The sequence below is a fragment of the Acomys minous genome, assembly GCF_964271855.1.
Source record: "Acomys minous genome assembly, chromosome: 5".
NCBI classification, from domain to species: Eukaryota; Metazoa; Chordata; class Mammalia; order Rodentia; family Muridae; genus Acomys; species Acomys minous.
Window position 1 is genome coordinate 86,520,107 of NC_140494.1, and position 288,151 is coordinate 86,808,257.

The 288,151-nt window shown below is 42.4% G+C and overlaps 1 protein-coding gene across 1 annotated transcript; it reads left to right on the top strand.

Annotated features, from left to right (window-relative positions):
- Nucleotides 1-10,168: 10,168 nt before the first annotated feature.
- NPSR1 (neuropeptide S receptor 1) lies at nt 10,169-206,505 on the top strand. The gene is made up of 9 exons (XM_084781551.1): nt 10,169-10,416; nt 46,054-46,186; nt 149,726-149,829; nt 178,417-178,510; nt 180,745-180,946; nt 190,079-190,155; nt 200,152-200,238; nt 203,848-204,028; nt 206,033-206,505. Exons 1-9 carry the CDS (start codon nt 10,270-10,272, stop codon nt 206,121-206,123), a joined length of 1,116 nt encoding a protein of 371 aa, XP_084637677.1. The 5' UTR covers nt 10,169-10,269; the 3' UTR covers nt 206,124-206,505.
- Nucleotides 206,506-288,151: the final 81,646 nt, after the last annotated feature.

Genomic DNA, 288,151 nt, shown 5'->3' on the forward strand with positions numbered 1-288,151 from the left:
GACAGAGAGGCTGGCATAGTAGCTCACTTAGTAAAGTGCCTGCTTGCAAGTATGGAGATTTGGGTTTGGTCCTTAGAATCCATGTTTTTAAAAGGGGCTAGCATGGTGACACATTTGTAGTACTGGTACATGGGTGGTGGACAGATGGTTCATTGGTTCATTGGCCACCAAGTCATACTTGGTGAGCTCCAGGCTAATGAGAAGCCCACCTCAAAAGCCAAGGATGGTGAGCGGGATATAGCACCTGAAATTGCCTTCTGGAATCCACATTCTGAAGGGCACACTCTAAGCACAACACTCATCCCTTTGCCCCAAGAATTCTTATTCTTATCACAAACAAACTGCATTCATTCAAGCCCCACAGTATTGAAAGTCTTAACCTGTTCCAGATGCTCAGAGCCCAAACGAGTTAAATTCAAATGAGTATTCTCCGTAAAATACTGAGGCAGACACAAGACACATCACTTCATTATAGAAGGGAGAAGTTGGCTACTCTCTCAGTTTGAGATTCTGGCTGGTGTCTGCCACTTGCTTAAGTTGGTGCCACTTATTGCAAGTTGTCTTGATGGTTTGTGGGTTCCAGAGATATCCCATGGTTCCTTGAGGTGTTGCCCATAAAGACTCAGAGCTTGCTGTGTATGTCCCCAAAACACTTCTGTGTGAATACCATGAAAAGATGCAGACTGATATTTGCATGTTTTGAAATTTTTGATCCAGGTTAAAAAATATATGTAACAATATGTATAAATCTTAATTACATTACATCACTCAATTGACTCTGGCAAACACATACACCTGTGTATCTCAGACTCTAGTGAACAGGCCCATTTCCTGTCCCGTCATCGTGTGCACAGGTACAGCCACTAGAACAATCTTGCTTATTTCAGGGCTTGATTGATAATTAAAATCACATATAGTTATTCTTTTAATAGTTTCACCAAGCAAAATGACTCTGAAACAACAGAAATGTCTTCCGTGTCATGGTTTTCCATTTCATTGCTGAGAAGTTTCTGCTCTGTGACTACGGCTGGACTTACTCTCTCATGCTCTCCATGAGTAAACATCTGGAATCTTTCCAGTTTAGGGCATTCACAGATAAAGCCGATAATCTTTTGCAGATTTCATTGTGGACCTTTGAAAGAAGGTATAGGTCACACAGTAAAGCCTATGTCCTGTTGTGTACAAACAGCTAAAGCTTTCTCACTGTGGACCTTTCTCCTGCCTGCATTGTGAGGGGCATTTGTTGATTTGACATCCTTTCCTGCCTACGGTTCTCTCCGTCTTTTGAATACGGCAGTTTTGTCAGCAAGTGATTTCTCGCACTGTAGATTTTTCTGTTGATTTTCATACGCTTTGAAGAATTAACATATACTCACTTGTCAATCAACTGTGTAAATAAATACTTTTTAACCATTTTAATATTTTGTTGTTTTTGATGTTGTTACTTATATGTCCTTGATGATAGATCCTTGTCAGATACATTTTAAAAGTGTTTTCTTCTGATCTTTCCTATACACTGGAACATATTTTTTTTCATTAAAAAGACATTCTCAAGTATCTTTTAGTGAGTATAGCATTTCCGTTTTAGTAAAATCTAGGTGATTAAAGTTCCATTCATAATGACTGGCTTTTGATCAATCCTGAGAAACTTGTGCCTCAACAAAGAAATGAAGCTATTCTTGGATGGTTTCATCAAAATACACAGCCTCGAGCTTATGACTCACATTAAAGTGTTTGTTGGTCAAGTGTCAGACAGAGGCAGAGATTCATTTTCCTTTTCTATATGCACACCAGTTGTTTAGCAAAGTTATAAAGACTCCTTGTCTACCCTTCAATTCTTTGGGCACGTGTTAAAAATCAGTTGCTTGCATAGATGAGGTTTCATTTCTACATACTGATACTTGTTCTAATGAACTACCTGCCCATCCTATGTCATCACAGTGTTGTCTAGACTTTCACAGCTTTCCAAAAAAAAAAAAAAAAAAAACCTCAAAGCGGCTTAAGCATTCCAACTGTGCTCTTCATTTTACAAGTCTTGTGTATAGTTTAAATATGCTGCTAATTCTACATGAATTTTATGCCATTTTATCAGCTTCCACTGAACATCTTGAGTATGACTGCAATTTCATTGACTCCTCAGATAAACTGGTGAAAAGTGGACCCTAATAAAAATCAAATCACCCCACCCCCGAAATGACGAACCTTTATTTTCTCACACCTCATCCATTTTTCTCAGCAGTGACTCACAGACATCTCACGTCTTTTGTTAGAGATGCCGAAGGGTTTTTTCATTCCAAATTTAGACATATTTTATGAATGCAAAGGTGAAATTCTTTGACAAATATTTCCCCCAAGTCATTCCAGTTATTTCTGACTCTCCTGCTGAGCATCATTATCTGGATACTTACAATTTTTTTTCTACTGAGAGTATTTCTTAATAATTTTCTCTCTCATTCTTCTCATAACTCTATAACCATTTATGTCTTCTGAAAGTTTTTAATCTGCCTTTTAGCTCATTACTGTTTCTCCCTATTCAACATGCTTTGGTTTTTCTTTTCCCAAACTACTTATTTTTATAAGCCAACTTAGTGTTTGCAGTATGTGTAGTTACACTTCTGCCTCCAGTCTTGTCTAATGCAAAACGTGCTTCTCACAATTATGAGCATCGAGGAACAGTGTGGAGGGTGGAAGTTCAGTGACCCCTGTGATATCTGGTACCTGGAACACATGTACTTGGTATCCCCTTCCCTTGAGTATGGGCACTCCTGAGGCTTGCTTTCAGCTTTTTCTGCCAGGAGGTCTTGCTTTCTTGTAGTCATGCAATAAGGCTGAGACTTGGCACCACTTAGATTTGCCCATAGTCTCTGCCACCTCATCATGTAGCCTCCTGCACTGTGGGTAAGACAAGCCCCCTGCACATGTTGCTACACAGAAGCTATCTCTAAGCTATTCCCTGGACAGCAGACCCAGGGGCAGTCACAGATGAGGCCCGACAGGAAGCAGAGCTGGCAGAGGCACCGTCATCATCCAAGCCTAAGAGGACTCAGTCCTTTTGCATAACAGCTCTGTATGCCAAGCCTAAAGAAAAGTATTTTTTTCAGCGACTTGTTTTCTTTGAAGAAAAAACATATTGCTTCACACTAGATTAGGATCTAGATTAAAGGATAAGTGCACCAATTCCACAGAAACAATGAGCTTCATGGTTTTTCTGCTCAAGTCGTGCGATGGATGTCTTTGAAGTCCGGTTTCTTTCCAAGTCTTTTTAACCAGGGACACAGTTAATTTTCTTCTTTGGCAACAGGAAACAGTGTTATCTACACCAATATTAATTTTCCACATGAGCTCATAACATGGCCATAGAGACACAGTTCTATAAGAGTAACTTTTATTCTGCCTGATGTAATTGTCATCTTGGAGGATGACTGCCTCCATTTGTTAACCTAGGCCTGGTTCTGGAAGCTTCTATTCTCTGTACAATCTACTCTAGGCCTCTGAGACTTACTGCTGAATAATTTCAACCTTTCTAGCTCTTTCTGAACTCCTGCTGGCTGGTTCAACTCAGCTGTTCTGCCTTAAACTCTTCTCCAAGTTGATTGGTTCAGTCTGGCTTCTCTCTGTTCCTCACTGAGTATCTCCGCTTGGCCTCAAACTAACTCTAGCATTTTGTTGTAATCTTTGGGGTCCTTCGCATTCTCTTGCTCCTTCTGCCTTCAACTATGTCTAGCTTCTTCTCTCTTCAGCCTCTCTCTCTACAAAACTCTCCTGCTAAAAAATGCCTCTGAATTCCACAAAATCAACTGCCATGAACTTCACTTCTCTGCCTCTAGACTCACTCCCAACTGAAATTCCTGAACGGAACAGACTAGAACTCAAAGATCTACATGCCTCTGTCTCCTGAGAGCTGAGATTAAAGGCATGTACCACCTATTATGGATGTAAGCTTTTTTTTTCTTTTTTTAACCTGAAACTTGCTCTGTGCCATGCTGGCCTTGAACTCAAAGATCTTCTTTTCTCTGTCTATTGGGATTAAATGTATGTCTGTATCCAGCCAGTTCACACAGACCTAGAAATTCTTTGTTTGTGTTCTCCTGACAGAGCAGCCATGTTCTGAATTAAAAATTTCTCTACAGAGTTCCAGGTTCAGAATCAAAATGTCCCAAAAGGATCTACAGGAACTTGAGAAATCTACTAAAATTCTCCCAGCCTCAGTCTCCTTGCCTGGTTATGAGACGTTGTCCTCTTTTCATACCATATCCTGAGTGAATTCCAAACTAATCTCACTGATACTTTGAGTTTCACATCTGTGAAAGAGGCAGGTAGTGAGAATGGCTGCTGCAGCTCTGCCACAGGCATGGTTGTGATGGCGTGGGTCCCGCCCAGAACACAGTCATGCTGACTTACTCTAGGTAGAGAACACAGAGAGAGGGCAGAGTGGGAAAACACCTCACTTCTCTACAGAAGCAAGCAGACAGGGTGCTCTGCACCGCAGCAAGACACCCTGAGATCATTGAACCAATCAGAAGAGGAGAAGCTCGCCCATGTGTGTGACATGTATGAGTATCTGTAACACCACTACATCCATTGTGTCCACTACACCACTTTTGAGCTGACTGGGAAAGAACAGATACATGAGTTCCATGCCCGGGAGAATTCTGTCAACAGCTTAACGAAACCTAGAAATAGAGCCTCAGGTGTGACTCCGATGGTGGCCAGACTCCTTGATTTCACACTAATACAGATGAGCTAGGAGAAATACTAGAAGCCAGGATTCTCCTTTGTGTACACTCGCTTGCTCCCCTCATGCCTGGCTTCAGGTTGCTGTTTGTAATTTTCTGCTGGGTATAACCCACCTGGGCTATAGAGTCTGTACAGAGTTGAGTATGAATATATTATGATCAGAGTGGAGGCAGAAAACCTTCTCTGAGGATTGCCTACTCTGACATCTATCCCCATCAGAGGCCCAGCCAACCCCTAACCCCCTCAAGGATTCTTCAGCAGTTTTTGGTTCAGAAGCTTGGCTAGCATGTATGCAAAAACTAAGTATCTCTCAACTCACTTTGCCGGATGGAATATCTTCGTGCGACTATTACCCCATCCAGGGGAGAAAATATTGCAAGCACCCAATAGGTTTCATTTTTGTTCGGGAATGCATTTGACTGTAAATGTACTGCACACTGTTTTGCAATTTACTGTTCTTGGGTAATTAAGCTCTTTCTAGTTCTGAGTGATTATAAACAGAACTGCTGAAATTGTTGTTTTATTCTTTGGTTGACATATGTGCCCATTTGTGCTGGGTATTTTTTTTTCTAGCATGGAAATGGCTGGGTCATAGAGTATAAATGTGTTCAGCTTTGGATAGCACGGCCAAGCCATTTTCCAAAGTGCTCACTCCAATTGATGTCCCCAGTAGCGTGTGATAGTTCTTTAATGAACATGTATTAAGTGCAGCAGATAATGAGTTTAACCTGACAGGTCAATGCATGCATATAATGTACTTTGATCACATTCGTTCCAGTTATGCTTTTGTGTCCCTTTGTCTGCTTTCCTTTTCCATGTCCCTAAAAGCCTCTCCTCTTCTTTTCATGTGTTTCCCACACCTAAATTCTACAGAAGAGGAAATGCTTGTCTTTCTGTGTTTGGGTTATCTCACTGATCATGATGATTTCTGGTTCCACTCATTTTTTTTTCTTTATTTAATATCATTTCATTCCTCTTTGAGCTTGAATTAAGCTCCATTTGCTGTGTGTGTGTGCGTGTGTGTGTGTGTGTGTGTGTCCTGCTTCGTTCATTCAGCTGACAATGAATATATTCAGACTGATTTCGTGACTTGGCAATTGTAAACATTGCAGTGGTAAAGACATGTGTACAGACAGGCATTTCTGTAGTACATTAATTGTGTTTCTTCTGAAAATATACCCTGAGGGGCAATGCTGGATTGTATGGGAGTTCTGGTTGGTTTGGTTTTTGAGGAACACCCATTGTGATTTCCATAGTGTGTGGACTAATGGACTTCCCCACTGTGGTGAATAAGGAATATGATCACCCGATTCTCCAGAGCTTGACCAACACATAGCATTTCCACAGTTATCACTTAAGCCATTTTAGTAACCGACTTACAGTTTTCAACCTACATTCTGCATTTTGTCTGTGTCCCTCTCATTTTCCGTGAGACCTTGGGAGGAGTTCAGATGAAAATCTAAATGTCACGTGTTTTAATTACCATTCTACAAATAAAGAGAATCAATAGACTCAAGACCCATGTTGGGAATCAGACTGGCTTGGGAATATAGTCCAATTCAACTGCAAAGGAGAGGCAAAGGCAACATCCTGTCTACACAAAGGCAAGAGTTCCATCGTTCATGGGAAAATCAGCCTTTTGTGGTATTCAGGCATTCAATTTAGTGACTGAGGGCTGTTACAGAGTCCCCCAATTCAAATGATAATCTCATCCAGAATAGCCCAGGGAAAATGACAAACACAATCAACAATCATACTATGGTATCACTGAAGTCATTCCTTTTCATTGCTGGCTAGTGTTCTTCTGTATTTGTCCATACGGCTATGTGTCACAAAAGTGAAACAAACACGTTCACTGTTCCTCTTAACTGTACTTGTACATTTAACCTACGACGTCAATCACTCTCATTGCTGTATAGTATTTCATTGGGTAACTATATAGAAATTGATTCCCTCAGCGGACAGGCCTTTGAGTAGTTTCTACTTTCAAATGTCTCATTGCTTTTGTGAATGTTTAGAACACTGCCCGTAAAGAGGGTTCTTTTGAAATGTCTCCTTGCACATGTGTCCAAGTGATTTTTCTTGGAAGTCAAAGGCCGACTAATGGTCTAAGTGGACATGCAGAGAAGCCCCTCACCATTTACCCACTGTCCATGACAGCTGCCATTTCCTCTCCTACTACAGCCATTACTCTTATGACCTGACCAGTGTCTTCCCTCTCTCAGACGTTTCTCATGAAAGTTTTAAAGAAATACTTTTGACAACACCTACATAATTAGTTAAACATGAAGAAATCAAGCTGGTATCTACTTAGAGCCTTCATCCTACTAAATACTGTCTGTGGTACCTGAAATGCTACGAGAGGTGAAAGATAAACATCCAACCAAGCTACAAATCTTTTAATCTACATTTGTGACCTGCCTGCGAGATACACGGGTACAATTGTCCCACAAAAGTTGTTGCAGGAATAGCCGCTATCGGATTGGATTTAAAGCCCACTCTGAGATGCATCCCTTCCCAGGTACTGCTTGGGTGGCCAAGAACGTGGGACTAGAGAGATGATGGACCGGAGGGGCAAACAGATACTACTGCTCTGCTAAAAGAACATAGCAGAAATGACTCCTCATGGCAATCACCTATACACATAGATCTGTGTCCCACTCAGCCACCATCAGAGAAGCTAGAGAAGCTTCTTCCTGTGGTAGACAGAAACAAGTTAGAAACTAACAGAGAGTGAGAGACCTTGGAGCACTCAGACCTCCATGGGATGTCTCCGTCCAATCCCTCCCCTCTGGGGTGATGGAAGTGGAAAGGTTGTAAGAAACAGTTGGGATGGAGGACACCCAGAAAAAGAAGGTCTTCTGGATACAACAAGGCTATAGCACATAGAAACTCACAGGGGCTGTGGCAGCATGCGAAGAGTTCTAAGCTAGATGGGGTCCCAGGGCTGTTGGGGGATGGTCTGATGTATTTTGATGCTAATTCCTGCTTACTGTCTATCTGACCAACCTTTTGCTTAATAAAAAGCCATCCCACCTGGGCAGGGCAAAGGAGATAGGTGGGGCTAGGAGAGAAAGGAATTCTGGGAAGAAGAAAGGACAGCCAGGAGGAGAAGGAGAGAGACCTGAAGTGAAGAGAGGAAGGCTGCCATGGGTTAGCTGGAGGAGAAGCACATGGCCGGTGGCGTGGATGGAGAATCCCGCCCAGATGAAGAACATTAGCAAGTATTTGGGATTATGGATGGGAGGTAGCTTGATAGAAGTTATTGGAAGCAGATGGCATGGGACAGAGGAAGGGATCCCATGTCTGCCCCACTATGGGAGGTAGTTTAGAGGATTGATATCTGCCCTGCCCCAGGTTAACTAAGGCTATTTAAAACATAACACGTGTCTGTGTCTTGATTGATTGCTAGCCGGGCCTACAGATAATACAGATAATTAAAAAAAAAACAAAAACAATACAAGGCTGAGCGAGAAAGCAGACATAAGCCCCCATCCTTAACCCAGAAGCTATCTCCAACAGACAGTGGCTCACAAGGAAAAAGTTGATTTTCTCTAATGGAATCTCACTAAAACTACACTTTAGGGTAGGCTCCATGTCCATCAGTATGTGGAAAATACAAAATGAACTCAACGGTATTGTTGGAGGTTTTTTTGTTTGTTTGTTTGTTTTTGTTTTGGGGGGATTTTGTCTCATAATTCATAATGCTTTACCTATGCATTAACCTTAGATGTGTTTTGCTTATATTTATGGTTTCTAATGTTGTATTTTCATGGGATTTCTGTACATGCTCCTGTGTTTTTCTCTGTTTCTGTGTATGTTTCTTTTGCTTTTTCTTTTGGCTCTTTTTTTTTTCCTCCCTCTTTTGTCCCATGATAGCTTGTTATTGTTTTTTCTTCTTAGATGCCTGTTTGTTTTCTAGTGAGAAAGAAAAAGAAAGAGTGTGGATATGTGGGTGGGGGGTGGGGAGAAGCTGGGAAGAGTTGGGGCGAGGGGAAACCCTGGTCAAAATATATTGTATGGAAAAAAAATCTATTTTCAATAAAAAGAAATACCACTGAAGCAAAAATCTTATAGAAATAATGCATGTTTTAGAAGTGTAGCATAGTGAATAGCCCCAAAGTTAACACATTTAAATAATCCAATATAAATGGGATCATGTATCAGGGTACGAATTCAACTTCATGACGTTCTGCCTTCTGGAGTTACCATGCCAACTAAGTTGTATCAGAACGAAAATACACTCTAAGAAATTCCTTTAATTTTGTCAGTATTTTGGGACTGTAACCTCTTGTCGTCACTGTGCGTGTGGGTTAAAGTGCTGCTTAAATTGTTTTTGCTTAACTCCTAATGCGGTTGAGCATCGTCCCATGTTCATTTGCCAGAAGGACTTGTTTGTTTTATCGTTGAGTAATTGTTTCCCTTTGACCCTTTCTCTACGAATGCACACTTATCCAGCTCTGACTTATTGACGCCCTTCACTTGTGGACTTAATGTCTTCCCAACTCTCGTCCACTGATTGCTGCATGGTGCTATAGAAGCAAGCCACACTAAACCTTTTCCAGAACCTGCAACAGTTACCAGGGACAGTAAAGCTGGCCTGCATGGCTCCCTGGGGTTGTAAGATTGGCTGTGTCTATAAGGAACCAGGCTCGTGGTTTAGGTTTGTGCCTGGTCCACTACTCTATGTATGACAACCTCATATCCTACAGAGTATTTAGGACTGAATACACATCAGTCTGTGCTACAGTAAATCCTGAGCATTCTGGGAAGGAGCTGAGGTGACCACACTGGGGGAGATCAGTCCTTATAGGAACCTACTAGTCATATATTATGAGAGACTGCGGCTTAGTGACTAACATGGACCCCCACCTCCAAGTCAGTACTGCCATGGCAGAAGCATAGGTACCAGTACTGTTTGCTTGCATTTAGTGAAGCAAAGTGTTACCGTTTGCTTGCATTTAGCAAAGCAAAGTGTTATATCGCCAAGTGAATGAGTGGATAAGTATGCTAAGTCAGAAAGCAATCTCAGCTGAAACAAACGCATAACTCTGACTGATTTCAGACATGACCTGAATTAATGGTCCAACTAAATATCCCAATTACTGCTCACTGGAAGCTGAAGCAGAGATGAGGGTCTGTCGCAGATGTCAGGAAAACACTGGACAGGAAAGGCCACCCAGGGAGACATGAGCATGGCCTTGGGGGGGTGGGGGGTGGAGGTGCCCTCAGGAGGAGGCCCTCCTGGGCAGGGCTGTGCAGTGATGAGGGCTATGCTGGCTGCAGGATCATAACTGCAGATGAAAGAGCAGCACGTGGATCTTCCTTGTCGTCAGGCAGAACTCTTCAGTGAGGTGGGCTCAGGGAGGGCTCTGTGCCTCCGCTCTGGTGAGCGATAGCCAGGAGCCTTTAGAGACAGAAGAAGCTCCGAGCAACCGATCAGCAGCTGCTGCCCTGGTTCTCAGGAGGCCAGCTGGACTCTCTCACCGGGCTACAGGTGCAGCAACAGTGAGACCTGACCCTGCCTGAGCCATGCCCGCCAACCTCACAGAGCGCAGCATTCGCGCCAACCAGACTGTGCCGATGCTGGATTCTTCCCCAGTCGCTTGCACTGAAATCGTGACTTTCACTGAAGTGCTGGAGTCGGAGGAGTGGGGCTCCTTCTATTCCTCCTTTAAGGTAAGTGCCCTGGCTTTAAAGGATGGAACAGGTGCGGCTGGAGAGGGCTGAGAGTGTCGTAGCTCCTGCCAGAAGTAGTTTTAATTTTCTTTCCTTTTCCTTCCTTTTCTTTTCTTCCTTCCTTTCTTTCTTCTTCTTCTTCTTCTTCTTCTTCTTCTTCTTCTTCTTCTTCTTCTTCTTCTTCTTCTTCTTCTTCTTCTTCTTCTTCTTCTTCTTCTAACTAAGGAAAGGGGGGAATCCCTTTAAATAATTAGAACTTCATAGTTTTCAAAGTTTGGTACTGTGGCTTCTTCACAATACAGATCTGTTTTTTCCTGTTTCTGTGTAAACTTGTAACTTGTCAGTGACACTTATTAGCAATCTATTTCACTCTCTGTTTCACTGTCAGAGAGCACTGTACTTAATCCTAGAGTAGGGTCTGTTTCTAGCAAAAATAGCAAGTTTTCTAAAACTAGACAATTTTCTCAATGCATGCTTATTGAGCTGCTGGGGTTTTTGTTGTTATTGTTTTGTGGGTTTTGTGGTTGTTTTGTTTTGTTTTAAGGAACATCAGAGGATGGAGAAGTCACATCCATCCCTGGGGGTAGTGGCTGACACCAGGGGAGAGAGAGTGGAAGGCACTAAGGACCACTCTCTCTTTGCTGTGTCTTCTCAATGAACGTTAGTGAGAAATATATTCTTTGTCGAGATGCTGGTGATGGTGTTTGCAACAAGTTGCTGCATTGAACATATAAAAGGAATCTGAGTTTGGTGAGTTTCATCTCCGTAATATCAAAGGACGATAGCTCTCTCGTTAAGCTATCATTGCCTTCTGTTTTCTAGAAAGTTCTAGTGGACAAAAACAAATTGAGTTTCTAGAAAAATACAAGCTTGCTACCTCATGCATACAAGCACTGGGTTATGGGGCCATTTCACAACCCACCTGCCTAATGTGCCTCCTGTAAGCCACCCTCCTCAGCCACAGTCTTTAGAGCTGTCCTTCATGTCCAAGGGAAGATTCTTCCAGACAAACCCTAGTCACAGCTGGCTTTTTTGCCATTGTTGATAGTTCTCTGGTGTTCTTGAGATGCTGGGGTTTTACTTTTGGATTATGATTACCATGGCATCCACCCACTAGTGCACGGATTCTCTCCCCTCTCCCAATGCTTAAGAGTGAAACTTTCAGGTGTCCAAGGAGTCAGGCGGCTTCTTCTTCCAGGAAAGAAATCCCAGAGTAAACGACTGCTGGCCTCAGGGGGCCCAGTCCCTTAAAACACACGCACACTAACTAGAGTTTGAACATTGCCTTTCCTGAATCCAGCCCGCACTGCAGAGAAGATCTCGGCGGGCCTCATGTGCCCAGGAAGCTTGGGCTCTGCAGTACTACTGCCACACTGCCTTTGATGTTTATGAAAAATGACTCCAAGCATACTGAAGCTTCTGGCCCTCTCCGAAGAGGTAATAATAAACAATAAGGCTATTGTTCTGAGGCTCAGGCAATAAGCACTTCCTGCTGAGGGTTTATTTGCTGTCCTGAATCCCATCTGAGGAAATATTTTGACCACACAAACAAATCCCTGTACCTTGGCTCTCCACTACTATTAACACCCTCTGTGACAGAGATGTCTTTGTCACTAGACAATGGAGAAGTACATCCTCTGTTTCATTCCTGGAGTTTGGCTTGTGGCCAGTGCACAAATAGAAACAGAAAGAAATTATGTCCATTGAAAGCTAGGAGCGTCCAATGTTCTGTTTAGTTTGTTGGAAATACACCCATTGACGAAAGCAGAATTTTTCAGATGCACAAAAATCAGGTGAGAAGCCTCGGCAACCCAGCCTCTCACTCAGGGGAACTTTGTTCTGCGGCTGCCTTTGAGCACAAGCAGTTTTGCCATGTGGCTCATACAGAAGCCTGCCTTAATTCAAATCTTTGCTAGCCGTGGTCTCTTTCATGCCGTGTCATTCTTATGCACAATGCCCAAAATGTGTGCTATTAACTACTCCCTAAATATGCCCCTTTAATTCATACTGCCTTTACAAAAAGCGGCAAAGGAAACACAAAGTAGAAATGATGACAGCAAAGTGACAGAAATTCTGCCAACAGTAGTCGCCCTACATGCCACTTGTTCAACTTTGTGCCAAGAGCCGAGCTGTGTGACCTCAACAAGGCAGCTCTTTCATTCCCAGACTCATGGCATGAGCACTTGGCTTCCACCTTCATCTGGGTTTATCTAAATTCTGCCTGTTCTTAAAGGTTCCGCAGCGGTTGCTTCCTCCAGGAAGCTCCTACCCCTTTGGGTTCCTTGGGCGCTTGGACTGCGTGTCTTCTTAGTGTATCACGCAGCTGTCTCAGACTTCTGCTGCGCTACCTGTTGGGTGAATGTACTACAGACTCTGAGCTCCTTATATTGGTTTCACATTCCCTCGTGAACCCAGCCCTTTGCTAGGCACATTTGATAAGTAGTTGGAGCATGAACAAAGTTCGGCATTTTTCTCCAGTCCTCAACACTCATTGGAATGGGCACCACAACATTGACCTTCTCCTTGGAAGAAGTCGGGGGAACCTGGTGAGGCACTACTCATTCTGCCAGTCTGTCCTCATCCTATGTGGTCCCTGACCATTTTACTCACCAATGGAAAGAACACCCAATGCCTGCTCCATTTCAAAGCCCATGGGACTAAGGTCAATCTTGGGTTCCCATAACTGAAGCCATGAGATCCTGTCTATAGGTCTGCTTCAGGATCAGGGTCAGTCCTGCAAAGTCCCACTCACCCAATCATAGCACATTTTGTGTCAGCCATCTCAGCCCTCATGGGCTCTGGGAATGCTTAGCATCCTTGTTTTTCTCCGACACAAAGCTGTGCTGGCAGAAGACATAACATCCTCGTAACTGGCTTTCTGACTCTTCCTCCTCAAGCTTAGACCCTTTCTGTTTCATCCATTTCTAACCACCCCACCCCACCCCCCCATTTTAACTTCAGCTCTCACTGTCCCCCCCTACTTCACTGTCCTAAGCATGTCAGACTCCCCCAAAACTTAGAAGGGCAATCAGGCTTGAGCTCGCTTCCCGTCTATCCACATCTTGGTCCTCCCCATAGCTGCATCTAGAGCCGTGCATCTGTAGTCTGGAGGCTTTCAACCAACGCTTTGGCGTGCTTCAGTTTCTAAACCTCAGGTATCACATCCAATTCACCTCCCTGTGGTCGAGAAGCACTGAGAGATTATCTGCGCTTTGAGAACCAACCAGTTTTCAAGTACCTAACTCATTAGAATGTACATAAGTCTGTCCAAACACTAGACAAACGCAAAGCACGCCGCACACAAAAGTCTCTCACCTTACAGGTGAGTTTGCTAGCATTGTTTCTGTAACTTAGTGAGTGATGAGAAATCTAATTTAAAGGAAGTGGGAGGGAGATATGTCTGAATCATTAAATTAGCTAAATTATAAAATAATGCAAATGAAACGCAGTCTTATTACTCATAGGTGAGGGGGAAAATGTGAACTAAGACTGCTAAATTTTACCTAATTATGATCTTCCATCAAGCCTCCTTCAGAGCACTGTTGCAAATGAAATGCAATTAGGCTAACTATTGTTTGCATGTAAATGGTGGCTCCTGAGTGCTGGTGGGACACAGTTGCTCACTGTGTATGCCCACCCTCTCTTCTCTGCCCTGCTGTCCTATTGGCAGTTTTCTAGACATTACCTTTCCTCCTGCCCTAACAAAAGTAAATTTTAATGGAACCTATCCCAATTATATACATAATGAAGTCAAAACTCCACATAAGCTTCTTCGTACTGCGAGCTCTGCTTGGTCGGACAGCTCCTTTCCACGACCCTGTCTGCCTGTCTTGTGCCAACATTTTCACATTCCATAGCTCTCAGTTCAATATCTCCTGCTGACTAGTCTGCTCCTCTGAAAACTCCCTTTTACCTGTTATATGCCTATAAACCCTGGTGGCCTCAAGCCCGTCCTGGACATTTAAATTCTCTTCTAATTGGTGTCCCTAGGTATGTTCTCTTGAATTCTCCAGCTGTACCCTCCGGCCGTCTCTAAGGGGAAGTCCTGCCCCTCCTGATTGCTTCTACAATGCTGACCTAGCACACCAGAGGGCCAACCCTCCACACTGGGTGGTCTCCATGAAATAGTCAGTCCAACTTCCTCTCCTATAAGACACAGGTATTAGAGAGAACTCTATAAGGATGGTATACAATTGGCCAGCTATTTACTAATGCAAGAAGAGACTCTCTTCTGTTAAACTTCTCTGCATTATTAACAAATCAGAAAACAGGAAGCATAATCTTGGTCAATTCAGAGTGAATTTAGTCATTGTAGAGATTTTTTTAGTCCAGGGAGGGTTTTCTCAGGCACTGGCTTAAAGAAATCACTTAACTTCAAGGACGACCTCCTATGTGCATGGTACTCATGACAGTGGGCAGGGGGCATCAGCCCATCAGGTTAGCATCACAGCAAGAGAGCATTACCTGAAAGGAAGTGCTCTGTTGACGCTCCAGGGCACTCCTACTTTTCCGGACCCCCGTCTGAAGAATGGACAGTGTCTCTTTGTGACAGTTCCGTTAGGTCTCTGGTCCTCTCGCTTCTCCTTTTCCTCTTCCCTTTGCTGGCTCAATCTCTATAACCTTATAGGGAATGGGAACTTAACGCCTTCTCCAGCCAGCTCTGGGTGGCAGGAAACAGTGGTCCTGTCTCCACTCCCTTCTCTCCCGGCACTTCCTTCTCAAATGTATATCTTCATGACATCTGGAAAATCCAGAGTCTGGTTTCTTCCAGTTCCCTCTATCCTGTGGTCTCTTCACCTGTCAGGCACTTGCTCATCCAGTTCTCTCTCCAAGAAGGCGAGGCAATGCAATTACCCTCTCCTCACATGCTTCCTCCCGTCTTGTACCGCATACTATCCAACACTCCTGACCCTTCAGCCTCCTTTCTGTGATGGGAAAATTACTTCCTGTGTTCTTCCATATTTATAGTCAAGGTTCTCTCATCTTAATGATCAAAGACACGTGTGTGTGTTTGTGTGCGCGCGCGCGTGCCGGGCCTTTAAACCTGTTAATTGAAAACCATATATTTTTTATTTAATTTTTTGATACAGTGTATTTTGATCATGGTTTTACCCTACAGCTTCAGACTCTCCCCATCCCCATACCCACCCAACTTCATGTTATCCCTTTTCTCTCTCTCTCTCATAAACAAAAATGAAAAACAAAGTTTAAAAAAAAATAAAGCAAAACAAAAATGCCAAAATAAAACAAAACAAAAAACTCACCACTAGCACCAAAAAAACAAAACAAAACAAAACAAAACCATGGAGGTGTTTGCCAACGACTCCTGGGCATGGGACCTGCCCTGGAGTGTGTGGGTGATGAACCCAGTGGTCTTGGCCAGTGTTCTATTGCTATGAAGAGACACCATACAGCAACTCTTATAAAAATAAGACTTTAATTGGGGCTGGCTTACATGTTCAGAGGTTTAGCCCATTATCATGACAGTGGGAAGCATGGTGGCATGCAGACAGACAAGGTTCTGGAAAAGAAGCTGAGAGTTCTACATCTGGATCCTACATAGACACACAGTGGGTCTAAGTTGGGCTTAGGAAACCCAAATCCCATCCCCAGTGACATAATTCCTCCAAGAAAGGCCACACCTCCTAATCCTGTCAAATATTGCCACTCCCTGATGACCAAGTATTTAATCTATGAGTATGTGGGGGCCATTCCCACCCACACCACCACAGCAGTGAGGCTTCATTGGTACAAGTGTACTTTCCCTTTCTAAGTAGTACCATTGCAAGTAGCTTCCTGGTTAGAACAGGACTTTGAAAACACATTCTTTTGCAATGGAAAGAACAATTACTTCTCGTCAGTCTGTTTACAACACTCCTGACGGCATACTCAGATGCTTACGTAGTACTTTGTTGTTTCTGGAACATTCCGTATTGGTACAACCAAGGTTATATACCAAGGGAAAGGGGTATGTGGGCTGTAGCGGGAAGAAGCACATCAATTGATGCTTCAATGTATCATGCCATCATCCTGGAAATAACTTCCTGTTTATACAGTGGGTGGCAGTGTTCAAGCTACGGAAGCGAGTGAAGGAAAAGGTCAGTTTGTTTATCTTTAGTGGAATTTAGGTTCTCTGCATTTCAGTCACCTCCCAGCAAGGAGAGGTAACTGACTCATCACCAGGTAAAGTGGGCTTCTCAAGTTTCCTCCTTCACTCAGTCTCTGGAGCAAAGATGCTGAGAGTGCGAACCTCTAGCTGACCTGCAGGAGACTCAGTTCATGCGTTCTCGGTGGCTGTGTGACTGGTCCGTCTCTCTGTCCTCCAGCCTCGGTGTCTCCATCCCTGACACGTTACCAGATGGTCCATTGTAGGACTGTTGTGTAATTTAAGGGATAAAATGCCTAAGGTTTTTTAAGAGCAATTATAGTCTCAGAATACAGTCCTTCTACTATTTCCAATACCACCTATTGACCTAAGGTGCGTTGCCATTATCTGTGTGGAAGAAGCTTGGAGCCCCCAGGGCACCCCAGCACACACCACAGTGCGTGCCATCAGTACCACCGAGTGTGCGTCCTCAGAGGATGGTCACTGGTGTGCGATAGCACACATCACTTCTTTTTGCTTCGTTTCAATTTTAATTAAACTATCAAAATTTTGGAATGAGATACAGTCATGTACAGAAGATGCCATTTCTTACCTTTTCATCCTGCGTTAGCTTGAAATCCACTCCGTGGGGGGTTCCTTGCTGAGATGAAAAGCTCTGTCTTGCTCAGAAAACGTGTGGGCCTCTACTGTAGAAATAAGAAGGTTTTTTTTTCTAGGCTACCATATAGCAAAACCACCCAAGGTAACGATAAAATTATACAGGATAGTTACAGTTCTTGTTTCCGCACTTAAGAAATATGGATGCCTACCTGCAACATGATGAATTTCTCAGTCTTCTCAGCACTTTACCATTTGTAAAACAATTTCCTTTTACTGCATTCAAACTTCCTCTCTGTTCTTAGAGATGCTAAAATAGCATTTCCCCTTTTCTAACCAGATGTGAAAACGAGCACTGAGAGAAGTTAAAGGCAGAGAGACCTCCAAACAAATGAAATGTCATAAAATCAAAAAGGAAATGGGATTCCAAGCCAGCATCAGTGGAAAGTGCTGTAGAAATGGAGCATTAGGGCTAGAACTCAGGGGTTTGGTACACCTCAGCTTCCTTTCTCTCACACTGCAAGGCAAGCAGGTCAACCTGTAGCTACATCTTTACATAACTTCCTGTGGGGACGGTCCTAGTCTCCTTCTGGCTGAAGGCTGAAACGACTCAGGATTTCACAGTGACCCAGGTGAGTCAGGAACCATTCATGATGGACACAAGGGCTATGCCTCCCCCACACCTCCATGCAGGCTCCAAAGCTTTGCTTAGTCCTACAGAATGCAGCTGGAGTCTTCCTGGCCTTTCACACATCCCCTGCCTCCCTCTGGGCTCCTCTTCTCATTTTCTCCTTTGCATATACCAGATGATCCCCCACCTTTGTCTTCTGACACAACTGTGAGCTCTGTGAACCCCTTGCTCTTCTGGGAAGCCTTAAGAGACACTATCCCTGTGCTTAGAAAGCACTTACTATCTGTGAAAATTGATGGTTTCTCTGGACTGAGCAGGTTTGCTAGAGAGCCAAGGAGGAGTGATAACTGCACGAAGGGGCAGGTCAGCTAATGCAGCCACTCAGGAAATGATTCTAGCTTTTTATATTCATACCGCACACTGCAACATACAATTTCCATCATTCTTATTCAACTTAATCTAAAACTCTAAATAAATATCATATCTAAAATGAAGTATTGCAGAAGCCAATCTTTTGGGCTGTGTTTTTCTTTCCCATCTCGGGAAGTATCTTTTCTTCTAAGTTAAGAATCATAGATGTACTTGACTGAGCATTGTGCTAGGCACTGGAGGTGCAAAGGTGGGTAAGACAGACACCCGATCCTTAGGGCGTTCTGTCTACCTGGGGAAAGAGAGAGACACACACACAGGTAACAACCACTTCCAATGTCAGTTTGAAAGAAGATGCAGTCGATTAGATAAAGCAAAGCAAGGCACTCAGCTGGGGCATACACATATGCTCCTGAAGAACTCCAAAGAAAACCCCTGCCCTGCCTAGGAAACAGGTCCAAGTAAAGGAGCGAGAGGAAAGAAGAGGCTGGCTCCTTGTGCTGATAATATAATATTTTTCTTCTGAACAAGAAGAACTCTTTGGTGTTTTATTAGAAAAAAAAACATGTTAACAGTGCAGACTGTATTTTGGAGCATTTAATCAGGATAACACTGAGATCCACGGAGAACACGCACAGATACAAGAGCCACAGGCATCAGGGGGGATTAAGGGGGCGTATGCCTGCCGTGGAGTGCGGCTGATATACTGAGTGACACTCCACTGGGGAAAACTGCCTTTCCCTTGCCAGTAGGCATCAGTTACAGGCAGCTTCTTGATCAGCGGTGGAAGCCCGTGTCCACTTCCGCCTCTCGGTGCTGGGACTCCACTTGCCTTGGACCTGAGCAGGTTTTCTGTGTACTGCTTCGGTCTTTGTGGATTCGTATGTGTTTCAGTCCCGTGCCTTGAGTCTTGAAGACACTGTTTCCTTGGAGCCATTCATCATGTCTGGCTCTTACAGTACTTCTGCCTCCTTTTCTGCATAGATCCCTGAGCCGTGAGGAGAGTGGCTTTCATAATGACAAAAACAAAACAAAACAAAACAGAAACACTCATTTATGGTTGAGTGCTCCAAATTATCTCACCTTCTGCACATTTGTAGGTCTCTATGTTGATTCTCATCTACTAGAAGAAGAAACAGCTTATTTTTATGGGGATTGAGGGAAGTGCTGACTTGCAAATTGCATGCAACAAGGTTTCAAGAACAGAAAACAAATGGTTGTCATGATTAGGAGTAAAGAAAAGGGGTATACCTTGGAAAGACACAGGGAACTCTCCCTGGATGATAGAATTGTTCTATATTTTCATTTTAGTGATATTGTGTGTGTGTATGTGTGTGTGTGTGTGTGTGTATATATATATATGTGTGTATATGTGCATATGTATATATACATATATATATATAAACTTAGTGCTGTGCATCAACAGGGTGACTGTATTTTCATATATTAGACCTTAATAAAAAAATCTATATAGAGCACAGTAATTTTCATATGACTTATGTAAAGTCATAAATTCTGAATGACAGTGTAGGGGAAGCATAGCTCAGGCTCCAGGAGGACCTGGAAGGAGACATGAACACAGAGCTAACAAGGAGGGAGCTAGGCAGCAAGTGTGGCCCAAGAGAAAAAGTTTCCCAGGGCTACGCGGCTTTGCTCAAACAGCCCGTCCTCCAACACATCCTTGGCATGCCTTGAAGAAGGACATCTTTCACTCTGTTCCCTAGTTTTCTGCTCACTGGTTTTCTTCTCCTCAAGGCAGGTATGTGGTGTTGCATATTGTGTTTGTCCTGTGTCACCTCTCAGTGTCTGGAAATGATGCTCCTCAAAGACAGAACTGCCGCCATGTCTGACTGTGTCCCCTTCTGAGCATCTGTGACTGAGAGTTCCTCTCATGGACTCGGCACCATGCTGATGGTCACTTGACAAGGAATTCTGAGGTCCTTCCAGGGTCCTTTTCACCGCGCCTTACATGAAGACTTTTGTGTGTTCATTTCCTCAGAATTTTTACATTACAATATGCAATGAGGGTTAAAAACAGCTGGTGGTTCTGTGATAGGGAATACAGGAACAGGACTGGGAAGGATACAGGACGTGAGCCTGGAGAAGAAACCAGGGATGGGACAAGCTCTTGGAAACAACTGCTCACTTGGCCCCGCACCATTTTAACTCACAGCTTGACATTTCCACTGAACAGTCAACTGAGTTTGCTTTACTGTTAGAAGGGCCTTGGTGTGAGAAAACTGGTTGGAAAGTCTCTGGGGCAACAAATGAAGATTTTTGTTTATAAGAAAAAAAAACTAGAAAGAGGACTGGCTTTTTGCTTCCCCGTCTTTCCACCTTGAGCTCAGATACAGTGGGTAAAGCTGCACCAGCCAGTGAGAAACTAAAAGAGGAAAACTAAAGAATTCTCAGAGATCAAGGGCAGCAGCAACCTGCCTTCAGATTTCTAGTTTTATGACATAAAGCAAAACTGTCTTTGTTGAAGCAGTTTTACTGTAAACGGACATTGTTTAATTTTAAGCCAAAGATTGTATTGCTATAAAAACCAAGTTAAAGGGAGATGTTGGATTGTGAATCTGAGGCCTTACAAATGAAGCCCAGAGCTAACAAGTCCTTCTGGGTGTTTCACACTTGGGCAGTGCAGGAGGGCTTGGCTCTGCTGGGCAGTGCAGGAAGGCTTAGCTCTGTGTGTTTCTTGTTATTATTGTCTGGATTACAAAAAGTTCAGCATCGCTCCTATGTTTCTGTGTAACAAGGAAAAAACTCTTTCCCCAGGGGGAAGAAAAAACTTTAAATCTTTAGATGATCATCATTCTAGATGTTAAAAAAAAAACCATTTTGCTTAAGTAAACTTTGGGGAAGACAGAGAGCTTAACAGTGGCTTACCTTTTCATTATAGCTCCCGAAGACTTTTTAAAAGCTTTCCCAAATCACAAGCTGAAATCAACCAAGAAAATTTAGCTTCTGGGGACATCATTCTCACACTGTGCCCTCAAGCGCTTTGCAGGGCTGCTCATCCAGGCTTTCCAGGCCCCATTTGATGTCCTGCACTGGGGGAGGGCCTAGATGTAGCAGTTCTAGGCTCAGCGATGTTATAGGGGGAGAAGGAGGCCATAGCGGAAGAGTCAAGAGCACTAGTCTCTGAGATAGTCTCAACTGCAAGCCCAGAGGGTGGGCAGGTGGAGGAGAGTGTGGTTTCCCTCAAACACCAGCTTCCCAGATCCCACATATCCTGGTACCTAGTTTATCATGGTCTCTGCCTTTTGCATCTGTCCATCTCAATGCTCTCAGATTCTCTGCCCTCCCACTAGGCATCTGGCCTCTGTGCTCTTCAAGTTCTGTAACCTCTCAGACTTCACATACACACACATACACACACACACACACACACACACACACACACACACACACACACACACCAAGACTTTTCACTCCATTTATCTCCTGCAAAAGCAAACAGAGACATCACACATGACTCATTCTCTCTTCAATCTGGTTTTTGGAAGTTCAAGAAACTTCTCTATGGAGGAATAGGTGGCAGGGGAGGAGTAAGAATTGAGTGGAACCTTGACAGAATCCCAGAACGTCAGGAAGGCTCCTATTTCCTCTCTCAAACCACTCCATGGCCAGTGACCCCTGGAGGCCTCCCTCCCATGCCCTTGCCATTCCTTTTACAGCAAGCACGCTTGGTTAATCCCCCACCCCCTTTACTCTAATCTCCACTTCATGTCATTACAACCTTTTTCTTCAATCAGCCAATTACAAGCATCAAGACTGTTCTGAGTAAACCGATTCTGTACTCTAGGGTCTCACCTTATAACTTGTTACCTAAGCTTCCAGAATGAGTTTCATTGCAAAAGAAGCCTCCTCAGGTTAATGCTGATAAGGCCTTCACAACATGAGCTTCCTGGACAGCAGTCACACCAGGTCTATTTCAGAGATTCCGGCTGGGGGTGTAGCTCAGTTGTTAGAATGTTTGCCTAGCACTCATAGCACTCTGGTTAGATCCCCAGTGCTATAATGCTGGGCACGGTTGTGCACATCTATAATCCCAGCATTTGGGGACTGCAGACAGGAGGATGAGAATTACACCATCCTCAACCAATAACCTAATTAGGAGATTCTAGAAGTTTCTAAGTGAAGCTAAAACTCTTCTGTTAAGATGCTGTTTGAGCCACTGAAGCCTCTAAAACACACAAAAGGTCTTCAGAAGTATTGGGAATTGCATTTGTAGACAGATATTGAACCACTGTGTTTGCTCACAAATATTGTTTGCCTATTCCACAAGTTAATAAATAATTGAAAGGAATATTGTGTGTGCTCTATTGCAGTTTCCCTCTGATCAGTCTACGGTCTGCTACTGTAGACTCTAGCCTCAGGCAAGACAAGCAATCAACACAAAAGTAGATGCTCTTTGGCCAAGAATAAATCTGATTTATTTTCTAACACATTTAGTATTTTTGAGGAGTTTTTGCTTAAATTGAATAAACACACAAAAGACATTCAATAAGATAGAAACTATTAGCCCTTAGTAAAGTTTAAAAATAATTTCTAGAATACTAATTCTGCCAAGCATGTTGTCCCTTCCACTGGTCATTTCACTTGTTCCTCCATTGATCATGTTTAAGCTAAATTATGCTGAGTTAACATGCAAGTCCAAATCATGATGTTTTAATGTTTATATTCTATTTCTATTTTCTATGTCACACACTATAACATGGTGATAAGAGACTTCTATTATTGTAATCTCTCAAGGACCTAGTAATGGCTGATCCACCCAACACAGACTTCTAGAATCCGAGATCAGAAGAGGAAAGAAAGAGGAGGGGAAGAAATGAAGACGGCTAAAGTAGGGAGGGCAACGAAAAGAGAAATTGGCTTTTAGTAACAAAATAATCCAAATGTTATTAAAAGAAATAGGCATGGGATTGTCCTAGGAATCCCCCCCCCATCCTCAGGCTCCTTCAAAGCCTCTCCACATGCCCAGTGGGCTCAGTGTACCCTAGGTTGGTGGACCACACACAACAGAGGACCCAAGGACAGGGAACTCCTGGGGAACAGGGAAGGGCTCAGTAAGGAAAGCGTTGGGAGTGGGCAGGGATGACAAAAGGGGACAGAACCCCTGTCGGTTACCACTAACCATCTGTTAGCAGTACAAAGTCAGCACAGCTGGCCTGGGATCGATAATGAAAAACAAGTTGTCCTGAAAAGGAAATTTGGGGGCATTTGTGTACTTCATAATACAAAATTGCAAAAACAGAGAAAGGAATAACTATTTTGTCTATAAAAATGGAGAGAGTTGGACAGGTATGTGATGGATCTCACACCAAAGGAATGTCTAAGAAGATATAAAATTATGGAACTGAAATTTTACAAAATCAGTAGAATAATTACTGACTATAAACAAAGACTATCCAATTCTATAAAATGTTAAAAAGAAAAAACTGAGAACATATATATTAAAAATACATATGTAATCTTATGATTCATAGTATATGTGATAGTTAAATAACAAATATAACATGTTGAAGGTCTTTAAAAAGTTAAGTTTTGGGGGAGAATATAGTTCCTATTAGAAACATGAGCAAATATATTGAATATGAAGTTAGAATGTATAAAAATGTTATTAGTAGGCTTAATAATAAAAATTCAATAATAAACATGAAACAAGCCAAATTAACAAGAGTGAAGAAAGCCAGGTGGTGGTGGTGCACGCCTGTAATCCCAGCACTCAGTAGGCAGAGGGAGATGAAGCACTGTGAGTTCGAGGCCAGCCTGTTCTACAAAGTGAGTCCAGGACAGCCAAGACTACACAGAGAAACCCTGTCTCAAAAAACAAACAAAAAAGTAAAGAAAATTAATATATAATTAACAGCAGTGCTGCCAGCTTCTCAGCTTCTGCTTACCTTGAGGAAGGTTCTAGAAGTCTTCTGAATATAGGTGCCTTTGTGATAAAAAAAAAAAAGTCTGTTAAATGGGGAACATTAGTCAGGGTTCTCTAAAGGAAGAAACCTGAGAGAATCACACACACACACACACACACACACACACACACACACACACACACACACACACAATTAGGTTTTCTATGCTTTAATTCATGTCCATCTTCAAAGTCCTCCTAGCCACCTAAATTCAGATCTTTAGTTTTTTAAGCCTGTCTTTCAGTTTCTTATATTATTACCCTTTCCATTTTTCATATTCAGTCCCAAGTCATCAAACCCACAATAGGCATAAGAGATGTGAATTACCCATTTGTTTCAATATCTACTCTCTCAAAAAGCTATTTTTCAAATATTCTGCCATCACTGTTAGTGGATGAGCCACTTGCTATGCTGGACTTCTGTGTCTACTAGTGAAGAGCAGGGAGTTGGGCATCAGGCTAGAGGAATAACCTGGTCCAGAGCTTCTTCTGGAGTGAGCAGGGCTCCATCAAAGTCCAAGGCTTAGATGAGAGTGGCAGGTGGAGCCAAGCAGACATCTGAATCCATAGGTCTCAGAAAGATGCAATGCAGTAACTGACCTGAGGTTGAATATGGTGTATCCAACCCCTGGCAAGGAAATTTTGCAAGACTCGGATTGCTTATAAGGGACCCAGAAGAGCAGGCACAGAAATAAGAAGACAAGTGGATGCTCAGGCAGATGACCAGCTGTGTGAATTTGGTGCACACTAACTATTAGCCTACCACAATTAGATGAGTAGCCACACAACTCAGGTGCATGAAGAATGGAGTGTCCAGCCTCTGTAACTGTGACTGTTGCCCCTGAGTCCTTTTGCATCTCCTTGCCTCTCATCCTGTATCTCTTCTGATCTCTAACGACGTTCAGACTCACGTTCCAGCCCTTGCCTCTGCCTCTGTCCTTCCACATGCCAGCAATCCATGTCTTATGGTTTGTTGTTTTAGCTGTTTGATCTCGAGCCTCCTGAATGAGCTGGGGTGAGATGTCCACAAGAATCCTTCAAACACAACCTTCCAGACCAACAAACAAATCTTTGCTACAGCAGGCTTATCAACCATGGGGCTCACCAGGAAGAATGCTATCTTTTTGTTTCTATTTTACAGAAGTCAAAGTTGGCCCTTCACACCTGTGAACTCTGCATCCACATTCAAACACCAAAAATTAGTAGACCTGTTTTTCTTGTCATTATTCACCAAGAAATACAATATAACAACTATTTACACAGAATTTGCATTGCATGGGGTATTATAAGTAATCTAGGGATGAGGTGAGGATCACAGGAGGATGAGCAAGAGCTATGTGCCATGATCGCACCATTTTACTAACAAGATTTGAGTACAGGTGGATTGTGGCAAGAAAAAACGCTGAAACCAATTCCATGTGGACTGTGAAGGGCAGAATAGCAAGACAGTTTGACTTCTACTGGATTGTAGAGATTTGGACCTGATTTATCCAAATGTTAGTTTTTTATTACCTCAAGAGTCTGGAGCTTAAATAGCAATTTAAATGTTAATCCCAGCTCTTGGTACATAGCAGACACCTCATTTGTTTATTCAGCAAATATTAATTACTCCATAGACTCAAAGCACAATAGGTTTTCAGATGATTTCTAGCAGCTGTGGCTTGATGCATTGTGGGAATTCAAACGGAACCTCAGAATTTAATTGTTTCAAAGCCTCCAATCTACCTCATTTGTGGTTAATAAGGACATCCTCTTGTGTGCCAAGAGAGAGGCACGAGAGCCACCGCTGAGGTGCGTTGGGAGCATTGGTACTCCTTTGCTGGTTGAAGCTGGAGTATCCTGGCAACCAGGACACTGGATCTCGTAGTAATGTGACCATAGCTCCATGGTCCAAGTCCTAACTGGCTGAAAGCAATAAGGGAATGGGAAATTAACACATCCAGCTAAGCCTGGTCTATGGCTCCCAGCACTGCTGGTGAAATACGCCAGACCAGTTGACTAGTCCTTCCTGCGTGGATTAGAAATGTACATGCAGTCATCGAACATGTCCCAGAGGCAAAGCTAAGAGACGCATTTTAGGTGGTTATCTGTAATTGGTTAAATAGCTTTCCTACCTAGTCCTGTGGGAAGAAGCACATGTTTAAATCTGCTGCCTGTGAAGAGAGTGAAGATGGTGTTGCCACTGAAAAAGATCCAGGTGGACAGTCTTTTCTCCAAGAAGCAACTCTCCTAACTTAGGACAAGACCTAGGGCACACTACATCCCAGCTTCCAGGGTTCCGCCAATCTTCCTTTGCTCAGTGCCCATGGACTTACGTGCCCAGCCAGCCAGAATCTCTCTTCCCAAAGTGCTCTTTGCTCAAGCTGCCTTCACCCCTGTCAATTCTTTGCTTGACTATTTTGACTACTTTCCAGGTTTCCAGACTCAGCTCACCTCATGAGTCTCCATTTTTAGAGTGCAGATTCTGACGAAGCATGAACGCCTCATCTCAAGCCCCTTGTTTGGGATGCTACAACAGTTCACTCATAGACATTTGCCTGGAAACCTTTTTATTTAATCTCTGCCCTCACCACTTGACTACAAACTCTGGGGTGTAGATTTTCATATAAACCTGCAAACTGTAAGCCAACTGAATCGCGTTCAAGGCTACAATATGTTTAAGGTAGGTTACCACTTTTGTTCTAGGCATCATTTCTACACAACAGTATATATAGCTGAATCTCCCCTCAAGGGGAACCCTTCCCTGGTCCCCTGGTTCCCTGGATGATGCCCAGCCCTGCTCAACTGTGGAGGCTAATTTTCCTGTCCCAGCCAGCCCTGCATTCTTCCTGTAGAAGGTCTTCTGCCAACTTGCTTTGCCAGCCCCTAGACAGGTTCAGGTATTTCAGAGGCATGGTCTCTAGCTCTAGCTCTGTTCTGGATGTCTGTGAAAGAATTATGAAAAGCCTTCAGAAGGGTAGAACTTACACATAGCTTACACTTACACATGGATTTGTAATATTTTGCTGTTTTTCCCCTCACAGTGTATGAGTATGAAGATAACCCCAATAACGCAATGTAGAAAGCCTCCTTAGTTCCAGAGGTAAAACAGCTGGAAAAAGTGAATACAGAAAGCCAGTTGGGATGACAATAATCCAATTGTACCTGCAAATATATCATCACTGGGTTGCTGGAAGGAGATCAGTCAAACAAACAAACAAACAAATAAAAATAAGACAGACCTTTAAAAAGCTGCATCATCAGAAAATGGCTTTAGGGATGAACGAATGCAGCCTTCTGAGCAAAGGCAGTCTATGTCAGCCAGGTGATCAGTAGGCACTTGTCTGAGCTTCTAAAGCAATACAGGATGAGAGAAAATAGGACAAAATGCTGAGTGAGAGATTCCTAACGTTCAGTACCTGCCCCAACGTCTTCAGAATTTAGTAAAAGGGCAAGCTCTCCATGTCTAACTAAGAACCTTCAGGGATCAAAGCTCTGCAGTCTGGCCTGTCTGCCTCACTGAAATGTCCATTTAAGCATCTTATATTCTCAGTGGAGCTAAGAATTCATATTTTCTTCAACTACTTCCAGTGTCTATTCTACTTCCCCTCCTGAATGAGAATTCAGCATTCTCCCTAGGGTCCTTCTTGTTATTTAGCTTCTTTTTTTTAATTTTTTAAGAATTATTTTTTATGTGCATCAGTGTTTTGCCTGTATGTATGTCTATGTGAGGATTTCAGTTGGAACTGAAAGTTTCAGACAGGTGTGAGCTGCCGTGTGGATGCTGGGAATTGAACCTCGGTCCTCTGGAAGAAGAGCCAGTGCTCCCAACCGCTGAGCCATCTCTCCAGCCTGTTAGTTAGCTTCTTTAGGTCTGTGTATTATCGTGTGCTTATCCTGTATTATGTGGCTATTATCCACTTATAAGTGAGTATATACTGTGCGTGTCTTTCTGGGTCAGGGCTACCACACTCAGGTCCATCCATTTGCCTGCAAATTTCAGGGTTTTCTTGATTTTAATAGCTGAGTAGTATTGTGTGACAGAACCCATAGAAGTTCCCTGAAAGACTCCACCCTGCAGGGATGGAAGCATATGTGAAGACTCACAGCCAAACTTTGGGATGGAGCACAGAGAGTGTTATGGAAGAGTTGAGGGCAGGTGTAGAAGGACCTGGATGGAACAGGAGCTCCATAAGGAGACCAATGGAATCAACAAATCCAGGCAGAGGGGGAGGGTGCTGCAGAGACTGATACAGCAACCAAGGACCATGCATGGTGATGACCTAGACTCTCTGCTCAGATGCAGTAGATCTGTAGGGCCCATAATATGGGGAGTATGGGCCATTTCTGACCTGGACTCTGGTACCCACACGTTGATCACTTCCCCTGTGGTAGGACAGCCTTGCAAGGTCACAGAGGAAGAGGAAACAGGCAGTCCAGATGAAACTTGATAGGCTGAGGTCATATGTTAAGGAGGAGGACTTCCCCCTTCTGAGGACTAGGAGAGAGGAGGAAGGAAGGGGAATGAGGAAGAGAGGGTGGGGCTGGGAGGCAATGAAGGAAGGGGTTACAATCCAGAAGTAAAGGGAACAAAGTAAAAATTATATTTTTTTCATATTTTTTGCTTTTGGTATTCCCACCCAACTGAAGTGAATCAACAGGGCTTTAATCAGGGCTTAGCACTCAGGTGATATGAACAGTAAAATCTACACCATTCTCAGTAGCAGGAAAGTCTTTGCTGCTTGCTGCGAACTGGGACTTATAAATTTATCCTTGAACCCTTTTCTGCACTTTCCCGACTTGAAAAGCAACAGATATTTACTCCTTCCTGTGTTTGAAATATCAGTTCGCAGCATCACATAAAATAACAACACCCACAAAACAAACCACGAAAATGTGAGGGTGCTGACAGCTCCCCAACCCTCACTCAAAGCAGATGACACACCATCTCCTGACTCTTTCTGCCACACTTGTGATTACTGTCCGGTGGAAGCTGCACATTGCTCCAGTGTTCAAACTGTGTAATCAGCACTGGCCTTCGGCTTCCTCCAACCCAGCTCCCAAGCCAAGCTGTGAACAAGCTATGGATTAGAATGGAGATGAAAATTGTTTTCAACTTGAAGGCATAAAGTAAAGCCACAAGGTAATGTCACTATCGCTGTCCAAGGTGTGACAGAAATCCACCAAGTGACAGGGATAGCGTGAACTTTTCCATGTGTGAAACCGCATCAGGATCCAGACTGCAGCGTTTGCAAGCCAAGGGGCCCACTTGTCTTGGCTGCATTTCCTTATTGGCAAGACAGAGCAAAGAAACACTACAGCAGCCAAGTTCTGACAGGTGACCCGCCAGGAGTGCCCAGAGCCTGGTATCTGATCAACAGAGAGAAAAAAAATTCCTAGGTACCATATATGAGGAGCCTGAGAAGCCACTCACCTTACAACTGATAAATATACCTTAAGCTTTTGCGTTCCACTTTCCGAGCCTTCTGTGTGAAAGAGGATTCTGGGTAAACCACAACTTCCACTCCAGATAAGCCTGACACATCCAGAGTGAAGATGAGTGATGCAATGTTTTAGATTTCCTGAGCCACTTTACACTGCAAATGCCCCTCTCTGCATTGGTCATCTGTTTACTCATCTAACACGTTATTAACACATTCTGTGGGCCATTGTCTTAGCGTTTTTACTGCTGTGACGAAACAGTGACTTGGGGAGGAAAGGTTTATTTACCTTACACTTCCAGGTAAGTCCAACCTCAAGTGAGGTCAGGGAGGGAACTCAACAAGAGCAGGAACCTGGAGACAAGAGCTGATGGGTAAGCCACGGAGGAGTGCTGCTTGCTGGCTTGCTTTGCATGGTTTGCTCAGCCCACATAGGACCACCAGGACCTAGGATTACCAGCCCAGAAATGGCACTGTCCATGAGGAGCCGGGGGCCCCCACGTATCAAGCATCAATCACAAAACTGTCTCACAGCCAATCTGATGGGGCAATTTTCCCCACTGAGGCTCCCTTTTCCCAAATTACTCCTGTTTGTGCTAAACTGACACACAATTAGCCAGCTGGGCCACACGATGTCAAGCTTATCAAAGAGATCCAGAGTTGGTGTCGTACTCATAGGCATCCTTTTGAAGCTACTCCCCTGCCGCGCTCCGCCCCCACCCACACCGTGCGTGCGTGCGTGCGTGCGTGCGTGCGTGCGTGCGTGCGTGCGTGCGTGCGTGCGTGCGTGCGTGTGTGTGGTCTCTGGCTGACATGACATTCGTCCATGGAACCCTGTGATAGATCCATCGCTTCAGAGCTGGGCTGCAGTACTCTGGGGCTCCCACCCCGGCAGCTGACATAGTCACTTCGGCCAGTTTCAAGACCAATCAGTTGTAAGTCAGAAATCCCAGAACCAAGAGAACTCTGGATTTTGGCACTGAAAACTCTCAATTTGGGCTACAGACAGGCCCTAGTAGGAAACAGCACCTTGTTCCATCCAGGAACTCACATGGTAGAAGAGACCTGACCCCTCCAGCTATCCTCTTATTTCCACATGCATGCGCAAGTGTGCACACACACTCCCACAAACACACGCAGATGAACAAGTAGATTATATATACATCGATATAAAAAATACTTCAAGAAAGAAAAAAATACAAATTCAACTATGGTTTCAACCTATAGTTGGGTTTCATCCCAGTTATAGGCATCTGACTAGAATTTTGCTTCACACGACCACTAGGGGGCATTTAGTCCTCAACTATAGTCTGTGAAGGTCAAGAACAGTGTTGGGCATCATCAGGCTGGCATGGAGTTAAGATCATAGGCAGAGATGACCTTAGATGACAGGACAAGGTGAGATAACAGGGTGAACAGGGAGGGTTTGAACACCATGTGCAAAGGTAGTGAGCTGTCACCCTTAGAACTATCCAGAAACTGAAAAAAGGATGTAACTCTTCCTACAACACTGCATCCAGCACTGAGCTGAATCCCCCCATCTTCATCTTTGATACCCTTCAAGTAGGTTGAAGATTGATTTTATTTTTATAATTATTCTGGAAATAAGGAAACCAAAGTCAGAGTGTTTCTCAACTACAATGTATCTTCTTCACCTGTGCACAGATCAAAACCTTTGAATTCACTCAGGCTCTACCACTCCACTTGGCTCTGGGTGAAGTGCTACTCTTGCAACTCCCTTTTCTCCACTCATGATGCCATAACTCCTCAAATCCTCATGTTAACTTGGTGTCTCTCTCTCTCTCTCTCTCTCTCTCTCTCTCTCTCTCTCTCTCTCTCTCTCTCTCTCTCTCTCTGTGTGTGTGTGTGTGTGTGTGTGTGTGTGTGTGTGTGTGTGAATGCCATTATGGATTAGCCTTCATCCAAGTGTTTTCATAGTTTTATTTAATATGGCAGGATTAAACTTAGTTGGACACACCTGTCTCATGTTTTTTTTAATTCCTTGTAGCATTAATACTTTAGGTTATATCTGGTACACAGTGGACAATTAATAGATATTGTATAAACACATGAATAATTGAATAAAATAAGCTCCTAGGAAGAGCCCAGAAATTAAGAGGACTGGATTTCCTCCATCTGGAAGTTTCCTGAAGACAACATATAAAACCTCAGATGTGGAGGACCCATGTGGACTATTTTCACAGTATCTGCCTATTTAAAAAAAGCCTGGATTTGCTTGCAGAGCTCCTTGTACCTGAAAGTTCAACCTCAAACTCTAAAGCAAGTAAATCCTAAGTCACACTGACTACCTAGTACTCCTGAGGGCTGACTTGGATTTTATTGACATGGCAAGCCAGTTATATGGTTACAGCTTTCGTCACTGGGTGCTCCCAGTGGAGCAGATCTGAGCCCCAAGACAGTCAGAGCTAGCATGCCTCAGCCTGAAATGTGCTGCTCATACATACAAGCTGGCCTCGACTATATCCCCAACGAACCTAAAATTAACTTCTGTAAATGTATCTTTTAGTGCCACCACTGTACTTGCCCACTCGCCATGTGCACGGTGGGCCATCCGTAGCTGCCACTGTTGGCTTTTCTGGAGATGAGGTCTGACTGCACTTACCACAGGCAAGGCTTTGTGCAGAGGAAGGAGAACGTGAGAGAAATGTAAACTGAAAAGACAACATTGAGTTTCAGTGCAGAGAGCCCGAGGACTCTTGCTCAGTTCTCCTCTTTTGACTTGCCTGTGATAGGCCGTCAGAGTGTAAACATGATTGGATAACATTCTGTATAAAAATAAAAAAAATTAAAAAAAGGAAGTCAGGGTGGAAAGCATGGGCTGCTGATCTCAGCTACTTGAGAAACTAGAAAGGAGGCTGGCAAGTTTAAGACCCACCTGGGTTACATAATGAGTTAAGTCCAGCCTCTGTAGCTCAGTGGGTCTCTGTCTCAGAATGAAAAGGACAAGTGAGGGCTGTGGGTGACATAGCACTAGGATGCTTACTGGCACCACCAAGGTCCCAAATTCACTGCAAACAAACAAAAAGGCAGAAGAAGAGGAAGAAGCGTTAACACCTTCCCTGATGGACAGCTGGAAGAATTTCTGAAGACTATGCAGATAATTCTGTGTACAAGACTGACTTCAAGTTAATCTCCCTGAAGAACCCTCAGAGCCCCACCCTGATGTCTGGGCAGGCTCCTGAGTACAGATTTCCATTAGCAGCACCGCAGCCCTCACAGTGGGGCATGGTGTCTAATGCATTCCTCCAGGTAACAGGACATGGATGTGTAGCTAACTAATGCTTCTGCGGGACCACAGGTTGTTCTGATGGAAATAGAGTCTGTGGTAAAGACAGCCCTGATGCCTCACCCCACCGTTATCTCCTTCCGTGCATTGTTGTCAGCTCACTCACCAGGAACAGGAGGAGACATCACATGAGGTTGAATGAAATCAACAGATATCAAAGATATCAGGTAGTGTGGAAATATATCTCCTTTCCAGCCCACCGTACAGGCTGTGAAAAAAGACTGGGCATGTACAGAATCAAATAATTTTCATGAAAGGAAATTGCTTGCTTTATCGAAAAGCTTCCTTCTACAAAACTTATTTCCTGAAAGAAATAGGACTCTTAGAAGTTCATCTGTATTCTCAGAAAACTTGAGTGGACATGGCATTAAAAAGAGGGCATGGATGAGTTCAGAAAAATATTGTTTTAACATGAAAATACCATTACTTCAAAAATCCAGAGTGAAGAGATAACTTGATAAGTAAGATAGAATACTCAATAATGTCTCATAAAATTCACAGTACAGGATGGAGTGCTAAATATCATATAGACAGAAGAGAAATGTAGAAAATCTAGGAAGTCCACATGATCACCTAGATGTGGCAGGTCAGAGGAGACATGGACAGGGATATCATAATACAATACAACTTGCCTGACTCTTAAAGTTGAGCCTTTTAATATTTAAAAAAAAATGTCAGAAAGATTCACAGTGAAAGAAGACCTAACCCAAATAACTTTGTGCCTAAATCTCAAAAATATTGAAGAAAGAACAAAGTACCAAATGTCTAACTAGAAAAAAAATGACCTGCTGCAAAGACAAAGAAACCTCCCCCCCCCCCAGAAGCAAGGCCACATTTCTAATGCAAGTCTGCAAACTATAATCAGAACACACTGCTATCCCCCTGCATCAGCTGCTGTGCAGGTAGAGGAGAATTCCCTCTACCATAGCATGTTCAGATCCTGCCCTAAACTTCCTAAGTGAAACTGAGAACACAGCAGCCAGAAATTAAGCAAAAAACAGAAGTGTGGTCCTGAAAGACATAATTAATAGCTAAATAACTCTTGGTTTATGACACTCTAATGCATGTGCCAAAAAATGATTGCTAGGAAGATGTGTTAAAATGGAAGAATCTGAAGTGCAAAACTCACAAAGAATTTCAGAAGAATTCAGGGTCTTTGGTAAAGGGATAAAACATAAATAATTTTCAAGTTGGATAGCTTTGAGAAATATATAAAGTGGATTGCTGTCATATAAACCACCATTTATCAATTGGGAAAATGTTAAATAAAAGATACTATCCAAAAGAAAGTTTTAAATGTCATGGATTTTAAATGTTTTAAATCCATATCCAGCAAGTATAAAATGTTTCAAAATACTGACGTTGTACTTTGGCATCATTTAGTTCAGAGATGGTGTGCTTCCTCATGCTGCACCATCTTCACACCTAGGATCACCTGCGAGAGGTGAGCAGAACAGCACTATAAGCCATGTGCCCATTGAAGTGTGTGGAATGAATGAAACAGACGATGGGGAAGACAGTTCAGTGGGTAAAGCACTTGCCTGCAATCCTCAGAAACCATGTGAAAACCAGGAGAGCTTTGGTAGCGACTTGCAATCCCAGCAGATTATAGGTAGAAAGAGAGAACAGGCTAAAGAGCTCCAATTAAAAAAAATAATAAAAGGGGACTATCAAAAATGCAATCAATATCAACCTTGAATGTCAACACATACACATGCACACCCACACACACACACATACCACCACCACCACCACCACCACCCCGAGAGAGAGAGAGAGAGAGAGAGAGAGAGAGAGAGAGAGAGAGAGAGAGAATCATATGCGACCATCCATAGACACACAGAATAAGAGAATTATAAATAAATTAAAATATAGCCATAGAGCAATACTATATTACAATAAAACCCTACAACCATTCAACAACATTGATGAGCCTTAGTATAAACCAAAAGGGCAAGAGGCTACAATTGAGGTATGTCTTGGATGTGTCCCTGCCCCCAAAGGTTAATATACAAACTTGGTCTCACGCATAGTGAGGTGGTGGCTGAATCTTAAGGAAGTAGGACCTTGTGGCAGGCACTTAAGCTAAAATAGCTTAATTCCAGTGGTGACTGGAAGGAATTGTTGAAGAGAAATGGTCTCCAGGTCCTGGCTCCTGCCTCATGAATCTTGCCTCTTGTCTCATTCCCTCTTATCAATATTCCCATCATGATCGTATCTGCCAATTTGTAACGTAGCCAGGAGCCCTCAGAGTCAAACAGATGCAGATTAATTATCATGCTCTTGAATCACCAAGGCTTTGGGTGCGTGAACTATTTTACACATTACTCAGTATCAGGTATTTGCTACAGCAACCAAAAGGAAAAAAAAAAAACAAAAATAAAAACAAAAAAACAAAACCAGACAAAAGCACAAAACATAATACCTGTGCGTGGTGGGGCTGGAGTAATGGCTTAGTTGGTGCAGGGCTTGTGTCACTAACGTGAGGACTTGCATTTGCATCTCCAGCACCCATGGAAAACCCATGTCTGAGGCCCCAATCCGAGGAAGAAGGAGAACGGAGGAAGGAAGTAGGACATAAATTGTAAATACTTGTCACTCACAAAACTGGAAAGTATTGGTAAAAAATAGTTTCTGTCTTTGTGAGGACATTGGAAGTGCTCATTTCCACCCCCCACCCCCACCCCCCGCAGCTGATTGGCTTGATCTGGAGCTACTGTGGATTCAAGAGTTAATTGCCTGCCTCCCAAGATTCTTAGTGTCCTACAAGCAAATTCTCACACATCCAAAATGGCATTGTGTGAGCCTTGCCTCCCAAATTATCTCTGATTGGCTAATAAAGTTGCCTACATCCTGGGCTGGGCAGAAGGAGGATAGGCAGAGTGAAGGTTCACTGGCTTGTGAGGTCACAGAAGGACCACGAAGAAGAGAGAGAAAGGAGGAAGAAGGAAGCAGTTCGCCTGTGTTAGTGTGACCAGGCGCATGTGGCCAAGAGCAGCTTGCTCTGTGAACTGGCCTGATGGAGCAGAAGCAGCCCAAGTGGGACACGTGCAAGTATTTACAGAAATTTTGCCTGGGAAGCAGACAAGATGGCCTCAGAGGGTTTGTAGGCTTTGATCTTTTAAAACCTACTTTATTTGGGGTTCTTTACTGCTTCTACCTCTCTTTCAACTCATCAGTCTTAGATAGGAGAGAAAGGAGGTTAGTAGGGACAGGAAAGGTAGACCTTTTTAGACTCGGTGTCTTGAGATGATGCCATTCTTTGTCATGAAGACTCTAGCAGTCAAGCTAAGCCTCAAACCAGCAATCCAACAAGCGCAACAGCAAACATGCCAGCAACTTGGAAACATTCTCTGTAGCATTTCTCTCTAGAAGTGTCTTGAAGCAAAGCAAATAAGCCAAAAGATGCGAAGCAATGCAAAGCAATCTTTTGGGGGGCCTATTTTATGCGCACGCTCCCACAGTCCACTCAGGATGTTTTCAACTCATCCCTTTATGGGTCTGTTTCCAATTGACAAACATCCCATGTCCTCTCATGAGGCAGTTTCACATCCCACACTTGGGATCAAAACAAAAACATGTTTACATCCACTTCAAGGTGTAATATCTGCCAAGTGCTAGTGATTTAAAGCTTATCATAAATGTATCAGTTTCTGTGTCTTTTATTCGCAAAATAGCTGGTTAGAGAATAACTGCCACGATATTAACAACCAGCATTAATTAATACTAATAGAATAATTAATTCTTTTTACACACAACAATGTGAAGAAGTAATGCATAGGTTAATTTGTAATCCTGCAATGTCATTGAATTCTACTACTTCTTTGATTTCAAATTTCTATACCTGGGGTGCATTTTATTGGAATTAGATGCATGTAATAGATGCATCTTTGTAGAGTTATGATTTTAACAATAGCTGAAATTCAGTGAAACCTCAATAGAGTCAGTTTAATAGTTTTCAATGTATCTTAATATTTGAAGGCAAGGACCTACTAAATAGGTTAGGTAAAGTGATTTTCTACTATTACAGTCCAAATGGTAAAGCAAGCTAACTTAGATCAGATTTCATTTGCCCAGTAGGTTTCTTTTTTCTTTCTTTCTTTTTTTAATGTTTGGGTTTTTTTACATAATTTTTTAAATTAATTTATTCTTGTTACATCTCAATGGTTATCCCATCCCTTGTATCCTCCCATTCTTCCCTCCCTCCCATTTTCCCCCTTATTCCCCTCCCCTATGACTGTTCCTGAGAGGGATTACCTCTCCCTGTATATGCTCATAGGGTATCAAGTCTCTTCTTGGTAACCTGCTGTCCTTCCTCTGAGTGCCACCAGGTCTAGCCCAAGGAGCATGTCCCATGAAAGCCTTCACTTACCAGGAAACTGGGACAGAGGGGAGGACATTCTAGTGGGACTCTAGATGAGAGAAGCGTGGGAGAATGGCAAAGTAGAAAGATCCAGAGGGTCCTAGAAACCTACAAGTAGAACATTATGATAGGCAGATTGAGGCCCAGGGGTCCCGCTCAAACTAAGGCACCAGCCAGGGACAATACAGGCAGTAAACTTTAAACCCCTACCCAGATCTAGCCAATGGTCAGAACATTCTCCACAGTTGAGTGGAGAGTGGGATATGTTTTTTTTTCCTTTCAATGGTCTCACCTATAAACCTAAGAACAAAACTCCCTTCTTTGGCAGCTAGAAAGATTAAATAAGGGGATCTATATCAAATATCAGGAAGTTCTTTTGTTCAGTATACTGTGATGTAAGAAAAAAGCAAGTTCCCAAGCAAAACCTTGGGAATAACAAGGTTGTATGCAGTTAAGAGGCTGTTCTGATTCCTCAGTTAGACAAGGGTGATTTTTAGTGTCTTCCTTTTGTCTGCATATCATGTCATTTTTTTATTACATGTATTGATGCAATTTTTACTATTATGAGAGATTCCTCAAGGCGCTCTCATCAGCTTCTTCAAATCCAATTGCCACAACAAGCACAACATCCTTACTTTGGAGTGCTTAGCAAAAAGCCTCACTGCTGGTGCTACAACTCGGGCCATTGGATTATTGGCTCAAGCAGGCCATCTGCACAGCCCTGAACTCCTGATCTCCTATTTCATTTCTTGACATCATATCTTGAAAGCATTGCCATGTCTTAGAGGCTAATGCTCAGTGCTGCTCCTCTCTTTCCAGGACCTGAGGGAGAGGTGGGTCTATTTCTATTTTGTCAGAGCAAGGAAGTCTAGCGTTCTCTCACTTCATCTTTCACAGAGGACAAGACTGCCTGTCAGGGTCGTACCAGACTGATGCAGAGTTGTACTCTCCCTTCTACAGTGAGCCCGGAGATAAACAGGCAGCCTTATAGTCTACACAGTTTTATACATGGTCAACTGCACTTCACCTTGACCTCAGGTAACTTTTTATGGTGTGTCAACAAAGGTGGGGGAGCAAGTTCCTCTAACCTGCAAGGAAGGTAGAAATGTGCAAGATCTTATGGGTACATTCTTTCTCATGTAGGTGAAGAGCAGCCATACAGGCAGCAGAGAGCATCACTTCCTTTGTTTCTCAACACTGCCCAAGACATGTACAGTGACCATTCTAAAGAAATGGTACATCTAGGGTCTCTGAGGGGGATAACGGAGGTGGCTATTGGTGACCCACCTTCTCCTTAAACTAGGGTTGAAATTAGTGTGTTCAAATGTTCAGTGACTGCAGGTCCTGCAGATCTCCAGGGGGCTTCACAGTATCAGATGATGAATGATCCTAACTCTAGACTCTAGGAACAGAGTTATTGTTAAGTGATGATGCATACTGGGGTGTATCATTTGAAGCCCACACAATGTCCCACTCAGAACAAGGTTAGTTTATAATTTACTATTCACACCATGGCACTCGGGGACAAAGGTCAGTTTACATAACTACTTAGTAAATGTCCATCATAGGACCATCCTAAGCAAACTATATTATGAAGTTACCCAAGTCGTAACCCAAACTTTGAGAAACACTTTCAAAGGCCTCCAGCACATACAACTCCCTACAGCCATGATCGTAGTTTACACACAAGAATTGTTTCTGAGAGATCTTGGGCTTCCCTGACAGCCTGACATGTTTGAGACACATAGCGCATGGAGGTAACTACAAGAAAAAAATGGCAGACAGACAGCCCACACTGGTGTCCCAGCACTGTATGGACCCCTAAATCCATATAGCGACTTCTGCAGACTGAGTGAGAGTGTCCTGTGGCCCCATCTGACTTCACACACCAGACACACCTTCCCAAGAACTCCTTCAGCCTTTCCTGAACCAGGGGTACCGCTCAGGTGTCACCATCCTTTCTTACAGTGCAGTATGCAAAGATTATATTCATGGCATAAACACTTTGTCCCCTCCCTGGCCCTTTACTGTGTCAGTGTCAATCAGCCCTACAAGTGCACCTTCTAGGCCAAATCAGCAGATCTTAGGTCATTCTCCAAGTTGAAAAGCTAGGTTGTCCATGACCTAATCCATTGTTCATGCCCCCACTACCAGAATACCACCTGCTGAGTGTGAAACGTCAGTATGATGCATGAAAGGACCCCTTGCTGTATTAGCTTCTGGCGAGAAGTCGTTTATCTAGATCGAAGGAGCAGTTCTCTACAAAACTAAATTTCCCCATTCGAGCTGAAACAGTCCTTTCCAGGATAATAACATGACCTCCCTGGGCTTTCTTGAAGTTGCTCATATGAAGATTACTTTTAAAGTAACAAGTCACGCCGACATATAACCTCTTTGGTGAGCAAAGGACAAGAGACAAGGTCTATGTCTTGACAATTAGCAAGGAAGTGATCCTCTACGTGGGGAATGACAAGCACGTTGAAGGTAAGTCACGGGTTACCTGTACCCTCAAAAAAATAGTAAAGATCGGCCCTCTGTTTCTCCCACTCAGTTCTGCTCCCTTTCCCCATCCACTCCCAGAGTGCCCGCCCTCCTTTACTTTCACAGCGCTATGGTGCCAAGGCCTTGACCTATGCAGGAGCTCAGGGCTCTAGGTGTAAATCCAGGAGGGAGAACTGAAATACTGCCTGATGCATTGTAGGGTCCGCAGATGTGCTGGACATCGGGCAGGGATAGAGACCTTTGGGCCATGCTAAGAACTCTCTTCCATCCCTGTGAACTGGACTGGAGGCTTGGGTTTTAGTATGGCAACCACAGGGACCCCCAGCTCTGTTATGCTCAGAAGGAACTAGTGAGCAAGACAATCTGACTTCACTCCACTCGTTTCCACCTTGTGCTCCATTCCCACAACCCTACACGTTTCTCAGCATTTTATGTTTACTAGGAGGTGTGTGTGTGTGTGTGTGTGTGTGTGTGTGTGTGTGTGTGTGTGTGTGTTCAATTTCATTATCGTTCTCACCTTACTTTTTAAAACATTTAATTAATTCCAAAATACACTCTACTTTGAACATATTCACTCCCCTCCCTCAGCCCCACCTACGACAGCCCTCTCTACCCTCTGCTTCCTTCTAACCCTGCTTTAAGCTTTCTTTCCAGCCTCATTGAGTCTGGTGTGTGGTGTCTGCTTAGTCTTAGGAACTGATCCCACCCTCCCCTCTCCCCCTTCGGCCCCCCCTTCCTGACAGCCATCAAATGACAGTAGCTCCTCAAATAGTGGCGGGACTTCATGCCCACATCCATTGTGCATGCTGGAATTATTCTAGCTTGAATCTGCACAGGTTTTGTGTATACTGTCCTAACTGCTTTACATACACATGTGCAATTGCCCTGCTATGTCTAGAAAAACACTGTCCCCTTGATGTTGCCCAACATCTCTGTGGCTCCTTTAGTCTTTCTGTCCCATCTTCTGAGAAGCTCCCTGAGCTTTGGGAGGATAGGGTTTCTTGTATATGTCTCATTTAGGACTAAAAAAATGCCATTTTCTTTTAAAGGCCTGGGAGAGGTTCTACTCTATGAGTACAGCAATTACTGTACTGATTGTACAGTACTGATAGGCCGTTATCAGTCATGCTAATACTGGGTCCATTTAGCAGAATGATCATATCGGGTTCTCCTTTAGGGTTTATGATTTATTCTGCCACAGGCCCTTGACATTGTTGACAGTGACAGTTATGGGTTCCATCTCATGGAATCATGGAACAGGACTTAGATTTAATAAAAATGTGATTGATCTCTTCCATAACATTCATATTGCCATGCACCAGTGGGCATATCTTGTCAGCCCAGTGGTTGTTAGAGGTCGCAGTGTTCACAGCTATTTGAAACTGATGATTACTTCTCTTCTCCTGTAAGTGGGCACAGCACCTTCCAGCACCATGAGATCTAGTCAGTATGGGTAATGCATCCAAATAAGTACCAACATGGCTTCCCCTGTTGTGTGACTCAAGTGTGTGGCATCTTTAGCCACAGGGCAAGCCTATTCCGAATGCTCACCTCTGGGTTGAACAAGTGTGGAACTCTGCTGGATAAGGTTGAAGTCTGACTGTCTCCAGATAGCCATTTGCTCTAGTTCTGTGGCGGTGGACTCTCTTTTCTCAGCAGGGTTACCACTCCATCTGATCTGGTAACCCTAGATCTTGTCAGGGACATCACATAGCCCTCAGAGAACATCACAGGCCCAACCATTTCCTGATAAGAAACCCAGTTTAGCAAACCCCACCCTATGCTAAGGAGATCCTAGCCTTTAGCAAATGACTTTTAATAGTACCTCAAAGATATTCCCTCACCCATAGGATAATTAAGTACTCTGTTTTCCTTACTGTGATAGGGCCCTGTGATACTGTACATAAATGAGGTACTGTACCATGCATGTAGATTAAGTATCCTGGCACTCATACTCCCAGAGAATCAGATACAACACATTCATCCTCAAGGCCCTCCTCACTGCCCAAGGTTTATAAGTAAAGACTGGCTGATTCTCTCTCTCTCTCTCTCTCTCTCTCTCTCTCTCTCTCTCTCTCTCTCTCTCTCTCTCATGTGCTCTTGCCATCCCTCCATCATGACTGTCTGAGACTCCATTTATTCTGGGGAAGAATCCCCGCTGAATGGTGGAGGCTTGACTGCCAGTCAAGTCATTGATGGCAGAGCTGCTTGCCAGCCACTCCACCACCACTAGCTAGGTGCTGGCCTCTGGTAAAGCCCCACCAGGCCTGTGTCTTGCTGGACCTGCCTGCCGGGGTTTTCAGACACCCACCTGCTTCCTCTGTTGTGCTTAGCTCTGCTGTGCTACAGCCCTTAAGAAAGGGCTATAAGACTTTGGCTGTTAGCATGGACTTGTGGAGCTCCCAAGACTCCATTGCCTTCTGGCACTAGTGTTCTCATTCAAAAAGAGTTAATGTAACAGTCCATGGAAATTTTATTTTTCACACCCCCTGGTTAGACCACGAACGTGGCTTAGCACCCAAGCCACACACCTCGTCCTGAGTGCTCTAAGCTTCTCCTGAGCAAGAAATGGGACCTTGGGACCTTTAATCTCAATGTCTGCCCATTCTCATCTTGAAGCAAGCAGAGTGCCCAAACTGACCCATTGGATGTGGAATCCAGGCCAGGCCAGCCCGCTGGATGATGAACAACAAACAAAGAAGTTTATCTTTTTTTAAAAAGGTGTTATTGTCATTAGATTATCTGATGACCAGTAAACCCCAGGGATCTCTCTATCTTTCCAAAGCTAAGATTATATACATGTACCATTGTGTCTAGATTTTACCTGTGTGCTGAGAGTCAGAGCACATGTCTTCATATTTTCACAAATTCACAAAAGCACTCAATCTAATGAACCATCTCCCCATCTCCTATTAATTTGTTTTATTAGATAAATGTATGTATATGTATGCAATATATGTATTATTTGCATATTGCATGTGTATGTTTTATACAAAATGTCAAAGACTTTGTGGAAATTATAAATGATTTTTTGAAGTCAGTTCTTTTCCTTCACCATGTATGTCACAGAAATCAAAGTCAGCTTTACAGATAACTAAACTATGTTTTTGTCCCATCAATCAATTTTTAAGGGAAATAATTTTATTCTATTGTGTGAAAGTATCACTTTTATTTAGACATTTCTCCTGCTTATTACAACAAGCAAGTTGAACAATATGTTGACTGTACTAAATAACAAACTAACACACACACAAATAACAGTATGTATTTGTTCTTTCCATGTATGCTTATAAAGTATTTCGAAAGCATTGGCAGGATATAAACTATAATATTTGCCTAGAACCATATCTGATGATAGAGAAAAATATATGAGTAAAGTCTGCACATTTAGAAAAGATATAAGAAAGGGGCACATGGGTCGTGAAAGAAAATAGAAAGTTTTTTTGTTGTTGTTTTTTATTTTGTTTTTGTGTTTTGTCCTAGTAAATATGTGAATTCAATTATCTGTTTACTGAAGTAACAAGAACCTCTTTTGTACTTCTAAAGAATGCAGCAAGTGTTATCCCTTTGATGCAATGGCTGTAAAGCTGGTCTTTCTTTATAATGGACAGTGTCTGCAATAGAACTAGACCTTACTTGCACTGGTCCATGTAAGAGAATTGTTTTTTAAATTTTTTTTTCTGGGAAGAGGATGTTTTGTAACCCAAAATAGTTTCCTGTTTTCTTCTGTTTAAAATTGTATTATCATAGATCTGAGAGTGGTAGGGCATGACTTTAGCCCCAGCACATGAGTGATGGAGGCAGGAAGGTCTCTAAGAATTAAGACCAGCATGATCTACCTACTGAATTCAAGGCCGGCCAGAGATACACAATGAGAACGTTTCTCAAAACAAAAACAAAAACAAAAACAAAAACAAAATAAGCAAGCAAAGCAACAACAAAAGAATAAAAAATAAAAAAATAAAAAACAAGACCATAAAACAATATTATCATAATGAGAATGTAAAATCCAACCTGAAGCCTCATTGCTTCAGACTAGCTACTCTAACTGTGTAGAAGTTGATAGAGATGTTGGATCTGCCTAATCTCAATGAATAATTATTTTTGCAAATTATTTACAATAATGATTTAATTGTTAGATAAATAAATAAATGAAGTGAAAGACATAAAAACATGCTAGTAGAGTTTGACATGCTATATAAATTGCCTTTCTATACAAAAATATGGTTTTAAAACCTAAAATGAAATTGTGAACATTTTAGGATAACCGATGAATCTGGAGAGAATTGAATAAAGTGAGGTGACCCAGATACAAAGACGCATCACAGATTCTTCTCCCTGTTGTGAATCATGGGTTTTTAATAATATGTGGGCATTGGGCATAAATCCTTAAAGGTGTCTTCACGAAAGGAATACGAACGCTTTAGGGAGCACTGGGACACATGGGCATGACAGTGGGTAGCAGGTGCCTGGGGGCAAAAAGATAAAAGTGGGGGTCAAGGAAATGAAGGCAAAGGGAGGAGTGGACTCAAAAATCCCCCATTTTGTCTGAAAATATCTTAGTGAACCCAGTCCTTTTTGTGCTAATTAACAGTAGGTTACGTTTCAATGATGTTTACCTTGGAAAGGAGAGTTGATTAAAATGGAAAGGCATCTGCATTGTTCTACTTTCTTAAAAAATGATTTATTCTTCTATTAACATATGCCCTCGAATGAATTCAGAGTAACAGTGTGGTTCTTCAATGAAAGGCTTATGAATGAGAACCTATGTAATTATGGTCCTTGGCTTAATGATACTTCAGCTCATGAGGTGTTTTTAACTTCACAATCATGTGAAAGAACATGCACTCAGTATAAATACTGCTTTTTTTTATGGAGGTGAGGCTACAATCCATGGTTCTGTCAAGGCTAACTAAGCACTTGACCACTGAGCGAAATCTTGAGCTCCATAAACGGTGCTTTGAATATTGCATTAGAATTTTTTCCCTGGGTTAGAAGCATGCAGTTTGATGTGTGTGTGTGTGTGTGTGTGTGTGTGTGTGTGTGTGTGATACTGGATGAGCACAGGGACCATTGTACCCACTAAGCCACACCGTCATAAGCGGAAGCAGTTGTTTGCAACAATTTTCAACACAGCCCATATGACTTTAACATTTTCTTCTAAAATAGATTTTATATTAGATAATTGTGTCAAACTGTGACTTAACTGAATTGTGCAGAACACAGTTATCGTTGGTTAGGCTAAGCTATGATGTTTGATATGTTAGGCAAATTACATTCACTTGTGAAGTGATATTTTCATCTTTAAAGGGGTTTATAGGTACTTAATGCCATTGGAAGTCCACTCAGTGCATGAGGGCTGCCCACATATTGACAGAGAATCCCCTCACTTAAAATCAGCTGACAGTGGATGCTAGTCCAATCTATGAAATCACCTGCCTTCAACATCCTAGACTAGTGTTTGACCACACATAACCATCACCTAGCATAATAACACAGAACCTAACCAGCACTTAGCATTCTGTTCTTGGCCTGAAGTCCTGGTCTGGCCCACTGTTAAGATGATCTTGCCTAGACCTCTTGGGCTGACTTGGTTTTGATTTCAGGCCTCCACTGGATTCCTTTGGGCCCATGCTCTTTCCTCACGAGCCTCACACTACAGCTCACCTTGAGCCTAGTATATCCAGTACCTCTGTTTAGTCTGTGCTATGGATGTCAAGCAGATAAAACGCTCCATTTGAAGTGATCATGAAAAACTGCTTATGAGCGACTTGGCATTTTAAGTGAGTGGTATCCCTGTTCTTCTTTTATTAGTTATACATTATTCAGCAGAACTTTAATATCATTTTATGAAATTTGTCAAAGAGAAAAGAGAGAGATAACCCATAATCACACTACCTAAAATAACCACTGCTAACATTTTAGTGCATATTATTTCTTAATCTATGTGTGTAATTTTGCTAAGTTGTAATCATGCCCAATATACAATTTTTATCATATTTTCCCATGTAAAGATTATACTACAAGGATTTTTAAATGTCTCTATCAAGTCTTCACCATTTCACCTTTAATAGCTACACAATAGTTCACCAAATTGAAGAATTTGGTTTACTTATCAATTTCACTATCTTTAAACACTTTCTTTTCATGTCTTTGTGACTGTAGTGTTCTTTTATACACCCCGACCTCTCATAGGGAGATAAAATTACTTGTCCAAAAAAGAAAATTTGCTTGCCTAAATTTACTCCACTGCTTATGTAAAGGAGTGGAGCTTCCCCAGGAGTGAGGGTGGGGGCTGGGCTGGGAGTAAGGATGCCTGAAAATACATTCCAGAGCCAAGCTCAGGTGCCTGCTCCATTCATCCTGGGAAGGGCCTGGCCTTTTATCTGCTCTGTTTCAAGCTACCCCGTGTCTTCCAGACAGAGCAGCTGATAACCCTGTGGGTCCTGTTTGTCTTCACCATCGTGGGAAACTCTGTTGTGCTGTTCTCCACATGGAGAAGGAAAAGAAAGTCCAGAATGACCTTCTTTGTGACTCAACTGGCCATCACTGGTAAGTAACTGTACATTAGCAGCAAGACAGAAGAAAGCTGTATGCAAATATTCCCGTAGCCTTAGCATGTCTGGTCATAATTTCTAAAAGCCATGTTTGAATATTTCCTCTAACAACGTTAGTGCATTTACATGTCCAGAAGATTCCATTATGAAAACAACTTCTTACGTTACCAAGAGGAAAATGCCACTTTCAGTATCCCTGCAGAAGATCTGCCAAGCCCCATCTTTTTTATACACAGTAGCCTCCCTAGTGTGCTAAGGTCATTTTATCTTACCATCCCATCTTAAAGGCATGAGCCTTTAAAAATCAACCACAATGGTCTATACTGAATGAGAAAAAGGGATAAGGCCAGTCCTTTGCAGATTAAAGTAAGTCTGTGGACATTTCTTTCAGAATACAGGTGATGTGGGCCAGCTCTGCTGGGGCAAGTATGAACACAAGCTGGTATCCGGAATTGCTGATATGGGCACCGGGCATGTCCCGTTCAGAAGGGCGAATGCTGCACATCTGGAAAGGAAAGGAATACATACTCTGAGGAAGAAACTGCACTTTGAAGGAAGGGTCCCTCAAGTGGAGGCTGCAGTGGTAGGGTGTCTGTTCTGAAGGGAGAGAAAAGAGCAATGTCCAATGTTGAAGGGAGGCTCCACGGGACAGAGAGAGAGAGGGCCAAATGAGGCTCAGAAGCAGTCCATGCAAAACCAGACATGGAGCCCAGGGATATGCTAGAAAGATAGATTTCACGGTAGTTTAGCTTGGAACAAATTACAGAAAAGAATGCACACATGAAAAGTATGTGTTAACAGGAAAGATGGTAAATCTCCACAGGGTCGGCTGGGAACATCTGGACATGCTTACATGTGCTATTTACTTCCTCAGCGACAACAACGACAGTGGACTTCTTGGGAATTTATCTTAGAGCCACTATATGAGAAATAAAATACTGTCTTCTTTTTCTTAAAGAAAACTGGTTTATGTCCATTTCTTTAATTTTGAAAAATTCATACAATGTGTTTAACAATATTCACTCTCTTCTCTACCTACTCCAATACCTACCCACCAACCCAACATATATATGTGTGTGTGTGTGTGTGTGTGTGTGTGTGTGTGTGTGTGTGTGACATATATATCATATGTATAATTTCTACATCATCTGGATAATCTGTATCTCTCCATTTCTCTTTCTTCTATTCTCTTTTCTTTTTCTGCTTCTCGCCCTTTCTCTTTTTCCATCTCTCTGTAAATGCATCGATTCCAGTTTGTGTTAGTCAACTATTTTTGGGCGTGGCCATGCCCTACAGTGTGGTCACCTTAAGGAGTCACATCATTGAAGAAAACCAAGACCATTGGTCCCAGCAGCTACCAAAACTTCACAGCCAGGGACAGGACTTTGCAGTCACCTCCCCCTCCATGCTGGGATTATTTTTCTGACCCACGTGTGTGCAGGCCTGATGCATGCTTTTACAGTCTCTGGGTGTTCATATGTGTGTGCAGCTGCCTTTCCTGAAGTCATCTGCTACCTGTGACTCTTAATGTTTCCCCCTCCCTCTCCTGAGAAGTTCCCCAAGCCTTGACATGGGGTGAGATCCAGACAGTCCATGGATGGCTGAGCACTCTGACATTTCTCATTCTTTTTATGTTGACCATTTGGGGGGTCTCTGTGCAAACTGTACTAGATAAGTAATTCCATTTAAACTCTTTTTTTATATGGACAATGCATATATTTTAGAAGCTTCTCTAGTGGTAGCTTTCTATATGGCTTTTTCAGAATACCTTTAATGTTAGTATTGCTCCTCATATTTATTCCTCAGTTCTGCTCTCCCATCTCTCACGCCCATTTAATTCTTTCAGTTCCATCTCCCTGTCTCCTCTTTTATAACACTATACTCTATCTCCCCTTCCTTGAAAGATCCTCTCTTCCCTTACTAATTTCCTAACCCCTATGGCTATTCCAGACAACTTCCGTATCCACAGCTTAAGAGCTAACCCCCAAGTGTGATATCATATAGGAATGACTGTCTTCTTGGATGTGGGCTATCTCATTCTGGGTGGTTGTTTCCAGTTCTACCCATCAACCTGAAACTCTCATAATTTCAATTTTGTTAACACCTAAATGTATGTATAACCACGTGTCTTTATTTATTCGCCAGTTGATGGGCATCTAGGCTGTGTCCATTTCCTGGCTATTGTGAGCAGCAATGAACATAAAGAAGCAAGTATCTCAGTGGCAATAGCCCTTTTGGTGGAAGACTAAGAGGGGTAGACAGATCTAGTTCTAGCTTCCTGAGGAAACTCCAACCTACATAGCAGTTTCACTAGTTTTCACCCCCACCGGAAGTGAAGAAGTGCTCTCCCCTTTTCTGCTCTCACTTGTTCGTTTTTTGTTTGTGTGTTTGTTTGGTTTGGTTTTGGTTTTTATTTTGGTCATTCTGGCTAGGGTAGGATGAGATCTCAAAGTATTTCTTATTTGTATTTCTGTGATGAGTATGTATTTTGAAGTTAAAAAAAAAAAGCATTGGTTACTTTTCTTTTACTGTGGTAAAACACCATGACCAAGGCGACTTATTAAAAAAAAAGACTGCCTCTGGCCGATGGTTCCAGAGGGTTAGGGTCATGCTGGTTGCATGGAGGCATGGAGGCAGAAACAGCGGCTAGCTCCCATCTCCCAAACAGGCAGCGAAAAGAGCACACTCTAACTGGCATGAGTCCTTTAAAACCTCAACAAGTGCCCTACCTCTCATAAGTGACATAATTTCTCCAGGAACGCCACACCTCCCCGTCCCCCCCAAACAACCACCAGCTGGGGACCAAGTACTCAAATGCCTGCAACATCTCATTCAAACTGCCACATTTTCCTCCCTCTTGAGAATTCTGTTTACTTCCATACCCTACATTTTAGTTTGACTGTTTATTTCCTAGAAGTTTAACTTTTTTGAATTCTTTGTATACTCTAGGTACTAACTCTTGGTCACATGTATAGCTAGTGAAGTTTTTTTTTCCAATTCAGTAGACACTTTCTTCACTCAAATAATGATGTCTTCTGCTATGCAGATACTATTTTCTTCCATGTGGTCCTACTTGTCAACTGTTGGTCTTAATGCCTGGAATTACTTTATCATGCTGTCTTAAATAATACTTTTATGTTTTGATCCTCTCGCATAGTCATGTCAGAAGTATTTTAAGTGAAGAATAATTTTGAACAAATGAACTATTATCAGAAGTTTAAGATTGAGTGTCAGGGTTCTAAGATCTGATCACATAGAAGCGATTGAAAGGGCCCAGGAAACGGGGAGCCATGACCTTGGAGCCTTTGGTAGCAACGTTGAGAGGACGTGAGTGAGGATGGAGGGCACGAGTGAGGAACCAGGCACCACTGAGGAGCCCCATTCTCGGAAACGTATATACATGTCGTTAGAAGTCCCTCCCACCTCTCTGTGGCTCCTACAAGTTTCTGTAGCGCTAACTCCCTTTTCCTTTTTGTCTCCGGCCGCCTGTCTCCCCTGGTACCTCCTATCTCCTCTGAATCCTGACCTTCATTGTCACAGACATCTCATTTTCATCAGCTCACGTGGCTTTATTGCATGCAGGCCCCTAACCGAACACCCCCTCTCTTCTTTTGTTTTCTTTAAGATTACCTGAAGAAACATGATTTCTTTTTTGTGCTGAAAAGACTTTAGCGAACATTTTAAGAAACATAATGATATCATTGAGACGCAAATATCTTAAAATTGTATATGCCATGTTCTCACCACTGTCACCTGCCACCACAATTTCTCAGTTCTATGCTGTTTCTCCCTTGTGTCTCATCTTAACATTTAAAAACTTTCTTTTATTTATAAATGTCTATTGTCTATGTCAATAAATTCTAGCTTCTTCCTTGTTTTTTTTTTTACTTATTTTTTACTCCTACCAAAGAATACCATTTAGATCCTCTATTTTCAAAAACAACAGATATCAGGCTTCTTTATAGAAAGAAAATAAGTTTCTGTCTAAAGAAATAACACCAGAGCCAGTTATAATGAGAAACATACTGGCAAACATGTGAATTCACATTTATGCTCTAAAATTCTTCTGGCCAAAAAATAAGCCCTTTGAAATTATTTTAAATTGTGAGCTTCATGGTTCCAGCTACGGCAATTTGAACTTGTCAGATCATAACCAATACTATAACTTATATTAATTAGAACAACATTTACATTTTATGCTTTATTATTAGGTATCCATGAATACTGAAGAGAGATCAGACTTGAGTGTAAACACTCCATACTATAAAAATAATGTTAACCCAAAAGAATTGTAAAATGTGATCCTTAATACATGAAACGTATATAAATTGTTATATAGCACATGTGTATTATATACACTCATTCTCAAGGAAGTTAGTTAGGAAAGGGGATAAAAATATTAGAATTATTAGGCCATGTAAGATTGACTGTATCAACAGTTACACTCTACAGACTAAGTAGTCAAGGCAAAATAATAAGATTATCTTAGTGTACTTTAAAAATCATCAGTTATATTCTGTTCATAAAAATATACATGTCTTAAATGTAGAATACAAAAAGAGAAAAGCAAGGGACAGAGAATCAGTATTGGTTAGCTCCCCATTGTGGTGACAAAATATATAGTAACTTAGAAGAAGAAAATGTTTACTTTGGCTTATGATTTCATAGGCTTTGATCTGTTGTGACAGAGCTGTGTTTCCTTTGGGACATTTGATGAGACAAAAAATTATGGTGGGAACATTAGACAGAAAATCTGATAACCTCCTGATGGCCAGAACAAAGAGAGATAGACAAGGGGCTAGAGTACCAATGTCCCCTTCAAGGGCACACGCCCTGTGCTCCAATGTCCCCTTCAAGGGCACACGCCCTGTGCTCCAACTGCCTTCTACTGGACTCTAATTCCTAAATATCCTGCTACCTACAAAAGAGGACTACAGGTGAGAGAGCAACTCTATAGCAGCACATGGGTTTTGTGGGAACATTCAAGGTTCAAGCTACAGAGAATAAATAAAATAATTAAAAATAGCAAATATCCTGGAGTTAGAGTACCTACTAGGCTAATTCCCAGTGAAGCCATGTATCAGTGGGGCCTCACAAAAGACCCCAGAACTGTAGGTCTGCTGGTATACAACCTGGCCGCCTGCCAGTAAGATTCCAAGCATGACATCAGTGGTACTACTCTCCAGCCAAGGAAGCAGGGCTGCCTGAGACTGGGAAGCCGAGCCTTACACTATGCTAGTTGTAATGTGATTTGCTCTGCTGGGTGTTGGTCTTTACTTGGATTCCTATTCATTTCTCTTTCCCTATTTCTTAATTTGGGAATCAGAATATCTATTGATGACTTCCTCACCACTGTGTTTTGGAAACATGTTGCCTCTATTGACTGCTGCAGGAGGACACCTGCCATGCTCTAGCCATTTAGATTAAACTCAGGGCTGTAGGAGTGAAGTGAAGTATGTCCCGTGGGATAAGAACAATTAGTTTTGAGTGATGAGAGGAATGTTGTGGTTTTTGTTTGTCCATGGTGGCGTTAATTAAGGGCCAGTACCGTCAATGTGGACCCTTGCAGTGGTGATTGGCTCACATTGGTTCTGCTTTCACAAATGAATTAATGATGTTATCATGGAAGTAGATTTTCTATCAAAAAGTAAAGTAGTTATTGTTCTCTCTCTCTCTCTCTCTCTCTCTCTCTCTCTCTCTCTCTCTCTCTCTCTCTCCCTCCCCCCCATGCTTCCCTCCGTCCCTCCCTCCCTTCCTCCCTCTCTCCCTCTTTCATTCTCTGTCACTATCATACAGCAAGAAGGCTGTGGCCAGATGTTATCACCTGGCCTTAGATTTCTCAGCTTCTAGACTGTGAGGAACTCTCTTTTTCCTTTTAAATTATCCAGTCTCAGGTTACTTTGTAACAGTGGAACCAACAGACCAAGATAATAAACATAGAAAACAAACTAGAAGAAAGCTATGTAGTTACATTAAATGTTTATATACACATGGTTCTTGCATTCTTAAGAAAGTCTTATATCCTTATCTTTGTCTTGACATTTGCTTTGGAGGAACACAAAGGGAGATAAGAGGGTCTTAATGCCAAGCCTAATCTTTTTATCAACAACTTTACTCATAAACTCACAACTATATCCCTCTTGAAACAATTTATCACATACATACTCAGAATTATTTTCTACTAGTTTATTTGCAAAACATTTCACACAATACAAAGCAAAAGTTTCTATCTCAGATGCCTTCAGAGGTCAAGCAGGTGGTGTTAATGTGTGAGACAGACACAGTGGTGGCCCAGATGACTGTGGTGAGTGCACTGCCTAAAGCATTCAGACCCAATTTTTCTCAAAGGCTACCCTGGCCAGACAAAATGCATACTTCATATGATGACCATAATTGGCCTGAGGGTAATTTGTTAATAATCACATGCATATAATATTAAAATTAAGAATTTGAAAGTTTGTGTCATTATAAAAGCCTGGCTCACAAAGTATGAATCCCGTCTGCAGTTCACAGAGGCCAATATTAAGGTGTTTGGTTGAGCTTGAGAGGGATGGAAGAATTTAATCTTTTCAATGGTTTGCACAGACTTTATCTGAAGATTTTTTTTTAAATCTATCATCTAAATTGACAATGCCATGGTAAGACTTCTCCAGTGTTTTTAATTGTAATTTTAAATAATAAACCTGAAATGTTTTGTGCCTCAGTCACCCTAGCAGAAGAAATAAAATATAGATAGAATATTCCAACTGACCTGAGTGGAAGTCTTCATGCTGGGCACGTTGGCATCTATGCTAAAGAGAAAAACTCAGATTGGCTCATATCTACTGAGAATGAGGATTCTGGTTGGAGCTTTCTTGAGTTTCTCCATATAAAGGAGCGAACACTAAGACCTTGCACTTGCAAGAAGGAGGTAGAGCCAGAAGCTGCTGGTTTAAGCTCATTGGGCCGAGCTGCTGTCACTGAAAAGTGCTGATGTTACAAAAGCCCCTATAAGGAACATGCCTCAAAAGTGCAGCTTTCGTTTACAGGGATTCCCTCTTGGCATCAAGCAGTATATGTTAAGGGCTACTGTAGTCACTTCTCTGCTGCTGTGAGAAAATACCATGAGCAAGGCAACTTATAGGAGGAAGACTTCGCTGGAACCCGGAGTAACCAGAACCCTGGACCTCTGCAAGGAAAGGTTTATTGGGGCCCATGGCTCACATAGGTAATAGTCCACCATTGCAGCGGGTGGCAGACACAATGGTAGAAGCAAGAACCTGAAAGCCCACATCCTCCCCCACAGCACAAAAGCAGAGAGGGGTTCAGGTGTTGTGGTTTGAATAGCAATGGCCCCCATAAACTGAAAGATTTGACTGCGTAGTCACCAGGGGGTGGCACCATTAGGGGTGTGGCCTTGTTGGGGTAAGTGTGGCTTTGTTGGAAGAAGTGTATCACTGGGGTGTGGGCTTTGAGGCGTCAACTGATCAAGCCAGACCTAGTGTAACTGTCTCTTCCTGCTGCCTGTGGATCCAGATGTAGAACTCTTTCTCCAGCATCACGTCTGCCTGCACACTGCCATGCTTCCCACCATTGAAAACAATGGATTAAACCTCTGAACTGTAAGCTAGCCACAATTAAATGTTTTCTTTTGTAAGAGCTCCTGTAGTCATGGTGTCTCTTTACAGCAAGAGAACCCCTAAATAAGACATTGGACAAGACTTTAAACACTCAAAGCTCACGGCTGGGGAGTTGGCTCAGTGGTTAAGAGCACTGTCTGTTCTTCCAAAGGTCCCAGGTTCAATTCCTAGCACACACATGGCAGTTCACAACTGTATGTAGCATCAAGATCTGACACCCTCACACCAATGCACATAAATTAAAAGTAAATAAAGATATATCTTTAAAAAAAAACACTCAAAGCTCACCTCCAAGAAAATACTTCTGGCATCTAGGCTTCACCTCCCAAAGGTTCATAACCTCCCCAGACAGAACTGCAACAGGAGGCCAAGTACTAAAATGCCTGAGCTTATGGGAGACATTGCTCATTCAAAGCACCGCAGATGCTCCTCTGGCTACTTCTCCTTTACTTGGCAAAACAGACCATCAGTGGGGGAACTCAGAGCCAAAACTCAAGCATTAACTTGAAGCAGAAAGTACAAGGAACTTGCTGAATTGTTTGCTCCTGGTCTCAGGCTCAGGTCTCAGTAGACATTCTTATACGCAGGGCTACCTTCCAAGGGAATTGTACCACACCCCCCCCACACACACACAGAGTGAAATGGATGCTCCTGCATCTATTAATAGTGACATTCTCCCATCCCAAGATATGGCCATGGGCCAATCTGATCTAGGCAATTCTTCAGCTGAGGCTTTCCCCTGGGGCGACTATGTTGACTCAACAATAAAACCTAAGAACAGCAGCCGTTGCCATAACAAAAGCACTATAGTCTAGATGGTTTAAATAATATAAGTTTACTTCTTGTAATCCTGGTAGCTGGAAGCCCGACACCAAGGCCAGGTTCTGATCAGGCTCGCAGATGGAGATTTCTTGTGTCCTCGCATAGTCTTTCCTCAATGTGAGTGAGTACATGGAAAGCAGGGATCACTGAGCTCTTCCATGGCTTTTCTCGAAGGCTCTATCCATGTTTAATCTTTACTGTTTCTGTAAAGATGCCACCCTCCGTAAAGCAACATTGGGGCATAGAGCTTCAACCTAAGAGTTAGGAGGGGTCACAGATGTTAATTCTATCAAGAATGGAGAAAGCTAAGTGAATCAGAGAATTACAAATGGCCAGATATGATAGAACTCAGCTTGAGAGAACAGAGGTCCTAGAAGACAGGTCCTATAGCAAGAAATTAACAGTCCTTGCCTTCACCGTAAGCACATGTTTTTCTGCCTTTTGATTAGGGCATTGCTCAAAACCATATACGTGCCAGAGATGAGGAACGTAATTATTCCATTGCCAGGTTTTACTGGTAGCCTGAGACCATGGTAAGGGCTGGTGCCTAACCTTGTTGTATAGAGTGAGATAGTAGCATTGCACTGTGGAGGGCAAGGCTAAATAGTGAGGTGGAAGCAGAGAAGGGCCAGGGGAAAAGCCATCAGGGAGGTTTCATGAGGGCACCTGAACAGTAGAGCTAGAAGAAAGCAAGAGTGTGCAGCAAGATTTCCAGATGAGTACTGCAGCTGTGTGGGATTTGATGAGACCTGTGGCCTGTGGCCCAGGTGCAAGGTGGTGTGGCAGGATGTGACAACAGCAAACGATGACCAAGTAGAGGAAACCAGACAGTACAAAGTGCTTGTTTTGGATAAGGTTTATGTTGCATACTTTGTGCACAGTATCTACTTTAATCCTCCTGGTAGCCCTCTGGCCTACCATTGGCCTAATCCAGGTTTTTTAATGTTTACATTGAAGTAAAAATGCATCAGTTTCCACCCCCACCTTCTGCCCTCCAACCCCTCCCAGCTATGTTGCCATGAAATGCTCCCATGCAACCCTGTCTTTCAAATTGATAATCTCTTTTTCTGCAATTATCATTGTTATGTTTATATAGGTATGTCTCTCTGTGTGTGTATATATACAACCTACTGAATCCATTCCTATTGGTGGTATATATATTATTCCAAGGAATCATCCCTGGGAAAGGCTAATTCTGCTTCTCTTAGAAGTCATTAGTTACCTGTAGGTCTTAGTCTAGCAGTGGGTAGGACCCCACAAAAAGTCCCCCATTCCACATTAGCAAGCCCCCTAATATTGCCATTGTTACAGGTTTATTTCTAAGAGAGAATGTTTCCAGCATACTTTCTAATAATCTAGCATTGACAATCTTTCTACCTCTTCTTCCATGATGTTCCCTGAGCCATAGATGCTAGAGTTCTGATGCAGATGTACTGTTGGGGCTGGGCTCCTCATGACATGTGGGTGTCTGAATCATGTTCAGTGTGATTTTCTGTATTGGCCTCCATTCAGTGTAAAGAAATGCTTCTTTGATGAGGGGTGGTAGTTACACTTATCTTTGAGCACAGGGAAAAGATTTAGACTGTAGTAAGGTATCATGTTGGTCTCAAAAAGTGGCAGTAGTAGATTGTTTTCTAAGGCCATGACCTCACTAGCCTCAGGAAACTAGCTAGGTTTCTAGTACCAGGCATGATTTCTCTCCTGTTGGGTGGGTCTTAAGTCCAACTATATAGCTGTTGGTTACCATGACATGTAAGTGCCACTAACTGCATCCTTACAGATATCTTGCCATGCTGGCAATTGCCATGGTTCATAAGTGTTCCAGTTGGATAGGGCCTTTTAATTGTTTCTCTTCCTTGGCACTTTGTATAGTACTTTCTGGAACCACAGAAGCTAGATGGCATGAAATTGAATTTCAGGCTAAAAAAAAAACAAAAACAAAGGTTGCATCATCTAGGTCCTATGTTCTAAGAGTGAGGTATCTTCACCAATAAGAGCCCATCCTTAACCCCTGAAGGGCAACCCAGGGTCACATCAGCTGTTTGTATGTTTAGGGGACTACTTAGACTACCCTTACCAACACTGTAGAGGGCATCCCTCACTCCTTGTGCTGGGAGCTTTGTTGTTCCATGCTGTTCAGTATCCAGCATCCAGCGGGTGGCCTGGGTTCCACATCTTGTTGGTTGGTCCAGGGGCTGCTTGCTTCCAGACTAGAATGGATGGACCTTGAAATCAAAGGCCCCAAGGTCCCATTTCTCTTTTAGGGGCAGCTTAGAGTACTCAGGGTGAGGCCTGAGGTCTAGAAGCTAAGCCAGGTTCCTGGCCGTACTGCGGAGGTGTTACAGTGTATCTTGTTTAGAATGAGATTGCTGGTATTAGACAGCAGTGGAGACTTGAGAGTTTCACAAGACTATGATGATACCAAAAGAGTTACAGCCCTTTGTCTAGCTGCTGTGCTAAATATTGCAGAGTTCCAGACATCTGGAACATTTGTCTAGCTGCTGTGGAGTGGCTGCCAAGGCAACTCTGTCATCACTGCCTTGACTACCTTCCCTGGATGCCCAGTGGAAGTTCTTCTCCAGAGTAAATGTAGTCTCAGATGTTCATGGTGGTGGAACGGTGAGCACCTGAGAGAGAGCCAGCATGTCCGCCACCCTTTAGTTACAAACCTTGGGCCATAGGGAGGGGTTTGTGAATGTGTCTGATTTGCTGGGGCTAGGGGCGCCCAAGAGACCTAATCTTCATGCAGTGATACAGTACCTCATTTGCATGCGGTAACACAGGGTCCTACCCCAAAAGTGAAAGCTCGGCAGTTAATTATCCCATGGGTGGGGGAAGAACTTCTAGGTACAGTTAAAGGTCATTTGCTTAAGGCTATGATCTCCTTAGCATAGAGCAGGGTACTCCAGGAATCCCCTGGTGTTTGATAAAATGGTTTCTTATCAGGAAAGGTATGGACCAGTGACCTTCCCTGAGCAGATCCTGATAAGATCTGGGGTTACCAGGTAAGGTGGAGTGAGGACCCCAACTGAGAAAAGGTAGTTCACCAACATAGACCAACTGCAAATAGCTATCCAGAGATGTCAGACTTCAACTTTATGCAGCAGAGTTCGGCAGGTCTATGGTTCTTGTAGGGACCATTGTTCAGCCTACGTGGCTTGACTTCTTTTCCCATATATTTCTATATAAATAATATAAGTATTTAAGGTTTTTATCAAGTAGCTTTGATGTTATTTGCCCCGTATCACTCCTCCAATTTTCTAGTGAGGGAAATTAAGGTGCAAAGAGAGCTTTCCCTGGGTCATACAGAAAGTGAGAGACAAGAAATTCAAACCCAGGTAATCCTTTTTCCAATTCTGATCTCGGTGTCTGTAAAGCTGCACCTTCCCCGCATGCAGAAGTGGGGTAGGTGATCCACGGGTGCATGAACTGCTGTAGGATAATGAGAGTGGATGTTGCCACTTTGAGAGGCTGGTGCCAACATATTTAGCAAACGAGTGGGTGTACGCAAGCTAGAACATAAGAGTACCTAGGGGCACAAGGACGTAAGAGCTAAATCTAGAAATCTCAAAACTTAAAAGTGCTATGACTCAGCTAAAATATCTGTAGTTGAGCAGCTGGCTGGATTTCCAGCCTGCACAGTGAGTGTCAAGGTTGCCTGGCTGGTGGAGACCCTACTCATGGAGGACAGGGTGCAGGAAATCCCTGCACACTCCAGCACACCCCAAGCCAGGTCTCACTGGCTGAAATGTCTGTCACCGGAGCCATTTCTCTGCGTGTCCTCTATAAACATGCATGTCACACTTCAGATTTATCATCTTCTCCTAGATGGAAGGGATTTCTGAGAGTCGTTAGAGAGAAGCCTGATGGGAACATGAGGTAAAAATGCCACCATGACTTTTCTTGCTCCACCAGATTCCCAGCTCTCCACCAGCCTGCTGGAGTTAACTTATTTCCAGGGCCTATGAGTTACCTGTCCCCTTAGAGAGGGAAATTCTCTGTGGATTAAAGGTTTCAATTGGAAAGAACAATGCTTGGGGTTCAGTCATGTTTACCACCTACCATCTGCCCTAGAGAAGAGGGTGTGGAAGTCTCAGTGCCACAGAAGACAAGTTTCACACAATTGAAATTTCCCTGAGTCGGGGGCTGGAAAGATGCCTCAGCTGACTAAGAGAACTTGCTGCTCTCACAGAATTGCCTCGTTCCAGTCCCAGCACTTACAGCAGGTGACACATGACCTCCTGTGTCTTCAGCTCCAGGGCATTCAGTGCCCTCTTCTGAAATGTGGGCATCCCCTACATATGAGGCATACATATATAAAGACATACTCAGAAAGCATAAGTGGAAATAAACCTTCAAATTGATATTCATTGTAAGAAATGCTAGGATTTACAGAAAGGCGAATGTTTTGTTTCCTTTTCTTTTCCTTTCTTTTTTTTTTTTTATTTCTCAAAACAGGAGGAGGCTCAGGCCTGGAAGCATTTTCACTTGCAGATTTACCTGGAAGATAGCTGGAGACATTATTCTTTCAAAGAACACATTTCTCTATAAACTATTGTATACAAAAATATTCACAGACTCATTCTTTCATGAACATTTTGACTTACTAGCATCTTGAGTTAGTCAACTTGGTTAGAATTGCAAAGAATTTTACCCCTGCCTTGGAGAGGTGAGCGTTTCTATAAACATTTATGTTCTCGTTAGCTTTCTAGTGCTCTGCTAAAACACACGGACAAAAAGCAATGGGGAGGAATGGGTATAATTGGCATACAGGTCTAAATCGTAAGCCATCATTGAAGAAAACCAAGGCACGAAAAGACTCAGAGCAGGAAACTGGAGGCAGGAACTGAGGCGGAGACCATAGAGAAAACCTGCTTACTGGATTGTTACTTATGGCTTGTCCATTTCGTTTTCTTATACCTTCTCATTGCCACATGGTCAGGAGTAGTAACACTTACAGTGGGCAGAACCCACCCATACCAACCATTAATCAAGAGAATATTAAACAGGCTTGCCTACAGATCACTCTAATGAGGGGATTTTCTCAGGTGAGGGTTCCTCTTCCCAGAAGATCCAAGCTTATGTCAAGTTAAGAAAATGCTAACTGTCTCCTTTACTTTTACAATTCAGAAGGTGGTAACACCGGTTAAGCTTCTCCTGAGGACATAGTAGGGTAGTATGTATGGGATATCTAGCCCAAGGAGAGACAGGTGGTGCTGCTCAGGGATGCCAGCTATGAATGACTCCTTCAGTTACCAAAGAGTAAGTTCTCCAAAAGACCCGGACCCCACCACAGCACACCCCGCCATCCATTCTGCTCTTTTACTTGGGACTTTACACATATTTATCTCTGAATCTTAGTGTGAGTATGTGGATACCCAAACTCTCATGTAATATATACCAGAAGAAGTTCAGGGCATGCTGCTTCCAAATTCCTAGCCTGGTCATATTGTTCATTTTGACCTGAAGGTAGTTAAAACCAAGAAAACAATGGAGAAGCTTTCTCTTATCTACTTAAAGACAGATCTGTTACAAATAACCCAACGGGCAGAAATCTCTCCTTGGGAATTTCATTACCCCAAGGAGATGGGCTCTTATCCTGAGAACAATCTAAAAGCTGCTACACCATGTCCAGGTGGCCTGTCATAGCTCTGTCTAGTCTGTTAATAGCTTATTGATCCTTCTTTAAAATCCCACTACCCTTTGAAGTAATTAGGCAGCTACCCCACACCCATATGTGCCCTCTTATACCTAATTTTAGAAATGAGTACGTTTGTCCACCTTTTCACCTATTATTTCTTATTTCATAAACCCAGTTATTGGGTACAGAAGTGAGCCAATTTTTTCTCTTATATTATTAAATCAGCCAATACAGGTGACATCATCAATGACAGACTATTTGAAAAAGTATTTTTCAGAGGCATTATTAGTGGCTCTTCTGAGGGATGAAGTAAGTGCAAGCAGTCATGGTGGGGTAAGGCCAATCGATATTCTTCATTAAAATCTGCTCTGTCAGGACCCACATCTACAAACAGCCTCCTACTCACAGGCCAGTAGCTTTGAGTAATTCTGTGAAGAGCATTCTCATTTCCATTTTGTCATTTATTCATTTAGCTGATAAATCAACTAGAGTTAGATTCAGTTACACATACATAAAAAGTAATGACGGTGGCTTAAATTTATATAGATTAATTTTCCTCTCAGGGAAGGGAGTCCAGACTTAGGTTAGTCCAGGTCTCATATTGTGTTTTGTTACGTAACTGGAGACCCAGACATCTTTGCAGACTTTATCTTCAGGGCTACTTCCTGGTGTGGATGGCTATTGGCTCAAGACAATTGCTAGAATCCCTGCTATCATGGCCAAATCCCAGTTAACAGAAGACAAGGGGAAGAGCAGAGGGATCCCTGGGAATTATTTGTCCTTTGGTTACCTAGAACTCTCTCCTGTTGACTTTCCCTTAAACTTCACTTATCGCCTCTAACTGAGGTGAAGACTAGACAATGCTTTTATTTATTTCATTTCTAATGTAAGCTGATTGGCCAGAAGAAAACAGGGTTTTTTTTTTTTAAGGAAGAAAGAGGGGGGGGGGGAGAGGGGGAAGAGAGAGAGGGAGGGAGGGAGACAGAGACAGAGAGAGAGAGAGAGAGATCCAATGTCTGGTCATAGCTCAGCTTCCGTACTTCTCTTTCAAGAACTAAGGCATCCCAGCAATAAATGTCTGTCCGCTCACTCCTCCCCCTTTGTGGAGGCTTATCTCAGAGTACCACTGCCCAGGTAAACACTTCCCTTTGCTCTCACACACCCAGTGGTGAGCACAGAAGATATCTGTGACCCCAAAAGGTGTCATAGTTGTCTCTACTGAGAGCAAACCACTGATTTCCAAGCAGACCTTAGTGAGTGTCCCCTAACTCAGTGTAAACCTGATACTACCCAGAGATGAGACCGCAGGCTGAGGACTGTTCTCCACAACTTCAGATGCCTGGCGAAGCCTATGTGTTTCTCTTGAGCTTCTGGGAAAGATTTTACACCCCCAGCTTCCCATGCTGCCTTTTTATATTCCGTGAGTTTGCTCCAGTGTTTCACAGAGCACAGGGAAACACATGCGTTCACTGATTTATTCCATGGAAAAGTTAAAGATATCACAATGCACAGCTGGATGAAAAGATGCACAGGACACTGTGTAGGGGGAGGGAGTAAATCGTCTGCATTTTCCCTAAGAATCCCCTTCGGCCCGGGCATTGGGAAGCTCCCCAGCACTTGTGTGTGTGTGTGTGTGTGCACAGTTTGAGAAAGTTGTATTACATAGGCAGGGTTGGTTGAATCGCTGGCCATTACTTATCAATTAACCCTGAGCTATTAGTCCCTTCCCAGAGGTTGAGGGATGGAATGGACAAGCCCAGTCTTCACTATTCCTCCCTGGATTAATACTTGATTTTTTTCTAGTAAGCAGCCCTGCTTCTAAAACTATCACCTAATTTGCCAGTTTCCAAAAGACACTTATCTCTTTAAAGATCAAAAGGACCTTGAAAGTTGCTTGCCAGGAACCAGGACAAGAACCCAAATGTATTTCCCATTATCAGAGCCATGTTGTCCTCTCCGACCTCTTATTCTGTCACCTTCGCTTGGCACACTCTCTAGTCACTATATTGTGCCATTATACAAAACAATTTTTATATTGCTATATTTTCATCCCAATTTGGGGATATCTGCAATTATTGAGTGAACATTCTTACAGTGAAATCTTTGTGTACTTTCATTGTAACATATTTAGAGATGATTTATAAAAGAGGACTTATTACATCAAAGAAAGACACTCGTCTGGCTTTCAAATTGGCAAATGGCTTTCTAGGCCACCTAGGTCAAAACGAATCTGCTTGGAATCTTGGCTTGAGGCTTAAACTTGAACTTGTAAGGAAAACAGCTGCTATTTTGGCACATCCTGCAATTTGTAGCACAGCCATTCTAACAATTTTCTGGATGAATTTAATGACTGTTTTTATTTTATGAGCTAAAGTGCCAATTAAAATTTATTAGTCATTTATCATCTTCTAGATTTCCTTGTCTGTTTTATTCAAATGCGATGAGGAGGGAGCATTGCTGAGTGCTGCTCCCATTGAGTGTGAACAAAAAAGAAGGAAAACACATTTTTTTTGGCATACACTCAAATCCTCTCTTCTTTCTGGGAGGGCCGTACCTCCAAATACTGGCAAAGGCAATTAGCTGAAGAGCAATTTACTAACAAAACCTAGGAACTCTCCACCTATGGCACTCTTTAAAACTTACCTGTGGGCAGAGGAGGGAAGGCATGTTCACAGAGCACCAAGAGTGAGGGTATGGAAGTGCCGTGGCTCTCCTCGGTGGCACCTTTCATTTGATTCCATACTTAATTCATTTATGTATCATTAAACACCTTTATCATTAATCATTAACATGTAAAATACTGGAAACTGCGATTTTTGCTGAATCGATACATTTAAATGAGATGTTATTATTTTAGTTTTCTAAGTGTTCTTCACACAAGAACCAGTTGCTAGTTTTAGTCATTTGTTATTCATAGGATACTTAATTTAACAGTTCATAGTCAAAGGATATTTTCGAAAACACCTGTCTTTTGAATAGATTGAAAGCATTTTGAGGGAGCCGGTGAGATGTCTCAGAGGGTAAATATGTCTGTTGCCAGGCCTGAGCCCCTGAGCTTGGGAACTGGGTAGCACACGGTGAAAGGAAGAGACTGATTCCTGCAAGTTGTTCCTTCACCTACAAACATACTAAATAAATAAATCGATAAAAATTAAACACATTTTAAAATTAGAGTATGCAGTTATATATTTAAAACATTTTATTTATTCTTTGACAATTATATAACATATAATGTTTTTAACAGCATTCAATACTCCATACACTTTCTTATCCCCTTTCTCATGCTTCCTGGAACAACTTCTCGATCTAACATATTCTCTTTCTATGTTCATATCTCTTATAATTTTTTATTATTTTATTTTATGGGTATGAGTGTTTGCTGCAAGTATGTCTGTGTACCATGTGAGTACCTGTACCTTTAGTGTGTATATATATATATATATATAATGCATATTATGTATATATGTATAATTATATATGTATAATATATAACATTCTATTATATTATATCATATTATTCTATTATATATATTTTTTTCTTCTAGGGGGTAAGCACTTGTAAGTGCACTTCATAGCATTCTTCCCCCTCCCCAGATCTTACCTTAAAAATAATTAACATATAAGAAAAATGGGATACAGTGCTTTGGAAGTAAAAATCCAGTGGGAAGAGGGTGAATGATGCGTATTTTACTCAGAGTTTGCCATGATAGAGGCAGCCGCCATCACGTGTGCTGGCTGAGATGAGAGACGGCTCTATGAGTTGGACATTTAATGTTTCCATGTGCCCTCACAGGAAGACATGTGACAGGGAAACTAGAAAGACATACATTTTATAGGACTGGTCAGTGAACCATACCTTAGAAGTGATGCTCTTCTGTTGGCTCAAAGTCAAAACACAGACATAACATTGACAAAAGTTAGGGACTCTGTCACTTTTGATGAGGTTCTGGCTGTTTGGGATTGGTTTCGTCAGTGGCATTGCTGATCTCTGCTGTCTTCTGTGGGCAACAGCCTGGCTTGTTAGGGTGGTGGCTGCAGATTAGTGGTCAGAGTTCTGTTCCTGTAATCAGACATTGTTACACACACATATTTTACATTATATAATTGTACACAACATAGTTGACGTGTTCTAATAATTATTTATATTTGAACTGGTATTCTTGGCTGGCAATTAATTGTCTTAGTCAGGGTTTCTGTTGTTGTTTTGAAACATCATGACCAAAAAGTAAGTTGGGGTGGAAAGGGTTTAATTGGCTTATGCTTCCATATTGCTGTCATTGTCATTGAAGGAATTAAGGACAGAACAGGAACTCAAACAAGGCAGGAACCTGGAGGCAAGAGCTGATGCAGAGGCCATGGAGGGATGCTGCTTACTGACTTGCTTCCTATGCCTTGCTCAGCCTGCTTTCTTACAGAACTCAGGACCACCAGCCCAGGGGTAACCCCACCCACAATGGGCAGGACCCTCCCCATCAAAGACTAATTAAAAAATATCTTACATCTGGATCTTATGGAAGCATTTTCTCAATTGAGGTTCCTCCTTTAAGGTAACTCTAGTTTGTGTGTCAAGTTGACATAAGATTAGCAAGCAGAACCACTACTTTTTACTTCTTACTGAGGATTTTTTCATATGTCTAATCCTCCTATAATTTACATGTTTAATCAAGTCCCACAGATTTCTTATGTTTTCTTCCTTTTCGTTTCTCTAACTGGCAAGTTGCACATGACCTCCCCTCCAGCTTGTCAATTCTTCCTAATACATGACTGAGTCTGTTAAAACTGCCTGTCAGATTATATTTCATTTTGTTCTTCAGTTCCAGATTACCACGGACGCCTTCCTTATGATTTCTATTTTCTTTATTCAACTCATCAGTTTTATTTACTAATTGCATTTAATTATCTAACTGCATATTCTCATATTTCACTGAGTAGTTTTAAAATTATTCTAAATGTATTTCATTCATCTTTATGAAGATTGTGGGATTCTATATGTCTTTTTGTAAAATCAGGTTTGTCTGATTCCTTATTGCCTGTGTGTTGAAAGGATCAAGCCCCTCTCTCAATCTTTGCAGGATGATTTCATCAAGCTACACTCTTTTCCCAGTAAGTTTCTGAGCTGAATAGATTGCTTCTGGGGTCATCAGCGAGTGAGATTTGATCCAGTAACATAGTTTGTGCTGGACTAATAGGGGGAACCACAGTTGGTAGGGCCTGTGCCTGGGTGTTCTGAGTGGAGCCTTCGGCTGCTGATTTATTTCCAAGACTTAGTTTTGAGGGGCTGGTACAAATATGGGCATCAACATTAGGGGTAGCACACAGAGGACCTCTCCTCAGGTGCACAGGTGGCTGTGGTTTTCCAGATCTCTGGGAAAGCTTCATTGCATTCCTTGATGGACCTCTGGTCAGGCTGCATTTCCTTGGGCTATGGCTAAAATGGGCAGAAATGAAAGCAGGGGTGTTTCACGCTCACACCAAGGGCCAAGACATCCAGTCTTTTCTGTGGGGTCACAGATAAGCTTGTTTCCTGGTGGGTTCCTGCATGAGTAGGCTTATACTCTGAATTCAGTTAGGAAGACATGGAACAAATTATGGAAGGGAGCAAGTATAAAACTCAGGGCAGCTGGAGGATCCACTGAGCTACAGAAGTTGATCCTGCTGAGGGAACTTGAATAGGCATCTCTCCCAATGGGACTTTTACTTGGGCAGAATTGCTCCCATATAACAAGGAAAGGTTCAAGTCATCCATAATTTTCCATAGTAATGATCTCAGCAAGCCCAAACCACCGGCCTCAGTAGAAGAGTCCCAACGGGTTTCTATGTGGACAAGATGCTCCCAGACCACAGCTGCTGTCTCACCTACAGCTACGAGTGAAGAGCTGTTTAGAAATTGCTACAGGCTATGAGCAAGCAGGCTTTTCTGTGTTGCACAGGGGTTCCATGCACGGATACAGAGGCAGGAACAGATTGTAAGAGAACCATTTCAGGGTCTCCTGTGTGAGAAATGCTAGTGATCCTCTCATGTTGACCCCAGTGCAGCGGCTTCTCTGTGAGTCTTCACGTGGGCAACACTAAGCAGGGACAATGGCTGAACAGGGCTGAGGGTAAGTTACAGGGCTGTCTGGGGTCCACAGCAGAGAAACGAGTCAGCAGCAAAAAGTCCTGCATGTCAGTGCAATAGGATTCTTGATTCTGCCTGGATCCCTTGAAACACAGTTTGGGCTGTGGTCTCAAGGCTCAGTGATGCCACAGGCGAGTCTGTTGGAGAATAGAGCAGTTTCTAAAGTCTAAACCCATAGAGTCCCCTATGTGGATGGTGGCTCTGAACTCTCAAAATGACCCTCCTAAACCACAGGACACACTGGAATCCATAATCTGCACTTACGGGCCCACAATAGCATGTTGGGTTTTGAGTAGATCAAAGGCCTTTGAAGATCCAAGTGGCTGAGTTCTATTCTGCCGTCTTGTAATGTCACGTATACTTTCCTTTTGTATCTTAAGTATTTTAAAATGTGCTTTGCCTGTGACAAGTTTCAAAACATTCATTTTTTTATATTTTCAAATGTCTCTTTTTAATGTCAGCTTCTTGGTAATTCCCTTTTCACAACTTATTTAACGTCTTATTATCTTGTCATTTACCTCCTATTCCATAATGCCAAAGTACTCCCAAAATATAAAAGAATGCAAAACAGACATTGCCTAAAACTTAAATATGTTCCCTGAACTAAAGTTTTCTGGAATGCATATTTTTGTCTGACAAGTTTATGCTCTTTTCTACATATTTAATGCTAGGAAATCTATTATATAATGTGTTTGTTCCACTAAATGTTTAACAGTCTAGCATCAGAATACATGTGTAAACCTTTTACTTAGACATTCCTTGGAGTGCTTGCACAGTACACAGACATCCTCTGCTTAAAAAGGAGTGGTTATGTCCATGACGAAAACCAATTTTTTTCTCAAGCAGAGAAAAATATTATCCTGTCATTCTGAGAATAATTTAACCAGAGGGAACACATTCTTCTCCCAATAAAACATCATCTTCTTTAGAAAAATAGCACCTCTCTTTGTACGTTGGCTTTGTTTCAGTGTTAAAACATTTTGTGCCTCCATAAGGCTCCTGGCTAATAAGCCTTTGCCTTCTTCTCTCTAAAATGGAGATCTTAGCCTCATTGTCTTCAGAAGGCCAAAGCCCTCTACGTAGTCTAAGGATCTTATGCTTCTGAATTACAAACTTTGACTTGTAGAAGTTGAAGTGAACTTCCACATTTTCACAAGTTTGCTAAGGTAACAACTTTTGCTGTAAGGAGTTCAGGCCACCAATGTGAATTAACTTTGTCACCCAACAATAGAGATATGTGATTCCTGGCCCAAGTAGAGGGAGTGTGGCTGATTTAGTGCAGCACTAAGTATAACTCTGGCTTTCTGTTGTTCTGTGGCTTCATTCATTTTTCCAAGTTACACTATAACTCCACAATCCCCCCATTCATTCCTTCCTAAGTTGATTCATATAAAAAGCATCACTAAACACCTAGGATGGATGGTTCTAGGGGTGGAGGGGTCCACAGTACGCTTGATGCTGTCCTAGTCCAAAAAAGAAAACATACCATTTTGCTTTCCTCCTAGACATTTTTGTAGTAAAATGGGCCTTGGGCTTGGTTCATTATAGCAGTTTAGTCATGTAAAAAAGGCAAAGAGGTGCCTCATACTGAGCCTTGCTCACTCTCCTGGCAGAAGATGCCATATTAGTTTGCTGGAGCCCCTGTGATGAACAGCATAGACTGAGTGGTTTGAAAAGCTGAAGTTTTTCATACAGTCCTGGAAGACACAAGTTCAAAATGGAGTTGCTGGTCAAATCAAGCTTACTCAAGGCCTCTCTGTGTCTTGTAGCTGCTGTCCTTTCACCTTTGTCTCTCATTGGTTTGTCCACTGTGCAGGTGTGTGTGCCATCTCTCCTCGACATATACTGACAAACAATATTATTGGACCAGGGCTCCGTTCACTTTAATTATCCATAATGCAGTCATACTTGGAGGTGGTATGGTGACTTCAACACGCAAGTTTTGGAGAAACACAATTCAGTCCCTAGCAGGTTCTTATTAATAACTTCTGGGACACTCTTGTCCACATTCAGAGAAAGAGTGTGTTTCCAGGAGCTCACACAGAAGAACAGGGAAAAAGTCCTGCACAGCAATGTTTGCCAAATGCTGCACGTGCTTCACTGGTCTCGCTTGAGTTACGTGTTCATAATTGCACCTATCAATGTAAATAGAACATGAAGCTACATGAAGGGGTTAGGCTGTAGCAGAGGGAACACTCTCTGGAATCCAACTTGCCTTACATCACAGGGACTGCGCAGGTATCAGAAGTACTTAAGTTAAAAGATTATGTGTCTAACAAAAATGAGGGAAGAGATGATATGGAAAGGATGCCAATGTATTCTGAGTACTAAAAGTGAAAGGGTACAGTTGCTACGCTTTGACAGCATGTGGTCAGGAGAAAAGAAAATGCAATTGTCCTCAGGGCTTCAGTACTGGGGCCACTGAACACTCAATGGCTATATTTAAGAACAGCTCAGAAAAGCTTCTAAGAGCTTGAAGCCTCTTTTATAATTTTTTTATTTTTAAATGCATGTTTATAAGGTGGCCCTGTTTATTATTATATACACCTCATGTGTGTAGTGTCATCAGAGTCCAAAATAGGGCATCAAATCCCCTGGACCGGGATGTATAGTAGCTGTGATCCTTCCATTGTGTGTGCTGGAAAGCCCAGGTTTTCTGCAAGGACATCAAGTGAGCCATCTCTTCAGTTCCCATCTCCTGAGTGTCTTCAAAGGGTTAAAAACATCTTGTCACTGTCTAATAAAGAGTCATATACATTGTTATAAATTTGTCCAATTCCATTCACCTCAGGGCAACTTCCAGAGATCAAATAAACTGCAACTAGACTGTGTTTCTGTCACCAGTGCTATTGCACATTGGTTAGTGGTGAGCACTCACCTGGACGCTCACATAGTGACTACCTCCATCCTGCCCCAGCTTTGTAAGGTGAACTGTCCCAGGTTCAGATGAGGTTAATGAGACAGCGAGAGTCAACAGATTGTCAGAAGCTCCCAACGGGTCTACCATTTTGGCACCTACCATCTTGCTTCTCCGTGCTGAGGGGCAGGAAGAAACAGGAGTGCAGGTGGTCATTTCCCCCATGAAGAGGCTTGGGGATAAGCGAGCATATGTTGGAGACACCAGTGAGAGTCTGGCAGTCTCCCATCAACTTCTCAGGTCCTTAAAGTTGCACATTTGGGATGCTTAAAAGAACAACTTAATATGCAGATGCAGTTTTATGCTCTACAATTGCGTCCTTGGCTTAGCAGCGACTAATTCCATTCCAGTAAGTGCTGCCAACCATGTATATTATAGAGAATTATTTCCTATTCTTAGATTTTAATAATAAACATTTTGTAAATTTCACTGACTTTTGATTCAGCCCTTTGACTTACTACTGTCTCTAAGGCTTTTATGTCATAATCTAGCAAAGACTCAAGCAATATTATGTTCATATTCTGAAACTTTTGGTTAAGCTAAGTTAAAAAGGAATAGAGTGGCCAGTTGAACAGAAGGATTTCAAAACAGCAAAATATTGAAGTTATGACATATGGTTACTGTTCACTGCTCTTAGTTGGATTTACAGTGTGAATTTAGAGCAACACGTAGAATAAACAGATATAAAATGGGATCCCCTGGACAGTCATCATCACATAGGGAAATGATTCTGTAGGCTCAGCCTTGTGACAGCTCAGATGCCACAGCAGTTGTGGCAAAAGGATAGCAGGTGCATGTCAAGATGAAGCTAGGCCTTGGCATGATCCATGTAGTACTGGTTTAGTGAGCACGCAGAACGTGAAGTTCCCAGGTCACAGAGGGCAGTGCCAAGGTTCCAAAAAACATCCAGCAAGGCCATTCACTACGTAGCAGAATGTTCTGGAAAAGATTTACTAAGGACATGAAGCTGTGAGAGTAAGGTCTAACTTACATTGGAGATCCAGGTTGTTTGGAAGTCCCATGAATGCAGAACCTCTACCAATGAAAGCTGCAGGCCCTCAGCATTGCAGGCCCAAGCGCAAGCCCATGTGTGCCTCTGGCGGTGTGCTTGCAGGATTGGGTCTATCCAAGCCTGTCCAAGCTCAGCTGACAATGTCAGAAGTCCCAGATGCCAGACATGGAGCTGTGAGGTTTCATGTTTGCCCTGAAGGGTTACTGATTTATTTAATGTGTATGAGTGTTTTGCTTGTGTGTATGTCTGTATGTCACATGCGTGCCTGACGCTTGTTGAGACCAGAAGAGCGTTTCAGATCCCTTGGAACTAGACTACTGGGAACCTCCCTGTGGGTGCTGGGAATTGAAGCTGGGCCCCTTGGAAGGGCAGCCAGTGCCTTTAAACACTGAGCCATCTCTCCAGCCCAGAACCGGATGAGTTTTAACCTTGCTTTGGTCCAGTCTTTCCCTGCTAGCCTCCTTATCATCCTCTTTGGGACTGAGTTGTTATTTGCTCCATAACTTCATGTTTTGGAAATGTCTAAGTTTGTTTTCTGGTTTTACTGCTTCTCAGTTACAAGTTTGCCTTGAATCTCATATGAGACTTTAGGCTCCCAGTGGCCATTGCCCTTTGGGGAGGCATTGTCAGCAGGGGTGGGTCACTGGGATGACATTTTGAGGGTTATAGTCCAGTCTCCTTTCTGGTCCAAGCTCCCTGCTTCCTCATCCACCAACCTGGGAGCAACCAGCTGCATCCTTCGGCTGCTACTGACTGAACAGCCTCGGTCACTACGCCTTGCTTGCAATGATGAACCTATTTCCCTTAGCACTGAACCAGAGTAAATCTTCCATCCATTAAGTTGGTTTCTCCAATCATTTGTCACATCAACAACAAAAGTAACTAACACAAAGAAGGTATGTAATTTGAAAAACCTAAAATATTTACCATCTGACCCATTGAAGAAAAAGCTTGCTCACCTTTGAACTATTCTTAATTTATCATCCAGAAAGAGCCTTTTCAAACAAAAAGCATAGTATGTCATGCTTCAGAGCGCGCGCGCGAGCGCGCACGCGCGCGCGCGCACACACACACACACACACACACACACACACACACACGACATTGCTTCATGCTACACAGAATAAAATTTGGAAGGATTCACAAGGTCTTCAATGCTACATGATCTGGATTTCCCTTCATATCTATGAATTTCATGGCTGCCACTCTTCCCACTTTCGTCCGCCCAAGGGACCCCTTGCTGCTTTTCATCAATCCAGGCATATTTCTATCTCAGGGCCTTTGAATATGCAATTGTTTCTGTCTATAGAAGTACTTTCCACTAGATAGTCTTTCTGAGTTCCTTTAAATCTTTGTTTAAATATCAATTTCTCATGAAATATTCAATGATAAACTTAATTAGTAATCCCTGTTTCTCCGATAACATTCATCAAATTCTATTCTTCTGTGATTAATTTACTTATGGGATTCAGAGTTGTTTGTCAACAATGTAGACAACATAAAACAGAGTTTTTGTTTTGTTTTGCCAATATGGAACGGTGGATATTAATAAATCTCTGTTGATGAAATGAATAAGGAAAAGAAGGAGTGGGAAATGAATATAGATTTACTCATAAATCAGATCTACTGCACTATGGGAGAATATTTTTAAAAATAAAAAGTGGGCAAATATATCAATATTTTATAATTACCTACATAGTTAAAAGAATTTAAGAACACTGGACCAGAATATAATCAATGCTGATTTAGTTGCATGCTTTGAATGTATACAGAAAATTGAAATAGGAAATGCAATGCAGAATTATTTGAAAAGACTTCTTGAAACAACATGGAGATGTTCTCCCAGACAGATGGAGAAAATAAAGAGAGCTAAGGGGAGGATTCCCTAGGAGCTTATGTAGAAGGCACAAGATACAGAAAGACTAATTCTTACTATGTCAGGTGCTCAAGAAATTATTACTCAACCCTAACACAGCAGTCCAGTTTGAAGTTATGGTCTTCCTCTGACAATTAAGCATCAATCAGTATGACAATAGGGACCTTTTTCTTGTGTGGATAGATTGAGGGACAGATAGATAGATAGATAGATAGATACATACATACATACATACATACATACATACATATATACACACATACATACATACATGATAGATAGACAGATAGATAGATAATAGACTCTGTGATGGATAATCTTGATGAGATTTGGAATAACCTGGGATATGGGCCTCTAGGCATACCTGTGGGCATATTATAATTAGGTTAATAGAGATGGGAGATCTAAGATGGAGGCACCATTCCCTGGGCTATGATTATGGACAGTATAAGAGGAAGAACTTGTGTTGAGTGTGGAAGCATTCATTCCTTTCGGGGTCTTTTTACATTTGTTTTGTTTTGTTTGTTTTTAAAAGCAAACAAAACACTTCTTTTAATGAAAATGTAGTTACACCATTTACCCCTTACATTTTTTCCTTCTAAGTCCTCCTGTATTCTCACCCTCCAAACTCTTTGGGGTTCTTGATTGTGTGGAAGGAGTAGCCAATGTCACCATCTTCCTTCTGCCTCAATTACCTCACCCTGGGAGACATTTACCTGGAACTGTGACGTAAAATATACCATTACCCTTTTAAGCTGCCTTTGCCTGAGTATTTTATTATTGCAATATAAAGAAAGCCAAGGAAGCTATTTATATATATAAAGATATCAATGTAGACATCAATGTTTATATCACTCACAGTGACTAACGGTTTATGATGCTTTCTAGTAAGAGGAAATAATTTATGGAATTAAATAACTGCCACATACCAAGTGAGAGAAGTACATCAAATCGGGTCACTCGCATAATATTTTTTTCCTTTGAATGAATTATATGTCACCAGTTGTCACAATGGCTGTCCATTCATTAAATCAAGCAAAATATACAGATCACTTGCTATTGCTAATCTTGTGCTAAATGCCAAGCCAATGCAACACACTCTGGGAACCACAAGCCTGAAAATGACAGCAGAGGCTCGACCCTGGAGAAGGAGGCGATGAGGGGTTCTGATACCTGCCATCTTTCCTTGCTCTGATTCTGTGATGATGAACTGCTTCCAGTGATGTCTTGGTTCTCTTATGCAGCTACTAGAAAACCATGTGGGTTTGTGGGGGTGTGACATACATTCTATTGATAAATTGTGGCATGTTTAAGCCTAGTGAAAAGATGACTCTGAAAGGAAGGTGAGACATTTTGTCCCAGAAGGCCAATATGTTTATTTCTTTTTTTTTTTTTTACCGTCTTTTAAAAAATTTTTATTGTATTAATTTATTCTTATTCCATCTCAATGGTTATCCCATCCCTTGTATCCTCCCATTCCTCTCTCCCTCCCATTTTCCCCTTATTTGCCTCCCCTATGACTGTGACTGAGGGGGACTTCCTCCCCCTTTATATGCTCATAGGGTATCAAGTCTCTTCTTGGTAGCCTGCTATCCTTCCTCTGAGTGCCACCAGGTCTCCCCATCCAGGGGACATGGTCAAATATGAGGCACCAGAGTACATGTGAAAGTCATACCCCACTCTCCACTCAACTGTGGAGAATGTTCTGTCCATTGGCTAGATCTGGGTAGGGGTTTGAAGTTTACCGCCTGTATTGTCCTTGGCTAGTGTCATAGTTTGAGCAGGACCTCTGGGCCCAAATCTGCCTATCATAATGTTCTTCTTGTAGGTTTCTTGTCTCGCAATGCCCTTTACCTCACAGGTGTGGAAGCCATCATGAGAGTTCTTGCTCTTACCAAGTATGTCCATTCTATGTAAGCATTTAGGGAATGCCCATGTGCAGTTTTCAGGAAAACAACAGCAAGAAGTCATTTATACCTCATAAATTCCTCCTGTGGTAGAATTGGAACAAATTTTTATAGATCCTCTGCTCACCATAAATCCTCACTGTTGAAAGACTATTGAAAGTATTTTTTCTTTTTTTTCTTTTTTTCATTTTTTATTAATTTATTCATATTACATCTCAGTTGTTAGCCCATCCCTTGTATCCTCGCATTCCTCCCTTCCTCCCACTTCCCCTTTACCCCCTCCTCCCCCTGTATATGCTCATAGGGTATCAAGTCTCTCCTTGGTGACCTATTATCCTTCCTCTGATTGCCACCAGGAGTCTCCATCCAAGGGACATGGTCAAATATGGGGCACCAGAGTTTGTGTGAAAGTCAGATCTCCTTCTCCACTCAACAGTGGAGAATGTCCTGTCCATCGGCTAGTCTGGGTAGAAGTTCGAGGTTTACTGCCTATATTTTCATTGGCTGTTGCCATAGTTTGCGAAGGACCCCAGGGCCCAGACTCGCCTATAGTTTTCCAGGACCCGCTGGATCCTTCTATTTCCTTATTCTCCCAGGCTTCTTACACCTAAAGTCTCAATAGGATGCCCTCCCCTCTTACCCACTTTCCTGGTAGGTACAGTTTTTCATGGGGACATACACCTTGGATGAGTGTCTCAATATAAGTGAGTATATACCATTTAGCTCTTTTTGCTTCTGTGTGAACTCACTCATTATGACAATTTCTAGTTCAATCCATTTGTCCACAAATTTTGTAAATTCCTTGTTTTTAATAGTTGAGTAGTATTCCATAGTGTAGATGTACCACAGTTTCTTTATCCATTCTTCTACTGAGGGACACGTAGGTTGTTTTCACGTTCTGGCTATTATGAATAAGGCAGCTATGAACATGGTTGAGCCAAAATTCCACCAGAGAACTCCTACAGCTGATAAACACCTTCAGCAAATTGGCAGGATACAAAATAAACTCAAAAAAGTCAGTAGCTTTCCTATATACAAATGACAAACAGGCAGAGGAAGAAATTAGGAAAATTACTACCTTCACGATAGCCACAAGCAATATAAAATATCTAGGAATAACCCTAACCAAGCAAGTGAAGGACTTATTTGAAAAAAACTTTAAACCTCTGAAGAAAGAGATTGAAAATGACATCAGAAGATGGCGGGATCTACCTTGTTCGTGGATCGGGAGAATCAACATAGTAAAAATGGCCATCTTACCAAAAGCAATTTACAGATTCAATGCAATCCCTATCAGAATACCAACAAAATATTTTGAAGATATGGAAAGAACAATTCTCAACTTCATATAGAGAAACAAAAAGCCCAGAATAGCAAAAACAATCCTATACAATAAAAGATCCTCTGGAGGAATCTCCATACCTGATCTCAAGTTGTACTATAGAGCAACAGTAATTAAAACAGCATGGTACTGGCACAGCAATAGGCTAGTGGATCAGTGGAATCGAACTGAAGACCCAGAGATGAATCCACACACATTTGGTCACTTGATTTTTGACAAAGAAGCCAAATCCATTCAATGGAAAAACGACAGCATCTTCAACAAATGGTGCTGGTCTAACTGGATGTCTACATGTAGAAAAATGCAATTAGACCCCTATTTGTCACCATGCACAAAACTGAAGTCCAAGTGGATTAAAGACCTCAACCTAAAACCAGAGACATTAACCCAGTTAGAGGAAAAAGTGGGGAAGAGTCTGGAACACATAGGCACAGGAGACAACTTCCTGAACAGAACACCAACAGCCTAGGCCTTAACATCAACAATTAATAAATGGGACCTCATGAGGCTGAGAAGCTTCTGTAAGGCAGGTGACACTGTCAAGAGAACAAAGCGACAGCCTACAGACTGGGAAAAGATCTTCACCAACCCCTCATCTGACAAAGGTCTAATATCCAAAATATATAAAGAACTCAAGAAATTAAACACCACCAAACCAAATAACCCAATAGAGAAATGGGGTGCAGAACTAAACAGAGAATTCTCAACAGAGGAATATCAAATGGCTGAGAAACACTTAAAGAAATGCTTGACCTCCTTAGTCATCACAGAAATCCAAATCAAAACGACACTGAGATTCCATCTTACACCCATCAGAACAGCTAAGATCAATAACTCAACTGACACTGCCTGCTGGCGAGGGTGTGGAGAAAGAGGAACACTACTTCATTGCTGGTGGGAATGCAAACTAGTACAATCACTTTGGAAAGCTATCTGGCGCTTTCTCAGAAAAATGGGAATAGAGCTTCCTCAAGACCCAGCTATTCCACTCCTTGGAATATACCCAGAGGATGCACTACCACACAACAAGGACATATACTCAACAATATGTTTATTTCAAGTGTCTTCCAAAACTCCTTGTCCTGAGGCAGGCTGACCTCCTTACCACTGAGATAAAGGGACACCTAAGTAGCTGAGGGTTAAAAACATCACACACTTGAGCAAAGCTAGGTTAATTCTCTTCAGCATGGGCTCCTGCTTATTCCATGGTATACAAATGCCTCCAGTGGAAATAAGACGACAGAAGGTCATGGAAACAGGTCTTTCAAACAGGGGCTCCACCCTGACAGTTCTGGCAGGTATTTGTAGTCGTTTCTAAGTGATGTCATCAGTGCTCAATTTGATGATGCCACCTCAGCTTGCACACAATCGTTTCTGCTGGGTGTTACAGGCTGGTGGCTTTTATTACCCGTGTGCTTCTATCTGCTGCTTGCTAATTTTTTTCTTTCACACTTTCTCACCACCTGCCTAATAAACTCACTCATTCAAAACTAAGAGTATGGCTGTTGTACATCATTCTGCATAGGGAACAGGGCACAGGCCTAGAGTTGGTGAAACAGGATCTATCCTTGTGCCCTGGTAAATCCGTGGCAGGAAAGCCATCCAAGTCTTTGGGGGAGCATCTTCCTGCCTGCTGCAAGTTGTTCTTTCAAGAGACATGGTTTTTTTCCTTTTGCTTTTATACTTTTCATATCTCTTCCTCTTTACCACCTTTCCTTTACGTCTTTGCAAAACTAAACTGGTCTCTTTTGCGCCATGAGCCAACTGTGTCAGACTGTGACTAGCAGCTCAGCATCACTGGATCCTCTCCTTTGACTTCTGTTTGCATGTTTGCCTGGCAGGAGAAAAGCCTGGGACTCCCAGAACTGCCCTGGTCACTTTCTTCCAGGCCCAATCCTGCCACCAAGGGCTATACACTTGTGGTCTGGTGGTTGAGGAGAAGCCATTATTCCAGCAACAGGGCTGGTGAATGAAAACAGATGACACTTATAAAAGTCTATTCTTTCTGGGCAGGTGACTGGGAATCATCTGCCTTTCTGATACTTCCAACTATTCTTGAATTATACAAAGACTCCAGGGTTGTCACCTTTCTTGGATAATGCATCGGATGAGCTGGTGATAGTGGCTCTCACCACTTCAAGTATGTGTATTTTACAGATTCATGGAACAGCTCTCCCACTTGTCCTTGCTTGAGCCCTGACTGCCCTCAATTTATCTATGTCCAAAGTGCCTATGGAGTTCTTTTCAAACCAAACCTGGCATGTTCTATAGGCTTCCAGAAGACTTGTTGTTACTGTTTGTTTATTTGTCTTATTTTATTACCATCTTGGGTATTCTACGTATATGATGCCCTTTCTATATTACTATATGAGATCTCTTATAGTATGGGACTTATAGTCCCAGCCTTTACCAGTGGCTGGAATTGCTGGCATATAGCATTTGTTTGTACCTGCCTGGAAGAGATAAAAAGCAAAGAAAGTGGAGAGGAAACACTGTCCATATTATCTGTCTCTAGAGGTGACTACATTTCCTTTCAAGGTTTCTAGACTGACTTGCAAAAAATACGAACAACCAAAAGTTTGGGAAACTGTCCTTCACTCAAATAAGAAAGGCATGCTGACTCACATGGGAAATTGTAATTTGTGGGCTACTTGCAAGAAGAACGCTATGAGCTACAGCAGAGAAGGGGCATGCGCACTGGAGACGGCCACTTGCTGGGAGGCATCTATGAAGTCGAGAGAATAGAGCAAAGCTGTAAACTGAAATGACAGAAGAAAAAAAAAAGGAAAGGTCATAAGGAAAAAAATCAATAAAATACATGCTAAGAGGGTCTTACAGACAGTAAAATTACATTCTAATAAAAAGAATTTTCAGAAAGGCTTTTCTAAAAGAGACGGGTCACAAATGAGGACTAATGTTCACAAAAAGATAGATGGGAAGGCCATTCTGGTGTTTTCAGGAAAATGGCTCACACGTCTTCTTGGAGTTCCAAAGGAATCGATTCATTAATGCAGTCCTATGCCACTTAATGACGGCCATGGTTCTGAGGGATGCATCATTAGCAATCTCCTCTGAGCATTGTGGTGTGCCCTGCACAAGCTCAGATGGCACCAGCCACTTCCTGTGGACTCTTTGTGACCCAGAGTGGGAGGGAGCATGAGATCCATGAAGATGCTGCTGGCACAATGTGACAGTAGACAGTTGTTTACAGTAAACAGGATGCTCTGCTTGCTGTTGTACAGTAACCTACTGATAAATGAGGTGGAAATGTATAAGCCAGTAACGTAAGCATTTAGTGTCTTCATCAAGTAACATGCACTGTACAAAATACATGTGGCATACATTTATGTAACTGGCATCACAGTGTATTTTGCATGTGGATGATGTTGGCACTGGAGATTGACTTTCTAGGCAAGCAGTCTTCCATTGAGCTATAGCCCTACCTTTCTCTACACTTTTAATTTTGGAACAGGCTCTCACTCTGCTGTCCAAGATACCTTTGGACTCATCCTGGAGCCAAGACAGACACTGAACTTATAGTCCCAGCCTTTACCAGTGGCTGGAATTGCTGGCATATAGCATTTGTTTGTACTGGCAACACCATATACCTCTAGGTAATATATGGTACAACTTTTGATTACATGCCAAAAACAACATCACTAGAGCATAGGAATTTTTCATTTTTATTTTATAAATTCATTACCATATATGTGGTATATCATCAATGAAAATGCCCTTAGCAGAAGTCACTAATCTTCTTGCCTTTGTGAACCCAGTAACAAAAACAGACAGACAGACAGACAGACAGACAGACACACACACACACACACACACACACACACACACTTATACACACGTACATGCATACATACATATGCACACATACACAAATACACACATATACTCACATACACACATAAATGCATACACTCATATACATACACAATGTGTGTACATACACAAACATGTGCACACACAGAAACAAACACACACATGTCTACACATAGACACACATAAATTCACACACAGCACAAACACATACATTCACACCTATGCAAGGCTACACACATCCCCCAAAGACACATATATACACATACACATGCACTAACATATACACATATACAAATGCACACACATAGACAGACAACACATATAGACATCCATACATATGCACATACCTGCGTTTCAGCAATACTCTAAAAATCCTAGTATGCCTGCTAAGACATCAGGGTTTCTTTAGCACTCCCAGCCTATTTTAATAAGCAGCAGTGTTGATCAACAGTGAGAAGATGCATATGAAATGCCCAGCACAGGCCTGCATGAGAAAGGTTAGCTTTTGCTATCTGCCATGGTTCTCTGGGCTCAGACTTCTTGAGAGCAAATCCTTCCCATGTCCCATGCTACCTATAAGGAATGGCTGGGACGCCATCATGCAACACTCCTCACAAGCATGCCAACTGCTCGCTAGCATTAGCAGGGGATTTGGCAAGGGCGCTTGACCAGCTAGCTTGATCATAATCCCTAGGGGGCAGAGCCTGGACCTCAGCATGTCCCAACCAGACACCACACAGACCGCTCTTCATTTCTTCATTTGGATCCAGTTGGTTTGTACTTCTCCATGCAGTCCAGTTGCAGAATGTGTGTGTTTTCACTTCTTCTATTTAAAAAGAAATCCCCATGCATCTGTGCCCTTTCCTTGCTATGGTCTCCCTCTGCCCTTGGCACAAAGCCGAAGCATGGCATTAAGTAAAACTCATTTTAATCATCTGGCCACAGATGCTAGACTGAAACGTCCCAAAGTTCTGCTCAGCTTTCCATATGCTGTGTTTGATTCGCTGCTGTTGTGTCTTTATATCCTTTCTTCACACTGCAACCAAAACAATCTCAAAATCCAAGTGCATTTGATTAGTGAAGCAGGCGATAGCATGTAATTAGTATGCAGTTGGTTATAATAGCACTGTTATTTCAGTTACACATAATGGCACTGGTAGCCTATAAAGTGCTCTGGTGATTGACAAAGTTAAGAATGTTTTCCTTGGAACAGACTGAGGTAGACTGTAGGGATGTCATCGGATTGGATGCTGCTTTAGTTGTACAAACAACCTAAGCAGAGACATGTTTAAGCTTAAGAGCCCACATCCCACTGGTGGATTCTAGGGTTAGAGTTAATTACTTCTGAGAAAATCCCTTTACTTATCTCTCCATGAGCTCATGTAACCACCTCACTGCTGTCTCTGATTTTCCTCCTCCCTTAATTATTTTTCTTCATTTACTTTTCTTGATAGCCTTATGTTCGCTGAAGTATCTGTCAAAAGGCTGTATTTCGGTACACTGGCTCTCCTACCAAATGGTAGAGCTTGCCTTCCATCTGCCAGTTTTATTAAAATCTAAACAGGGGGAAAAAATCAAGCATACCTCTCAACTCATTCTCTGGAGATGCATGTGAACTGCCTGCCTCCGTGAGCTGTTGACTGGTGAAGATAAGATGACGAGGTGTGTGGTCTTAGGGACATAACCTTTTGATGACAGTAATCAGGATCACACAGCCAGGGCACTGGGTTAGCGGCTGTTACAATCACCATCAACCTCCACACTGGATGGAATGTCCATGGTCAGATCTGCCCTGTTGCCACATAGACTACAACTGTGAATTTAATAGCTGTAGTTTTCAAGTAGGACAGAGACGGAAGCTGAAGCTTTGTACAACATGCACATGCTTAGGATGTACGATTGTTAGAAGTAAGGGGCGGGGGCCCCTCCTTTTCAAACAAGCAAAGGTTGCAGGCTAGCTGCATAATTAGAATCTCAGATAAGCCCAGCACCATGTGTGACCAAGGAATGGGAAATCTCCCTACTGTCCAGGAAGCTCAAGAACCAGGAACAAAAATCTGTAGTCCAGCTGGGCATGGTGGCGCACGCCTTTAATTCCCGCACTCGGGAGGCAGAGGCAGGCGGATCTCTGTGAGTTCGAGGCCAGCCTGGTCTACAAAGTGAGTCCAGGATGGCCAAGGCTACACAGAGAAACCTTGTCTCAAACAACAACAACAACAACAACAACAAAAAATCTGTAGTCCACCATATGTCTCCCTAGGGTAGCAGCAAGAGTCACTGGATACATCTAGGGAATGTTAAATTTCCCTTGTTAGGGTCACTCTTGGAACAGAATTTCCCACATACTTGTGGCTTGAAAGGTTTTGTTCTCTCTCCTGGTTCTGAAGGTCAGAAATTTAAACAGGACCAGGCATAATTGTTCATCTTTGTTTGTCCAGTGATGCTGGGAGCGTAGCACAGACAGTCAGACACATCCCTTGGTCCCTCATGACCTGGTCCTTTTTTCAGCTTCCCTGCTGGGTGGCATGGGTTCTAAGAATATCAGGTAGATGCTTCAAGCATCTCGGTGACCCCAGGCTGTGTCTCTTCTGCTTTGTTCCACTGGTCAAGCACAGCTCCATCAGTAGCCAAGATTCACAGGAAGGAGGCCACGATGAGGCGCAATTACCATATAAAGTGGCTCATACTGAGCAGCTACACTGCTGGGATTTTTGCAATATGGCCCTGCATGGCTGTGGTTATGAAAATCTCAGTTGAGCACATTAGAACATGGGTTAATGACAAGTCAAGCCAATGGCACTCTTGGAGATGCCCATAAAACTACACCATAGAGCAGTGGTTTTTCAGCCTTCCTAACAGAACAGCCCTTTAATACAGTCCCTCGTGCTATGGTGACACCAAACTATACAATTATTTTTGTTGCTACTTCATAACTATAACTTTGCTACAGTTATAAATCATGAGGCAAAAATCTGATATGCAACCCCTGTGAAAGGGTCCTTCAACTCCCCCAAATGTGTCTTGACCCACAGGTTGAGAACCATAGAAAGGCCTTACAGCACACAACAGGGCACTCGCTGGTCTCCCTCTGGTTTACACAAGGTAAGAGGTCATCTGAAAGACGAACTTGGAGAGAAGGAATGTCATTATTATAGCTGGACTCTGAGCTCCAAGATGACCTCATTCCAAACCTGGATAGATCCACGGAGTTATCCATCCCTGTCCCTGCCTGGGCATCCTGTCCAGCCCTAGGAGTGAAATAGATCACGATTCAAGGCTAGCTGTACGGACAAGTTTCCCTAAGTAGATCCACTAGGAGCTCAGTGGGTGAAGATTTGCTGTTATTCCAAGTGCAGGAAATCATCATGAACACCTACTGCCCGGTTCTCGGCCTTCTTTCTCTACCTAGCAGTGATCTCTAAAGATGCCCCCGCCTCCGCCCCTGCCCTGTCCTGAGCTGGTATAATTCAAAGGAAGATGTACGCGCCGAATGGCATGCACTATTGTGCTGCGTTTACCTGGAGGAAGAGTAAGAAAGCGTGGGTGGTGTGAGGGAGCGTATAAAGCACTTTGTCTGTCAGAGCAGGTAGTCTGTGTGTGGCAGGCTTTTCTCTGTCTGGGTAATACCTTGGAATAGAGCACAGAGATCATCTCTAAATTTGGGCAGCTTGACAGGTATCAGATAAAGAAAGAATACAAGGCAAGCATTTAAAAGCCGACACTAGCCCAAGCCAGCACCGCTCATAAAATTAGCAGATGAGAATACGGTTCCTGAAACTTCTCCCAAAGAAATCTTCTTTTGACAGCCAGTGAGGCCCAAGGGGATCATAAAGTAGCTCAGGCCTAAAAACATTTAAGAGAGTCGGAAAACCCTGGCAGCATTTATCAAGCAGCCTAGTCTCCGACTAACGGCGTCAGGAGCAGCCTAGTCCTGGACTAACGGCATCCAGAGCTTACTCGCTAATGGCAGGCACGGTAAACACTGCCTATTGCTCCAAAACGTGGGAGGCTTACATTTGTAGTCCAGGGACATCCAAGTGTCCGGGACTCCGCCTGGAAAGGCCTTCGATGGCTGGAAGCACCCGGAAGAGAAGCTTCTTATTCGTTGTGGAGGGTTTTGCTGATATAATCCTGGGACGCCCTACCGTGAGAAGAAAGCTGACTGATGGCAAAATCAGCATGACAGCAGTTGTGTCTGTTAAATTCAAAGATGGAAAGCCTCCAAAGAAGGCTTGGAGGAAGGTGAGTGGAATTCTCCAGATTGGGGGGGGGGGGGCAATGCGCAGACGGACCTGCGCACTGGGACTCTGCGGGACAGGGCCCTGCCTACAGCAGAAGGCAGCCTGTGCCTCTGCGCTGGCTCGGTGCGAAGCACACTAAAGAGGGAAGTGAAGTGGCCTCTCCGCACCATGGTGGACAACCATGCTGCTTGGCCCTGAAGATGACCTTAACGGAGGCACTGTCATTCGCCTGCTGTCATGCGCATCGCTAAAGCCCAGCGGATTGAGGGAAAGACCAAAGGCCTTCGTGGCTTTATGAAACCTCTGATTTTCTACTTCACCCTTTGTCTAACATGAACAGCAGGAAAAGAACATTCATTTTGGGAGCAGATCCACTGAGGCAGTTTCTGGTTCTAAACTTGCCTTTCTTGGTTCCTGTTAAAAATCAATGCAAGGGAATTACTTAATTATTTATGATTCGGCCACTTTATCTGTGAAGTAAGTAGTTACTTTTTCACGGGGTCAAAATACTAAGCCATGTGGAAAGGTACGTACCGCCGTGTCTACTACATAAATCTTTGAAGAGTTAGAATATTATAATTTCCCAGGATCCTTTAAAGTGCTGTCCAGGAACAACACACCTCTACCTTCAATTCTGCTCCTTCTGGATGCCTAAGAGAGGCCATCCCATCGCTTTGCACACCTACCATGCACTCTCTGGAATCGCCACTCTTGGCTTAGAGTACCTGCCCTAAGGGCCTCAGGCCATGCTCTGTGTCTGGATGTTCCGAGGCTGACCTTACACTCTCTTTGCTCACTTTGCACTGGAATTGGGGTGTCTCATAGCTGTTCCCCGGAAGCAAGTCTCTTCTTAGGGGTAAAGAAATCCAGTGTACCCATGTGCTTAGTGCGTGGAAAACACCCAGTAGTGAGAACACATTCTCTCCTGTTGCCCTCCTAATGTTGGGAATCCTAGTTTCAGGACACATCCACTGGGCTCAAATTCAGAACTTGCAGGACGTGGGCACATAGCAAGTGTTCTCAGTTGCACGCACTTTATTGTAAGTGAATTCTCCATTCTGTTGCTGAAAATGGGTTAGATGAGGGCGACACATCAGCAAGGATGGAGGACATGGGTCCTTGAGGGTTGGCTTGGAGAGAGAAGAATGTGGATGCGAACCCTAAAGACCCACAGGGCACAGCATTCCCACCTCCGCTAGTCCCACTATCTTTGTCTCCAAAGAGGCAAACCCCAGAGCCCACGGGGCTCCCAGCTGCTCACTTGGGTAGAGAAATCACAACGGTGCTTGAGGAATGGAGCTGAGGCAAGAGCCAGTCATCAGATCCAGGCCTGGCAGAAGGGAGGACCAGCATTGAAGCATCTTTTTAGGGCACATCTGTCCTACACAGGAAATTACGTATGTCAACAAATGTGTCAGATGCCTTTCCACTTCTTATCAGAACCAAGAATGCTCTGGCCCAGTAAGATTGTCAGATAACACAGAGGACCTCAGATAGGCTAGCTAAGCTTCATTGATTTTTTTTTTATCATTTTAAAATTCAAATTAAACAGGCAGGTGTGCTGGTGTATGCCTATAATCCCAGTACTTGGAGGGTTGAGACAGCTGAATCAGAAACCTGAGGCTAGCCTGGGCTACATAATGGGAACCTGTCATACAAATAATACAAATTTTTAAAATTTGTAGAACTTATGAACACATATTAAATTATAACAAAATGTTAAAAATAAACAACTTCCTAGTTATGAAAATGAGGTGGTTTTTTTTCCCCCAGAAGAACAACACCACACAACTTACTCTTACCAGTCACTTCGATGGCCGTTTGTATACTTTGTGGCTGCTCTATCATGATGTGGCATGTGCAAAGCTGCACTGCACACATGGACGTTACAGATTAGCGCTCCTGTGACAATGCCAGACTTGGCAGACTGTGGTGTCCTGAATGAGAATGTCCCCCACAGGCTCACATGTGGGCTCTGGACTCTTTAGTAGGTAGAGACTTGCTGGGGGTAGTTAGTTACTGAGCTGCCAAGTGGGGTGGGATGGCCCGAGGGATGCTTGTACTCCCCCACTCTGTTTCTCTGTGTCTCTCTCTGTTTCTGTCTGTCTCTGTCTCTCTCTCTTTGTTTCTCTGTTTCTCTCTCTGAGTCTCTGTTTCTCTCTCTATGTCTCTGTATGTTGCTCTATCAATCTCTATCTCTGTCTCTCTGTCTGTCTGTCTCTCTCTCTCCCTCTCCCTGTCTCTTCTGTGTGTGGATGAAATGCACTCAGTCAGCTTTGTGATCCAGGCTAGCCTCACACTCCTGCTGCCATGCTTTCCCTGCCATGAGAAACAGTATGCCCGCAAACAAACCCACTCTCCCTTCAATTGTTTTGTGTCATGATTCTTTGTCATAGCAATAGAAAAGAAACCAATATAGACAACCTGGGCAGAACTCAAGGACCAGAAAATCACCTGGCAACATAAGACCTCTGCTCTCATGTGCTGCTTGGGTGACTGTGCTGTCCTGGAAGCTCACACAGGCCTCCAGTGCTGGAATCATTAGAACATAGTATCCTGATAATGAGAAGGCTTGGACTTAGGCATGCTTAAGCAATGGGTTTTATATTACCTCCTATAATTACATCATAGGATAAGATGCAATTATACATGATAAGACCATGTATGATTATCATAAGACCATCATGATTCATGGTCTGTTGGGGTAGGGAGAAGCAGCCGAGGCCTGCGGAACACAGAGTGGAAAGTTCTAGGCTCAAAGACCCATGCACTGCACAGATGTGAGAAAGTGGTGATGTCTTCTTAGGCATTTATCCTCTGAAGAATGGAGCTGAGATCTGAACAGCTCACAGACAGAGCCTTACTCTCATCCTACTGAGAATGCAAACTCAAGTTACGGCCACAACATATCTAGTAGACACAGAGGACAGAGTCCTGACCTGAACAGAAGTTGGTAGGGCCGCGGAGCCCATCTTCACCAGTCCAGCTCACAAGATGAGAAGCCTTCCTGTGTCAGGGGAGCAGAGGGGGGGGGGGGAGGATGGGACTTGCTCACAGTGTGTGTAACTGGGTTCTGGGGCTCTGATCCTGAGAAAGAAACTGAGCCTTCAACTGAACCACCTGCAAGGCCGATTGACTGATTAGAGCTTCAGTGGTTGGGGATAGGTTGAAATGTTGCAGGCCTACATCCTGATTACAACTTATCTTGGAATAGCCATTTCTTGCCCACTTCTGTGTTGTACCTGTAACTCTTGCCCACCTCTGTAACTAACAGCTACAAGTCTCTGGGATACGTTAACAGCACCCTAGTTTCCACCAACCAAAAGGCTAAGAACAGCATTGACTGCAGGTTTCTCTGTATTGCTGCCCTTACTGTTCCCAGGTAATTCATGCCTTTCTCTGGTTTGTTTTTATAAAACCTTCATGAGACTCCATGTTGGGCCATAGTATTTTGAATGATCTAAATCTGTGTTTCCAGGCCATTGCCTCTCATATTTGGTTCCAGAACACATGTTCTGTTATCCCCCTTAATGGAGTTTGTGTTTTGTGTTGACAAGACTACATCCCCTAAGGTTTGTTTGCTGGAAGCTTAGTCTACCGTGTAATGGCCTTAGCAGGTGATGTGACTATTAAGAGATACTGTGTCATAGAAGATGGCAGCAATGACCACTCTTGTGGAATGAAGGATATTTGTCTCATCGCACCGTTAGAGCTTTCAGAGGTGAATCTAATGTTATAAGGTTGTCGTAAAGAGCAAGCCTGGCCCTTCCCTGCACTGTTTCCTGTCTTGTCATGTGACCTTGTCCTCTTGCACCCATTCTCACTAGGCAAGCTCATTCTTCATGGTGCGGCACAGCAGGAGGTCTTTGCCAGTTGTGGTTCCATGATCTTACCTCAGGAAATTTGAGCTAAAGCATGACTCTTTTCTTTGAAAACTATACAGACTCAGGTATTTTCTTACACCAGCGCAAGACAACCCAAAGTACCATGCCAGGAATATGAACAATTAGTTCATACCGGAGACAATTAATGCCTAGTAGCCGCATGTGAGAAGTGTGTACAATCCAAGGACAGAATGAGAGGTCCCAGTGATGACCAATAGTCTCCAAATACATGCTTGTGTGTCCATACATATGTGTATGCTGTACCTCAAAAAGGAGCGAGGGGCGGAAGCTGGCTTTCTTCCTCTCTTTTCAATCAGAAGCTAATGACTGAAGTGATTTGTCACCAAATGGTTTCCTGTCTTGCAGGCTAGAAGGCAGAGAGTCAGCACACCAGACTGTTGAGGGCCTTTGTAAAACAGCAAGTGACCTAGTAATGCTGCAGTATACTATCCCTACATGACAATGACATTTTTATCTCTACACACTGGTAAGGAGTTTCAGAAATATTATGAGAAATAAGAAAGGGATGTTTCAACAACTAACAACCTCCGAAATAAATATATATTCCATACCCCTTCCTTTTAATGAGCATTTTAAATATATTCTCCTACCCCTGCCAGAGTCTCTCCCTACATCGAAGGCAGACTGTTTGCATTCTCTCATGCAAAGTGTTGCTGGACTTTCAGTCCATCCTCATGCCTGGCTAACAGCCCTGATTGCAGCCTGTCCCATTTTCTCACTTTCAAAATGTGAGGAAAAAAAATGAAATTTCTCATTACTATGGCAAACCGCAGTGACAGACAATCTAATGTCAGACTCAGAGAGAAACTGGCACTAATTATGAAGCAGATGGAGCTGAGATAAGAACCGCCAAGCCCAGGAGCCCTCTATGCCACACCTAAATTCAATTTGCAAAACACAGACAGCCAGACAAAGGGAGACCGAGATTGGAATCTGCTGAAATCTGACCCTACCCACAGAAGAACCAAACCACAGACGCAGCCAGGCTGTGAGCCACAGAGCACACACTCTCGGTTTTCAGGAAAAGGGACAGGAGTCCCAGGGGAAACAGGACACAGGGGCAGACCTAGCTATAGTATCCTGCTCATTCCCGGGAACACAAAGATGGATGTGTGTACGCCAAGAATTCTCCTAAGCACTGCTAAGTGCTGTGTTAGGAAATGTACAGGGTACATGTGTGCATATGCTGTGTGTGTGTGTGTGTGTGTGTGTGTGTGTGTGTGTGTGAGAGAGAGAGAGAGAGAGAGAGAGAGAGAGAGAGAGAGAGAGAGAGAGAGAGAGAGAAGAGTAATTCACAGTCCCTAAAGAATCAAGCAATTGAAAAGGAGAAAGATTGAACTTGGATAAAGATCCATATAAAAGTCAGAGATTCTCTGGCATTTCCCATCCTGATCTGTGTCCAAATGCATCTTGGGAAACAGTGAACACAGCAGGAAGGAGAGGAATTCATTGCCATAGCATCTTGCATCTTCTGAGCATCAAATCTGGAAAATAAAAATCTGGATTTTTTTTTCCTCCCCTGAGAAAAGCAATGAAGACAGCATGAGCATAAGAACTTTAGAAACAAACTTCATATCAAGCAAATGGAAATCAAATCTGGAAGGCTGGAAAGAAAAGCACATCCCTGGGGGAAAAATGTATATGTATATATGCATGTATGCATGCTCTGGGGAAATATATCTCAAGGGAATATTTTTGTGTCATGTAAATGTGTAAGATGGCACAATCACGAATGTATTAGGAATAAAAGGAAGAGAAAAGAATCTCCTTTAGCTAACAGGGCGCTGAAGGGAGAAAGCTGCTCTTGGGGTGCAGAGAGGAGCTACATTAGGGAGAATGTAATGATGGACCTGCCTTAAAGAGCTTTGACTATAAAACAAAGGAGGCTTCTGACTCTTCAAAGTTTCCGGGAAGGGTGTCCAGCTTCATCCCATGCATCCTGGGATGCCTGGCACAGAGCCAGGCACTACAAAGGAACATAGGGGGTAGGGGTTAGATTTGCTTTTTCCCAGGATGCATCTGTCAGTTCTGTTTTAGTGACAGACTGTAATGGGAAAGGGAACTAGAGGGTCTGTGCTTCAGCCGAATGGTGTCATTAAAAAAGAAAGGGAAGAAAAATAAGGTGCCTGGATGGTGTGGAAAGGGCAAGGGTGACGGGCAACTGGAGCAGGGAACAATGGCGTAGAGGTGATATTCATGATACAGAAAATCCAGTCAATTACTGGAAACGGTATGTCCGAGAAGCCTTCCAGAAGGCCATAGAAAAGGTTAATAGAAATGATAAAAGACAGTGGAAGCAGTGTAAGGGAAACAGGAATGGAAGCATGTTCAGGGAAGAGAAGCAAGAGACATGGGAGTTAGACTAGAACCCTTGAGGGGTTAGCAGCTAACAGGAAGCCAGTCTAAGGGGTCCCCATCTTAAATACGTGAATGGAAAAGAAGTTACCCACCACGTCCCATCGGATCTAGATGAAGCACTTTATACATTTGTCCCCAAAATACTTTATTTCAATTCTGTGCTAAGCACTAAAATTAAGAAGGTTCGAGAAAAAAGGCTTGCCAAGTATTAACCCTGGCCATGCATGTGTATGTTTGTGTGTGTGTGTGTATGTGTGTGTGTGTTTTTATGCAGGTGCTGCACGTGTTTGTGTGTAGATGCCAGAGATCAAACTCAGATGTCTTCCTTAAATGCGCTCCCCTTTATTTTTTAAAAGATTTATTTATTTATTTATTTATTTATTTATTTATTATGTATACAATGTTTTGTTTGCATGTACCCCTGCAGGCCAGAAGAGGGCACCATATCTCATTATAGATGGTTATGAATGACCATGTGGTTGCTGGGAATTGAACTCAGGACCTCTGGAAGAGTAGTCAGTGCTCCTAACCGCTGAGCCATCTCTCCAGCCCCTAGCCATCTCTCCAGCCCCCTCCCCTTTATTTTTTGAGACAGGGTCTCTCACTGAACCTGGGATTTATCACTGACTTAGGTAGGCTCTGTCTGACCACTGAAAACTCTAGTGACATTATTTGTCTCTGCTTCCCAATGCTGGAATTGCACATGAGCTCTGATGCACCCAGGGTTTGTGTGGCTGCTGTTCACCCGAACTCAGGCACTTTTGTGGCAGGTACTTTATCTGCTGAGTCATCTCCCCAGGCCCATTCCCAAAGTTCCAGGAAGAACTAAGTTGTTATTTCCAATGCTGCCATTGTAATACTTCATAAAGCCACGCACAGTTTTAAGAGCTAGTTTGCAGTCCAGAGATTTTTATATGATTATGCCATGTTACCTGTCGTGTGTCATGATTACCAAATGACACATGCAGATATCAGTGCTTTAAAGACTATGGCATTAATTTTGAACAGCTTTAAAAGAAGCTTAAAGGTGTCTCAAACTCAACAGAGTAGAAGCAGAATTAAAGAAGCAAGACCAAAAACATCCCAGTATAGAAGTCTTAAAATTACTAAGATATAGGTAAACATAAGTATTCAGTACATGTGATTATATGGTGAAAATTAATATAGAATAGTATGCTGGAAGAAAGAACATGCATAAATATGTGTATGCTTGACTCAACAATTCTATTGGTATAATTATTTCCCAAAGAACTAGTTAATGGTGGGTATAATGGCTTATAAACTAGTATGTAATTTATTGAGTATAAAGAAGAATTGAAATAAGAATAATGGGGAAGCTGAATATAGAAAAAATAACTATGTAAAAGGAAATAAAATAGAAGAATATAAATAAAATTCATGTACAGGATAACAAGATGTGAGCCTGTCACACAGCAATGTGAAAACCCTGTGTGACGGTGTAATTCTACTTTTGGAAGGCATGTATGCGTGCATGCAAATAGAAAATCAAGTCAGGAAACCTCTGTAGTTGATGTTGGAAGCAATTATGTCTGGATGACAAGATTTGGCATGCTTGTTATTTCTGTTTTCTGCTGGCTTGCTTTGGACCAACTTGGATTTTCTAGTTTTAATATAAGTTGCATGTAAAAGAGCCAAACAGGCCCAGGATGTAGTTAGGCAACTCAAAAAGGCAGAGACAAGAATGCAGAGGCCACCATGAGGGACAAGGTAATTGATGCAAATCCAGTGCTTGGCCGGCAGCCAAACAATGGCAGCTGGAACGTGCAGACCTGGGAGGATGCAACAGCTCTGAGGAGAAGAGGTTGCATGGGGAGCCAGGCTGCAGATAATTACCTTGCAGTCTGCCAGCCTCGGTGCAGATGGAGATGTTTTAGCCATTAGATCCATCTGCAAGGAGTTGGCAAGTCTTAGAAGAAACTGTGCCTCCTACCAGCTTTAAAAAGATAAGCAAGTGTCTATAGGACAGAGAAGACACGGAAGCTGTTTCTGCCAGGAGTCTAGTTCCCTCCTCCAGCTTGTCCAACTGCAGCCGTCCCCAGCCAAACTGCAAATATAGACCCCAAGTTTGACTTTACATTCTCAAAAGGAAATGAGAGCCCTGCTCCCTCTGGAACCCATCAGCACTATTAAGTTGGAGCCTGTTCTCCCATCCAGGCTCTAGCAATCTCCAGACATCTCTGCCCAAGGCAAGCATGCTTCACAAGCCAGGACTATACTGTCAAGATCCTGTATCCTCGTGAATGGGGAGCTCCTGGGAATAGCAGAGCAGCCAAACACAGTATGGTTAGTATTTTTAGGACATTCTCATTTGACCCCAATGACTTAACAATAATAAGCTGATGTTCCATTGCCCAATAATAACCAACGTGACCTCAGAGACCAAGGTATCTTTTCCCTCAGGACCTGCTCCAAACAGCATCCAGCAGGCTGGAGCACCTGTGGGGACACAGTCATCATGGCACACATTTCCACAGGACATAATTAGCATTTTGCTAGTTGTGACTTACAGCAAAAATAATGGCAATAATTATAATCATGAAAGATATTTGCTACTGTGTGCCAAGTCATGTTTTATGTTTATTGCAACCACACTAGGAAGATAGCTCAGTTTCTACGGGTATCAGAGAGAGAATCGATCCGGTTGGCTGATCTGAAGCCATAGGCCCTCATGGGAAGACTTAGTCTTCTGTTGTTGTCTTCAGTTATGTGCCCAATAGTGAGCACACCAGGCTCTAAGGAATGATTCCAAATCTGTGAGCACACCCACTACCTTGGCTTAAATTAGCATATCACCAAACAAAACAAAGAGAGGGGAAGATGGGAAAAGGACATATAGGTGAAGGGGCCTGGGAAAGGGGGTGGGGGGCTACAGGAATGGGAAGGAGGTAAGAAAGGGGGGACATATAGGAGGTAAAAGGGGGGAAGGAAGCAACAGGGGACACGATACATTATCTACATGTACGAAATTGCCTAACAGTAAGTTCAACCAATGAAATTTTCACTTTGACCTCTTCCCTCAATGCCACCCAAGCCTAAATTGCTAGTGGGTTTTTTCCAACAATGTAATTAAATATTGACTTTCTTGGCTTATCGATATCTCTGACTAAACGTTGGAATCCATGTTAGTTCACATAAAGTGTAACTCCTGGACTATATGGCCATATTACCACAGAAAGTGGTGCCCAAAATATGCCTGCACACACTGCTTAAAAAAAAAAAAAAGAAAAGAAAAAAGAAAAAGAAAAAAAAAAAAACCTCATGTAGTGTAACTTCCAGCCTAGAGCTGACAGCCTTTGTGCAAAACTAAAAATAAATCCCCAGGTCTATACATAAACCCCATAACATCGTTTCTGACACACACTTTCCTTTCAGGGTCTGGGAAGTCTCTTCCAATATCATGTGAGAAATCTTTAGGGACAATGTATGTTTAGAAAGGGATAGGACACAGACAGCAGCCAGGTTCAAGAGACCTGGTGCTGGGCCCAGAAGCTCAAAGTCATCATTACTCAGGTAGTCTTGAAGGAATAGTCAAAAGCCTCTGAAGGAAAGTGCTTAGTAGTGAGCCCAGAATAGATAGCAACATGGAGAGTCATAAGGGTTTGGGTCGAACCCCATCTCCTAAACTCCAAAAGAGCTGGTTATCATAGTGGGTCACTTAGTTGCATAACCTTCTATTTCTTTGCTGTTTCAAAGAGGCTATATTATAAATAACTAAATAATATTTGCATATGCAAAGCATTTAGCATTAATGCCCAAGTTATGCTGTCTACAATCAGTTTTACTGCTACTGTGTTATATAAAAAGAACGGACAGCTAGTACCACAGCGTGCAAGAGTCTTCTCACTGTAGTGGCCAGAAGTGACTACAGCCAAGTCGCTGAACATCTGTTTCCTGTGGTGTCAGGTGAGGGGAATGTCTGAACAAAAGTACTATCACGTGCTAACAAGGCACTCAAATGGATGGGGCATTTAGATTTCCACTTGCAAAAGGAACAAAAAGTTCTGTGTTTCTCTAAAGCCTCTTCAGCGCACGTAGAATTCTGAGGTTTGGCACAGTATACTTGTGGCTGCCATGGTGTTTTCCAAGAAAAGAAAATCCTCCCAAGTGTGAAAGTTAAGACACTAGAACTGAAAATAGACAACACAACACACCTCGTTCTGCCCATAGCATTTACGTGGTTTGTCCTGGCTCCTGCACCGATGCTCCCAGGATTGGGACCTTCTGATGACTGAGTGTGAGCTTGGTTTATCATCACTGAGGGTCTTGAAGAGTGGGAGAACAGTTGGCTTTATAGACAATGAAACTGGGGTTCATGCTTTGGTTAACAGACTCCAGAGCCTGGGCTCCTAACTTATCTTCACACAACTGCCCATGAAACCCAGAGCTCAGCACAGAATCTTAAAATGCAACACTAGCAAAGGAAGACATACACAGGAGTCTTAGAGGGGAGCAGGAAGGAAGGGAAGAATCTGACTTGAAATGGCCAGAAACACCAGTCTACCACCCCCATAATAACACGCAGACTGCAGATGCTCTATGTCACTTACAAGGAAACACCAGTGAAGAATGTGAGAAACCCTGGACACCAGGAAAATATCTCAAACCTAGAACAACTGGGAATCCTCAAGGCTGAGGAGGATGGGTAGAAACTGATTTTTTTACTAGGTGCTCATAGCAGTGCAACTTAGAAGGCAGTTTGGCAATCTGTTATAAAGTGAGGTCAGCTATCACACTTTTTAGAATTTATCCCGCCAAAGGGAAATTTGTGCCCACATAAAATCCTGCATACAGGTATTTAAGTAGTGTTGTGTATAAATGCACAAGTTTGGAAACAAAAAAGATCCTCTTTTGCGAGTAAATAGAAAAATAAGTTACTGTACTGTAGAGAATGGAATACTATTCAGCACTTAAAACGTCATGAAGCCACACAGAAGAAGCTTAAATGCTTACTACAAAGTGAAAATAGCCAATGAAAGTTCTGGAAATGGCATGATTCCAATAGAAGGCATTGTAGAGAAGGGAACTGCTTTAGTATTCTATTGCTGTGAAGAGACACCATAAGCAAGCCAACTCCTACAAAAGAACTTATGAAGAAAAGCATTTAGTTGGGGCTGGCATACGATTTCAGAGGATTTAGTCCATTGTCATCATGGCAGGGAGCATGGTGACATGTTGACAGACATGGTGCTGGAGAGATAGCTGGGAGTTCTACACCTGGATCTTCAGGCAGCAGGAAGAGAGAGACTCTGGCCTTGACTTGGGCTTTTGAGAACTTAAAAGCTCACCTGCAGTGACACACTTCCTCCATCAAGGCTACACACCCTACTCCTTTCAAATAGTGCCACTCTCCAATGACCAAGTGTTCAAATCTATGAGCTTATAGAACCATTCCCGATCAAACCACCACAGCAACTATATAAAGACAATAAAAGGATCTGGGGGTTCCCAGGGTGGTACTGTGCTGGCTATTTTTAGGTCAACTTAACACAAACTAGAGACATCTGAGAAGAGGGCACTTCAATTGAGAAAATGCCTCCAGGAGATGGAGCTGTAGGCAAGCCTGTAGGGAGTTTTCTTAGTTATTGACGAGCAAGGGCACAGCCCGTTGTCAGTGTTATCACTCTAGGGATGGTGGTCCTGGATGCTATAAGAAAGCAGTCAGAGCAAACCATAGGAACAAACCATTACACAGCACTCTTCCATAGCCGCTGCATCAGTTTCTGCCTCCAGGTTCCTGCCCTGCTTGAGTTCCTGCCTTGTATACTTAATTGAGATAAGAAAGTATAAGCAGAAAAAAATCCTTTCCTCCCTAAGTCATGGCGTTTCCTCACCGCAGCAATGACCCTGCCTAAGATGGGTACTAAGGCAAAGAAAACATAAGTGAGCAGAAGACTGTTAGGTCAGGACAGCTATTCAGTATGACACAACAGGAGAGGATGCATGCTAAGACGACCATCAATCCCATAGATGTAGAACAATGAGACTGAGCCTTGAATACACTGCATACGCTGGGTACCAGCACTGTGCCAGTCTCAGCAGCGTGCTGGTGGTGCATGAGTTTTCTCACGGTGAAGGTCATACCTGTGGGGGACAGAGTGCGTACAGGACCACATTGTTCTGCTCGCTTGGTTTTGCTCTGATGCTAAGACAACTCTCAGAGAAAAGCTAAAAAAAAAAAAAAAAAATTCCTAATAAATAAACAAGAACAAAAATCTGGAAGGACAGAATAGATGTGGAGCTCCAAACACATGTACAGATTCTTACAATTTTCTCATATACAAAGATCTCTAATTGGCAAGAATAGTACTTATCTCATTCATCTTTTTATTAAGTTTTGTTTTATTTTATTTTATTTTATTTTATTTTATTTTATTTTATTTTATTTTATTTTATTTTATTTTATTTAGGCTTGTGCAGGAACCCATGAAAATCAGAAGAGGGCTATCAGATCCCTGAGAGCTGGGGCTGCAGGCACTTGAGAGGCACACAGTGTGGGTGGCCAGGATCCGAACCCTGCCCATGTGATGTAGCAGTAGATGCTCTTAACCACTGAGCCTTCTCTCTCATTCCACCTCTTTTTCATTTTCCGAAAGAAAAATGTTTTTCAGTATTAATACTTCCAATGAAAGTTAAAAAAAAAAAAAGATGGAGGTGGCATATGTATTCTGGCCCATTCTCTTTCCCTCAATGAATTTTTTTCATGCATAACTCTGGTTCAATCTCAAAAGCCAGGAAAATGAGTGCAATGGATTTGTATTGCTCTGCACCATTCTGCCACACATGTGACCATGTAGTGTCCCCCAAAATATATATTGCTGGCTTTTGTTATCCTGTGTTGGTGAAGGAACTCACTGACATTCTGATGTAGCTCAGTGGAGAAGGATGGTGCTCAGCTCACTGAAGTCACTGACACGAGTGAGGGTGAACTCAGTCTCAAACATCAGCTTCCCAAAACATCTCACATCTGTCTCTGAAGTTCAAAAAAGTTAAAGATAATGAAAAGTTAATCAGTTTTTTGGAAAGACAAAAAAAAAAAGATTCAATAAACACATAGAGAAAGTGTGTGGCAGAGAAAGAATCTGAGGGAGCAAAGCCAATGCTGTCTGATAAGAAGCAAGATAAAAGATATCAGTGTGGAGAAATAAGGGAAATTGAAGATTTCAGAGATATGTTAGGAGAAAATTCCAGATTGCTTAGAAAAGCCATGTGGCCTAATGAGAGTTCTGATTAAAGAAGCCTATTATTTAATGAACAAAAATAAAAAGCAATTAGCTTTTGTACATACTGGCAATAACCAATTAGAAGATATAATAAAATGGGTGGATTTGCCGTAGTAGTTAAAATACAAAGTATAGGTGGATACATTTTGAAATAATTGCAGCAGCAGATGAAGAAAGCTGCAGAGGTTTACTGAGTGAGTGGCTTTTAAAATTTTAGTATTGAAAATTCACTGTTTCTGCGAAGGGAACAGACTGAAAGGTCAGAAACAAAGCAAATATACATAGGAATTTATAATGTAAGAAAAGCGCATGTGAAATGAATAGTGTCAAAAACTGTGGCGAGTAAATAGTAGCAAACTTAAGTCTCCCAGTTGATTGACACTCCAGCTTTTTGAAACCTGTTTAACCCTCTGTTGCCTGAAGACTCCTCTACTTTTCTCCCTCTGTCAGGAGCAGTCCTTCCCAATGGTATTTTCTTCCTCTAAACCTATCACCCACTCAGGCTCTTTAGAGTCTGTTATCCACATCTCCCAGATGTTGGCCAGAGTGTCAGACATGCAAAGCAGGAAGACACCGTGAATGGTTAAAAATCTATTTACTTGGGCTATGCCTAAAACAATTGTGTGTGTAAAACTTAGAGTCTAATACAGCTGGCTTTTGAGTCAACATGCCTGTGCTCACTATGAAGAAATAGCAAACACAGCCCAGCAGGGAAGCCATGCTCTGCTCTCCTCTGCCAGCCCTCTTCTGCTCCTCAGCTTCTCTATACACTACACTAGCACCTGTCCACCTGTGACTCCCCTACACTACACTAGCACCTGTCCACCTGTGACTCCCCTACACTACACTAGGACCTGTCCAACTGTGACTGCTCTACACTATACTAGCACCTGTCCACCTGTGACTCTCCTACACTACACTAGCACCTGTCCACCTGTGACTCTCCTACACTACACTAACACCTGTCCACCTGTGACTCCCCTACAATACACTAGCACCTGTCCACCTGTGACTCTCCTACACTACACTAGCAACTGTCCACCCGTGACTCTCCTACACTACACTAGCACCTGTCCACCTGTGACTCTCCTACACTACACTAGCACCTGTCCACCTGTGACTCTCCTACACTACACTAGCCACTGTCCACCTGTGACTCCCCTACACTACACTAGCCACTGTCCACCTGTGACTCCCCTACACTACACTAGCACCTGTCCACCCGTGCCTCCCTTACACTACACTAGCACCTGTCAAGCCGTGACTCTCCTACACTACACTAGCACCTGTCCACGTGTGATTCCCCTACACTACACTAGCACCTGTCCACCTGTGACTCCCCTATACTACACTAGCCACTGTCCACCTGTGACTCCCCTACACTACACTAGCACCTGTCCACCCGTGACTCCCCTACACTACACTAGCACCTGTCCACCCGTGACTCCCCTACACTACACTAGCACCTGTCCACCCGTGACTCCCCTACACTACACTAGCACCTGTCCACCTGTGACTCTCCTACACTACACTAGCACCTGTCCACCTGTGACTCCCCTACACTACACTAGCACCTGTCCACCCGTGACTCCCCTACACTACACTAGCACCTGTCCACCTGTGACTCTCCTAAACTACACTAGCACCTGTCCACCTGTGACTCCCCGATACTACACTAGCACCTGTCCACCTGTGACTCTCCTACACTACACTAGCCACTGTCCACCTGTGACTCCCCTACACTACACTAGCACCTGTCCACCTGTGACTCTCCTACACTACACTAGCACCTGTCCAACTGTGACTCCTCTACACTACACTAGCACCTGTCCACCTGTGACTCCCCTACACTACACTAGCACCTGTCCACCTGTGACTCCCCTACACTACACTAGCCACTGTCCACCTGTGACTTCCCTACACTACACTAGCACCTGTCCACCCGTGCCTCCCCTACACTACACTAGCACCTGTCCACCTGTGACTCTCCTACACTACACTAGCACCTGTCCACCTGTGACTCCTCTACACTACACTAGCACCTGTCCACCTGTGACTCCCCTATACTACACTAGCCACTGTCCACCTGTGACTCCCCTACACTACACTAGCACCTGTCCACCTGTGACTCTCCTACACTACAGTAGCACCTGTCCACCTGTGACTCTCCTACACTACACTAGCACCTGTCCACCCGTGACTCTCCTACACTACACTAGCACCTGTCCACCTGTGACTCTCCTACACTACACTAGCCACTGTGCACCTGTGACTCTCCTACACTACACTAGCACCTGTCTACCTGTGACTCTCCTACACTACACTAGCACCTGTCCACCTGTGACTCTCCTACACTACACTAGCCACTGTCCACCCGTGACTCCCTTACACTACACTAGCACCTGTCCACCCGTGACTCCCCTACACTACACTAGCACCTGTCCACCTGTGACTCCCCGATACTACACTAGCACCTGTCCACCTGTGACTCCCCGACACTACACTAGCACCTGTCCACCCGTGACTCCCCTACACTACACTAGCACCTGTCCACCTGTGACTCCCCTACACTACACTAGCACCTGTCCACCTGTGACTCCCCTACACTACACTAGCACCTGTCCACCCGTGACTCCCCTACACTACACTAGAACCTGTCTACCCGTGACTCTCCTACACTACACTAGCACCTGTCCACCTGTGATTCCCCTACACTACACTAGCACCTGTCCACCTGTGACTCCCCTATACTACACTAGCCACTGTCCACCTGTGACTCCCCTACACTACACTAGCCACTGTCCACCCGTGACTCCCCTACACTATACTAGCACCTGTCCACCCATGACTCCCCTACACTACACTAACCACTGTCCACCCGTGACTCCCCTACACTACACTAGCACCTGTCCACCTGTGACTCCCCTAAACTACACTAGCACCTGTCCACCTGTGACTCCCCTAAACTACACTAGCCACTGTCCACCTGTGACTCTCCTACACTACACTAGCACCTGTCCACCTGTAACTCTCCTACACTACACTAGCACCTGTCCACCCGTGACTCCCCTACACTACACTAGCACCTGTCCACCCGTGCCTCTCCTACTCTACACTAGCACCTGTCCACCCGTGACTCCCCTACACTACACTAGCACCTGTCCACCTGTGACTCCCCTACACTACACTAGCACCTGTCCACCTGTGACTCCCCGATACTACACTAGCACCTGTCCACCTGTGACTCTCCTAAACTACACTAGCACCTGTCCACCTGTGATTCCCCTACACTACACTAGCACCTGTCCACCTGTGACTCCCCTACACTACACAAGCCACTGTCCACCTGTGACTCCCCTACACTACACTAGCCCCTGTCCACCCGTGACTCCCCTACACTACACTAGCACCTGTCCACCTGTGACTCCCCGATACTACACTAGCACCTGTCCACCTGTGACTCCCCTAAACTACACTAGCACCTGTCCACCTGTGACTCCCCTACACTACACTAGCACCTGTCCACCTGTGACTCCTCTAAACTACACTAGCACCTGTCCAACTGTGACTCCCCTACACTACACTAGCACCTGTCCACCTGTGACTCCCCTACACTACACTAGCCCCTGTCCATCTGTGACTCCCCTAAACTACACTAGCACCTGTCCACCCGTGACTCCCCTAAACTACACTAGCACCTGTCCACCCGTGACTCCCCTACACTACACTAGCCCCTGTCCACCTGTGACTCCTCTAAACTACACTAGCACCTGTCCACCTGTGACTCCTCTAAACTACACTAGCACCTGTCCACCTGTGACTCCTCTAAACTACACTAGCACCTGTCTACCTGTGACTCTCCTACACTACACTAGCACCTGTCCACCTGTGACTCCCCTACACTACACTAGCACCTGTCCACCCATGACTCTCCTACACTACACTAGCACCTGTCCACCCGTGACTCCCCTACACGACACTAGCACCTGTCCACCCGGGACTCCTCTACACTACACTAGCACCTGTCCAACTGTGACTCTCCTACACTACACTAGCACCTGTCCACCCGTGACTCCCCTACACTACACTAGCACCTGTCCACCTGTGACTCTGCAGTCTGCATTTGTTTGATTTTTGTGCTTCTCATTTGCTTTCCTCACTAGAATGCAGACCAGTGGAAATAGGGACTAGGTCGTCTTTATTTCACCTCCCTCAGAACCCAAAGGATGGCTGCTTGAGCATGCTGTAGTCCTACTAAACTTCTGAGGAAGAGAGGAACAAGGAAAAGAGGAGATGGGAAATTCACTGAAACAGAACACTCATTATAACACTGTCATAGCATTCTTTTTGGAAAAGAAATTTTCCAAAGGAATTTTGTAAGTATAATGCCAATGTATAGATCACTGTGAAAGACTAGCATTTGGGATAAAACTCATGAAATTCAAACTGTAATGATAAAAAGATTTAAATGAGACTATAAATTAATTCAAGTATTTACAATATAAGCAGTGTCTACACAGCTGATAGATGACATGCTTAGTGCTTACCAAAATGAGGGCTGCTGGTGCACCAATCACTGAAAGACAAATACTTAATAGAAAAATCAACACACGAACATAAATAGCTAGGATGCAATGGGAAATGTAATTCACCAGTGGGCCTATTTTAAATGTTCACTCTTGCTCCAAACAAAGTAAATAAAAACAGAATATCGATGAATCATCTTATTTTCCAATAAGAAAAGAAGGTAGGTTTCAGGAAATCAGTATGTAATATCCCTGTCCATTCTTATTAAATATGATGAGAAATGACATAAAACGTTTAAAACTACTTATTTTTAGATCATATTTTTCTTATTCATACTTTTAAGTTATTTACTAATATGCATTGCTTATACAATAAAAATAAAACTGCCCATAAAAAGGACGGTGTTCAGCTATAGGTACATGCCTAGGAGACCAGCACTTGCAAAGGGAGACAACAGCTCTTTCAAGGCTAGATCTGGTCCTAAAAGAAAATAATAAGTACAAGAGCACTGTAGACTTCTAGGGAGAGTCAATAGTGCACAACAATTCCACAGAGATGGGCATGATGCTTTTCTGCTTTGGATCAGGGCTGGAAGGGGGAGGAGGAGGGCCAGCAGTACACACCAAAATCTTAAAAGACAAATAACAGTTTTTTAAAAAGAAGCCAAAGAAGAAAGAGAACACAGGCCCAGGAATGGCATGTGCAGAGAGACAAGTGTAAAGCAGCCTGGAGCAATGTGGTATGTTAAGACAACAAGTGACACTGGACACTCTAAGTGTCCAGAAATCACAGGTGATGCAAAAATTTCACCCCATCACCAAGTCCAGCCTGAGATTCACTTCCCTGGGTATATGTTTAGGACAGGGATGTGCATGGGCTTTGCCAAGCCAAGATCTGGTAGGTAGGTAGGTAGGTTACTGTCAAGTCAGGTCAGGAGTGCTCTTCCGGAAGTGTTGCCAGCCTTTTTTTCTCAGTCATCAGACAGTTGATTTATTAAGACATGTGGAAAGGGCTGGGGTTACATCAGCGGTACAGCACTTGCTGAGAATAAGAAAATCTCAGAGTTCAATTTTAATTCCCATCACCATAGAGGGGGAGAGAGGGAGGGAAGGAGGGAGGGAAAGAATGAAGGAAGGAGAGAGTTGAGAACTATCAGGTAGGGAGCAGTACTAGTAGGGTCAGTACTGGCAGCAGATTAAGAAAAATCAACTGTCTACATGACACCAGGACGTACTACATGTAGGAGAATTGATGGGAAAAACTTACGTCTTCCTTGATCCACAATCCAGGTACCACAGAAAACCCTTCAGAGTGGCTTTTGGACTATGTTGTCTACCATACCAGAGGCCCATGACAATATATAAATTTTGGCTTAACCGAGGCTAGTCTTGCCTGATCTATACCTCCAGGCTGTTGTGTAGAGAGCCTAGCTGACCACCCAGATGTCATAGCTCTGCCAGAAGTCCCTCTGTATACATATTAGCACACTTGACAATGGGTTTTGTGAGCTACAAGTGGTCCCTATGAAAGGGAAAGCTGATAGATAGTTTGGGGACAGACAACAGAAATTTTAGATAAATAGAGAAGGCAATATTCCTCTAAACATATAAATCTCAACAAGTGGAGCATTTTGGGAAAGGTGGTTTAGGAAGTGATTCAATGAATGTTTGCCTGAGCCAATTCAAAGATCACTCCTCAGATTTGGATTGAGAAATGGACGGATAGTATGGCCATTGGATAGCAACGCTGACAGGTGTCTTCACACAAACCCACACAGAGCCGAAGGATCATCAACAATCGGGAACATCATATACGGCAAAACAAAAGTGGGAGCTTTTAGAAAATCATTTTCTTTGCAGAATTTAAACAAAAAAAGCTTTTGTGAAGAGCAGCTCTCATAATCACACCTCTATACAAACGCAGACTCTATAGGGATAATGGCACCACTTACCACTCCCGATCAGCACTTCCGTGGAGATGCGACACTACACTGTGTAGAGCTTATTTTCATGATAAAATACGATGTAATTTCTATTTAACTTGCACCAGTAGTGTGGCTTTTATAGACTTATCATGAAGTCACAGAATGTTCCCATATAATTTACTGTATTGCATAGAAAGACATCAAATGACCTTCAAAAAAAAAATGGACTGTCGTGCTGAAGACTCTGTGGCTTCTGCTGTGAAAAAACCCAAAGTGGGAAGGGACAAGAATGATGCTGAGACAAGTTTAAGGCAAACCCTGTAGTTGTCATTCAAGACAATCTAGGAATTACCCGAGAGTCACAATCAAAGGAACTGTAGAATTGGACAGAATCTCCATGAGTCTCCCAGAAATGGTGCGAAGAATCGACAAGAGGGAACCAGACTGGAGGAGGTGACTACTCAGGAGGGAAGATTAACAGTCAAGAAAAGCTGGTGATAATCTCCCACTGGCCTCCCATCTACCCAAAGGTCCTCACCGCTGCTTTGTGGTATACTCAAATGGCAAACTGTCCTGGCCCATCACATCAGAATGTCTGGAGCTGACACCTGGCATCAGCAGTTTAACAGAGCTCACAGGTGATTCTGACACAAGAGAGGTGAGGGTGCTTCTCTAACAAAGCAAATCGTTCTAAGTATGGACACGTGAAGGCAGCATCCCTGCGATGCCTGAGTAGGACGAGAGGAGAAGCCATGGGCTCTAAACCAAAGATGGGCATCTGGTGGGGGGCTTCTTATTAGATCAGACCTCAGCATGCTCTCTTAGAACTCTCATCCCTACATGCCAAGGAGTCTGGGCTACAAGGCTACAACTAAACCTTAAGTATTATTCAGCCTACAAGAGGTACATGTATGAATTTTTAAATTAAAATAACATTTTTTTAAATTTAATTAAGGTGAGGGAAACTCTTCTGCTGCTGTTGGTAAAATTGTATCATCTTAGATAGAACTCAAGTGGAAGAAAAGGGAGCTTGACTGGGTGCTCCTCCTAAGGCCATGGTAGAGTTTTTTTCTAAGATCTGCCATTAAATAATTTCTTTAACACAGGGGTAGAAGTTCTCCTCCAAGGAGTATTTCTCAGAAAGGGATCTAAGGAGTGTGTAGTGTTTTGTTAATTAGTAGATTTCAATATCTTAAAAACCTTGTTTATTCTCTGTCTTCTCCTTCCATCTTTGTCCAGACCCAAGCTAGCTCTGTCCTCTTGAGTGGCCACATTTGTTTCTCTGGGATTTTTCTCCATCAGGCTCTCTCTCTACACACACACACAAATACACACACACACACACACACACACACACACACACACACACACAATTCAGCAGTCACCTCTGGCGACTCTGGTCACCTCAGCATAGGATATTAGTCACTGAATGCACAGCAATGGGGGGCGGGGGAGCAGGGGGAGGAGGAAGATGAAGATCTGACTTGTGGAAGGATAATTGAGGTTCTGTGTTCAGAAGAAAGGTGTACAAAATAGATGACCACAAAAGAGATTCCCCCTTTTCCATTCCTCCGAGGGCCCTGCCCCTGCCCTTAGACTTAGTTCCATGCCCTACGGGGATGTTTCATGAATCATGCTCTTCCTTCCCTGGTTGGGACACACAGTTTTCTACATAAGGAGCAAACACCATACTCAACAGGGAAACCCCAGAGGCTTAGGAAAATGTCACACTGGAAGCGCAGGCCAAAAGCTAGGCTAGGGTGGTGTTCTTGGCGGAGCCCTCTTGCTTCTTGTACTAGAGGCTGTGCTTTTCCTCTTTCGATGATTTCTGATAAATGACTAAATGAATGCATGCACAAAATGAAGATTTTTGGGGTGTGGGGGGTGAACGTTCCACGCACACTTGGTTCCTCCAGAGAGCCAATTGATTAACTACTGGGAAAAGGAGCTAAAATTGGAAGAGCAGCCTGCTGGGATTTGGAGAAGCCAAAAGAGTGTATTTACTGGAATACCTTACACAAGAGTGACACTGATTATGAACCGTGTATTTCTTTTAAGCAGTAGCTAAAGGGTTCATGATCTATTCAGAGGAAATCATCTAAAGTTGCTGTCAAAACCTCTGCTAGACAGATCACTCAGCTATTTACAGCAGCTGAAATTGTAAACAACTTCAACTTACACCACAGAAAGAATAGTCAAATAATATGCAAGTGAATTAAAAACACTCCAGATCATACGAAATAAGGCTAATTGTAACTGCGATAAAACAAGGCAGAAAACTATATATGTACTATAATATATACTAAGAGCTCTGCCAAAATAAAAAAGCTGGACGGTTGTGGTACATGCCTTTAATCCCAGCACTTGGGAGGCAGAGGCAGGCAGATTTCTGTGAGTTCAAGGCCAGCCTGGTCTAAAAAGCCAGTCCATGATGGCCAGGACTACACAGAGAAACCCTGTCTCAGAAAAAAAGAAAAAAGAAAAAAGGATGAAGGGCTGGAGTAATGGCTCAGAAGTTAAGAACACTTGCTGCTCTTTCAGAAGACCAGGGTCCAGTTTCAAGCACCTGCATGAGGCAGCGCCCAGCTGCCCAAACTCCAGTTCCAGAGGATCTGTCCTTCTCTTCTGGCCTCAGTGGAGATCTGCATGCAGGTGATGCACAAATGTACACTCAAACACATACACATGCATGTAAAAAAAGTAAATAAGTCTTTAAGAAGATGGAAAATATCACCAAAGAATATTGTTGTCTGTGATAATAATCATTATATATGATGATAAAACCCTAAGTTGCCACATTTCTGTTTCCATGTTCTCAGCATAACCAGTGGACAGTTCTCAGTGCATCTTAGCTGACTTTGGTGCCGCTGACCCCTCCATCCTCCCTTTCCTGGCTTTCTCTTTAGGCTGTTCTCCTGCTTCTTTGTTCTCTTCTTTCTTATCTTCTTCCTGGCTTCTCATAGTGTTGGATGTCTAAGGTTTTTTTGTTTTGTTTTGTTTTCCCCCTAAAGAGATACACTGTTTCGTTAGTGATTTTTACGAAATAGTGTCCTAAAGCCTCAACTTCAGGATGCAACTCTGTTAGGTCTTTTTTTTTTTAATTAATTTATTCTTGTTACATCTCAATGGTTATCCCATCCCTTGTATCTTCCCATTCTTCCCTCCCTCCCATTTTCCCCTTATTCCCCTCCCCTATGACTGTTCCTGAGGGGGATTTCCTCGCCTTGTATATGCTCATAGGGTATCAAGTCTCTTCTTGGTAACCTGCTATCCATCCTCTGAGTGCCACCAGGTCTCCCTCTCCAGGGGATCTTCTCCAAAATTGATCACATCGTAGGTCACAAAGTAACTCTGTTAGGTCTTAACACACCATACACACACACACACACACACACACACACACACACACACGGGTTGGAGGACACAGGGGCGAGGAGGAACAGAGAGGGAGAAAGGGAGGGAGGGATGGAGGGAATTTATGAGTTCTTTTGGTAGAGATTTTTTAATAAGTTTATTTATTCACTTTACATTCCTATAGCAGCCCCCTCCCTGCTTTCCTCACTGTCCCACCCTTCCTCCCTCTTCTCTCTTTCTCCTCAGAAAAAGAAGCAACCCCCTACCCCCAGGTTCATCAGGGCTGAGCACATCCTCTTCTCCTGAGACCTTACAAGACAGACCAGTAAGGGGAACATGATCCAAAAGCAGGCACCAGAGTCCATGTCAGCGATAGCCCCCACTCTAATTGCTTGGGGACCCTCATAAAGACCTAGTTGCCCACCTGCTCATATGTGTAGGGGACCTAGGTCTATCAATGCTTGCACTTGGGTTGGGATCTAGTCTGTGTGAGCCCCCAAGATCCTCTGTTAGTTGACACTGTTGGTCTTGTGGGCTTCTTGCCCCCTGTCCTTCACCCAACTCTTTCATAAGACTCTCTGAGCTCTGCCTAATGTTTGGCTGTGAGCCTCTGCATCTGTTTCAATCTGCTGGTTGATGGAACCTCTCAGAGGACAGTTATGCTAGGCTCCTGTCTGCAAGCATAGCAGAGTATCATTAATAGTTTTAGGGGTTGGCTCTCTCCCATGTCAGCAAGTGGCCAGAGCAGGAGAGACCATATCTCAACAGGAAACAGAAAGCAAGAAGTAGGATAAGACTATAAACCCTTAAACTCACACCCAAGGAAGCAGTACTCCAATAAGGCTCCACCAGTTGAAGGTTTCATAAGTCCTCCAAACAGTGCTACCAAGGGGAAAATCAAGAGTTTGAATATCTGAGCTTATGGGGGACATTTCTCACTCAAATTACAACAATGGACATGCTCAGTTATGTCTTGGTGATACATAACTTGGTATTATGGGGGTAATACAAACTTTTGCTACTGAATATGGGTTTTCTACTGAATATGGATTTCCACATAATGCGTCTCATCATGTTGATTTCTCTTTCTGTCTTTAGTTTGCTGAATGATAATTATCATAAGAAAGTGAGGAGTTGTAGTCACATAGTTTTCCACATCTTTTAAGGTGATTGTGCAAGTCTACATTTTTTCCCCCTTCATTCTATTCATGGGATGAACTATCTTGCTTGATTACCAATTAATCTCATTGGCTATGGTGTACTATCTCATAAACATGCTACTAAGTTTGGTACACTAATTTTTTTCCTAAAGATATTTGAATCAGTTTTACAGATGACATTGGTCCATAACTCTTTTGGATGATGCTGTGTAACTTTGATATCCAGTTTAGCAGATACCCCCAAAGAAACAGTCAAAAGGTGTTCAGTGTTCAACAACTTCTGTTAATACTTAGAAAACATTAGTAATGATTCTTTTCTGATGGCTTGCTATTATTCATGGGTGAAGGTATCTGGGTCTAAATTTTTGTTCTGAGTTTATTGTATTTTAAATATTATTACCTGTTAAGTCTTTTAAGTAAATCAAGATTCTGTATTTATCTGTGAGTCAGTTTTGGCAGCTGACATTTTTCTAGGAGTTTATTTATTTTATCTAAATTATCTAACTTACTGATGTATGTTTTTGATAGTACTCCATTGTAATTATTTTTATTTATTTATGTGTTATAATAATGCCCTCCCTTTCATTTTTGATTTTAGTAGCTTGAGTCTGTTATCTCTTTTTTTTCTTGGTTATTGCAGAAAAATGTTGTAATTTTTATTGGATTTTTATCAAGCAACTAACTTTGAAAATATTTTCTGGGCCTTGGAGCCAGGCATCTTCTCTTTCCTTGATTCTTATTATTCTTAGGTTTCATTTTTTCCATGGTGCTCTTGATATCTTGGATATTTTGTGTCAAAAATTTTTTGTATTTAACATTTTCTTTGATGGTTGCATCAAATTCTTCCATTGTCTCTTCTACACCTGAGATTCTTTCCTCCATCTCTTGTCTTCTGTTGGTGATGTTTACCTCTGCAGTTCCTGTTTTCTTTTCTAAGTTCTCTCTTTCAAGGATTTCCTCAATTTGTGCTTTTATTACTGTTTTCATTTTCATCTTCACATCTTGGACCTTTTTTATTGATTTCCTTCACCTGATTGTTTGCATTTTTCTGAATTTCATCCAATGACTTATTCATTTCCTGTCTATAGGCCACGGTCATGGCCTTTCTAAGGGCCTCAACTTGTTTTTTTTGTTTGTTTGTTTGGTTTTTTACAGATTTTATTCATTTCTTTCATTATCATCTTCATAACGAAAGATTTTAGGTCATTTTCTTGTATTTCAGTTATATTAGAGTATCTAGGGCTGATTGCATTGGAATAACTGGGTTCTGGAGCTGCATTATTATTTTGGCTTTTGTTGCTTGTATTTTTCTGCTTGCCTTAAGCCACCTGGCTATGTCTGGTAGTTTCAGGTGTCCTTCACTGGCCATTGAGGGAGTCTCGTAGGTGAGTGGCTATAGGGGGAGACCTCTCACCTGAGTGTATCAGGGAACATTTCTAGTGGATCATGTGGGTGCCCTGACGTCAGACCTGGAAACTTTCTGTGGACAAGCTAGATGGCCTGTGGTCAGATCTAGTTGTGTTCCACGCCGTCGTATCTCCTCTCAGATACTGGAGTTTTGTAGCTCAGAGTTTAGTCTGAGACACTGAGAATAGGGCCTGTGCTTATACGTTAGGGTCCATACCCGTGCCTGCGTGGACCTGGGAACTTTCCTTTGATGGGCCAGGTGACCTGAGGTCAGATACACTTGTGTTCCAGTCTGTGGGATGCCCTCTGGGCTAGAAGATCAAGAAATTGGTGTTTTCTAGCCCACAGTTCAATCTGATATATAGAGAGCAGATGCTGCACAGAGGCTGGAGACTGTGCATAGGCCTGCAGGGACCCACAGACTCTCTGTTGATTTGCCTGATGGCATGAGGCTGTACCCACCTGTGCCCCACACAGTGTGGACTACTGTCACCTGAGAAACACCAGCATGGGTGTTTTATAGCTCTTAGTTTGGTGCTTAGGTCTCTGTGCAGTCACTGTTGTCCCGTGGATTAGACACAGTATGTGATCAGTGCCACCATCTTGGATCCCTTAGTTCACCACTAACTTTTAATCTGGTTGATATTCTGTGTGATTTATGTTCTCTTACTCACTCTTTGTATTTTAAGATTATTTCATTTAGCTAACTTTATGTTATCTTTTTTTGTTGTTGTTGTTGTTATCTTTATGACTCACGACTTCTCTCTATTTAATACAACATTCATAACCACAAATCTTCCCCCCCATATTGTCACTAACATTACAATTTAATTGAAATATATGTTTGGAGATTGTGTTTTTGTATTTAATTTTCTAAAAGTATCTTTATCTTTTATAAATTGGCTTGTTATGAATGTGATGTTTTATTGCCATATATTTGTAAAATTTCTATTTTTCCATTTTCATTGATTTCTAAATGCATTTGCTATGGTTGGAGGAAATACTTTATATGATTTTAATTATGAGTGTATATTGAGACTGTTTTTCTATTTTAAACAATGTTCAATGTGCAAATGCAAAGATGGCATGCTTCATTGCTGAGTAGACTGTGACATAGATGTCTGCTAGCCCAAGTGATCTGAATAGTATTGCATGTGACTGTTGTTTCCATGGAGATATCTGTGCAGATGACATGCACATTTCTGGAGGTAGACAATGAAGTTTGCAATTATCACTGTAGAAATATTTTTATACTTAATCCTGTTAATCTATTTTGTATATCTTGGAGGTCTTCTGCTTAACTCCTATGTACATACCTATTATAGCTTCTTTATAAATGAACATTTTATTATTATATAATAGTCTCATTTTACTTACATTGTTTGTACTAAAGCCTATTTTATCTGATATTAGTACCATCTGCCTTTTAACCATTATCCACAGGAATTGCTTTTTTCTGTCTGTACTGGCTAGGTTTGTCAACTAAAATCATGTGGAAAGAGGGACTCAAGAAAATGCCTCCATAAGAACAGGCTGTATTTCATTTTCTTTAACTAGTAACTGATATGGAAGGGCCCAGGCAATAATGTAGGTAGTACCAGCTCTGGGCTGGTGGTCCTGGCTGCAGTAAGAAAGTAGGCTGATGAAGCCACGGGGAGCGAGCCAGTAAGCAGCATTCCTTTATGACTTCTGCATTTGCTCTTGCCTCCAAGTTTCTGTCCTGTTTGAGTTTCTGTTTCCTTCAGAATGAACTGTGGTGTCCATCTCAGTTCTGTAAGCTAAAATAAACCATTTCCTCCACAAATTTCCTTTGGTTATGGCTTTGTCACTGCACTAGAAACCTTAACTAAGACACTGTCCTTTGACTTCCTTGTTAAAGTTATTTTTATAAAATTTTGTTTGTTTCTCTTAGTTTCTCTCTTAACCCAACTATTACACAAATAATTAAGACTCTTCTTAATTTGTTTCTAAGGCTTTACAACACAATTTTAAGTCTGTTCTTAACCCTCTGTGTTATCCTCACTCCATCTTTGTCAAAATCCCCAAGTTACTTGCATTTAGTTTTTTCTTTGCTCCAGCTGAATCTTCTTCATTTCTCCTACACCTTTGTCTGTGGCTGAATCCCCTACATCCTCTTCTAACTTTTCTTCCCCTGGCTGGAAGGAAAGTTAGCCCTATTCCCTTCCCTACTTAGTGATTGGCTGTAAGCTGCTTTATTGACATACAAGGGAACAATTAAGGACCAGAGTTCATATAACATTGAGACAGGAGATTCTCAGAACAAGGCTTTCAAGCAGATACAGAGGGTACAGAAATCAACATTTGAATTACACAATAACCTTATGCCTACACTTTATTTTTATTTTTGTATTTTAATCTAAAATGACTTACCTTTAAGAGGCATATAATTGAACACTGACTTCTCCATACCACCAATATCTGCTCTTTTTTAAATGGAAAGGTTAATCTATTTATGTTTAAAGTAACTGCTGAAGTTGTCTCTGAATAACCTGAAAAAGAAAAAGAGTCATTATAGAAGAAAGAAAGAAAGAAAGAAAGAAAGAAAGAAAGAAAAGAAGAAGAAGAAGAAGAAGAAGAAGAAGAAGAAGAAGAAGAAGCTCTGTCTGCGAGGCAGAAGAGAGGAGGATCAGCAACAGTGCACAAAGACATAGTGGGATAGCTTGAAAATGTGGAGAAACATATTTATGATGCAGCAGAAAGAAGTAAAGTGAGCTAAGAACTGCACATCCTACTGCAGGAGCAGCTGGGACCCACCCTGGCCCGTCACTCGGCCGTGGGGCATGGTAAAGCCTCTGTTTCTCAGAGTGAGCTGTCATCTAGCTGGCCCCAGAAGTCATTGGGACTTTCAGTCAGGGATAGGCTAAATGGGTTGGGTGAAATGGGGCCAGACCCAGGAATGCCATGCAACTGGCTGAGGAGATTCCGGGTGATGCGTGGCATGGAGGAGATTCAAAGCTGAGCTTTACTGAGGGGAATGATGCAAGCATGCTATTGTCACTGTGGAGCCCGAAGAATCCATAGGCCCCAGTGCCATGCCGGTAAGCAATAGCATGGCAGCACAAGACATGAACTGAGAGGCATGGCCTCATGGATAGATGTGACTGTTTTCAGGCACAGACTATGGAACACTGGCACAAAAAAAAAAAAAAAAAAAAAAAAAAAAAAGCAGCCTGGATCTGAGTTAAAAGAGAACACCCCACAGCCAAGGTAAACACAGCCCTCCTACTACACACCTCCACACAACCAGGAGCCCTGAGAAGCGGACTGGGAAAGCATGATTATTCAGTACAGGGGAGAGAAAGCTGCAGCTGGCAGGTGGGTGCAAGACACTAGCAGAGGCATCCCTTTCTCAGAATAGGGAAGCACCCAGCAAGAGATGTGTCTGAAGCCGATATTTCTCTCAGTAGGAAGGGCATCCTGCCTAACCCATTCGCGTTATGGAGATGAGCAGCCATCTTCCCACTTGCAGATCCAGCTATGAAAGACGATGTCGGAAGTAGAGGAAACTGCATCCATCCCAGATGGGAAGAAATGCTGACCGACGGCCTGTTTTCTGCTTAATTTTCTCTTCACTTAAAAAAATAATAATTTATGAATTCTCTGAGCATTTCCTACAATGTGTTTTTAACATATTCACTGCACTCAACTCCTCCCCTCACCAAACTCTCAACCCTCTCATCCTTTCCCAATTGACTTTGAGTTTATTTTCCTATTCTATCCCTTACTAGTCTGGTTTGTGTTGTCCTACTAGTTTTGGGATTGGGCTTGCCTTGGAATGTAGTTATCCTGCCATATGCCTATCATTTAAATAGATGGATGGATAGATAGATAGATAGATAGATAGATAGATAGATAGATAGGCAGACAGACAAACAGACAGATAACAAATAAACTGACACACACACACTCACACACACACACACTCACACACACACACACACACACTCTCTCTCTCTCTCTCTCTCTCTCTCTCACACACACACACTCTCTCTCTCTCACACACACACACACACAAGCTATCAAGTTCTAAGAGTCACTTAGCCAATAGTGGGATTAGTGTCTTTCACTCATCCTCTTTGTTGGGAACTTGCCTGGCTGGAGCTAGTGCAGATCTGATGCATGTTGTCACAACCACTGTGGGCTTACACACGCGCATCTGCCCTGTTTCCTGGCAACCATGGTTTCCTTGACATTATCCCATACCTCCAGCTCTAGTAGTCTTTCCACTCCTCTTCTGCAAAGATCCCTTTGCTCCTTTATATTTTAAATATTTAGTTGTCCTGAACTTGGGCCTTACCTTGATAGGCCTTAGTGACTGTCCATTTTGTTTGTTTGTTTGCATTTACTTTTTATTTTGTGTGCTATTTTTCAGTAAAGCGCGTGCTTCCTCTCATTTCTACTTTGTTCTTGTGCCCCCATTTTCTCTAACTTTTACATTTCATTTTAACATTTTTAGCAATTTAATATTTTCATTGAATAATTTTAATAATTCTAAAAATATACAAGTGATTTGGGGGGCAGTTTCCTAGTCCTTTGTCTTGAGTCCTATCAGGGGCTGCAGTTGAAGCACACAGTCATTTTGCTGCATGCTGCAAGGCAGGCCTGTTAGGAGAATCCCTTTGTAAGATGTTTCTTTGTCCTGCTTTCCTGCCTAAGGCACTTTCTCATTGGTTAACTAAAGGGCTGAATGGCCAAAAGCCATTCTGGGGACTTCTGGGGAGAAAGAGGAATTCTGGGAAGGAGAGAAACAGGGGATTTGGGCTGTGAGTTGGGGAGGAGTTCTACTTACGGGGACTGATGGGAGGTAACAAGCCACACTGGGGAAGGTAGGTTAAAGTAAATGGATTTACCTGAGTTGTAGGAGCTGGTTGAGAGCCCACATAAATGAAGCCATTAATTAAGCATTGATAATTAATGAAAAGTCTCAGCGTTACTGTTGGGCATTGGCACCTCACGGACAGTACGGCAATACAGTCCTGTTGTTAAATCACTGTCTCTGTCACTGCCCACCTCCAATAGAGATAATTCACCATGAAAATTCATGTAAAATAAAACCAAGAGAAGAAGGAAATTGAAACACCAGAAGTACATGCATTCCATCATTTAACAGAATACAGCGATGTGAAAAGCCACTGTGGGAACTCCACAAGGTCTGGAATCCTCCAAACCAAAGGATGAGAGAAACCAAAGATGGCAATGCCTCTTTTCCATTCTCTACCAGATCCTTCCAGAATCCCAGTGAGATTTTAAAGGGATTTTTCTCATTTTGTATGTCTTAGTTTCTATTGTATATATCTCATTATTGCTCTTTGTTGCTTCTGGGTAATTTCTTCTAGCCAATCTTCAACTTTGCTAATTTTCATTAAATTCCAATCTTCAATGAAACATGTTCATTGATGTTCTAATTTTACTGACTACATAATTTTTCATTATTTCTAACACCTTGATTTTGTTCTTTTTAAAATATGTCTGGAGATATGACTCAGACATTAGAGGCTAGGCTCACAATCAAAAAATATATATAAATGTATCTTGGTTATTAAATATTTTCTCAATCTCATCAAATTAATATTCCTCTAATTAAAAAAATATATTTTAAAGTAGACTATTTTCTTATTTACCTTGTGTTTCCACTAATGGAATTTTTGTATATCTGGTTTCTGGGTGCAGAGATATTTGTAATCACAGAAGAATTTTATAAAAGCCACTGTGTACTTGTGAGAGGTAGAAAGTGAAAATGCAGATAAATTATTGCTATTATTATTAAAATAATTTTGACCTGATAAATACAGGGTCTTAGTGACCCTCAGAGATTCTCTCAACAAACTTGAGAGTCACTTCCTTGAAATGTCCACTGATGCAGAGGATTACTTCTCTTCAATGCATAAAGAACCACTCCACCTTGGTGCCAACCTTGGGAAAATTTAAAAGATGGATAGAAGTTCAAACCATTTTTCAGGGCCTAATTTTCTCTGGAATTCTTAAGACAGCCAGCAATTTTTCAAAACCCAACTTAGCTGTATAATATTTTTTTCTTCTTGGCCAGTGTGCCACCCTTCCATTTAACATTTTTACCACGACAGCATCCCGCTTTAGACATCTGCATCCTGGGGCCTTGTCAGTTCCACAGTCCATCTTAGCTAAAGGACCACAGAAAACAGAAGACAGACTGATCGTCAGTGTTTGATTTTCCATAACTTGAGTATGAAGATGAAAGCAAATTATGGAGCTCTAAGAATGGATAAGGTGCAGGACACGCAGGGAGGAGGCAGCCTCAGACACAACATCCTACTAAGAAGGAGCTCTTAAGCCCACAGCACCTCAGGGGAGACTCTGAAGGAGCAGGTAACTACGTTTGGAAAAGGCAACATCCATGGGGCAAAACAAGATGGTGCTGAAAGCAGAGAGGGGAATTCCTGCCTCTCCCAAAGCTCAAGCCGCTGAGCAGTGATGAAAGGTGACCACAGCCACACTAAAAGGAATCAACACCACTATCTGCCCAGGACACCATGTCTCAAAGGCAGTGCAGACAGGAGAGGAACACCCTTATTTATCTGCTCTCAGCAAGTTGCCCTGACCACTGAGACTGCCACAGAGAAGACAGAAAACACAGAGTGAGGGTCAAAGCCAGCCAGCTCCTGGCCCAGTGTGTTATAAGGAAGGTGGCGCTGACCTGACAGAGTCAACATCCTGAAGAGACTTGATGTGGGGAGGAGGGAGGGCACACTTTCCCTACCTCTTAATCACCATGCTTTGGATCTTGCCATCCAAACTGTAAGCATATGAACTGCATACATCTGTTAATTGTAAATACACCATTTCTCACCATTAAAAAGTGAAAACAAGCTAAAAGACCCATAACTCACTCCGTCTACTTTTACAAGGGACAGTCTAGGATGTGGGTGGAGCATGGTCCCTCCTTTGGAATGGAAGGTGAGAAAAAAAATGTGTAGGTGGAACAGAACAGGAAGCTACCTCCCCAGGGTTTCTGTTCTTGGTATCCCAATTCCTGGACAGAGGCATGCATTCTGAAGTAGAGCCACACCTACCAGTGCCTTGAGACCATTCTGCGCTACAAAGAGGAGGGAGGGGCTATTTTGATCTATTGATCAACACCAGCAAGAGAGCATCAGAGATGTCTCATTGGATAGCAATGATGAGAGCAAACACCAGGGATGAGATGCCAGGCTTACATGCCTATGCCTACATGTACACATCTGCACATGTGCACATTCACATGTGCCTAATGATTACCACAAATACACAAACTTTATTGAATTCAATTAAGTCTTTGATATCCGGCAGAATATAAGTTAATACTAGCAATTAACTTTAATTTTAGAAAATTAATAACATTATTTTTCTTTGGTAATTACAAAAGGGTTATGAATGGCTAGATTCCGGGATTACTTAGCTTGAGAGACAAGCAGGAAGATGTGAGGGGTAGCGATCAGGGTACCATTTCCTTGGACCATATCACAGATGAGGGCCATTATGGAGCTAGGCGTGTTTACTGCCTAGTCCCACACAGCAAGGCTCTCAGCCAGGGAACATAATTGATGTACACAGGGCTAGAGCTTTTGCCAGATAACAGATGAAGAGCCTCTAATTCAGAGAGAAAGGAGCTGGCCCTCTGCCAGTCATCTACCTTTTATGCTTTCACAGAGGCATCACTCAGACCCTGATTTTTCACTCTGACAAACCAGGACAAATAAAACTGTCAGAATCAAGGCAGACTCTTTACTGGGACAGTTAGCCCAGTAATGGAGAGGAATGTCATTGCTCAAGGCATTTGCATATTATCTATTGATCAAGCTTCCTCCAAGCTGCTAGTCTTCACTCTAGCTCCTAGCAGTGGCGGGAGGGTTTTTGCAGGTCTCCCTATCACAGAACCTTCACACTAAGGCGAGGCCATACAGAGCAAGTGTCCCCCCCGGGTGATCAAACAGATTACAGCTTCAGGGAGAGTCGAGAACAGGAGGGAAGCTGCTGGCATTCTCACCTTGCTGTGTGACCTTTGGCAAGTTGCCAGCTCATTGTGTTCCTTTCCTCATTACGGGTTGCCTGGCATCCCTTCATTATTGTCTCTCCTGGGCCAAGGTTGGATGCCCCATTAATATGAAAGTGTAGCTGGGAGAAGTCATTAGCTCTAGAGGATTAGTCCATCCATTAAATTTGCTCAGCCTTTAGAGCCCTTTCAGCTTGGTGGGGTGTTAGCCAGTAGACAGATTAAGAGAAGCCTTGTTTCAGAGTAGGGTGGAAGGACAGAAGAGCCAAGGGAGTCATTTCAGAATGATGGACAAGCCATTGTGGAAGGTGCATCACAGGCATCACATTCATGTCCCCAAGTGCTTAATCACTCATAAATGGTCTAAGGACCTTTGCTGACTTGCTCCAGTGTTGGAGTAGCCTCTCCTTGTGGAAGCTACTTAAAAGCTCCCGATGTCACCAGGAAAAGACCCCAAACCCAGCCCCACTCTCTAATCTGCTTCTTCTCCCAGTGAGTGTCCGTGAGAGGCACCACATCCCCAGATCATCTGTTCTTCCAGATAAATAATGCCCAGTCCCTTTTCTGCAACGTGCACATGAAAACATAGCTTAGTCTCCCTGGCAGCAGCTTTTGTCTGGTGCTGTGCTCCAAAGAAGCCTCAAATTTCAGTCTTAATTCCTGAGGTGAGAAGACTTGTGGGAAACTGCACAAAAGTCAAAAAATACAGGACAATGTCCCAGAGCTCCTCTCTTCATGTCTTTGTTACTTTCCTGAGTCTCAGATGTTCAGGGTCTTGTCCTTCTTTCTCTCTTAGGCTCTTTCTTCCCAAAATCCATTCTAAGCTTCCAAGGAAAAAAGGAGGATAGAAAGAAATATGTAAGCATGGGGGAAGGGAAGTAATGAAAGTTTTTGTGATTGGGAGTTTTTTTAATGACACGCAAAGGTATGATATTTACTAGTGTCCTCCTCCACAGACAAGCTTTCTGCAGGCTCAAGGTAGCAAGTAAGACCTGGGATGTCTATGAAACTCACGTACAGTCACAAAGTGAGAAGGGGACAAACAATTCAAACAGAATCACACAGTCTGGGACCACTCACACTCAAAATTATTCTCATCCTCCTAAGAGGAAGTCTGATGACCCAGGGGTGGCATTGAAGCACAGAGATGACAGATGCCTAATGACCACTTTGTTGTTGCTGTAAAAAATTATAATTGAAACTGAGTTGCGTCTCCTTGTAAAGTGTCCTTTATACTCCACGTATGGCAGGACATATACATTTTAAAGATAGAAACCTGTTCAGTGTTTAATGGTTGGGCTTTTAAGGCAACCCATCCTGAGTTTGCCCTTTTTCTTTTATTTCTAACTAATCTAGGAGCTCAGATTTGATCCAGTGATTGAGGCAGGGATACCCAAAAGCCTAAGTCAAAAATCTTAGTCATGAGTTTTTCACAATCTAATTTTCAAAATAAGTGAGTTCAAGGTAACTTTTTATGGCCTATCTTTCCATCTTTGACCTGAGTGTTCTTTACACCCTCAGCTAGCAAGGTTCACTCATCCATTAGATACAAAGTTTCCAGTTCATTCTATGAAACCTGCTGGGCCACACAGTGTATTCTCTAGCCAAGCTGATCAGACATCTCTTATATAGACAAATATCATGCAACCCGGTGTTCATCATTGTGTGTGGACCTTGAGGACTTAACCATGAGAAAGTTAAAGACAAGAATGGACGCTTCTCCCCGCATACCTAACATGTACCTTACTATGTGAAACCATGCAGTCAGTGTAAGGCATGTCAGAGAACAAAACCACTAGAGCCTCACTGAGGCTGAAGAGCAAAGCTTTATTGAAGTACGAACTTTTGGGCTGTCTCCAAGGGAAGGAAGAACAGCCCCGACAAAAGAGAGTTTGGATAGTTTATAGTGTGGCTTACGTCTGGCAGGAGAGTGGTGGGAGAGAGGGAGGACATGGCTGCCGCAAGCAAAACTCGTAGGAGAGGAGAGGGGACTCCTGGTGTTAAGATCCCAGCATTCTGTGGCCAGGCCTCTCTGCTGAGATATGGGTCAGGTGATTTCTAAGAAGGGCTAAACGTTCTGTTTCCATTTCCCCAAAGGGTTTGGTTCCCACAAGAGTCGCCCATCTTGGTGTCTTTAGTGACTTCATCTTGGCCAGGAGCTTGAGCCAACCAAACAGTCAGTAAGCAACAGCTGTGGTCTGATGAGTGTTGAATGAAGTTAGTGTGAAGCAGAGTCTTCCAGAGAATGACAGAGTGTCACGGAAACATGGTGGAAGAGACAGGCGTGAGTGTGACTATGAGTGATGTTCACACTGTCAGTACAGCCCAATACAGGAGAATACAACCAAAGAGAAAGGTAGGGAGAGATTAAAAACAAACAAGCAAAACAGAAAAGGACGCTTGCCTTTCTAGGTTTATGGCCTTTTACTCAATGAGCCCATTTGAAGGGATGGGAAGACAAATCAACACCTATATAAAAGCCAGGCACAACCATGTGTGCTTATAGCACTAGTGCTAGAGACGTGGGTATGGGAGGAACTTAGGATCTCATTGGCCAGCCAGTCTGCAGAAATGGTGAGCTTTGCATTCAGTGAAAGATCCTGTCTCAAGATAATAAGATGGAGTGATAGAGGAAGAAACTCAGCACTCCTTTTCAGCTGCACATGTGCACCTGCACATGCATACATTTACATATAATACACATGTATCACCAAAAAAAAGAGAGAAAGAAACAGAATAATCCATTGCACTATTCCAGAATGTTACTGATTCATGATGAGAAAAAGTAATTTTACAGGAAAGATTGTTATTTTAAATCACAGGTAGGTGAATTCTCCTCCAGAACAGAAGGATCTGGGCACCAGCACTGCCCAAAGAGACACTCAAAGTTTCAAATACAGAGAAAGATAAGGTGGCTTTCTCTAGGTCCACAGCAAAGGCTAGAATAAGTCTGTGTGTTCAAAGCACCTCAACACACTTTGTAGTTCACTGAACATTAAACTGAAATTCTTCCTGGTCCAAGGTCACGCAACACTGGGCTTCCTCCATCTCATCTGTGACCTTGTTCTCTTCCTGAGTTTTGTGGCCACTTTTGAAGCAGGTGGCTGGCTAGACATTGGGTGAGATGTATCAATGCATATGGGATCTAAGAAGAAAAGAGTCTCAAGTTCCTCCACTTCAGTCTCTGCGCCTGGGTCTTTAGGTAGGTGGTAAGGGGGCTGGGGAGGTGGTAAGGGGACTAGGTAGGTGGTAAGGGGGCTGGGCAGGTGGTAAGGGGACTGGGGAGGTGGTAAGGGGACTGGGGAGGTGGTAAGGGGGCTGGGGAGGTGGTAAGGGGGCTGGGGAGGTGGTAAGGGGACAGTAGTTACTCCTGAGAAAGAGGCTGAGTGACTAATAAACCCAGATAGGAATGAACCCTCTGTATTTTAGGTTTTGTTCTTCTTGAAGCATGAAGTCTAATTTTATAGGTATATTGTTTGCAAGTGTAACACACCCCGTTACTAGCAGCAGCCAATAAATAGCGTTGCCAAATTCTCTCAATCCTTACCCTGCCTTGTCCAGCATGGGTTGTTATTGGAACCTAACTAGGCATGGGGGGAGGCACACAGACACATGTGCAGGGATCATCTAGGCAGTGTTTTCCCTGATGGAGCCACACCCACCACCACCACAGCATGGAACCTTAGTGTGTTTGTTATGTGCCACACAGCATGGGAGGACTTAGCTCGTTTGTAGGAAGTCTCTGTGAGTGAGCAGTCTCGGGCTAACCAAGGCATTGAAGAAGGCAGCTGCCCTTGCTAGGTTCTGTAGGCACTGGTCAGTTGGTGTTAAACACTAGTACTTGGACCAGGGGCAGGCTTGGCCTTTCTGAGCCTGACTCAGGGGGAAAGGCTTTGCTAGTTTCTCATGGGTCCAAAGCCTTGGTCTTTGAGTCACGCCATGTCAACAATACACAGTCACTCAGGACTTCATCCACTCTTCACATATTCACTCAAGGTTTTGTCCATTCCTCACATATCCCGCCAATGCCAGCCACCAGCCCTTACCTGACCAAACGTGACATTTGCAGCTCAGACAGCCTCATTCCTTTTGGACTATGTTTAATGGAACCATGCCCTTTGTGTGCTTTCTACATCTGGCTTCTTTGGCTCATCACAGTGCTCACAGCATCCAGTACTGCTGATGAACTGACCACTATTTATTGTCCTTCTGGAGTGGTGTTCCAGTGGGTGACACCATAACAACTGTTTCCTCTGTGGTGCTGATGCTGGATCCTTGGATACGCTCCACGTTAGGGCTGTTCTGAGCCACAAGCATTCCCAGACATGTTGTTTTCTTAGAAGTCTTTTGTAGTGATTTCTGATTTGAATTATGTGCACAACTTATGTTTATAAATATTGTAAAGATATCATCTGGGCCTTCCTCGCCCCCAGAGATGCAGTCTCAATGTAGCTCTGCCTGTCCTGAAACGTACTATGTAAACCAGGCTGAGTTTGAACTCATGAAGATTGTCAGGACTTTTAAATTCAGCTCAGAGACTTAGCCCCTCAAATGCGGTCAAGTAAGCAGAAAAACACACAAACAAAAACCACACAAACATGCTATGTTCATTACCAAACCCTCACTGAACCAGTACTTCAGAAGGAAAAGAGAATCCTGCAAATTATACAGAGCCATAGATGATGCTCATCACACTGTAAGCCGATGGGAACTGGAGCTGAGATGGGAGGTAAATGTCTCACTCAGAGTCCTGGAGCTAGTTACTGGAGAGCAAGAGTGTAGATGCGAGGCTGACTGGGAGCTCAAGTACTCAGACTCCGACAGCACAGTGATTAGACAGGCTGGAGCTCGGGGCGGGGGGGGGGGGGGGGGCTGTCAGGCAAAGGAAAGAGGAGCCGAAATTGTAGCAGCTAGTTCAACCCAGCAGTGGGAACTGTCATTTTCCTCCCTTCACGTCCTAATTAATCAAATCCTCTTGAACATGAAAGAGAGTGAGATTGGGTTTTTGATAAGATGAATGAAAGAAATCAGTTCCCATCTGGAGCCTTAAAAACTCTCCTGTTTAAGCCAACAGGGAACAACACTTCAGCGGAACCTGTAAGGTAATTTTCTAATTTACCATGAATGCTAGAAGATTTGGCTATGTCAAGACCAATCCAGGTCCACAAGTGTTTGAGAATAGCAGAACAAACAGGGTCAAAGGTCTACAGTACAGGCAGGTCAACTCCGGCTTTGTAAAAGGCTATCTGTGAAATGATATGACCTCATCCCCTCTACCTAATTGAGCCAACATAGCCAGAAAAGTCATGGTCCGTATGTGACTGAGCAAGCCTGGCTATGGATCAATAAAACTTTACTGTGGAAATTGACATCTGAGTTTCTTATAATCCCCATGTGCTTAGAAGTGTATTTCTTATTATCATTGTTTATTATTATTGTTGTTGTTGTTATTATTATTATTATTATTATTATTATTATTATTATTATTATTATTATTATTATTATTATTATTTGGCCGGTGCTGCACTAAAAATACATACAGAAGGAAGAGACTTGAGTTTTGACCCTAGCTCTACCATTTGTTACTTCTGTGGCTTTACATTAAAAATAAAAGTACGTCAATTGATAGATTGACTGATCGACTTGAGAAAACATGCCCATACCGTGGTATTATGTGTGGAAGTTAGAGGGACAACTCTCCAGAGTCACCACCCTCCTCCCGCCATGTGGGATCTGGGCCGGATCGCAAGTCACCAAGTTTTCAGACCAAGCTTTTGCCAACTACATCAACCACAGTGCCCCTTCTGTGGCTTTTGATAGACGCTTCAGTAATCAACCCCTCAGGTCTTTTCTACGGACATGGGCAGAGCAGGTTCTGCGTCTTTACAACTTCCCTTGTGCCTGGCATGGAGCGCTGTGCTTGATATGTTTGCCTCAAATTATCCTCATAATGAACACAGGAGGCTAAGGGGCTCTCGGAATGTAGGCCAGGCAAAGAGCAGGCATTTAGCACGGGATGAAGCCCTAACTTCAATATCCAGCGCAGCAAAGAGAAAGAAAACCGCGAGAAGCTGAAATAGCAGTGTTTCTCTTTTGGGGTAGCTACAGTGATGAAAAGAGAAGCTGTGGCCTTCTCCGGCCTTCGCTGTTCCTGAGCTGATGGTCGGCTGTGGAACATGGCGGCTCAAGGGGTAGGATGGTTAAAGGGACCCTTTTCTTGGAGGCTGGTTACAGGGCCCATCCTATTCATCTAGCTTACTTCCTGATGAAGGTGAGTAAGTGTCGCCTGTAGAGAACTTGATAAGGGATACGGCAGTAAGCACGAGTTTCTGATGAAGTAAATCTAGAGTGTTTGTCTTACGTTTCACTCCTAGTTCTGAGGCTCACCACCTCTCTTGTTTCTGAAATGATTTCGTTTCCCCCTTTTCAGCTAGACATAGCTTCTTCTCTCTCTGCTAACCAGTGGCTCAACAGTGTCCTCCAACATCCCAATGCTGTTCTGGCCCTGTGGTTTGGTTCGCCTGCTCTCCTGACTCCGTCCTGGCTGGGTTTGGAATCCATTCCCCAGGCTGCTCTCTTCAAACTGAGTAAAGTCCCTCAAGTACATCCAGGAAATAAACATTCTCTGTGCTCTAACTTACTGTGCAGTCACAGCCTAGAAAATAAAGTCTCGTAGCTCAGGGCCCCTGGGCGGGCAGTGTAGAGCAGTCACAGTGGGAAGCCTGGCCCCTGAAGCCCTCCTGGATGGTTTTGAACCACCGTTCCCCTGAATCCAGCCGCTGCAGGTTACTCACCGTTCTATGTAGCAGTCTCCTCGGCTGCAAAGCAAGGCCTAGACTAACCTTGTAGGGTTTGGGCAGCAATTCAATTAATTCTTCTAATACAGTTTTTTTTTTTTTTTGAGTGATGCCAAACACTTGGTGACAGCAGAGGTGGCAGGTGTTATTATTGTTTCTAATATCATCTATACCTCTGGATCCTAGGCTTCTCCGTCGGTACATTGTCTCATGGGAGCAGCTAACAGCCCACATGCCAAAGCTCTCTGACTGACAACAAATATATCCTTGCATAGTAGTTTGCCAGGAAAGCCTGCACTATCTGAAAGAGAAGAAATAACTGAGCAGTTCTAACGCTCTTTCCAATATAACATTACCTTTTCTTGTAATAGCACATTGCCCACGTCTTCAGAACCACGAAGAACTCAAAACTGCTGAAACTTGCCAGCTCGCCCTGCCCCACCCCCCCCCGACCCCCACCCCCTGCCATTTGAACTGAGCAATGATTATCATGCATCCTCCCAACCAGGGGAGTTTGGGTTGCTAGCTTAGCATTTTGGTATAATTTCAGGGTTATGGAAAGCTTCGGTTGCCATTTACCTTTATGGTATCTAACCTTATATGCTAGATTCTTACTCTGTGTTTCACAGTATCAGTGGTTTTAACGGTGCGAGTCAGACGTTCTATGAGCTGTCTGCCCCTGGATTAGGACTTGTGTTATACTTCCTGCTGATTAGATACAGGTGTGGACTTTTAAGAGCTATACTAGGATGTCTCCGCACTGTGACTGTCATCTCATTGTCAGGCTTCTCAGGTATAAACATACTGCTTTCCATTTGCAACGAACAAGAGTTCTGAAGCCATATAATCACCCAGTTACTCAAACTTTCACTCAGCTCTTGGCGTGAAAACTCCGTGCTGGAAAAGTTTCCAATTTTGATTTTCTATAAGTAGAATTTCTTCTGTGTTTGTTATTTGGCTTATAAGAAATAATTTTACATTGTTGTCCACTTATATACTTTTATCAATATGGGAACGCTGATTCTTATTTTTTTCCAACATATTATAATTTGCTACTATCATTTATTTTTTTTTCCCCCCAGAGGCTACATTTTTATTCAGCACAGAAAGAATTAATTGACAAAGGTTAAAAATGAAATTCTGGGAAGAAATCGATTATCCTTACATTAATCCAGTTCATATGAAACACTAGTTGAACGTAGTAGGTGATAATGTTGCCAAATACTATTGCACATGAAGAAATGGCTCAAATTTGAAAATAGAAAACTGAGGATAATTTTGCATCTCTGAATACATACGTGTCATAGATGGAGTTGTTCCCAAAAACACTGAGTAACTTAGAATTTGGTGACTGTTCAGCTTTCTTTCCTGATTCATTTTTACCTTTATTTTTTTTTTATCACTGCATCTTCTATGTAGTGATTGTTTTTTTATTTTTGTCAGTTGGTTAAGGAGAACCCTTCAAGTTTGCTCCCATTTCTATTGAAATGTCCCTCAGCATCCTGGATAATTCTTTATTTTCTAGCACAGTAGAAGTTCAGGCCTTATTTTATAATTTTCTTTTTTTTTCTTTCTTGTTTTTGTTTTTGTTTGTTTGTTTGTTTGTTTGTTTTAAGCCCAGTCCTGGAATCATTCATTGCTACAGAGCTAAGTAGATCAGGACAAGTTTTAATGAAAGGACCGCAGGTATAAACATAACTTCTAAAAGATAGAACTATCCTAGGGGTGTTGGGTCATAGACTCAATTGACCTCTAGATTGTTTTTGTGGATCTTAGCTGGAGACCATGCACATGAGTGGGGAATTGGAAGTTACCATAAAGATAGAGGTGACTACTTCTAACACTTAGTAAGTGAAGCCAGGAGTGGCAAATTTCTTACAATGCATAGAACCATCTAGCCTAACATAGAACTGCCCTACAAATAACATCTCCACTAATAAACGGTGGTCCAGTCCCTAGACCACTCACAGTACATTCAGTGTTGTATTCTCACAAGGACTGGTTTCATTCTTTCCACCACATCCATCGACTTAACCACTGTTTTTCCTTCTATTTGCTATCAAATGAATTAGGTTAACTACAATGTGTTATTCTAAGAAATAAAAGAGGCCATCAGTGTAGGTCTAGTTTAACAAATCATCTACTTCCCATTTACCATTTACTTTTCAGAAGACCCTCTTCCACAGGTTGCCTAGGAGCCCAAGACTTCCTGCGAGACATAGCACCTTATCATACAGTGTGGGCACAGTAATCTACCTAGTGCTTGGCTCTGCTCATCGCAACAGCACTCCAACTAGTATCTAAGGCTCATGTGCTGACTTACAAAGTACTTTACATACGTTATTTCATGTAACCTCTGTAGCAGCCCTATAAATCAACCAGCCATACAAAGGATGCAGGCTTTGGTGAGGTTAACAATGCCCCCAGAACTGTAGAGCTCTACTGTGGCAAAGCCAGCATTCAAAACGCCAGAGGCAAATGCCACCCTGTGTAGTTGACCTATTCCCGGGAAGACATTTCCAGTGAAATGAAAAATATAAAAATCAAATAGGTGTGTCACACACATACACACACAAAAAAAACCTTTACCACAGAGGGATAAATCAAAGAACTGAATTGGGCTTTGAGGCCCTGCAAAATCACTGAGGCTAAGCTGTATCTCATTCTGTGGTTTCTAGTGGCTTAAACTGAGGTCAAACCTAATCAGACGAGGGTTTGCTGTAATCTTGAGGGAAATGCTCAGTGTGATGTCTCCTGATAAAGAACACTGATTCTCCAGAGCTCCTCTCCAGCAGTTGGAGCAGCAGTGAAGGTGCTCAGCAATACCATCGCAGTGAGGAGATCAGTGACTCTTACAGACCTTCCCAGAAACCAGGCTCATGTCAAGGCGCAGGCTCCACAGCCAATGCCTGTGCACGGCCAGCCTTGTGACATGGTACTCTCTAGCATCCTAGTGGCATACTTAGTGCTTTGAATTTTGAACTAGTAGATATTTGCTAATATCTTAGCATGTGTATCAAACCAGGACAAGGGGCCATCCCCAGAATGATCTTATCCCTCAGTGACTTATCTTCTGGTACATACTGGGTTCTTTTTTATTTCCTGTTACTGAAAATAGATTCCTTCCATCATATGTCTGGATTATGGTTTCTTCTCCCTCTACTCCTCCACATCCCCTCCCTCCAGATTCACCCCTTTCTGTGTCTCATTAGAAATAAACAGGCTTCTAAGGGATTGCAATATAATATGAAAGAAAGGACAAAAACTAACATAGGACAAAGTAAACAGAAGGAAAAGAGCCCATAAAAAGACACAAGAAACATATACAAATGCTGAGACCCAGTCATCTGCACACTCAGCAACCCCATAAAGACACTAAACTGGAAGCCAGACTATCTATATATCTATATCTATATCTATATCTATATCTATATCTATATCTATATCTATATCTATATACACACACCCACATATATGCCTTAACAGAACATTATGAGGCAAAGACTGTCCAAAGATGCCACTGAGTTCACTTTCTGTTGACCGCCTACTGCTGGGCAGGCAGTCTACCTATGAGAGTACTTTGTTTCCCCAGTGAGACTCCCTTGAAGAACATGAAGTTTTCATTTGCAAATGGTTATAAATCTGGGTTAAGGATGGGGTACACGTTTACTTCTTCTTTCAGCTCTAGGACCCCATCTGGTGCAGACCCATGTAGGCCCTGTGCACACTAACTCAGTCTCTCTGAGCTCATACGTGTGTAGATTCTGTCAGTTTAGGGTTCCCTGTTTCCTTGGTGCCCTCCTTCTCCCCTGGCTCTCACACTCTAGGTTTCCTCTTCAACAGCTCTGAGGGGAGGAATTTGATGACTGCTTCTCACTTAGGGCGGAGCGTTCGGAGGTCTCTAGCTCCCTGCGTATTGTCTGGCTGTGGGTCTCTGTATTTGCTCCCATCTGCTGCAGGAGGAAGCATCTCTGATGATGACTGAGCAAATTGCTGATCTGCCTCTCTAGCTAGGGTCACCTGTCGGGTTCTTTAGAAGCAACTTCTGAAACAGAGTTAGGTACATGAGGCTTTGGGGAAAGTAACACCTGTGAAAAGGGATGGAGTAGGGTTGGCAGGAAAACACAGCATCTCATGATGTCAAATTTGTCTTCACAGGTGCACTAAGGTACTTTCCTCTTTTGTGTACATGGCTTCACTTTGTCCCCCTAGTTCACTTAATTCTTGGCAGAGGCTGAGCTATGAACTGCACTGTCTCAACCGGGAACTCAAGGTGAAATTCCAAGACCCCATACCTAAAAGGCACCAGCAAACTTTTATGTTCACAACTACGTAGAGTTCTTTGAAAAGGGATCTGAAGAGACAACTATGTACTTGTCTACATCACTTCTCCAGGCACAAGTCCGTGTGTAGAAGCCAGGCAGTGACGTGGCAACCAACACAACTATAATGGAAGTGTCCCCTGTTGTCTCTCACTTGAGTTTCTGGCACCCCAGGCCATTTATATGAACTCTCCTTCCTAGGAAAACAAAAATGTCATCAAAAGGAAGCAAACTGTCCATTTCCTCTACTCAGAGTAGCAGTGGGATGAAGACCACAAAGCACATTTCCTCATATATTTCCTCTTAGGAGTGGAGGAGAGCAACCATGTCGAGGCCATGCCTTCTCTTAAGGGATCCTTTGCTCCTAGTAACTAGATGATTGTACACACTGAAATAAGAATTTAGCATCCAGAAGCAACCAACATCCCAGACAGGCAGTCAGACTGACTCAATGAGAGACTTGCTTTCCGTACACAGGAGATGTTAAGGAGAGAAAGTCTGAGAAAGATTTCTGTTTCTTCTATTGAATCTGAGACTTTTATTAGCTGGAAAGCACTTCTAGTGGAGAAAGGGGAACCCCTGTGTGTGTGTGACCTTGTGAGATTACTGGAAAAAAATCTCAGGAACAATGATTCCTATGAAGAACCTGCTCTAATGATAATGGATGTGATGATTTCTTTCCTAATTGAGTAGTAATGACTGAGGTGCAGGCCACTTCCCCGGATTAATAAAGAGCCACGGAGTTGACAGTTCAGGCCATTAAGCTCAGCTGGTACTTCATCTTGGTGAAGGGCACAATGCCCGACTCATATTAATATTGTAAGAATAAGCCCAAAAGAGTGAGACAATAATTTATTTTTGAGAAAAAAATTTTATATGGCAATAAAGTACCTGATATGAAGTTGGCCATGCAAGATCTGTCACAAAATAAACTTTCACCTAAGTTCTTTATCCTATTCCATTCAGAACGTCTTCAATTATGTGGTTGTCAAAACAAAAGAAAAATGAAAGGAAAAGGGACCCTTGGCAGCTGGGCACGGTGGCACACACCTTTAATCTCACCACTTGGGATGCAGAAGCAAGTGGATCCCTGTGAGTTTGAGGCTAGCCTGGTCTACACAGCAAGTCCAGGACAGTCAAGATAACATAGAGAAAACCTGTCTCAAAAAATTAAAAAAAAAAGAAGGGGTGACAATACAAAACACACACACACACACACACACACACACACACACACACACACACATACACAGTTTGATTGAGTTAGATGCAAATAAGCTTCTATGCCTCATCACGTCCCATTCCACCATCCAGACAGAAAACAATCCTCAGGGCACTGGGCTGACCCCCAGAGCACTGCACATTCTAGAGATACGTCACTGATTCTACTTTTTCCAGTGTCCCTGCAGTAAAGCTGGAGTGCTTCTCTCACTACAGCACCACAGCTGAGGCAAAAGAATCATCTTTTATCAGAAATGTCCAAAAAAAAAAAAACCTGTGTATGCACACCCAAGCAAGACACAACATCTGCCACTCCAAAGACTCAGTTCTGCAGAGATAGTAAAGACCAGGGAATGTATTTTTTACAATTCTGATTGAGGATCAAAATTTCAAGTCACTCTCTGCCTTCTAGCATCTAGATTCTGTAATCATTATTTCAATCTCCTCCAGTGAAGGAAATGGTTGATGTGCCTTAATCTGCCCTGTGAAGTCGCCTATGCAGCAATCAAGGCGCTAATGCACCCATCCGTTCTCCCAACAGAATCTTACAAAGCTGTTACTGTGTAATGTCAGGATTCTAGGGCCTAAAGATGTGGGGCTGAATAAAATAGAATCTCTGCTGCCCTGCAGGACAGTGGAGTCTAAAATATTAAGAAAAGGAGGCATTTGAGTATCACAGGCATTACTAAAGGAGGGCGGAGCGAGCACAGAGCTGGGGGATAAGCCTGCCAGGCTCCATCCTCGGAGAGAGAAGTAACCTTGACCCTCAATAGGAGATGCTCTTAGATGGACTTCATAAAGAGCTTCCCAGGCCAGCAGAGAAAGTGAGTGAGGAGAAAGGAGAGTGAAGAGCTGGGCACGCGGAGGAGCAGGGAGGGTTTCCAAAGACCACTCTCATCAGCATCCTATGATGATGCTCTCATTCTTTCAGCAAACACCATCACTAACCCAAGCGTGCGTACTAGCAGCACAGTCCCTAATGAACACGCCGATTTCTGCTCCAGTTTCTTGCCTTCTATGAGCCAGGGGTGTTGACTTCCACACTGGTTTCTGCCAGTCATATTTATTATTAAAAGTGCGCAATTTAGCTAACATTAAAGAGCTGCTGTTTCTGTGTGAAATTAAGACAGATACTTTGCAAAGTCCTGACATTTTTTAGTGAGTCACTAAAAAAGCTGCAGTAGAATTAAGCTCAAGGGATCTAGCTATAAAAGATGAAGGAGGATTATAAAAAATCCCTCCAATAAGATTTTGCATCAGATTGCCTTGCTGGTATCTCAACTCTTCACTCTAATTTAAAGAAACCAAAACTGGAAATCGTAAAAGACACATTATGGGTACGCTTTATTCAAAAATGATAAGGAATGAAATTCCATAAATGTCTTGGACTTACACTAAAGAAATTTCAAACAAACATACATTTATATTTTATATTAATGTGTTAAGGCAGACTATGTGTATGCCTCACTCAATTTTTTTTAATCAATTAACCAGATGCTGGTGTTAATGTGCTGGCTGAAAAGTCTCTGTAATACAACAAAATTATAGTGGGATGAGAAAAGGTCTAACTAAAGAAGGCTAGAGGCTCCCAGAAGCCCGCATAGGACACTTGGAGTTTATTCTGCAAATCACGGAGTGAGTGGAAAAACCCACAGCCTGCCAGCCAAATGCAGCCTGCAGCTGACGCTGAGACACAGACATACTCACTCAGTCTACTCTTTTCTATATCTCCTTCCAAATGATGGTGGCAGAATTGAATAATTGTAGCAGATCTTATATGTAGGTGTTCAGAAAAGGTTAGTGTGCATTTTCATCAATGTATAAGATCCTCCCCTTCTGCGTAGACAATTCTCCCAATACAAACCTCATCCATGTGTGAACAAATACTGTTGCCTAGTCCCCAGCACGAGGCAAGAATAACAAACACAAAGTTAGAAACCGCATCTCTTGGGAACATAGAGAAGATGGAACTCTAATGCCACGAGAAATCTCTTAATTCCATCATATGGCAAATCCATGATGGACTCAAGGCAGGATTTTGGTATTCATGGGAGAAGAATTTGCAAGCTGAGATTATCCTGCCCATGATGATCAGCCACACAAGAGTTGAGAGATGTACAGGGGCTATACCTATCATCCTGTAAGCATTGAGTCCCAATCTGCAACAGTGTTGCAGTAGTACGCATTAGAACACTCCCCTGGAGTCAGCACCCAGCTCCCACCCTAACGAAGCACCCAAGGAGAAGGTCAAAGCCTATGGCTGACTATGACAAAGGATGACATTACAGACAACAAACTCAGGCCTGGTAAACTCCTGAATAGATTAACTCAAGTGTTCATTGGGGCATCTTTGGACAAGTGTGTCATTTTCAAAATATACTTTGTTATAAATATTTCTTCTAATATAAATATTTCAAAATACACTTTATTATAAAAAGCTGCAAAAACATAACATGAGCTTATATAAAGTTAAAGAAGCTATTCTGAAGCTGTGGAGTTTCACATCAGAGTTTACACGTTCACTATCTAATATATTTTTATGTACTTATCCACTATAAAAGAGAAAAAGAAAAATCCATGACACATTTAGAAATAAAAAATAATTAGTTTTATATACTCTTTAATAACTTACGTTTATTACTTGGATTTGATCCTTCCTCATATCCTTATAGTGAGCCTTTCATGTTCTCTCTTGAACATGTTGTAGGACACCCAGTTTTAAGCACAAATACTACTGCTTCTGAGTGTGTGTGTGTGTGTGTGTGTGTGTGTGTGTGTGTGTGTGTGTGTGTGTAGAACAACTTCAGACATGTTTAGCCTGGTTTTTTGACTCAAGGTCTTTTACAGCTTGAAGCTCACAGGTTCAACTGGGCTGGTGGCCAGTAGACCCCACGAATCTCTCTTGCCTACGCAGCATGAGGATTACAACAAGTGGCATTGTGCCTGACTTATTTGTTGTAGGCTCTGGAGGTTGAACTCAAGTCCACTTGCTTACACAGTGAGCATCATCTGAGGGCACACTTGTGCTGTTCCATATGCCACGCCACAGATGCCACCAGAGCCAAGGCAACAACAGAATTCATGCAAGAGAGGAGTCCAGTGCTCAGGACAGACTTCAAAACAAGCATTATAAAGAGGAGAAGATCCTAAAATAGATATTAGGACAGCTGACCTGAGACAGCAAATACAGTCAGGAAAAGTCCAACTTCTTTAAGTAGAGAAATGCAAAGCAAGCCATGATAAGAGACTATCCCCTGCATAACAGAACAAAAACAAAACATGTTGACAATATCAAATGTGACAAGGACATAGAGCCGTGGAGTCTCCTATGCTGTTCGTGGAAACACGTAGAAGTCGCAGCAGTGCTAGAAGACAGGCAGTTCTCTCTGATGAGACCTACACTTTCCCTGTGTTCCAACAACTTCACTTCCCTCTTTACTAGAAGAAGGAAAAAAGTTATCAACACAAAGCCTGTGCGTGAATATCTATCAGCTTTGTCTGAAATAGTTAAAAATTGAAAGCCAGATATCTTCTAAAGGGTTAATGAATAAACAAACGGTACTTCCACACCACTTAATACTATTCAGAAGGAAAGAAAGAAACAAACAAAAAACTAACAAAGAAAGAAACCATATGTATGGTTTAGCTGAATCACAAAGGCATCATGCTGTTTTTAAGTTAGTAGCTAATAAATTAATACTAACCTTTCACTTACATAAAAATGTGAAAATGGAAAAACTGTAACAATGCACTGATCAGTGGTTTGCACAAAATAGAGATGAGTACAGTGTAGCCAACGTGTGGAGAATTCTGTTCCACTATGAGACCTTCCTTCATCCTGGCTGTGGGGGTGTTGTTGTGACCATACATGAAGCTAAATATCTAGTTATTGAGAAATGGGGAAAGAGAGGCTGGAGAAATAAATCAGCAGGAAAGAGCACTTGCTGTTCTTGAAGACCAGAGTTCAATTCACAGCACCACATGTAACTTTACTACACTCCAGAGAATCATCACCTGGTCTCTCCTAGCCTCTACAGGCACCCGCACATACCTGCATGCACACACACACACACACACACACACACACACACAGAGAGAGAGAGAGAGAGAGAGAGAGAGAGAGAGAGAGAGAGAGAGAGAGAGAGAGAGAGAGAGACTCAGACACAGGGTAGCGAGAAAAGGATTGAGAGAGAGACAAAGATGGAGGGCAAAGAGGAAAGGGAGGGAGAAGGAGAGAAACAAAGAGAGAGACCTACACATAAATAACATATAAACAAATGCTTGTAAAAACTGGTAACAAAATAACAAGAAAGGTTATTTAGTCCATAGCCTTAAAGCAGCATCAGTTTCCCCTTTCCCCTTGTTTACTTCTAAAAAAAACTTTAAAATAAAATTTGTTTTAACTTCTGGTAAATAAATAAATAGGGAAGCATTCTAGGAGAGGACGTCAACAGGAAACAGTATAGTCATTTTGATAGACAGGGAATACGTACTGAAGTGGAAATATGAGGAAAACTTTAATCCATCACAAAATTAATTAGAGGAATCATCTCTTAGCTTTGAGAAGCCAAAGCAAAAATTAAGAAACTTTAGGGGCAGGCACCATGCCCAGAAGTAATTGGCTGGCAGAAAAAAATCTATTTTTTTTTTATCATTTTGTTTTATTTGGGCTTTGCTTATTTTTTCTGTCGTATTTGTCTTTTGTTTGTCTATTTTGATTTCCTATTTTGTATTTCTGGGTTTTTCTTCTGTGTGTGCTTCTTAGAGCGTTTTGTTTGGAGAGAAAAGAGAGAGAGAGAGGGAGAAACATAAGGAGAATTGGGGGAGAATAAAACCACCATCAAAACAGTTCATGAAAAAGATTTTCAACAATTAGTTTTTAAATGATGAAAAAAAGAAAAGAAAATGAAGGGAAGAACTGAACTGGCTTGAGAAAGACTTTCTCCACCGGCAGTTCTCAACCTGGGGGTCGTGACCCCTTTGGGGGTTACATATTGGATATTTACATTATAATTCATAGCAGTAGAAAAATTACAGATGTGACATAGCAAGGAAGATCTTTAAAAGTCTTCTGGTTAGGGGAGTCACCACAGCGTGAGGATCGTGTGTTAAAGGGTCACAGCATTAGGAGGTTGAGAACCACTGCTCTACACATTCTCTCGTATACTTAAAACTAGTTTTTTTACTCACATAAAAGAGTAAACTTGGGTTGAATATTCCTATAATAAGCAATCTACGTAAATATCAAAAAAAACAAAGAGACTTGAAAATGGTTCAATACTAACTCCTCAAAATAAAACTCCATGAGAAAAACAGAATGAGAAGAAGACAGAGGAAAAGAGAAAGACAAGGAGACAGAGATGCAAAGAGAGAGAATCTAGAGAGAATGAGGTCAAGAATTATTTACATAGTCACTAGACTATTCAAACGTCAATGAATGGATTCAAATCATAGACCCAAAATTCTTAAATCATCAGAATAATAATTAATCTAAAAAAATAAGCAAAGTACAGGAAAAACAGGCACACCACATAAACAGAGGCAGCATTCGCACAGACAGGTAGTCAGAAGCTGTTCCAGGCAAAGACAAAAGCATCGCTAAGGCCCACCGTGAGGGAAAGGATCTCTCAGGATTCTACATCTGGCAAAACTATACGTTGAAAATCAAGGTGCTACCAAGACTGTTTCAAGATTTAGTTTTTGAAGCAAAAACAAAGCAGGAAGCATTCAAGCAAGGATGTATTCAAAACAAGTTAGAGGGAGAGGGAGCGATGGTCCAGCAGTTAAAAGCTCAAAGGGCTCCTGCAGAGGACCTGTTTAATCCCCAGCATCCATCGTGGGTGGCTCATAGTATTCCATAACTCTCATTCCAGGAGATCCAACACTCTCTTCTGGATGCTTTTGGCATCTACACACATATGTACATACTACATATACACATAAATACTCTCCTACACATATGTAACAAGAATCAATCTTTAAAAAATCAGAAAGAAATGTTAATGGGTCTCTGATGAGATGGTAGTAACCCATAGTTCATATACAAAGAGACCTGAAAAGAGCAAAATGAAAGAATAATGATAACATATTTTTATTTTATTTTTAAATATGTCTATCAATTCTTTGGGGGAATTTTGTAAAATATATTTTCATCCCTATCCATCTTTTCCACCTGAATTCACATCAATATTTATCCAGCTATGAGCTTTATTTATTGTTTGGTTGGTTTTCATTGAATCCAATTTTGTTGCCCAACCACTTCTCTATGGTTCACAGGTTGCCAGTAGAGGTGAATCTTCCAAGGGAGGACCAGCTTGATTTTCCCATGTTCCACGCCTCAAGTATGTGGAGTTTTCAGAAAGAGGAACACAGAGCCAAGTTATGGAGATAACCAAGAGTATTAAAAATAGGCTCTAGTGGAACCTCTTTGTTCAATGACTCAAAAACGGGCATCTCTTCATGGTACTGGATATAGTGTCGAATAGGGTCTTGTCCCTGCATATAGGGTAGCTCTATATAAACTATTTTAATAGATAGGCATGGTATTTGGGAAGCATTGCAGTAGGCGTCCATATGGATTTTTTGGAAGACCTTTAACGTTAGTTATCTCCCCCCATTTCTTCCTCTAGTGTGCCTTCCCACTCCTCACTCAAATTTAACCTTTCCTGTTTCATTAATACTCTTTGTATTTTCATACCAGTATCTTCTATCTCCTCTATCTTGAAAGCACCCGCACTATGAGGCTCCTTACTAATTTTTAGCTCTATGTGGCTTTTAAAATAGAACAGATGTGAAGTAAACAGCCACAAGTGAAAAAAAAAGACGTTCAAGATTTATCTTTTTATTCTTGAATCATCCCACTCAGAATAATTGCTTCCAGATCCATTGATTTTCCTGAGAATTTCATAATTTCATTTTCTTAACAGATGATAATTCTGTTCTGTATCTGGGCTATATTTTTATTATTCATTTATCTGTTGACAAACATCTAGGTTTTTTAAATTTACTGGATATTATGGATAGAGCAAAGATTCTGTAGTAGGATATAGAGTTCTTGGGTAAATGCCCAATAGTGACATAGCCTAGATAGATCTATTCAGGCTTTTTTGAGGAAACACCACACTGAATATTATACTAACTATATCAGCTCTTGCTCCCATCAGCAATGAATAAATATTCCCCTTTTCCCACAGTCATGATATATAAGGTCACGTGGGGTTTTTTGTTGTTGCTGTTGTTGCGGTTTAGGTTTGTTTGGGTTGTTTTGTTTTATCTGGCTAAGATAAAATCTCAAAGAAGTCTCAACTTGCATTTACCTGATGGCTAAAGCTGTTAAACATTTTTATATGTTTCTCAGTCATTTCTAGTTGAATTTTTGGGAACTCGTTGTTTAGTTCCATGCCACCTTTTTAATTGGATTGCTGGTCTTAATGATGTTTATGGAGTTTTTTTGTTTTTTTGTTTTTTGTCTATTCTAGACAGCAATCCTATGTCAGATGTATAGCTGGTAAAGAATTTCCCCATTCTGTAGGCTGCCTCTTCCATACAGTGATAGTGCCCTTTGAGGTACAGTCGCTTTGTGTTTCATGTAATCCTGTATGTCAACTGGTGGTCTTAATGCGTATGCTATTGTGGTCCTGCTCAGAAAGCCTCTTCCTGTGCCTATCATAAGTTCAAGTGTGTCCCTTACTTTGTCCTCTGTCCAATTAAGGCTTCAGGTTGTCTGCTAAGGTTCTCTATTCAATTGAAGTTCACTTTCTTGAAGGATGAGAAGAATCCAGTCTCACTTTTCTGCATGTAGCTATGCAATTTCACCAGATGTTGTTGATAATTCTTTTTCTCCTGTGTATATTTTTAGCTCCTTTGTCAAAAATCACGTAAGCATTGATATATGTGTTTTTATGTGGGCACTATGCTGTCTCTAATACTATAATCTCTGTATTATAACTTGAAATCAGAAATTGTGATACCTACCGCATCCCAATTTTTGTTTGGAATTGTTTGATCAATGCTGGAATATTTTGTGTTTTCAAATAACATTTAAGATTTTTTTTTAAAAAAAAAAGATTATTTTTCAGTCTCTTTGAAGACTTGTAATGGAGTTTTGATGACAATTGCATTGAATATACAAATTGCTTGTGGTAGGGTAGCATTTTCATCATATTAGTCCTCCCAATCTTTTCATCATTTGCTGCCTTTTTTAATTTCTTTCTTTGATGTCTTAAAGCTATTATACAAGTCTTTGAGTTCCTTAAATTTCTCCTAGGATATTTTGAGGCTATTATGAAAAGGGTTGTTCCCCTGTTTTATTCCTGAGTATGCTTGTTGTTTGTATAAAGGAAACCTATTCGTTTTTGTTTTGTTTTTGCTTTGCTTTAATTCTTATTCTGTTTCTTTTCTGTGCCAGCTGTAGAACATTTCTGCTGGGACCTTTAGGATATTATATATAGAACTATATCATCTGCAATAAGAATAATATTACTTCTTTCCTTATTTGTATTCCCTTGGTTTCCTCCGCTTGTCTTGTTGTCCTAGCTAAGACCATCATTGTATTGAACAGGAATGGAGAACGGACTTCTTTGTCTTGCTCTTGATTTTAGTGGAAATGTTTTAAGCTTTTCCACTTACATTCCTGTGTGGTCAAATAGTATGCACAGTGCTATTTCAATTTTCCTAAATTTCTTACGACTTGGGTTGTGTCTTAATATATGGCCGATTTTGAAGAAAGTTTCACAGGCTTTGGAGGAAAATGGGGGCCATTCTTTACTGGTGGATGGAATGTTCTGCCAATATCTGATAGATACATTTGATTTATGATGTCATTTAGCCCCAAAGTTTCTCCATTTAAATTTCGTCTGGATGACCTGTCTACTGGTGGAGCATTGAAGTCATTTATTATCACTGTGTTAGTGTCAATCCATGGTTTTAGATTTAATAGTGCTTTCCTTGTGAAATTGGGTGATCATGTGTTTGGGCATATATATATATATATATATATATATATATATATATATATATATATATATATACACATACATATATACATGTATATGTGTATTATATACTTATAATATATGATATATAATACATAATGATGTGTGTAATCTTAATATCCTTTCTAAATTTTTTCTTTAGTGAGTAGGAATTTCCTTCCTTACCTCTTATGATTAGCTTTACTTTCAAGTCTGTTTGGTTTTCTGATATTAGAATGACTATAACTGCTTATTTCTTTAATTATATTTACTTGGAATGCCTTTTCCATCACTTTGCCTTAAGGCGGTATCCATTGTTAATGGTGAGATGTGATTTTTGAAGGCAGCAAAGAGATGGTTTTCTAAATGTAATGCTGGGTATTGAAACCAGCCTACTATGTGTGGTCTTTTAGAACTTACAGAACGAATCTCCAAGCCCTTCTTAACTTCTACGTTTCCACTGAAAAGTCAAATGTTATTCTGGCCTTATGTGAGATGTGTCCCTTCTTTGCTGAAGCTTTCAGTGTCCCTTGTTGTTGTTTTACACGCCATGTTTTTATTAAGAGGCACGGGAAGTTTCCTTTTCCTCCTGTCTATTTGATAGTCTCTATGGCTTTTGCACCTTAATAGGCATTTCTCCCTTAGATTTCAGAATTTTTCTCATGATTCTGGTTTGGTTTTTTTTTTTTTTTTTTTTTTGGTTTTTCGAGACAAGGTATCTCTGTGTTAGCCTTGGCCGTCCTGGACTCACCTTGTAGACCAGGCTGGCCTCGAACTCACAGTGATCCGCCCGCCTCTGCCTCCCGAGTGCTGGGATTAAAGGCGTACGCTACCACGCCCGGCATGATTCTGTTTTTAAAAGTTTTTCTGTGCCCTTAGCCTAAGTTCCTCCTGTTATTCTATACCTATTCATATGTTTGTTCTTTTTTGTGTCACAGAATTTCTAACTATCCCATTCCTAACATTTTTTAAAGATTTCACTATTTCCTTTAACTTCTATAGTACCTTTTCTTAGAGAGTGGATATTCTGTCTTCTACTTAACTAAATCTGTTGGTAAGACTTAGCTATGAGCTGTTCGTTTGGCTTCCTGAGTTTTTATTTCGATTTTCATTTAATTTTAGCTTTTATTCAAAGAGCCTGTCTCCTTAATAAATTTTATTTTTATATTTAAATTTTCATTCACTCTTTCATTAAAGTGTTTGTGTTTTCATGGTCCTTGACCGTATCTTCTCTGAACATATAACTTGAACACATAGCTACTGAGTTGAGATCTGTTTTGGGTATGGGATAAGTTACTTTTCTCAGGGGTCATGACAATGGGGGGGTGTTGATTTCTGGGGGAAATTCATTGCTTTGCTTATTTCTTTTGTCTACCATTTTTCAATAGAGCCCAGGTCACTGGCAGTGTGTCTTGATCTGGCCATCTCACTTTTGTTGAGCAGTTATTTGGATCCTCGGTTGATATTACCCTCTTCTTGTTGCATTGTGAACAAGATAAATGGTGCTTAGTGTTCAGCGCTGGTGAGGTTGGGTGTCAGACCCAGTCTCAGCTCCAACGGGGATAGGTTCAACTTCTTCTGCAGCCTTAGAAGACTGTGTTTGTCAGTCTTCTGAAGTTTGCAGAGGGCTTTCCAGGCTCTGAAGGTGGCCCATCTGCTCCGGGTCAGACTTCATGTGCCAGGCAAGGCAGCGTATGCAACAGCTAACATACAGGTGCCTGGGGAATCAGTTTGGTGATTCTACTGGAATTTGGGATCAGGCTATCCATCGTACCTGTGCTGAGCAAAATGGTGGACTGGGTATCGGAAAGGCCACCTGGCAGGATAGCATTTTCTTATTTTTAAATCACAACTATAATAGGTATTTTTATCATAAAATTATAACTGTTAAAAGAAGAAAATAAATAAATAAATAAATAAATAAATATAACTGTTTTATAATACATGTAAAACCCAAATATCTAAACAGGAGCACAAAATTTGTGAGTGACTTGTCCATAGAAGCTTGAACATTGTGGAAAATTTTCTACAATATTACATTAGAGTAAACCATGAAAAATTAAAGCTATGGAATATAAATCTTCAGCTAATATCAAACAAAATAGAGTTGATGAGATTTAGTAGATAGAAAATGAAATAAAAACATCAGTTACCACGGGAAGAAACAGGTAAAAAAAAAAAAAGAAGTAAGAAAAATGCAAAATAGCAGATCTCAATGCAGCTATATCAATGATAGCACTAAATGTAAATTGTCTAGTGCCCCTGGGAAGCCAAAACTCATTAATGTTCTATCTTAATGAGTTTATCCTCTGGCTTTTCAGAATTAATTGAAGGTTCTGCAATCTACCAATGATACCCATGGAAAGAATATAAAAATGTTAATATCACTTATTAAACCCTCATCTCACTGCATGAAGTTTATTCTAGCCTACAACCCTCACCACATCCCTAATCTGCTTATAAACATGAGACCTATTATTTGTCTCTCAGATTTCTACACAGTTTTCCAACTAATCCAATGTCAATTCCAGTAGCTGACCTACAAAATTGATCCTTTCCACAATTATGGGATAAATCTGTCCATAACACATTTCAGGGTACAAAGTTTAATATTTCCTCTGTTGAAGGGAGAATGGCGTTCTTGAAGATGGTGCCATTCCTGCCACTTCCTAACTCCTATTTAAAGCTGTAGAAACAGCAAACTGTTCTATTTATAGATGCTGTGTCATTTCTCACTTCCACCACTTTGTCACCCTTTTCCTTACTCAGAAGCACCATCCCTCATGATCTTTTACATATATGGCCCTTCTTGTACATTGGCTTTGACCACACTGGGGCATCGCTCTCTATTTCCCTCCACTCTACCCGTATTTGTGCTTGGTATTAGAACCCACAGTCACATTTAGAGGATGCCCGCAAAGAAGCAAAAATGCCCAGTGCATCCTGCTGTGGTTTTCTTCACATCACTACTTGCTCGTACCTTTTTTGTTATGAATTGAAGGAAATAGGGGCAATCCATACACATGATTAGGCCTTGAAAAGTGTACCCTTTGTTCCCAAGGTCCTATTAATTACCCTTTAGGAACATTTTATTTGCAGTGCACTCAATTAGTAAGGTAACTGAATAGCCTTTTAGTGATCAGTGCTAGTATCATTTGCTTAATAACAACTAACAAATGCTATGGCAGAGTTCCACGGCTACTGCAATACCAGAAATATGCTTATTTAAGATTAAGCTCGAGGGAGAAACAGATTTTACCAGAATACACTATAATTGTTCATAGCCACTTAGATCTACAGAAGCATCAGTATTTTCCCCATTATTTTTCAATTAAGGGAAAAGTAAACCAACGGAGACTATCCAAATAAATCTGCTATCCATTCAAATCATCCAGTCCATCCATTCCTCCCAGGAGAAGCTCATTTTGGGTCCTGTTTGATTGTTTACAGACCACAATTCTCAGACTCTTCATAAGCCTGTCCTGATCAGTAATAACTGTTCTCATAGAGTAATCTCAAGGGCAGATGGCTCAGTGGGTAAATCCACTTGCTGAGCAAACATGAGGACCTTAGTTTGTACTTCAGAACCCATATAAACAGTTAGATGTGGCTATGTATCCCCAGCATCATGTGGAAGAGAGACAAGGGGATTCTTGGAGCTGTCTGGTTAGCCACTGTAGCTGAAAAAATGGCGAGCTTAATATATTTAATTAGAGACCTTTCTCAAGGATATAAAGTGGAGAGTGATTAAGGACACCTGATGTCCTCCTCTGGCTTCTGTGGACATATGCATCTGCACACATGTGTACACTTACTACACATTCATGTAACAGTCAACACACATGCACACACACACATAGGAAGGAACAGAAGGAGGGAGGGAAGGAGGGAGAGAAAGAGGGAAGGACAGAGGGAGGGAGGGAGAGAGGGAGGGAGGAAAGGAGGAGATGTGGTTCTGCATTTCCCGGAAGGCCACTGAGCACTAAGGGCAGGAAGTGTGCATCATTTGTCTCTGGGCAGAAAAAGATGAAGCACAGGATCCCAAGTTCTGCTTCCTTCAGGAATGTCAGACCCCAGGCAGGAAAGGGCAGAGCCAGAATGATGTCCTGCCGTTAGATTTCAGGTCCCCCCAGAGATGTGGGAGAAAAAGATTTTTCTACAACAAAGGGTTACATATCTTATATGCCAAGACCAGACGGCGGCAGAAGCCTGACCTGATTAGGGCAAATAGAACTGTTGTTCTGGGAACAGAAGTTATAACTCTTTGGCTAAACCGTACGGGTGACCGTAGCTCACCAGCACCTCATCAGGTGGTGGCAGAAGCCTGACTTGGCTCAGGCGAACAGAACGGCTGCTTTGGAAACAGATGACAACTCGCTGCCTCAGATGGGCACTGTGGAGAGTGGAGCAGTGCAGTGTGAAAGACTGCAGCAGTGGTCTGAGATGTCGACGGGCAGCAGATGCCCACAGCGACCAGACAAGCTTTTCCAGTGGCCATGAAGGTCCCATGGTGATGGCCTGGCTGGCATCAAGTCAGGGAGAAGGGGAGCCTTTCTTTCCCCCAATGTTACAGCTGAGAATATACAACCAGTCTCAGACATTCACTGAAGTAGAGGGTGCTCACTTGTGCCTTATTTCATGTGAAACAAACATGTATAAACCTTGGGCAGTGGGGAGGGGCTTTGAGGATGGATGTGTCTGATTGGTTGGAACTAAGATGCTGACAATGCCCTATTTACATGGGGGAAAAATAACAAGTGACAAACTCATGTGACTGGCTACCTGTAACTATCTTGTGGTTGTGTCACCTGCCCCTGAGGCAGGCACAGAAGCAGGGAGAGAGCGTTGCTCCACACCTTCCAGTCTCAGGATGAAATTTTAAACCTTAAGTTTTAAATTTCCAGAGTTTGAACATTCTCCATCTCTCTAGTTCCATGCCAATTCCCCTGGAGGCACGGTCCATGAGCCCCACAAGGGAAAAATAGAAACGAAGAGGGAAGGAAGGAAAAAGGATGTCTCTCGTGCTCCAGAATTGCTACAGGGTTTATTTTCCCCCAGACTTCAACAGTTTTCTTGTAGTCCCAGAGTATTTGCCTTTGACACTTTTTTTTTCCTTTGACACTTCTTAATGTTACCTGAAGAGAAACATAATGGCAGACAGAGAGACAGACATAAGACTTGAAGACTCTCAGTCGGACCACTGGGAGGGACGTTAATGGAAGCCATTCCTCCCTCTCTAGCTCTCGGTTCTAAGATCTTTGTGAGCTTCCTGTAAGGGAGACAATGACAGAAAGAGGCACCTGGTCATATGAGCTGCATGCTAAAGGTTATTATCTGGCCCTATGAGGGAACCCTTTTTAGTCTACACTCCGTGTGTAGCTTCAGTAGTCCACACTAGAACTCCTCAAGGATGGTTGCTCCTCACTATGGAGGTGCATGATACAAACCTTGAGTTCTGTGTTCATGAGCCCAGTTATACATTCCCTGCGCTATGATGTCTCTTAGCACTTACCATGTTATGTGGGTTTCCACATGCTCAAGAGATATGAAAGTGTCAGTGGGTGGTGCTGATGCAGCTCAGGGGTTAGCAAAGTCAAGGTCAAGGGTCAGGGAAGGTAAGCACGGCCCTTAGATAGTTACACCACTGACAGCTGCTCTTGCAGGACAAACCGTGCCCAGTAGCAATTTGATACAGAGTAACTACTTGCTTTCAAGAAATGGTTCTTAAAAAGAAGAAGAAGAAGAAGAAGAAGAAGAAGAAGAAGAAGAAGAAGAGGAAGAAGAAGAAGAAGAAGAAGAAGAAGAAGAAGAAGAAGAAGAAGAAGAAGAAGAAGAAGAAGAACTTTAAGATTCCATATTCCCAATCAGAAAGACTATCATCAAGAAAACAAACAAAAATGTAAAAAAATAAAATAAAATGTGAAGCAAAAATAAACTGAACAAGGATAAATACTATATCTGGGAAAAGCTGTTCCCAAAAGCAGCAGTTATTAAACCAAAGCCATGTTTTGAGTCATTGGCCAGGGAAGCCTCAAAATCCCCCACAAAGACTACAAAGCTCTTTCCTTTTAAAAGACTATTTATTGATGTGTGTAAGTGTGTTGCACTTGTGTATATGTACACTGAGTGTGCCTAGTGCTCATAGAGTTAAGGGGAGGGTGCCCTACCCTCATGGAACTGGAATTGCAACCAGCTATGAGCCAGCCACCTTGTGTGTACTTGCACTGAGACTGGCTCCTCTGCAAGAGAAGCAAGTGCTCTGAAGGCATGAACCATCTCTCCATCTCCTGGGCGTGACTTTCGGTTCCCCGCCAAACTAGCTGATAAGACACTGCCCACCTCGGGTTTGTAATACAGAGAAAACAACCTAAACCTGAGCCAGAATTGTCTTCCTTCCCACTGACTTGCACCTTTATATTCCCAGAAGGTGCTATCCAGGTTTCTGGGGATGGGGGCTGGAGGTAGAAATGCTTTCAATTGCCTTACTCAGCTGTTAAGCTTTTGAGTTGTAAGACCAGTCTGCCCACTTGTGTAATAGCAGCCCTGCAGTTATAGGGGTAACAAATTGCTCTCTTACTGGATTTGAGGAACTAGAAACAAACCTGGCCAATAACCCATATGAGGGGAGCCATGGACTCTGGGAAGAATCGAATAGCGGTGTTCAGCTAGATTGACATGACGTCAAGCTGTCTTCTGAATATTTACATTTATACCCACAGATAACGTTTACTCTTAATCAGAAAAGCCTGTCTTTCCAGTGAACAGTCATAGACACAAAAAATTCATGGTTGCAGGCAAGGCTCCTAGAGGTAGGACTGAAATATCAACCTAGCCACAAAGCCTTCAGCCTACAAATCTGTGCTGCCCGCAAGATGTGCTGGGGTGATGCTGGAGCAGAATTTGTGGGAGTGGCTAACCACTGACTGGTCCAACCTGAGGCCCACCCAATGAGAGGTGAGCCCGGTGCCTGACACTGCCTGGATGGCCAAGAACTGGAAACAGAACATCCCAGAGACCCAGGATAGAGCCAGTCCTAATGATATCCTGCTATATTCATAGACAGGTGCCCGGCCCAATTGTCATCAGTGGGGTGTCACTCAGAAACTGATGTGAACAGGTGCAGAGGCCCACAACCAAGCACTAGGGGAGCCAGGGGAACTCCACAGAAGGGGGTGGAGGAGGAAGGATTGTAGGAGCCAGAGGGGTGAAGGACACCAGCAGAACATAGCCCACAGAGCCACTGAGCAGGGCCCACAGGGGCTCACAGAAATTAAAGTGACAAACACGGAATCTCCATGGGTCTGAGCTAAGTCCTCTGTATAGACCTTATGGTGTGTAGCTTGTTGTTCTTGAGGGACTCCCAACAATGGGAGTGCATGTGTGTAGGGGGGAGGGGTGTCTCTGACTCTTTTGCCTGTGCTTGGGACCTGTTTCTTTCTACTGGGTTGCCTCAACTCATCCAGCCTTGCTATGAGGGTTTATGGCTAGTCTTATTGGATCGTGTTAGGCCATGTTTGGTACATATCCCTGGGAGGCCTGGCCTTTTTTTTTTTTTTTTGAGGAGAATGGAGTGGGGGGGATCTGGGGAATAGGAGAGGTGAAAGAGGGACTGGGAGGAATGTAGAGAGGAGGAACTGGAGTCAGGATGCAATCAATGTATGAGAGAAAAAGAAAAGAAAACAAACAAACAAAAAGAGTGTTGGTTGCACACAGTGCTGAGTATAAGTAATGAATGCGTGCTCAGCCCTTAAAAAAAAAAGATATTTATACCACCCTCTCTATGGCTCAGGGAACATTGCAGAAGAGGGGTTGGAAAGAATGTAAAATGAAAAAAAAATAAGAAGAAAGGCTGAGACGTAATATTTTCAGGGTAAGACAAAGCCATTGCAATCACAATATCACAGCAACCAGGGATGTCTGTACTGTGTTGTAAGAAGAATGAGCCAATCAAAAGTCTGGCATGGATGGAGGAGGAACTCAAGAGTTTCTAGCCCCTCATACACACACTATTTACTGAACTATTTATTATTGTTAAATTCAAGGAAAGAGGAACTCATTGCGTCTGTCATATACCCACTGATGTCCCAGCCAGGATCCAATAGATGGTGTCAATGCAATTGAAATGCACATTATCCTGGTTAAACTAAATGGGTCGCAGAACACAACCAAAAGTCATGAGACTGGAATGGAAGGTGGATCAGAGGCAGTTCAGGGGACAGGGGGCCATAACCAAAGTGCCACACACGAGTATAAAATTGTCAAATAACAAAATTAATTGGTTAAAGAAAGAAAGACTAAAAGAGAATAAATGCTGCCAAGATTCAAAGAAAAGGGGCCCCTTAGACACTTTGGTAGGAATATAAATTAGTTCCAGCCCCATTGGAAATCGGTTTGGAGGTTCCTCAACAAAGCTAAATGTGCGAATGTGAGAACTGATTTAAAGGTCATCTTGCCATAAGCTGGTGTCACCTGATAAGGGACCTAAGTGAGCCGGGTCTAGATCTCAGCGGATCGAGAACATCCACCCAGGGAGTGCTGTATTGATTGTTCATTGGTGTGAGAAGATCTGCCCTGAATGTGGGTGGACCCTTTCCACAGGCGAGGCTCTGTATAAGGATGGAGAGTGCAGGCTAAGTGGAAGCTGCAGGAAAGCAGACACCCGCCCGTTCTCTTCTCTCTTGCCTAGAGATTCGGCTAGACTGGCTGCATGAATGTCCACCTTGGTTTCCCCTAAGAGATGAGCTATAACTTGGAATTAAAGCCAAATCAACCCTTCTTCCTCCACTAAATTGTTCTTTGTCAGGATATTTTATCACAATTAAAATAAAACTAGAACACACACACACACACACACACACACACACACACACACACACAATCGCATAACCCTGTTTTGCCAGCCCCAACTATATAACTAAACGAATCAAAGTTAGTACAGCATCAGCCTAGGTGGCAACCAATGGTGAAATTAATTTTTACAGTGTGGTGCAAATACACGTTATATATACCAGTATAAATTCATCCATAAAAACCTAAAATATCATTTATAGAAATATATATGGATCTAGAAATAGTCCTGTGAAGTAAAATAAGCCAGACCCAGAAAGACAAATAAATTTTTCTCATATATTGAGTCTATATTTGATGGGTGGTATGAAAATAAAATAGTGAGTTAAATGAGAAATTTTAAAATGTAAATAAATTTCAGAGAGAGATGTGACAGCATAGAACAGGTATGAATATTATTAAAATGGTATATGCAAGTCTGAAAATAAAATGATGAGACCCATTTTTTAAACAGCTAGTATATTTTAATAAAAAATAAACAGGCCTAAAGGTAGCTCAGTGCGACACATTCCTAGCACTTATGAGGTCCTAGGTTTAAGTCACAAAAGTACAAAAAGCATTTCATCCCCCTTAGATGAACAACTATTGACCCAGGAAAACTCAAAGTAGTAAAATTTATGCCTTAAAAGATTTACTCATAAACTTGCATAAAAACATTAAAATACACAGGGAATTTAGCTAAAGGAGTGTTTCCTCCAGTAGTCATGAAAGATAACTATGGAATAGCCACTCTTGTCAGAAAGTGGAAGAAAGAATATTCTGAGCAACAACTGAAGCGTAGTATCGCTGAGAAAGTTTCTGCAACTGTTTATTCACCAAGCCTGACTTCCAATTAGGCTCCGTTCCTGTAACAAGAAGACACAGCCCTGACTTAACTGCTAGTCATTGGGTTCATCCCTACATCAAATACAACTCTAACGTCTACACAAAGGGACAGCAACAGCTCAGGGTCACAGCAGCCTTTAAGTCTTTGTCTCCGGTTAAGTCTCCTGTGCTCTTATCAGACAAGGTATCACTCTGTCAGGGGAGCGAGATGAACCTGGGTAACAACTATTTGAAAAGGAGCAATTCAGGTACACTCACATAATTATGGAAATACTTTTCTGTGTAAATCTCCCATCTGTTCAAGTGGCCAGACATGCAGTCTCTGCTTAAATTGTATAGACAGACAAACGTGGACCGGAAAGAGACTTAAGGGTAACAGCGTGGTGGAATGAGTGAGGCTAAGGCCTGTATAAGCTGGTAGCACTTTCTGTATAAGACCAGCTCCTCTGAACATTAGCCAGAGCTGATGCACACTATTAGTAAAGATCTTTGTCTTAACCAGTCTCTAAGTGTGTGGAGTAATTTGTCATTGGGAAGCCATATTAATTCTACAACTATATCAATTATACAAACTAAAGCAATAAATGGCTACTGAGTGAAAGAGAAAAAGATTTTTCTAGGGATGAGACCCCCTGATAGTTTCTCAAGTGTAATTTATATATCTAAACAACACTAAATGAACTCAGTAGTGTGTGTCTCTGTGTGTGTGTGTGTGTGTTCGCGCGTGTATGCGCATGCACACTCACATGCCCACAAAGATGCATGCTTGTGCATATGTATAAGATAAAAATTAAAAAGAGGTCATAAATTTGGCAGGGGAGTTGGAAAGAGGAGAGGGGAAATTATTTAAATCCAGTGTTTATGTATGAAACCCTCAAAAAATAAATTTTAATTAAAAACAAAGTATTAATTGAGACAAACCAAGATTCAAAACTTACAGTAGTCTGTTTTCACCCCAGTAGACAGACAAAAAGATCCTGGTCCGCCCTGTGCACACAGAGATGAGTTATGTAAGCATTTCATAAGCATTTGCTGTCTTCAGTTGCGTTTTCTTTTGAGTCGCCTCCCAGTACTCGCTTTAGTAGAACATCCTCTCTCCTGGGACCATGGATTCTTCCTCAGTCATAGCTGAAATCCTCTCTAGATGAAAACAAACTCTGATATTTAAAGACAACAATCTGCTATGCCTCACTATTCCTCCAGCCATCTGCTAAGCTAAGAGAAAATAAAGCTGACCCCCCGACCCATGGCTTTGTTTTTCACTGCAGTGTATCCATAAATTTTGGAGAGATTGCAACTAAATATCATGTCTTTGTTAGACTCCTTCACAGGCCTCATAAACATCCTGACAGACATCATTTGGCGATTCACCGGCGACTTCATGGCCCCTGACCTGGTCTGCAGAGTCGTGCGCTACTTGCAGGTATGGAAATCATCTCTGCAGCATGATGAGCCGCATGGAAGCCCCATTAGCTCTGGGAATAACAGGGAAATGACTACTAAACCTTTGTCCCTGTGAAAACAGCCACTCCCTTCTTCCTAGGTGAAAGGACAAGCACGTGTTCTATAATTTCTAAAAATGGGCATTTCTTTTGCTACTAATAATGCATATGCAAATAATACTACAAATAAAGCAACAGCTAAGCAAATAACAAAAGACTGCACTGAGTTAAAATGGTGGTAAGTAGTAACACTTTTGACATGTTATAGCTAATAATGGACAAAAGTTTTCTCACTACTTGCTTTTTCACCCTTTAAGTCTCTACTTCTAGAAAAATGTTAACAAGTAGCTCGATAGTAAACATTAGCCACCTGTTTACCACATAAACTCACTTTCTTAAATATCTATTGGCATTCGAACTCCTTATCCTTTGGTTATTTTATAACTGGGTACTTTATTATGTCTTCACCCTTGCTAAGGTCTACTTTTAAATCTTTTACACAGGGCCTGTTGGTATGCTTTACTATAGGCTATATATATATGTGAATAATACACATATGTGATTTATAATAGAACAGATGATGATTTGAAGAGGGCTGAGGAGGAGGCATTGTGGGTAAAGTGCTTGCAGTACCCTCATAAGGAGCTGAGCTTGTATCCCCAACATCCACATAAAAGCTGAGCAAGGTCGTGTGCATCTGTGACCTCAGCAGTAGCTAGACAGAGGCCTCCCATCCCCTGATGCTCATTGGCCAATCAGCCTAGCCAATCAGTGAGCAGCAGGCTCTATGACAGACGCTGCTCTCTGAAGTCTTACAGTTACTCCCCATTAATGCAGTTCTCTTCTCCTGAAGTTTTTCTAGTCTAAATTATTGTAGCTTTACAAATGTACAGCAGCGCATCTGAAAAGCATTGCCCTCCTTAGGTCCACTTGTTAGTGATTTCAGAATATCTTTATTCATATTCAGAAATAAGATTATGGATCCATTCATTTTATTACCTTCAGGTCTTGGTAACATTTGTTTCTTTGTTGGAAAACAAATAAGAGTAGCTGTGATGTTAATATTCCTTATGCTCTGAATATAACTTTAAAAGGAGTCATTGCAGAGGGATGATATTTTCTTAAAGTGAATTTGTTACAAATCCCTTGAGAATGCTAGGGGTGCAGGCATTAATATGCAACACTTACAGGACAAATGTCTTATACCTTCTTGTTGAGAATACATTTGTGTAGAGAGTTGATTTTAATTATTCCATTATTTAAGTAATGGATTGCTCAAGTAAGACTTAGTTGCTAAAACAATACGTATTCACCCTTTCATGGATAAATCCATTCAACCTTTCAAACTTACTTTATTTGGGGTTCTTCAACACTTATGCTTCCCTTCCAGCCCACCTACCCTAGATAGGAGAGAAGAGAGGTTAATGGGAACAGGAGAAGTAGACCTTCTTAGACTCAGTTCCCCGGGAGCAATTCCACTGGCATAGTCAGCAGGATTCTAACAGACCAGTTAAACAGCAAACCAGCAATTCAGCAAAGATGACTGCAACCCCAGTAACCTGGAACCCAGAACCTCAAAGCATTCTTTGGAGCAGTTCTCTCTAGGAGCATCTCAAAGTGGAGTGATGAACAGCCAAACAATAGGAAATGACACTAAAACCAAAAGTCTCAGCCTCTCAGAGTCCATACTGGATGTTTTTCAGCTAGCAAAGGCCAAGCCCCTGAAAGAAGTGGTTCCTCTTCTAGTAGATAAACATCACTTGTTCTCTCACAAGTCTGTTTCCCATCCCACACTTGGGATCAAAACCAAAACATGGTTACATCCACTACAGTGTTTATTTTTCAAAAATTCAGGAATAAGTTGCTTGGCCTAAATAGAAGCTAACCACAAAATTCCATTATGTGATTCATAGCATTCGGCCTTTGGAGGGCAGATCTGGGACCAGATAATTTTTTTCAAGTTACTGGTGGCTGATGTGTGGTCTGAGCAGAATGCTCACTTTCTCTCCAATGGGCCTCTACACAGTTGCTCACTAGCCATGGGAGAGACTAAAAGCAAGAGATAAAGTTTACATCAGACCTGTTGGAGGTTGGCCACTGCATATACCATCACGTTTTCCAAAAGCTCAAGTATAAACCATGCTTTTTTTCATATTTACGAACTTTAAACTGTGACCAATAAATATCCATATTAGTAACATTCCTTCCGGTTATATTTGTAACAAATACCAAAATAGTAGTATATGTGATTGGCAGGAAAACATCAATGACTCTTCTCCTATGATAGCAGCAAGATGTTAGAAAGTCGCTGGAATAAAGTTTGTAGGTTTCTGGGAATTAACAAAAGGTTTGCAACAAAAAGGAGCACTGATGAACGAGGCCAGCTGACAGGAGGGAGAGGGGGCTTCGTGGTGGCCTAGCCTTCATTATTGCATTCCTGCCGTGGCTGTCTCTGTGGTAGGCTTGAAAATTAACAGCTTTCCTTCACAGTAAAAGCAAAAATCCTACCAGCCACGGAGAGAACAGATCTGGGTAGAGCCTTTCAATGCTTCTTCCCAGAGAGTTGTCATCATTCAAAGTGTCTGGCAGTCCTTTGGAAAACTGGACTTGCAAAACTGTCTATATTTTATCTTGCTCTGAACTTTTTTTTGTAAGCCTTTTTCCTTTGGGTATACAGAGGAAAATAATTACAGGAAATTGATTAACTTCATGGAAGCCTTAGTTATGAAATAACTATTAAAGAAAAGAGTAAATGAAACCATTTTTAAAGCATAAGCTGGGTAATAACACACTTATAGGAGCTTTGAAAACCTCTGACAAATTCCTAAGACTCTAGAAGGTAAACGCATGCCCTCAACTGTGCAATCGTCAGAAAGAAATGGGGATGGCCCAAAGCTGTTGCCCTTGACTGAGACATCTGATGTTGTCTGGTATCTTTTCGTGACTAAAAACTGCTCAAAAAATTAGGAATAGGAAGAAAAGAACACAACGTAGTGTCATATATAGCAGGGCCATGGCTAACACCACACTCAACAGTGGCGACAATGCAATGCTCCTCCTCTAAACTTTATCAATAGAGATGGATGTCAGCCTTGCTGCTTCTACTCAGCTGGAAATACTGCCAACAGAAAGAAATAAAAACTTCCAAATTAGAGATGCAGAAGCAAAAATGCATCTAAGGAACATGCTAAGAAGTTGGAAGTAATAAATAAAGCCCCAAATTTGCAGAACATAAAACCAAAACAAAAATATGGAGCATTTCTGCATACAAAACTATTCAAAAATATAAGAACCACTTTACTTATAGTAAATACAAAAAAATATAATAAAACAGTGAGGAATATTTTCAGGTTTATGAACTAGAAATTATAAATCTACAATTAAATGAGTTAAAGAAAAACTCAAATAAGACACAAGTAAATGGAAGGCAATTAATACCCACAGAATAGAAGAAATTTTTTCCTAAAACTGTTTTAAATGATCTGCAGATGCAATGTAACCCAAGCAAAATTCCAACCACATTTCTCACACAAATAGAAGACACAACTTCAAAACATATATATTCATAAAGATGTCCAATAGATGGATCAATATTGATATTTTTGTTTGTTTGTTTTGTTTTGGTTTTGGGTTTTTTTTTTGTTTTTTTTTTTTTTGAGACAAGGTCTCTCTGTGTTAGCCTTGGCTGTCCTGGAGTCACTTTGTAGACCAGGCTGGCCTCGAACTCACAGCGATCCGCCTGCCTCTGCCTCCCAAGTGCTGGGATTACAGGCGTGCCCCACCACACCCGGCTGATGGATTAATATTGAACAAGGAGATAAAATGCTATATCTATCACACTGCCTCACTTAAAATACATGTTTAACATCACTTGCTATTAGTGGATTAGTGTTAATCTGTGTCTTTAATTCCAGTACTACATTTTTTAATGAAATTGGATTTACTAGAGGTTGGTGGGTGCAGGTTTAGGATTGGATTGTAATAGATAGTTTTCTCTTGATTAGAACAAAGCGGCCATCTTTATTTCTTCTGGATACTCTTAGTTTGAGATCTATTTTTGTTAGATAGTAGACTAGTGATACCTGCCTGCATCCTAGTACCATTTCCTTGGAATATTTTTTCTATCCTTTTACCTTAAGGCTGTACCTATCTTTCAAGTTAAGTTTAGTTTCTTGTAGTCAATATAGGGACAGATTTTTTTCCTCAACCCATTAAATTAGTCTATGTTTTAGGATTGGAGAGTTAAAGCTATTAATATTCTTGAAAAGTGTTGATTTCAGACATTTTGTTTTGCTGTTTGTGTCCTTAGTTGTACTAAGTTTTTCGGTAGTCATAGCTTCATTTCTTTTCTTTCTAGAGTCTCTTGGTTGTACTCAATACTTTCCTCAGTCTGAAGTATTCACAAAATCAGGAATAGGAAGAAAGGAACTCAACAGAAGTAATAATTGAGTTATTGGGTTTTTCAATTCTATTTTCATTTCTATTCTCTTTGATATTTCTATTCTTTATTAAATTCAATTTTCAAATACTGAATGCTCTATCTCAATTAGTTCATCTGTATATTTGTGCTTTCCTTGGAGTCACTCATCCATTTACTACTATTCTCTGTAAGTTCGTTGAACTATTTGTGTATTCTTCTTACTCCTTGAATTCTTTGATGAAATTTATGAGTGATCTTTTGAGTTCTGCATCCTGCAATTCATTTAGGTAATTCTTTTTTCAAATTTGTATATTTACTTTACATCTCAATAGTTGTCCCCTCCCTCCTCTCTTCCTGATTCCTTCCTCTCACCCTCTTCCTCCTTCAACCCTTCCCCTTGTCCTCAGAAAAAGAGAGCCCCCCATCAACCCACCCTAGAACATCACGTCACATCAAAATGAGCTCATCTTCATCCACCAGGGCAGCCCTGTTAGGGTAGAGTGATCAAAAAGAGGCAACAGAGTCCATGTCATATACAGCACCTGCTCAACTTCCTAGGGGATCCATATTAAGATCCAACTTCCCATAGAATGTGTGTGTGTGTGTGTGTGTGTGTGTGTGTGTGTGTGTGTGTGTGTGTTTAGGGGATCCAGTCTATACATGTTCCTTAAATCCATCAATATAATCCACCATATAAACCAAGTTAAAAAAAATCACACGATCATCTCATTAGAAGCATAAAAAGCCTTTTACAAAATCCAGCACAGTTTCATGATAAAGTCTTGATAAAGTCATGACAAAAGGCCCATACCTAAACATAGTAAAGGCTATATACAGCAAGCCAATAGCTATCATCAAATTAAATGGAGAGACACTCAAAGCAATTGCATTAAAATCGGGGACAAGACAAGACTGCCCCCTCTCTTCATATCTCCTCAATATAGTACTGAAGTTCTTGCTAGAGCAATAAGACAAGTAAAGGAGATCAAGGAGATACAAATTGGAAAGGAAGAAGTCATTATATCACTATTTGCAGATGATATGATAGTATATATAAGTGACCACAAAAATTCTACCAGAGAATTCCTACAGCTGATAAACACCTTCATAAAAGTGGCTAGATACAAAATTAATTTTAAAAAATCAGTGAGAAGAGAAGGAGATAGGACACTCACTTCTGACCAGGCGTGTAGCCCAGCTGCAGACCTCTGAGTGCTGCCAACAGCTGTTTCCTGGGTCAGAGAGGCTTCCTGGGACCTTGGGATATAGAGTCCTAGATCCCCATGGTTGTCCCTACCCTCCAAGCCACAGTTCTGCCTGTCTCCCTAAGTGGACCTCCAGGGCAATAGGTGCTCACAGGCTCTGATTACAAGATGATAGAGCCAAGCATGCACAAGTCTGAGTAACTACTGGGAGAGCAAAAATAGCAAGTGAGCAAGTGGCCACACTGCTGCCTCCAAAGTGCCAGAGAGGGGAAGATATCACAGAGTTCCAGCCTCAGACCTTCCACCTGCCATCTCAGATTCCAGCCTATGGTTCACAGCTCTACCAGCTTTCCTGAGTAGATCTGCCGGGCCTCAGGTAAATACAAGGGCCCTCCACACCCCACTCCTCACACCCTATACCCCACACCCCACTTCCCACACCCTACACCCCACACCCTACACCCCACACCCCACTCCCCACACCCCACATCCCACACCCCGTACCCCAGCTCCTGGACTCATGCTACTTCTTGGGCCACATATTCACCTACAACCCCAGAGACCAGCATCCATAAAGGAGCAACAAGTGAGAATCCTCTCCCAACTCCCGGCCTGCCAGAGACTACCAGCTGCAGTGAGATGTGCCCAGGACCCTCCCCATTTCACACCCCAGCTCCCTGTGCATGTGCCCCCTTTCTGGCCCACACCTCCACCTGCAACCCCAGAGACTGGAAGCCATCGGGAAGCAGCAGAGAAAGATACCCATCAGTGACCATCAGAGAAAAGCAGCCACCAAGGACTACCAGGCCCCATCTTCACCTGCAATCCCAGAGACCAGCAGCCATCAGAGCTCATCAGCTCTCCCTGTATACCCTACTGCCACCAGGAAAGCCAGACAACTGCTGCCATCTTGGACCACCAGCTCTACCAGCACACCTAGAGATCTCCTACCATCATGGACTACCCAGACCTGCTAACACCAGAGACAACCTGATGTCTAGAGGTCAGTGTAAGAACACAAGCAACAAAACCCAGGGCCATAGGATACCACTATCCTACCACAGGACTCCAGCTATCCTACTACAACAAGCCCTGGAGATACTGTCACACCTGAAGCACACACAAAAAAAAATCATCTTAAATCTGAGGTTAGGAAAATGATGGAAGCCTTAAAAGAGGAAAACAAATATCTCAAAGAAATGCAAAAAATACAATCAAACAGGTGAAGGAATTAAATAGACCCTTTAAATACATACAGGAAAATACAATCGAATGGGAGGTAGAAATGAGTAAGACTGTCCAAGCCCAAAAATGGAAATAGAAGCAGTAAAGCAAATGCAGTCTGAGGCAACTGTGGAGATGGAAAACCTAGGAAAGTGAACGGGAAGTACAGACATCATCAACAGGCTACTGGAGATGAAAGAGAGAGTCTCAAGCATAGAAGACATGATACAAGAAATTGATAGATCAGTCAAAGAAAATGCTAAAACTAAAAAGTTTCAAACACAAAGCTTCCAGGAAATTTGGTACACCATAAAAAGAGCAAACCTAAGAATAGAAGAAGGAGAAGATCCCCAGTTCCAAGGCCCAGAAAATATCTTCAACAAAATAATAAAAGAAAATTTCCCTAATCTAAAGAAAGAGATGCCTATAAGTATACAGGAAGCCTACAAAACACCAAATATATGGGCCTAAAATTAAAATCTTCCTGGCATATAATAATTAAAACATTAAATGTATAGAGCAAAGAAAAACTATTAAAAACCACAAGGGATAAGAGATAAGTAATATATAAAGGCAAACCTATTAGAATTACACCAGACTTCTTAATAGAGACTTTAAAAGCCAGAAGGGCCAGGACAGATATTTTGCAGATCCTAAGAGATCACAGATGCCAGCCCAGACTTTTATACCCAGCAAAATGTTCAACCACCATACATGGGGAAAACAAGCTATTCCATGACAAAACCAAAATTTAAACAATATCTTTTCATTAACCCAGCCCTACAGAGGATACTAGAACAAAAACTCCAACTCTATAAGAGTAACTACACCAAAAACATTCAAGAAGTAAATAATTTTACACCAGCAAAACCAAAGAAGGGAAGTACCATGGATTAAGCCTGGAACTCAACAACAGAAAGCCTACAAACTCATGGAAACTCAATAGCTCTCTACTCAGTGGCCACTGGTACAGGATGACATAAAGAAACAAATTTAAAAATTTCTAGAATTCAATGAAAATTAAGACACAACATACAAAACTTATTGGACAGAATGAAAATGGTGCAAAGAGTAAAGTTTATAACACTAAGCATCTTCATAAACAAAATGGAGAGATTCTACACTAGCAACCTGAAAGTTCTAGAACAGAAGGAAGCAACACACCAAAGAGGAATAGAGGGCAAGAAATAATCAAACTCAGGGCTGAAGTCAACAACATAGAAATAAGAGAACAATACAGAGAATCTATGAAACCAAGAGTAGGTTCCTTGAGAAAATCAACAAGATAGACAAACCCTTACCCAAACTAACTAAAAGGCATAGGGAGAGAATCCAAATTAAGAAAATCAGACATGAAAAGGGGGACATAATAACAGAAACTGAGGAAATTCAAAGAATCATTAAGTCCTACTTCAAAACCCTGTACTCCACAAAATTGAAAAATATAAAGAAAATGGACATTTTTCTTGATATATTTCACTTACCAAAGTTAAATCAAGATCAGACAAACAGGTTTAAACAGTACTTTAACCCCTAAGGAAATAGAAGCAGTCATGAAAAGTCTCCCAACCACAACAAGCCCAGGGCCAGATGGTTTTAGGGCAAAGTTCTACCAGACATTCAAAGAAGAGCTAATTATTCCACAAAATAGAAACAGAAGGAACATTGCCAAACTCATTATATGAAGGCACAGTTACCCTGATACCTAAACCACACAAAGATTCACCAAAGAGAATTTCAGATCTATTTCACTCATGAACATTAATTCAAAAATACTCAATAAAATACTCAAAAACCGAATCCAAGACAATCAAATAAATCACCATGATCAAGTAGGCTTCATCCCAGGGATGCAGGGATGATTCAAGATATGAAAATTCATCATATTACAACCCACCATATAAACAAAAGAAAAAAATCACATGATCAAATCACTGAATGCAGAAAAAGACTTTGACAAAATCCAACAGCCCTTCATGATAAAAATCCTCACGAGATCAGGGATACAAGGCCCATACCTAAACATAATACAGTAAGCTGATAGGCAACATCAAGTAAAATGGGAAAGAAACTCAAAGCAGTTCCACTAAAATCAGAGACAAGACAAGGCTACCCACTCTCTCCGTATCTCTTCAATTTAGTACTTGAACTTCTAGCTAGAGCAATAAGACAACTAAAAAAGATCAAGGGGCTGAAAATTAGAAAGGAAGAAGTTAAAGTGTATGAATTTATCTAATAACCCAAGAGTTTTCTTTAGTCCTGCTAACTTCCAAAGTAATTGACACAGAGAGACTGTGATTTATTTTACAATCTAAGGCATTGGAGTTGGGCAGATTTCAACCCCCTATTTAACGATCTCTCAGCTGCACAACCCATGTGACTTGTCAATTAGGTCGTCCTTGCTGAGCTTACTCTGCTCCACCCAGCTACGACCTCCTACTCCATCCACTCTCCTTTCTTATCTCCCACACCTCATGGTCCCTCAGCCCCAGCCTGAGAACCATAAACTCAGTCTTCCTTTCTTCTGCCAAAGCCCAAGCTTCAGGATTTTTATTAGCCAATCACTTCAAATTGGGTGAAGCAAGATTTACACAAGAAGGGCAGGTATACATGAGACTGTGCCCTTCTGGGAAGAAACCACATCTTGATGGCCAGTAATTAGCATTAAAAATGCATAGCATTAGACCAACCCCCAATATCAAAGTATCCCTATTCACAGATGAGATGACAGTATGCATAAGTGACCCCAAGAATTCCAAAAGAGAACTTCTACAACTGATAAACACCTTCAGCAATGTGACTGGATACTAGATTAATTTTTTTAAAAAATCAGTAGCCTTCCTGTATGCAATTGAAACATGGGCTAAGAAAGAAATTAGGGAAACAACACCCTGCACAATACCAGAAACAATATAAAGTATGTTAGTGTTATTCAAACCAAACAAGTGAAAGACCTACATGACAAGAACTTCAAGTTTCTGGGGAAAAAACTGAAAAAGATATCAGAAGATGGAAAGATCTCCCATGTCTATAGATTGCTAAGATTAACATAGTAAAAATGTAGATCTTACCAAAAGCAATATATAGATTCTATGCAATTCCCATCAAATACCAACACAATTCTTCACAGACCTTTAAAGAACAATTTTCGACTTAATAAGGAAAAAACAAAAAGAAAAAACAGAACAGCTAAAATAAACCTATACAATAAAAGAACTTTTGGAGGTATCTTCATCCCTGACTTCAAGCTGTATACAGAGCAATAGTTATAAAAACTGCATGATATTGGCATAGAAGCAGTTTGGTTGATCCATTAAGTACAATTAAAACCCAGAAATAAACCCACATAAGCATGGACACCTGATTTTTGACAAAGAAGCCAAAACCATGCAATGTAAAAAAAAAAGATAGCATCTTCAACAAATGGTGTTGGTCCAACTAGATGTCTACATGTAGAAAAATGCAAATCTTCATATTTGTAACCCTGCACAAAACTCAAGTCCAAGTAGATGAAAGACCTCAACATAAAACTAGAAACACTAAATTTATTAGAAGAGAAATTGGAAACAGTCTTTGAACTCATTGGCACAGGAGACAACTTCCTGAACAGAACACCTCCAGCTCAGGCTCTAAGATCAGCAATTAATAAATGAGCCCTCATGAAACTGAAAAGTTTCTATAAGGCAAAGGACACTGTCAACAGAACAAAACATCAGCGTACAGACTGGGAAAAGATCTTCACCAATCCTACATCTGACAAAGGGCTAATATCCAAAATATATAAACAACTCAAGAAATTAAATACCAACAAACCAAATAATCCAATTAAAATAATGGGGTACATAGTTAAACAAAGAATTCTCAACAGAGGAATCTCTAATGGCTGAGAAGCACTTAAAGAAATGCTCAGAGTCCTTAGTCATCAGGAAAATATAAATCAAAATTACTCTGAGATTCCATCTTACACCTGTCAGAATGGGTAAGATCAAAAACTGAAGAGGCAGCACATGCCGGAAAAGATGGGAAGAAAGGGGAACATTCCTCCATTGCTGGTGGGAGTAGCAAATTTGTACAGCCACTTTGGAAATCAATCTAATGCTTTCTCTGAAAATTGGAACTAGTGCTACCTCAAGACCCAGCTATACCACATCTGAGCATATACCCAAAAGATGCTCCACCATACCGCAAGGACACTTGCTCATCTATGTTCATAGCAGCTTTATTCATAATACCTAGAAACCGGAAACAACCTAGATGTCCCTCAACTAAAGAATGGATAAAGAAAATATGGTACATTTACACAATAGAGTATTAATCAGCTGTTAACAAACAAGGAAATCATGATATTTGCAGGCAAATGGATGGGACTAGAAAGAATCATCCTGAGTGAGGTAACCCAGACACAGATGATATGTGGTCACCTGTAAGCAGATATTAGCCATATATTACAGGGTAACTGTACTATAATTCATGGGCTCAAAGCAGCTAAGTAACAGAGGGCCTGGGGAGGCTCTTCTGGAATCTCACTCAGATGACAAAATAGAATGGACCATGGAAGTAGAGAGGGAACTGGATAGGAGAAGGTGTGGGGAGGGAAACAACGTGAGGATCAGTTGTGGGGAGAGAGGGAAGGGGAGGTTTACTGTCCTGGCGTCACTGAGACAAGTTGGAGGCCTGCAACAGCGTAGGCTAGAGGGAGGAGAAGGGGATGTCTCCAACTGAGCCTCTAGGAGTGGGTGGACAAGGAGACTGGGGAGGCCACCTTACAGGCACACAGGACTTATAATGGTGGGAGGGGAACACTAATCCACCTACAGAACCTTCGACCATAGTTTACCCTGCCTGTAAGATGTGTAGAGATACAGATAGAGTAGAGACTGAAGGAATGACCAACCAATGCATTTAGATAATTCTCATCGGAGATAATTTCTATAGAAATGATGGATTTGGGCCGGGCGTGGTGGCGCACGCCTTTAATCCCAGCACTCGGGAGGCAGAGGCAGGCGGATTGCTGTGAGTTCGAGGCCAGCCTGGTCTACAAAGCGAGTCCAGGACAGCCAAGGCTAACACAGAGAGACCCTGTCTTGAAAAACCAAAAAAAAAAAAAAAAAAAAAAAAAAGAAATGATGGATTTGGGGTAATATACTGTGTCGACCTTTTTCAATTTTTGTGTTTTTATGAGGACACCTGGCCATGTGGACTTCTTTTTTTTTTTTTTTTTTGAGACAGGGTTTCTCTGTGTGGCCTTGGCTGTCCTGGACTCACTTTGTAGACCAGGCTGGCCTCAAACTCAGAGATCCGCCTGCCTCTGCCTCCCAAGTGCTGGGATTAAAGGCATGCGCCACCACGCCTGGCCGTGGACTTCTTTTTTTATGTGTCTTATAAGATTTTAAACTTGCAAACTTAATACAGGCACACAGGAAAAAAAACATCCACGATGATCAAGTTAGCTTTGTCTCAGAGATTTGGGGGTGGTTCAATAAATGTAATAGATCATATAAATGGACTTAAAGGCAAAAATCCATAATCTCAACTGGTGCAGAAAAAGGTTTTGATGTAATACTCAACATACTTTCATGATAAAAGTCCTAGAAAGAGTGGGACTGGAGGAAACATACCTCAACATAATAAGGGCTCTATATGACAAATCCACAGCCAATATCATCTTAAATGAAAAAAAAAAACCTAAGAGCAACCTCATTAAAATTAATAATGAGACATTACTGACCACTCTCACCAGTCATTTCAATATACTGCTTGAAGCACTAGCTAAAGAATAATAAGAAAAGAGAAAAAATTAAAGAGATTCAAATAGGGAAAGAACTATTCAAATTGTCCCCATCTTTGGATAATATTAAGCACAAAGATACTAAACTTCATCAGAAAACTTGTAGAAACTATCAACAAATTCAGCAAAGTGTCAGGATACAGAATCAGCTTACAATACGCAGTGGCCTCTTGCTATAGCAACACAAACAAACCCAGAAAGAGGTGATGCACACACATTCACAGTAGCCTCAAAACCGACTGGTAAAAAGTCTAACAAAGGACGTAAAAATACTTCTATACTAAAAACCCTAAATAAGTGAAGAAAGAGCTTGAGAAGAGCACTAAAAACTGTTGGTGGAGAGATCATGCTAGTGGTTTGGTGGAATTCATATTGTGAAAATGACAATTCTATCAATGTACAGATTCAACACAATCCTAATAAAAATCCCCACAACTTTCTTCATGTGAGGGGTCTCAAGAGAAGCAGAACAGATAGAATATGTGAATATATGCATATGGACGTGTGTATGTGTGTATATGTATGTGTATGTGTGTATACATATATTTATACATATGAAATGGAACTCATTAAAGTGGCTTACTTGTTGTAGTCCAGCTAGTCTAACAGTAGCATTTCCTGATAGAAAGGCCAAGAACCTGGCCATTGGTTTTTTTTTTAATTTTTTATTAATTTATTCTTGTTACATCTCAATGGTTATCCCATCCCTTGTATCCTCCCATTCTTCCCTCCCTCCCATTTTCCCCTTATTCCCCTCCCCTATGACTGTATGACTGTTCCTGAGGGAACCTGGTCATTGTTTAGTGAGCAGAGCTGCATGTCTCTGGTGGTCTTCTGTGTTTAAATAATGGGCTGTGGGCCTGAATAGAGGGTTCTCAAAAGAAGAAATTAAAATGTATAGTAAGTATCTCTGGAACTACTCATCATCCTGAGCAATGAGGAAAATGCCAATTAAGGCAACCTTGAGATGTTTGTCTCACCACAGTCAGAATGGCTAGTATTAAGAAAACAAATAAAAATGCTGCTGAGGTTATAGGAATTGGAGAACCTGTATTCATTGTTGGTGCCATTGCAAACTGATAAAGCCACTCTCGAAATCACTGTAGAGAATTTTCAAAAAGGCAAAAATAAACCTACCACATCAGAGCTCTACCACAGCTTGGCATATGTTCAATATTCGTTCAGCCGTGCTCATTGCTGCTGTATTAAAAATAGCAAGGAAATGGAAGCATCATAAATGTCCTCTACTCAGTGAGTGACTGATGAATATGTCGTACACATGCACAATGGAATTTTACTCAGCTATAAAGAAAAATGAAATCAAGGGTTTTCCAGACAAATGTATGTCACTGCACATTATACTGAGTGAGGTAATCCAGACTCAGAAAAGTATTTTCTTATTCATTCGTGGTTCTTGGTTACAAACTTATAGTTATGGAGTATATATAACCTGGGGAGAGAAGAAAGAAGGCAATACAGAAGGAGAGGAAGGTGGGAGGAATAAAAAACACTAAGGATGCTTTAATTATTATTATATTTACCTAAACATATACCCACATATGCACACACACACATATATATAAGTACAGAATTGGTAGAATGAATGAACATATACATATATGTGTGTATGTGTATATATACATGTATATGAGTATATATGTACATATATATAATATATATCAACATTCAAAGCTGGAGTGCTTCCCTCAAGAGTTATGAACTCGCTTAGAAAACTCCAGTACAATGCATGAAGCATGAAATACTTTGTCTTGAGTTGTGGATCAATAGAGTCCAAGAGACCCTCAAAGCGATATAGGATATTGTCATTGCTTATGTATGTCTCCTAAAATTTGAATATACAGTCTTTTTTTTGCTGAAATAATGATGAACTTCAAATATAGGACTTAGAAGGGTTATGCTGGAACTGATGCAGAAGTCTATCCCTGAGGAGTGGTTCTTATAGCATCAGAAGATGCTATGCAAATTGCCAAAGGAAAGTAATGTTCTGTAGTCCTACTCAGCAGGCAAGTATATTAACCACAAGAACTGCACTGACCACACTTCTACAATGGTGAAGTAGTGGATTTTCATCTTCAAGGTTACCAGCAGCTGTCCAGTTGGATATAAAGTCTGCTCAACAGGAGGGAACTTATACTTGGTACTATGAACCTAGCCGAAGACCTGTGGCTAGTGAGGTCATAGACTTGAGAAGAGAACCAAGTACTGCAACTTTCCTAAGTCAGTGTAATTTCCTAACTGCACTCCAAATACTCATCCCTATGCCTTGAGATAAGTGCAAATCTTATGCCTCATCAAAGAAATTTCTTTTTTGGCAAAAAGAGACTCTTACAGAAAGGCACAACTAATTAAAAACAAAGAACAGGTCATTGTGGTTTTCCAGCCCCAACTGCTATAAGACACTCAACATTTAAGGCTCAGGGAACATTCACAATTTGGAGGAAATTGCAGAAAACTTGTTAGATCCAGCAGACTAGGTGGTATACTGTCAGATTGGGCATTCTAGCTATGACAGGGAAACTACACCCATGTAATCTCAACGACATCACTGCTCAAAGAAGACCTGAGAAATTCCAACAACAGTTCACATCTCAACATAGCTGGAGGAAATCTCGTGGGACTCCCACACTGGATAAATACCTACAAGAAATTATCAGCTTCTGTGGGAGGGAGAATCAGCCTTCTCCAGGGAAGTGGGCCCTGATTGGTAATCCAATCCCAATCAGTCGTCTCTGGGAACATACACATTTAGATAGTATTGAACTGACTCTGCAAGCTGTGTGCATATATTGCTTTGTTTGATGTATGCATAATGGCAATTGTTAAGGGAGAAGAAGCTATGGATTTGGAAGGAGTAAAGGGTGAACAGGAGGAATAAACGAGATCAGAGGAAGGGGTATATGATATTATTATATTTGTTTTTAAAAGATCCATCATGAAGATCTAAGAGCCAAAATAGATTGTACTTCCATATTACTAGATGTATAGCCCAATGGAATCAAGTTGAAATCACCAAAATGAATCCACTTGTGTACAACTGATTTTCAGTTATGATGCCAGGAATCCACAATGGGGAAAGGTTATGCTTTGCAGAGAAGGCCATTGGGGAAAGATGATGTATATGAAGAAGAATGAAATCAGAGCCTTATCTCACACCAGATACACAAGTATACTCAAAATGCATTAAAAATTTAAACAGATGATGTAAAATTGTAAAACTACCAAATAAAACATAAAACAGAAATCTCCATGGAATTTTTCTAGGTGAGAAATCTTTCAATATGTTCTTAAAAGCAGAAGTAACAAAAATAAAAACAGCCATATGAGGATATATCAACCTAGAAAATGCTTCTGCCTATCAAAAAGAAATAAAGTGAGGCAACAACCTATTGGGTGGGAGGATATTTGTAAATCAAAATCTAAATATTTTTAGAAAGACATTCTCATCAGTCGCTGGAGAGATGGTTCAGCTCTTTCAGGGAACCCCAGTTCCATCCCTAGCGCGCGCACGCACACCCTGCATGTGCGTGGTGTTCATATATCTATGCAGGCCAAACACACATACACATAAAATAAAAAAATGTATCTTACAAGAGAAGTATTTCTAGAAGCTATAAGGAATCAAAGCAAGCCAGTTATGAGTGCTACAGTTTAGGTGTCCTTCAGGGCTTGTATGGCTGAAAGGTGGGCCATGAAGAAAGGGAAATATTGGGAATACCAGAACTTTGAAGAGGCAGGGCCTGGTGGGAGACCCCCTGGTTGCTGGGAATGTGCTCAGAGGTTGTTCCTGTAAAGGAGCAAACCAGGTTCCACCCATTTCCTATTCATCCTGTGATCTTCCCTGCTCCTGCTCCACCATAGGCCATCAGCCATGGACACTTGTCAAAGGAATAGCCCAGCTCAACAAGCTGCTTGATCGTAAGTGTAAGATAATTTCCTTTATAAAGTTACCCAGGATTGAGTATTTTATGATAGCAATGAAAATCTGATTAACATAGTTGAAAAAGATCAATAAAATCCAAAGGACGTGAATGGACGTTTCTCAGAAGGAGACATACAGACAGCCAATAGGTATTGAAAAAAACACAGCCTCTTTAATCATCAGGAAATGCAAATGGAAACTGTCATAAGATATAACCTCATAGCTTTTAAGTAAGGATGGCCGTTATTAAAGACAAAAATTAACAAGAGCTGACAAGGGCATGGGGAAAAGGCAACACTAGTGCCTCTATTGTCTCCTTATTAGCAGGGATGGGAAATCTACAGTCACTAGGCATGGAAATGTCAAAAACAATTAAAAAAAGAGCCCTAATACATGTTCTAGTTATCCTACTTCTGAGTATATACTCTAAGTATATGAAACTGACAAGCCAAATAAGCACTGGCCCACACACGTCCATTGAAGTACGATTGATATTAGCCCATACACAGAACATCCTAAGCATCCATCATGAAATGAGTGGATAAAGAAATAGTACGCGTGCATGCACCCACACACACACACACACACACAGAGAGAGAGAGAGAGAGAGAGAGAGAGAGAGAGAGATGTGCACATAGTCATACACACTAATACACAAACACACATGTACATACACAGTCATACATGCAGATACATAGTGAAATAGTATTCAGAATTTAAAGGAGAAAAAAAACCTTACCATCTGCCAGAAGATAGCTGCACCTTAAATGAAATAAGGCAGGCACAGAAAGAAATATACAGTATGATTTCTTTTATGTGTAGAATCTAAAAATGTTAAGTCCACATAAATGAAATAAAGTTCTAACCAGATTCTGCAAAATGGACACACTAAAAAGATACTGGTCACAGGACATGACATTTTAGCTGTAGGAATAAGTTCAAGGGAACTATTTTGCATGCCGTGATACCCACAGTTAATAAAATATTTCATATACTAGGAAACTGTTAAGAGATTACATTTTATGTACTCTTACCACAAAAAAAAAAAATAAGTATGTAAGATAAGACTCTTGGACAGCTTGCTCTACACAGTCCAGGTATACAACTTGCTGTGAACCATAAATTTACAATGGTTTTACTTGTCAATTAAATAAATGAGTAAAAAAGTAAATAAGCAAAAGTTTAATGTTTTTCAGAAACCACTGGTTTCCACCAAAAACACGAGTTATGGAAAGAAGCAAGAGAGAATGTGTCATTTATAATACAAAATTCAAAACATGAAATTATTTCTGAGGAATTCCAGCCAGTGAATGTGCTACATGAAGATTTCAGATAAGCTACTTTAAGTATAGCCAGTGAACCAAAAACATAAAACATTTTTTTTTTGCCAAGTGGTAAATAGTAATAATCCTTCAGAATGTTAAAAGCAGATCACACAGAAATCTGAGAATTGAAAGGTGAAAAATTAAAAAGAAAAGTTTCATTTGCAATGTGGAAAACAGTCATAATATTAACCACATTCAAAACACAGATTAATAAACTGAGTCTTAATAAAGTGAAAAGCTACATGAAACTACACAGTTATTCCAACTGCAATGGAAGAAGACTAGAAGGTCATGGGTAACGGGCAGAATGATCTGATATAACTTAGGAATTTTTTTTAATCAAAGAGAAACATAAAGAGTTTGAAACAAATCAAAGTGTAGTATATACATACATATATAAGCGAAGTGTAGTATATATATACATATAAAAACAGTGAGGCTGGCAGTGTTAGCAGCAATAAACTATACTAAAAAAGAAGACACAAAATGTTTAACTTAGCTCCTGAAAGACCCCCGAAGGGAGACCCTCACTCAAGCCTCAGGATGGCGCGCACCCAAAGACACACAAACAACCGTCTTGCTGTAAACACATGAGGCAGTTTATTGGCGGAGCTCTGGGTCGACACGTATCTCACGCAGGAGACAGAGGGGTCGACCCAGAAGCCCAGGGGTTAGGGGTTTATATGGGCAAGGGTCGGGGGGAGTGGGAAGTTTTGGCGCGGCCACACACGATTGGTTGTTTCAAACATTTGAACATCAGCAAATTGCATAGGCAGATCTGGGGTAAGCTCAGACTTAATCACATGAGTACAGTCCTTGGTTCCTGTCTTTCTTGGAACCTGAGGGTAGATGTTTTATCTGAGCTGACAACACATCTGGTTAAACTCAAACCTGGAACATTGTGTGCGGGCCTCAAGGGGTGGGGGGGATTAAGCAGACACCATAAGATCGGATGAGGGGTCTTGGCTCATTACTCATTCGACCATGTCCGGTACCTGTTTCTCTCAGGAATTTGTCCTTGTGTATTCTCCCTATCTTTTATGGCCAGCCGGTCCCTGGAACACTCAGTAGGCCTTTGTCTCCTATCTCCGCATTCTTTGTGACTTATCATCTGGGACCTTGGGCTAGCATACCTGTCGACCTGCACTTATGAGTTAGAGAGCTCTGCTGTTCTGGTTGCTTTAATGCTAATTAAAAATTTTCCCTTTCACTCCGAACTCAAGGAGCAAAGAAAAGAACAAAATCAATCCAAACTCTGCATAAAAAAGTCCAAGTTGTGTCTTAGTTAGGGTTTCTCTTGCTGCTCAAGACACCATGGCTACAGAAACTCTTATAAAGAAAAACATTTAGCTGTGGCTGGCTTACAGGTCCAGAGGTTTAGTCCATTATCATCATGGTGGGAAGCATGGCAGCATGCAGGCAGACATGGTGCTGGAGAAGGAGCTGAGAGTTCTACATCTGGATCTGAGGGCAGCAGAAAAAGAGACTGAACCACTGAGCCTGACTTGAGTTTCTAAAATCACCTACTCCACCCTCAGTGACATACTTCCTCCAACAATTCTATACCTGCTCCAACAAGGGCACACATGTGACGTGTCCCAGCCCACGGGACAAACCGTATCAGGGTTCACCTGAAAGAGGGAGTAGGGATTGAAAGTAGGGTACAGAGACGTGAGAAATAACTGAGTCAAGTCTAGAAATTTCTGATCAAGATTCACTTTAATGCTGTCTAGTAAGAATATAGAGAGAGCAAGGTCAATAGAATTTATTCTAATCCCACTCACCCTAGCCCCCAGGCAAGAATACAATAGCCTGAATTGCCGCTTCCTAGTTCTCTGGGTAACTCCCTGTAAGAACTTCCTATTTCTCTGAGTAGTTCCCTCTAAGAACTTCCTTGATCCTCTGGGTGGTTCCCAGTTGGGACTTCCCTACTTCTTTCAAAGGTAAATAGTCCAAGGATAGCCTAGAACACAAGACCTTGTGAGGCAAAGGTCAGTAACTTGAAGGTCACAGTGTGCAGCCTAAGCACAGGGTTTCTGACATGGCAGAATTTGGCACGGCTCCCCACACCTATGGGGGCCACACTCATTCAAACCACAACAATCTCAAATAGATAATAGCAAAGAAGTTAAAAAGGACGGTACAAAATAAGTAGAAAAGATCAATAAAACTGAGTTTCTCTTTTGAAGAGACAAACTAACTTGATCATTTTTTTTTTACTTAAAAAAATAGAAATGCCAACCAATAAAACTAAAAGTTACAGGGAGAACATTAAAACTAACATCACAAAAATACCAACAATCCTGAGACTGGTATGAATCAGCATATGCCAACAAATCAGATAACATAAAAGACATTGAAATGTACAAACTACAAAGATGACATAATCAATTAGTATACAGTTTAAAGACAGCAGTAATGAGCACCAGATTGGATAGTGATCAAACAACTCCCAACCAAGAAGAATCCTAGGCCCAGATGTCTTTATTAATTTATTCTCCAAAATATTGTACCTCTCTATTTCAAAATATTCCCAAAGAAACTGAAAAGTAGGATATACATCCTAATTTCTTTTGCAAGGTTGGCATTATCTTTACACTAAAGTTGAAGCACTACAGAAAACAAAACCCAGAACCAATGCCCTTTATTAGCATAAATATAAGAAAATCAATAGGATGGCAGTGAAATTTTTCCATAACACGTTGAGGATGACACATCTTACGAAAGTGGAATTTATTTCAGGGATGAAAGAGCAGTTCAGTACTAAAAGTCACAGCACACACCACACATTAATATCTGAAGTGCTCTACTCTCCTGCATCGTTCCTTGTCCACAGATAGTTTTAGAAACATGGCGTCTTTTTGTAGTTACGTATGAATATCAATTGTTCTATTTCTGTGAAGCATGATATAGGGATTTTGGTGGGAATTTCACTGAATCTATAAATGGCTTCCTATAAAATGTCCTTCACAATAATCTGCAGATCCATGAACATGGCATGTCTTCACATTTTCTAGTATCTCTCTCCTTGTTTAAAGGCTTGAAGTTTGCATTGTAGATGTGCTTTGTTTTCTTGATTACATTTATTCTGTTTTTATTTTCTTTGCAGGCTATTGTGAATGGAAGTAAGTCTACGACTTCATTCTCTGTATGTTTATTGTTAGTTATAGCACTGTCTCCTTGGTTAACTGCTCCTTTACTAGAATAAAGTGTCCCTCTGTGTCTCTTCTGATTAGTTCAGTGAGAAGTCTGTTTTGTCAGATATTAGCGTAGTGATCTGGCTTGCTTTGTGATTCCATTTGATTAGAATACTTTATCCATTTTTTTAGTCTAAGGTGGTACCTATCTTTAAAGCTAAGACACGTTTCTTGTAGACAACAAATAGATGCATATTTTTCTTGCTGCCCAGATAGGTATGGCATGGAGTTCACCCACCTGAGTGTTGGAATCCTATCAGTAGGCACATCTTCAAAGAGAATGATTCCCCCTATTCCAGAAGCTATCCCCTGCGAATAGTCCTCAGTAAGCTGTGTGTCCCAGGATTACAGTTCTAGGCATGAATCCCTTTCTGTGACGCAGACTTAAAATCCAGTAAGAAAGTAGTTAGTAACCTTTGTAACTCTTGTGCCTCTGTTGCATCAGTAGGTATATCTTACCTGACAAGTGAGTATTGCAGTATCCAGGGTCCAGTGCTGGATACAACCATTCACGTATTTTCTTCCTCAGCAATCAGTTGGGGGATGGTCTGGTGTATTTTGATGCTAATTGATAAAAAGCCATACCACCTGGGCAGGGCAGATGAGAGAGGTGTGGCTAAGGTTCCTGGGCTCAGAGAGACAGAGAGGATCCTGGGAAGGAGGAGGCAAATAAAGACCTGAGGAAACAGGAGGAGAAGAAGGCTGCCATGAGCTAGATGGGAAAAAAGCACGTGTCCGGCGTGGATGGAGATTTGGCCCAGATGAAGAACATTAGCAAGTATTTCGGATTATAGATGGGAGGTAGCTTGATAGAAATTATTAGAAACAGATGGCATACCTGCCCCGCTATGGGAAGTAGTTTAGAGGATTAATGTCTGTCCTGCCCAGGATAACTAAGGCTATATTAAAATATAACAAGTGTCTGTGTCTTGATTGATTGCTAGTGGGCTTTACTGAAGTAATAAAAATTATAGGCCTGATAATAAACAATTACTAGGCAATATAGATCATTTTAAAACAAAAGCAACCCTTATAGTAATTTTCAATACTATGAAAGACAGGTGGCGTGGAGGAACTTTCCTGGCCAGTTTAAGAAGGAATTCCGTGCTCTTCAATCGAAGTGATTGGATCACCTGTATTGAATGTGTATTTTAATCTGTTGTTGTTGCTGTTGCTGTTGTTGTTGTGCTGGTTTTGCTTGGTTTGGCATAGCTAGGATATACTGGAACCTCAGTCCTGTGGCCAGTTAGTGTTGATTTGTGAAACAAGAAGCTGAGGCAATTCCAGTTCAACTAGGGAAAAGCACAGGCTCTGAGCTGCCCAGCAGGTGCTTTGTATGGGCTGGTAGAGAGGATAGTGAACTACAGGGCTTAGTGGGATGTGGCCTCTAATCAGAGGGCAATTGCTCCATGCAGTGCTAAGCTGGTGAGGCTGGTAGGCTCAGGCATTAGAGATATGGATTCTGATTTGGGGAGTTTGGCAGAAACTCCATCAGGGTCCTCACATGCAGTGGTTTGAGTACCAGAGGTGGCCTCTGTTGTTAGGAGTGAGTGGGTGACCAACATATGTCATGATACAGAGGGGTAAGTTGACTGCAAGGGGGGCAGGTGAAATCACTTCCTGTGGGAAAAGCAGAAGCTCCCTCCACATGGTGGCATTAGGATGCCAGAAGGCTGGGCTAAAGTGATGGCTCTACAGTCAAGACCATACACTGCTCTTCAGGGGGACCAAGGTTTGATTCTCAGTAGCCATATAGCAGTGCAGTGCCGGAAGATAGGATGCTTACTTCTGGCTTCGGCAGGCACCATGTGCACATGGTGTACAGACATGCATGCATGCAAAGCACCTGTGCCAACAAAAATATAAATAAATCTTGTACTGAAATGGCATAAAGAAATGAGAAGTTTGCCTGTGCAGTGAGCCGGGGCACAGATGGTGAGAATGGAATGCCAGGAGCTGAGGTAGACAAGTACTGTACCTGTCAAGCAAGTAACACACTCTGAGAGGGTCCTGGGATGGTGGCCTCGAAGGGCCAGAAGGAGGGGAGGGTGTGCTCATTTTAGAAGGAGGGAACTGAAGTTCCTATGGGGAGGGACGGTGGGGCTCAACTTTCAAAAGCAAGAGGTAAAGTGCTGCAAGGGGCAGCTTGAGACCAGGCCCAGGATGGTAGCATTAGTGTGCCCAAGGGAGATAGATGAGAGTGAGGACTCTTCCTGGAAAGACAGCAGTGTGAGTCCTGCAAAGCAGAAGAGACAACCAGCGACACTAGCAGCAGAAGACCTGGGTAGGTGGCGTGCTTGGGATTGCACAGGGAAGAGGAGAATGGGCCTATTGACAACAGGAGCAGGCAGAATTTGGGGGGAAGGCTGTGGGTTCCAGAGGGAGGAGAAAGAATGAGCCCCATTGGTAGTGTGAGCAGTGGGCGTGGTGAGAAGACCAAGACGTTCTCGATGCTCACCCATTGAGAAATAGATATGCAAATGTGGGTGTGTAGTGATTGATCTCATAGACTATATAACTATTAACTAATACTCATATATGTAAAGTTGAATAAAGATGTTTAAATGACAAAGTTGCTAATACAACACAAGTTCTGTTTACTGAGAGTAGTTTTAATATCTTAGGTCTCTACATAGGAAAGAATTGGTCACAATAATTGCAGTTGCCGCTAAGGTGTTCTGTAAAATACTGATGTGTGCAATAAAAATAAAATATTAAAATGTAAACACAGATATTGCACCTTTAAAAATACTCAACATGAATCACAAACATAATGTAATACCAATAATCTCATTAGTGAGTTGCAAATCAGAACTATCCACACTATTCATGTGTTATACACATCAGCCAGTTTAAAAAAAAATGGACAGTACCAAACACTGGTACAAATGTGTGTTAAGAAGAACTTGCACTCGCTGTTAATAGAATTAAAAATGAGACAGCTGCTTTGAAAACCAGCTTGACAGGTTCTTGTAAAGTTAAGCATAATCTCACTACACAGTTGGGCAATTGTGATCACAGATGTTTCGCAATTAAGTGGACAACTTATATCCACACAGACACATGCAGAAAGGTGGTTTTAGCAGCTCTAATAAGCACTAAAACCTGGTCCCAACCAAGATGTCCATCAACACTTCAGTGGATTAACAAAGCATGTCATGTTCCTGTAATATGGCAATGAATATATTTTTCTAAAATATGAGAAAATAAGCTGCTGACTTGCATGGAGAAACAGCAAATCAAAGTTACATGGAAGGAGCCAACCTAGTCAGCCAAATATCATGTGACTTCAGCTTTGTCACATTCTCAAGAAGACAAAGCTGTGTTAAAAACTAACTCAGTAATTACTGGGGATTTGTATCAGGAAAGGATGACAAGATACGCAGAGGGCACTGCGAGGCCAATGATTCTCTCATGGATAGAACTGATGGTAGATGTGAGTCCTCAGGCCATGTTAAACCCACAGGGTGCACCCTAGGTATTGATATCGTATCGAGACTGATCAATCACTTTAATACCACATGAATGCAAAAATATTAACAACTGGGAGTATGCGATGTGATGTAGGCAACACAGGAATTCTCTGTCCTGTGTCTAGAATTTTGTAAACTTGACCTCATTCTAAAAAAAAAAAAAAAAAAACCAAGTGCATGATTTTAGAGTCAGTCCAAGAATAGTAGTTTACATGAACGCAATCTGGTATTTTCCTAAGTAAAACCACTCTGCTTCCAGCAGCTAAATCTCACTTCCCTTTGCAGACATTTCCCTGTATGTCACCTTTCCTGGGTCATGTCTGTCAGAGCTGGGGGTGGGGTGGTGAGAAGGCAGACATGTCCTCAGGCTGCCATCTGCTCTCCGAATGGCACCCCATATGCTGTTGGTGTGTAGAGTTCCCATTGTTGACATTTATGCATCAACTATAATTGTACTGTGATTTCCTTCTTTGCTTGAGTTAATTATGAAGATGTTTGAATCTCTGAGTGGTATTTTCTAAACGTTACTTATTTTAGCTTTGTCACTTGTTTGAGATATGTGACTTGAATAAGTCCTACTTTTTGGATTCCACTAAGAAATTTTCTTTGTCGGAATCTAGTGTCTGACCAAACTTTTCTATGTTGTCTGGATATTTTACATTCTGTACTATGGAGTTCAATTTTTCCTATTTATATTTTGTAGGCTGTTTTGCCTATAAATCCCTGAACATTTTTGTTACATAAATTTGGTGTTACATTACTTATCACATATAAATTTATCAGTATTCTACTGACATTATGTGTTGTATCTTTTATCAGCATGAATAAATCTCCTTGGCACATGGGGATGCTGCTGGCTTCGAATTTGATCGGTATCATGCAGTATTTTAATAAAGACCTTTAAATTTTTTTTTACTTGTTTAATATGCCTCTGAGCAGTCCTCTATCTTTAAATTTCAATTTTATGTGGTTTTATTGATTTCTATTCTGAACAGAAGACAATTAGACCATAGGGAAGGTTTTGTTTTAAATAGTTCTTCTTTTAATGAAAGAGATTAAGCCATTTCTATTTACAATGGGAGCCGATGTCTGGTATTACTTCAGTACCTCACTGTCACTATTCTCTTTGAAGTTTTGTTCTGGGAGTATTTGTTTCAGATGCAGTTGTTAATTGTAGGAAGCTGAAAGAATATTCTTCCAGGACATCTGCACTGTAGCCCTGAAAACCTATTCCTTCTACCCACTGCATGTGACAGCAAAGGAATTGGCATGCGTGACTAAGAATCTGAAATATGCAATTATCCTAAATTAATTTAGGGAATCCTAAGATGCGCTCGTAAGAGGAAAATAGAGATCTGACACACGGGCAGGAGAGGGGGACACTGCAGCACAGAGGAAGAAGAGGGAGACACTGCAGCACAGAGGAAGGGATTGTAATGAAGGCCACAGGGGGTGGAACGCTGGGGACGAATTCTCCGAATTCTCCACTAGAGTCTCGGAGGAGGAAGGAGCCTGCAAACATCTTGATTTGGGGCTAGAAGAATTGTTTCCAATGTCTGGTCTCCAGATATACAGAGGGAATCAACTGATGTCGTTTAAGGCACCACGCCTGTGGCTGTTTGCCACAGTAACCACGGAAGACGGAGAAGTTCATTTTTCTCTATTTTTAAGTTTACCTCATTGTAACTTGCCTTTCATCTTCAGATGGACCTCTATCAAAGGCAGACAGAAAAGTCTCTAAATATCAAAGTGGGTACTCAACAGGTGTCTCTTTTCACTCTCTCCCGTCACACCACCACCCAGACTCTTCCCTGGAGTGTCCCATCATGACAGCCCGAACTGTCTGGTAAGCATTTTGTAGTTTGATGCCTTCCTTGCATGGCATAGTTATTTTATCCCCTTTCCTCTTGATTTTGAAACACTTTTTATTCAGCTGGCGTTTCCTCATGAGGACTTCGAAGGGGGATGCGGGGTGTTATATTTCCTTCCCTCGTACATATCCAAAAAAAGCTGTTCTGTGCATTGGCACTGAAATGAAATTTACAAAATTCTTGGATCACAATTTTTCTTTCAAAACACTGTGAACGCATTCTCTGGCATTTTGCTTTTTATAGAGAAGCGCAGTCATCGGAGATGTATTTCTTTTCGATATCCTTACTTTATTTAACTGCACCTAGATGTTTGAAGGTGTTTCCTCTCAGAAGTTAAATACTCGCTTCGGCTGCGTCTCATCGTTAATCTCCTTCTTGCCAGCATTGCTTCTGCCCTGGAAATCTGTTTGGGTGGCTTTTCCTCCTGTCCCAGACTCTGAACTGTGTCAGTCACCCCACAGAAGACAGAACAGATGTCTAAGACTCTCAGAAACTGCCCACCACAACTTTCTCCCTGCTGGCTCCCGCTTTCCTGTCCTTTTCTAATGCCAGCTTCTTGGCCCTGTGTGGTCGGTCTCAGCTGTTCTAAATTCATGTTTCACACACAGAAACATCAGTTCTCTCTAAGGAGGCAATGCTTCGGCTTGTCTTTAAACTTAACCATTCTCTCTCTGTCTCTCCCTTGGTTACATTTTACACAAGACAATTTCTTTTTATGTCCCTCAAGGGGGGCCATAGGCCTCTGATCATTCTTTACAAACCTCTCCCTTCAACATGAATGCTGGAATGCGTTTATGGTTATGTTATAGAGATAAAATAAAGAATGTCACATGTGGTCCTTGACTTCTGATGAGCCAGGGCGTGGTCTTTAGAGTGTATGATGATGGTTCCCCCCTTAGAATCATGGTTTCACGATCAGCACCATGGCCCCTGCAGCACAGGAGCTTGCCAACTCCATAGTAAGAGATAGGCTGCATATGATGATTTTGCCCAACCGGGGGCTAATCTAATATAGGATATATATATATATATATATATATATATATATATATATATATATATATATATATATATATATCCATATGCGTGTGTGTGTGTGTACACACACACACACATAAATACACACATACATACATCAGGGTAAGCTATGATATTCACAGGATAGGTGTGTTGCTAAATGCATTATCAAATGACCCCGTTTTAAGTACAATAGCTTGATTCTCACCTGACGCACAGCTGTGATGGACTAATATTTGTCTGAACCTGCAGAAAGAACAACAGACTGTGACCACCAAAGGGGAAGTCAGGGTCTCAGCCCCGCACTCCTGTCGTCTTCTATGGCCTCGAGATTTGACCACCAAAAGAGACATTGCACTGGCTTGTAGAAATTGTCTTCAGGTTACTCAGAAACTTTCCATTGCGATCTTACCTTCTGATCTATTCCACGTAATTATGTTCTAACTAGGAAGCCCTTCGCAGACAGGATGTGAACTAACAGCCCAGTTTCTTCCTCTACAGAGACTGCAGCTAAGTCTATGCCTGGAAAATCGAGAGGGTGTGGCTGAGCTTAGCCAGCGGAGAGTTGGAGGAGGGACACTCGGAAGCTTAGGCCACTTTCAGCTGGAGGCCTGGAGGAAGCAGGGAGCTCTCTGGGGGTGATGTTGGGGTAAAAGGCTGGAACAGCACGTGTACACCTGGAAACCAGAACCCCTTCTTTGACCGCTCACCTACTCTCACTGATAAAAGCAAATGAACTTTTTTTTGCTTGTTTGTTTCTAACTATTCTCGAATGTCATTCTGGCTATTCTAGAAAATTAGTTTAGCTTTAAGAGTCAATTACAGATAACTGTGCCATGCAAATGTCATGAGAGACCGACCCTGACGTGTGAAATGTCCAGGAATGCATAGAAAGAGATGTGACCATCCTCACCCTATGGCCAGTAGCAGTGCAGATTCGGCCGGCAAAGCCCAGATCGGCTTCCAGCAGGGAGAGTCACGCAGTGCGTCTCTACCTCAACCCTCGCTGGTACCGGAAGTTCAATCCCCTGGTTTCCAAGTAGCGAGAACACTATGCGCATGTCTTCTCCCGTGTGAAGTCACACGTGCCCTGTGGTTCCCATCCTAGGTTGTCCTGCTCTATGCCTCTACCTACGTGCTGGTGTCCCTCAGCATAGACAGATACCACGCCATCGTTTACCCCATGAAGTTTCTTCAAGGAGGTGAGCAAGCATTCTTTCATAAAGGTCATTTATGAGGTGGGGACATTTTTTGCTAATATTTGCTAATGTTTTTCTCTTTCCCCAACCACACCCTTTTTTCTTTCTAATCTCTTTTTCTCCTCTTCCTCTGCTGCCTAATGGGTCAGAATGTCCAAAAATGTAGAAAGAAAGTTTGGGTGCCAGGGGAAAGCTACCAGCTCCCTACAGCATAGAGGAAGCGCTAGGTGGCTCCATGCTGTGCCTGTTCACCTCAGGGCCAGAGCTTTCACTCTCTTCCTTTCAGCACAGCCAGCAAGCACACCCTGACAATGAGGTAAGTACTGTCTCCTCAAGCTCTTCCTTTTCAAGAAACAAACACCTGTCCCTTCTTACCCCCAAACCACAAAACTGAAAAAATAAACCTTTTAATTTATTGAAAACGAATGAATGGCTCTTTAGTCCAGGATCGCTGAAAGAGAAAAGTAGGCAGCCAGTAACAAGCCAGCTGATGCTCATGGCAGGAAACGGAGCTTAGAATGCTTTTTTTTTTTTTAACGTTTATTTGTATATTTGTACACAGTGCTCTGCCTGCATGTACACTTGCAGGCCAGAAGAGGGCATCAGATCACGTTATAGGTGGTTGTGAGCCACCATGTGGTTGCAGGAAATTGAACTCAGGACCTCTGGAAGAGCAGTCAGTGCTCTTAACCACTGAGCCATCTCTTCAGGTCCTGGAATGCTTCTTGACATCCAGTGCATGGATGCAGAGGGAGAGGCAGAGCTCAGGAAGTTTCGAGACCTGAGGCATGGAGGCTCAACCACAGCTGGCGCCTGTCTTCTGCCTTCTCCAACCAGGTGGGAGGGATGGAGGCTTTGCTTCCATGGGGAGCAGCAAGCAGATGCTGCTGCTGGGGTCCGAGGAGCCATCAGTGCTTTGGTGATGAACACTGCATAGGACCAGCCGGCTGCCCTCTGCTCTGTACACAGAGAGGCCTGGCCTCACGGCTTCCAAACCTCCTGATCTACCTATGGCAACTGAAATTTCACCAGGAAAATGAGGAGGAAATCAGGGATATTTTAGACGTGACAAAAGCTAAACTAGGGAAAGTAAATTATGCACTTAAAATGCATCCCACAGAATTCCTACCTAAAGAAGACAAGTCGAATGAGTCAGCAGGACCTTTTCATAGATCTACAGAATGTCATAGGAGCGCTACAGAAAGGGGAGAGCTGCGGGGATTTCATTAACTGACTATGCATGAGTTTGTTTGTTCTGTTCTTGAATAAAGTGACAATTTCCTTAGCCAGCAACTACAGAGAGATTGGTACTACTACAGGCTTTTAGCGGAACTGAATGTAAGAATAATTAGTAATGTACCAGCAATGCTGAATCAAAATATGTGTTAGGGATGAATATAATCTCAGACTCTGAAGAAACCAATGTTAGCAAAATAGCACATATGCATAAACACTCATGCGTGTGTGCTTGCATATACACACACACACATGCACATGTGCACACACAGAGAGAACATAACACTTTAAATCAGTTGGGAAAGAATGGTTAATACATAATATTGGACAAGCTCTAGAGCCAGTTGAAAGCATTAATTCACTGCAACTAATTAAAAACAAACCCTGTTGGACCAGAAAAGCAAGCCATTCAAACATGTAGGACTAGGGAAATATAATGACAAATCTCCCATCGTCTTAAGGACAGATATCTCTAGGAATCATACTGAAAGCAGAAGCAGTAAAGGAAGTCATTTGTCACTGCATCAAGGTCTTCAACTATTTATACAAATAAAAATTATGAACAACAGCAAAAGGAAAAGTGGAGATTTGTACCAAAATCAACTAAACAAACAAACAGGAAGCTAATATTTTATGACCATTTTGACAAAGACTTAAGAACATCAATTGAAAAAAATAAAAGAGAAAGAAAGAAAGAATTAGGAGACATGCTGCTAATTAAATAATTGCAAGATTAAACATGTAGAGAGGAACTTGTATCAGCCAGCTAAATGAGTGAAATAAAAACCTTCTTGGAGTTGGGGAACAGTGGGATGTAGGTGGGCCTGCACCCTCATGTGGGAGCTGTATGCTTCCCACTTATTTAGGAGGAAACTAATGCTTCTGGTGACACTGACAGCTCCCGGTGGCTCTTGGCCAGAGAGCAGTGTCTACAGTGGATCCTGTGTGCTTCCCCAGCATGTTCCGAGGTGCTCAGGCCTCTTTCTCTTTTCTTTAAGCAGAGAAGCAAGCCAAAGTCCTCATTGGAGTAGCCTGGAGCCTCTCGTTCCTGTTCTCCATCCCTACACTGATTATATTTGGGAAAAGAACACTCTCCAATGGTGAAGTACAGTGTTGGGCACTGTGGCCGGATGACTCCTACTGGACCCCATACATGACCATCGTGGCCTTTCTGGTGTACTTCATCCCCCTGACAATTATCAGGTAAAGGCCAGCGCGCTGGACCCTGCCTGAGCAGGGTTCTACTTCACCTCTTCATATCCATCAGTCACTGTTCCAATCTCCTTGTGGGAAGCTGTTGGGACACAGGTCTCTATCTAACATTGTCATGGGCTCAGCCCAGTTCTTCCGAGGCAGGCTTAGGAGAGGAGAACATTGATTGAGGATGTGCTCAGACACCATGCGTGGTGCCAAGTGGCCGATCCGATCCTGTCTTTCACAGTGCCACCCTGTGAAGTAAATTACTTCATTTTATGAAAATTAAGACTCAGCATCAGTGCGGTGAAGGAACCGAACGTTACATGGGAGTGAAATCTTGGTCTGTCCAATTACACTCCCTGTCCTCTCTCCTATACCATAATCATATAACCTTTCACATTGTGTTACAAATTGTAATACTAGCTTTGGGAAATATTAGAAACTAAACAATGCAATAGTATATTAATTAGTACATGCTTGACTCTATGGACTGTGGCCATTGATATCGCTAACACGTCTCGCAAACCACCACTGAAGGACAAAAGGACTCCAGGAAGAGAAGGTGAAGGAAAGGGAAGAAGCAAGCTCCTTGGTGATTAAAGGCTAGAAATAGCGAGGAGGCAATGAGTGCACAGGCAGACAGTGTCTATCAAGAAGAAATAGATAATGACTTTCTCTCCATGGCTGGATGCAGAAGAAGGAAACATAGTTCATTGCAAAAAGCCTTGGTGACCAAGTCACAGAATGGAACTTAGTCCTGAGGCCATAGATGACCACAATGTGGTCAAAGGTAGGGTCTCACTCATCTACAGAGCAAAACACCAGTACAACAGTGGCCCAGCGTGCGTAGATGAGGCGCACGGAAGAAACTGCCATGACAGGTGTGCATGTGGGCTGTGGTAGTCTTGCATTTTGGGGGTGTCCCTTACCTGCTAGGAAGGGTCACATCAAGCCATGGGGAAGGCAGGTCAGCCTTTGGGTTGTGGTAGTACACAGCATAGTAAAAGGAAAAACAAACAAAAGAAATCCTCCAATTAAAACTGCAGATGCAAAATAAATAAATAAACAAATAAATAAAACTGCAAATGCACCTTTAATGGTTGCCTAGGAACTCACAGGAAGATTTCCAGGTCGGAGATGGTGCACCTTTAGGACTTTGGATGCATGTACACGAACACTCTACAAATGTAATTTCTGAAAGACCATGTGGAGGGCTCTTGGCTCTTCTCCCAGCCCAGAGAAAGGCAATACAATTTCTTTATTTCGTTTTTTTCCAAACCGCGAGTTAGGAAAATTTAATGTGTATCTGTTTTACTTATCAGTCGGCTTGGCTATTTCTGTCTCCTGACATTATGGAAAATCACCTGCTTTGTTGCTCAGTGCACCTTTGGTCTCCTGAAACACCAAAGCTAAGAGGAATACAAGCTATAACCCTCCAGCTGTGACATTTTCTCAAGGGTGTCTTACACTAAAAAGAAACTAAAGGTAACAGTAGCAGTGACTGGGACAGTCAGGTCACTGGCTCCTCTGAGATGAGTAGCTGTCCAGTCATCTTTGCTGGACTGACAAATTAGCATCCACATTTGTTTCAACTTCCTGGCCTCCTGCGCACCAATTTGAATGAGAGAGGTCTGCATAGAAAGATAAAGGCCTAAGATGATGTGGCCAGCCAGAGGTAAGACTCATCCACAGTGCTGGAAGAAACTGAGTGAAGGAGAGAGACTGGGTTATAAGGAGCTGGGCTCAGCAACTGAGGCAGAGATTCCAGAGGCTGGGAGTGGGTGGGGCTTAACTCCTGATTGATTTCCCATCCTTCACTAAGCCACGCCTTTTAAGTGCCCACTTACCAGGCAGGTGGCCTCAGCTGGAGACCCACACAGCTAGCTCTCCTTGGCCATTTCCTGGCAGATTTGTCTGAGGATCTGTGACTGAGATTTCTTTTTCCACTTTCATTTGGCTGCTTTTTGCAGTAGGATTGCTCCTCTGGACTGCCTGCTTTGTTGTTCAGTGCATCTTTGGTCTCCTGAAACTCTATAGCTGGGAGGAATGCAAGCTATCACCCCCCAGCTGTGACATTTTCTCAAGGGTGTCTTAAGCTAAAAGGAAGCTAAAGATGACAGTAGCAGTGACTGGGCTTGAAAGGCAGATTAGGGTGGGACTGGAGGAGAGGAGAGAGGGCTGCAATGGATATGTAAAGTGAAGAAATTAATTGATTAATTAAAGGGAAGAAAAGCCAAGGCTTAATTTGTTTGGGAAATAGTTTCAAAGGGGAGTTTCACCCAGCTCCCACCATCCATTGCAGGGCCTCCATTAGAATTGTGTCTGCTTCCTAGCTGCTGGTGACCTTCCATGTCCTTGAGCGTCTTGGAAGCATTTCCTGTCTGACAGGAAGCCAGAAGGTCAGCCATCAGCTTTGCTCCTTTCTAAGCCAGGAGCAGCTTCTCTCTTGGGGGAGACAAGGCTTCCTCTATCTCTTGAACCAAGGGCAAGCACACACTGCACTGCCTGGCCTCCCTCTCTGTCTCTGTCTCTGTTTCTCTCCATCTCTCTGTCTCTCTGTCTGTCTGTCTCTCTCTCTCTCTTTCTCTCTCTCTCTCTCTCTCTCTCTCTCTCTCTCTCTCTCTCTCTCTCTCTCTCTGTGTGTGTGTGTGTGTGTGTGTGTGTCTGTCTGTCTGTTTCTCTCTGTCTCTCTCTTCCTCTTCTTCCTTCTTTTCTTTTTTTTTACTCTGACCCCTCCCCCAACTTGAATCTGTTGTTGATACCTCTTTTATATAAGGTTAAATAAAGTCATAATTGCAAGCTTACCTAAATTAAGAAACAACTCGATGGTGTTCACTCACTTTGGTTGTCACGTTCATGACTCTTCAGTCAGTCATGCTGAATAGAAACAAAAGTATGATACTTTTTCCCTGTCACTATAACACACACACACACACACACACACACACACACACACACACACACACACACACTTCATATTTCACATGTGTGCTTCTAATGTGAAATTTTTCATGTCTACATCAGTTTGGGGCATATGTTAGTCCACCTGTTAGTATATATGGAAGGGAAGAAGCAAGGAGAAAGTGAGGTATCACCAGAAGCAAACTCTCTTGAGAGCTGTACATGAAGAAAGATGTCACATTCCAGCACCAACTAAAGCAGTCCCCAAGGCTTGAAGTCACCGTGACTGACAGCAGTGACAACAGCACGCTGCTTTTCTAGGTCAACACAACTCCTGTCTTTTCAAAGTTCACTGTGGAGCTGTCTTTTTGTTCCACTGGGGTTGTTTGCCCTAGTGAAATTCTTCTGCTTTCGCTGCACTTATTTTCTTGTGACCTAATTGATTTCTTACCTTCCTATTATTTTCTCTCTCAGAGACAAAGGTATAGGCAGGCAAGATCCATGGTCACAATTGCAAAGGTAGGAGTAGGAAAATGCGTGTTAGTTACGGAGCACAGATTTGTGCTGTGTGGAAAAAAAATCCATTCATTTCTCTTGGGCTCAGACTGTGGGGAAGCCCCATGGTAAGGCAGTCTCTTGTGGAGTACAAGGCTATGGTGGTTAAAAGGGCCTCAGACACCTGACCAGCACTTGTCATAACATGAGGCCTAAGGCCAAGGAGAATGCTAGGGCCTGAGTCAACCTATCACATCAGGAAAGGAAGTGACACCCTAACGACTACACTCTAACAGGTAGTGAAACTGTCCTGTTTGGAACACAACAAAACAAACAAAGACATGCTCACTAGTTCACATGAACTAGCGAGTAGATATTTCTGTGGAATGTCAAATTACTTCCACTTCTATTCCTAGATTCTCCTAGCTGACCCTCGCCTTGGCATCAAATGGCTCAGGAATGGCTGGGTGACCCAGATCAGACCAAAGAGGTGAATGTCTTCAGGAAAAAAAAAAAAAACCAACTCCAATTTTTAAGAAGAAGTCTGAGAACGAGGTCATCTCTGCTCCCTTCATCTCTGGGTTGATGCACAACTGGCATTAAGAGCCTGCACTAAAGAGAAGTCTGAGAGCTACCGAAGGGATGGGGACTTTAACGTTTGGCCAGCCGTACCTTTGAATTTGCAGTTATGACATATTTATAATATCTCAACTCTATGAGCCAGTTCCGATTGCTCTGTAGTTTGCTCCAATGGGCAATCTTCTGGATATGAAACTCTTAGTACTTGGTGTCACTAGACTTCATTGGCACCACTGTGGGAGTTGAGTGACTTTCTTCTGCTCAGTGGTGACTTTTCAGCCAACCTATGCAACTCTTGTCTGCTAGTCCAAGGATCTAAGGACCAAAAGAATAGGTCAGACTATGGTCTGCTACTACAGACAACGTTACTTCAGTCCCAGTGCACTTTTATACACAAATGTAACAAAGAAAGCAGTGATCCAAGTAAGGCTGTTTGAGTTCAGGAAAACATGTAAATAAGCATAAGTAAGCACATGCTAAATATTAACAGAGCAGCCCTTTCCAGAACTTTCTCAGGACAGACCAATTTAAATAAAATTGCCTGGCAGGTACCACAGCATTTTTCACAAGGTAGGTTTTATTTCTGCATAAAGGGTTTAACTACATGAAATCCAGCAGAGAAGCGCACCCAGTGGGCATCTGTCTATGCTTTATCCCTAACGCAAAGAGAACCCTGTGCATCACTCTCAGTGGTCAGAGTTCAGCCTCACATTGTTGCACTACTGGCTAATTTGCAATGGTACAGCTGATACACAAATACAATTCCAAGCACCAGATGAAACTCTGGACACATAGTTTGATCTCAGGAAGAGCTGACCCTGGAGGAATTTGAATTTCTGCCAAGTGGTTTCTTTACAATAATTTTTAAATGGAGTTTTGTCTTACATAGCCCTTTTATAGAAAAGATGCTACATTTCTTTTACCTTTCCATGAGGACATGTGAGTATGAAATAAAAACAAAATAGAGATCTTCCGGCAGTCAACTTTTCATCCACAAAAGCACTGACAAGCACTTGTTGCTCTGTGCCAATCCAGGACTCTCCTGGGGCTAAGCAAGCATTTATATGTACTTATTTCTTCCATTTATTTGCACAATTGGAAACAAATGCTATATATTGAACCAAGTCAAAACAGTGGGACGTGTAATCAAGTCTTTCACTTTGCTGCTGTCCTGGGAACCCAGAGTTTCTGCTGTTTCAGTGTAGAGCCAACCTGTGAACTCACAAACTCTGTGTATTTATCTGGCTGTTTCTCATCCTTCTGATCCACAATGAAAGCACATGATCTATCCCTGGCATCATCCAGAGACGGACCTGCAAGCCTGGCTCTAATGGCTTAACTTCTCCAATCCGACTCCACATTGCATAAAGGAGACTGGGCTGTTTATTGCCCTCTATGAGTTCAGGATGTAAAGTAGACAGTTACAGGACAAGGATGCTCTCAAGCAGAGAAATTCTTCAGTTTTCATGTTTCCAAGAGGCTTAAGTCTCCAGGACAGGAGAGAAGTTGCCTTCAAAACATCAAAGACTGCCTCTCCTTGGACTGTATCTAGGCTACATGGTCATCAGCACAGGGCTGCCACAGCCAATCTCTACAGAGCCTGTGTTTTTCCAGCAGGGTGTTCCAAGGAAGAGAAGGGGAACAGGGCAAGTAGAAGTGTTTCACTGCAAAGTAGCATGCAGAGAGTGGTGGGCTACAAACAGGCGAAAGAGAAAGTGTATCCCGGGAACAAAACAAGGAGGGATGGAAAAGTCTGCAACTTACTCTTACCAGAGTCCACTGTTCAGGAAAGTGGGGTCCACATTCATTCGGTTGACCTGCTCCTGTTAGCTGAGAAAAACCCAAGACAAAGATATGCCAAGAAGCAATGAGGTGGTGAGAGGCAGGAGGATGGAAGGAAATGAGAAAATAGTGAGAAGATTTGAAGCCATGGCAGTGATAGCATCTCACTAGAATGGACTTGCTCAGTGGGGCCAGGAGTAAAGCTAAAGAGCAGCTGTCTGCCCTGCATCACCATCACTAATGGTGCCTTGGTCTCCGGCTACAGCAGCAGAATGGAAGTGTTTAAGGATTATGATATCACCGGGAAAGAGGGTAGAAGGTCCATGTGTTTCAGGAACACACGGACTAAAGTTGGGGAGGTTAGCATGCCTCCACAAAGGGAAAATAGGCAAATTTATGAAACATTGCCTTCTTTTGTTGGATAGCTGCAGTGTTTGGCAGATGAGAATGACCTCCATGGGCTCCTAAGCTTGGTCCCAGTTAGTGGAACTGTTTGGGAAAGCCTAGGAAGTGTGCTCTTGTTGGGGGAGATGTGTGACTAGGGAGTGGGCTTTATCTACCTATCTATCTATCTATCTATCTATCTATCTATCTGCAAGCCCCTGGTTAAATGCTTCATTTCATAAGAGTTGCCCTGGTCCTGACATCTCCTCACTTCAACAGAACAGAAACAGATAGCGGAGAAGATGATAAGTTCTACAGCTGCCAGTACAGCAGTTCGGCTACACCTATCGCTACAGGACAATTTAACTAGACAGATTAAAATGGAATCTGTGTACATTTTAATCACAGTAAAAGAATTTTTCAAAATAAAAAAAAAAGAGATTACAAAGATTTGTACTAACACTGAAGAGATCAGAAGGAAGGTGCGGATTCTGCAGTCATCTTGAAGGGACAGACAGCCTGCCGCACTTGCTCACTAATTAGACGAAAAAAAATGAGAAAGGAGAAATTAATAAGAAGAAATTTCTGATGAGGAATTTCTGCTCCTAAGTAGTTTGGCTGGAACAGTAAATGACAAGGATACACATGCAGTGCGTCCATCATCCAGCTAACTGTCAAGGCTGGCCTGGCTTTGTGTCTCTCCACTTGCCTGTAAGGAAAAAAAAAAAAGGGCCAAGTAGGCCCAAGACCTTAACTCATAAGACCTTCTCCAACTTTTCCATCACACACATCCCATATTGTCCATAACATTTGCATTCCTGGTGAGTTGAGTACTGGGATTATCATTGCCCCGGTAGCAGTAATGTCTCTCAGTGGTTGAGACCTCACGTTGTGCTGACAGCATCTCTTACAGGCTCATGTGGTCTCCTGCTCTTTAGAGGGATTGTGAAATGTTTGGCAGGTGAAACTCAGCTGGAGGAAGTAGTTCTGGGAGGAGACAAAAGGGAGGTTTAAGGTTAAGAGCCCAACTTACCTTCCTGTTCCATCTCTAAACTACCCAGATGTGGGCTGTTGATCCCGAGGTGAGCTCTCCTGGTCTCCGTGCCTTCCCCTTAAACCCTGAGCTGAACCCCTCCTTCCCTGAAGCTGCGTCTTACCAACCCTTTAGTAATAACTAGGAAAACAACTAGTACACCTTGCTTCTTCTTTCCCTGGAAAGTGAGTCCTGACCTAACAACTGTTCCATGTACCACAAATGCTCACTGCTAGCCTTTTCTCATTTTTTTTTTCCTTAAAGAAAAAAATAGACACCAGGAGAGCCCCTGGGTAAAAATATCAGAAGGAAAAGATTGCTCTCCCAAGGCCTGACATTCCCTGGAGCACTAAAAGGAGCTCTCAGAGGAAGAATGGAAAAAACAATAAGAAACAAAGTTTTAACATGGTCATTAATTAAGTTATAGTCTAAAGCTCATTAGAATCTATTAGTGCTTTGCCAGCTACTACAAATTGGAACTCTTGTTTTAAACCACCAATTCTCAAGAGGAAAGATTATGCAGTTTAAAAATAAGGCTGTGTTTTCTCCCAAAGTTTTTAGTTGAAGTGTTCCGTAAAGTTTAAATGTCAAGTAATATTGAGACAAGTTGAAAATTTTTGAATTTACCAAAGGAGATGGAAAACACAAAATTTGCTGATGCGTGTATGTTATTAGCATTCTGCTGGCGTAGACCTCATCATGGAAGGAGAGTGGGTGTGATAGAAAGTTGGAGGGGGGCGGGAAACAAGAAGGAAAATTATACTCTTACTTCCACTGATAAGCACTGTGCTCGGCTCTTTAGATATGATCATACCTGACACTCAAAATTTCAAGAGGCTTATGTTACAGAATCCCAACTTAGTCTGAATGTTGGTTATCAACTACTGTGTAACAAGTTATCACAAACCTAATGCAATGAAACAGTGAACATTTCCAATCTATAGTGTCTCTGTGTTGGGGCCTGGACAAACCCAGCTTGGTCTGTGTTTGGGTAAAGTGATCATCACTGGAGTAACTAGGGGTGGAAAGTCACTAGAAGCAGCACACTTGGGAAGGGTCTTTCCAAGGCTCCTCATGTTTTTGCAGAACTAATTATCCTGGGGCTTCTGGCTTGATGGCAGCTGTGCCTTGAGAAATATGCAGTTGCACAGTTGCTCCATTCTGTGTAACCTCAGGAACCACAGCAAGCTTAGCTGAGGCCAAGTACCAGACCCCTGCTGAATTCAAGGAGACAGGGTCACACTACTGCAAGAATACACGGGAGGGACGTAGCGGCTATTCTAGAATGGGTAAGCATGGCAGCTATGCCTATAATCAGGCCAGTAGGGAGTGCATTCAAGAGACCTATGAGCTTGAAGCCAGTCTGGGCTACAGAGTGAACATTTTCCTAGCATCTGTAAGATCCCTGTATAACTCCAGACTTGGAAGGAAGGCAGAGGACAGGGGATCTCAAAAGCAAGATGGCCAGTCTTAATTTGGGATTAAGAGACCAAACTTGACTAAAAAGGTAGAAGAGAATCATAGGGGATGACTCCTGATGTCAACCACAGGCCTCTACATAACACACACACACACACACACACACACACACACACACACGCACACACACACACACACACACACATGCACACACACACACAGAAAGATTAACTAAAACCAAATAGCACATGTGTAGTAAATGATCCCTACTTCCAAAGGCTACGTTTGAATTATAATCAACACTGTACTTCTGAATACCTGGGTTATTTAACCCCTCCAGATTTTCATCTGCTTATTTAAGACACCAGCAGCTCTATGAACTCAATCTTAGGTTACCTTCAGTATCAGCAAGCATAGTTGTCAGGGATGGTTGCAACCTCTCCCACTATACCTTTCCAGAGGGGAAATAGCAGTGGTAAGCTTTCTGAATCCTCACGCTGGGGACTTATCAGCCGTGTTAATGTTCTCTGTGGTTCTTTCTGCAGTGTCATTTATGGCCTTGTGATCCGAACTATTTGGATTAAAAGCAAAGCCCATGAGACGGTGATTTCCAACTGCTCAGGTAAGGTTCTGAGTTTTCCAACTCTCCACTAAGCTATCTCCTACAGATCGGCTCTCTGTCTGGAAGTATGGGGTGGAGCTGCCTGGATCCACAGACCAATAATGGAACAGACCCCAAAAAAATCTTCCCATAGGACTCTGTCTTTTACTTGGCCTCCCTGAAAACTGTGGGAGAGGGCTGGTGAGATGGTTAAGGATATAAGGGCACTTGTTGCCCAGGACCTGAATTCAACACCCAGAATTCACTACAGTAGAAAGGGAAAGTGGACTCTAGAGAGCTGAATAAATAAGTAAGATGCAAATAAAAAATACATGAGGGAAGGAAGAGGCTACTTTGGGCTTATCCAACTGTACAAACATCGTCCTTTACAACAGCTTTTGAGGCAGCTGTATGCCAGGCAGGAAGAAGATTAGGGGCACAGCACATCTACCGAACCTGTTTGGCTTGAATTAGAAATAGGTGACTCTGCCATCTGACCACAGGATGCTCTTAAGCCATAAATCAAGCATGGCTTAGCCCATATGTTTTTCTTGCCATGCTACCCCCAAACAAGACCGACATGGAGACAGCCCTCTAGGACTCTTCCCTAAGTTCCATTTCACTGAACTTAGTTGCATGGCACCTCTACCCAGCTCTGTGAGACCTGGATGTGGCCCTGATTCCCAGGAAGGAGTGCCAGGCCTGCTTAGGTTATGTTGGAGTAAGCAAAGCAAACCGATGCCCAGAAAGAAGAAAGGTTTCTGGTTTTTCTATAATGTGACAGAATGTAGAAAAGATGACTCTGCTTTGGTCTGATGCAACTCCAATCCCTTATGTCAACACATGCATGTCCCGCAGGCTCACACACACAAAATAGCTACAAATGTTCACACACCAAGACTCATATACACTATAACACACACACACACACACACACACACACACACACACACACACACACATCTGTACTCAGACAAGGACCACAAACAACTATACAAAACTCTGGAAGAAGTTGGCTTCTGCTCCAGATCTAGCACTGGGAACTATGACACCTTACAAAGTCATACAACCTTCCTGGGCTCCAGGGAGTTAAAGGAGTAGCTGCATTAGACTCTGTCTAAATCTATGTTTCGACTTGGGCTCCCTAAATCTGCATCAGCCATAGCTGGAGCTCGGCATATCACAGTAGAAGCTTTCTTTTCCCATGAGATAGGAGATGGCTGAGAGGTTTATCCGGCGTGAGCCTGTTTCTTTCCTTAGAGAACGCGGAGAGGAATGTGAATCTTGGCATTTTTGTCTCAGTGCAGGTGGTAGGTGGTGCTTCTGTGTTCTCCTGTGAGCCAGCAACAGGAAAGGCAATGGGCACGAATCTCAGGCCCTGTGTCCCAGTGACACAGACAGGGCAGAGGGAGAGGCAGAGCATCTGCTGTTGGCCAGCGGACAGACATCCTTCCATTTGTTATCGCTCTAATCCCCACCGAACTTCCAAGGTGGTGTTCTTCAGATAACAAACAAGCTCAAGAGCGAGGCGCCTTGCTGTTTCTCTGTGTAGCACATGATGACAAGGCCAGGATCCAAGGGCATGTGACTGATGAGAACACCTATCGTTTTCCCCTTAAGCTCAGCCACCTCCCACGAGGAAGAAAATTATAGAAAGAGAAGTGATAAATGACTTTAACAACAGGTCCAATTTGGGGGGAAACCAAAAATGAATAAAACAAAACCCGTTTTTATTAAAAAATCCGAACCCAAGGTCTTTGGTCCAGCATATTATGCATGCTACTCCCCTGGATCAGCCCCCAGGCCCATGTGTGTATATGTATTTGCTTTAGTTGAGGTACTTGGGGTCCTGTTGTTCTTCCAGACTTCGATTCTCCATCTTGTGACTTCTGCACGTTGCAGAAGGCTTGTGTGCTCTCTGCCTTCCCCTCTGAGATCTTACCCTCCCTTCCTCACCCCAAACAATTCTTCTTCTGTCTGCACTCCTTGCCCAGTGAGCTACTGGGAAGCTTACCTCATTTTTCATGAGTTCACCATTCAGAAAAGGGAGCAAGGCACATACAGCCAGAGATCTGAGGTGATCTAAGGTGGGCTTCCCAATCACAGTAGCAAGCTCTCTGCCTCTTCTCTGCCTCTCCCCCCCTCCTATTTTTATTTTCTAGTCACAACATTGGACTTCCCCAACCTCCAGTACTGAATCAGTACAAAGCCACTAATATGCATAGCATTGCCTTTTCCTAAATCAGAAATGGCTACTGTCAATTTTTACCACTTAATATAATTTTGAGTCTTCATTGCACCTGTGTTTAGTTTGTCACCATCTGTGACCTCCTTCTGGAAGGAGGCCAGCTGCTATTCTCAGAGTATCATCTCCTGTTAGTATTTTATTCATCAGTGGACTTTCCTTGACATCCCATGTGTCACAGCAGCCAAGAAGCTCAGGAGCTGGCTGGTAATGCGATCTCCAGTGGTGTTGTCATGCCAGGATCACTGCTCATCAGCAAGGTACATTGGCTCAGATTAGTGTGAACAGAAGCTCACTTTGTAAACACTGCCTGCCAAGTCGAAGTCATCCTTAGTGTGGAGCCCTTCTTCTCTCTGACAAGCATGTTTACTTTCTCTCACTCAGAGGCTGACGTAAAGGAAAAAAAAAAAGAGGAACAGCTTCATAAATGACCCGAAGACTCCCACAAGCAGATGGCATAGACCTCAAACATTAGCTCTCACAGCCTCATGGGTTTGAATTCTAGGAGAAGCTACATCTTATGGTGAGGGCATTTACTGCATGAGGAGAGGAGATTAGAGAGGGAAAGCCATGAGATGGACAGACTATAACAATTCTGGAGAGAAATGGATCTCACCATCATGGCTCCACTGGTGTGATGTGGTCTCTACTGTACCAAACTACAAGGTTCAAATTCTATGAGGCAGAATGAGGCAGAGAAACAACACCTTCAGATCAGGAACTAAGTTAACATTCTGCTATGATGAGCCCAGTAAGTTCTCTCAGCACCAGCCCCCTCAGTAACTGAGGACAGACAAGACACCTTTCTACACATAGATATGGCTAACAAAATGCATGCAAGAAAAATGCAAAGATATAAGCAAATGACTATTGTGGAAGTTTGTAGCTAGCACAATTCCATGTCGTTAACATGTTGGCTTGCCCCAGCTGATTTGCAAAACTCTGTTTTGTTGAGGCTGGTAGATGTTTTTAAGACAGATAGGAAAATTCAAGAGCTTAGAAAATTCAAACTATTCCTGGAAAAGTAGAACAAAGTAGAAAAGTTTTTTTGGTTTCAAACATGAGTTCATTGTAAAGTCAAAGTTGTTAATAGAGTGTCCTTGACATAAAATAGATAACAGTAGGAAATAATATGTTCCTCAAACAGATCCAAATACACATAAGAACTTGATATATGTCAGAAGATCATTGGGTAAAAAATAAAACTTTACTTCCATCCACAGACAAAACATAATTCCAGGGAAATTAGAGTCTTATATGTAAAAATGTTTCTTTACTTTTCAAACAAAAGTAAGATACCATCTTTATGACACTGGAAAATAAAAGAATTATAAGACAAGATATGTGGTACATTAAATTGCAAATGAAAGTGCATTAGTTTGAATCTCTTAGCGCTTTAAAAAGCAATCTGAGTGCTTGAGGAGAAACTATTTGGAACACATGTGCCCAGAAAAATGTGAGTATACAGAATGCAAGAAGGACACTTAAGGTCAATTAAAACAAACAAAGAACAGCCACATGCTAACACTCAGCAAAACATGAACAGGCGTTTATCAGATAGGAAAGCCAGACCCTCAGCTCCATCAGGAATTAGAGAGATGTGAGTTTAATTCTCCAGTGGAACCAACTGTCCACCAACGGAATTGATTTGTTAAGATGATCTGATCATTCTAAGGGCTGCATGCAGACGAATCTCATAGTTTCCTCTTTGCTTGGCTGTAGCATTCTTCATATGTGCATCAGGCTGCTGGTCTGCCTGCTTCTGGTCTGTCCCACATCCTGTCAGTCATGACCAAGACCCAATCTCATCAGATCTTCCCTTTCTTCCCTTCCTAGTCCCCATCTCTCCTCACAGTGGAGACCAGCTGAGGCAGCAAGTAGGAAGCCACATCCTTGCTTTGATTATTGTCTCAAGTATAAACCTTTAAAAGGGTATTTCCTGGTTACAACCTCTGGTGTCAATAGCTTCATCTGGGAACTAGGCGGTTCTTGTTGGGATCTGCACACACTTAGAAGGGGCCCCTGATTGATTTAAGGTTGCGTTGTATTTTCACTTCACAATGGCCCACACAAGAAACATAGCCAGTGCAGACCAGAAGCTGTTGGTATTTACAAATCTATAAAGTCAGAAATTTGGAGACTTTCTCTAACTCCTTTATAATCCTTGTTAAGCCAAGCGTCTCTGATCTAAGCTCATTTCTTTTTTCCAGCTCTTTTCTAAGTGTGGCTGGTAACAAATCAATACAAAAACGATCAATGTAATATGCTCTTAACATTATAGTTAATCACGTTCATTTCTATCATCTGACAGGGTAGGCACACTGGCTCCACATGTGGCACATCCAGCAAACATATCACCATCTTCCGGTCACTCACCACCTGCCTGTGTTCATCCCATAGTTGAGTAAAGGATGCATGATGCAGTATAAAAAAACATTTAACCAATAAGCCACAGGGGCAAAATGCTTCTCAGTGGCCTGTGTTTTGTGTTTCTAGTAAGACAGCTTCTATACACGATATGAATGTCTGCTTCAGTTATGGGAAGGGAACTCCAGGGCTATATAAACTCTAAAACATGAGTAGCCTCAACAAACCAGAGGGTTTTAAAAAAATATTTGTTCATTTTAATTTTATGTCTATGAGTATTTCCCTGCATGCATGTATGTGCATTACAAGCATGCCCAGCACCTAGGAAGGCCAGAAAAATTATGAATTCCTTGGAGCTGAGATTTTTGCCTGAATTGGAGTGTAGAGTAGAAAACAACTAAGAAGTGAATTTGTTGACACTCCCTCAGACCCTGTTGCTACCTCCTGTTAGTACTAAAATTAAAAACCGCCAGAGAAAAAGCTTCAAAATGCTTTCATCTTGAAGGGTCAGACAAGGAAGCAAGCTGATGGTGTGAGCAGGCACACCTCAAGACAAGAAAGGGGCAGGAAGTTCTCCTGGGCTTTAAGGTCAAAGGGCTATGTAAATTTGGCATCGACGGGAACATTCTGAAATAATAGCACTCCTTACTTGTGGTCATGGAGGGGGAAATGCTGGCTGTGAAGCTCAAGGGGCGGGAAAGTCCTAAAAGCTTCATCAGCTCTGCTCAGGCCCCTGTGGACAGCAGAACCCAGAGCCCAGACCGGGGAAGCCACAGCTTGCCTCCGAGTAGCAGAAGATTGAGAGCAGGTGCCTAGGGAAGGGCAGTGATGCTGACCCATCTGAAACCCTGGGATTGAATGGAAGAGTCTTGAAGGAGAGAGCAGGGAGGTTGCACAGGAGCACGGACATCTTCAGAGAGCTCATGAGGGTGTTTCTAAAGAGGCTGCAGCTGTTGTACAGATGGCGCCTAAGCCAGAGGCTCTCCATAGGGGTGGTGTCTGGCAATAGTGGGTGAGGTGGAACAGCAGGGCTGCCCAGACCAGCAGCAAGGATCCAGACCTGGTCAGGATAACATGGTGGCCCCGGGGAAGTAGTGTCCAGGACGATGTGGAGACGATCTGAGATGTGCTCTTGTGTTTGCCCAAAAAATTAGCACCACAGGATCCTGGGAAGGAAATGGCCCATCCCATAATTGAGCAAAGGACTCCTAATATGATTAAAAATAAAAATTAACTGATAAACTCCAGGGGCAAGTAGGTTATATTTGTGGATAAAAAGTTCTCATTGATCAAAATTAATAAGTTTCAAAAACTTCAAAATATTTTTTTAAAAAATGAACCTGAAATACATAAAATTTCTACACATGAAACATACTTGTTTTCTAATGTCTCTCCTGATAGACTGCCTTGTTTCAGAGCAATTTACCTGCACATATTCCAGGTCCCGGGAGGAAATCTGGAAATTTAACAGGAGGAAAATTCACTTTGATTTAAAGTTCCAGGGGACCAGTCCCCGGATCCAGGTGCTGGGTCTACATAGAGAATGGGATTCTGGGATTCTGGATAAAGGTGCTTTCTGCTCAAGCCTGGGTTGAATCCGTGGAGCCCCTGAAAAGGCAGAAGGAGAAAACCAACCCCACAAAGATGCCCCCTGGCTGCTTCATACACACACACACACACACACACACACACACACACACACACACACAAACACGTCGGCCATTCAGGTTCTGTTCTCTGCAATACTAGTTACATAATCGCATAACCACACACATAAGAAATAACGAGGTCTTGAAAGGAGCGTGAGTCCTTGGGAAGGTGAAAAACTGGAGCCAACCCCTTGGAGACCAACTCTCTGGACTGACCTGGCTCCAGCCGCCCCTTGGAACTAAGGCAGTGTTGGCAAGCGTGGTGTTTCCAGGCGCAGATCTAACGAGCCTGCTGCCTCTCAGCTTCCTAAGCCATTCATCCGACGACAGCTGAATTTCACTGTTTTCAGTACAGCACAGTGCCAAGTCCGGAGTAGAAATAATCCTTTTATCTCCCAATAAAGGAGAATTACCTGCATTCTGTAACTCAGCTCTCTTTGAAGAGCAGCCTTTGGAGCTGGAGGCTTTGCGTTGCCTGGAGTGGTCACATTAAAGATGATTTTTCACTGATCTCTTTGGGAGATCCAGAGGGCAGGGAGTTGATGGTATTGTCATTTAGTCACCCTGTGGAAAGTGGTGAGATTTTCCATTTTAAAAGATTTCAGAGCGCAAATGTCATTCTCAAAAACTTTTCTGAAAGACAAATTAAGTTTTCAAAGCCACACTGTTTAGGGACCAGCTGTTACCTTGGGCCAGCATGTGGGGACACTTCGAAAGGATATAATTTGATCTGCTATCATCTCTCCTTGCCCCTGTGGAGATAATCTGACCCTGATAATTTCCTGCTGTCTATGGCCACGTCATTGTACAACGGACTATCTAGGTAGTAATACTGTCAGTTTTCTTTTACAAAGACAGATCACACTCATCCCTAAACACTGTTAAAACTTAGTTCATTCCAAGTGGCAAGGTAACTGACATGTCAGCATAGAGCCTGACACTCAGAATGTCTTCACAGTACCTCAGCAAGCTAAATATTATTTTCCAAATTAGGACACCAAGGCTGGAACTTTAGGCCACTTACCCAACCATCTAGTCACTGGTGGAGGGGAAGGATTTGTTCAGGTCTGCACCGAGGCCTGCATCCTTCCTGTGATACCACCCTGGAGATGTGGGCTTTTACCCTTAGCAACTACAGAAATATGAACTGTTACTTCTTCATGGGAGCAGGCTAGCCTGGGCCTTAGAGGATACCTAAAAGACTCTCTGGCCTCTACTTGCTTTAACAGTGCTCCCACTCCTACACAAGAACACTTGTGTCAACCTAAACTAGAAAACTAGAACCAGAAATTTCCAAAGTCCTTGCAAGGTAAAAAGCACGCCTCATAAGAATCATTGCCGTGGAAGGACTCTGGAGTGCCTATCCTAGACTGCTAAGGTTCTGTGGTTCTGAGAAATATGGAGAATAATTTAAAGACCCAACCTGAAGAAGTAAGAATGATCACAGCCAGCATTTAGTTCTTTGTACCTATAAAACCCATTCATTAGTAATAGCATCATCAATTCCGATGCAGAAATAGCCACATTGTAAAAATGCTAAGTAGCACTCAGTAAGCAAAGCATTTAGGAGAAGCCCAGAGTCTTCCTGATTTGTCTTCAATGGTACCCTCCACTCTAAATCTCACACAACCTTAGGCAACATCAAAACAAAAGCACATCCTCCTCCTTCTTGCTTGATGTCACAGCTTCTGGTTCCCCAGCCCCCTGCCCATCCTTACCTCTTTACTTTTGGAATTCCTCTCGCTGGTTAGAGTTTACGTGAAGGTAACCACACCCTTTCATGACTTCCCAGCACACCTCCTGGAATGGAATGGGCAGGAAATTACTCTCTCCTTTGTCCATGTTGTGCGGTGTCTCTGTGATCTCATCCATCCTCGTGGGGATTGTTATATTTCTTTTAAAATGTTTCTAGAAAAAAAGAAAAAGAGCTCTATCTGGTCCTTTTTGGTCGATCTATATCTAAGGTCAGATGTGCTTTGCTTGGTGGACAAGGCTAGGTGGTATTGGAAGCAAGCCTGAATGCTTAGAATATAGCTTAACTTCTGGCCAGTTCCCACAATGATTAAAATATATTTCAAGTGCAAAACAGTGAGGACAGTGGGGTCTGCAGTTGACTTCTCTGGCGAAATGCCATCTTTTGCCTGAGCTGTCTTTCTAGTTGTGCTTACTGGGGCCAGCTCCAGCTCCTTGGCATCCAGTAAAGAGTAGGGGCTGGCTAGCATTCTGCCCATGCTTCACCAAGTGTGTGTAAAGTTCGCATGTCCCATGAGATGAGAGGTCTTGAGGCACAGGGTCCTGTGGCCAATGTTCCTTCTCCCCGTCTCCTCTTGACCCATTTCATTCAGCTCTATTGCACTTTCTGCAGATCTCAATTGTTATCCTATCATGTGTATCCTCCCATTCCTCCTTGCAACCTTCGTTTTTAATCACTGCTCCTCAACTGGAAGACGTATGTGTTGACTTCTTCAACAAGCATTCAATAATCCTTCAATGCATGGACTTCAATTATGGCAAAGCCCCGTCCCACAGAGTCTCACATCCATCCTCCCTTGAAAGTCTTGCCTTCAGATGACAGTCACTTTTGGTTAAAGTTTTTGTGAAGGCTCAGTTGTGGTTGTTTCTTGTGGCTTGGGCTTTTACCGAGAGCCGCTTCAGAATGAGATTAGTGAGTTGATCTGGAGTAGCCATTCTAGGGGTTAGAAGTGACTGCTTGGGCTTCTCAGGACAGCACCGGCCTGAGAGCAGCCCTCAGCGAGCAGGCCCACCTCTTGTAGCCTTGTGATCTAATTACAGCTATTTCTGACCTACTAAGAATCCTAGTACCCCTTGGCATTTGCATTAGGTTGCAAATTGAGTAGTTCCTCTCAGCCACCCCTGAGCCATCATAGTTTAAGACTGGGTCCTTCCAGGTGGTAAACCTTAAACCCCTACCCAGATCTAGCCAATGGACAGAACATTCTCCACAGTAGAGTGGAGAGTGGGATATTACTTTCTCACATACTCTGGTGCCTCACCTTTGACCATGTCCCCTGGAGGGGGAGACCTGGTGGCACTCAGAGGAAGGATAGCCGGTTACCAAGAAGAGACTTGATACCCTATGAACATATACAGGGGGAGGTAATCCCCCTCAGGCACAGTCATAGGGGAGGGGAATAAGGGGAAAATGGGAGGGAGGGAAGAATGGGAGGATACAAGGGATGGGATAACCATTGAGATGTAACAAGAATAAATTAATAAAGGAGAAAAAAATGAAAAAAAAAAGACTGGGTCTTGCTCAAACTATGGCACCAGCCAAGGACAATACAGGCTGTAAACTTCAAACCCCTACCCAGATCTAGCCAATGGACAGGACATTCTCCACAGTTGAGTGGAGAGTGGGGTCTGACTTTCACATGTACTCTGGTGCCTCATATTTGACCATGTCCCCTGGAGGGGGAGACCTGGTGGCACTCAGAGGAAGGACAGCAGGCTACCAAGAAGAGACTTAATACCCTATGAGCATATACATAGGGAGGAAGTCCCCCTCAGGCACAGTCATAAGGGAGAGGAATAAGGGGAAAATGGGAAGGAGGGAAGAATGGGAGGTTACAAGGGATGGGATAACCATTAAGATGTAACAAGAATAAATTAATAATAAAAAATTTTCAAAAAAAAAGACTTTCACAGAGGAGCAGGACATAAGCAGTTTTGGAAGCCTAACCTGCAGTGTTCCTCAGTCTTGTCCATTTTACCATCCCCTCCCCTTTCTATCTACAGATGGCAAACTGTGTAGCAGCTATAACCGAGGGCTCATCTCAAAAGCAAAAATCAAGGCCATCAAATACAGCATCGTCATAATCCTTGGTAAGCATTGTCCTCCCTTGTGTTACAAAACCGTATAAACATCCTGAAGACAAGCTGGTGATAGACAGGCCATGCAAGGAAGGAATGTGCTACAAGCGCATCTACCTTTCATTAGAAAAAAAAAAAAGCTGTGGGATTCACCAGCGTATCTGGTTTCTCTGAGAGCCAATGACTGGCCCCTAATCTTTCTCTCTGTGACTATAGTTGCCCACCAAGTTCATGGATTGGATCACTTGGAGAAAATCTGATTAGGACTGAACTACCCAGAGCTTATATACAAATTATCCTCAACTCAATGGCTTCATTTAAGACATTGTCTCCCCAAGGAAAATAAGAAGGAGATGTGCGTTTCTTTTGTATATTTACTTTCAGACAGAGTCAACAATACTTCCCTTACAGCCACAGCGTATGCCTCTCACCCTTCTTGTCTGCTGCCCTTTTCTTTCTACACTTTGGATCTATAAAATCAGTTTGCACTGCCGTGATTATTTCCTGTTTTCTATTTTTATCTGGCATGATAGATATTCATAAATATAGTTTTATTAAAATAGATCTTAATATAGAGAATCTACAAGTATATGTAGAGACCTACTATATAATCACACACACATATGTATTTCTTTTTTTTTTATAGTTTGGTGGTTAGTGTTAATTGTTTTTTATTTTATTAATTCATTCATTTTCTATCTGAATAGTTATCCGATCCCTTGTATCCTCCCATTTCTCCTTTCCTCCCTCCCTCCCATTTTCCCCCTACTTCCCTCCCCTATGACTGTGACTGAGGGGGACCTCCTCCCCGTGTATATGCTCATAGGGTATCAAGTCTCTTCTTGGTAGCCTGCTGTCCTTCCTCTGAGTGCCCATTAAGACTTTCTCTCCTGCCACAATCATAAATCCATGAAGGCAATGACTTGCTCTTGAGTTACACGTTATCCTCAAAGCCTAAAGTATGGAAACATATACATGACTGAGTTAATATTTGACTCAATATGAATATGAACAAGTGAATGAAAATATACAAAAAAGGAAGGAATTGGGGCTATTTTCTTTTTATTTAGCTGGTATACCCCATCTCTTCTTCATTAGAAGCATTTAGAAACCCCAAGAAGGCATCAGCTGTGTGTCAAATCACCACAATATCTCATCTCCCCTTTCTAAAATACAAAATGCCAAAAGGACCACATGCAGCATGCATGACTCGGCCAGCCAAGGACAGGCACACAGCAGCCCTGCATACTCAGCTACAGAGGCATCACCGCTCACCAAGGCTCTAGGAACTCTCTCAGAGGCTTTTGGAGGACAAGCAGAGATGTTCTGCCTTTACACAAGAATCAACAATACCCATTGTCTGAATGGCAATCTTCATGCTGGTGTATGCCTGGTCAATCAGAAATTATATTCACAGCCATATTAAGTCTTTTCAGTGTGCAGGCAGGGATGCCCACAGGCAAGTCAGAATACTGTCAGACTAGCTATAACAAATAATTTTGTAATGCCCCTTTACCATCCTAAAATGATAAATATCTGTAAAACCAAATATTATAGTTTTTCAAGTCAGCATACTGCTCTATAAATCAGCTGGAACAAGAGTAAAAGAAAAGGAATTTATAATAGAACAATGTCAATCTTACATGCAGCCGTATGGGCACAGCTACACTAGAAAAGTAATAAAGAAATCAAATGCCTACACCTGTACAGCTACAGGTGACAGGCAATACAGATGTTTTTATGGAGACATTCAAATGTAAGCTGTTTTACTGTCACTAACCTGATTATCTGAGCAAGCAAACAAACCCTGGTAAGTTTCAAATTAAATAAAATCATTGCTTTTCTGTCTACAATGGAAGTGTATTCCTGAAAGCTTCAATATTTATTATAAATATTTAGGTGTACCTTTAAACATGGTTTGCTCTCTAAACTAGGGAAATTATAGACAGGATCTCTTTATACTTAAATGCCACGTTCACCATTCAAAATGTATGTGAGACATGAGACACTATTGGCTGGCTGAACTGCTCACTCTAGAATGTAAAAAGACTGCCATTCCTGCAAAACACTCAGAGAGAGAGAGAGAGAGAGAGAGAGAGAGAGAGAGAGAGAGAGAGAGGAGTTGCCATTGGTGCACCAGAACTATTCCAATGATGGTATTAACCACCCACAGTGCAAAAAGATAGTGATCTTAGTTTTTGAATGAATCCCATTTAAGACATCAGTATCACCTATGGGGCGGGGAATCATGAGTTAATTTCTCATTTCCAAATTCTGAATCAAGTTTCTGAATCCCTATCAATGATAACGGAAGATAGTTGCTCCTGCATGTAGATGTCCATGGATACTGAACTGCTACTCTGGGACAAACTCTGAGGGTGAGATATGGTGGGAGAAATAAAGTTGAGACATGGAGAAGGGGAACAGTCTGTGTGCAGGTACCCAAGGCTATGCAGTTCTGTATTCACCTGTATTATCCAGAGAAATGGCAGATAAAAAGGTGATAGCCAACTAGATGACAGAGTGATAGATGATAGATAAATAGATGATGAAGGGACAGACAGACAGACAAACAGATGACTGATTTTCTATAAGAAACCGCTTCATGGGACCATGATGATAAAGAAACCTCAAGCTCTGTGGTGAGGTGGGAAACCCAATGTAGCCACTCTTGCGAGTGCGAGTCCAGGTCTGAACCCAAAGGCTTGAGAACAAAATTGATTCTGTATGTTTCTGTTTAGCTCTGAGTGTGGGTCATTGTTCTGGTTTGAAGAGAATCAAACAGAGAAAGTGAATTCTCATGGGACCTTATTGTTATATTTATGCCTTCAATAGGTCAGATGAGGCCCATTCACCAGTGGAAGGCAATCTGCTCTACATACGCTACTGATGCAGATATTGTTGTCATTCAGAAACATCCTCAGACACATCCAGAGTAATATTTAACCAAATGTCTGGGCACCCTGGTGCCTGGCAAGGTGACACATATGCAAACCATCACAACAGATTCCTATATCCCACTCCTGTCCTTTGATGCTTTGAACTCACACATAGTTGATTTGGACAAGAGGAACGAGTGCATGTTTTCTGAAGAGGTTAACATAGGCATAGAAAAGAACTTTGAGATCCTAATGATACCATTATGATCCACACTTTAAAATTTTTAGGATCACTTTATCCTGATATATATCCTAGAATAAGTAGTTAATGTCTGGTCTGATTTCATCCTGTTTTGTCTCCCTCAGTAATCTCTAAAGGATCTTGCTCTCCTTCTTTCAGCACTGTGATGGGTGGGAGGCCATGGCCATGCATGTTCTGCAATCCCACATGTTCTGCAATAAGTGCACACTACTGGAAGTCAGAGACTCCTTTCCAGACAAGATTGGGCTACTCTGAGCATAGGGATGGTGTCTCCAGGATATGTGCATACCGGTACACATGTTTAAGCAAACATGACATTTTATTAACAAACACAAGTGTACATAACAACGTGTCCAAGGACAATATTCCTGAGAGATCTCTGGTACCAAAGAACATCCCAGTTAAAATTCCAGTCACAGCCAACCAAGAGTGGTGTTTCAGATGCAGTCATGGTGGTGCTAATGGCTTTCTTCTCCCTAGCTTTCATCTGCTGTTGGAGTCCCTACTTCCTCTTTGACATGTTGGATAATTTCAACCTCCTTCCAGACACCAAGGAGCGTTTCTATGCCTCTGTGATCATCCAGAACCTGCCAGCCTTGAACAGTGCCATCAACCCCCTCATCTACTGCTTCTTCAGCAGCTCCATCTGCTTCCCCTGCAAGTAAGATGTGTTCTCGCTGGTGTCAGATACACCAGCAGGTTTTTACATCTAGACCCTGATTCTCATTTTCTTCCCAAAGCTCATTAGTTGGGCACAGAATCCCCATCTCATAGATGAGGTGCTTAAAGGTTAGAATGTTCCCAGTAATTTGATGAATTCAAATCCAGACTCAGGGCATGGCAGTGCTACACACGTGGAAATCCTTGATTTTGATGGAATCTTCCCCCAATGAACTTCCTCAGTATAAATCTACCAGAAAGTGATACGCAACATTTTCACTACTTATAGGGAAAGCTTTACACAGTAAGGCTCACAAGACTGAGTGACATTGTTGAGGTTATACTGATCATTAGTAGCAGAGCTGAAATATACTCCCCTGACACCTACTGTCATTCTGCTGTTTTTCATCTGTTCTCATCAGGAAAAAAGTGGAGAAACTCATAGCAGAGAGACTAATAGGATGCTTTAAGGCTTTGTTTAATGGCAGTAGCTTAGGTTCAGATCCTGCTTCTACAAAGCCAGGTGTCAACTTGGGGGGTGAACATCCATAGGCTTTCTTTCCTGCATGTGAAGGTGGGGATAACACCAGAGTCTACTTCTTGGTAGATGATGTTTCTGTTCACTGAGTGCAATGGTAGATGATGACACTATCCACTGGGCTGTAATGGTAGATGATGTCACTGTCCATTGGCTGTAATGGTAGATGACGTCACTGTCCATTGTCTGTAATGGTAGATGACATCACTGTCCATTGGCTGTAATGGTAGATGATGTCGCTGTCCACTGGGCTGTAATGGTAGATGATGTCACTGTCCACTGGCTGTAATGGTAGATGATGTCGCTGTCCACTGGCTGTAATGGTAGATGATGTCGCTGTCCACTGGCTGTAATGGTAGATGATGTCACTGTCCATTGGCTGTAATGGTAGATGATGTCTCTGTCCACTGGCTGTAATGGTAGATGATGTCGCTGTCCACTGGCTGTAATGGTAGATGATGTCACTGTCCATTGGCTGTAATGGTAGATGATGTCTCTGTCCACTGGCTGTAATGGTAGATGATGTCTCTGTCCATTGGCTGTAATGGTAGATGATGTCACTGTCCATTGGCTGTAATGGTAGATGATGTCACTGTCCACTGGCTGTAATGGTAGATGATGTCGCTGTCCACTGGCTGTAATGGTAGATGATGTCGCTGTCCACTGGCTGTAATGGTAGATGATGTCGCTGTTCCCTGGCTGTAATGGTAGATGATGTCTCTGTCCATTGGCTGTAATGGTAGATGATGTCGCTGTCCACTGGCTGTAATGGTAGATGATGTCGCTGTCCACTGGCTGTAATGGTAGATGACGTCGCTGTCCACTGGCTGTAATGGTAGATGACGTCGCTGTCCACTGGCTGTAATGGTAGATGACGTCACTGTCCACTGGCTGTAATGGTAGATGATGTCGCTGTCCACTGGCTGTAATGGTAGATGATGTCGCTGTCCACTGGCTGTAATGGTAGATGATGTCGCTGTCCACTGGCTGTAATGGTAGATGATGTCACTGTCCATTGGCTGTAATGGTAGATGATGTCGCTGTCCCCTGGCTTTAATGGTAGATGATGTCGCTGTCCACTGGCTGTAATGGTAGATGATGTCGCTGTCCACTGGCTGTAATGGTAGATGATGTCACTGTCCATTGGCTGTAATGGTAGATGATGTCGCTGTCCCCTGGCTTTAATGGTAGATGATGTCGCTGTCCACTGGCTGTAATGGTAGATGATGTCTCTGTCCCCTGGCTGTACTGGTAGATGATGTCGCTGTCCACTGGCTGTAATGGTAGATGATGTCTCTGTCCACTGGGCTATAATGGCAACTGGCAGAGGAAGAGGTTCAGTTGTTCTAGCTTAACAGGTCTTTGGTCTTTAATGACCTTTCTTAACTATTACCTCTTAACACCTATGATGCCTTTTCAATGGGTTAAATCATTTTTCCTTTATTTCTTTATTCTGACTTTCTCTAGGGAGCAAAGATCACAGGATTCCAGAATGACATTCCGAGAAAGAAGTGAGAGGCATGAGATGCAGATTCTCTCCAAGCCAGAATTCATCTAAACACTAAAGCAATGCTGCTAAGCTGAACTCAATCAGATCTCCAGACCTTCATCACCAGTTAGTGTGTGTGCATGAATCTTGAGCCATTTCCTCCTCCTTACTCCTGCATCAACTAGCAGATACATGAGGCAAAGTTCTTCATGAAGGCATGCCAGTGTAATGCAAACACTAGACAACATGAGCTCATCATGTCTTTGTGTCAGCTAGGAAAGATATTTCTCTCTTCCAATTTCTCCCAGCCCCCCTTCCCACGGCTTGCCACCTGTGCCAGCAGTTGCCCTGCATCCTTGTGAACTGATGACACAGACAAGCAGAAGATATGGGAAGGCTATCCCTGAGTCATCTAATTACAAGTTTGAAAGTAAATACAACACTTAACAAAGGCAAGACTGCTTTCTACCAGTTTTGTATTGAAAATTGTTGGGTATTGATGGGATGTGTGCCCCTGAAATGCCAAGAAATTTACTTTCAGATCCTGGAGGAGGAAGAAGTGTTGGCAGGAGTAAGCTCTCAAGCATTGTGACTTCTAAAAGGGACAGTGCATCTTCCTGCTAAACAAGAACACCACGCAAGCACATTCTCACATAGCAGAAAGATCACACCAATAGTCATAGACCCTTGACCAAGAATTCCAGAGAAGACAGCTGAGACCTGGAACTCACAGCTCTTCGAGGCAGCGTTAAGGCTCTTTCCCTCCTTGTATTCAATGTTCAAGCCGCTCTGAGCTCCATTCCACACACTTCAGGGATACTGCTGCCCATTTTCACTCTCACAATTCTTGTTTCGTGGCTTTCCGGACATGATGCTCTTGCAAGCTCTTTGCGGTCTTGTTTGCTGTACCCTTGGTCTATCTGGCTGCTCTGCCAGGAAGTGCTGGTGGGCCTTATTTTGACAGGTCTGCAGTTCAGCATTTATGAGTATAATTCAAATGAAATATAACCAAATGTTTTCCAGGCATTTTTTTTTCTTTAGATTTTTCCAGAAGTGGAAATGGCAATCATTTGACTGTGTGTACATCTCCACCCACGGCCTTGTGACGCGCATGAGCACCCTATTTTTAGCTTCTCATACAGTCTTTGACATTGAAATCTCCTTGGCAAAATCATCCCTTCCAGAGTTTAAACCTTTTCTTGTCCTTTTGGCTGACTGCTGGTGGAGTCATTAACATGCTCAGTCTATTTTAAAAGCATCCCATTCCTCTTTATCCTATCAGCGCAAAGACTGCTTGCTTAAGGTCGTGGTGGCAATTTCTCCACGAATTTCTTTTTCAATTCCATCTGACATTAGGGAAAGCATCTCTTTAGGCAGAAATCAGACACTTCTCCAACTGTCTCTCAAAAAATTATTTCCTAAGTTTGAAGAGATAGGATGATCCACCTTTCTGTCTGCACAACACTTTTGAAACCTCCCTCCCTCTTCATCCAATCAGCCAGACGTGAGCAAGCAGAAGCTTTGAGTGGCTGAGGCGCACTTTTCAACATTTCCCTTTAAATCAAGATGTGCCACAGAAAAAGCACAGAACTGCTGCTGAAAAAGCTGCCTGCACAGGAGCCAATTAACAAGCAGAATCTGGCGGGAGTCCTGGCTAGCAAAACAGGAGGCCCGGGCTCTTGATAGAGGCTTTCAATCTCTGTCAAGCTCTGGTCTGCAGGACCTGTCACACGCCTGCACATCCATCAATCGATCCTTCAAGTTAAAGAGAGAGTGCAGTGAGGGCTTTTGTGCTGTCTGCAGACTGCGAAGGCAGCTGTTGTGAGACTGTCTCTCATCCCCAGAGGAGCCTGGAGATCGATAAGATAATGGGGCAGGTTGCTGTAGGAAGCTGCCACTTATGCAAAACTTGCTTTACATTGATATGGGGTCTGAAATCTTCTCCGGCATTATCTTCCAAACTTGGGAAGCATGCGTGGCAGTCATTATTCTTAGGGCCCTGGATGAATCATCTCATGCCTCTGGGTAGCACTGTCTGTCTGCATCAGGGGGCCAAAATAGCCCTGGATCAGGGGATATTGATGTTTAGAGACTGTAATGGATTAAATTAGACCTGCAGAGAGTGCTGCTGCCAGGGTTCTTCCTTTTGAAGACTAGCACTTCAGTGACTCAAGGTTGAGTCATTTGCCTTTTGGAAGTATAACTTTTCTCCTTACCACATGAACTCAGAAACCAGTATAACATCCCAATCAGGAAAGAGCGTGATAGAAAATTAGATTGTAAGCCCCCAGTGTTGCCACCGGTAGCCCTTGACGCTCCCATGGGACTAGAAAAGGCTGCATGCTGGTGTATAAAACAAAGGTGCCTACTTTCCACACCAAGGTGTCAAGAAATGTGTGGGTACATTGTTATACAGCTTTAGGGGGCAGGCCAAACACTAGGCTGACAGAGTAGTTGTGTTTAATATATTCAGTCACACTACCCAAAATATCTCTGCTTTATTGAACTAAATTCAATGTGAACGGTAAAAGATTCTCTTCTTTCAGGCCATATTTGTAACATGATTTAATTGAGGTCTAATTTCATCAAGCAACCGATTCCACAGGCCACCCCACCCCTACAGCAAAACACTAATACCTTTCTAATGACTCTCCCCTGTGATAATCATGAGAATAAAGTGCCTTTCAACTACTTCAGTACACATCTTAAGCCTTCTTCCCACTTTCACTCAGACAGCTCTGCACAGAATCATTCAGGAATGACCTTGTATCTCCCTTCTACATTCACTGGATGGATTTTTAAAAGGGGGAAGGCCTTCATTTGATGAGGAAACAGGAAGACAAAAAGGTATTTTTATCAGGAAATAAAGCAATTCTAGTCTTCCGCTTTAGTCGATGTTTTAGGCAAGCCACCTACCTGCTGCTGACAGCCTGAGTCTGTTTTTTGTGCATGATTTTGTTTTGTTTCCATCATCATTTGAGTATAGCTCATAATGTACACATCCCTATTCCCTACAGCCTGGCAACCTCCATTCCTGGAAAAAGAGATGGCCCTTACCAAGCTGCCAACCTACTTTCTTAGAGAAATATGAAATAGCTATGCTTCATTTAAGAATTCATTATCCACAACAGTCCTAGACCAGTTAACATTTTAAACATGCAATCTTGTCCTTGCAGAATGCTTACGTGAGTGGGAGTCCACTCAGAGACTCCCAGAAAAGGTTTCAGGGGGGTAACTCAAAGTGCCCAACACAACTGAATATGAAGATAAACGTGGTTAAATGTATTGGAAGTATTTCAAGTTCCTTGAATCACTTTAAATGAACATAGAGGGTAGATCAGGATTAGACACTGACATAGCAAGAATGTGCACAGGCTTTCAGGATAATTGCTAAAAGAACGGAACTAGTTCATAACTTCCAGACTCAAAGAGAGTCACGGTGGGTGTGGTGGCAGACACCTGCAAACTCAGCATGGGGAGGGAGGATCAGGATTCAAGGCCATCCTCCTCTACATAGATCTGGACAGTGCCTCTGTCTGAAAGAGAAAGAGAAGGAGCCAGTGAGCATGCGTCAAAAGAGAAAATTCCTGCACTTCCTTCTGTTCCCGATCCTACCCCACCTTAGCCTTGGATAACCACAGTTTTCCTTTACAAGTGAGATCACGAGACATTTGTTTTTCCGTATCTGGCCTATTTCATTTAAGTTGGTATTTTTTAGGTTCCCCATGTTGATGCTTATAACAGGACTTCATCCTCTTTACTCTAATGTGCAAGGAACATAAACATCTTTATCCATTTATATATTAATAAACACATTTCATTCCACATCTTGATTGCAATGAATAGAGGAATGCAGATTGTCACTTATAAAGCTTTGTCATTTAACTAATCACTATGTGTTAGTGGATTTTTTTTTCCAAAAAGAAAATCAAGAAAAATGAAAGAAGACAAGGGAAAGAAAGTAATAGAATAGCTAGGACAGGTAGAAAGGAAAATAATGAATTTTCAGCAAAATGTAACAACAATTACAGTAAATGAAAATAAATGTTTCAATTAGTTTTTAATGCAATTATCCATTCTTTGTTAATAATAATAATAATAATAATAATAATAATAATAATAATAATAATTCTTAAAAAAGGATTCAACAAACTTGAAAATAAAAGGATGAACCCAGCTAGTCTATGGAAACATTAACTCAAAGAAAGCTACTCTCCTCAATTCACATAGACTACCCAACATGAAGACCAACAGCGGGAAGAGCAACAGAGACACATCATAACGATAAGTGTTTTAGTTTAATTAGATGGAAAATCCATTCTAAATTTCTCTGCATTTAAAAATAGCCTTAGGATGCATGCTTTGTGTGGGTGTCAGAAGTAGGAGAAAACGAGATACAAAATGCACAGCTATAGTGAAGAATTTTACCTCGCTTAATCCTAATAATTACAAGCAGGCAAAACTCCAGAGTAGGCTAGATGCACTATGTACCCCTCTCACTTGCCTGAGGGCCATGTGTCTTCTGCCTGACTTCATGCTCTCCTTACAGCTTGTCCCCTCCAAGTAAGGACCACAGACGCACACCATCAACATGGGCTCCATCTCTCGGCAGGAAGCCTAGACAACCGGCCCCTTAACACACACATCCCATGGCCTAGGGACCATATTTTCATTTTCATCCAACTCTATAAATTTTAAAAAGTCATCTTCATTTTTTTCCTTCAGACAATTGCCATTCAGTAGTGTTTTATTTTACATAAGTTTATGTACTTTTTGCTATTTTTATTTAAAAATTTTATACAATATACTTTGATAATATTTTCTCTTTCCCAACTCCTTCCTACCTCCCTACCCACTGAACTTTATAATCTATCTCTCTTTTTCCCCTAAAAACCAAAATTCAAAGCAGGCAAACAAATAAAAAATAAAAAAGCATCCAAGTGAAACAAAGCAAAAATAATTAAAACAAAACAGCAAATCCTTTGGGTGTTGTCCGTGCTCCTTGCTGTGGAGCCTGTCTGGTGACCTTTAATTGGATAAAGCTGACTTTCCTTTCCCAGCAAGTATCACTGTAAATGACTTTTATGGTGTAGGCAAGGAACTCTTTGTGTACTTTTCCTTTTCAGTGCTGGAATTTTTGTCTAGTTTTGAACTTGTTCATGCAAGAATAACTATAAAACAGGATCCATCTTTTGTGGCCTCCAAAAAGGTACCCTAAGATCACTATAAACAACACCTTAGGGTAACGGATGGAAAAACTTATTATAAGCAAGTAAAACTAAGAAACAAACAAGTACAGCTATTCTAATATCTGGCACAAAAAAGACTTCAACCCATAATAATCAGAAGAGATAATGAGGGATACTTCATACTCATTAAAGGAACATTTCCAATTTTCTTTTGTGAAGCCAGTATCATACTATTACCAAAACCAAAGATCCAATAAGAAAATAAAATTATATGCTAATAGTTCTGATTAACATTGTTGCAAAACTCAAAATGAAATTAACTGTAAATAATATTCAAGGGAACATCAAAAAGCTCATCTATCACAATCGAGTCAGCTTCATCTTAGACATGCAAGGACGACTCGACATATGCAAATCAATAAATGTAGACCAGTCTATGACCCCCACATGATCATGCTATTGCTCTCAGTGTGTGTACAAACGTCCTTTAACAAAATCCAACATCCACTCATGATAAAAGTCCTGCGGAGTTTATGGGAATAGAGGGTTTATCTCATCATAATAAAGACAACATTCGGGAGTCCCACGGTCAACATCATCATAAATAGAGGAAAACTCAAAGCATTTGTACTAAAATCAGATTTAACATCATGGTGTTCAGTATAGTGCTTCAAGTCTTAACTAGAGCAATAAGAGAAGCAAAGGAGTTAAAGGTGCTACAAACCAAAAAGGAAGATGTTAAAATATTTTTATTTGCACATATATATATATATGTATGTATATATATATATTGTTCCACTAGAAAACTGACAGAGGAAAGTAGCAGGGTACAAGGCTAACACAGAATAATCAGTAACCTTCATATATACAATATATAAATAACAAACACAATGAGAAGAAAATTAAGGAAACAATACTATTCACAATTGTCACAGAAAAATAAGGTTAAAATGTCTTGGAGTACTAAGGAAGAGAAAGACTTCACAATAAAAACCTTAAAATATTGGGAAAAAAATGAGGGGAAGCAACTGTACATGTGTTACATAGAGTTACCTAGAATATACAAAGAATTTAACTCCAAACATCAAAAAACAGGCAGCCCCATTAAAAACTGGAGCATAAAACTAAACCCAGAGTTCTCACAAATGAAACACAAATGAATGAGAAACATTTTTTTTTTATATTCAACATCTTTAGCCATGAGGGAAATGCAAATTTAAACTACCTTGAGATTTCACCTTACTCCATTCAAAATGGATCAGCTCAAAAACTAAATGACAACAGATGCTGGTGCAGGTGTGGGGAAAGGGGAATATTTATTCACCGCTGATGGGGGTGCCAACTGGTACAGCCACCAAGGAAATCAGTGCCAGCTGGAAATCAGTGTTGGGGTTCCTCCAAAAGCTATGGGCTGACCACATGATCCAGCTAGACTCCTGGGCTCTGTAACCTATCATAGAGATCTACCTGCTCATCCGTATTCACTGCTTCTCTAGCCACAGTCTCCAGAAAATGGAAATAACTCAGATGCCCATCAGTGTATGAATGGATGGTGAAAATGTGGTACATTGACACAACAGATATCACTCGACTCTCAAAAGACGCAATCATGAAACCCACAGGTGAATGGATAGAGCTGAATACAGAGAATAATAGTTAGAAGTAAGACAACCAGATTTTAAAAAGACAAACACTGCATATTGCATGTCTTCTCGTTTGTGCATGTTAGCAATGAGTATCCAGACATATGTTTTACATTTAGAATACCCGCACAGGCCTAGGGGACTTTTAGGTGCCACAGCTTTCAAAGGAGGGAAGACAGAACACAGCGGCCTAAAGGGTTGAAGGGGATATTGGAACGGGAAGGGTAAAGTTGGGGTGGGCAGGTTAAAGCATAGGCTCTAGAGAGGGAAAACTATAAAAGTAGGCCTTTCGAAGGAATCTGTGGAGGGCCCATGGTAGCTGGAAGAGAGACACCCAAGCACTTGCCACGGGTGCCACTATGATGGGCAGATGTGTGATGGAGAGATGGGAAAGAGAGTACAAGGGAGAACGATGAAAGAGGAATAGAAGCAGAGGAGATCACAGACTGTGGAGAAGGCTGGGACTGGAGGCTGGACAGTGGTGAAGAGCAGGCAGATATGAGGGGCCATGGTGAGGTCCTGGCCAGGGCTGTGGCCAAGGGCCATGTCTGGGTCTGTCTGTGATCCTGCTGCAGCTGAGGTCTATATTGATGTCTATGGCCTGAGTTACCACCAAAGGCCAAAGTGTGTGTCCATGGTCTGGACTGCCATTGGAGACCATGTGGATGTCTGAGGACCATGCTACCATGGTGGACAAGCTGATCTGATTGGCCTGCACTGCCACCAGAGATCATGGGGAACCAGGGCCCATACTGCTGTGGGGACCATGTCTGGGTCTCTGGTGCTATGGCAGCAGGGGTCTGTGTTGATGTCCCAGGTCCATGTTACCACCAAAGGCCATGCAGATGTCCATGGTCTGGACTGCCACCTGAGACATTGTGCTAATATGGCCCTGCACTTCGTCAGCCATCACATTCAAGAGAGCTGTCCCTGTCCCTCATGAGCTGCAACACTCCAGAAAATGGGCCCTGCATCTGACCTGGGCAGCACAGTAGAGCTGGCATAGGTGGCAAAGGCATGGGTGAGCTGGTCCAAGGCATTGAGGCAGGAGAATTGACACTGCCTCTTGCTGACTGTGGCACTGAGTGAGCTAGCAGGAGCAGTACTGGAGAGCTTACCTTGGTGGTGTGGGTACAGGAGAGATGGCAGACTGACCAACTCGGCTACCACCCAGACTCAGATCCAGGCTTTTGAGTTATCCCACCTCAACATCTATCTCATCTATGATCTCCTGGAGCATTTGAAAAGGCTGATCCTGCAAATCCAAAGCCACGGGGTCTCCATGACACAGGGTAATGACCGAATATCCAAGTGGAGTCCCCATGAGCATCATGTACAGATAGTGTAGCTGAAACCAGAGGCCTCAAAACAGACTAATGACTCATTGCAATGAACATTTACAAGTAAAGATGTGTGGACAAAAAGGGATACTGTGTGACACACTGTTATACACTGTAGCTTCCGCAACAACATGTTTGCTGTTGCTGTTGTTGGTTTGGCTTGATTTTGTATTTTATTTTATTTTATTTTATTTTATTTTGGAGGGAGTTTTCAAAGGTAGAGGGCAAATATAAAGGGACAGGGAGATAAGTGAGATTGAGGCACATGATGTGAAATTCACAAAGAATCTATAAAAAGTTAAAAATAATGCCCATGGAGTAGGAGGACTGTAGAGATGGCTCAGCTGTTAAGAGTACAGCTTGCTCTTGCAGAGGATCCAGGAGCAGTTCAGTGCCCACATGTAGTTCACAGGTATTCAGAACTCCAGTTCCAGGGGACAGAGCACCCCCTTCTGATCGCTGCAGGTACCAGGCATCCATGCCGGGTGCATATAGACATGCAGGTAAGCACTCATAAACATAAACAATAATTTCTCTTCCAAGTCATAGGGAAGTCAGGCATGGTGGTAGTCTTAAATCCCAAGACTCTGAAAGGAGAGGCAGATGGATTTTTGTGAATTTGAGGTCAACCTGGTCTACAAAACAAGTTCCAGGATATTCAGGGCAACACCAAGGAACCCTGTATCCAAAAAAAAAAAAAAAAAAAAAAAAGTCAAATAGAAACCTAGTATCACTACTACAGAATTATATCACTACTACAGAATTATATAAGAGAGTGTGTGTGTGTGTGTGTGTGTGTGTGTGTGTGTGTGTGTGTGTGTGTGAACATATATACAGAGAGATACATAGATACATACATAAAATTGTTTCCCTATAGCTGGGTCACAATGCTCCTATTATACACAACAGATTAACAAATCCCAAAATTCAATGCCAGTAATGGGTTACCTCTTTTGGAGCTTTTGCCAATGAGGTTCTTTATACCTCCAAACATTACAGGCTCTTGTCATTCCTCCTCATACCAGAACTTGCTGGTAAGACCTTATTGCTGAAGATGACATGTAACTTAAGTCATAGAACACGAAGTGTTCACAGTGGTACTGACCTGAAAGCATCATCTCTACTGGCTAGCTTTCATCATGCTGGATGGTGCTACGGATGCTGCTAGAGGGGGAATAATTATCACCACACCTACCCAGCTGTGAATTCTGCAAGTTATTGTAAGGAATGGCCCAGCCAGACATGTCCACGGGTACAACCGTGGCCCAAAGTCATGGGAGTAGCCAGCTACTGAGTCTTAATAATTTACAATCGTATCTATAGATCGGTGCATCTATATTCACCCTTATCAGAGAAGCTTCCATCTGTAGTTGATGACAGTCAACACCAAGACCTACAACTTGCCACTGATGCAGAGAATAAGAGGCTGCGGAATGCTCATCCCTAATTGGAGCACGTATCACACCTCCTCCTCCTCCTCCTCCTCCTCCTCCTCCTCCTCTTCCTCCCAATGCCCAGGGATCATTACTGAAGAGGATTGGGAAGAGGCTAAGAGCGAGAAGAGCAGCTTCAAGTGTAAACAAACTCACAGCAGGTTTGACAACAGGCATAATGCCCCCGTGAAAGCTTACTCCAGACCAGTGCCCAGCATGGGGAGGGGAAGAAGGCACAGAGCCCAATCTCCAGCTGAACAACTATTTATAATGGATTGCAACTTGGAGGAAGAGTCAATTTTCTTTGCAAATGTGGCCTCTGGTAAATTGACCACACTCCAATAGAAGGGTAGGTATCCAAGATTATAGAGGTAGCGCAAATCATATTTTATGGGCTTAAAAAAATACAAAGTCAAATGGGTAGGAAAGGAAGGGTGGGTGTTAGCTTAGTGTTCCATTACTGTGAACAGACACCATGACCATGGTAACTCTTCTAAGAAAAAGCATCTAACTGGGGCTTGCTTGCTGTTTCTGAGTCTTAATCCATTATCGTCACAGTGGGGAGCATGGTGGCAACTTGCAGGCAGGCAGCAATGGAGAAGTAGCTGAGAGTTCTACACTCAGATCAATAGGTCTGGCTTGGGCATTTAAAACATCAAAGCCCTCCCACGAAAGCCTTCACTTACCAGGAAACTGAGACAGAGGGGAGGACATTCTAGTGGGACTCTAGATGAAAGAATCATGGGAGAATGGCAAAGTAGAAGGATCCAGAGGGTCCTAGAAGCCTACAAGTAGAACATTATGATAGGCAGATTTGGGCCCAGGGGTCCCGCTCAAACTAAGGCACCAGCCAAGGACAATACAGACGGTAAACCTTAAACCCCTACCCAGATCTAGACAATGGACAGAACACTCTCCACAGTAGAGTGGAGAGTGGGGTATGACTTTCTCACATACTCTGGTGCCTCACCTTTGACCATGTCCCCTGGAGGGGGAGACCTGGTGGCACTCAGAGGAAGGACAGCAGGTTACCAAGAAGAGACTTGATACCCTATGAGCATATAAAGGGGGAGGTAATCCCCCTCAGGAACTGTCATAGGGGAGGGGAATAAGGGGAAAATGGGAGGGAGGGAAGAATGGGAGGATACAAGGGATGGGATAACCATTGAGATGTAACAAGAATAAATTAATAAAGGAGAAAAAAAACATCAAAGCCCACCCTCCAGTGACACACTTCCCCCAACAAGGCTTCATCTTCTAATCCTTTTCAATGGGATCACTCCTTAGTGGCCAAGCGTTCAAATATCTGAATCTATGGGAACCATTTTCATTCAAACCACCACTGTTGTGGAAGAAGGTGGGGGCGTATGAATATGACCAAATATGTAGTAGGAAATCCTCAATTAATTCAAAAATTGAATGGCCTGAATAAGTCACGTGACATAATTAACACGCATAGGGTACTTTCTGCCAAGAGTAGACATTGCTTTTCATGCTAATGTATAGCAGCTGCGTGCTTTCCCTGCAAGCATGAGGACTTGAGATTGGCTCTTCAGCTCCCATCTAACAATCTGGTCATGATGTTGCAGGCCAGTCCTCCCAGCTGCGGGGTAGCAGGAACAGGAGAGTACTTGGAGCTTACTCACCAATTGACATAGATGAACGAGTGAGAGTACTTGTCTCTAAAACTAAGATAGATAGTAGCCAAGGAAGACAAAGATGTGGACTCTGGCCTTCACAAGCATGCACAAACGCACACTCGCACAAACACACATTACTACTTATAGGAGTCCGAATTGCAAATCCTGTGAGAGGTGGGGGGATCTGAATGTGGGGTTGGGCATATAGGAGGAAAGCCAGTGGGGTTCTATGTCCTACTATAGCTAGATGACAAGAGAGAAAATGACCCAGTGGGTCTCAGGTACATGCAGAAAACAGAATGATGGCCCAAATACCTTTTTTTCTGCACCCAGAGATATCATTAGTCATTGGTTATAAGTATCCACCAATTGCACAAATGCTGATGCCAACAACACTTATTAAAGTTGACAGAAGCAACCACGATCCTCCACTAAGATGTGTGAGTCAGTATAGCAGAAATCAATTCCCACCTTCTGTTCTCCTCTCTGTAAGGTGCCCTGTGCCCTGGGGCTTTTGCTCTTGGACACTCCTGTTAGTGCCTATCCCAAGGGTCTCTCCTTTCCTCACCCTGAGGGTGCATCAGATACATCATAGACCTGTCAACATGGTACCCCTGAGCAGCAGAGAATGGATAACACCTCTCAGCATGAGGTTGCTGTGTAAATATGCAAGACTGGGCATACAGTCCCCCAATCCCAGAGAACTAATCACCAAAGTAGTTAGTCCAAGCTTGCATTATGTGGCCAGGAGTAATATTTCCTGCAAATCACAGCTCCTTCATCTTCATGGCTAGTTAACAGCTTTTGAAACAGCTGATCAAAAGCTCCCAATCCTGGATGCTTCCAAACTCACTCTAGAAATTGGAAACATGAAGGTTTCTGGATTGATCACAAAGCTTTACTTCATTGGGCTTGGAGTAGAGTACACAAATCTAGGATTCTACCATCCAGCCAGGTGAAATGACATCTGCGACAGCTCCTCAATAGCCTGGTCCTTAGGAACTAGTCATCAGTGTCCTGGGTATTAGAGCCCAGGAGCCTCACTGCAGACTGTTCACACCCCCAGGGTTCTCTTGTTCATCCTGACCATGAACATGTTCTCTTAAGAGTCCAGCGTCTTACCTCCCACAACTCTCCAGATAGCTGTGAGCAAAAGTGCATTTTGTAGAGGGCTAGGGACACACTTCATAGGTAGAGTACCTGCCTAGTCTGAGCATAGTCCTCCCCAGAACCTCAAAAATGTACTTTCCCTGAAGGTAGGCCTTCATCTGAAGTTGTTTTGCACATACATAGATACCCCCAAAGACAACTGAGCTGGGAGACTTGACTGTGTGCCTATATGATATTTGAAACAAGGAAATAGACTTTGAAAGTAGCCCCTGATGGACCTACCAGAGCATGATGAGGGGTGTCAGCATCAAAGCCTTCCAAGGCATTCATTCTCAAATCTTAGAACCTCAAATTACCAAACAAACCCCCCACTTTTGATTATGTGGATTAAATGTGTTGATAATTACTTTATTAAAAAACTAAAAATGTGGGGGGAAATTAATGTTTATGAATTATTTACAAATAACTACAAGCTTCTATATTAACATAAATTTGCCTTGGATGAAAAGCAATTTCATTTTCAAAAAAAAAAAAACATGTAGTGAGAAGAGTGGCACATTTTAACTTTTTGCAAATCTCTTTAAGTTTGGCTCAATAGATGACAGCTGGATTCCCATGCGTTTGCACTCAATCTGTTGTAATATGTTATTTTGATGGAAATATATAAAGAGAATCATGACTCACACAACTATGTAGCTGGAAAAGAAAGGGCTTCAATTTGCTTCTGAACTTAATCTATTTTTCTATGACATGCTGTATAACGTCTGGAAAATTCCACCAGAAAAAAAAAAAAACGTTCGCATGAGAGGATGAAAATGAAACAAGCCAGTAAGAGCTTATTGCTGTGCAAATGCCTGCCCCTTCCCAGACCCTTTGAAAGGCTCCCAGTCTTCCCTGGTGTGGGCTGAGCACCAGAGTTCTGAACACTCCTTTTGGCAGAATGCAAAGCAAATCCACCAAGCTCATTTGTTGCATTTATCGAGCTGCTGCTGTGTTTCTTGTTATTTGAGATGCGAAACTCATGTCAGGGAGGCGAGTGAGCCGAGAAAGCTACTCAGATACTGATAAAGCTACTTAGGGTGCTAAGTGTAGACTCAATTGACAGCTTTGCTCAAATGAGAGACAGGGATGCTACCTGGGCCCACAGGCTGTGCCCACGCCAGCTGCTCAGTGACTGTTCGGGACTGGATACAAGTCATTTCTCGGATTCAGGAAAAGAATAATTAGAGTTTACCTCACTAGGCTATGAGTGTTAGGGTTCGGAGCATCAAGCAAAGATCTTTTGTGTTGGTACGGGTGGGCCTGTGGGCCTCTCGCTGTCCTCTTAGACATCCCTTCTTTCTGTAAACTCTACCACCCCTCGCTCTCCCTCACAAAGGCTGGACACACACATTGGTCCATTTCAGAGTTTTGCCCTCTCTGATGACATCATATCCCCCAGACAACTACCTATCCAAAGTCTGTTTCCTTCAGAAAGCTCATCTCAACTATGTTGCTTAACCCTGCACTGCCAGCTCAGCAGCCTTGATCCCCACAACCATCTTACTTTTGATTTGCTTAAAACATCTTGTTGCTGTGCAAATGCCTGCCCCTTACAGGCCTTTATTAAATTTTATTTTATTTAAATATAAGACACAACAATAGTATTTAAGCATAAAATAACCTTAAGTATTTTATATTTGAATAACAAATATTAGACGCGCATGTGCACACCCGTACAAGTATATGAAAGGTAGAGTACAGCTTGCTGGAATTAATTCTCTCCTTCCACACTGTGGGACTGGGGAGGGAGAACACTTCTGTTCATGTTATTTTTTTTTCTCTATTTAACATGATATTTTTAACTGCCTATGGGAATTGCTTCTTGTCTTTATTTCTTATAATATAAGGACCATTATCTTTTCGGTTCAGTCTAATGTAGCTCAAGGCCAGAACAGTGGCCAGAATAGAGAAAGTGCCCGTGTATACTGGCTAAAGTAATTCAGAAGGAAGGCTTGCATATGAAGGGACAGTGGGCAGCACGGACACGTGGAGTGTGCTCCCAAAGGAAGGGCAGGGCAGAGCCACGCATGCTCACTTTAGTATCCCCAAATTCAAGACACAGGCTAAGTCCTTTGTCCTCCTCTTGGTCATTGGAAGACAAATATAAACTGGAATATGACAATGAAATGCAGTGTCAGGAAGGGAGAAGGCACCCGCCATCGACAGGCTTTAACAGTGAGTGCATCATACTTAAAGTATGTGGTCATGCAGGAGTGCGGTGGAGAGCCACAGTCCCAGGTAGAACATTCTGTGTGCCCTCCAGGCACTCATCCAGACCCAAGGGCTACACACGCCCTTTATTTCCCCCATAGTGAGCATTTTCTGTGCAGCATTTCTTTGCTCCTTCACCTGTCCATCAGGTGTGCAACCAAGCTCTACAGTCGATGTTCTCCATCTCAAATCCTTTCTGTTGTGTCTGATTTCCTGCCTGGATGCACTTTCATCCAGTTGCTCTTTGGAAGATCCTTCGGGAACCATTGCTGGAGAAGTTTGATTCCTATGCCAGAAAATTCTTATCCGGATAAGAGATTTTGAATGATTAAATCTTTTGCAGGCTTGGTCTATTTCCCACTCCATTGTTTCTTCCTGATTATGGTCCTCCTCATTGTCCAATATTTCTACAGTGACTGTACATATCAATTTATCCAAAACAGTTCAAGTTTGTACTTATTGTTCCCATATAATCATTAATAGATGCGTTTCTTTCTCAAAACCATTCTGTTCTGGGTGGTGGATCACACAGGTATTCTAAATATAGAGCCTTTTATTTCTACAATGAAATTCAGTGACAACATTAAGAGGCTTCAGCAGTGAAATGCCAATTAGACGATGCCCCACATTTTAATATAAGCTACTTCTCATCATGAATTTTCTTGGAAAAACTTAAAGTTCAATGATTAAATTAAAGTACAAAGATATTAAATTCCAAATTCGTATTCTCTTTTTCCCTTGCGCTTTAAAGTTCAAAGAAAATTGAAGGCCAATGCCTACCCTGATTTTCTATTCAGTTCACTCCTAAGTATTTTTTCCTAATGGTCCCAGACCATGGACAAAAACATCAGAATCAAGGTGTCCAAAAACAGGTTCTTTCTTCCCCATGAGAGTTTTGACTCTGTGATAAAACAATGTATTAAAGGAGGGAATTAAAGCAACACCTTTGCCATCAACGAATACAATTCATATTTGCAGGCAAGACAGCCTATTTGCAATAATCTGGTCTGGTCTTCCTCATACCTGGCATCTAGTGTTTGCCAACATCTCTAGTCTTCCTTTCTTCCAGGTGCACACACACACACACACACACACACACACACACACACACACATACACACACACACACACACACATGTGGGAAGCCAGGTGCACCATAAAACATGTTCTCCCAAACTTCTCATGAATATTTCTTGCATGTTTATAAGCTAAGTGGAGTAGGTGGTAACCTTAGGAATGCCAAAGACAGGCAGACACCAAATGATGCATGGCATGGAGCCCGCTTTTCTGATAGCCCCCTTATTAAACGGAGACATGAAATACTGTTTTGTTAAGCTACTGAGCTGCTGGAAGTGGTTTGCTGTAGTGGGTCATAGATTATCTTTTATTATTATAACAGAACACCTAAGACTGGATACTTTATGCAAAGTTTATTTCTTTGCAGAGATTTTTTTTTCAATGCACAGTTCTGGGGGTCCAAGAGCATGTTGCCAGCCTTTGCTTCTAGTGTGGGTGGCATTATGAGGTGCAACAGATGTGGAACCAAGAGAGCCAGCTGAGAAAGTTAATTCACTTTGTAACGTCCTTGCCTCATGGTAACTAATCCAGCATAGTCCCGTACATAAGAATTTATTCCTGAAAGAAAAGTTTACTCATTCTCAAAGACCTATCATTCCTCGGACAGTTACATTGGGACCAAGATTTCATCATAAAGTTTTATTGAACAAATCACACTTCCAAAGCACAGCACAGCAGGTGACTCCTCTGACTGACATCCAAAGATCTGGAAGTCTTGATTTACCCTGTGGATAGACCAAACCAATACAAAGACAGTGGGTCTCTGCTGAGCATGCTCAGTGCTAGTTCCCATATTCAAAATGACCAGTTGATGCCCCCATCTTCTTCTGAGTTAAGAATAGGAAGTATTTTACCACAGGCAAAAGTAAATCCCTATGTAAAAAAAAAGAACGCCCCCCCACCACCACAAGAACATGTTTGTATTTTGTGTGCCTCTTTTCTGGATCTCTGGAGATCCATGCCCCTTGCTCTACTACATCCAAGATTCTATTTGCTACTTCCCAAGACATGGCCCCTGGCTCCTTGGGCAGCTGCAAAGCAAAAGGAATAGTGCTCCCTTCTCTGCTCTGCCCAACCTTGGAAAACCAGCCATACAGTCCCCTCTAGGAAGAGATGACAGGGACCCAGTCCTTCTGAATGACTCTCCTCACCTGCTCCATACTCACATTGTCTTCTTTCTTCTTCAAATACATTTAGATTTTTTTTTAAAGGGACGTCTTTGTCTTCCCCCAATTCTAGCTCCCAAGGTCCGCATCCACTGTAAACTGACCCCCTCTTCCTTGCCTTTATTTGAAAATAAGTTAGAACATCTCAGATCTTAACCAACCCAAGAATAACTGTGAGACAGATTGCACTTCTACGGGCCTGCCAAAGTCAAGCACAAAGTCTGTAGTGAGCAGCACTGTGCTACCACAGTCGGCGATCCAGTGTCATGTGGCAGAGCACCTCCTGGGCAAAGCCGATTAGCAGCAGTGGGCACCTGACCCATGGGTGTCCACCCACAGACTAATCAGCCAAGTGTGACTAAAAGACTTAGTCAGTTAATAGGAACCGAGAATTCAAATGGGAATGAACACAAAGGGTCCTCTCAGTCCTAAGACAGCAGGACCTATGAGTAAGCAGAGGAGGTCAGCTGATGGAGCCAGGACAATAGAACAATGTACAGAGCAACACAAATGTGAGAGGAAGAGAAAGGAAGAGAGAGGGGAAGGGGGGAGTTTGGAGGAACCCAACAACAAAGGTATCGTGGATCCTACAGATGTTTGGTTTTTTCATTTATTGGGCTGTGTTCCAATCTACCATTACAATAATAGCCTTTTATTTGGCCCATCTCAAAAGGGTGGCTGCCTGGCTGCGCTAAGATGGGCCATCATCGGACTGTGGTAGAGATCCCCTAGGAAAACACAGCTGAGCGGAGCTTTTCTCTCTTCCTACCGAAACCATCAGATGCCTAAAGCTACAACCATTGAGAGAAGGTGTGGATAAAGGATAGCACTTTGGAAGACTTGCACTTTGGGAGAAAGGCGAATGAATCAGGGGAAATGCTTGAGATGCTCTTCAGAGTACAAGGAGGTTTACAGACTACAACTGAGGGGAGGTCACCTGCAGCCAAAACCACATCAAACTGAAGAGTCTCCTGGACCAGGAGAGGCAATGCTACATGTCTCTTTGAGAATAATCATGCTGGCAGAAAAGGCATTTACTTTCTCTTTTGACAATTAAGGGAGAGCAAAAGCCAGTCTCCATTGTCAGCTTTCTACCTGGGAAGGAGACCCATTCCTTCTGCTATGGGATGCTGAGGTCTGAATGAGACCCTTCCATGACAAATAACCAAGGCTCTGAGTAGAAGAGCCCCTAAACAGGGCCTGTTGTAGTCCGGGATTGTCAAGACTAACTGGTGCCCCTAAGGAGCAGCTACCCTGACAGAACTGGAATGGCAAAAGACTTTGTGTATAGCCCCCAAAGCAGAGGAAATGAGGGAGGATCAATTGAGGGCATATTCATGAGCCACACCCAGAAGAGGATGACAAAATATTGACAAGACAAGGAGATGCAAACCCCCTTTAAGACAACATAAACCATCTGGTGTCTAAAAAAAAAAAAAGCCTGGTACTTACAGACTCTCCAAGTACCTCCTCCCTATGTCTTTCATAACAACTTTAGGTAAAATGGGGAGAGTGTGTCATCCCCATACAACCATGAAGAGCTGAGTTAAACCCCCAGCACCCATGTTAAAAGCCAGAAATATAGATCCCTAGAACTCACTAACCATCCGTCCCAATCTAATCAGAAAGCACCAAGTCTTACCAAGAGATGTTGTCTTAAATAAAACAAACGTATATGACTCCTCCTAAGAAATGGCCCCCAAGGCTGACCTCTTGTCTCCATGTGCACATGCATACATACAGAGAGATTTGGGCAACAGAAGCAAGAAACTGAAGGGGACAGACAACTGGCCCTGTTAATCCATAAGCCTAAGAAATGCAAGTCTTGGGACCCTGACCATGTCCCAGTGGAGAGGCACATGCAAGTCCACGTGACCCACTTAAGCCATAGCCGAGAAGTAGAGTCATCTTCCTTTCTAAAGATCGCCCTGTCACCCCAGGAGCAACAAGGATGATTGATTTCCTCTGGACATAAGGAAAAGGTTATTCAGGACATAACAGAACCATGGCTTTTTTAATAAGCAGTGTCCCTTAAGAGATTTTAAAACAAGTGGTAGCCTTGTTCAGCAATGCCCTCGTCATGTCCTTTCCAGCCTGAGTTTCAGAACACAATCAAGACTGTGGCTCTCAGACAGCGACATTTTATGAAAAGGAGGGTACTCCAGAACCTGCATAGGTATTGAACAAGTGAGGTGTGCCTATCTGAAAGGAAAAAGTCCATTTGTTTAATCAAAAAGCATGAAGTCTTTGGGATCAATACCAGATCTGGCACAAATAGTGGGAAATGTGAAAAGTTACTGATCTACCCCAGACAAGTTTCCTTTATCCATAGAAAGAGTCGTCAAGAGAAAGGTGGGTTTGGGAATAGGAAGTGTGTGGATTTTTTTTCTCTCTTGGTTATGGCTTGAGAAATATAAAAGAATACATTTGAGGTTCTTGTTCCTCTTCTAATGGGTATGCAGTTTAGGGGGTTGCAGGACCCTCCCACCTCACAGAGCTCTGCAGATCATCTGGCCTATTGCTGTCCCACAGCCTTACCTCAGACATAAGAAGTTAGAAAATGTCAGCATTCTTCACACATGAGGAGTGACATCCCTCCACATAGGGTGAACCCCCAAAGATCGAGCAGAGAGTTGGATCTGGGTACCTAGATACACTGGCATCTATTGTGACTCTGCAGCACCCACCACCAAGGACAGCATTGTCCAGGTCCACCTAGCAGATGAGACTAAGGCAGGTAAGTCACTCTATGTGTGAAGAGAGCACTCACAGCAATGAAAGCAGGAAGAGGGCCACCAGACCAAGCCAGCCAAACATACTTTCTCCTCAGAGGTGATAAGCCACTGTGAGCAGAGGGCAGCATCAGTCACTTGGGTTTTCTTCCTCGAGACAGTTCCCAGAGACTCCAGCTTAAACCTTGGTGTAAATCCAGGTTTGGGGAGACCCCTCTGAGTCTGTCAAACAACAGGACTGCTGAGTCTGTTGAAAAAATTAACACAGCTGGAGAAATGGAGTTTGGTCCCCAAGTCACCAAAGAGCTAGGTAGAATGTCCTAGAACAGGGAGCATCGTCATGGACAGTAACCCAAGCGTAGCTATAGGTAAGAGAGAAAACAACCATCCAAGGGGAAGTGGACAAGCACTGCCAGCATCGCCCACCCTTCTTAATATTGAGTCAAGTTCCCCCAAGAAATGAGATCTGCTGTGCTTTATGATCCATCTCCCCATCCTTCAAACCAGACCTACCTCGGCACAGTAGCAGATACAAATATCGATGGACCATTCCCTCTGGAAACCACTGGGGAGAAAGCAGTGTGGTTGGGTGGAGGCAAAACTCACGCAAGCATGGGTTAGACAATGCAAGAATTCAAATGAAACAACAAGATAAGTGAAAGGGAGAAAGCACAGGCCCAGTGGTTGACAGTGCGTTAGAGCAGTTGTTCTGAAATGCAGAATTGAAGAGATCAGAGCCTGCTAAAACCACTTGCCCAGTCCTCAGTCTCATGCCTCCTGCCTCGGCTCAGACATTACAAGCAGCTACCAAATTACTGCAGAACCTTACAAACTGCCATCTTACCTTACACTTCTCTACCTTACTATTTTCAGAACAGACTTTATAAATCTTAAAATGACACTATATCCCCCCCCCCACTTTCAGAAATACTCCACAGATCAGGTTACTCTGGAGGCACAGTCTCAGGAGTCTATAGACTTTAGAACACCGTCCATCCATCCATCCATCCATCCATCCATCCATGCATCTTTTCAAAAAATATTTATTGACTGTCTCCTCTCTACCAGACTACTATTAAAAGTCCTGAAGAGATGACAGTGAATGACAAAACAGAAGTCTGTGATTTTAGGAAGTCACTTCCTGGGGGGAAAATCATTATCTTGATGCTTCGGCCTCACGGATTGAGTCACCAATGTTGCACGTGGCTTCCATCAGCTCCTGGAGATCAGCTAACTCACATCACTTTCCAATTCTGCATCCAAAATCATTGCTGTGGCAACGTGACATTAGCTATGGTGGGAAGCTGTTAAATATCTGCTAACAGACCCTCCTGACATCCAACAAGATACAATTAATTACTCAACCTTCAAAATCTCCCAACTGAATGTATGCCTCTCTGTGCACAGAGTCGCTTCTCCTCCTTGTCTGCATGCTAACCACGGGTTTTCAAACCTTGACTTTGAAAATACCATGTGTGTGAAGCAGCTTTGGCCCACAGAGGCAGAGCCGACTCCTCCTCTGCAGCCTGCAAAGGCCTGGGACTTCTTCGGGTATGGTCCCCTCCCACTATGACTGCACATTTCTCAAAGCTCCTAACCACACATTTCCTGGCTTAGCTTTTGGACCACTCTAAAATAAATTCTTATTGAATAAATTTGGAGCCGAGAGGAAAGTTATTTTCTTTTAACAGCTTTCTTCAGACTTCATTTTAGGAATCAATTGGGGGCCAAGGTGAGCCAGGAGCCCAAATTGTGAAAATGACCACGGGATTTATAAAGTAAATGACTATGAGCTGGTGAGACGTTCTTTTCTGTGCTGTATTTATTCCATGTCTCTGAGAAGTGCACAGTACGAGTGCCTGTGTGAGTGACTGAGTTGGGGGATACGGAGGAACGTGGCTGAGTCTTGTGATTGAGCTCATGGGTACGGACTGGGGAGGATATGAGCAACATGAAAGGTGATCTTGGCATAACTGAAATGCCCCCCTTAGTCTCAGGCTTTTCAATATGAACTCTTCAATAGGCGATGCTACTTGGGGAGGTTTAGGAAGTGTGGCCTTGCTGAACGCAAGTGAAGGCAAGTCACTGGTGGTGGGGGCGGGTAGCTTTAAGATTAACATTTCTGGCCATTCGTGGTTTGTTTTCTCCATTTCCTGACTGTGGTTTAAAGTCTACACTCTTAGGTGACCCTGCTGCCACACCTGGAGCTTGCTTTCAGGCTTTCCTACTCCGACGGTGATGGATTCTTCTCCCTCTGGAGCTATATGCCAGAAATAAAGCCTTCCTTCTATAAGTTGCTTTGGTCAACTTTTTTTTTTTTGAGAGATTTTTACAAAATGACTAGTACATTCCCAAACGGAATAAAGAGCCAAGAGCCAGGCAGCATCAGAAAGTATAAGTTCCGTGGAAATGTATAGAAATCTTTTGGATTCCTTACGCAAGTGCTCTTGTGAAATAAGGTGTTAACAATGGACAACAAGGCTCTGTGAGACTGAATAAGGAAGCAAATCTGTCTATCTTGTGGTCCTAGTTATCAGAAGGATCTGTGGGTCCTTGGAATGTGGATCAGAAATGCTTACAAAGTTATCGGGACAAAAGTGACTTCATCTGAGCCGGAACGAACCAGATTTACTTCCAGTTAACATCAAAAGGTCAGGCATATTCCTGTCTAAGCCAGAATGAACCAGATTTACTTCCAGTTAACATCAAAAGGCCAGGCATATTCCTGAAGCTAAAGTCTCCAGTTGACATCTTGATCAGAAAAGAATGCGATGGGTGGACAGATGCCAATGCTGTGAACGGCTTAGTGGAAGTATCGTTTGAGACAAATGTCCAACAACATCTTGACTGGAGAGCAAGTGATATAGGCCAGGACCAGCATTCAGAGCTTCAGAGACAGCCTAGAAGAGAGGCAGGAAGACAGCACTATGGGAAGCAGCAGGAAAAAAAATGTGTTCCTTGACAGTCAACTTTCCCTAGCAAAGCAACAAGAATGTGTGCCCAGCCCTCTTGATGACCACTGATGAACATCTAAAGGTACAGTAGTTAGTACCCACCAATGCCTTTGAGAAGAGCTGCCAAAAGCCCAAGTGCCTCCACAACTTCTTTTCACCGAGTTCTGGAAGAGTGAACAAACTTCCAAGAAACAGAAATGCCAGGACTGACTTTGATAGAGCAGTAACCACTGTCACTGAAGAAGGGTCAGTAGGCAGTCTAGCCATAGGCAGCAGAGGAGCATTAGAAAAGCCAGTGATGCTGTTGGTCCATGCATAACCAACAGCAGCATGCTCATGTATGTATGCTCATACGTAACATAGATGCCAAGATTTTCTAGTAGGAACTAAATTGCTAAAAATTTTTTAATAGAGTGGCATCATGTCTGAACTCTGACCACCGTAAAAACTGTGAAACCCATCCTGTTAAAGGGCTGCATCAAAAATGAAAGGAAACATGGAGAGACAGCCTGAGAGAGGACAGGGGCTGCTGAAGTGTCATTCCTATTGTCCCAGCTCAGATACTGGAGTTATATAGGGACCCAAATCACCAAACGTGGATTACCCAGTGAGCAGCTGAGTGAAGGCATGGATTTTTTTTTTGTCTCATTGCTTAGAATACACTGAACATTCTAAGGGCTAGCTAGCTTCATGGAAGTCCTACTGATAGTTTCTGGAAACTCTGAAAATGATGAGTAGCAGAGACAAAGGGTAGGAGAGGAATTGTGAAGGGTTAGACGAGAGCACTGTGTCACCCTCTGACCTGCTGAGACCCAGGTCCCACATGAAGTACCAAGTCCAGGGGCAGGGGCAGGGCCACATCTACTCCATACCCACTTTGTATGTTGCCGCCTCCAAGGCTGAGTGGATTATCAGGGCCGATCTGTCCTCCTGGGCTCCTCTTTCAGCAGTAGAATCCTGTCCTGGGAACTAATTCCTTTACCGTCTCTTTATCCAGCCTGACACACTGTGCCTTAATTATCTATTTAATTGCCGGCATCTACTCCCTACAGCTACAGGAAGGATTTCCATCTTCATCCCTGTGGTGTCCTCATTTCTAAACAACCGTGGTCCTTTTGCATATTTATTGGATGAATGAATACATGAATGGATGAGCAAAACTCTTGACAATATAATTCATGCCTGGGTCCATGAATAAGCAATTAAAGGTCACAGTGACTGGATGAGCCCCAGCCCCTGAAGATATGGCCTATGTACCATTGACTAATCTCCCTTGGAGGTTCACTATAAACGTACTCACCTTGCACACTAACACGATCCCTGTTTTGGGGCCTATGCACACTGAAGTTTCGGAAGCCCTATCCTAAGGGTAGTGGCCTTTGAAGAGAACGCAGTCTTCCTATACCCAGTATGCAAAGGCCAATGGGATGAATGAACTAGAGGTCCAAATGGTCCTATGCCTCATAACTGTCCACCTTAAACCCCATACCTATCTGCCATACACCCCATACCTGTCTACCCTACATCCCATAAATATCTACCCTACATCCAATACCTATCTGTTTTATGCTCCATAACTATGTGCCTTATACCCTATAACTATTTACCCTACACCCTACACCTACCTACCCTTCACCCCATACCTATCTGCTCTACACCCCATAACTATCTACCCTACACTCAATACCTATCTGCCTTACACCTCATTACTATCTGCTGTGCACCCCATAAACTATCTGTTCTGTACCCCATAACTATCCACCCTGCACTCCACACTGGCTTAAAGGTCACCCAAGTTACAAGAAGGAATCAAGCTTCCTGAACTGTTCAGTCTCTCCTGGGGCCTCCAGCTACACCAAGTCATGCTTTTAGCAGCACCCAGCTGCTATTGTTAAGAAACAGAAAGGACCAGCAGGGACAGGGACGCTGCCATGGTTTACTGAGAAGACCAGATTCAAGGACAGGCCCAATTTTGTTTGAAAAAGCACAATAGCCCTTTATTACAGGATTTCAATGTCATGAACTTGCCAGGAAATTACTAAGAGACAAAAGGCAGGGCATCCTGGGAATCCAAGCCTTATTTTGACAGCCAGTGTTCTCATTGCCCTGGTATTAGCCCATTGCTTCCCTCAGAAGTGCTGTAGGTTCTTTAGGACCCCTTAAATGTTTTTAGGGGAGATTTTAGGGGAACAGAGAAGGAAAAGGACAGAGAACTACACCAGATCATTCTGAAGCCCAAGTTGAAAATGTTGCTCCCATTCACTGGGTATTTAGCTAGCTTATCTTTTCTGGCTCTCCTTCTGTGATCTGTGAAATGTCAGTGTGAGTTTGCCACATTCGCAAAAGGAAATAAAATTAACTGAGGTATGTGGAAGCACTCATCATGGCAATTGACAGACACACTGAGAGTTCTAGATTAGAAAGAAGTTGTTTGTGTTGTCTGCCAGAGAGTACGCCACCTGCCTACAGTGCCCCCTGAGAAGGGCTGAAAGGCACAGCTCCTCTCACGATACCTGTACCCAGGTAGGGACTCTAAAGCAAGCAAGGCTTCCCATCCAAAGGAAAGAAATGGTAGAAATGTCTCTAGTGGTAGACATGGCGTCAGAAGGACTAGGGCCTTGATGTCACTGAATGCAGAGGAGCCCCAGTTCCAGGTGGGTGGAGCTGGAAAGGTAAAGTCACATAGGACATGCAGCCTGACTACATGGGGCTGCCAGAAGGGGACAGCTTACAAGAATGCAATGCTCAGCTAAGGGCACAGTGGCGGCTTCTGATTCTAAACCTGACCCAGAAGGGCATAGCCACACCCATTCTTTACAGGCCGCCTTGAGGGAAGGCAATGAAGGACAGGGGCTTCTAGAGAGAGCACAGCTGCCGATTCACCACTCTTATGGGGGTAGAGGTAGGAGAAGAGATGTTGGAGTCAAAGCAAATAAATAAATAACATCATAAGTATTGGTTCATAAGTTTTGGCAAGCATACTACAACAAAGTAAGACATTGGTAATGTGAAGTGGGACAGAGGGATCATGGGAATTCCGAGCCCTCTTCAAGATTTCTCCATAAGTCTAACACTAATCTAAATTTAAAGTTTATTTTAAAAAAAGCAGTTCCATAGACTACACTTGAGATTAAAATAAAAGCATTTATATAATATAACTTAGTTTCTAAAGAAACCAAAACTTCCACTACAGCCACCCCTGTCCTACAAATTAACCTAGGACTCAGCGAAAAGCAAATGGCTCCAAAGCAGGGCATCAGAGACATTACCACAGGACATCAACCCAGCTCTCAGCCATCACTTTACCATCACACTTCGTAGTCTTTGCTACCCAGCAAATCCTTTCCTGACTCTAACATCACTGTTATAGTTATTAAAGAGCAAACTAAATTCTTTCAAGGGACAGGGGAGAGATGTCACCAAAATCATATAAGGCTTTAAAACATAAAGAGTTATTTAAAACTCTGTCAGCCATGTGAAAGGAGAAGAACAGGGAGGGGGAAAATGAAGTAAGAAGAGGAGGGAGAAAGAGAGAGGTAGGGCAAGGAGAAAGCCATTGGGAGTTAGTGGGGGGTAGATCAAAGGGCCTTCCATTTCCAGCAAATAGTTGCTTGAGAAATTAGGTCTTCACCTGTCTCTTTTGTTTTCTCTCCTCTCTCTCTCTCTCTCTCTCTCTCTCTCTCTCTCTCTCTCTCTCTCTCTCTCTCTCTCTCTCATACACACACACACACACACACACACACACACACACACACACACTTCACACTTTCAAAACAGTTGGAGGAAAAATAGACAAACAGAAAGGAAATGACAGAAGGAGGAGAGAGGGAGGAAGAAGACAGTCTTTAAATAGGTCATGTATTTCCTGCCATGTGGCAGGAGCAAAATGTTGAGGGTTTCAGAGGATAATTAACAAGACAACAATGCCAGAGAATCATCTCTGTCCTCTTTGCCTAGGAAAACTTCATGGATTTGTCTATTAAGACTGTCTGACACTGGCACAGGCAAGCATCTTGGTGGTCGATTTTACAAAGGTAACAGTCATGAAGGAGAAGCTGAAATGTTGCTTGGATCACTTCTCCCTGCTCAACAGTCATTAAAACAAGCAAAACAACAACAAAACAGATGGGAAGATGATATGCTGGGTGTGTTATGCATTCGTCTCGAAGAGAACAGTGCTTATCAAACTGACTCAGCTGTGAAAACTGCAAGCTACAAACAATGTCAGGCCAGTAAGACAAGCCCACTTGTGCAATACTGGTATGGACATTGTGGAGCAGTTGACCACTTTCTGACTAAACTAAAGTCCTTCTCTACAAGATGAAACCCTGGCACCTGGTGCCATTATGGGGCTAAGAACCTGTGTGGTGTGCGGTGATTTGAATCAGAATGGTCCGCATAGGCTCTCAAGGGCAATAGAATAGTAACTAAGATAGAAATTGGTACCAGGGACTGAAACGCTGTTATGACAGGCCTGATTGTGCTGTTGTTTAGAAGAACGTGGAAGGCTTTGGACGAGAGAAGTGGGCGAGCACTTCAAGTAGGAGTTAATGAGCTGTACTAGTAAGACCGGGAAAGGCAGCAAAGCTGAAGGCAAAGTGAACTACACAGGCTTGGCTCAAGAGGTTTCAGAGAACAAGAACACTAGCACGTGGCCTGGAGACCATTCTTGTGATAGGTTAGCAAAGAAAATGGCAAGGAGTTTTGTCTTTTTCCTAGAAACTTGCTGGAGAATAAATTTGAAGAATTTGGTATTTATGTCATCAGCAGAGATTTCAAGACAGCTGTGGATTGACTCTGTTATGTGATTATTAATGATCTCTCTTAGGCAGACCTACAAAAAAAAAAAGAGCAAGTGGGGCAAAAAGAAACATAAAATGTAGTTTCAGAGGAAAAAAGATAACCAGGAAATGTTATGTTGGAGTCAAGGCATATGCTCAAGGAAACAAGAAGTTTAAAGAAAAGCCTGATGGGACGGGTGGTGGTGGTTGCACACATTTAACCCCAGCACTCCGGAGGCAGGGGCAGGCAGATTTCAGCGAGTTCCCACCTAGAATGGTCTACAGAGTGAATTCTAGGACAGCCAGGGCTACACGGAGAAACCCTGTCTAAAAAAAAAAAGAAAGAAAGAAAAGAAAAAAAGAAAGAACGAATGAATGAACGAAAGAAAGAAAAAGGAAGGAAGGAAGAAACTGAAACAAAGAAAGCAAGCAGGCATCCAGGCAGGCCTGGTGGTAAATGAAATTAAGGTCAAGACCCCAAATAATCCTGCTGCCTGTGAAAAGAAAAGGCTTGAGCGGTTTTCTAGGGCGAAACAACAATGGAAAGCTCAGGAAATGTCATCCAAGTATGGGGCCAGGTGCCAGAACCAGGAATGAGAAGAACTTATCAGTTTAGGCCACATGGTCTGGATTGAGAGTCAAGAAGGATGCAGGAAACAGGTAATAGAATTTCCCTTCATAATTAAGAAAAGCTGCTGAGGTCACACATGGGACAGGGAAGTCCCAACATGGAGGCCCAGAGAGGCCGTGGCATGAAGCTGTGAAGGTGAAGTGTAGTATGCATTGGGAGGCCTCAATGTGCTGGAGACGCCAGAGCCTTGGGACACCTTCCTAGGAGAGCTGCTGCGGAGGCACGGAACCGACCCAAGGAGAAAAGTGTGTTACAGTGAACAAAGCTTGAGGGAACGGGAGTTCTGAAGAATGCTTTGACATCAGACAGGCATACAGGATTTGAAGTTTGCCCTGCTAGTTTTGTCTTTCTTTGGTCCAGCATTTCCTTACTATACCTTTCCTTCCTTTTGGCATAATGTATACTCTGTGCCATTGGATGTTGGAAACATGTGAAGGGCTTTTTTATTCTAATTTCACAGGAAATTATAACTAAAAGATTGCCTTGAGTCTCCAAAGAGACTGTAGAATTTGGACCTTAAGGCCACATTAAAACAGAAGGACTATGAGGAGTTTCAAAATTGGACTGACTGCGTTTTTGGTACAGGGAACTTACCTGAGAGGACCAGATATGATATATAGCCAACTGAAAGTCTGTACTCCATCCAGCTGGGACCTCCAGTATTTGGGGATCTGGGTATAGTCTTGAGTCTACAGAATGGGTGCATTGTTTAAAGGCAGAAACCACATCCTAGCATCTTGCGTGGCAGCCATGGGAGAGCTTTGCAGAAGTAAAGCCATTTGAAGCAACCACTTCTAACAGGAGCTAAGATAAGTTAGCTGCGGCATCCTGACCTTTGGTTCATAGATAGAGCTGGGTAGATTTGCATGGGATTCTCCATGAAGGAGATCAGATTCTAGTTAAACCTGGAATGGCCTCAACAAAACTGCCAGATAGAGGAACCTCTGCACTATCTTGTCCTGTCGCATTCCCCACCGATTCTAGGACTATGAGTCAAATCCTTGACTTAACATGTTCTAGGGACACATAGTCCATCCTAAGGACCAGTAGTTTAACTGACTTTAGTCTCTGTTGATGTAGTTGGCCATAGAGTTGAAGATGCAGGGTCCCATTGTTAGCTTAATCAGGGTAAGAATCAACACTCTGGACAATGCTGACATTAAGGGGTCAGCCATGGGGACATTGAAGATTCAAACAAAGACAATTAATATATTCAGCGAAGAGAGAAAGATATCTTAAGAGAGGACAAGGTAATTGCAAGGGAAGCTGTTTTATGTATAATGGCAGGGGCAGTGTCTCTGCTGAAGTGATATTTGAGCAAATTACTGAAAGAAATAATAAAGAAAGTTTTATGAATATCTGTAAGAATAACATGAACTTAGAATAGAATAAATATAGAAGACCTAAAATAGTAGGATGGTCATCATATTTAAGAAACTACAAAGAAAGCCCTGCATCTAGTGTGGATAAAACGAAGGATCTTGTAACAGGAGATAAGATCTATGTGTTGAGTAACTATCATATAGAGTGTTGGAGGCCATGACGAGGGCTTGGGTCTTTGCTTTAAGTAAGATCAGAAGCTGAGGAAGACAGTCAAGGTGAATAATGATATGATATATCATTCCAGAAAGATCCATGTGCTGCTACATAGAGGCACAACTATAAGGAGCATAAGCATCCTACAGCTGAAAACCACCCATCTGTAGTTGTTTCTTGTTGACTCGTGCAACATGGATAAGTGGGGCCATTTCAGTGGAGGAAAGGGCTTACTACAGGACATTGAGCCATGTCTGGTCATTTGGGGTCATGTAGTTTAGGGAGAAGACCTTTGCTCTGGATCAGACACTGTCAGGCTAACCAGTGACTAAATACTGTTAATAATACTTATCTCAAGTATGATAGCAGAGGGAGGCTAATTCTATTATTTACAGTAAGAACAAGAATTCATACATGTTAACCAGACTAAGATGAGGCACACAATACCTTTTGTTCTTGCACCTTTTTGTTTTTGTCTTGATCCATTGAAGTAGCAGAGTGACTTTGTCTGTTTTTGTATCCAACAATGACTCCTGGGAATATCCTTGCTATAAAGGTTGCTTTTTCTTTATTCTGGAAACAAGGGAGTACCAAGAAATCAAAGATAGTTTATTGAAACTGGGCACTGTGGCTTCCTAGCAAAACTACAGCATTTCACATCATGTGAGGTTGCATAATTCAAGGAACACTTTGAAATCATGGCTGATAACATTTTCAATTGTGTGAAAAAAGGCAAGAAGTTTAAGGTGATGTTAAGGGCTTTCAAATGAGTTGTACCTATTAAAATGCAATAAGGGTACAGCACTGAGACAAAGTTCCTGTGAGTGCTCATCCATAAATGAGACATTTATCACCCTCTTGTGCCCAAGGCTCGAGGAACATCATAAAGATGGGACAAAAAAAGAGTATAAGAGGCAGAGGATGGGAAAGAGTGTTTTGAAATGTTGTCTTTTGGGTGTGACATGGCTATGATACTCATGAACTCACAGCAGCTGCCGTTACCTGCCCAAGACCTACACAAGATCAAGCCAACCAAAATTCCAGCATAGACTAGGGAAGATCTCACAAGGTCCTACCCCTAACTGAGGAGCTTTTGGGAGTTTATAGCTGATGAGGGACAGGGTGTGACTTAGTCAACATTCTATTGCTGCGAAGAGACACCATGACCATGGCAACTCTTATAAAAGAGAGCATTTAACTGGGGCTTGCCTGAAATTCAGAGGTTTAATCCATGTCCTCATGGTGAGGAGCACGGCAGTTTGCAAACAGAAGCTGCTTGGAAAGTAGCTGAGAGTTCACTGGGCCTAGATTGAGCATTTGAATCCCCAAAGCCCACACCCAGTTACACACTTCTCCCAACAAGGCCACACCTACTTCTATAGAGCCACAACCCCTAATCTTTGTCAATGAGCACCACTCCCTAATAACAAAGCATGAATCTATGAGCCAGGAGTTCCCGTTGTACAAATGGTTCCTGTGTGGTACATATATGTCAAATTGATGAGCCCATGGGGGCATTGCTATTCAAACCACCACAGCATGTATCACTTTTCCTTGAGGATGTGGCCACTCTTAATTGACCATGTCCAGGGGACAGCCTCACCTCAGTGCACATATAAGCATCATTTAGACTTAATAGATTATTGAGGAAAAAAACACAATGGGGCACAATGCTAGAAAGGATTCATGTTTTATCTTGGGGGAGGTATTGAGGGATTCCGAGGATGGTAGGCACAAATATCATCAAAATACATTTTAAACACACACACACACACACACACACACACACACACACACACACACACATGATTACTTAGTTCATAGTATCAGAGGGTGAAAATCCAAACAAGTTCTGGCAAGGACCCTATGACAAACAGTAAAGAATGCACAATATCAAAGATCACAGCTTTAAACAGAAATCAAGAAACCAGAGGGAGACAATAGAGTTCCACATCTCTTCCCTTAGTTGACTTAAGTGCCTGCTATTTGGCCCTAACAGTTAATGTTCCACACCAAAACTATATGCATTAGTGACACACAATATGATGTTTTGACACATACACATTGTGGAATGATTGAATCAAATCGGTTAACACAGCTATCGCCTCATCAAACACGTTTGTTTTGGCGCTGGCAGTTGGTCCCAGGGCCTCATTGCATGCTAAGATTGTATTCTACCTTTGTGCTACAGCCGCAACCCTCTATCATTTGTATGTTAATAAATGTGAAGCTACCCAATATTTGCTCCATAATGCTGAGTGTATTTAATCTGCTGTGTTGTAGATTTCAAGCCCATTCTTCTGAAACTTCTTTCCCATTGTTTGTCTCACATAAGTCTTACCACATGCTATAATTATTTTGTTTTCTCTTTTATTATGTTCCTCTATTAGATTAAGGATAAGTCTATATCTGCTGGTTTTCAACAAAGTATTATTGTACCTAACACGGCTTGCATTATCTTGAATATGTAGGCAAGGAGATGGGAGATGAAAAGAGAGAAAGGGAGATTTAGGAACATAGAGGGAGGATAGAACAAGAGCTACATGGTTGAACCTACTCTTTAACTCTAACTCAAGGCAGTAATTGTGTGGGTTTTTAAAAAGACGAAACAAAAATACAAAAGAACATAACAAGAAAAGACATGAAGATGTATTGTGCAAACAGTAAGGTGGAGCTTCAGCTTCAATCAGAAGATTCCACTTACATGAGAAGGTAGCTCTGATTCAGAGCTTTGTCTGAAGAGGACATGACTTTTAATCAGAGCCTCCGTACCATGGTTTACATCAGAAGCAGCACTGCTTCCTGTTGTTTAGATTCAAGCTTTGCAGAAAGGCACATGAAAGTGAACATGGACGGTTTTATTTCTCCAGCTAGTTTAACAACTAACTGCCTTGATGGCATTGTCTTCCTTTATCAGACTGATCAATATTGATGAGTTTGGAGGCTCAGTCAGCTATGTGATACACATCCCAGACCCAAAGCATGAAAGATGCTCTCTCTTCATGGTCGTCTGTGGAATTTGCCATTGCTATTTTATTTCACATGGCATATATATTTTTAGCTACTTTGTTGGGTTCCTGTATCTACCACCCTTTTCCACCCCAAACCCTTCCAACCTCCCAACACTAGGTAGAAGAGAAAGAAAGTTGGAGGGGAAGGAGGTAGATCTCTTTAGACACATCCTGCTGATTCATTCTCCAAATATCTACAACCAGTAACCAGCAATACAGCAATAGCAAAGGTAGAATCAAGAGCCAGCAGCAGTAAGGGCAGCATCAGGGGCAGCAATAGGGGAGCAGCAGATACTCCCATTTTTCTGGGGCTCTTGAAATATATACCCTCTCAAGTGTTCTCAGAATTTCAAATGTAAACTATCTGTAGCTGGCAAAAATCACACCCCTGAAGGAGAGATAAACCTATTCTTTAGGATCCCAAGTGCATGATTGGAACAGTCTTATGAGAGAACAGGTGAGGTTAATCCATTAGAAGACCAACCACCTCGTGCGGGAGCCTGATTGTTGCCAGCTGAGAAGATCCCATGAACAGACTCTGGGAGGAGATATATAAATGAGCCCAAAACTGGAGTTAGGGCCATTGGAGACCTTGGATAGTTTTGGCTGTTCATCGCTCTACTTCAAGATGCTCCTAGAGAGAACTGCTCAAGGGAAGGCCTGAAGGCTCCAGGCTTCTGCTGAAGATGCAGGTTCTGGTTACTCCAGGTTCCAGCAGAAGAAAGCCTGCTGTCTGATTATACCAGGAGAACCCTTCCTCGGAACTGATATCCTTACAGTTTTGTTGTTGTGTTCCTTAATCCTCATTTATTATTGTTTTGGTTAGTCGGGTTATAAGTGACATACACTTGGTTAATAAGTTGTAATAAAATATATTGGTTAAGAAAATTGAGCCTACACACCCCTCCTAGAGTATGAGACGAACCATAGTTAGCACTTGTGGACAATCTGAAGCACCCCCATATTCCACACCTGGGATTAAAACAAAAACATATTTACATAACCAAAATCCTCAATATGCTTCCCCTTTTAGCCTAATAAATGCCCTTTCCCCCTAAAATCAATCAACTATATACAATAAAGAAAAAATGAGAGAAATATCAGGTAAGGATTATATTTCCAATGTCCAGTCCATTTATATTTGGCAACCTTGGAGAAAGTACTACACTAGCTATCCTATCTTGATAAGTCCAAAGGTCTGTACCTAAGTCATTTTCTCATCATAACTTGCATTTGTCAACCTAAAAGCATCTTTTTAAACCCCAAAACATTTTCTTAGATCCTAAACAACTTATTCTCTTATATCTTTAATCTTTAGTAAGGAAAACTGTAAGACTCTATCTAGTCTTTAACACCATCAGATACCTGAGAATGACAAATATTATCTAAGTAAACAGGAAGTGCAGGGCAGCATCTTCCAAAACTATAGAAATGACAGAGATGGATGGTTACCTGGTCAGTTACCCAACATTCCTCTGTATCATTGGTGCATCCAATCTTCAGCCAACAGGCTCAGAATGTCTGGCCTACTTTTTGGTGAAGCAGGATTTTTTGAAGGACTAGCCTATCTTGTCTCCACAAAGTTGGGCAGTCGATTTCCCAGTGTCCTGCCTGTCCACAATTTGGACAATATGCTGTCAGTAGTTGGGGTAAGGAAAGTTTTTTGCTCAATAGCTAGCTTTGCCATATTTGCAGCTTCCTCCATTCACCACATTAATCATTGTAAGTACTGACCAGCATCTAGCACAGATGTTATCAGACCTTTCCAATTTTGGAAGATAACTCTATTTTGAGTAGCCCTGTTATTTAATATTTGTTTAACATAGGTGAATGGATTCCATAAGAAACAAAAGCCTCTTTAAAGTGCCTCAGATCTATCATTTCTATAGGATGACATGTTATCTCATTATAATCATAATCAGCAACATTAGCATGCATGTGAGGCACAATTACTAGGAAAACCAGTAGTGACTTTATAATCCCAGGTGCCTGCTCTGTTGGAACAAGATTAAGCCTTTCTCTCAAAAAACCCTGTCCCCCAACATGGCCTCCCCTACTCTCAGCTCCATTCCCTGCACAGGGGCTTGAAACAGAAAGTGTGTGGCACATGGTGGAGCCAAGATCTGCCTTCTAGTTGAGTTTGTACCCCTCTTTTATCCTACAGGAAGCTCAGTGACTATCTTGCTCAGTCACTGGTCTCAACCCTTTTGTTCCTCCTTTTCTGGCACTACTCACTGCCCAAGCACAGTAGCCTCTACCTTTAACCTCTCCATTTGCACAGCCAATTCTGCAACATTTTCAAAAATGAGAGACTAGAATGACCTCTTTGGTTTTCCAAATTCATCCTCTTTTTTGTTTCTTAGACCCATTTATAGTCACTTAGAACTTTTCCAGTTGCTCAGCCATTCTCCCAACCTTCTTTGAAACGGATATGAAGAGGAAAAGGAGGAGGAGGAGGAGGAAGAAGAGGAGAATGAAGAAGAAAAAAAAGAAGAAGCAGAATCCCCCCCCCACCCCCCCGAGAGTAAAGCAGGAGAGAACCCAGTGGCAGAAGCTGTCATATAATTTATGATGATGTCCTGAAAGAGAATATCTCTTTCTTCATATGCTGTTATCTCATCTACATAATTAGAAACCAAGTTTCCCATTATGCCTAGCTCCTCATCTGGGCACCAATTTTAGGCATGTTTTGGGGGGTTTCTTATTGGTTTCTTATATCTACTACCTTTATGATCCTTATTCCACCCTAATTTCTCCCAAGCTACCAACACAAGGTAGAAGAGAAAGAAGGTTAGAGGATAAGTGAGGTGTAGACCTCTTTAGACTGTATCCTGATGATTAGGGATGTTGAGTTCCTTGGGAAAAATTCAATCTTCCTTTTTCATGATCAGCATATTCAATTTCTTCTTCTCATCTCTTTGCTCAAGACCACTTGACAAAGTGCAGCAACGGCAACCAGCACCAGCTGGGTAAACAGCAGACAACCCCTGGTCCTCTTAGGGATCTCACATTTATACCCTCCCAAGAGTCCCCAGAATTCCAAATGTAAATTATCTGCAGCTGAAAAAAATAATGCCCCTCCTAGAACATGAGACAAACCATAGTTAGTGCCTGTGGATAATTTGAAGCAAAAACAAAAAATAAAATAAAGGAAAACAAATAATAAAAATAAATGCAATAACTGATGAGAGAACATGCTGAATGTGGTATATTTGAGACATTGATCCTAGACGTGTGATATCAGACAACCAAGAGAAAGCACTGAAGGTGGTCACAAGTACAAATCAGGAGAGTGGCCAAGGATGGAGCATGCCATTGCAAGGGGTGCTCTCTATGTGACCAGTGGAGACAGACCTATGGTGTGAACCTAGAAATTGTATGTGGGAAAAGGAAATGGAATGTCTCTGAACATTAGATACTCCAAAGTTTACCTCTGGCATGGTGACTGTGCTGAGAGTATTCTTAATGGCCAGTCTGAGTTACAGTCACAAGATTGACAGTTTCATTAATTCCACTTAATGTGGGAAAGAGGGAGTTTCCTGTAGCAAAGACGTTTCTTTCTTTTTCTAGCAAAGAATTTATAATTAACAAATTCCATTTGTCTGCCATGGCATCTAATGAAGCACTTTCCTTTTGTAATCATTGTTTAGGTAATTAACAGACCTTCAGAACTAGCACATGTGACATAGCCTTACATAAATCTCACTCCTGTGGGTGTAATTTAAATACTGGTCATCTTGGATTCAAGATCACAGGAGGTTTTCTTGTTCCCACATTGAAAGAGATTCACTTTCTCCTGCATAGCCCCTTGAAAGTAGATGAAGAATACTTGATTGATGTTTCAAAGGCACACTATTTAGCTCAGTGTAAATCACTTAGTGATAGCTACAGACCTTTCACAAGTTAATGGAACTTTCCAAGTGAGTGAACCTTCTCTCATCACAGATGCAGTCATCAGAAGAGATGCTGGGCTTATACTTTGAAGGCAGAAATTTGGGCTCTTATCTCCCTTCATCATTTACTAAGTGACCTTGGGCAAGTCATTTCTTTCCTTGCTGTGCTCTAAATAGCTACACCCCCTAAAATTCATGTATGACACTTAAACTACTATATGACAGTATTAAGAAAAAAAAGAATATTTGGGAGGTGATACTGTTATCAGTCGGCCTTTGCTCAATTTAAACAGGAGTTAAGAGAAGGTAAAATGTAGTTCCTTTGGAGTCAGCAGCTCTCAGTGCTCACAGTTCTTAGTACTGGCAGCTCTTACTGATAACCATTCAGCTACAGGCCCTTCTGCTCAGATCCAGACAGAAATAAAAAAGAAGACAAATCAATGCCAACTGAATAAGGCCAACACTGCAACACATGGGTAGATTTCTCAAGCTGTCTGGCTTAAGACACACACACACACACACACACACACACACACACACACACACACACGAGAGAGAGAGAGAGAGAGAGAGAGAGAGAGAGAGAGAGAGAGAGAGAGGGAGGGAGAGCAGTTCACACAGGCATATAGTCCATTGTTGACCACAGACTCTCTCCACGATCACGCTACTTCTTAGCTCTTGGCCCCGAGGTCTGTGTTCATACTAATGATCTAAGAATACATGGATCCACCTTCAGCCAGCTGTCATGAGATGGGAGACATGCTTATGACCACCTTCCCAGGAAATCAGGAAACAATCCCTTGGCCTTGATGACCACAGGCTACTATAGGGTAGTGGCAGCCGTTGCCACAGTGACTAGAGGGAGAAGCAGTGGGGGTTGGTGGGTTGCAGATGCGGCAGTGAAAGGGTTGTAGCTACAGTAGTTGCCATGGCAGATGGAAAAATAATCCTGGCTGAAGTACTGTGGTGGCAGTTGATGAGATAGCCACAGAAAAAGCAGTGCCTATTACCGTTCTGGTCAGCTGGACATGAAGAAGTGGCTGCAGGCTAAGTGGAATTTGGTGCTACAGCCTCAGAAGCAGTGGCTACAATGATGGTCAGTCACACGACAGCTGGCAAGATGGCAGCAACACTGACAGCAGCAGCGGCAGTGATGACAGAAGTAACTGTTTCACTTCTACTTGCTTATTTATGCTGAGAATGCTGACCTAGATGCACACTGACACAGCAGTGACTATTGGCCAAAGTGGCTTGACGTGGGGGCATGGCACTGCACATTCCTGGTTAGTGGCACATTCCAGCCATTCACAAAAGCAACCTATATCCACAGAATTGAGAAAAGATAGAAAAAAGAAATAAGAAATAGTGGGGGGATCTGGGTCAGTCTTCTTACTCTGTCTCAATAACATCATGAGAGAAGAACTCAAGTGCATGTGGTTAGTCCACCTGGGAAGTCTGTTCCAATTTATTCCATGTGACTCCCATAAATACCATGGACAAAGACAACTTGATGACTGAAAGATATATCACTTCCCAGGTGACAATCCCTCATGAAGTGAAGTCAGGGCAGGAACTCAAAGCAGGAACCTGGAGGCAGGAACTGTAACAAGACCATGGGAAAAAATGTTTACTGGTTTGTCCCTCAGGCTCACATTCAAATACCATTTTACACAATTCAGGACTATCTACCTAGAGATGGAGCTACCCAACAATCATTAATCAAGAAAATGTCCTCAAAGACTTCCTACAGGGCCCATCTGAAGGAGGCATTTTCTCAATTGAGGTTGCCTCTTTCAAGACAAGCCTAGCTTATGTAAATTTAACAAAAAAAACTACCCCCCCCCAAAAACATCAAACAAATGAAAAACAAAAAAGCTAACCTTAAGATGTCATCAATTGCCCAAGGATTCCTTTGGTCTGTTTAGATCAGCAGTTCTCAACCTGTGGGTCATAATCCCTTTGGAGGTCAAATAACTCTTTCACACAGGTCGTATATCAGATATCCTGCATATCAGATATTTACATTATGATTCGTAAAAGTAGCAAAATTACAGTTATAGTATAGCAACAAAATTAGCTTTATGTTTGGGGGCCACAACAGAATGAGGAAGTGTAGTAAATGGTCCCAGCATTAGGGAGGTTGAGAACCACTAGTTTAGATGAACACTGTGAAAAAGTACAACTGTGTGAGTTTGCCTGCTTCAAGCCCTCAGTGTTATAAGTCCCTGGTATTTGGGGCCGCCATCTCTCAATAACTTTTCAGAACTCTTCCAGCTACCAGGATCTATGGGTCTGTAGTTGAGGCCCTTCATAGCCTTCCGCACTCCATTTTCTTTAGCCTCGACATTTCCATACTCATTCAAAGTCTCAACCATAAAGAGTTTTCACTTTCACTCTCTCCTAATACTCTTCTGCTGCCTTGTAGCCACCACCTGACATCAGGTGTGTCTGAGGCTGGTATCCCCCCATTCTTTGTATTACCAGGTCACCTCATCTCCTCGTGGCAAATACTACAAACAATAAAGCATTAGGGTGTGCCCCATTTTGCTACAGTACGAAGGAGCAGTGGTATATAAAAAGGTGGTCTCCCCAGATTGTTCTCCAAACATGAGAACTACTGTCCGTATAGCCAGTTACATGGTACATTAGCTATCACAGGCAAGTAAGGGAGCAGCCACTTCCTGACCAGATTGAGGACTGAATCTGGGAGATCTGGAGCTGGTGATCATGGGGTCATCCAAATGACACAGAGCCAAAGTGGCGTCTGGATCCACAGTACCCGTGATGGCAATAGAGCCTCTTGAACCAAAGCCATGGTTTGAGCAGCCATAGCAGCTGTGGCAGTTCTCTCAGCTAGAAGAAAATTTCCTCTAGGAGTCAGTGCTGGTGTGTTGTCTTCTCAGGCCATCCGCAGCTGGATCAAAGTCTTCTCAAGAACAGCCATAACTGTAATGACAAGAGCTGGAGAGATCGTGGAGTGGCTGCTTCATAGCATCACGGCTGCTGATGGCACCCGTGGTTTCCGGGAAAATGGCAGCGCAGAAGTCAAGGCTGTCGTACCACAGGAAATTTGAGCACCGGCAACAATTTACTCCCAGCCTCACCATGGCACCTGAAATGGTCCAGTGAAGCCTCTGTCGCCACCTTACTTAGTCACCCGGACTTCTGCCTCTCAAGCTCCGCTGTTGTTATACAGGAGAAACATCTAACATCTGTCAATCAAGCCGCTGATATATGCCCCCTTTAACAGTTTTATTCCGTAATGCTTTGCTATAACACATTGGCGCATCCTCTGCATCTTCTGATGAATAGGGAGCTGGGTTCCTGGAGGATGCTGTAGGTGGGCACAGGGACTTTTGACTTTCCTCTTGGGCTCTCAGCCAAGTGGCTTACACAGCTCTAGCACACTGCATTTTCTGTGAAAACCGACGGGCCTGTGCTCCATGAGTTGACTGGCACAAAAGAGACGCCATTCCTGAGTTCGGAACAGTGCCGGCAGATGAGAAGAACTTTCGGCAGTCGAAGTTGGGGACAGAGAGCCTGAGTGACATAGACTTAAAATGCCTAGAAGTGAAAGAGTTATACAAGCATCTGGATACATGCCCTCTCCTCCCGCACACACATCATCCACGTCATCGAAGATGCCCTGGAGGCATCTGTAGGGGTTTTCTCTAGTAAAAGATCTGTGAGGGGAACTCACAGAGCTGTCAAGCTAAGGAACACAGAGGAATACTCCAAAAATGATGTTTGCTTATTTATTTATTATTTATTTATTTATTTATTTATTTTGATAATAAATACAGGAAATCCTGTACTCCTGTTATTTTAAGCTAACCATTGATGCATATTTTTTTCAACACGTCCCTAATAGACGAGAACTTTAAAAATATATGCAATGTGCTATAATGGAGATACATGTGTGCCCATAAATAAGAGTGTATTCTAGGAGTTTGGGAGAAAACTTTAACTTTTTAAGGCAAAAAGAATGATATTTACCTAAATACCAAGTTCGGTGGCCTAGGAGCTGACAGCAGATAGGGTGATTGACAACAGGCAGGGGCCCTGTCCTTGTCAGGCGTGTTGGTTGATCTGCTTAGCGCGAACGAACACTTTACATAAGCATTTAAAAGAGGAACCTGAGCACCCATGGTGTGTGTGTGTGTGTGTGTGTAAACCGTGAGTAGCACAAGAAGGAATGTGGAGCTTTTACAAAATCCCGAGGCTAGCCCTTACCGCAGAGAGGCAGGCCTGAGCTCGCCTGCACCTCTGCACAATCATTCACCTCTACCTTGATCTGGGTTGGACACTGAAGATGTCACCTGGCAATCATTAACATTCTCAAAAGACCCGCTCTCCTCCTTCCTTGATGTCGTCCGTAGGGACAGTAGTCACTAGGGCTTCCTGAAGCAGGAGGTGCAGTCAAGCTTCCTCTGACTCCTGCCCCTCCAATTACCCAGAGAGAACATTCTGTACCTCCTCCCCAGGGGTCCGCTCCGTGCGCTGGAGGTAGTACAAGTCACCAGGATGATTGTGAGCCGAGACATTTGTTCCTGAATCTTGTCACTGTTGAAACCAATTTGTGGAACCCTCACAAAGGGGGCATAAAAGGCCATGAGCGCAGCTGGCAACAGCATAGTCCTCCCAGCTAGCTCCTCAGATCAAAAGATAACGAGGTGTTGTGTTGGGCTAACAATATGCCTCTTAAAATCTAGGTTATATAGCAAAATTGTGGCCATACACAACAAATTCTTGCTTACTAAAGACACATGCTAAAATATTTATGAATAAAATAATTAGTTTGAAATAAATAGAATGTATAGGATTTCATTTATATTCAGCAGAAAAGTCTGCTTTTAACCTGCTAAGGTCAGGCTGTTGGGATGAGGATGGGTGATGTGTGTGCTGTGCTCCAGTTTATGAAAATTACATTGCTTCATCTTTGTAATACATGTGCTTTACTATGTATACATCTATATATGCTGTGCATACATATAATACTCCAAAGAGTTTCTAGAAATGTTATAAGGGAGAAAGAGGGATAATGGGGGATTGGCTGACATCCCATAGACTGAATACTCTTCTGAATCTAGGCACAGGCATAAGGGGATTCATTTCACTACTCTCCTGCCACAGATGAAAGGGTCTCAACTCTTTCTAGGGCATTTGGCAGGAAGTTAAACACAATTCAGCTCTGGAAAATACCATTAAAATGCTATTCCCATGGTACTTTGATGTTACACACACACACACACACACACACACACATCCCCTTGATTGTTTTCCTTTGGATAATTTGAACTGTTGAGAAGAAGTCACTCAAGTGTTCGAGCACCAGGCATCAGGTATCTCCTGAATCCCAGCTGCTTAAAGGAGGAGCTGCCAGGCAAACAAAGTCCAGACTACACTCTTGGCATCGGCTGTTTTGGGCACTTTTTGATCACTTTGAGAACATGCAGCTGCTGTAGGGGGATTAGTTCAAGCATCACTACTGCTACAGATACACAGCTCTGGCTTCAGTCAGAAAACTCATCCCAGCCTTGGATGGCATCCTTTACCACACAAGCTTCCATGAACTCCGGGTGACCCTACTTCCTCTAGCTTTTCTCATTCAGGTCCAGGTGGCCCAGTGGAAGGCTTGTGACAGGTGCAAGGCAAAAGGACTTTGGTTAGTCCTTTTATAAGACCTGTGATTGGTAGAAATGGAAGCTGTGCTGTGACTGATGCAGACAGCATTTCTTCATTTGCATGCCCCACCTCCTCCCTAGTAGTGGAAACAGGTTATGCCTTTGGTTCGCTTCTGAAATCAACCAGTCTCCTGTACGGCCTGTGTGTGTGTACCACTTTAGCCTGGGCTGCTTCTGAACAGCCACTCTTGTGTAGCTTGTGTAACTCATCCTGAGTTGCCAGAAGCTACAGCGACAACATAAAAAGGAGGCAAGAGCCACACAGCAGCAGTAGCAATGGCAGTGAGTCATGACAGGGGTAACAGCACTGGCAATACTGATAGCAACAAGAGAGCGCTGAAGACTCCTGGGAGCAGCCAATGTCAGGCATAGCAGAGAGTAAAAGAGGCAGAGGTGATAATGGAAGGAGAATAGGTGTAACGCTATAAAGAGCTAAAGACAAGAACTCCAGGTCTGGTGGCTGGAATACTAGAGGGCAGTTAATCTCCCCTGGGAGGGGGCAAGAAATTCAAGGCCTGTAGGCTGTATTTGTGATGAGGTCTGGGTCTCCACACCCAAGGCTGAGGAGCTACAGTAGCTCCTGCCAGCTCTTGCCCAGAACTGAGAGGTTGCACTGGATGTGAGGTACCAAGCCACAGTCAATCAGACTCCAGGCTCTAGCCGGAGCATCTGGAGCCATAGCTCTTAGCCCTTTAGAGCCACAGGTATCTAATTCTCAGGACTCAGAGCTACAAGCCCTTGCATCTCTGAGACCAGGGCATATGCACTTGGCACTTACGAACCAGGATTCTGACGCTAGAAGACTGACCTATCCTGACCTGCTTCTCACCTACCCCAGGTGACTGGTGATGCACCTCCCTTTGTAAATGTTTGGCATTTTCACACACACAAAAGTTCATACACGAGTGGCTGGAAAAATTAAATCTTATTTATTCTTACATGCTAAATTATAAGCAAAATTGTCAGTGGGTGTTGAAGCTCTTAAGAATTAGTGAAGAGTAGGGATTATTTGCCATGATTTGAAGTATGAACCGCGTTATCTGTGGCATGTTTTAAAGATTGTAAGCCCACTATCCACACACACACACTCACACACACATACACATGCACGCACATATACACACTCATGAATGCATGCACACACACATGCACATGCCACATATGCACACATACACACACATGCCACACTTGCATGTATGCACACACTTTCACACACACATATTCAGGAACTTTAAATTAGTGGTCAGCTATGTAGATAACTGTAAGAAGAAGACCCCGTCAAGTTCATGAGTTTGAGGTCATGCTGGGAAACAAAATGAGACTATGTCTCAAAAATGAATAGTTAAGCCGGGCGTGGTGGCGCGCGCCTTTAATCCCAGCACTTGGGAGGCAGAGGCAGGTGAATCGCTGTGAGTTCGAGGCCAGCCTGGTCTACAAAGCGAGCCTAGAACTGCCAAGATAACACAGAGAAACCCTGTCTTGAAAAACTAAAAAAAAAAAAAAAAAAATGAATAGTTAAAAAAAGACACACATATAAATATGTTTTAACATTTGTTACTATTTGGGCATATTTAGTAATGTGTGCTGGCTTAGTCAATGTTCTATTGCTGTAAGAGAAATGATGGCCACAGCTATTCTGGTAAAGGAAAGCGCTTAACTGGGGCTAGCTCACAGGTTGAGAGGCTTAGTCCGTTATCATAATGGCAAGAAGTTGGTGATGCTCAGACAGACACGGAGCTGGAGAAGTAACTGAAAGTTCTGCATCTGCATTGGCAGGCAGCAGGAAGACAGAGTGACACTGGGCCTGGCCTGAGCTTCTGAAACCTTCAAAGCCCACCCACTGTGGCACACTTCCTCCAACAAGGCCACACCTCCAATAATGCCATGCCCTACAAGTCTGTGAGGGTCATTTTCATTCAAACCACCGCTTGTGCTAATTAAATTACTAATCTAAATTTAATACACATACTACAAACAAATGCTCCTTGATATTTTTCAATGGGACTGCGTACTAATAAAGTCATTCTGAGATGAAAATGTGATTGATATATGTATTTTTCAAATGCATTCAACAATCTGAACCTCACAATTTCTCCTGCCCTGCTTTAGACGTCCTCGGATCACTTTATACTATCAGTTGGGAAAAAACCTTTCTGAAACACAGCCTTGTAAAAGTGTATTTATTTATTTTTATTCTGTGTGTTTGTGCCGCATGAATGCCTGTGTAGACATTAGAAGAAGGCATTAGATCCACTGGAGCTGGAATTAAGGGCAGTTGTGAGCTGCTGGAGTTGGGTGCTGGGACCCAAACTCGGGTCTTCTGGAAGAGCAGGAAAAACTCTTAACCTCTGAGCCCTCTCTGTGGGCCCTTGAATTCTTTCTTTCACTTCATTTCCTTTCCGTTCTCTCTTCTTTTTTCCTTTTCTTTCTCTTTTTGTCTTTTCTTCCTTCATTCTTTCGTCCTTCATTCCTTTCTTTTGTGTGTGTGTGTGTGTGTGTGTGTGTGTGTCTGCGTGTGTGTGTGTGTGTGTGTGTGTGTGTGTGTGCACACGTGCATGCGTGCGTGCATGCATGCACATGGATGGGAGTGTGGGTAGGTGGATGTTTGCCAGCCTGTTTGTCTGTGTACCACTTTAGTGCCTTAGAGGCCAGAAGAGGAGCTTGCATCCCCTGGAGCAGGTTTACAGATAGTTGAATCAAGGTCCTCTGCAAGAGCAGCCGATGGAGCCTGGAGCCTTCTCTCCAGACCCCATGGTTTTCCTTTTTTCAAGTGTTGGATAGCTTACATAAATTTTAACACTTGTGTCCAAGAAACCCACTGACAGTACAGCACACTGAGGACTGTTGCTGCCCTAGCACACATATGACTGGGTGATGACGCTCACTGCCTCTTCCTAGGAATGTGAGTGTACCAAACCTCAGATCACCAGTACAGGAAAGGCCAGGAACTCAGAGTGCCATCTCTGATGAGTGCATGACACTGTAACACCACTATAAAACCTTAACGTCTGCTCAGTTGAACCACTGGAAGAGATCTGTACAAGCATATTTCGGATGATAACACAAGCATATATATGAAATTTCAAATGAAGAGTTCAAAATATACAGAAGATAAACAGTTGTATTTATTCTATATACCAATACAGATATAGCAAAGGCTCCACGATTATATAATTTATAAAAATAAATAAAAATGAAAACCAGTAATTATTCATTGACTGTCGTCTACTAGCCTGATATCCAGGTTTTCTCTGGCAATAGGGACCACAGGCTGCCTTGAAGAGTAGCCATCTAATGTGAGAGAAGATGCATGAAGATGTAGCTTCATTATAATATGCAGCGACACCAAGATGGGAGTGGAACAGGGCAACCTGGAACTCTCCCTGGAGGAGACGAGTGCTGAGAAGAAACAGGAAACTCAGTAAAGAACTTGGCAAGCAAAGAAATGGAAGAACTGTGTTTCCGATTCCTATGGTTTGAATTGTGTTATCAAAAATATGCATGAATATCCTCACTCCTGTTCTGACAGCAATACCTCATTTGATAATAGTTTTCCCCCATGGAATCACGTTATGACTGAAGTCACTAGGCCAGAGCCTAGTGTGACGTGACTAGTGGCCTTAAGAGGAAAAAAAAGGACAGGGGCAGACACACCATGGAAAAAGTCATATGACTACATGGACATGTGGGCAGTTTCATGGTGTGTGTGTGTGTGTGTATGTGTGTGTCTGTATCTCTGTGTGGGTGCGTCTGTGAGTGTGTGTGTGTGTGTGTCTGTATGTATGTGAGTGTGTCCGTGTGTCTGTGTGTGTGAGTGAGTGTGCATCTGTGTGTGTGTATATGTGTGTGTCTTTCTGTGGGTGCGTCTGTGTGTTTGTGTGTGTGTCTGTGTGTGTCTGTGTGTGTATGAGAGTGTGTGTAGGTGTGCACACATATGAAGGCAAGAAGAGGTCATCTGATGTTTTTCTATATCATTCTCCTCATTTGCTTGAGAAGTGGCCTCTTACTGGACCCTGGGCTCATTGTTTTCCAGCGTGGCTATCAACCTGGCCTACGAACCGCAGTGATCTTTCCTTCTCTTGCTGCCCCAGGTCTTTGATTGCAGGTGCACACAGCCATGCCTGGCTGTTTGGTGTGGTCTGGGGACCCGAACTCAGATCATCATATTCACTGAGCCATCTTCTCTGCCTAGGAGTGCTATTTTGGGACACTGTGGAACCTTTAGGAGGTAAGGTCTGGCTTGGAAATAGGTCACAGTCACTGAGGACAGAGCTTTGAAGGCTACATCCAGCCCCTAGCTCCTACCATGCCCTTTGTGAATAGCCTTTGACCCACACTCCTGTCACCATGAGTGAGCTCTTCCACCAAGCCTTCCCTGCAGTGAGGAACTGAAAAGATCCCAAACCCACCCACAGGCCAAGATAAACCATTCCTCTTCATCTTGTGGTAAGCTTTGTGTGTTGGATATTTTGGTCACTGGGACACAAAAGTCAGCAATACATCAAAGAGTGCATGCCTCCACACTGCTAGGAGCATGGACATGGCTCTGCTCATCTGCTGGTTTCAGGCTCCTTCCCTTCTAGAATCATTGGAGGGCACATTTCTGTTGCTTTGGGCACTCAACTAGTATTTTGTTTACAGCAGCCTTAGTGTAAACTGATAGATCAAGAGGAAGAATTGACCAGTGTGTAGGCAGCAAAGCCATGTGCAGCAATGTTTGCTATGAACATGTTTGCACATGTGTCCTTGAGCATAAGGGCAAAGGCCTGACTACAGTAGATGAGAACAGAGAAGCCTGAAGGAGCCATTCAAGCTGTACCCCAAGTGGGAGGCTATGGAAGTGGCTCCAGTGGGAGGCAACAAGGCCTGACTAAGATCATGGAGACTGGATGAGAGAGAGGTACCAGGCACCATAGATGTACTAGACAAAAAAAAAAAGTGGTAAGATTGGTGACTTAGTGTGGGAGAGACAACAAGAGACAGAAACCTAGGTTGGCGGCCATCTCCCAGCAAAAGTAAAGAATGAAAGAAGCTTCTCAGGATCAAAACAAGAGATGACAGATTAAGTTTTTAATGCAGTGATTTCTGAGAAGCTTTTAAGCGTACAAATGTGTTGATAAAGAAGTTGAATATATAAATGCAAAGCTCAGCGTAGGTATAATACATGGAGCTCAATGTCAGGGAGACAGCAGTACAAATGTCCATCGACAGCATGGAGAGTATACCCCAAGTTCCAAGGAGAATCTTGAACATGCATGGTGGCATGGAAGTGATGGGCCAAGGGGCCCAAGCAAGAGATGGAAAGTGAGTGGGGAAGCTGAAAGGGTAGCATTGAGAGAGTGGGACACACCAGCCACTGTGGAGGAGTCACAGAAACAAGCATGGTGAGTGAGGTCTCACAGGCCAGAGAGGGGGAAGAAGTGACATGAACAGTCCTGGGCTAAGAAATGGCAGTGGGATGGTTGATGACATCAGCCAAGTGGGAAGAACACAGGCAGGCTGTGCTAGTCAGGACTGAATACTAGGAAGGGAAAGGGACACTCAGTCATCAGTTCCTAAAGCACATGTGGCTGAGAATGAACGAGAAAGAAAAGGAGTGCAATCTGCAAAGAGAGCTGTGAGGTCAAGGTCATGAGCAGAAGAGACTTAAGCAGGCTCTGGACTAAGAGGCAAGGGAGACTCTTTGATGGTGAAGAAATGTGTTGAGGTAAGGGAAGAGGAGGGTAGGACTCATGCATCTTGGGACAAACTGGGGCTGGCACCACTTTGGGAGAGACAGGGTTGGCTAGGAGGCAGATGCTTGTATAGGAAGCTTGTATTTTAAAATTGATTTTGAAGGGTGTTTTTTAAACTGAAGTAAAGTTCATGCTGGAAAACAGGGTAGGGCAGGAAGTGTTAAGGATGGAGGCCTTTTAGGGCACTCTTTTAGTTTCCTGGTCTTTCCTCTGTGGTTTGTCCTTTGACCTTAGATTCACAACCTGCCCTTTTAGGACTAGCTCCCAAATGTCTGAAAACAGATTTTTCTGTCCCAGAGACTGACACTCTGAGAAGAATCCCTTATTAACACACACCCCCTCACCACATCCCAGAGTGTCTTACTCCTTTTCCAGTCTTTTCTAAAGAGCTCTTCCATTGATTCAGCTAAGCCAATTACAAATTTCTCCACTTCCTGTCCTGACGCTGTTCAGGTGACTAACCTCTTTCTACCTCTGTTTATGATGCCTGATGCTTCCTTTCTCAGGTGACAGAAAGCACTATGGCTTCATCCTCAATTTTACTTTTGGCTTCTGGAGCAACGTATATCTGCCTAGTTGTTGTGACATGTGGCCAAACATTGTCACACTTTTAAGGCCATTGTGTACTTCCAAAGGAAAATGCTCCATTGAGATGGGATCCCAGGTTGGAGGGGCATTTCACAAACAAAAGGAGCCAAGGTTAGAACCATGGTGTTTGTGCAACCTGAAACCAGCCTGGCAATTTAAAAAGGAAGAAGAAACAGTCATAATGTCGTAGGGAGGATAGTAAAGATGGACAGACTGTGGCACAAGGGAAGCTCGAAGTGGCTACTGGAAGCCTAGCATAAGAAAAGGGGCAAGGCACCACTATTTGGACATAACTGTATAGTGTAGGGCAGACTAAGCATTTATTGCATGGCTGTATAAGGAGGGTTTGCTAGGGACCACCTAGTCTATTCCCCTCAGAGAGCTGTGGGCAGCTGTGGCCCTCAGGGCAGGTTCAATATCATCCCCCTCAAAAAATGGCCATATCCTAATCTCAGAACCTGCTAAATTATCCATGTGGGGCCCAAACAGCAAAGAGGGCCTAGTAAGAGGGAAACAGGAGGATTGGAGTGTGCAGTACATGTGCCACTGACGAAAGAGGTGGTAGAGAGATAAGAAAAAGCCTTGAGATGCGAATACAGGTGTCCTAGCATCTGAAGGTGATTCTTCCGTGCGGAGTGCACACATCCCTGCTGGTGTTTTGACTCTGGCCCTCTGCCATTCAGAACTGTGAAAGAGGAGACTCCTATTTTAATCCATTAGTTAGAAGTAATCTTTTTCCCAACAATGAGAAAATATTATATATTTATATGACTAAAAAAATCTAACTGAAGAATATGGGAGTGCGTGGGAGGGGGCTCGGGCTCTGCCAAAGCTTCAGGGGCCACAACACACTCCTAGATGCTTCTATTTACCCCAGTTTCACACCTTCTGTTGTCCTCTGCTCCTTCACTGGTTTGTTCATCACATAGCAGCATGTTTTTCAGTTACACCTATTTTTTTTTCTGTATATTTCATTTTAACAGATTTGGGGAGAGATAGAGAATGAAAATGGGGAAAAAGACAAAAACAATCCTTTCTGGTGCAGATAGATGCCCAGTCTAGGCCAATCAATTGCTTGAGAGGCAGCAGAGAGCCAGACCAAGAGCCTGATTTTGCCATGCAAGATACCCACCCAGTCCTGGGCCGTAGCTCCTCTCTCTCTGTCCCATTCAGGTCAGATATAAGCCACTATTGCTTTATCTGTCTCATCCCAGGACCAGAAAAACCCAGGAAACCAACTGTATAATCAATCACCATGCCTCTCTACTGAACCATGTCCTGCCCCTGTGGCAATTACGAACACTAGGATGTCTGCTCTTCTTTCCCAGTTCACACCAGAAGATGCAGAGCATCCGACAGCCAGTGCAGGCAGGCTGCAGATGAAAGTAGGGCACCTCACCCTCCCAGACAGCCCTCAGAGCCAGCTTCCAACAATAACACCCTGTGGCAGCTCTGCAAAAGGCAACAGGCATCCCAGGCACTGCCAGTTGAAGGTCAGGAGACAGGAGACTGCTGGCTGCCAGCGGGCTTCATTTCCCACTCTGTGTGTCCCACTCCCACTATAAAAGTGGTCTCCTCCCTCCCTCCCTGTGGGGGTATCAGTGAAACAGACTGAGCCTTAGCAGTACCGTTGTGAGTCATTCATCTGAAGCATATGCTTGTTATAGGTTTTCTCTAGGATAAATCATACTGTGGTCTCCAAAGGAGAGTATTACTCTGGGCTCAAATGAAGACCCCAAAATGACAAGAGAACCCCATACTCCATCTCATGCCAGTCACAGGAGCTTTGCTGTCAAAATATGAGAGCCTACTGTGCTCTTAAAATAAGAAATTCTGATATGTAGGTGCATGTCCCAGATTGTGGTAGCTCATATGCATATGCTTTGACTGAAGGAGGCTGGAATCGCAAGATGGCAAGGACAGAAGCCCTGGCCAGGGCTTGGGAGGCTGTAGAAAGTAGTTGTCCAAGGCATAAGTCACAATGATGGTCATGTTGACTGTCCCTCAAGTCCCAGCATTTCTCCTAAGAGTATGACTTTACATCTTATGTTCCTACAGGCCCCTACAAGTTGTGTTGGCTACAGTCTTCTTTTGACTAATGATCTAAGCTTGGCTAAGGAAAAGGATGCTGGTAATAGTATCTTTTTAGTCTCCTCAACAGGTGTCTACATGGAGAAAGTGATTGAGCCCAGAACCTTTAATGGCTCGTAAGTCCCAGAAAATAAGTCATCAAGGGTCATGTAGCAGGCTTTGGCCTTGGACTGTCATCAACAAGGAATGAAATAAGTTCTGCATTTTGAGCTGCCCTTGCTTGCTTCTGCTAAGACCATATCATAGTGTCCCAAGATTATAAAAATTTCCTGATTATCAGTCCCAGTAAAAGCACTAAATCAATTTGATTTAAGATTAGAATGCAGCCAATATTCTCATGAAAAGGACAGGTCCTTTTTAGAAGGCAAGATAACGATCCCCAAAGATGTTCCCAGTCTAATGGCAGAACCCTGAAAGTGTGAGGTGACATGGCGAAGGGAATTCAGATTGCAGATGAGAAGGAGTCTGGTACCCAGGTAGCCTGACATCAAGGAGTTAATCCTGTAATTCTGGAGAGAGCCAATGCCAGCACATGGGCCTTGCAAATTAAAGAGAGGGCACTAGAACCATGTAGCCTGGGAATTCACTAGCTTAATAGTACTGTCTTTAAGGAGGAGAAGAGAGGGTTCAAACAAAGAAAAGGAGTGTCCTTTAGATGCTGAGAAAGCTAAGGGCGTGGATTCCCCCTAGAGCGTCCAAAAGGAAAGCACATAACAGTGATGCTTCAATGCTAGCACAATGAGGCTACTTGAGACCTCTGACCTTGAGATCTGTGTGACATTAAGTGTGTGCAGTTTTGAGCTCCCCTGTCTTGTACACTCGTTATGGCAGCAACAGGAAATGAAAGTCCCCCCTCGATCTAGCTTTCTCAGCTTCAGCACCCTTTGTTTTGGTCTGGAACGCCCACGTTCTGGATACTGCCATGAATAGTGTATACTTGGTAGACTCTTACCCACTAGATGCCAATAAAGCCTTCTCTTGAAGTCTTAACAGTAAAAATGGCCCCAGACACTACTGGGCGGGGTGATGGGACACCCACCAGGGTCACTCATCTTAATATGAGCCAGCCTTTGTATAAGTGGCATACACTCCCACGCATGAAGCTCTTGTCACTGATACTTCAGACAAGGCTTTTGATCTAGGATAAAATTAAATTCCAAAAGATGTTACATGCAAAGCTCTCATCAATCTTTGATGCTCTGAGATAGCATCCATGATTTCTAATAAGCAGGTTTCTTAGGTGAAAGAGAAAGTGTTCAAATGTACCAATAAAAAGCAGGACACAGCACTAAAGGTCATACAGCAGACTTTACCTACTTCTCACATGCTCTTTCTGCCACTTGACTTGGCCACAGTCCCAAAACAGGCTCTGTACTGTGACATACAACCGAGTGAATCACAGCTCCTAGGCTGAGGGACATCACCATCTTATAAGAGAGACTTGTACATCATCTGAGAAATTTCTCAGTGGAGACTGGGAAGCGTAAAAACATACCATGGTGATATATTCTGAGTCAAGAACCCTCAATCTGGTCCCAAGCAGTAAGAAACTAAAGTAACAGGGCCAAATGTTTGAAATCAAGTTTGCCTAAGAAATAAACCATGGCTCCTGAAAAGGGTATATTCAGATTGTCATATGAGGGAATTGAGATGCACAATTTGTGGAAAGAAGAGCAGGAGGGGCCACAACCTACCAACTGCAGGAATATCACGTGCACAAGAAAGGAGTCTTACGTGACATGTGGAGGGTCGACCAGCAGTCTCAGACAGCTGCGATCATTCAGATATATGCTGAGTTTGGCAACAGATTTTAAAAGGGCGGCGGCGGGGGGGGGGGGGGGGTTGGGGCGGCCATTCCTACTCATTCCTAGTTAGAAACAGCAGTATTGATTAAGAGGGCCTTCAAATGCTGCCAAGAATTTAGCCTAGAATCTCTCTGCAACCACTCTCCACGACATCTCGTGTAAGGTGCTTCTCTGTGTGGGAACAATAACGTCAAGACCCGAGTCCACTGAAGGTGTTAGGAAAAGCTCTTGACAGAGTGTCTGGAACCCAGGGGATACTTTGTAAGCTCCTCCTTTTAGTGTCTAAAATGTGAGCGAGCAGCGTCTAATTAATGGACAGATCACAGTGAGCCTGCAGGGTTCCTCCTACAGGGTACAGTATGGAGTTCAGTCATACAAAGTCACCAGCACAGAGCGAGGGGAGGAGCTATGGGAGGAGGGAGGGCCACCATGCTCAAGAGCATCCCCATGTGGTTTATACGCCTGGTGGAGTACCACAGAGGAAATCCAAGAAGCCTTGACAATCCAGAGGGATGAGTGCTCGTACTGCCCCAGCTGTGTATGTGGTATCTCAGACTGCAATGCCCCTGTAGGACAACACAAGGGGCCTTCAAGTGAATACTCATCAAGGCTTTTCAAGCGATAGCTGGGATGGCCACCAGGGAGTGGCTGAACTTGTGATGAATCAGAGACTCACTCAAACATCTCCCACTGTTGCTGCATCACAATATTAGAGATCCCCGCCTCCTTTTTGAGAGAGGGAGCAAAACAGAAAGATAGTGGGACTTTCCCAGTCTGAAAATTCAGCAGCAGGGTAAATGAGCCCGTTGCAGATTGCAGGTCACAGTTGTACGACCCTGGGCAAGAGGCTCATAAAATAATCCTCTCACGATACCCTTTGATGTGAGAACCCACTGGCAGGAAGTCCGAATACTTTTCTTATAAGGCTCTAATGAGTCCCAGAGGAAGAAATTCCTTCTGACTTCTCTCTGAAAAGAAAATCCATATATCGATTAAAGAGGTGTTACTGCTTTAACATCGCTCCTCTCCCACTTTGACTGGTCCAACCAGCTGCTCAGCAATTTCTTCAAGGTCACAGGGCTGGCAGCTGTTTGCTATCTTCTTCACTTTCCCATCGCAGCCGTCTATGGCCAAGCCCTAGAGTGTTCCGGTCTGCCTCAGATCTATAGCTCCCCTGGCATTTGAGCACCCTCTTCCCTTGGCCACACTTCCTCACTACTCCTCATGCCACTCCCTGCCCATGCCCTCACGTACAGTCCACTCTGCAGTTACTATCTTGTGGCCAACTGTGTTGGGTCTAGAAATCAACTAAAGCAAATGATTCTGATTGAACCTGGGAGAGTATTTTCAGGACAGACTAACTTAGAAGGCCTAAGAGTCTTCCCCAGAGAGGGCAACCCCTTCTGACAGCAGCTCAGATAAAAAAAAGAGGCCCTAGGGAAGTGGTCTCAACCTGGGTGTTGTGACCCCTTCGAGGGCATCAAATAACCCCTCACCTAAGACCATTGGAAAACACAGATATTTACATTATGACTCATAACAGTAGCAAAATTACAGTTATGAGGTAGCAATGAAAATAATTTTATGGCTAGGGGTCACCACAATATGAGGAGTTGTATTAAAAGGGGGCAGCATTAAGAAGGTTGAGAGCCATGAGCTGAGGGAAGCCATGCCACCCTTGCCTGCCACCTTTGCTCTCAGCAGATGAGTACATCCACTTTGCTGCTATCACCCTTCACTGACCTCAGAATCTGGCTTCTTCAGCATTCCAACAAAGACTAAAGATCAGCAGGTCCCCAGGAGTGACTCTCCAGGCCCTCTGCACCCAATTAGCATTGCAGATGCACCCACTCTCGTACATTGACCAGTTACCAGGTTCTCAGTGTCTCTCCAGTGTGCAGACAGCATTGTTGGGTTATCCAGTCTGTACAGTGTAAGCCAATCTAATAAACCTCCTTTGTGGTGTATGTTCATTCTATTGGGTCTGTTCCTCTAGACGACTGGTTCCCAACCTTCCTAACACTGCAACACTTCAATAGAGTTCTTCATGTTGTGGTGACCCCAACCATAACATTATTTTTGTTGCTAATTCATAACTGTAATTTTGCTACTGTTATGAATCATGATGTAAATATCTGTGTTTTCCAGTGGCCTAAGGTGACACTGTGAAAAGGTCATTTGATTTTCCCCAATGGGTCACGACCCACAGGCTGAGAACCCCTGCTCTAAAGACTCCTAATATACTTTCTAAATCTTATAGCAATGAGACTGTGTTACACTGTATGTAAAACCACCCAAAGGCAGATGGCCATGCCTGTTATATTGGAGGGCACCAGTGTCTAAGAGCATCAAGCAGAAGCCAAGTTGTAAGGAGAGTTTGAATGTCATGATAATGATCAGGGCCACACCATCCAGGCAATCAAGAGCTATTGAAAGGATTGTTAACATTTAATATTGGGTAATTATTTTATTAAAATCAGCTGTTACTCCTTAACTAGATATTTGCCCAAATAACCACATAAAAAGAGCAGGATCTATTTAATTAGCTTATAGCACAATGCTGAGCAATAATTACTCCATCCTCAATCTCCAAACTAGTGTTCATTTCCTCCCATTCAGATTTCCCACATTCTACTTGCTTTCTACTCAGATCTTGGGCCCTGCGCATTCCTCCTGCTTCCAGGTCCTCCCCAGTGCCTCCATCCTTCCCTTCCCTTTTCCCTCCCCTCACTGGACCAGGATGGCCCATCTTCTTCTCTGTTATTGCTCAACATTGCCTAGTTGGGTTTTATTGGCAATACAGAGAACAAATGGTGGCGCGTTTACACACACTTGGAACAAGAGGGAAAAAACTAAAGCTTGAAACAAGATGTACGTAGACTAACCATCACAATGCAATGCCCAGATTGAAAGCAGACACTGAGGTAGAGAAGTCAGCACTGGAATAAACAAGGACAGACTGTACACAGTCCACAAGGACATTATGTCAACAGAGAGCAATGGGAGATTTGAAACAGGAAAAAAAAAAAAACTTCCTTCGGTCTGAATTTTGTCAATTTCAATGTTGTGTTTCCTTCATGACATTCTTCACAGTTTATAGTTGTTTGCCTTGTCCCCCCCCCATGCCTTCCACTGAGGTTTAACTTGTAAGAAGAAAAGAATCATTTCTATTTTATACAGAATTATGCCTCTTCTATTCTGTGCTTGGAACATAGTGGATTTAATAAAAGGTTGTTGGATAAATGAGTAAATGAAGGATGATGAGAACGGCCGAGTGCAAGCAACACCCAGTTAGCCATTAGTTCCACTGTGTGCCTACATCATCCTCTCCGTGTGTATGACACATCCTTCTGAAATAATAAAAAAATGCACTGTGGTGAAACACTGAAGCACTGGCAGACAGCAGCACAGTAGACCTTCTGTGCACAATATTTAATAAAGCACTACACAGGGCAGCACCTAGCAAGTAATTAGAGGAATAAGACCTGCCAACGTGCACCCACACCGTAACTAATTGAAAAAAAAACATTTGCAATATTACGGAAATCATAAATACTACGGCTTGGTATCAACTCGGTAATTACGAAAGCAAAAGACGGTGAGCCATCTCTATTCAGGTGTGCCTCCTTTCAACTAAAACCAACCAGGTTGTAGGTCTTCTGCGTATATGCGATGGTGGTGTAGCTTTGTCTTCTTCTTGGACTCCTAACTGTGGGAGGGGGGCCTGTCTCTGACTCTTTTCCTCCTACTCTTTGCTTCATCCAGCCTTAAAATGAGGGGTTGTTCCTAGTCTTATTGCAACTTGACACGCCATGTTTGCTTGATCTCCCTGGCTGGCCTGCCCTTTTCTGAAGGGAAGTGGGCAAGGTACAGATCTAGGGGAGGTGGGAAGAAGTAACTGGGAGGAGAAGAGGGAGGGGAAGTTGCAGCTGAGATACAATATATGAGAGAAGAATAAATTTTTAAAAATTAATCAGGTAATTTAACAGTTTGGGCAGAACAACAAAATATTAGTGGGACCTACAATGAGTACTGGGGCATTTTCAACTATCGAGATTTTTAGTTTACCGAACAGAAATCCAATAAAATATGAAGAATGATTTTCAAAACTGAATCAGTTTAGTATGTGTTGTATGAAATCCCATAGTTAATGCATTTAAACACCATCAGTCGATTTTGGTCCTAAGGATCTTGAATGTCTAATGGAAGTAGACATCTTGCAAGCACACCTCTTGTTACACAGGTAGCTTTTCATGATCTTGTATCTTCCCCTGATCCCGTGGCATAAGATTTCAGTGTCCCTGACAGTCATAAGGATAGGCAGGGTCTGGGGAGAATACAAAAAGAGATGAAAAAGGTTTACACCCTTACCCAGAGTGACTTAAACATTTTACTTTTCTGGAAAGAGTAATTAAGCCGGAAGTGTTAACATTGCTCAAGCAGCATGAGTCAGGTTAGGCTGTTGGGCAGGGGGTTACTCTCCTTATCTTAGGCCTAAGTCACAGGCGATGCATCAGTCAAACATGAGTGGCATATTTACCTGGCCCCATTCCTTGTACTTCTCAAAAGAGCATTAAGCCAATAAATTATCCTTTTTGCCGAAGGTTATAATTTTTCTGTCCCTGGCTTCAGAAAGAATTTTTAATAAATAGCCACCTATAACTAATGTCACCTGTCCACTTAAAGGATGAGGCCTGAGTCTGCCACTTCAGTAATTTTTTAAATGGTGACACGAAATAATAATTTCTTATGTTTGGCATATACGTTCTCCAATAACCTTAGGTTCAAGACTTCTGTTTCCACCTGAGAAGTACGAATAAGGATTTGGATATACCTTCCCAAAGAAATAGGTGACAAAAGCAGTCAACATATATAAACCAAAGATGTTGAAGTTACTAGCTGATTGTAGTCACCAGCAGCAAAGGCCAGCATCCCTGAGATGTCTAACTAATGAGGTGGGACCTTTAGTTGCCCCAGATTATCACCTTCAGAGGGTTTACAGGCTTCAGCATGAAGAGAAATCGTAGACAAAGGCTGATAAACTCTTTGAAGTGAGGAAATATAGCTGAAAGTCTGGGAAATAAAGAGAAACGGAGCTTGCAAGACAGAATACCTTAAGGGGGAGAGCAGCAGAGATGGTGATTGCAAGAGGCTTTGTCTCAGACATTCAGCTGAACACAACTAGATTTCCACTTAGAGAAAGCTAGAGGCCATCTGGTGAGCTTAGAGAGCAGCACCCACAGAGACAAGCTAGTGGCTAGTGCCCGTGTCTACTAGACAGATTGCAAATGCAAAGTACTCAGCAGTGCCGCCCTAGACCTACCTAAAAATAAAGTGCAAAGGCAACACCCAAAGGAACAAAATGTTCCAAGGTAGCTAAACTGCAGCCCAGAATCAAGTTTAAAGATACTTATGGAAATAAGAAAAAAAAATAATAATCAGGATCCGGCAAGATAAAACTCACAATGTCTGGCACCCAATGAAAGATTATTAGATGATCAAAAAGGAGGGGAACATGCTTCAGAATTAAAAGATCAACCAACAGAAATTGGCACAGATGGTATACCAAACAGGAGACAGGAAAGTTTTCATTAAAACGACATGCCAGTATGTTCATAAGGTAAGTAGAGACATGAATACTTTTTAAAGACTCAAATGCAGGCCTGAAGTAATGAATGGCTCAGTGGGTAAGAATGCTTGCCCACTAAGAAAGTCATTACTTCTAAGTTATTTGTGCCAGAACTTCATCAACTCTTTGCAACACAATCTGAGCATCATTCATCTCATCCAGTGTCCTTATTTTGTGAAAAGACTGAGTCTAAAGAAGTAATTTGTCCAAGAGCAAATGGGAAGTCATGTGTCAGACAAGCCACTGATATTTAAGTTTCTGGAATAGGAAATTCAGTGTTCCTTATGCACATTCCCCTCAGAGATCTTGGAATTCTGTAATTTTTCCTTAAGAATCCCCTAGCTCTTTGTGATCATCAGCTTTCTGTTGCCATAACACATATCTGAGATAAATCAATTTAAAAAAAAAAAAAGAAGGTCTATATTGGCACACAGTCTCAGAACCCGGAGTCCTCATTGGTCCTGTGGATTAGGACCTTTAGTCCTTCATAGATGGAGCAGATGACAACAAAACTGCTTACTCATAGAGTGGGGAAATTTCAGGGGGCAGGAGTATAAGGTTCCAATATCCCCTTCAAGAAGAATTGGTCCTACCTCTTAAAGTTTCTTCAGCCTTCCAGTAAATACTATACTCTTAGCCAAAGCCCTTAATGTTTGACCTTTTGGGATGTCCAGATCCAAACTCCAACAGCCTTCCAATCCATCCTACAACCTATTCCTTAGCTTTAGCCTGACACTGGGTTTGCTTGGTGATATCCTCCAAGACAGCACGCCATAGCTCTATGGAGCAATGCAAGCCTGTGTGTGTGAACAGGAATCCAAGCTTCAGGTGTGCCGACCCAGAAGACAGAGCAGGCTCATGCTCAGAGCACCTTCTGAATAGAAGATGCTGCGGCTTATTGGAGGTGGCAAGTCTTCTTGGAGCTGGCAGCCATTTTTCTGTCATCACTCAGTCTCTTTCCCCCCTTCTCCCCACAGCACAGCTCACACGGCAGTCTGGCTCTGTTGGGAGTGACACACTCTGTGCTGTGTGGAGCCTCCACCCTCCTCCACCTGCCAGACCCACTTGGAGAAAAGACTGAGTGAAAGGGGCAGGTGTGGAACTCAGACTATTTTGACAGAGGAGTCATTTAGTTACTCTCTTTTGCCCCCACCCTACATTTCCATATGTTTGAATGAATTATTTCTATACTGAACGAAAAGCAAGGAGACGTGTCAAGAAATGATATTTGGATGGGTTGGCAAGGCACTTAGGAGGAAATTCTAAAAAGAAAGACTCTCAGGGCGGGGTGATTTTTGGCATTAAAATGATTAGAAATGAGGCCTGACCATCCCCAGTTTGCTTACTTGTGCTGGGCACTGTGATTAAGGAAAGAGAAAGTATCAAAATGGTATTTGTTTTAAATGCCTGTTACTTAAGCTTAATGATCAGATAATTTATCTCTTAGAGACCTGAAGCACCCATTAAACAAAACAACTTAGAGGGACACATTGGGCTCTGAGTGCAAATTTCCCTAGGAAGAGAGAGCCCGGATCAGAAAGGGAAGCAAACAGGAAATAAAATGTTCTACTCAATGAATGGGAATTTGTGATTTATTGACCAGAGGATGAATGAAACAGAGACCCAAGAGCAGCAGGACAACGAACAAGGGGTGCAGAAGGAATCTGAGTCAGTGAGAAATTCCCCTGTTGGAAGAGGCAACACAATGGCAGCCATATGGCTCAACCTTTCTGTAGTCAGAACTTTGGAATTTTAGTTTCTTTAAAAACACAGAAATATGATCAGTGAGTCCTGCTCTGTCCCCTGTGCACTCTATTCCTAGCCCACAGCTTGGCACACATCCTAGTAGGCCTGCTGCCATGCAGGACAGACAGGTGAAACCTCTATGCCACAGTACCATGCCTCCTGCTCCCATCCCCAAGGCAATCCAAGCAGTGAGCTATGCCCTGTACCTTGTACACTCCATCTCCCATCACACAGATCCACCTGCATTCCCAGAAACCTGCTGCCATTAGGAACTACCAGGGGCCTACAGCCATCAGGGACCACCAGGTGAGACCCCCTTCAGTCCCCTACCTGCTGGTCCCCCTAAAGTACTCCCAACAGAGGTAAAATGCACCCGTGTCCCTGTGCTCCACTTTCTGGCCCACAACTCTGCCTGCATTACAGAAGGCCTTCTAACACCAGTGACAACCAGATGGCTAAAGGCCAGCGTAAGAATGCAATCAACAAGATCCAGGGCAATGTGGCACCATCAGAACCAAGCTGTCTTAACTACAGCAAGTCCAGGATATCTTAACACAGTGGAAGCACAAGAAAATGACCTTAAATCCAGTCTTATGAAGATGATAGAGGCCTTTAAAGAAGAAATGACTGAATTCCCTTAACGGAATGGTGAAGGAAATGAACAAAACTGTTCAAGACCTGAAAATGGAAATAGAAGCAATAAAGAAAACCCAAACTGAGGAAATCCTAGAGATAAAAAAATGTAGGTAAGAGAACAGGAACGACAGATGCAAACATCACCCACAGAATACAAGAGATGGAAGACAGAATCTCAGGCACAGAAGATACGATCGAAGAAATTGATAATATTGGTCAAAGAAAATGTCAAACCTAAAATGTTTCTAACACAAAATATTCAGGAAATTTGGTACACTAAGAAAAGAGCAAACCTAAGAATAATACAGTAGAAGAAGACGATTCTCCACTCAAAGGACCAGAAAATATTTTCAACAAAATCATAGCAGAAAAGTTCCCTAACCTAAAGAAATAGATGCCTATAAATGCACAAGAATCTTACAGAACACCAAATAGATTGAACCAAAACCAGAAAATTCTCCTGCCACATAATAATCAAAATATTAAGTGTACAGAACGAAGAAAAAATATTAAAAGCCACATGGGTAAAAGGTCAGGTAACATATAAAGGCAGACTTATTATAATTACACCAGACTTCTCAACAGAGACTTTAAAAGCCAGAAGGGCCTCAGAAGATGTCTTGCAGACTACTATAAAGCAAAAGTTTTAATCACTATAGATGGAGAAAACCAGATATTCTGTGACAAAACCAAATTTAAACAATATCTTCCCACAAATCCAGCCCTATAGAGGATACTAGAAGGAAAGTTCTAGCACAAGGAAATTAGTATCACCCAAGCAAACACAGGAAGTAAATAATTTCATACCAGCAAACCAAAAGAAGGGAACACACACACACACACACACACACACACACACACACACACACACACTATCTCAACAACATAAAAATGACAGGAATTAACAATCATTGCTCATTAATATGTCTCAATATTAATGGACTCAATTCTCCCAATAAAAAGACATAGGCTAACAGAATGGATGCAAAACCAGGATCCATCATTCTGTTGCATACAAGAAATATACCTTAAGAACAACAACAACAAAAAATTACATGAGAGTAAAGGATTGGAAAAAGGTTTCCAAGGAAATGGAACCAAGAAGGCAAGCTGAAATAGGCATTCTATTATCTATTAAAATAGACTTTTAACCAAAATTATTCAAAAGATATAGGGAAGGACACTTCATACTCATCAAAGGAAAAAATCTCCTAACATGAGGGCACTCATATTCATAAAAGGAACATTACATAAGCTTAAATCACACATAGAATCATGAACATTAATAGAGACTTCAATACCCCACTCTTACCAATGGACAGGTCATCAAGATGGAAACTAAACATAGAAATAATGAAACTAACCAACATTATTAATAAAATGGACCTAATATCCAAACTCACACACAAAAAATACCTTCTTCTCAGCACTTCAAAGAACCTTCTCCAAAATTGACCATATAGTTGATCACAAACAAGCCTCAACAGATAAAAGAATATTAAAATAACTCCTTGTATCCTATAAGACCACCATGGTTTAAAGATGGACTTCACCAACAATAGAAACAACAGAAAGTCGACAAACTCATGGAAATTAAACAACTCTTTACTTAATGACCACTATGTCAGGAAAGAAATAAAGAAATTAAAGACTTTGTAGAATTCAATGAAAATGAAACCACAACATACCCAAACTTATGAGATATAATGAAAGCAATGCTAAGGAGAAAAGTTCATGGTGCTAAGTGCCTTGATATGAACTTGGAGAGATCTCATACAAGAAACTTAAAAGCATACCTGAAATCTCTAGAACAACAATAACCAAAAAAGTGAACACACACAAATGCAGTAGACTTCAGGAAATAATCAAACTCAGGGCTGAAATCAATTAGTTAGAAACAAAGAGAAGAATACAAAGGATTAAAAAAACAAAACCAAACAAAAAAATCAAGAGTTGGTTCTTTGAGAAAATCAATAAGATAAGTAAACCCTTAGCCAAACTAACTAAAAGGCAGAGAGACAGTATCCAAATTAATAAAGTCAGAAATGAAAGGGGAGAGATAACAGTAGAGACCAAGGAAATCCAAAGAATCATTAGGTCTTATTTCAAAAGCCTGTACTCTACAAAATTGGAAAATGTAAAAAAAAAAATAGTTTTCTTGATAGATACCACTTAGCCAAGTTAAATAAGGATAAGGTAAACAATTTAGATAGCCCTATAACCTCTAAGGCAACAGAAAAGCCATTAAAAGTCCCCCAATAAAATAAAATAAAATAAAAGCTCAGGGCCAGATGGTTTTAGAATAGAATTCTACCAGACATTCAAGAAGAGCTAATACCAATACTCCTCAAAGTATTCCACAAAATAAAAACAGAAGGAACACTATCAAACTCATTCTATGAGGCCACACTCACCCTGATATCTAAACCACAAAAAGACTAAAAAAATAATAATTGCAGAACAAGTTCCCTTATAAACAATGATGCAAAGACACTCAACAAAACACTTGAAATCTGAATCCAAAGAACACATAAAAAATGATCAAATAGTCATCTCATGGATGCAGGGATCATCCAACATATGAAAATTCATTAATATAATCCACCATATAAACAAACTAAAAGAAAAAACACACAATTATCTCATTAGATTCTGAAAAAAATTTTCACACAATCCAACATCCTTTCATAATAAAAGTCTTGGAGAAATTGAGGCTACAAGGCACATACCTAAACACAATAAAGGCAATATACAGCATGGGAATAGCCAGCATTAAATTAAATGGAGAGAAACTTAATGCAGTTTCACTAAAATCAGGGACAAGACAAGGCTGCCCGCTCTTTGTATCTATTCACTACAGTATTTGAAGTTCTAGCTAGAGTAATAAGACAACTAAAGGAGACCAGGGTAATACAAATTGGAAAAGAAGAAGTCAAAATATCACTATTCACACATGATATGATAATATACATAAGTGACTCCAAAAATTCTACCAGAGAACCCTTACAGCTGATGAATACTTTCAGCAAAGTGGCTGTTACAAAATTAACTCAAAAACTCAGTAGCCCTTTTGTATACAAATGAAATTTGTGCTAAAAATTAGGGAAATAACATCCTTCAAAATAGCTACAAATAATATAGTATGTCATGTTGTAATTCTAACCAAGCAAGTGAAAGATCTGTATGACTAGAATGTCAAGTCTTTGAAGAAAAAAAGCTGAAGAAGACATCAGAAGGTGGAAAGATCTCCCACACTCATGGATTAGTAGGAGTAACACAGTAGAAGTGACCAAAACAATCTTACCAAAGACAATCTACAGATTCAGTGCAATTCCCATCAACATTCCAACATAATTCTTTACAGACATTGAAATAGCAATTTTTAACATCATATGGAAAAAATTAAAAAACCCAGGATAGCTAAAACAGTCCTGTACAATGAAATAACTTCTGGAGGTATAGCCATCCCTGATTTCAAGCTGTACTACAGAGAAATAGTAATAAAACCCATATGGTATTGGCATTAAAACAGACGTTGATCAACAGAATAGAAATGAAGACCTGGAAATAAAACCATACACCCATGGACACCCAATTTTGACAAAGAAACCAAAACCATACAGTGGGGAAAGGAAAGAAAGCATGTTCAACAAATGGTGCTGATCTAACTGGATGTCTGCACATAGAAGAATGCAAATACATACATATTTTATCACCCTGCATAAACTCAAATCCAAGTGGATCAAGACTTCAAGATAAAATCAGATACACTAAATCTATTAGAAGAGAAAGTGAGGAAATAACCTTGAACTCACTGGCACAGAAGACAACTTCCTGAACAGAACAGCAATAGCTCAGGTTGTAAAATCAACAATTAATAAATGGGACCTCATGGAACTGAAAAGCTTCTGCAAGGTAAAGGACACTGTCAAGAGGACAGAACAGCAGCTTACAGAATGGGAAAAGATCTTCACCAACCCTACATCCAAAGTATATGAAAAACTCAAGAAATGAAACACCACCAAACCAAATAACCCAATTTAAAAATGGGATACAGAGCTAAAGAGAGAATTCTCAACAGAAGAATATCAAATGACAGATAAGCACTTAAAGAAATGTTCAGCATCCCTAGTCATCAGGGAAATGCAAATAAAAACAACTTTGATATTCCATCTTACACACATCAAAATGTCAAGGTCAAAAACTCAAGTGATAGCACATGCTGGTGAGTTTATGGAGAAAGTGGAACACTCCTCCATTGCCGGTGGGAGTACAAACTTGTGTAACCACTGTGGATATGCATCTGTCAGTTTTTCAGAAAATTGGGACTAGCTCTACCTCAAGGCCCAGCCACTCCACTCCTGGGCATATACCCAAAGGATGCTTCATCATACCAAAAGGACACTTGCTCAACTATGTTCATAGCAGCTTTATTCATAATACCCAGAATCTGGAAATAACTTAGATGTTTCTCAACCAAAGAATGGATAAAGAAAATGTGGTACATTTACGCAATGGAATACTAGTCGGCTATTAAAAAAAAAAAAAGAACATTTTGAAATTTGCTGGCAAATGGATGGAACTAGAAATGATCATCCTGAGTGAGGTAACCCAGACCCAGAAAGACACACATGGTATATAGTCACTTTTAAGTGGATATTAGCCATATAGTACAGGAAAGCCATCTTAAAATCCACAGACTCAAAGTAACAAGGAGGGCCCAAGAGAGGATGCTTGAATCTCACTCAGAAGGGGAAATAGAATAGACACATGAAGCAGATGTAGGGAGGAGAGAGCTGGGTGGGAGAAGCGGGTTGGAGTGGGGAGGGGGTTAAGGATCAGGTGCGGGACAGGGGAAGGGCTTGAAAAGAGCATGGAAATTGGTGGGAGGCATCTCTGGAATGGGGGTAGGTTCCAGGTAGTTCCATGGTGATAACCCTAGCCTAGCAGTGGGTGATATGGAGCCTGATGTGGGTGGCCACCTCCCGTTGACAGGCCTGGCTACAAGTGATGGAGAGGGACACCAACTCACACACAAAACTTTCAACCCCAGCCAACCAATGACTGGGCCAACTTGAGTCACATGCGATGAGAGAGAAAACCCACCACTGACACTATTAATCATGTTCTGCTATACTTGCAGACAGGAGCCTAGTATAACGTCATCTGAGGTGGCTTCACCCAGAAACTGATGAAGACAGATGTAGAGACCCACAGCCAAACATTAGGCAGAGCGCTGGGAATCTTAGAGAAGAGGGAGAGGAAAGATTGAAAGAGACAGAGAGGTCAAGAACACCACAAGAAAGTCTACAAAATCAACTCACCTACACCCATAGGGGCTCACAGAGACTGAACCACCAACCAGAGAGCATCCATGGGAGGATCTAAGCCCCTCCCCCCACATATGTAACAGACGTACAGCTTGGTCCTCATGTGGGACATCTAACAGCAGGAGCAGGGGCTGTCTCTGACTCTGTTGCCTGCCTTTGGATGGCTTTCCCCTACCTGGACAGCCTTGTCTAGCCTCAGGAGATGGAGATGAGCCCAGTCCTATTTGATATGCCAAGGCAGGTTGACAACCACGTTAGGTTTCCCCTTCTCCGAGAAGAAAGGGAGGGGGGCATAGGAAGAGAGGAGAGGAGCTGGGAGGGAAGGACTGGGAGAGGAGGGGGGAGGGGAAGTTCTGACCAGGATGTAATATAAATAAATTAATTAGTAAAACACACACACACACACACACACACACACACACACACACACACACACACACAAATATTATAAGAATATATTTTAATTTTAATCCCATGTGTGGAAATATGAGGCTGCTTTGCAGCAGCTGACTATGATTTGCCTTGTGCTCTGGGAGGGGTGCGGTTTTGCCAGCTGCAGATAGTTTCTGTAAGTATGTGATGTTTAGAATCCTGGGGACTTTTCAGAAAATATATAAATTCTAGGTGAGATGAGTTGTTAGTTACTGTTGGTAGCAGTTTCTAAAATAATTGTGTGTAAAGAAGAAACAAGGAGAAGTTAGATATCTTGGCTGCGAATATGAAACTTCCTCCAAGGAATTCGAAGACCTTAGGCAACAGGAAGTAGTCTAATGATACTGTTGCCCCTTTTCCAACCTTTGGCTTTATTTAGGGATCTCTTTCTTTTCTTACCTCTGCTTATTTCTGCCATTTCTAGTGTTAGGAAGCTGAAAGGGAAGAAGAAAAATGGTGGAGAAGAGTGGAAGAAAGAACACACAAAGTAGCAAAGACCAGTTCCACCCTTCTTTTATCTGGACCCCCAAAAGAAATCCACACATTGCTGCACTTCAAGTTGACTTACAGGCAAGCAGGCTGCCTGCTCAGTTCCTGGAGAAAAAGATGGGAAAGACATAGAAGAGATGTTGTGTGTGTGTGTGTGTGTGTGTGTGTGTGTGTGTGTGTGTGTGTGTGTGTGTTGATTGCTAGAGCCCCTTTTTAATGCTAAGTAAAAGACTAAGCATTGAAAGATAGTTGAATGCCAAAAAATGGGTCTTATTAAGAATTACCTCATACACATGTACTGTAGAATTATTATTCCTGTATGTTAGACACGGAGAACTTTAGAAATCTTACCACATTGCTGAGGTCCACTCAGGCTTTCCTACAGAATGGCCAAGGCACAATGCAGTCCCTACTCTGAGCCCCCAAAGCTAGTGCAGTGGTTTTAAACAAGCTTGGTTTTGATGAAACTCCTATGTTCCCAACATACCTGTGGCCATCTTTGGTGGTATGGAGTGTGCCATTTATTCTATAATGATTGCCCAATCCTTGACATGCAGCAGGCACTTAATATGGATGTTCTAAATAGGATCATAGAAATGAAATTCTGCAGGTTATTGTATGGGGAATATTCCACAGAGAGCTAAAAAATAAGTTTGTTTGCAGTCATTCATCCAGAATGTGATGCACTGTGATGAGGCCCCATCAGCCCTAAGTAAATGTAAACTTTATTTGAGCCTGGCAAAGGTAATCAGATCACCCAGCCAGCATTTAACAATGGACACGTCCAGGTGCTGAGAGAGCACACAGCATGGCATCCAACTAACTGGGAGGAGGAAAGGGGGTAAGTACTGCTTTTTTATACCTGACAGGTGAGCAAGAGATGGCCAAGACATGCCCAGTAATAGGCACAATTGAATCAGGGAGACATGGGAGGAGAAAATGAATCCTTTTCCCAGATAATAGATTTCCCACGTCTGCACTACTTCAGAAAAGACAAAAGCCCTTATCCTTATCTCGGAGTTTGAGTCTCAAAAACTACCCACCTTCACTCTGTGGAATAGAATCAGTCCAAGAGACCCAGCTTGTATCACTGTGCGCTCTTACCATATGACCCAAGACTGGTCCAATCAATGCTACTCTGGGTGAAGGCCTGCGATGTCTTACTTCAGGCTTTGCCCATTAATCCTCCGCTTCTTTACTGCTCACCTCCATGATGCTCTCAGGGCTGACACTGGCCTCATGAACACTCTTTGCTCTCTATTACTGTAACAAATATCAAATAATCAAATTAAAGGAAGAAATTTGGCTTCATCGCTCTTGAGCCTATGACAAGTCAGCATGCCAGGATGAGAGTAGGTGGCTGAATAAAACTGCTCATTCATGGGAGAGCCAAACAATAAGAATAGGGGTAAGGTTCCACCATCCCCTCCCAAAGAACACCTCAGTTACCCAAGGACTCCCAATCGGCCCTGCTCCTAAACTTTCCTCTATCTTCTAAGCTGGTCTAACCCATTAAAACAGGTGCACATTCCAGATCTAAATTATACTGTCTACTGTTTGGTACCCTGGGGGAGCCCTGGTTCACCAGGCCTGACTTTACCAGGGGGGTTATCTCTGAGGAACCCATGACCTGATGTGTGGCAAGCTCAGGCACCAGAATGAAGGCTGTTCTTGTCCCCAGGGTGCAGCTGTCTGTCCTCATGGACTTTGTGGTGCCTTTTTGCTGCCTCAGAACACAGCTGCTCGGAGCCCCTGGCACTGCTCCCTGGCAGAGTCTTTTGCTGGCTTTCTTCAGCCAGCTTCTTTAAATACGCTTTCCACACAGATAGCAATAATAATGGAGTTTTAGAATGCCTGTGCTGTGAGTGCTGAGCGCTGTGTGAGGTGCCCGCACACTCTTTCCTACAACAGCTCTGCAGGGAAAGGGGTATTGGTTCCATGCTTTCTGAAGAGGAAAATTAGATCCCCAATCAACTGAAGACTTCAGAGAGCAAATGCTCAAGCTATAACCAGAAACCACACACACCTGGCTCCTCACTGACATCCTCCTTGCCCAGTCTCCACTATTAATGAGTCAGAGCGCCTGAAGTGTCTTTCTCCTTCAGGGGAATTGGCTTTGTCAGAACTCTAGAAATGAGACCTAATTCAAAGATTCTTTGTTTCTATATTACTATTACTATTACTATGATTTAAGACAGGGCTACCCTGTGTTTCTTGGCTATTCTGGACCTCACTCTGTAGACCAGGCTGCCCTCAAATTCACAGAGATCTGCCAGCCTCGGACTCCCAAGAGCTGGGAGGTTTAGTCCATTATCATCGTGGCGGGAAGGATGATGGTGTATAGGCAGACATGGTGCTGGAGAGGGAGCTGAGAGTTCTACATCTGGATCTAGAAGCAGCAGGACCAGAGAGTGAGTCACTGGGCTAGAGCTTCTGAAATCTCAAAGCCCACCCTCCACAGTGATGCACTTCCTCCAGCAAGACCACACCTACTTCACAAGGCTAAACCTTCTAATAGTGCCATGCCCTATGAGCCTATGGGGACCATTTTCAGTTGCAGAAATGAGGATTACAGTTGACATGAGTGTTTCTGTTGTATTTTGTTAAGAGTGCATTTGTACAGATATTTGTATTTTCTTTCAATTTCTTTTTATATGTTGCAACATCAGTTATGAGAATGTTAATAGTTATCAGATAAGTATGAGATACTAAAAGGATCCCCCCAAGGGGACATTGCCACATATTCTAAATTTGTAATATATTTTCAGTTGTATGAGTGATCGTTATATCATGTTAGGAGTAATTATGACCTGGTTAAATATGTAATATATTTGTGATTATATGTGTGATAGCTATATTATGTTCAGATGTTATTATGACATGGTTATTGTTCTCACTTGAAAATTAATCATGAGGCATGATTGTGTGTAAAATTGACAAGGGGTGGATTTGTGATAGATATTCTTGATTGTCAAGTTGACTATATTTGGAATGAAATACAGTCCAAAAATGTGAGGTATATTCTTCCCAGTTTGAAGAGGGTAGACTCTACATTTACTTTAATCCAGATATTGAGGCTGGAAGACATATGCCCTTGATCCAGATTTTGCTGTTGTTGTTGTTGTTGTTTGTTTGTTTGTTTGTTTGTTTGTTTTTTGTGGCAGTGTTTCTCCATGTAGCCCTGGCTGTCCTGGAACTCCCTCTGTAGACCAGGATGGCATCAAACTCAGAGGTTAGCCTGCCTCTTCCTGGCAGAGTGTTTGAGCTCAAGCTGTCCTACTTCTGCCTGAAGCTGACACATCTTTAATTTGGATCTTGAGTCGAGAAGACACACACCTTTAACCCAAATCTTGAGGTGGGAAGACACACCTTTAATATGGGCCGTACTTTGTGCTGGAAATCTATATAAGGATACAGAAGAAGAAATCTTTTGTTCTTTTCCTACTTGCCCTCGCCTTGCTAGGACATCCATTCCTTCACTGACACTGGCGCCTACTTCTCAGAGGTTCTATGACATACAGAAGACGAGCTGACACATCCAGCCTTGTGGACTGAGCAACTACTGAATGCTTGGACTTTCTTTTCACAGATAGCCATTGTTGAAGTAGCTAGACGGCACCCTGTAAGTGACTCAAATAAATTCTCTTTACACACACACACACACACACACACACACACACACACACACACGCATGCACACACACACAAATATACAAAAATATGAAATGTGTGTGTGTATGTATTCCATATTGAGAAGGGGGGATTCATTCCATAAGTTCTATGACTCTAGAGAACCCTGACTAACACATAGGCTTGGGAATATTAAAAAACAGAGTTAGCCATTCTTGAGAAGAGGGTGGGGAAGATAAAGAAAAATGAAATGCTCACAGACTGTGAATGCTAAAGCCTTCTAGCTTAGGAAATTGGTTCAGCTTGATTTCTTTGCTTCCCACAGGGATGTTTTAATGATAAGGAAAAAACTTTCTGGTGTGGAGTAAATGAAGAACCACCACTGATGTTTTCACGTCTGCAAAGTAAGGGTCCTCTCTCCGGGCTGGAAATAAATTCAGTGTTAACATGAAACTGTACAAGGGCCATCAAGAAGACACTGAGACTAGTGTGCCCTACCATTTGTGCACACCCAGGGAAACCCAGAGCTCCTGACTCGTCTCTCACCGGTGCTGGGCTGACTCGCTGCATCATTTCAGGATCCTTGCCCTCCAGTCCTCGTGAGTTGGATTTAAAGAAAGGAGCTAGCACCTATGACAGCCAAACGAGGAACATTTGCACACAATAATTTAACCTTCCTAGCAACTGCTGCATCATTTCTTTGTTTTTTAAATTTTACCTATCTATTCTCTTTATATCCTGATTGTGGCCCTGTCCTCCCAGTGCTGCCCCCTCGCCTACCCCCCCTTTCCTCATTCTCTCCTGACCTTCTCCTCAGTTTATCCAGGAAAAAATGATGTTTGAGGACTCATTCAAACTGACTTGGGCTGACTCACACATCAAGGAATAGAGCCTGGATGTTCAGCATTGAATTCTCAAGCCGTATCACAGTAAAGGGAGCGTCTTGGGCTACGACCTAGGGGCCATGTTCCTCATTTCAGCTTCACTACTAATTTCTTGCACAAGCGGGGATAAACAACTTCACTCAGAGGCTCATGTCTTTTTCTAGAAAAGGATGTGTTGGTTACAATTTTATCTAAAGATTGGTCCTGAGGTAGCATTTGGTTCAATTATCCTACATGGCCTCTCATCATTCAGCTTTTCACTTTCCGCAGAACTGGGGGGGCCACCAAGGTCCCAAGGGGAATGTTATTTGTCTTCTGCGTTTGATGGAGAAACTGAAAATTGACTCTCAATTCCTGACACAACTATTTTGGATAGTTCTTTTTGTATGGATTTGCATCCGAGAGTTTCTTACCTCCATCAAGATTGAATGGATAATTATAAAATGTGGGTAAGACATAAATTAAATGTACTTTTCAACTTTGCAGAAGTGTAAAACGATGTGCTTTCAGTAGAAACTCTATTTCAAATGTTGATTTCTTTTTTTTCTGAAGTCGGAGACAGAGCTAGAGCCCCGTGCGTGGTAACATGTGCCCTATCAAGCAACAGTTTTGAATTTTCATCTTCTCCCAAGGGAGTGAGAAATAGTAGAAGCCCCTTTCAAATTCCTGGACAGCCACAGGAAACCAGAGCTCCCAGTCAGCCGTGCATCATCACAAGGGACACAGATGACACCCGCTACTCTACTGTGCTGCTGTGACTTTTGGTAGAGTAGGCGAATTCAATGCATTTCAAGTTAAGATATTTTCAAAGCCATGATAGATTTATTACAGCACAATGCCATTATAGGTCAGGGAGCATCTGCCAGACAAAATTACATCCAAATACTCACTTAGTCAATTTTAAAGACTATAATCTTTAACCTTGAAGACCCTTCATGCTCCCCTCTAGCCCATTTTCTGAGAGATGGCTACTAATCTAACTTCAATTTTTGTTTTGTGTTTTGTCATGCTTTACTATGTTTTTACTCCTTAAAACAATACAGTTTGGCTGTGATTAGTGTTAGAGAGTATGTTTAACATGTTTGTCATGTGTAAGGCCCTAGCTGTAATCCTCAGTACCACACACACACACAAATTTACTTTGCATGTTATTGAAATGTTTATAAGTGAATTCATGTTGTATATATTCTGCCAATTTTGCTTTTGCCCTTTAATTACATTTCTTGGGAATTATTGATGCTGCTGTAATGATAGCTGTTTTAGGGTTGTGTATGGACCCATCATGTGCTTGTCCTTGCCCATTCCAGACATTGCTCCTCCATAGCCTGGAAGGAATTTTCTAATTTTCTGTCATACAAGTGTACCCTGGCTTAGAAATTTTTCTGGAATCATATATTTTTGTAAAAATATATTATTTATATATATAGATATATATATTATATTTTCTACATATGTATGTATCAATGCACATAAATATATATATGTATATAAATATATATGTTCATCTATATATTTGAATGCATGTATATATATATACACACATATACATATATATATATGTATCAATTAGATTGGAGAAGGAGGAGATAACACTGAGTCACAGAATGAAAATTCTCAAATGTATTGGGTGGTCAATTACTGCAAAGTGGTTTCTCTTGCAGCAGGAAGATGTGAAAGCTCATGTGCATTGTTTCACTTGCTTCTCAGCACTAACGTTTTAACCAATTTCACAAGTTAAAATGATGTCATTGGAGAAAACTGATTTCCCCTGTCCCAGGAGGAATCAATTCCCAGTAGCTTCTTGGTTAGGGGTGGGACATTGTGTCTCAGTGCTGGGATTTTGTTTGGTTTGCACCTGTGCAAACCATGTGCGTGCTGCTGCAGTCTGTGTGACATCACACAGAGCAACTTCATTGCATATGGAAGACACTGCTTTCTTGGACTCACGGAGTCATCACCTCTAGTGCTTAGCCCATTTCATCCTCTTTCACATAGACTCCTGGACCTTGCAAAAGGAGAACAGAATGGTAGCAAGTTGTGCCCTACACCTAGAACCTATCTAGCGTCAGGTTCTTGGCCACATCCCTCAGTGTTGGGCATGGGTGATAGCTCATGAAATGGGCCTTAAGTCTAGTCAAAAGTGGTTGGCTGCTGGCGGTGGCCATGCAGCATCTGTAGGGAACCGCATAGGAGTGCTTCGCTGATGGGACTCTACTGCAGCAAGGCCTTTGCAGATCCCTTCCCACTTGGCAAGGACCTGTGGAGAATTTTGGTGGCCTTTATTCTTGTTACCTAGATAGTGTGTGCTACAAGCTCTCCTTGTTTTTGCCATGCTGTTTATACCCATGGCAATTTTAATTTCACTTTGTCGGGCATGGGCCGGGGGAGATCATGCAGGCTGAAAGCCCTGTGGGTGACTCTGTGTTGTTGTTTTTTTTTTTTTTCAAAACTCTTTCAAGGGGTAAACCCTCCTCGCCTCCCTCTTCCTATATTGATCCTCCAGATGTGACTATTAATCCTCGGTATTTGGAGACATGTAATCATGTCCCTAGACAGACAGCTACAGTACCAGTGAGTGGGCCTGTGGCAGCTGTGGAGAGCGCCAGGTCCTGCTTGCATGACTGTTCTGAGGAAGCTGTGTCTGAGCAACAGAGACTTAGAAAAGAGGGAAGTTGTGTTCGATCAAGAGAGACTTTAAAAAAATGGTTCTTGGAAAGATGGCATCAGAAATCGATAGGTACGTATCAGGAAAGGTTGCCTGGCACAAAGAGCACACCACTGTCTACAATTTTAAAAGTCTCATGGCAGAGGGGTGCTATTTGATGAATAGACTTGCACCCACAATGGCTAGTCTGTCTCTCACCTTGGACCACTGTGTAACCACATTTGCTGTTAGCTAGGTATGTGCTCATGTCCACAGGACATGCCTGGCTAAACATTTAATTTTGACTTGCTGAAATTGTCCTTTGTAGTACAAAATAAGGTTGGGGGTGTGACTGACCCAGTGGGAGGGTGGAAGGAGGAAGGGAAGCTATTGGGGGCTTTTTTTACTGAGGAGGCCTATGTAGTACTGATGTTATGATTTCTATAAATAAGATCACCAATGATATCACTGCTCAGGTGAGCAGGATTGTGGTTGTGTAAGTAAAGATAGCTCAACCTATTTGGGGCCACTTGCTTGAAAGTCAACAGTTGGTCAGCGTTTTGATTTTTCAACTACACCCTTCCCTGTCTCAAGTTATAAAAGAAAAGCATTTAACTAGGGGGCTTGCATATATTTTTCAGAGGTCTGAATGCATGACCATGATGATGGCAAGCAATGCACCAGGCAGGCACGGCACTGGAGTAGTACCTGAGAGCTTACATCCTGATCAGAGTGCACTAGGCAGCAGAGGGGGAGGGAGGGAGAAAGGGAGGGAGGGATAAGGAGGGAGGGAGTAAAAGAGAGAGAAGGAGGGAGGGAAGGAGAGAGGGAGCGAGGGAGCGAGGGATAGGGAGGGAGGGAGGGAGAGGGGGAGTGTGGGAGAGAGGGAGGGAGGGAGCAGGAAGGAAGGAGGGAGCAGGAGGGAGAGGGAGAGAGAGAGAGAGAGAGAGAGAGAGAGAGAGAGAGAGAGAGAGAGAGAGAGAGAGAGAGAGACTGGGCCTGATACCAGCTTTTGAAATCTCAAAGCCTATCCCCAGTGACACACCTCTTTCCATAAGGTCACACCGACTTCAGCAAGGTATGACCTTCTAATCCTCTCAAAAGGTTCCATTCACTGGTGACTATGCATTCAAATATATAAGCCTGTGGGAGCCCTTCACACTCAAACCAATAAGATGTTAGCCATTCTTGGCACTGGGGTTTTACTTGGTGACATAAGCTGTGTAGTTGCGGCATTGTCTCACAATTATATTGTGACTCCATTTAGATAATTTTCATATATGTATATATTTTAGGAACCTTCTACAGTGGCAGTTTTCCATACAACTTTTCAGCTGGGTATATCAACCACACTCCCGGGTAGGTCTCATATTCAGGAGTAGTTGGCCGACATAAAACACAACGCCTTGTTTTTTGTGTGCCTGTTTTGTTTTGTTTTTATATTATGTTATTGATTTTTGTTTGTTTTGCTTTTGCTTTTGTTGTTGTTGCTCCTGTTCTTTCCTTCATCTTTGAGAGAGATTAAAAAAAAAAAACAACAAAATAACCAAAAAACTCTACAACTTAGGTGGGTAGGAAGGTTGAGAGGATCTGGGATGAGTTGGAAGGAAGGAAAGAATACTGTTAAAATATATTATATGAAAAAAAGTTTTTTAAGTGGATAACAAAAATGGTAGCAACATAGTTTTATTTTGCATATCATCAATTAAGAATTGTTTGACTGTTTTAGTGTTCATGAGTCACTTGCATCTGCTTTCTTCTGAAATGCCCACCGCCTTTGGTTTTCTAAAGGGTCCTGTGTGCTTCCACGGCTCTGCCTGAGTCGCTATTCTAGTCCTGCCTCCTACAGCGGTGAATCTCTCCCGTGACGCCTTTTATAGTCACAGAGGGTTACTGCTCCCTTTTTACATGATGTTGTGGGGGACTTGGGAGCTCCTTGCTTGAGGAGGGAGATAGCCTCCTATTTGGTTCTCTAACTCTTAAAGTGTTGTCTATGCATTTAGGAATTGGTCCACCTGGAGTTCTATTTTTGTGTATGAGAAACGAGGACTTAATTGTATGGATTCTACACAGCTTCCTTTGTTAAATGCACCATTTGGTCCCATGGTGCTTCCTGCTGTTAGTCAGCTGCGTGTGCTCCTGTGCAGGCACGTCACTTCCATAGCTGATACAGCAAACCTTGCTGTCTGGGAAGAAAATGCCCTTATTTCAGGCTCATCAAACTTATCTTTATTGTCTTTCACCTAAGGACATTTGCCATTTGTCAAGTCCCGTAAAAGAGTCTTACTTGGGTTTGGTTAAATATATAGACAACTTTGAAAAAGCCTGATATGCTTACATTTTAAATGTATCCTTGGCCCCTCATTTGCATCTTTATTGGTGACTGTAGCAGACAAACCCACAGTTTTCCTTCACTGCACTGACCCTACTATGCCTTTTTTTTTTTAGATGTATTAACTTTAATTTATGGGTATGAATGTTTTGCCTGCATGCATATGTATCTATGTACCGTGTGTCTTCAGGGACCACAGACGCTGGAGGAGAGCTTTGGGTCACCTGGGACTGGAGGTACAGACAGTTGTGAGGCACCATGTGGATGATGGGAAATGAACCTTGATGCTGTGGGAGAGTAACCAGTTCTCCTAACCCCTGAGCCATCTCTCCAGTCCTGAACCACAGCTATTAATGCTGTGGTTCCCTAAAAGATTGAGATTCAGAACTAATGGGATGGCTCAGTTGGTAAAGCCATTTGCCAACAAACCTGATGACCTGAGTTTGATAACTGTGACTTATTTTGTAGGAGGAAGCAAACTCCCTCAAAGTTGTTCTCCTGCCTCCACATACACAACATTGCATGTGCACACACACGCTACTCACACACATGCACACTAAATAAAATGTGTTTTTAAAAATTTCCTATTCTCTGGAATAGAATTGCAACATCACGTGTCTTGGGGTTTTTGTTGCTGTGGTGAAACATCGCAACTAAGCAACGTGGGGGAGAAAATAGTTTATTTCAGGTTACAGTTCTAATCACAGTCCATCACTGAGGGAAGTCAGGACAGGAAGTTAAGCAGGCAGAAGCCTAGAGGCAGGAGTTGATGCAGAAGCCATGGATGAGTGCTGTTATTGGCTTGCTTCTGGCGGCTTGCTCAGTCTGCTTTCTTAAAGCATCCAGGACCACCCAGAGGGTGCCACTGTCCACAGTGACCAATCAAGAAAATGCACCACAGGCTGTGCAGTGGTGGTTCATGCACTAGGGAGGCAGAGGCAGGTGGATCTCTGTGAGTTTGAGGCCAGCTTGGTCTACAGAGTGAGTTGTAGGACAGCCAAGGCTACACAGAGAAACCCTGTCTCAAACAAACAAACAAACAAACAAAAAAACAAAAAAAAAGAAAGAAAGAAAGAAAGAAAAATGAAAGGAAAAGAAAGAAAGAAACAAAGAAAGAAAGGTAAGTAAAGGAAGAAGTGCACCACAGGCTTACCTACAGGAGGATCTGTTGAGATATTTGCTCAATTGAGAGTTCTTTCCCAAATAACTCTAGTTTGTGCCAAGTTGACCTAAAAGCCAGTATATCACTGTTCTGAAGGCTTTAGCAGGGACGGTTTATAAGACTGGATGCTTTCTTTGGTGGAAGACTTTTTCCTTTTAAAGAAAAACTTACTCGGTTTCTTTGCTGTGACTGGCTTACTTGCAATATCTTTTTCTTCTTGGTTCAGTTCTGAAAACTTGTACTTTTCAAAGAACGCAGTCGTTTCGCCTGTATCCAAGTTTTCTGTATAAGTCGCTTTTGATTTCCTGACTTCCATCAGCTCTCTGCAAGTTCCAAATTTGCATTTTTAGCCTTTAAACTTCCTGATTCTCTTATGATCACAATTTCAAAGAAAAATTTCAAGTTCCTAGATCGCTTGTTTGATTTTACTTCCTCAATCTGTGCTCACTTCCTTCAGCTTTGACTAGGAGGGACTATTTTGTGATTATTTACTGATATTTCTCATATAGCCATTTGAGTTCTTCAGTTTTTTTGGCTTTGTGCATGCATTTTATAATAAGAGAGAGGTAACTAAATTTTAGCCCCATCTTGTAGGCCCTGAGTTTTTCATGGCATCATAGTTTTTTGTTGTTATTCTTTGTATTTATATCACAGACTTTTCTTTGTGTTACTGAAAATTGTGTTTCTTTGTTTTGTACGGACTCCAGTTGAGGGGCTTTCAGTCCTCAAGTTTGCTCTCGAGAGCTGCTGTTTGGCCCTGTGTGTGACCAGCTCCTTCACTCAACATGTCCCGAGTACCTGTGTGGCCAGGAATCATTCTAGGTGCTTGAGTTAAACTTATGAGCACAAGAGGCCCAGAAGTGGTGTTTTCCGGGGTACATGCTCTCCTGTCAGTTCTAGGGAAATATCTCACAGGTAATAGAACTCACATTTTCTATTTGCTGGGTGTTTGTGTTCTATGTCTGACCGCTAAGTTGAGATTGCCTTTTACTCGTATCACATATTTCTTTCCTCATTTTTTAATCATCTCAACTTCTAAAGAGCTTTGATAAAAGTCCCTGGTGTGGTTGCAGATTTGTCTTCCTCTTCTATTTCTAATTAGGAGGCAAATCATTTGAAAGGCAAAGAACTCCGCTCAAGTTAAGACACCCCGACCAGCTTCATGGACCCAGGGTTGCCACGCTTGCTCTGGCCCTCTTTCTTCCCAGGGTGCCAAGTCAGTTTATACTACTGAATTACTTGTATAGCGATTGGTCAAAAACCATTTTTTCTCCTATGATATTAACTCATATAAAGATGTTCTATGTCTCATTATTCTCTATAGACTGATTACATTTTTTTTGGTTTAGTCTGAAAAATTTTATACCCCCTAGAATTTACCGCATTGTAAACAGAAAATATAGTTTATTTAAAATATCACTAAGCTTCTTGACTTGCCAGGATCGTTGCTAGGAGGCATGTGAACCCACAATGGACTAGGACACGTGTCCCTTCTGTGCAGGTGCACTATAGTATAGGAAAATTCCTGTTAGTAAGTGTACATAGCTCAGGGCTGAGGAGACAATGGGGAGGGGGGCTGGTCAGTTCACTTGACCAAACGACAGGCAGCCAGGAGAGGCTTCACAGAGGAAGTGACCCTTGAGCTGCATCTTGGTGTAGACACCAATCAAGAAATGCATATTCTAAGAAAAAAAATTGCAAAGGGAAGGAAGTTGATTATTCATACACATTGAATGGTCAAAGTAACTTTTAAAACATTTTTTTCTTTCAATGTCTAGCTGGCACACTAGTCAGAGCTCACAAATGAGTAAAATTTACGTTGTCCCTCCTTCCTCAGGCCTTGTCGTATGCAAAATATTTAATTGTACATGGATTCTTTATTTAATAAACCAGCATAACTGAGCTCCACAATGAGCAGAAACACTGTGAGAATGAATAATCTCTTTTTGCATGCTTATTTGGATGCATATGTTTGCACATACATGTGGAGGCCAGGGTTAGTAAAGGTTAGGTTATCTTCCTAAATTATTCCTCACCTTATTCTTGCAGACATGACTAAACTTATTTAATATACTTAACTGAGACCTTTTTATTTGTCTAGACTGGCCATCAAGCCCAAGAGATCCTCCTTTTTCTCTCCCTTCCCACAGTGCATGGTTTTCTTTTGTTTTGTTTTGTTTTGTTTTAAAACTCAGGTCCTGTGGATACAATTACAGGACTCATGTTTGTTCACCAAGTAATTTACTGAGCTAAATGCCCAACCCCATCAATTATTGTTAATAAAAAAAGAAAGTACTTGAGAGAGATCTTTCTCATGTTTGACTGGACAGAGACCTCAGAAATGAAGCAGGGAAAGAAGGCTCTAAAATGTTAGCAACATGGTAGGCATGGTGGCCGGTGATGGCTGTTCTCGGTTGTCAACCTGACTACACCAGAAACTAACTAAAACCCGAAGATGGAGGGCACACCTGGGAAGGACATCTGCTGGGTGTGCAGTGTGAAGAACTACTTCTAGTCTGCATCTTTGAGGTTTAATCCACATCCAATCTGGGTCACACCTTGTGCTGGGAGCATGTATACTATATAAGGTCACAAGAGAAGGAACCTTGTGCTCTCTGCCTGTTCTCACCAGGCTAGCACGTCCATGCCTCCCCTGCCATTACAGCCAACTTCCTTGAGATTCCAGGGTCTACTGAAGATCCGCTGAGACAGCCAGCCTCATAGACTCTACTGGACTCTTATACTCTCCATTTATAGCTAGCCAGTTTTGTATTAGCTGGACCACAGCCTATAAAGTATTACAATAAATTTATATCTATTATATAAAAGCATATAAATTAATAAATATCCATTCTATAAGTTCTGTTACTCTAGAGAACCCTGAGTAATACATGGCCCATGCTTTTAATCCCAGCCCTCAGAAGACAGAGGCAGAATGATCTCTTTGAGTCAAATTCAGCCTGGTCTACATAGCCAGTTCCAATGCAATCAGGGCTACATAGGAAGCCTACCTCAAAAAAACAAAACTAGAAATTAGCATAAAGACTTTAGGCTCTTCTGGGGGTTTTAAGACAATTCTAAGCTTCAGTCTGTACATTGCTGGGATACTGTAGTATTTCAAAATTTGAGAATCTGTTGAGAGGGAATCTACTAGGAAAAGCCCAAATCATCAGCAATGTGAAGGGGTGGAGCCTAATCGGAATGGCACCTGAAGATGGCTTTCCTGAGGCAGAGGGAGGCTGTCAATAAGCAGCTATCAGGAATGGAAGAGTGAAGACCATCAGGGGGCCAGGCCACACAGGACATCACCATCAACACATTCCCCGAGGACCCAAAGAGTGTTCTCATGCATGATGCCATATCTTCTCGAAATGTTCATTTCTTATTTTCACTTCTTATTAAACATAACTTGATAAAGATTAAAGCTATTGGGATAATCAGCATAGCAAATAAGTGAGCTTAACTTTACTAGATTGAACTCTCCCCTCAAGTATTAAACTTGTGTACCACAAAAGAAAAACATACCTATGTGCAATAAAAATTGACAGAATGATGTATTGTATTTAAAACAACACACCCTCTCAAGCAGAATATCAAACATCATTGCCATTTATTTGAAAATCATTTAACAGCATTGTGTGTTGGGAGCATAGATAACATGGAGGTCCTTGTGCTCACAGAGCTCCAGTGAAACCAGGGATGTTCAGCACACAGGATTGATTGCCTTTCCAATGGGAAAGATGAAAAACCTGTTACTCCATCCAGAAAGCTGAGAACTGGACATTATTAACTGCCTGGTGATCTGTCTTATGTGTTGGTTCAAGCCGTATCAAGCTTCTACAGCCTGGACCAGTGGAGGTTGGTAGTAATTTAAATGACTCTTAGAGCCAGAAGCTCCCCCAGGCTTCTACAGCCTGCTTATTAGCCAGGTAGCTAGTAACTCAAATGATTTCTATGATAGCTGTATGGTTCAGACCAGGCCAGACACTTAGGCCCTTAAGCCAGTATTGCTAATATAGGTAGTGTATCTCTTGAGCCCATCTTCCTGGAAGAAATGAGTTGAGTTTCAATGTAATTATGCTTCCTTGTGCAACAGGGATTGTATTATACCAGAAATCTTTTTTCCAAATTATACTGTGGGGGACACATTGGGGGATAAAACACTTCCTGAAAGTCAGACCCAGGTTGACCAAGACAATCTGCACAGGGTTATCATTCTCATCTCTGTGTGGGGATCGCTTCCCTGTGTGACACCAGCAGGGACACCCTCAGTTGTGCATATTAGTCTATGGCTAAAGACAACTGAGCTTAAAAACATTTGCTTTGAAGGTCAAGCCAGTACCAGCATTGCTATCTGAAGCTCTTTACCACAGAAAGAGGGAAAGAAAGGAGGAAAAGAGAGAAGGAAGGAGGGACGGAAGGAAGGGAGAAAGGGGAAAGTTCTCAGCTGCCTTATTTGGAAGTCATAGCAGGAAATATGAGAGTTAAATCTCCAAGACCTTCCACCTTGGTTTGTGAAGATACATTTGCCTGATGCAGCACAGTAAAGATGAACTCGCAAACACAACGAAGCTTCAAAGTTGCCCCGTGCTTTTTGTACTGAGAGCGACTTCACAGATTAACATGAGGTACATCTAGCTGGGCACAGAAATATGGGAGGCAGGAGAGGTGGGTGGTTGATGACCTAGTACTGATTTGCAGTGCCCTTCTAATATAAGGAGAAGATTGAAGATTTCTGAAGCCAACAACAAAAATAGTGAAAAAATATAGCTTTGAAATTCCTACATATCACTGAATTTATGTTTTCCCAGACTTAATGTTACAAAGGGTAGCTCCACTTCAAGGGATTTTTCACTCATTTTTCCATCTCAGAAGTGAAAAGAAAGTCTTG

Excerpts from the sequence above, each read along its gene's own strand:
- NPSR1 (XM_084781551.1), top strand. The coding sequence starts at position 10,270 with ATGCCCGCCAACCTCACAGAGCGCAGCATTCGCGCCAACCAGACTGTG. Across the intron at positions 149,830-178,416 it reads GAGTCGTGCGCTACTTGCAG|GTTGTCCTGCTCTATGCCTC; the intron begins GTATGGAAATCA and ends TTCCCATCCTAG. Across the intron at positions 190,156-200,151 it reads GGTGATTTCCAACTGCTCAG|ATGGCAAACTGTGTAGCAGC; the intron begins GTAAGGTTCTGA and ends TTCTATCTACAG.